The following is a 233,667-nucleotide window of genomic DNA, read 5'->3' as shown; positions in this document are numbered from 1 at the left end:
CACAGATGTCCAGCTTTAACGTGAGTGCCCACAGATGTCCCGCCTTAACGTGAGTGCCCACAGATGTCCAGCTTTAACGTGAGTGCCCACAGATGTCCCGCCTTAACGTGAGTGCCCACAGATGTCCAGCTTTAACGTGAGTGCCCACAGATGTACAGCTTTAACGTGAGTGCCCACAGATGTCCAGCTTTAACGTGAGTGCCCACAGATGTCCAGCTTTAACGTGAGTGCCCACAGATGTCCAGCTTTAACGTGAGTGCCCACAGATGTCCAGCTTTAACGTGAGTGCCCACAGATGTCCAGCTTTAACGTGAGTGCCCACAGATGTCCAGCTTTAACGTGAGTGCCCACAGATGTCCAGCTTTAACGTGAGTGCCCACAGATGTCCCGCCTTAACGTGAGTGCCCACAGATGTCCAGCTTTAACGTGAGTGCCCACAGATGTCCCGCCTTAACGTGAGTGCCCACAGATGTCCAGCTTTAACGTGAGTGCCCACAGATGTCCAGCTTTAACGTGAGTGCCCACAGATGTCCAGCTTTAACGTGAGTGCCCACAGATGTCCAGCTTTAACGTGAGTGCCCACGGTTTATCAATTTCTTACTGTGATGGCCGTAGAGAATTATTTGACACAAGTCTATTTTAGCTGGCGTTGAACTCCCGAGTGGATGTCTCTACCTGCTTCAGTAAACTCCCGAGTGGATGTCTCTACCTGCTTCAGTAAACTCCCGAGTGGATGTCTCTACCTGCTTCAGTAAACTCCCGAGTGGATGTCTCTACCTGCTTCAGCAAACTCCCGAGTGGATGTCTCTACCTGCTTCAGTAAACTCCCGAGTGGATGTCTCTACCTGCTTCAGTAAACTCCCGAGTGGATGTCTCTACCTGCTTCAGTAAACTCACGAGTGGATGTCTCTACCTGCTTCAGTAAACTCCCGAGTGGATGTCTCTACCTGCTTCAGTAAACTCCCGAGTGGATGTCTCTACCTGCTTCAGTAAACTCACGAGTGGATGTCTCTACCTGCTTCAGTAAACTCCCGAGTGGATGTCTCTACCTGCTTCAGTAAACTCACGAGAAGATGTCCCTACCTGCTTCAGTAAACTCCCGAGTGGATGTCCCTACCTGCTTCAGTAAACTCACGAGAAGATGTCCCTACCTGCTTCAGTAAACTCACGAGAAGATGTCCCTACCTGCTTCAGTAAACTCCCGAGTGGATGTCCCTACCTGCTTCAGTAAACTCACGAGAAGATGTCCCTACCTGCTTCAGTAAACTCACGAGAAGATGTCCCTACCTGCTTCAGTAAACTCACGAGAAGATGTCCCTACCTGCTTCAGCAAACTCGCTGGTGATTTTGAATACAATCCAAGTCACTCCAAAGTCTACACTGTGCATCAGTCACTATTTAGTTTCATGTAATGGAAACCTCAAGCTGTAATCTAAACTTCTGAAGGGTGGTTTAACATAGTCACTGACCCACATACATATACATAGCATTGATAACTGGACTCCCCCAGGCGTTATAAACAGAAGTGAAAGTATGCTGGAACTGAAACTCAGCTCATCCATTCAATGGAAACTAGAAAGTACACAAACTAGGAGATGAGACGAAAACGGAATGAAACACTTGTGGTTTTACATGAAAATAGATTTCTGTGTCACGCCGTGGCTTTGACATTAATTAATGAGCTACATTGCTCTCAATAGAGTTACTCACACAAAGCGTTCATTCACATTGATTCTGAAATTTTAACACATTCACATCTCAACACACACTAGGAGAGAGGAAAAATGGATGTTGAAATACTTTAAAATATTTTCTGACAAAGCGAGATAAAAACAGTACATTTCTTCAGAAAGTTGAAATAGTGACCTACATTTCCTTAGAAAGTTATAAGATCGACACTTCTATAAGCAGTTGAAAGAAACATCCACATTCTTTAAGAAACATCCACATTCTTTTATAGTTGAAATCTCTCTCTCTCTCTCGATCGAATTATTTTTAAATATGTGCGTTTTTCTATTTTTCTTTAAAAAGTTGACAATCGTCCACATGTTTATTAGAAAGTTGAAAGAGCTACATTTCTTTAGAAGAGTTGAAAATCTTGACATCGCGATATTATGGAAATTCCAGATTATTTTCATACTTTACCCGATTTCAACACGACATGGTTATCACAGTTAAAAATAAATATAATTGAGCAAGGAAAAACTAGATAATAGGTACCTCCCATTCCTAAACAACAACGCAAGATAACTCTGTTCAAATGTTATCAGCTACGTGACGGACGGAGAGGGTAGCTGTTAGTGCTTAGATGCAGCTAAGGGAATCAGGAAGTGACTATAGACCTCCGATAAGTGTAACCCAGCCATTTGTATTCTGACATCTAGTCAGCGAACAGATTTAGAAGATCGTGGACAGAAACAAATATGCCAGTCCCTTTAAGAGTTTCTTATTTCTTATTTAACATTTCTTATTCCATATGCTAGGACAAAGTCGTACAAGTGTTCCTTCCTCCCTACTATAATGGAACGGGTTGCCTGAATCAGCCAGGAAAACGAATAATTTATCAAAGTTTAAGTCTCTAATACATTAACATGCACGACAAGATTTACCAATGTACACGCGCAGGACGAAATTATATTCTGTTAAGAAGGAACGTCTGTAATTTATAAGATAAAGAGTTGAGGAAAAAAAAAAAGACGCAGCAGCTACACGAACCCGAAAAGAAGTATCGATTTTTCAGTTTGAATTTAAATACGCAAGAATAAATCGGACAACTTTCAACATAATCTCGAAGAAGGCCTCAGAAAATCTCAGTGATACCTGACTCAGTAGAAACTCACTTAGAATGTTAATCCCGCTTTCAAGGCTACTACTCACGTTTGAAAAAAACAACACAATTGATTCTTAAGTGAGGATAGATTAACAGGAAGAAATAAATAATATTAGAAACAGTGTTTTCAAAAAGGATGTTTTTATTTACTACCATTACATTGCAGTCTATCAGCCGGAAAATTATACTTGAAAAAAAAATTCTACCGAGAATTTTAATTTTAAATAAATGAATATATATATACACACCGTGTTTCATAGACAAATATAGAGCAGATGTTGACCTACATCGTTCTACCCCACCACTCCCCCCCCCCAACCGTTTCATACGAGAGACCAAAAATAGACATTTGTATTTGGGGAAATACATTCATTGAGGTCTAGACGATGTCATACGCTATTTAAAATGAAGTCAACCCAAAAGTAGATCTATGAGACAAGATGCATCCATACATGCGAGTCAGACATCGACCGCTAGAAGTAGGCCTACATTCAAAATGTGTTTTCGTTGTCATAATTATTCGTCTATTGTAAAAGTTTGACGAGCTAGATCTAGTCGATAACCTGTTGATCTATTAATGTTTTAGGTGGACTAGATCTAGTCTATAACCAGTTGATCTATTAATGTTTTAGGTGGACTAGATCTTATCTATAACATGCAAAAATGTTGACAGCCTATGTCTCTATTATTTACTTTATTTTGACTGAAAAATGTCCGGCCTGATAACATTCTCCCTGGTATTACAGATTCAAGATGTTTGGAAAGGTGGGTGGGTGTGGGGGTGGGGGGTATATACCTCGAAGGTAGCTCCACGTTTGTTATCAATTTAGTCACACCATATCTTAAACATTTTTTGTTCTTAGATTGTAACAGAACTTTCACAGAACTAAAAACTGTTCAAAAGTGTCGAATGGAAAGGGAGACTAGCCAAAGTGCACCCATTTCCTGCACTCCAATTGTGTTATCCGTTTGAAAGAAGAAATAATTAGAAGAATTGATAGAAGCCAAAACTAGTTGATGATGGTATAAGCCTATAAGTAGTTGACGATAATATTAGCCCATAAGTAGTTGGAGATAATATAAGCCCATAAGTAGTTGGAGATAATATAAGCCCATAAGTAGTTGGAGATAATATAAGCCCATAAGTAGTTTACGGTGACAACTATTTGACGGTGAAGGTAAAGTAATTTAATCACGGTGAAAAAAACAATCTAACACTACAGCTTATGGAAACAGGCAAAAACTTCAGTAAATTTGTGAGAACTAGTCTTGAAGAGGTTTACCTGGTGTATATTTAGACGGCATGCCACATAGATTTATAATGGAAGCACTAGAATATACAAAGTATAGATATAATGGTGCAGAAAACACGAGGCATCCATCAAGGACATTTAGGTGATTGTGCGTTGCGCCGGCCTTAGGTAACAGAAGGACCTAGGCGAAGTCAATTTGGGTGCCCCAAATGAAGCACAAATAATAAACACCGAAGTAATACAATTATGCAATTTATTTGTTACCTCGGCTCCATCATATCCAACAACACTCTACTGGATAAAGACATAAACAACAGGATAGCCAAGGCAATGGCCACCATGTCACGGTTGCAGAAAAGAGTCTGGGACAACATATTGCTGACTAGCAATACTAAAGCCCTAGTCTACCGGACCTGTGTGTTGAGCACCTTGCTGTACGGAAGTGAAACATGGTCAACCTACTCATGGCAGGAAAAAAAGCTGAATGTCTTTCACCTCCGATGCCTAAGGCGGATCTTTAAAATTAGGTGGCAAGATAAGATAACCAATGAGGGCTACATAGAGCAGGATGCCAGGACATCCGCTCTGTTATCAGCAGCAGACGCCTTGGCTGGCTTGACCACGTTCGTAGAATGCCAGTAGGTCGACTTCCACAGGACATCCTGTATGGCGATCTAATAGAAGGCAGGAGAGCCGCTGGTCGCCCACTCTTACGTTATACGGATGTATGCAAACGCGACATGAAGCTCTTCAAAATCGACACTGGCAACTGGGAAGAGGTGGCACTGGACAGATCCACATGGAGAGAGAGCATAAAGGAAGGGTCACAGATTGCAGATGTCATACAGAACAGAAGCAGAAAGAAGGGTCAAAATGAAACGGCGCCTGGTGATTATATATGCCCAACCTGCGATCGCAGCTGTGTATCAAGGATTGGCCTCTTTAGTCACACAAGAAGTTGCAAAGGGAAAAGATCGTCTCTCGAGACGTAAAATGCCACAGAGTCAAAACCTACCGTTAGATAAATCTAAGCCAATAATTAACTGAAATTCATATAGAAGAATTTCGGTAATTCAAGTAGGTTTTCATAAGCTTCTAAAATATATTCGTGCAAATGTCATAAACCTTCAACAAACCAGACACGAAATAAAGGTTCGACATTTTCACCAAAAGAAAGCAACAAAGATCCACTATCATATATAGTCTAACAAGTGAATAAACCTTCAGTCAAAGTAGACCTAAGATAGTTGACATATAGACATAGTGCTACGTTTAAGAACTGATATATTTTCAAAAAAATAATTTTTGAGGCTTCCGCTAGTTCTCACCAATTGGCTGCTTAGTTTGCCTATGCCTCAGGCCGGCCCTGTTCTGTGAAAAGTGATGTTATTGATAGTAGGTGATTCCTAGTGATGGGCAAAAGTTAACTAAAAAGTTGCTAACTTTTAGTTTAACTAAAAAAAATTAGTTAAGGCCAAAGTTTAATTAAAAAAAAATAATTTAGTTAAAATCCTAGTTTAATTAATTTTTTTTAGTTACAAACTAAAAAATTTAATTACAAATTTTACAAACTTTTTTAGCATACATACCAATAAATATTTAGATCTATGTAATTCGGAGAATATATATAATGAACGATAGAGAGGAGAATAAACAAGAGGGTGCACAGGTCACTAGAAAGCCTTTTGACCTTTACCATATAATGGTCGCTATTCCCGCCATTTCAAGGTATTTGAAAGGCGAGAAAAATAAACGTGTTCATTATATTTCTAGCAAGTTTCGCTGCTTGATAAATCCTGATAATTCCTTGCTTCTATAGATCTACATTTTGCTGCTTTTTTTATTAAACGCTATTGTGTTCATGTATAGCTGAAGGCAAAGAATTTTGCTTTACTATATATAGTAGCTTCTTATATTAGGCACAGCTCATCAAATTCTCCTTTTAGAAACACGTCGCTTTTTTTGTTTATAATTAATTTGTTTTTATGTTTGGAGCTAAAAACGACGTTTCGGGACAGTGCATGTCCAATTTTAGATAAGTTCCTGTATTTTTGTTCCGCTTTTCCAAAGCAGATGGCAGTTTTTTTTAGATTCTCGGTAACCAAGTATGTAAAGCTATTGTTTAAACCTCCCCCGGCAATTCATACCAATATAAGGGATGAAGGCTATATTATGAGCCTGTTTGATCATAGGCTGGTGGATATATCAAAATAAGCTTCCAAACATCTTTAGAAAGACATTCCAATCACATTCATACTGTTAGCTGTTAAATAAAATTAAAAAAGGAGGTGTTTCAATGAATAATAATGATATAATATCCCATAATAATATAATAATAATAATAATAACACATTCTCCTATAGTGCACAAGGCAAAATCGTAATAAGAAATATTATTGGGATTAATAAATCTATGATTTTTTTCAATAAATAAATGTGACCTAGATCGAGATATCTAGAATATATAATTTATGAATGAAAGAAAAAGTGCGGGCTGCTAATTTGAAGCCAGAGACCATGCCCACTGCAGGTGATCACGCCAGGCGAGCGCTGATGGTGAGGAGATGTATACACTAAGCGTGTAGTGTCACAACCTATCATACAGGCAGTGGAGGGAAGGGGGAGAGAGTCATGAAAAGAATTATAAGCATCTATGGGAAGGAGGGGATGTAACAAAACGAACATCCAAATTATGAAAAGAAGAGGGTCCTTGGATGGGAAAAGAAAGAGACAGAGAATACATGTAGTCTAGTTGAAAATATCATGTTTGTTAAATTATAATAATTAATTTATAGATCTATAATTATATAGATTTATTTCTGTTTCTACACATTATATAGGTAAGCATATATATATATATATATATATATATATATATAGAGAGAGAGAGAGAGAGGCAATATACTATAAATACATAATCCAGAAGTGAATCTACTTCTTTTAATACAATCTAAATAATTTTTAATTAACACAGATCTAATACTAAATTAAGTAAATCTAGACTAGATCTACATCTACTTCTATTATAATTATACTTAGATCTATATCTACTATCTAGATCTATTAGATCTAGTATTATCTACTAGAGTATATAGATCTAAATACCCATATGCCATATCTAGTTATAATCATAATTATAATAATCTCAAATCTCTAGATTCTCTAGATAGATCTAGAGTTGTTAAGATATCTACCAGACTCTATTTAGATCTAGTAGTAGTAGTAGTAACTAGTATTTTCTTAAATTATTTTTAGATTAAAATATTAATTATTTGATCTAGGTCTAGTAGCTAGATCTAATTCTAGATTCAGATTATATTTCTGATCATTTCGTTTGTAGAAGATATTAGATCCAGAATATTCTAGAATCTAGAGTTAGTTAGCGAGTCAACATGCAGTTTTATCATTACTTCTAAAAAGGTAACTTATATAGAACTTAGACAATTACTTCTAATTTCTTTCTATAATAGGCCTACTACTAATATTAATAGTATCATTCTAGTCTAATCTAGTGATTTAAGATCTACATCTATGCCATAAAGACATTTAAATCTTTTTTCATGTGCACAAATAAATGTTTATTACATTTTGCTAAAGAGATTGGTTGTTTCATGTTTGGCTGTTTCGTCCTTAAAAAAGGTCAAAATAGTTAGTAAAAGTTTAACTAAAGTTTCTTAGTTTAGTTAAACTAATTTTTTCAATTTGTGATTAACTAAAAGTTTAATTACTTTTTTTTAGTTCAAACTTAGTTTTAGTTTAACTAAAAAAATTTAGTTTAGTTCCCATCACTAGTGATTCCTAGTCCAAGGCTTTATGAAACACATATATATGCTTATATCAAACTAGACGTACGTGAGTGAGAGTAATACATATTTGTCTAGGCTTAGAATGGGTTAGGCCTATGTGATAAAAATGATAAAAAAATATCACACACAGACACATACATACATACATACATACATACATATATATATATATATATATATATATATATATATATATATATATATATATATATATATATATATATATATATATATATCAGAATTGGAGAAAGTGGGTGTGGGAAGAAAGATGGACACAAATGTCACCCTCCTCAAGACAGAAATGACTTCGCCTCTGAGGCGAGGCACACTTAGGCTGCAGAGATATCAAGTTCCATGTAAGTCACGTGATAAGACGAACAGGAAGAACAAACGAATTTGCATTGTGGTCCTTAACCTCGATGGGCGATTTTATCTTGAAAGAGGTAAGGACTTTGGTAGGAGTGTAACAGGGGGGGGGGGGGGGGGTGAGAGACGGATAGATACACTTAGTATACTGTCACAAGAGTCTGGCACTTAGTATACTGTCACAAGAATCTGGCATAACAGTATGGCTGAAGTGGGGGGGGGGAGGTTAATTATCATAATATTCACAGACTTTAATTAGGCGATTAATCGTACGTGAAATCCTAGGCATATAGACACAATGCCCTACACGAAGGCCAACCAGAATTAAGACAAGTAGACCAATAGAAAAGAGTAGCATTAAATACTATGATATGAACTTAACTCGTATACTAAGAGCATGTTCTGTTCAATATTGACTTTGAATGAATAAGTGACTGGCAAGTCAAACGAATGTTCTGGTGTTCCAATCCAAGGATTTTTGAACGTCATGGGAATAATACATTTGATCAAGAAAATAAAAAAAAATACTTAAAAAAAAAACAATAAAAAAAATAACAAAAACAAAAAAAAAACAACAACAACAAAAACAACAACAACAAAAACAACAACAACAACAAAAAAAACAACAACAAAGCTATACTAAGCTTAGTTATATTAATAAGCATGATCAGTCATGTTCTTAAATTTGTTATAGATCTAGACTAGACCAACAATAACAAATCTGCGCGATTAGAAATACTGTTACCAATAGTTTTTGTTAAGCGCAATTTCATGATTTAGCTTTCTCACTACGCTATGATCCCATCACTTGTCTCACTACCCTATGATCCCATCACTTGTCTCACTACCCTATGATCCCATCACTTGTCTCACTACCCTATGATCCCATCACTTGTCTCACTACGCTATGATCCCATCACTTGTCTCACTACCCTATGATCCCATCACTTGTCTCACTACGCTATGATCCCATCACTTGTCTCACTACGCTATGATCCCATCACTTGTCTCACTACGCTATGATCCCATCACTTGTCTCACTACGCTATGATCCCATCACTTGTCTCACTACCCTATGATCCCATCACTTGTCTCACTACGCTATGATCCCATCACTTGTCTCACTACCCTATGATCCCATCACTTGTCTCACTACGCTACGATCCCATCACTTGTCTCACTACGCTATGATCCCATCACTTGTCTCACTACGCTATGATCCTATCACTTGTCTCACTACCCTATGATCCCATCACTTGTTTCACTACGCTATGATCCCATCACTCGTCTCACTACGCTATGATCCCATCACTTGTTTCACTACGCTTTGATCTTATCACTTGTTTCACTACGCTATGATCCCATCACTTGTCTCACTACGCTATGATCCCATCACTTGTCTCACTACGCTATGATCCCATCACTCGTCTCACTACGCTATGATCCCATCACTTGTCTCACTACGCTATGATCCCATCACTTGTCTCACTACGCTACGATCCCATCACTTGTCTCACTACCCTATGATCCCATCACTTGTCTCACTACGCTATGATCCCATCACTTGTCTCACTACGCTATGATCCCATCACTTGTCTCACTACGCTATGATCCCATCACTTGTCTCATTACGCTATGATCCCATCACTTGTCTCACTACGCTATGATCCCATCACTTGTCTCACTACCCTATGATCCCATCACTTGTCTCACTACGCTACGATCCCATCACTTGTCTCACTACGCTATGATCCCATCACTTGTCTCACTACGCTATGATCCTATCACTTGTCTCACTACCCTATGATCCCATCACTTGTTTCACTACGCTACGATCCCATCACTTGTCTCACTACGCTATGATCCCATCACTTGTCTCACTACGCTATGATCCCATCACTTGTCTCACTACCCTATGATCCCATCACTTGTCTCACTACGCTACGATCCCATCACTTGTCTCACTACGCTACGGTCCCATCACTTGTCTCACTACGCTACGATCCCATCACTTGTCTCAATGCGCTATGATCCCATCACTTGTCTCACTACGCTATGATCCCATCACTTGTCTCACTACGCTATGATCCCATCACTTGTCTCACTACCCTATGATCCCATCACTTGTCTCACTACGCTACGATCCCATCACTTGTCTCACTACGCTATGATCCCATCACTTGTCTCACTACCCTATGATCCCATCACTTGTCTCACTACCCTATGATCCCATCACTTGTTTCACTACGCTTTGATCTTATCACTTGTCTGGACGAATTGGGAAAAAGGATTGGGGGCGTAGAAAGAAGGGTATATTTGTTAATTTAACCGTGATAGCTTTTAAATAAAAAGTTGAAAGACCTGAATTTGAACTCGAGGGCTCAGTCCTCTAGCCAACACACTAACCAACTAACCAGTGTGCCAGCGAATCGCTTATGAAAATAGAAGGCTTCAAACTTTGATGCGGCGACCTACAAAGCATAAAGGGGGCTGTCTATCTATCTATCTATCTATCTATCTATCTATCTATCTATCTATCTATCTATCTATCTATCTATCTATCTATCTATCTATCTATCTATCTATCTATCTATCTATCTATATCTCTCTCTCTATCTATCTATTTCTATCTACCTACATACATACCAATTTACCGACCTACCTACTTACATCTATCTATCTATCTATCTATCTATCTATCTATCTATCTATCTATCTATCTATCTATCTATCTATCTATCTATCTATCTATCTATCTATCTATCTATCTATCTATCTATCAATCTCTATCTATTTCTACCTATCTACATACATACCAATTTACCGACCTACATCTATCTATCTATCTATCTATCTATCTATCTATCTATCTATCTATCTATCTATCTATCTATCTATCTATCTATCTATCTATCTATCAATCTCTATCTATTTCTACCTATCTACATACATACCAATTTACCGACCTACATCTATCTATCTATCTATCTATCTATCTATCTATCTATCTATCTATCTATCTATCTATCTATCTATCTATCTATCTATCTATCTATCTATTTATCTATCTATCTATCTATCTATCTATCTATCTATCTATCTATCTATCTATCTATCTATCTATCTATCTATCTGTTTATAGTGTTGGTCTATCTATCAATTTATTTATCTTTGTTTTATTATTCTGCCTTAAAATATTTCTTCATTCTATCTACTTATAACTACTGTATATAAACCACACATTTACTAAGGAATAAAGAATAATAATTTTTGGTAACAATCAAACCTGATTCAAAGACATAAACAAACTAAAGCAACCAACAATCTAGAAGTCCATAGATCAAGTAGAAGAAAGAAATCCTCTTACAAAGAAGCTGTGTATGTCTACTGTACACTAACACACTTACATGTTTGACGTTGAACCAAGAAGACAATGGTTTCAATGAAGACTACAATGGATGAACACAGAGAAAATACGGTCCGATGTTTGATGTGCTCTATACCTATTCAAACTGCATGTCACCAAAAATCGTTTTGACCCTCCAAATCTAGTAGGCCAAGTTTCGCTGCAAAGCGGGTTCTAATTTACTTCCGTGAGGGGATTCCCCTGTCACCCCGCTGTGATGATCTCAAACTGACAAGAGTAGGGACTGTGGAGGAGGGGCGGGGGAGGGGATGCAAGGAAACCTTTCACAGGTAAATCAAGAAAGGAACCAGATTAAATAGTACAAGATATCGAATATCTATGTTTTGTACACTGAAAATAGCTGGGTTTTCCTTTGACGTACTGGGAATATGCCTAATATCTATAAAAAGAACTAGATCTATATCTATATATCTAATAGGTCCACGTTACAGAGCAGTGATAAACATGTCTATAAATAAATGTAAAGCAATTAAGACAGAATAAAATGAAACATTTAAAAAATATGTCAAAATGAGCAAAGTGAGGGCAAGAAATTGTAGTTCCGGAGAAATGACATCTTTGTACAGACACTTTCAAGACACATTAATGACATCTTTGTACAGACACTTTCAAGACACATTAATGACATCTTTGTAAAGACACTTTCAAGACACATTAATGACATCTTTGTACAGACACTTTCAAGACACATTAATGACATCTTTGTATAGACATTTTCGAGACACATTAATGACATCTTTATTTCTTGCGAAGATATAGACACTTTCGAGACACAATAATGACATCTTTATTTCTTGCGAAGATATAGACACTTTCGAGACACAATAATGACATCTTTATTTCTTGCGAAGATATAGACACTTCAAAACACATTACTATCTTACATTAAGAAATGTATTAAGTTTTCATACAGCTACAAGAAGAAATCTGCTTTCAAATAAAATTGTATATTTAATATTAATGCGAAAAAAAATTAGCAGAAAGAAAAAGACATTTACATTATTTCTTTTTTGAAATAAAAGTATTTTATTTCAAAATATTCAAAATATCTTGCAATAGGAAATCGCCAATCAATGAAGATTGATTAATTATGCGCAATTATAGGCCTACTATTTAGGTCGAATTCAGGTGGAACTAAAACCATAAAATAAATGTATAATAATACATCTCTGGGTTGGCTCTATTCTTGACATAATCAGAGTAATTTCAATTAGTTCCCAAGACACGAATGTAACATACGAAAGCAACATTTCAAGACATTTGTTTTAGCGAGATTAAAATAAAGCTTGGCAATAAGAAGACCCAAGATGGATAACTGTGATATAATGAATATTAGAAATAGCCCAACAAAACAATAGATATTCAGAATATAAGAGTAAAGTAAATGTAGAACTAAGAAGAGAAACATTAATCAATAAACGAAATCCAAGCCACGATACAGACGAATTACATTAATTGGGAGTTAGTTAGGTTTAGGTCATGATTCCTCCCACATAACGGGGCGTTATGGCATGATACCCCTGTCCTATATAAATGGACATTAGTAGTTGAGTTTAGGGCATGATATCTCTGTCCCACATCACTGGACGTTAAGGCATGATACCTATGTCCCACATCACTGGACGTTAAGGCATGATACCTCTGTCCCACATCACTGGACGTTAAGGTAAGGATACCTCTGTCCCATATCACTGGAAGTTAAGGCATGATACCTCTGTCCCATATCACTGGACGTTAAGGCATGATACCTCTGTCACACATCACTGGACGTTAAGGCATGATACCTCTGTCCCATATCACTGGACGTAAAGGCATGATACCTCTGTCCCATATCACTGGACGTAAAGGCATGATACCTCTGTCACACATCACTGGACGTAAAGGCATGATACCTCTGTCACACATCACTGGACGTAAAGGCATGATACCTCTGTCACACATCACTGGACGTAAAGGCATGATACCTCTGTCCCACATCACTGGACGTAAAGGCATGATACCTCTGTCCCATATCACTGGACGTTAAGGCATGATACCTCTGTCCCACATCACTGGACGTTAAGGTAAGGATACCTCTGTTCCAAATAACATAACATTAGTTTCATGGAGGTGCCATAGTAAAACGTGTTAAGCTACAGCAAATGTTGAATCGTTGGAACCTTTCCCATTGAAGATATTCACCTATGCCGAACATAAATACCTTGCTATTCGGTGTACCCAGTGTACAGAACATGGGAAGTGTTGATGCGCTATGTAATTTAGAAGGTATTCGATACTTTGTAAAGCAGTGTAAAATCAAGTTATAGTATTTAGTTGGCAGCAGTGATATTTCTCTCTCTCTCTCTCTCTCTCTCTCTGTGTTTGACATTGTTAAGAATTGAAAATTGATTGTGAAAATCCCCAATAGCTCTCAGAATAAAAGAAAAAAAAATACGATTACATCATGAATTTTGTAAAGGGATTGTAAAAAATGTAATGAGAAAGTCAATGTAGTCAAAACGTAAAAAAAAAAGACCAAGTCCTCAGACTTTGCAATGCTGTAAAGGTCATTTGTTTGGATGGCCGATGGTTAACGAGGTTCTCCTGTATGTCAGGTACCCTTTAGAGTTGGGAGCACTCAGGGCGTCCTCAAAATCTCGAAAATCAAAATCCCAGTTTTCACAGAGATTCAAACCCGAGACTCCCGGGTTTAAGTAGCCAATAACTTTACACTCAACCACCACGAATCCATAGCAGTCAAAGTCACTGTAATATTTGTTTATGTTTTCAAGGAATGAAATCTCACAGCTAAAACTTGGACATTTCAAAATGCAGAGCTGGAAATACAAACAGAGTCCTCAGTGATAGCGACACGGGAACTACAGCCACACCTCCAACAGTGGGATGGAACTCTTCCTTGATGGAGTATTTCATTAACTACCAGTTTTCTTTAGAAAAATTATCATGAAATTGAATAATAGAACAACTAGAGCATGACCTTCCCACATAGAATTTTCCAAAACCTTAAGACTAATAGGACACAATAAAAAAAACACTTTTTTTCCATGGGAATATCATTTTATCTAAAAGGCAGAATTTTTTTTTTTGGCGCTCAAGGAGTTTGGCATAGCAGTAGTGATATTAATAAGCGCGCTATAAAGTACCTAGTAGAGCCTCACTGACAGAAAAACTGACAGAGGAAAACTGCAGGCAGCATTATATTCGTCACTGGTCCATAGCATTGGGCCGTGACACAATTATATTCGCCAGTGACACCATACATTGGCCAGTGACACCATTAAATTCGTCAGTGACACCATTACATTTGTCTGTGGCACCATTACATTCGTCAGTGGCACCATTACATTCGCCAGTAACACCATTACATTCGCCAGTAACACCATTACATTCGCCAGTAACACCATTACATTCGTCAGTAACACCATTACATTCGTCAGTAACACCATTACATTCGCCAGTAACACCATTACATTCGCCAGTAACACCAATACATTCGTCAGTAACACCATTACATTCGCCAGTAACACCAATACATTCGTCAGTAACACCATTACATTCGCCAGTGATCTTATTACATGCCAAATTATGTTCATTCTGAGGGGTTCATATAGTTTCTTACACATTTGTCACAGGCCCCCCTATCCCCGTTGAGTTTTTGGACACAAATAATAAAAATGATTCTCTGAGGCTTCACTAGACACTCTGGGCAGAATTTTCGAAGGACCACCACGTTAGGGGCGGACAAGGCCCGCAGGCCCTAGTCTTAGCATCACTGCTTGCTTTACCCACTAGGACAGTTTAAAGGCACTGTTCCAAGTCAGACAGGGAATTCCCTAACTAGACACCAGGTCACCCAAAATTACTTCCTGGATAAACAGCGCCTATTTTAAGAAGAATGTCATCAAATGATTCCAACTGTTACGCAAGTAGATCCGGGAACATATTTGCTTCTGTGTAAGGATATGGCTGAGATTTAAACATTAACAGAAATATTCAATGTGCACATTCTTTATAGTCTTATCTTCTTATATAATACAGACGTTACTTCAAAAAAGAAGATGATTACGTCCTACGCGTCATGCATCTAGTCACGCATATTAACCAATGACTTAAATTCTGCCAAGTCACTGGTTTTCCTGGCTAGCTCAGGCAACCCATTCCATGCTCTAATAGCACTAGGGAAGAAGGAGTATTTGTAAAAATTTGTCCTAGCATATGGGTCGAGGAATGTGCCTTTATCTTTGTGTCTTACAGAGTATTTTATTAAATTTTGTTTTTGTATTTGAAGATTATGGTTCAGTGTTTGATGTATAATTGCTACTTTACTTTTGAGTCTTCTGTCCTGAAGGCTTTCTAAATTTAGTGATTTTACTAAAGGTGTTACTCTGGTCAAATGTGAATATTCGTTTGTTATGAATCTCCACTGCTCTATTTTGTGTATTTTGTAGTAAAAGTGGTAGGACGGGTAGGGCAAGGTTTGTCACTTTGTTATAGCAGTGTACAAAATGGAGCAGTGCTATTAGATTGAGATCAATGAGTTATGTACTTTTACCAAGTTTAATAAGACTTATTAAAAAGGGGAGAGAGAGAGAGAAAGAGAAGGAGGTAGAAAAAAAGATGAAGATAGATGGTGTGAGAGAGGGAAAGAGAGAGATAAAGAGGGGGAGCGAGAGAGAAAGATGGGAGAAGGAGAGAAAGGGAAATAGAGGGAGAGAAAGAGAGAGAGAGAGAGAGAGGAGACTGGGATGGAGGAGGTAGAAGACTCTCTTCTAGTTTTTCTCGCATTAGGTTTGGAATAAAATAGTTGACTATGGCCCACTAAAACTCACTATAATTTGAGTCAGAACAAGATTTAGATACAACTATTTATTGATCCCAACGTATTCCTCATTAGCCTTCTGTTTGGCTGACATTTACTGTTGACTACATTCATTATGTTAGTGTTAGCCGTAGGCTTTAAGAGTTAAATAGAAATTGTGTAGCAGTGTAGTAGATCATGCCACCACTAGAGTTGAGAAGTGCTTTTTTTTTTCTAATATTCAACAAATGGAAATAAATGGTATTTGAAATAGTTACATTTGCTATAGTAGAAAAATAAATAAAGGACAATGGGAAAAAAGTATTAATTTTATTGATTAAAACATTTAATAAAAAAATATAATTACTATTTAAGTTGAAGTCTTATAAAAAAAATACGAGTAACAAACGTTTTTTGAAAATAAGACCAACAAATACGCGCGAGGTCAATTCATCCACGTGCCCGGCAATGACCCTTGTGACAAGCTATGGCCCACGCGACCCGAAGCACAACTAACACAGCCAGAGCGTGAAGGAATTTTGAGCTCGTCCCAGACAATGCTCCCAGACCTACAAAAAAAAAGGGGGGGGGGATCTGCATCCCGACTTCAGCCGCTAGGACACGTACTGTCCATACGTCCGTTCGTATATGTTTACTTTCACCTGGACCGTATATGACCCAGGCATCCCGGTATATTTTGAATCTTTTTTTTTTTTTACTCTGCTTCTCTCTCTCTCTCTCTCCTCTTTCATTCTCTTTCTCTTTCTCACTCTTTCTATCTCTTTCTCTCTCTATCTCTCTCTTTACCTCTTTCTCTCTCTCTCTCTCTCTCTCTCTCTCTCACTCTTTCTCACGCTACCTCTTTCTCTCTTTTTCTCTCTCCCACTCACTTTCTCTCTCCCTCTCTCTATCTCTTTCTCTATCTCACTCTCTTTCTCCTTCTTTCCTCTTGGAACATGTAAAATAAACAAATAAACAAAGAAATAAGTAATTAAGATCTCAGAAGGTTGGGGTTCAAGTCTACAAGAAGGCTAAATAACTAGAACCAGTTAAAGGCATGTACACGTTATTTCTCCCACACCCAATTTCGGATCAAGCTGAAACCATATACAAATATTTATTTTACTTCACAAAACATGAATCAATGGGACGGGTGACTGGACGCCTCAATGTTGTTCCCTAAGCTAAGCTGAAAGAGACAGCAAGCTTGAAGAGATCATTTTTCCTGCTAGCTTCTTGAGAGGTTCAACCAAACAACTTATTTACGATCACAGTCCAGAGATCATTTTTCCTGCTAGCTTCTTGAGAGGTTCAACCAAACAACTTATTTACGATCACAGTCCCAGGGGCATTTCAACACGAATGTCAGGAACTAGAAAGATGAGTACTATTGAGAATTAAAATGGTATTAGGAGAGGCGATAGCATAGGCAATAGGACAGGCAACAGGACAGGCAATAGGACAGGTAATAGGACAGCCAATAATTTGGACAGTTATTACAATACAACTCTCTTTGCTCTCATCTCCTCCGCTCACAATAGTCATCGTCCACCATTTGTATTCATAATGTCCTACTTCTATTCACCATTTACATAATGTCCTACCTCTATTCACCATTTACATAATGTCCTACTTCTATTCACCATTTACATAATGTCCTACCTCTATTCACCATTTACATAATGTCCTACTTCTATTCACCATTTACATAATGTCCTACCTCTATTCACCATTTACATAATGTCCTACCTCTATTCACCATTTACATAATGTCCTACCTCTATTCACCATTTACCTAATGTCCTACCTCTATTCACCATTTACATAATGTCCTACTTCTATTCACCATTTACATAATGCCCTACCTCTATTCACCATTTACACGATGTCCTACCTCTATTCACAATTTACATAATGTCCTACCTCTATTCACCATTTCGTTTTACTGCATATCTTAGCAGACGATTTCAGCAATTTGAATTTTTTTCTCTCCATTAATTTCCCCCCACAACTTTCTCTTTCACTAAATGCGTAAAATTGTGAATGTCTTCGTAGCGGGTAAATCCTGGGATCTTGCGACGAAGCAACCCAATAATATAGTTTGCACCTGACTGAACACGCTATCTTTGAGTCAATTGTGGTAACAGTTAATCTATAAATGACTAAATTTAACACTACCACAAACATATTCGGAAATTCGTTACTAAGTTCTATACTCAGCGTCTCGTTACACAGTGACTACACTAAAGTTCTTTTAGGATAGGTAAGCGAATGCTGAACACGTTTGCAGTACTGTCATTCAAAGTGGCTTAATTGGCGGTCCCTTTGGCCCACTTGGGTACCGGCCCACCGGTCATTTCCCCGATGCCCATATAGCCAGACCGCCTGTGGTTATCAACATCTGAAAATGTGTATAAACATTTCCTATAAACAAAATAATGCGTGAGAGAGAGACAGAGAGAGAAAGAGTGAGAGAGAGAGAGAGAGAGAGAGTCTGAGCATCTGGTTGTTTGAAACACTTAGCAAGCATCATAACGAATGGAGAATGCTCTAGCTGCTCTACTAGGCTGTATTGGATGATTGACTGAATCAACATTGGAATGTGGGAAACTGATGGAAGATGAAGTCAAGGGCAGATAATGAGATGTTATTTGTCATAAAGAGTTTCCTTTCTTAAGTTTAAAGAAGTGAGTAGAAAGTTTTACAGAGATCAATAGACAAGAATATAGTAGAAACCAGAGAAGAGAGACAGAGAGAGAAAGAGAGACAGAGACAGAGAGACAGACAGACAGACAGAGACAGAGAGAGACAGAGTGAGAGAGAGACACAGAGACACAGAGAGACACAGAGAGAGAGCCAGAGAGAGACACAGAGAGAGAGGCAGACAGAGAGAGAGACAGACTGACACAGAGAGAGAGAGAGACACAGAGAGAGAGAGAGAGACATAAAGAAAGATAGGCAGAGGCAATAAGACCCGCACACATACACACAGAGAAACTAGTATTTAGTCAGCCGAATATGAACAAATGAGGATGGATACCAAAAAAAAAAAAGCAATGAGCTATTGAAGGCAACAACAACAAACAATGATGGGAGCATGGTGAGAAAGAAAGGCAGAAAGAAAAGAAAGAGATAGAGAGAGAGAAAGAAGAAAAAGAAGAAAACTATGACTATGACTATGACTATCTCAGCAATAAAAAAAATGTTCTGGGATTTTTCAATATGAACTAAAAGAATACCCTGAATAATAGTTAAGCCCATCATAAGTCTGTGTATACTGATTCTCCTCTGCTACAGGTACAGTACAGTAGATTTCATGAAATGAACATATCAGTGCCTAGCCACGTACTTTAGGTAATTACATTATAAGCTTAATAAAACAAAAGAATAAAAAGTTTCCCTTTCAGACCTTGCGATCTATCTATAGGGCAGATGATGATAAGTTCAACTGTTTCTATTGTCGACGGTTAAATAGCAGGGTGTCATGTGGACAGCACAACGACCAACTGCTTTTACTTTCCCCAACTAAAATCAGGTACCCATTACAGTTGGCTGGACTCAAGGGCGTCTTAAAAATCCCGAAATTTTAAATCCTAGTCTTCACCAAGATTCGAGCCCAGGACACCAGGTTCAGCAGCGCTTAACCACTCAACCACCGCGCCACCTAAGCTTACTAAACTATTTCCTTATTTGTTAGTTTCTATGTTTGTAGCTCAGTGCGGTAACTAGGATCTAAATAAAGCTCCATAGAGAATGCCAGGTCTGGTTATAAGAGACCTGAGCGACTAGGTGTAACTGACACGAATCTGATGTTCACATGCAACTTGAGACAATCGACTGAGAATATTAGGTGAATCTATATAGACTCTCTCTCTCTCTCTCTCTCTCTCTCTCTCTCTCTCTCTCTCATGCGCGCTCTCCCTCTCTCTCTTACAAACACTTAATATATATATTACACTTAATATATATATTATATATATATATATATATATATATATATATATATATACATATATATATTACACTTAATATAAATATATATATATATATATATATATATATATTTATATATATATATATATATATATATACATATATATTGTGATGTTGCTAGTTCAGGCTGTCTTGAAGTCAACCAATTACTCTGCAAGCGTTTGGGTGTAATTGTTCGGGTGTATTCCGTGTAGTTGAACAACAATACATATAGAATAAAACAACATCTGTTTTAACGAGTGAAGAGATGTAGTCAACACTGATGAACAAGTTCACATGGATTTATTCTGATAAAAGGCCACAGTAGAAGTCTCTGTCACTAAACACGTCGTTACCCTGGAGTATTCTATCGCTAACTGATTTTCCGGTCTCTAACCCAACATATCCCAAACGTCACTAGTCCCGTTCAATATGCGTCTTCTATGGTGCGTCGCTAAATAACTAACCTATATAAATAAGGTGTCTAACAATATATATACCCGGTATATATATATATATATATATATATATATATATATATATATATATATATATACACACACACGTACCCTCTGCCTCATCTGTCACCAGACTTAAGTACAAACACTATCCTCCCCTCCCCCATTTCCCTCTCCAGCCTCCTCTATCCTCTCTAGGTCCTCCCTTGACATTTTGCAAACACTCCCGGAAGGAAATAGATGCACATATATAGAGCAAGTAGGGCAAGACGCAGATTCTGTTGATTTAGTGAAACTATGTGGAGCAACACGCACGCCAGTGTACTTATGTCTGAAGAGATACCCCCCCCCCCCTTTCCATGATTACACCCCCCCCCCATCCACTTCTGTGCAACACAGGTGTCGTATGAACATGACCTATGTCAACTTTAATATGAATTGAGTCAACAAAACCCTCCCTCTATCCCTCCTTCTAAATGCGTGGGCAAGTGTCTTTTGTCCCTGACATGGTCCAGCCGGTTAAGCCTCTTACAGCTCCCAGGTCAACGATGACCTCACGTTGACAAGAAAATAAAGAACAAAACATCTATTGGAAACAAACAGAACTGAAAATGAGCTCTTGATTGCCTCATTATTGCAAAGCTTCTATCAACTATCAACGTACTCTGTCTGTCTGTCTGGCAAAAAGTTTGTACACGTTATTTCTCCCACACCCAATCTCGGATCAAGCTGAAATTAATTTTGCACTATTATTTCTTTTACCTGACAAAGCAAGAAATTATATATAAAAAATAAACCAATTAACTATTGGTAATTAATTTCTTTTTATCTCTAACAAGGGAAATAAATTGTACTTGACCGAATTACTAAAGGATAGGTGAATGAAAACAGCATTAAATAAACGATTAAATTACGTCACAGTTTTTCTTTATTTCTTGTTTTCTCAACAGGGTTATATTAGATCTCTTTGAATAGCTTAAATAAGAAAGGATCCAAGCATCTGTTATCGAGAATGTGAAAATCTCCCCGGGCCCCCACTTGAGGGGGGGGGGTCACCAAAAGGAGCGTTTTTTACATTAAAAATTAAATTTTACGCAAGATGCAGGGGCCCCCAACGAGGCCAAGCCTCCCCACCGGGCCCCTAAACGATGGAAAATTCCTAGCTTCTAATGAGCCACCTGTATTTTGTTTTGTAGACAACCGTGACTGGTTGTTTGTTATCTGTAGTGTTATCTGTAGTGTTATCTGTAGTGTTATCTGCAGTGTTATCTGCAGTGTTATCTGTAGTGTTATCTGCAGCTTCTAAAATCACAGATCTGCACTGTCTTCACCTGCTAGATCCACGGCATCACAAAAACCTGAGCCGACAACGCCATACCCCCCCCCTCTGTCAGTGAGAAGGTATCTCTTTTGTGCCCACTACAAACGTCTTAAAGCCCAGTGCCCACTACTAATTGCCTACGGTATAGTGCCCAGAGACTATTGCTCAGTGTTCAGCGCCTACTGCCCAGTATCCGGCCCCAGCTGTCCACTGCCCAATATCTACTGCTCACTGCCGAGCATACCCTTCCCACCTTTCGCTACAGACGATAAGCTTCTATGAGTCTACCTCGTCCCTCTACAAGAGAATACCGGCCCAGAGTCCATCCTATACGTAGACGAGTCCAGCGGCGACCCAACCAGGAGGGAAGAGATGAGGAGCAAAAATAGAGACACTTATCCACTCCTCTATAATCAGTCTATGATGAAATTACTCCATCAAACCATACGCATCTAATTTTGTGTATCCCACTGTTAACCCATTACCCAAGCTATTTTTTTAAATTTAATTATTCATATTCATGAATTGAACAACTTTGTTCATTTTGTTCTCATGGTTAGCTCGTAGTGTGCCGGTTACACACACATTCTTATGTGAGCGGGGAAAAACCTAAAACTAACTTGCCCTAGAGTTAACGAACCAAAATATTTTAAAATGATTAAAAACCTGGCCACACTCCTCGTGTGTTTGGCTTCTTCACATTTTCAGGTTGTGCTAATCGAAGAGGTCAAAAGTAAAAACCAAACATACAGTTAGACAAGCAGTACGCAGTGTGAGAGACAACCTTGACCTCTCCGGGTACATACTCATTACAACATCTTAGCACTGAGACAGAAATAGAAATTGTTATTTAATTTTATTCAACTATTACTTTTAGCGATGGCTCATAAAACTGAAATTAAAAACCGACTGGACAAGCGCGATAAGTTGCTATGCACGCTAGGAAAGGCAAAGTTTAAAGCTTTCATCTCTTTCTGTTTAAGTTCAAGTATGAAGTGATTTAGAGGTACGCCGTAGGCATGATTCTATTAGGTTTAAGCATGCTTGCTCCCCCCCCCCCCTCCCCGCGCCAAAAAAAAATTCTATCACAAATAGCAAACATTTCAAGCATCTACTAGCGCAGTGGCAGATACAGGCACACCAAAATAGTTAACTTATAGAAGTGTACTTCACTATTGTGTACTGCCATTGTAAAAAACTACACATTACATTCGTCGCGAAAACGAAATTAATATTCGTATATATATATCTATATATATAGAGAGAGAGAGACTATGTATCACTCACCTGTGTGTTCTATCAAAATTCCAAGGTGTAACAGATTATATCAAAACGTCAACTCAGTCCAAACATCTAAGTGTCACCAAATACAACGGAGGGCCACATAATCGCGCTCTCGTCACTTGTTTTAGATAGACCCCACTACAATGGACTTGCATTTTATACGCCGGACTTCTGGATTCCCTGCTTGAGATAATTAGCATCCTTGTTGGAAGCCAGATCCTCGCACAAGAAAAAACAACACACACACAAAAACACTAACACAAAAATCTAATACTCTTAGGGTGGCATTAATTTGTGACTAAAATGTGAAAGTGGGCCAGTCTATGTAAGAACAGGTAACTCTCTCTCTCTCTTTTTTCCTTCTGTGAACGTGTATGTAAGTGGGAAAGGTAAAAAAAAAAGGGGGGGGGGCGGAGGCAATTAACTCTGTAAAAGGAATTGAAATGCTGGGATATTAAACACGCGTTTTAGGGTCACAGGCCGCCCTTTGCATGTTCGTATAGGGCCCGGAACAGAGAGGATAGGGAGAAATGTAGGTACACTACAATTAATATTATTTCAAAATGTGTCTTATATATATGAAATGTGTTTTAAAAATGATTACATGTATACTATACTAATCAGATTATTCAAAGTTTACAGTCTCGATTTTTATCATTCTGTCTATCTATCTATCTATCTATCTATCTATCTATCTATCTATCTATCTATCTATCTATCTATCTATCTATCTATCTGTCTGTCTGTCTGTCTGTCTGTCTGTCTGTCTTGCTGTCTGTCTATTTTTTGTGTCTATCTATCTATGTCAATGTACCGATCTATCTTTTTATCAAAAAGGGAAAGAGAGAGAGAGAGAGAGAGAGAGAGAGAGAGAGAGAGAGAGTGGGGAAAGAGTTTTCTCAAGTATTTTACAACGAATGCTAGTTCCAAGCCACCTCCCTCACTAGTACAGATGTTTACCCAGCTGCCCAATGAGATACATGAGAACTGATAAGTCACTGTCGGACAGTGATACCAGGAACATATAAAAAAGGACAACACTTCTCTCCCCTCATTTTTTAAAAATACCTCGTCTTTCAACCGAGTCCCTTCAATACCTCAACAAGACTCGATGTAGCGTGTCGTTAGTTCACCTGACTGCTGACATGCTAACCGAGTCTCTTCAATACCTCAACAAGACTCGATGTAGCGTGTCGTTAGTTCACCTGGCTGCTGACATGCTAACCGAGTCTCTTCAATACCTCAACAAGACTCGATGTAGCGTGTCGTTAGTTCACCTGACTGCTGACATGCTAACCGAGTCTCTTCAATACCTCAACAAGACTCGATGTAGCGTGTCGTTAGTTCACCTGGCTGCTGACATGCTAACCGAGTCTCTTCAATACCTCAACAAGACTCGATGTAGCGTGTCGTTAGTTCACCTGACTGCTGACATGCTAACCGAGTCTCTTCAATACCTCAACAAGACTCGATGTAGCGTGTCGTTAGTTCTCTTGACTGCTGACATGCTAACCTAGTCTCTTCAATACCTCAACAAGACTCGATGTAGCGTGTCGTTAGTTCACCTGACTGCTGACATGCTAACCGTGTCTCTTCAATACCTCAACAAGACTCGATGTAGCGTGTCGTTAGTTCACCTGACTGCTGACATGCTAACCTTGTCTCTTCAATACCTCAACAAGACTCGATGTAGCGTGTCGTTAGTTCACCTGACTGCTGACATGCTAACCTTGTCTCTTTAATACCTCAACAAGACTCGATGTAGCGTGTCGTTAGTTCACCTGACTGCTGACATGCTAACCGAGTCTCTTCAATACCTCAACAAGACTCGATGTAGCGTGTCGTTAGTTCACCTGACTGCTGACATGCTAACCTTGTCTCTTTAATACCTCAACAAGACTCGATGTAGCGTGTCGTTAGTTCACCTGACTGCTGACATGCTAACCTTGTCTCTTCAATACCTTAACAAGACTCGATGTAGCGTGTCGTTAGTTCACCTGACTGCTGACATGCTAACTTTGTCTCTTCAATACCTCAACAAGACTCGATGTAGCGTGTCGTTAGTTCACCTGACTGCTGACATGCTAACCGAGTCTCTTCAATACCTCAACAAGACTCGATGTAGCGTGTCGTTAGTTCTCTTGACTGCTGACATGCTAACCGAGTCTCTTCAATACCTCAACAAGACTCGATGTAGCGTGTCGTTAGTTCACCTGACTGCTGACATGCTAACCGAGTCTCTTCAATACCTCAACAAGACTCGATGTAGCGTGTCGTTAGTTCACCTGACTGCTGACATGCTAACCGAGTCTCTTCAATACCTCAACAAGACTCGATGTAGCGTGTCGTTAGTTCTCTTGACTGCTGACATGCTAACCGAGTCTCTTCAATACCTCAACAAGACTCGATGTAGCGTGTCGTTAGTTCACCTGACTGCTGACATGCTAACCTTGTCTCTTCAATACCTCAACAAGACTCGATGTAGCGTGTCGTTAGTTCACCTGACTGCTGACATGCTAACAGAGTCTCTTCAATACCTCAACAAGACTCGATGTAGCGTGTCGTTAGTTCACCTGACTGCTGACATGCTAACCGAGTCTCTTCAATACCTCAACAAGACTCGATGTAGCGTGTCGTTAGTTCACCTGACTGCTGACATGCTAACCTTGTCTCTTTAATACCTCAACAAGACTCGATGTAGCGTGTCGTTAGTTCACCTGACTGCTGACATGCTAACCGAGTCTCTTCAATACCTCAACAAGACTCGATGTAGCGTGTCGTTAGTTCACCTGACTGCTGACATGCTAACCGAGTCTCTTCAATACCTCAACAAGACTCGATGTAGCGTGTCGTTAGTTCACCTGACTGCTGACATGCTAACCTTGTCTCTTCAATACCTCAACAAGACTCGATGTAGCGTGTCGTTAGTTCACCTGACTGCTGACATGCTAACCGAGTCTCTTTAGGTACGTATGTGGCTGAGCTAAGTCAGTCGTGTTCTAGACATACTGCACACACCAATGCGCTACTGTATTGCATTAATGAGTTGTACTTGTTGGATTTGAAACAGACACAACTAACTTTATAGCATAAGAAAAACACAATGAACCGAAATAAAAACACACGCGCGCGCACACACACACACACAGCTTGTTGTTTTCTATAAAATCCGGCCCACAAATTGTTTGCCATATGATGGTCATCCAATCTTACCCGCCCTCAAAAAGCAGCGTGTAAAGTTTAATAATGTATCGACATTAGTTAGTTATAGGAATAATTTATTAGAGGATAAGCTTTGTCATCAAATGAATAACAATCTCTCAATGTGAAACAATTCCTGCTACCATTAACATTAACATGTACTTGACATTCTCATTCATGGCACATCTGAAGCTCCTCTGTCAACGAACATAGTGTTTAGGATTCAGTTTCACTCCTCGCCATTTTTTCAGGCCTATGGACTTCAAGTTACAACTCTCCATCCTCCATTATTTAACTGCCCATCTCACGAGGTCATGGGGACGCGATGGCAGAGTGGTTAAAACCTAGGCTTCTGAACCTGGGGTCCTGGTTTCGAATCTCGGCGAAGACTCTAACGGGTACCTAGCAACAGTTGTGGAAAGTAAACGTGGCTCCCCCTTCAGCCTTGTTATCTATAGGGGAGATGATGTTAAGGGTCATCCATTTCTTTGGGCAGCGGTTAATGAGCAGGGTGTCATGTGGCCAGCACAACGACCAACCGCCTTTATTTTCACCAACTAACGTCAGGTACACATCAGAGTTTGGTGAACTCAGGGGAGCCCTAAAAATCCCGATAATCACCGAAATTCGAACACAGGACCCCAGGTTCAGAAGCCAAGCGCTTAACCACTCACGCACCGCGCTCCCCGAATCGCTAGTGCTTGCGAGAAAATTTTAAACTATTTTGCACAGGATTCTAGCAATAGTTGCATGCTTGTATTTTATATGACTTATTTTCTGCTCTTTATTTCTCGATTCTTTTGCATTTTGATTCCAATTAGCGAATGGCTACACTGTTCAAGATAATAATTGTGATTTGTGAAGGGCCTCGTAGCGGGGCCAATTCGAGATTATGCGACAACTCCACCAGACCAATAAAAATCGCATGTGACCTATTTATCATCTATAGGACTTGGAATGTTGTTGTTGGTTGTTTTACAAAGTTTCTTGTTCATCGTTTAGCATTGGCAAGGCATTGATGTCTACTAGAAACACACTCCTCAGATAACGCCGCCTATGCTGGCTTGGACATGTTCGCTTCGACGGATGGCGGACTCTCTCTTTACCGGCAACTCGCGTCTGGCTCCGTTACGTGGATGTAATCAAACGGGACCTCAAAAACACAGGAGCATATCTTCTTCATCATCAGTTCATTGGATACATAGGAATGTGAAGAATGTACGCTCGTATCTCCGTAGGATGTGGTCAGTCAGCTTAACACTAGAATCATTTCGTTGTAGCTGTCAATACGTACACGTGTCTTTATTTTGTTGTTGTATTGTTGGAGATAGGGTTGTGGTTGTTGATAGTTTGTACAAAGCTCATATCAACTCACTCTGTCTGGTCAAAAGTTTGTACACGTTATTTCTCCAACTCCCAATCTCGAATTTAGATGAAATTTTTGCATAATTATTTCTTTTACCTGACAACACAAGAATCAATAAAAAAAAAAAAGAAAAATTAACCGATTATTTAATTAACTATTGGTAATTTAATTATTTTGTTTGGTATACTGAACAAGGGAAAGAAATCGTACATGACACATGCGGTGGTATAAGTTGAATTAGTCTCCTTAAGAAATCTTGAGCCCTGAGTGAACATTTTTGTATGCATTTAAAAAATGATTAAGTAAATATGAACAAGGTACCCCACCATTCCACTCCCTTTTCACAACTGGTCCAGACAAGTGATTGGATCATCGCGTATTGAGAAAGCTAAATGCTAAACGAAATAAATTGGTACACATATTTATAATCGCGCAGATTTATTATGTCTAGTTCAATTACTTCCATGACTGTTCCAAACTAATTGATTCAATTACACTTAATACAAGTTGTTTTTTTTTTTAAGAATTTTTTTTTGCTAGTTCAAAGCTTCTGATATTTTTTCTGAAAATATTGAAAGCTGCCTTTTTATTAACCTGAGTGAATCACTTCGGGGGCAGATTCTGAGTTTGTGTTTCCTCATAAACTATCTGTGTTATTTTATTATTTTTAAATGAGCGCTATTTTCTCTATTTTTAAATGAAACTATTTGTTCTTTAATGCGCTAGATGGTTTTGAACTAAGAAGAGGGTTTGACGGATTTGCACACACCTAATGAATCAAATACAAATCTAGATCGATAAAATGTTTATGAGAAACTTTACAATATTGTATAAGTGCGACACAGAAGGAACGCAGAGGATTTGTAGGGCAGATATTATAGTTCAACGTAGCTGGTTCAAATTATTTACCTTTATCAGCGGATTTTGGAGGCAAGGTGGCTGAACAGTGAAGCGCTTGGTTTCCTAACCAGTGGTCCCGGGTTTGAATCCTGACTGGGATTTTAAATTTCGGTATCTTTGGGCGCTTCTGAGCGGTAAAGTTTACGCGACATTAGCTGGGGAAAAGGAAAGGCGTTAGTTGTTGTGCTGGCCACATGACACCCTCGTTAACCGTAGGCCACATAAACAGATGAACTTTACATCATCTGCCCTATAGACCATTTTGTACTTCCTCTTCCTTTACAAAAAGGACACAATTGAATACAATTAGATGAACTAAGATCGTGGTCCTCTATATTGAGACAAAAGTAAACATGTAGATTAAACTGAAGGTTGTTGTTTTCTGGGATAGTTGTTCAGCGGTCGGCTGTGTCTCTGAGAAATCTTATATTTTTTTACGAGCATTACTAAAATCTATGTTTTTACATAACTGAACTAGTCAAGTCTAGGTCAATCTTCTTGATGTTCACCTAACTTAAAGATCCGTTTTACATCGAACATCATGATGTTTACAGAACTGGAGAAGTTTGTTTTAGGTCATTCATCTTGACATTTACGTAACTGGATGAGTCAGATGTAGATTAAACATCTTGATGTTTTCATAAAAAAGATGGTCTGTTATCTTGATGTTTTCATAAAACGAAGGTCTGATATCTTGATATTTTCATAAAACGAAGGTCTGATATCTTGATATTTTCATAAAACGAAGGTCTGTTATTTTAATGTTGTCATAAAATGAAGGTCTTTTAATTTGATGTTTTCATAAAACGTATTTCTGTTATCTTGATGTTTCCATAACTTGACAAGTTTTGTTTAGGTCAAACATACAAGTTAGATTGAGGCCAAATAATTGAATAGCTCATGCCGCAAATGTCTCGTTCTCCTCCCGCCCTGTCATTGCATGTAATCTAAAAGTGTGTAGACACCATCATCTAGTAATATCTCCTCCTTCGTGTAAGAAGATGAGCACATTTCTCGTTCCCTATCAACTCCAGGATGGCTATCAGAGTCCAATCTTCGCTTTCAAAAGCCGGCCACTAACACGACATGGGTAATGCTTCATCTCTCAGCGTTTTGTTGGCTCTGCGTTCTTTTTTTGGTGGCCGCTCTTCTTGCCTCTTGAGACTCCGACACTCATGGCTTCAGGCGCGATCGAGTGCTAGAGTTTGTCAGCCTTGAAAGTCAATATCACACTAATTGAGGAAGCTCTTAATGGTGTCTTGATAACGCTTGTATTGACCACATCAAACGTTTTATAGGGAGGCGATTTTTTAGGCATTCGGGCTACATCATAACTGGGACCTTTTAGCAATGGGATGAATACAGTTTAGATTTACCTGATCAATTTTTCTTAGACAGCGTAGGTGGAAGGAGTATTGTATAACTAAACTGTTGACTTACACGAATTAAAGTCAACATATGTGAACTCGAAAGACTACAAATAAAACACTAAACTGTAAAGAATGATCGTAATAGCTATAAATAGCCCACTCGTAGATGACTATTACATATAGACGAAGACGATTCATTTAAAAGCGATCAATTTAACCCTCGAAATACAAATCTACCGTTCTGACGGAGTTATCAGGACAAGAATAATAATGGCGATGTCTTTGATTCCAAAGATTAAGTATGACACTGCAGTGTCTCTCACAACTACGTAAACCCTGTTGCGACCTGCATATTTCCCCCTCATTTCGTGCAGACAAACCATTAAACGCTCCTCGAGCGCTTCCATCCAATGTGCCTTCGCCTCATGATGGGCATACGCTGGCAAGACTACATTAAAAATAACTCTGTTCTGCTGGAGGCAGATGTGGACAGAATGGAAGCACTAAATAACATTGAACAGTTGCGCTGGGTAGGAGACTTATCCCTCATGGGGGACGACCCATGCCAAAGTCGATCTTCTTTGGTGAGCTTAAAGGAGGACATCGTAACATAAGTAAAGTAAAAATATATAATAGATACATGTTCAAAAATGGTGACTAGCCCACTGGGAGTGAGTATACTTAGTTAAACAGCAGTTACCTTTGTTTGACCTTTTATGCAAAATGTAATTCTGAGTATTAAATAAATGTTAGTAAGAATTATGATAATATCTTATGAAAAGTTGCAACAACACACGAATATAAAACTTACAAAGACACACGAATATAAAACTTACAAAGACACACGAATATAAAACTTACAAAGACACACGAATATAAAACTTACAAAGACACACGAATATAAAACTTACAAAGACACACGAATATAAAACTTACAAAGACACACGAATATAAAATTTACAAAGACACACGAATATAAAACTTACAAAGACACACGAATATAAAACTTACAAAGACACACGAATATAAAACTTACAAAGACACACGAATATAAAACTTACAAAGACACACGAATATAAAACTTACAAAGACACACGAATATAAAACTTACAAAGACACACGAATATAAAACTTACAAAGACACACGAATATAAAATTTACAAAGACACACGAATATAAAACTTACAAAGACACACGAATATAAAACTTACAAAGACACACGAATATAAAACTTACAAAGACACACGAATATAAAACTTACAAAGACACACGAATATAAAACTTACAAAGACACACGAATATAAAACTTACAAAGACACACGAAACTTTTTCTCCATATTCCAAGTCGTAAATCTGTGATTTTCTGAGACAAATTAGAGTTCGCAAAGCTCAAGCGTTTAGTCTAGTACCTAGCGTTTAGTCTAGTACCTAGCGTTTAGTCTAGTACCTAGCGTTTAGTGTAGTACCTAAAGATGTCGCGGCATAGACTCCAAACTTAAATCGGCTATTTCTGCTCCTTGGAATGCATGTTTCTATTGTAACAACCGTAACTAACACGTTGTAATTAGATAAGCAGCGTGCGTCTCACGTCAAACGAAGAAGCTTGTTTAGACCTATACTCCCATACAGCATTACATTATTTGGAATACAACTCGTAAACACCATAAAATAAGCAAAAAAATCCGGACATATACACAATTATAATATAGGACTGTAGTGTGTGCCCGCATGGGAAAAGTGATAACTACAAAGTCAACATTATCCGAAAAGTTTTTTTTTTTTTTAACATCTCCCCCCCCCCATTCCACGTTTTTGTATGGAGCTAGATTTGATTCAAAATACCACAGACTACTACATTTATTTCATTCTATCTCAAGTTGATTTTTTTCTATATTGTACTAAAAGTTATATATACTTTATTTTGTAACAAAGAAGTTATTCACGTAATTTCAAGTTGCTTAAGTTCCAATATAATACGCCTACAGCGGTCTTGTTGTCTTCCAGCAGTTCAGTGCTACAGGTCAACTACCGTTCACAACACTGGCTCAGTGGCTAGTGGTTCTACTTGAGGAAGTTTGAGCCAAGACTAATCGTTTTAGAAGACCTGAACACTGACTCTGACTATAATCTTGAGTTCCAATTTAAATCGAACAATAAAAAAAATTGCTTTTTAAAAGCCATCACGGAAACATCCCCCCCCCCCTTTTCCCAGCACAGTGATGCACACAAAGTGAAGGGACCCTAGTACACTCAGTATGCTATAAGCATGTGATTGCGCTTAACAAAAACAATTGGTAAAAATGATTTCAAACGCACAGATTTATTACAAATTAATTACATGATTGATTCAAAATAATTGTTACAATATCACTTACCATAAGCTTTGTTTAAAAAAAGTATTTTTTATATTTTATTTCTTTTAAACTGTTTATCTCGTAAGTCTCCGTGGGTCGTTTTGACCTTTACATTTTTACAGTGCACTACAGAGACATCATATCTTGTTTCAGAGCAGACCGAGTCAAGGGAGGTTACACTTTTATATGCCCTAAATACAGCTGAACAGTTTTTATTTCTTTTACAATCAAGATGTAGTAAAATATACTTGACCATATTAGGGAGTAGTTAGATTACATAAGACTTAGATACCAAAGACATACATTTCCTGAGTACACATTTGTAACTTTGAAACATATGTCTGGTATATAGGCCTACTTCTAAAGACAAAGTAGGCACACTTTGGTTTTTACACGCAGACTAAAGCGTAGGGTGCACATTACAACGTGACAAATCTTGGCCACAAGTAGGGAAACCTTTAGGTCGTCTACAAATAGCAGAGAGAGAAAGAGATAGAATGAAAGAGAGTGGCAAGCTAAGGCAAGAGAGAGACAGAAAAAGAAAGAAGGAGAAAGCAAAAAGAAAGAAAGAAAAAGAGAGAAAGAAAAAAAGAGAAAGATAGAATTAGAAAGAAAAAGAGCGAGAAAGAAATAGAGAATCAGAAAGAGAGATGGAGATGGACAGGAAAGAAATGAGAGAAAGAGAAAGAGAGAAAAAGAGATATAAATAAATATAAGAGACAAAATGAGAAAGAAAGAAAGAGATGAGAAAGAAAGAAAGAGAGGAATAAAGAGAGAGAAAGAGAGAGGGATAAAGAGAGATAAGGTGAGTGAAAAAAAGAGAGAAAGAGAGAAGAACTAGTGAAGAAGAAATGGGAGTTAAAGGCATAGAAGCTGCAGATGGAGGAGTACAAAGAGAAACTGGCAGCAAGTAAAGTAAAGACGGAGAAACAAAGAAAAGAGAAGGAGAAAAAGAGTAAGGGAGAGAGTGAGAAAGAAATAGAGAGAGAGACGAAGACAAAGAAAGAAATGAAAGGATTTGGAAAATTTACTATCAACCTGTAAAGATGTCGACGTGACCTACAGACTGAGACATCTACCTTCACCATGTCGGACACTGACGTCAAGATGTCATGACACATGTTCTTACAGAAATGTATAGACTGACAAGAATGAACTGTCTCACAGAGCACATTAGTCAACACACGCACAACGATAACAAGAACAAGACAAGAAACTTAAAACAAAGAAAAAATAAAATACATCTGAACCCGATACTGTAGACTGAATGTGTGCCTTTAGGTCTCCTTGGCTGTGTGTCTGTATGTATGTCTGCACATTTATATGTCTCTGTTTTTATGTCTGTTTTACTGTATGTCTGTTCATATTAACCAATGACTTAAATTCTGCCAAGTCACTGGTTTTCCCGGCTAGCTCAGGCAACCCATTCCATGCTCTAATAGCACTAGGGAAGAAGGAGCATTTGTACAAATTTGTCTTAGCATATGGAACGAGGAATGTGTTTGGAGGTCACCATAGTAATATCCTGTACCCAGCTGGGAATTTTTTTGTTTATCTAATAACTGAACAAAGAGTTTTGATTTTATGTCACTATCATTTAACTTTTATAAAATAATTCTTCAATACGATACATTTTTCTTTCTTAACTCCTTATATTTTTTATATGATATTCGGCTACAAAAGTTGTTTCTATCTTTGTGTCATTAGTACCGCGACAGCAGTGAAGTGGAACCATGGACTCATCCTTGATTTTATTCTTGGAACGGAAACTACGGGTTACACTTCCCTGTCAACTTATTATGTCATTCGAGTCAATTATGTGTCATGTCCTCTGACATTAGGTCAACTCTAATGAGAATATAAATTATTCGATAGCTTCAATATCCAACAAATTTGTTTCAATTCTAACATGAGGTTTCATTTCAAGACCATTCCCCATAGAAGAAAAGATATATTCAGTACGAGTCGACCCACAGCGTAGCATACGCCGCTACTTTGCAGGGCCGGCCTTAGGCGACCGCAGTGGGCTCCGCACTTTCATAGGACCCGCGCTAATTCTAGGTGTAAATTATTAAATTAAACCATTTTATGACTTATAACAGATTTTCCACGGCCGCCTGATTTATCAGGAGCTCATGGAAATCTCCTGAAATTGCAAAATATGTGAAAAAGTCTTATAAAAATCTTTTGAAAACTCATAAAAGTCTCCTGAAATATATAGACAAAATTGTCATTTTGGGATATCATTCAATATGGAAAACGCCTATCCTACGTGCGAGAAAAAAAAAGTCATTATGCAATACCCGTAATTGTGGAATCTGGTGAAAAAAGCTTCTCTCGCCTCAAACTAATGAAGAATTACTTGAGGTCAACAATTCTCAAAGATAGATTGAAACATTTGGTAATTCTGCTATTGAGCGTGATCTATGTAGAAAGCAGAATTCTAATGATATACTGTATGACTTTGCTACACGCAAGGCTCGTTAAGTAATTCTGTACGTGGTAAAGAATGAATTTAATGCAAAGATGAATTTTTTTTCTAATATAAACTCTTAATTTTCACTTATTATTCGTATCCCTATGTCCCTACCCAAACTTGGCAACACAACGGGGTTGAGTCCGGCCCTGCTATTTAGTGTCGGGTGAATTAATTACTTGTTCTCCCCCTCCATCTTTTTTTTTCACCGCTAAAAATACGTGGGGTAGAAATAAATAAAAGGGTTATCTTTCCACGACTTCTTGGTTACAATGGTTAAGTCGGCCCTGCTATTTAGTGACGGCTGACACTACTTGTTCTCCCACCCCTCTTTTCTTTTCGTTGGGTAACTCTAGTCCGACTTGCAGAAATAAAAGAGTGATCTTTCCTTTACTTCTTGGTGTCTAAACTGTTGAGCCATGAAGAGAATTATATATATAGATGTTACATGAATTTTGTTTTGGATCAAAGTTAAACAAGAGTGCTGTGTGTCAAGCCTAACTTACTACCGCCTTTACATGCCTATGTTAAAGGTAAAGGCTAGAACGTTAGAATAGAGGTCAGGTCAGGCCAGAGGTGGGTTACTCGACAAAATAGTGCGGACAAAATAGTGCCAGCTCTAAATTTCCCAACAAAATAACGCAATTCAAAATGTCGCGGATTGATTTATCATTTGTACGATAAATACCGAATTTTAGTAAGTGAAGTTTTTGGGCAGGATTTTTGTTGAGGCCTCTAGCTTCTTTATTTACACTGATACATTGCAATGTCTACAAGTTGATCACTCACTTTCTGAGAGAACAGGAGTACACTGAGAACAGAAGTACACTGAGAACAGAAGTACACTGAGAACAGAAGTACACTGAGAACAGAAGTACACTGAGAACAGAAGTACACTGAGAACAGAAGTACACTGAGGAAAGAAGTACACTGAGAACTGAAATACACTGAGAACAGAAGTACACTGAGAACAGAAGTACAATGAGAACAGAAGTACACTGAGAACAGAAGTACACTGAAAACAGAAGTACACTGAGAACAGAAGTACACTAAGAACAGAAGTACACTGAGGAAAGAAGTACACTGAGAACTGAAATACACTGAGAACAGAAGTACACTGAGAACAGAAGTACAATGAGAACAGAAGTACACTGAGAACAGAAGTACAATGAGAACAGAAGTACAATGAGAACAGAAGTATACTGAGAACAGAAGTACACTGAAAACAGAAGTACACTGAGAACAGAAGTACACTGAGAACAGAAGTACATTGAGAACAGAAGTACACAGAGAACAGAAGTACATTGAGAACAGAAGTACACAGAGAACAGAAGTACACTAAGAACAGTACACTGAGAACAGAAGTACACTGAGAACAGAAGTACACAGAGAACAGAAGTACACAGAGAACAGAAGTACATTGAGAACAGAAGTACACAGAGAATAGAAGTACACTGAGAACAGAAGTACACTGAGAACAGAAGTACATTGAGAACAGAAGTACAATGAGAACAGAAAAACACTGTAAACAGAAGTATACTGAGGAAAGAAGTACACTGAGAACTGAAATACACTGAGAACAGAAGTACACTGAGAACAGAAGTACATTGAGAACAGAAGTACACTGAGAACAGAAGTACACTGAGAACAGAAGTACACTGAGTACAGAAGTACACTGAGAACAGAAGTACACTGAGAACAGAAGTACACTGAGAACAGAAGTACACTGAGAACAGAAGTACACTGAGAACAGAAGTACACTGAGAACAAGAGTACACTGAGAACAGAAGTACACTGAGAACAGAAGTATACTTAGAACACAACTCTTAGATACAATGCTGGAGAACGAAGCAAAGCTGCAAGGAAGATCAAGTATCCCCAACAGACCTCTACCTCTTACAGCTATCTGACCAATTTATGGACACAAGTTACTCCTGGAGTTTCTACGTGACAGTCATGGTTTTGAAGACTTTGTGAAACTCATTGTCTGTAAATGTGATAACTGTGGAAGTAAGCTGGTATGTTTTTGTAATACACGTCCAGAATATCAATAAATAGTGAAACGATTCACAAGCTAGTTTATTCTATTCTTCCTATTTTACCATATCTAGAGTCTTTACTACAAAATGAATGAAAAAAGAAAGAAAGATATTTATTCCACGCTATTTTGTCGGCTCTATTTTGTTCGTGCTATTTTGTTTGCGCTATTTTGTCAGAGATCATATCTCGTACTATGTAGGCACTGAGAGAACTCAAGTTTTAAATTATATCCTAAAATCTTGTGTAAATATCTCGTTGTTTCCACCAGGATTAGAACCGAAGGTCTCCTGATCTAAATTTGAATCGCTTCCCCGTACGTGCCTGTAAATTGACTATTCTCTTTGACAACATTTAAACCTAAATTATGGAGCAGTAATGAAAGTCCAGAGTGAATTGATCTAATGTAGGCTACAATCACTTCAGTAACATTTTGATTTACATAATAGAGCTTTCTTGACCCCTTGAGAAATCACTAGTGACACTAGGCAGTGATTACAAAGTTTATGAAGATCTGAATCTCTTGTTTGAGAGGTAAGTTGTTTCGTGAGTAAACTCCCAGTGAAATGAACTATAAATGGTTTATGAATCGGAAATGACTCAGTGCTATCAGCATACACTATCTAGGCCGCGTTATATCAAACGTTTCTTTACTATGGGACATGGTTTCATGACAGCATTTTGTTTAAAACGTGATTAGAATTATCTAAGTAGAATCAGAATACATTTAGTATGTATTTTTGTCTAAAGTTATGGCACAAAGGTATTATAATAATGTAATAGAAAACACAAAATTATGTGATTATAAAATTTGTGATTTAAAAAAACAAGAACAAAAGGTGAGGATAAAAGAACAAGAACAAAAGGTGAGGATAAAAGAACAAGAACACGGTGAGTTGGGGAAGAGGAAGAATAAGAAATTGGGGAAAAATTCGCAAAGTTTTAAATAACTAAATAAATTTTAAATAATTTAATATGCTATTGTGAAAAGAAATCGTCCCAACTGAATAGATTGGTAAGAAGAATGGTCGATCGCCGTTTAACATTCTAATGTACCTCTATCAAAACAATCAGGTCAAAGGAAGGTCTACAGACGAAGTACTGGAGTATATGCGGCATAGACAAATGAGGAAGTAAAAAACATGAAATAAATAAAGGAATAAAAAGAATTCAGTGTCTGAAGATTTCCTTGAATCACATTCACATAGCCTCGTCTGCTGGCCGAGTTAATCAAACTTGTTGACGCTACACCTGCTAAGTGCCTATAAACTTGAACCTTGCACTACATTGCGTGTTATAAAAAAACAACACTGCTGACTGCATCATATAGAAAACATGCTGACTACATTCAATAGTTTGATCTTTCATGACTGATCACTTTTAGAGTCTCCTTCAGAACTGAAGGGCATGATTATTGTTCCCAGCCCAAACCTCCTACAGAACGGGAGGACATGATTGCGGCTAGGTTTTGAATTCGGGGCCTTTGAGACAACAGGAGAACAGGACAACAGGAGAACAGGAGAAGATTGACCCGGGTATACTACCCTGCCTCGACGTGGCAATCGGGAGGAAATGATCGTGTGAAGAAACGACTAGGATCAACGGGTAGTAAAACAAGACTCCTGTGCGAGTGTCTGACTTCGGGAGTATTTCCGTTGCACAGTGCCGAGTAGCTCCACGACCTTGTCCAGGCGCTGTTTCCCAGGGGACCGTTTCATCAAGGGCGAGTCCTGCACAGTAAGCTTGGTAAACTATAGGGAAATGGCGGGGGTTTCCCGATGTGCTCGGTCTTCGACCACTTGCTCTAGTCCGTGCGTCCGAAGTACCTAACCCATTGGACATAGCAATGTTGAATATGGACAATGACTTGAACCTCTTCCAGACGGAGCAGTTTGTTCAATCAGGCTTAGATGACTAGAGTTCGAAGTACCTGACCCATTGGACATAGCAATGTTGAATATGGACAATGACTTGAACCTCTTCCAGACGGAGCAGTTTGTTCAATCAGGCTTAGATGACTAGAGTTCGAAGTACCTGACCCATTGGACATAGCAATGTTGAATATGGACAATGACTTGAACCTCTTCCAGACGGAGCAGTTTGTTCAATCAGGCTTAGATGACTAGAGTTCGAAGTACCTGACCCATTGGACATAGCAATGTTGAATATGGACAATGACTTGAACCTCTTCCAGACGGAGCAGTTTGTTCAATCAGGCTTAGATGACTAGAGTTCGAAGTACCTGACCCATTGGACATAGCAATGTTGAATATGGACAATGACTTGAACCTCTTCCAGACGGAGCAGTTTGTTCAATCAGGCTTAGATGACTAGAGTTCGAAGTACCTGACCCATTGGACATAGCAATGTTGAATATGGACAATGACTTGAACCTCTTCCATACGGAGCAGTTTGTTCAATCAGGCTTAGATGACTAGAGTTCGAAGTACCTGACCCATTGGACATAGCAATGTTGAATATGGACAATGACTTGAACCTCTTCCATACGGAGCAGTTTGTTCAATCAGGCTTAGATGACTAGAGTTCGAAGTACCTGACCCATTGGACATAGCAATGTTGAATATGGACAATGACTTGAACCTCTTCCAGACGGAGCAGTTTGTTCAATCAGGCTTAGATGACTAGAGTTCGAAGTACCTGACCCATTGGACATAGCAATGTTGAATATGGACAATGACTTGAACCTCTTCCAGACGGAGCAGTTTGTTCAATCAGGCTTAGATGACTAGAGTTCGAAGTACCTGACCCATTGGACATAGCAATGTTGAATATGGACAATGACTTGAACCTCTTCCAGACGGAGCAGTTTGTTCAATCAGGCTTAGATGACTAGAGTTCGAAGTACCTGACCCATTGGACATAGCAATGTTGAATATGGACAATGACTTGAACCTCTTCCAGACGGAGCAGTTTGTTCAATCAGGCTTAGATGACTAGAGTTCGAAGTACCTGACCCATTGGACATAGCAATGTTGAATATGGACAATGACTTGAACCTCTTCCAGACGGAGCAGTTTGTTCAATCAGGCTTAGATGACTAGAGTTCGAAGTACCTGACCCATTGGACATAGCAATGTTGAATATGGACAATGACTTGAACCTCTTCCAGACGGAGCAGTTTGTTCAATCAGGCTTAGATGACTAGAGTTCGAAGTACCTGACCCATTGGACATAGCAATGTTGAATATGGACAATGACTTGAACCTCTTCCAGACGGAGCAGTTTGTTCAATCAGGCTTAGATGACTAGAGTTCGAAGTACCTGACCCATTGGACATAGCAATGTTGAATATGGACAATGACTTGAACCTCTTCCAGACGGAGCAGTTTGTTCAATCAGGCTTAGATGACTAGAGTTCGAAGTACCTGACCCATTGGACATAGCAATGTTGAATATGGACAATGACTTGAACCTCTTCCAGACGGAGCAGTTTGTTCAATCAGGCTTAGATGACTAGAGTTCGAAGTACCTGACCCATTGGACATAGCAATGTTGAATATGGACAATGACTTGAACCTCTTCCAGACGGAGCAGTTTGTTCAATCAGGCTTAGATGACTAGAGTTCGAAGTACCTGACCCATTGGACATAGCAATGTTGAATATGGACAATGACTTGAACCTCTTCCAGACGGAGCAGTTTGTTCAATCAGGCTTAGATGACTAGAGTTCGAAGTACCTGACCCATTGGACATAGCAATGTTGAATATGGACAATGACTTGAACCTCTTCCAGACGGAGCAGTTTGTTCAATCAGGCTTAGATGACTAGAGTTCGAAGTACCTGACCCATTGGACATAGCAATGTTGAATATGGACAATGACTTGAACCTCTTCCAGACGGAGCAGTTTGTTCAATCAGGCTTAGATGACTAGAGTTCGAAGTACCTGACCCATTGGACATAGCAATGTTGAATATGGACAATGACTTGAACCTCTTCCAGACGGAGCAGTTTGTTCAATCAGGCTTAGATGACTAGAGTTCGAAGTACCTGACCCATTGGACATAGCAATGTTGAATATGGACAATGACTTGAACCTCTTCCATACGGAGCAGTTTGTTCAATCAGGCTTAGATGACTAGAGTTCGAAGTACCTGACCCATTGGACATAGCAATGTTGAATATGGACAATGACTTGAACCTCTTCCAGACGGAGCAGTTTGTTCAATCAGGCTTAGATGACTAGAGTTCGAAGTACCTGACCCATTGGACATAGCAATGTTGAATATGGACAATGACTTGAACCTCTTCCAGACGGAGCAGTTTGTTCAATCAGGCTTAGATGACTAGAGTTCGAAGTACCTGACCCATTGGACATAGCAATGTTGAATATGGACAATGACTTGAACCTCTTCCAGACGGAGCAGTTTGTTCAATCAGGCTTAGATGACTAGAGTTCGAAGTACCTGACCCATTGGACATAGCAATGTTGAATATGGACAATGACTTGAACCTCTTCCAGACGGAGCAGTTTGTTCAATCAGGCTTAGATGACTAGAGTTCGAAGTACCTGACCCATTGGACATAGCAATGTTGAATATGGACAATGACTTGAACCTCTTCCAGACGGAGCAGTTTGTTCAATCAGGCTTAGATGACTAGAGTTCGAAGTACCTGACCCATTGGACATAGCAATGTTGAATATGGACAATGACTTGAACCTCTTCCAGACGGAGCAGTTTGTTCAATCAGGCTTAGATGACTAGAGTTCGAAGTACCTGACCCATTGGACATAGCAATGTTGAATATGGACAATGACTTGAACCTCTTCCAGACGGAGCAGTTTGTTCAATCAGGCTTAGATGACTAGAGTTCGAAGTACCTGACCCATTGGACATAGCAATGTTGAATATGGACAATGACTTGAACCTCTTCCAGACGGAGCAGTTTGTTCAATCAGGCTTAGATGACTAGAGTTCGAAGTACCTGACCCATTGGACATAGCAATGTTGAATATGGACAATGACTTGAACCTCTTCCAGACGGAGCAGTTTGTTCAATCAGGCTTAGATGACTAGAGTTCGAAGTACCTGACCCATTGGACATAGCAATGTTGAATATGGACAATGACTTGAACCTCTTCCAGACGGAGCAGTTTGTTCAATCAGGCTTAGATGACTAGAGTTCGAAGTACCTGACCCATTGGACATAGCAATGTTGAATATGGACAATGACTTGAACCTCTTCCAGACGGAGCAGTTTGTTCAATCAGGCTTAGATGACTAGAGTTCGAAGTACCTGACCCATTGGACATAGCAATGTTGAATATGGACAATGACTTGAACCTCTTCCAGACGGAGCAGTTTGTTCAATCAGGCTTAGATGACTAGAGTTCGAAGTACCTGACCCATTGGACATAGCAATGTTGAATATGGACAATGACTTGAACCTCTTCCAGACGGAGCAGTTTGTTCAATCAGGCTTAGATGACTAGAGTTCGAAGTACCTGACCCATTGGACATAGCAATGTTGAATATGGACAATGACTTGAACCTCTTCCAGACGGAGCAGTTTGTTCAATCAGGCTTAGATGACTAGAGTTCGAAGTACCTGACCCATTGGACATAGCAATGTTGAATATGGACAATGACTTGAACCTCTTCCAGACGGAGCAGTTTGTTCAATCAGGCTTAGATGACTAGAGTTCGAAGTACCTGACCCATTGGACATAGCAATGTTGAATATGGACAATGACTTGAACCTCTTCCAGACGGAGCAGTTTGTTCAATCAGGCTTAGATGACTAGAGTTCGAAGTACCTGACCCATTGGACATAGCAATGTTGAATATGGACAATGACTTGAACCTCTTCCAGACGGAGCAGTTTGTTCAATCAGGCTTAGATGACTAGAGTTCGAAGTACCTGACCCATTGGACATAGCAATGTTGAATATGGACAATGACTTGAACCTCTTCCAGACGGAGCAGTTTGTTCAATCAGGCTTAGATGACTAGAGTTCGAAGTACCTGACCCATTGGACATAGCAATGTTGAATATGGACAATGACTTGAACCTCTTCCAGACGGAGCAGTTTGTTCAATCAGGCTTAGATGACTAGAGTTCGAAGTACCTGACCCATTGGACATAGCAATGTTGAATATGGACAATGACTTGAACCTCTTCCAGACGGAGCAGTTTGTTCAATCAGGCTTAGATGACTAGAGTTCGAAGTACCTGACCCATTGGACATAGCAATGTTGAATATGGACAATGACTTGAACCTCTTCCAGACGGAGCAGTTTGTTCAATCAGGCTTAGATGACTAGAGTTCGAAGTACCTGACCCATTGGACATAGCAATGTTGAATATGGACAATGACTTGAACCTCTTCCAGACGGAGCAGTTTGTTCAATCAGGCTTAGATGACTAGAGTTCGAAGTACCTGACCCATTGGACATAGCAATGTTGAATATGGACAATGACTTGAACCTCTTCCAGACGGAGCAGTTTGTTCAATCAGGCTTAGATGACTAGAGTTCGAAGTACCTGACCCATTGGACATAGCAATGTTGAATATGGACAATGACTTGAACCTCTTCCAGACGGAGCAGTTTGTTCAATCAGGCTTAGATGACTAGAGTTCGAAGTACCTGACCCATTGGACATAGCAATGTTGAATATGGACAATGACTTGAACCTCTTCCAGACGGAGCAGTTTGTTCAATCAGGCTTAGATGACTAGAGTTCGAAGTACCTGACCCATTGGACATAGCAATGTTGAATATGGACAATGACTTGAACCTCTTCCAGACGGAGCAGTTTGTTCAATCAGGCTTAGATGACTAGAGTTCGAAGTACCTGACCCATTGGACATAGCAATGTTGAATATGGACAATGACTTGAACCTCTTCCAGACGGAGCAGTTTGTTCAATCAGGCTTAGATGACTAGAGTTCGAAGTACCTGACCCATTGGACATAGCAATGTTGAATATGGACAATGACTTGAACCTCTTCCAGACGGAGCAGTTTGTTCAATCAGGCTTAGATGACTAGAGTTCGAAGTACCTGACCCATTGGACATAGCAATGTTGAATATGGACAATGACTTGAACCTCTTCCAGACGGAGCAGTTTGTTCAATCAGGCTTAGATGACTAGAGTTCGAAGTACCTGACCCATTGGACATAGCAATGTTGAATATGGACAATGACTTGAACCTCTTCCAGACGGAGCAGTTTGTTCAATCAGGCTTAGATGACTAGAGTTCGAAGTACCTGACCCATTGGACATAGCAATGTTGAATATGGACAATGACTTGAACCTCTTCCAGACGGAGCAGTTTGTTCAATCAGGCTTAGATGACTAGAGTTCGAAGTACCTGACCCATTGGACATAGCAATGTTGAATATGGACAATGACTTGAACCTCTTCCAGACGGAGCAGTTTGTTCAATCAGGCTTAGATGACTAGAGTTCGAAGTACCTGACCCATTGGACATAGCAATGTTGAATATGGACAATGACTTGAACCTCTTCCAGACGGAGCAGTTTGTTCAATCAGGCTTAGATGACTAGAGTTCGAAGTACCTGACCCATTGGACATAGCAATGTTGAATATGGACAATGACTTGAACCTCTTCCAGACGGAGCAGTTTGTTCAATCAGGCTTAGATGACTAGAGTTCGAAGTACCTGACCCATTGGACATAGCAATGTTGAATATGGACAATGACTTGAACCTCTTCCAGACGGAGCAGTTTGTTCAATCAGGCTTAGATGACTAGAGTTCGAAGTACCTGACCCATTGGACATAGCAATGTTGAATATGGACAATGACTTGAACCTCTTCCAGACGGAGCAGTTTGTTCAATCAGGCTTAGATGACTAGAGTTCGAAGTACCTGACCCATTGGACATAGCAATGTTGAATATGGACAATGACTTGAACCTCTTCCAGACGGAGCAGTTTGTTCAATCAGGCTTAGATGACTAGAGTTCGAAGTACCTGACCCATTGGACATAGCAATGTTGAATATGGACAATGACTTGAACCTCTTCCAGACGGAGCAGTTTGTTCAATCAGGCTTAGATGACTAGAGTTCGAAGTACCTGACCCATTGGACATAGCAATGTTGAATATGGACAATGACTTGAACCTCTTCCAGACGGAGCAGTTTGTTCAATCAGGCTTAGATGACTAGAGTTCGAAGTACCTGACCCATTGGACATAGCAATGTTGAATATGGACAATGACTTGAACCTCTTCCAGACGGAGCAGTTTGTTCAATCAGGCTTAGATGACTAGAGTTCGAAGTACCTGACCCATTGGACATAGCAATGTTGAATATGGACAATGACTTGAACCTCTTCCAGACGGAGCAGTTTGTTCAATCAGGCTTAGATGACTAGAGTTCGAAGTACCTGACCCATTGGACATAGCAATGTTGAATATGGACAATGACTTGAACCTCTTCCAGACGGAGCAGTTTGTTCAATCAGGCTTAGATGACTAGAGTTCGAAGTACCTGACCCATTGGACATAGCAATGTTGAATATGGACAATGACTTGAACCTCTTCCAGACGGAGCAGTTTGTTCAATCAGGCTTAGATGACTAGAGTTCGAAGTACCTGACCCATTGGACATAGCAATGTTGAATATGGACAATGACTTGAACCTCTTCCAGACGGAGCAGTTTGTTCAATCAGGCTTAGATGACTAGAGTTCGAAGTACCTGACCCATTGGACATAGCAATGTTGAATATGGACAATGACTTGAACCTCTTCCAGACGGAGCAGTTTGTTCAATCAGGCTTAGATGACTAGAGTTCGAAGTACCTGACCCATTGGACATAGCAATGTTGAATATGGACAATGACTTGAACCTCTTCCAGACGGAGCAGTTTGTTCAATCAGGCTTAGATGACTAGAGTTCGAAGTACCTGACCCATTGGACATAGCAATGTTGAATATGGACAATGACTTGAACCTCTTCCAGACGGAGCAGTTTGTTCAATCAGGCTTAGATGACTAGAGTTCGAAGTACCTGACCCATTGGACATAGCAATGTTGAATATGGACAATGACTTGAACCTCTTCCAGACGGAGCAGTTTGTTCAATCAGGCTTAGATGACTAGAGTTCGAAGTACCTGACCCATTGGACATAGCAATGTTGAATATGGACAATGACTTGAACCTCTTCCAGACGGAGCAGTTTGTTCAATCAGGCTTAGATGACTAGAGTTCGAAGTACCTGACCCATTGGACATAGCAATGTTGAATATGGACAATGACTTGAACCTCTTCCAGACGGAGCAGTTTGTTCAATCAGGCTTAGATGACTAGAGTTCGAAGAGTTTTCGACTCAACTCTTTGGACAGTCAAACGAAGCGGAGTGAAAAGAGAAGATGCAGGATGCTGCCAACTTATGAAATTGTAAGACCCATAGCCATCTTGCTAAACATGTTTTAATAATTAATAAATACTGTGTTCAAAGTTGTACAACCAGGAAATGTATTCAGTTTATTAAATATATTTTCAAGGACTAGGAAATGAGTGTATAGAATTTCTTTTTTTTTAGTGAATCAATGGATCCATGCTAATGTACCAGAAGTCAAAGCAAGTTGTATTTCAAAATAGTTTCAGTGATTCTAATTTAATGACATTGATCATGGGTAGTGGTTTAAAACGTTCGATATTTAGGAACATAAAGATCGCGGTTCAATAGTTTGAGGCTGGGAAGTTATAGGAACCGAAATGTGTTTAGAACAGGACGAAAAAACAACAACAAAAACAACAAACAAACAAACAAACAAACTGAGACCTACACCGTAGAAGTTATATTAAACTAGACGAAACAATATCTCCTTGACCTGTGCTGGAGCTGCACCCAACAAATTCACAAGCAAAGCATAAAAATACTTCTTAAAAAAAAAAAAAAAAAAAAAAAAAAAAAAATTATCTAAGGGGAAGAACTCCACATTTCCTTTTATATGTCTCAATAATGTAGAAGTTATTTTCCTTTTTCGATATAAAAAAATACCAATAACTAATTGACTAATTGGGATACTTTTTAAGATAGATTCTTGTTTTGTTATGTACACTAAATAATTGTTTAAAGTTTCAACCTGATTCGAGAGTGGTTGCAGGAGAAAAAAACGTCTTCAATTTTTTGTTCAGAGTGAGTTTATAGAAGCTTGGTAAAAAAAGATATAATAAGTTTTGAATCTATAATTGTTTTACATTTATAATGTAACACATACGTAGATAGAGCAATGTAGATTACAATAAGATTAGTATAAATGGAAAAAAGACAATAGGAATATGTGTACGCCAGGGAATGTTTCGGTTTAAAATTGCAATATTGATTTGTTTATTCGTTTCTTATAGTCCTATCAAATTTCATAATAATTGTATTATTTTTACAATACCTTTATTCAAGTCACATCTTCATGGATGGTGGGTGGGTTTACTCTGATCTAAAAATGGTTCTACCGATTTTCCTAGAAAAGAAACAGTTGATGTAGACTTATATCGTTGAGCTCGTTGGCCACACGGCGAAATCTCTAGTTTGACCGTTATATTTTTTCAAGTAAAAAAACAAAGAGAAATGAATTCAAATTTGGCTAGAGAACAAGATCTAGGTCTAGAGCCAACATCGGTTTGGAATGAACGATCCCGTTCTTGAAAGGACTATTGCGTTAGAGAATTTTCAAAAGCAAGGCTGTATTGATTCAAGAATTTAACAAATTAATGTTCAGGTAAAAATTTGCGCATCGTCTTCCAAGTCTAAGATCTAAAGGTCTATCATTAGAATAGTATAAAGTGTAGAAGATCTATACATTCACTTAACCAGGGCTCTCTCTCGAGGGAGGGGGTGAAAAAAAGGAAGGGTAAAAAATATTCGATAGTTTTTTTTTTATCTAAAAGTCATGAGTTGTTAGGAGAGAAACTATTGTAGTGTGGGTTTTATAAAGGAGCTATTGTCTTTTAAAAAAATAATTTTCCATGAAAAATAAAAAGGTCAAAGGAAACTAAAAGTAAAGTTTAGTAAAGTATTTATTTTTTATTACGTTGCTATAAATCGAGAATAAACATTAACTTTGTTACCTCTCTTGTTTTCAGACTGTCGTGACAATGAATTAAATAGTCACTCTGAGGACATATTACATGACACAGTATGAGTTGTCAGTAAGCTGTCTTTAGAACTAATTCAGAATCTCCTTCCTGGGAAATTTGGTTAACTAATTTTGAGAAACCCAATTAATAAAAAAAATTTCCAAATTACACGAACACACATACACAAAAAATGTATGATTTTAATCATAATTATAGTAACATAAGTTGCCTTTAGGTGCAGTGCTGAGTGTTAAAACGTTTGGCTTCCGAATCTAGGAGTCTCGAGTTCAAATCTATGTGAAAATTGAAATTTTTTATTTCGAGACCTCAAAGGTTCCCTTGAGTCCACCCAATTCCAATGGGTACCTGTCTACCTGACTTTTGTTGGCGGGGATAAGTAAAGCTGGTTGGTCGTTGTGCAGTCCATACATTATCCTCGTTTACCGTGGGTCACAAAAACATGTCATATTTACATCATCTGCCCCATAGATAGAAAGATCCGAAAGGGGAAGTGACATTTATATTCACTCATGGTGGCATTGTCTGCGTGTCATGTGGAATGCTCACGACGTCACGACGGTTGCGCGTTCAAACCCTGTCTACTCTCATCTAGCACAGGCCTGCAGGAGGTCTAAATTAGGACGTAAACATCTTCATTCGTGAAGGAACGGCCACAAGTTATACAACTAAACAAAGATCTAACAATTTTCATATCAACATTTCCATTAGTATTAAATCTGCTCAATTAAGATGTAGACAGGCTCATTATTAACAAAAATAAATCTTTGCGTCCTGACTAAAAATGCTTTTCAGCCTCACCATGGCTCTCGTGTGGAAACGGTCGTTAGAGGAGACGATTAGGTCAATAGGGAAGCAAAAAAGACCACCCGTTGGAGTACCTAAGGACCGAGCTCATTGCACTGGCGGGGATGGAAGAAATTCACAACAAGCATGTCACTATCCACACACCGTTCCTCAAAGGATGCTGGATGGTGCCACTTGGTTGGCTGTCCAGTTGCCAGTCTTCCTAGAGCCTCCAGCCTTTATTGCTGGTTTACACTGAGGTAACTGAACAGGCATCGGAGTGAGACCTTCGCTGCTTTGGCAACGTTACCCGGATGTGTCGTGTTGATGAAATTCTTCGTCCCGTGGTTCCTGGCTTTTATTAATATCTTGATTCTGCAACCACAGCTGAAGTCCCCAAGCCTGCCTTCCGCCAGCTAAACTCATTACCTGGTGACGATATCTAGTCTTCCTGTAGTGCTCTGGCAAGAAACTGGGCCGTACGGCTTAATGCCTCATAGCCCCATACACATCGAGTGACTGTCCAGACAGGTCCCCTTAGCTCCAGAATTTCTCCGACCTACTTTCCTGATATAAAGCTGTTAGAGGTCGTTTTTTTTGACATGAAGCATTACGTCACGGCCACGCAATAAAACAAACCATCCGTAAAGGGAGTGGCTTAAGATATAAGAGTTAAGAGTGGGCTCCATGGTGTGACGGAACTGTATGAGTGAATGTTAAGCATCAAAGTTAATTAAGACGAAGGATTGACAATTACACGTGTTAACATGGTACGTCGTTTTACACAGCAAACAAGAGAGGTCACGTGTGTCATTAAGTGAAGGTCGATTTTCTAAGTTAAGTTATGCTAGAACGACCACATGTCAAAGGCGATCTTTTAAAGGAGAACGGCATTTCATTGGTGTCCCCCCAAGCTATATAAAGATCAACTCAGGTGCCATTTCGCTTTCACTGGCATTGAGGAAAGTAGCTGAAAGAGACAGTTGGAGAGCTCTCACAAAGGCCGCGGGACATACATTGGAGGCCCAGAGAAAAGCCTTTGCAGAAGACAGGCACAAGAGACCTCCAGCGTACAACAGCTATGTCTGCATCATTTGGGGAAAATATGCAGGTCGCAACTGCGCTCATCCTATATCTTCCGAATCGAAGACATTGCTATCTATCAGCGTAGCAATTTTTCATAAATGGTTTCTGAGATACAAAGCTTCATTAATACGGGCTGATGTTTTGAATGAGAGTTCAATATTACAGTAATATCCATTTCTTGATTTGATAGGACTGCCCGTATCATTGAATCATTTCTGCAAACGAACGACTAACAATGATAATTATTAATAAATTGTATTACAATAAATTTTGTTGAAATATGTTGGGTCCGATGTTCCTCTTTTCTTTCAAAGTTTTATTTCCAAATTACCACTAATTAATTAATTAATTAATTAGGTATTTTTACAAATTGATTCATGTTTTGTTAAGGACAATGAATAAATGTGTAAAGTTTTCACGTGATCAGAGAATAGGAGCTGAGAGGAAAATACAACTTTACAAAATGTGGACCAGACAAACAGAATTGATATCAGCTTTGTAGAGACTTTATCAAAAAATAAAAGCATATTATTAAATACAATGTAGCAGTTTCTATCTTGTAATGGCATTATATCTTATAAAATACAGACGTTTCTTAAAAAAAAATTACGTTCAACGCGTATATCCATATATTAATCCATCTGTCCATACTAATTAGGGACTTAAACTAAGTCGTTGGGTTTCTCCAAGCTGATTCAGACATTTTTACTGCATTTTTTTTTCTTGTTATATCTTTTGTCAGGGGACTGTGACGCTTGGCAGCGCAAAGTGAACAAAGGGATTTGACGTGCGGGGGACAGACCAAAAAGAAAAACAACTAAGTCTTAATGTATCTACCTCCATAACAAATGATTCATTTCTTAACACTGTAGAGCAGGTTATACAAAGTACAGAACTTATTAATTGTAATATATTTAATGTTAGCTGTGACCAAATTATTTATCTTAAATGTTTAAAAATAACACAGAACAAAACATTTACATTTCCAACTACATCATGGTTGTGATGTTGTCCACTATTTCATTGTGGATTTGGATCTTAATTTCATTTGTTATCGCCCAATTTTGTATTGTAGATTTCAATATATCTCCTACATAAAGTGCTCACAGTAACTTGCTATGTCCTACCCGATTTCTGCCATTGATGTTTTAAAATTTCGTTGCTCAGTTTTGTTTTCTTAGCTTACTGAATCAAAGAACTGAAGTGATATGAAGTCTCATGTTGACACTATCTGCCTTAATAGAAACGTAAATTCTAAGTATATTTTTAAAACTATGGTTCACCCAATCGAGCTCTCATATCTTGACGTTGTATAGCTAGGGAGGACTTTTGGCATTTGATTTATGCTTTTAGGAAAAAAACAACAACTGCCACATTATATTTAGACAGCCGTGTGAATATTGAAGTCTCTGTGAAATGTTTTATTCTTGTTTAATTCAGTATTTAAACTTGTTACTTTTCATTATGAGAAAATACATACCTATCGTAAACTTCAGGCAAAGGCAGACAACCCAACTTAAGGTTAACTGTAAAGGATGACTGCTGTTTATTTACAGGTGATTTGAGGACAGCACAAACATAGAAAGCAGTATGGTTGGTGAATCTTCTTTTGTCTACAGGGGTCACTGTGCCACGTCAATCTTCACATCCCTGTGTCGTCTCTAGCCTACACTGTTACAGATTCACTGTGCCACATCAATCTTCACATCCCTGTGTCGTCTCTAGCCTACACTGTTACAGGTTCACTGTGTCACATCAATCTTCACATCCCTGTGTCGTCTCTAGTCTACACTGTTAGAGGCTCACGGTCCATGTCGCTCTCTATCCTCTCTGGTTGTCCCAAGAATGGTTACCTTCCCAAACCACCTGGAATGTTTTCCAGTCGTAGGAACGGCCCTTTCACTGTTACACACTTTCTTGCCCAGACCACCTCACAGAACCATTAAGCTGTTCCTTGCTACCTGTCCACTGGCGATGATTCTTTCTATGACTCTAGGGCCTAGACGGATCAAACCAAGCTCTAGTTCTATTTCTCCTTTCACTTAGACTGAAATCCACTGTCTCTCCTTGCTTGTCAAAAGTCTAAACATTCCGTTCATACCCCATGCTAAACTGTGCGTTAGTGTGCACCATAGGCGTCGGCTCAGGAGCAGAGCTATTAACAATATAATTTCTTCATGTCTTCAGAAGCCATAGACTATAGACTGATTTTGAAGAGAGCTTTATAAAGGAAAGAAACTTGGCTAACTTTAGATCGTTTAGTCAATACCATTAAAGTAGAAGTGATAAGTAGACTCAGCTTTGTTAAACAAATACATTTTTTACAATACCAAGAGTTTTAAAAAAAAGCTGGAAATAAAAATTTGGGTGGAAGTCTGGGAATTCCCAAAATAACGCGAATGTCGTGGGCTCGATCCATATACTCAATGATGATCCGATCCGAATCCAATCCAATTTAATCAGAACCAATCCTACCCAATCCAATCTTATCTGATCAGAGACCACTATCAGCTTCATAAAAAAAAAAGTAATTACATCAAAAAATATTTACAAGTGATTCAAAACAAAGCAATTTATTGTTGATAAAAATACGACTTAGATGAAGATAACGAGAAGTATTAAATTAGTGTACATAGCATATAGCACCCATTCATTACTTTTTTTGGTGTTCAAACTGAACTTTGTACCATGCAGTCATCTGAAAGGCCATTCAGAAGATATAATTAACAATACCATGCTTTAAAACGTCGTCATTCACGGCTTGCGCATGACTATTGGCTCACTTTAAATTAATAGCCGTCTGTTTCCGGTTGTTGAGTTGCTCTGCTGACAATTGAATTACACTTAATAATGCTAGAGAGTCACTTTCCTTGGCCATTTGTTTTCGTCAAGGCCAATTACCATATTACGTCGTATTCTAGCCGACAAAGAGATTCAAACAATCTGAAAACAAACAAACAAACAAACAAACAAACAAAGAAAACAAAAACAAAAACTAAAGCAGCGTGTGAGAGTTGTGTGACATTCTGTCAAGAGGGTGATAGCGTTTACTTTTTCGAGAAACGAACATCGTCATATTTACATTGAGGTCATACATTTGAGTATCAATAAGGACATATAAAGAGTATCAATAAATATGAGTATCACTTAAAGTCAAACGTTATTACAGGGATGTGAAGATTGATGTTATCACAGAAAGCATTTGGCGCCGAGGCTCAGCTGGGAGACTTTTCAGCGTTTACTGCACTACACTTGCTGAGGGGAGGTAGCCTGCTACTAACTCCAGAAAGAACCTTTTCTCGTGTGCAAAAGTCACACATTTCTGTATGCTACAGTGCCATCCCCCCCCCCCCCAAACAAACAAAAGAAAGAAAAAGAAAAACACTAGATGGGCTAGCTTTCATTTATTACATACATTTGAATTTCAAACTTGTAAATAGAAATGCAAAGTAATTACATTCTAAAACCCCCCATTGCAGCTATACATAATAAACAAGAAAATATGATACATCCTTTGGCTTCTAAGTAGAGGTAGTCATAATAGGTATTGTATTAAATAAGTTTAAACTTCCACCAATTGAAGTGTATGTTATAATTTCAGTTTTAGTTTACTGACGTAATTTGATTTTGTATGTTTCAAATCCATAGTTTGTTGATAAAAAACAACAACAAACGTCAAAAAACTCAAGTCAGGCATTAAAAAAAAAGATTATTGGATAAGATAACTTTTATTGATCCAATCAAATGGAAAATCGATTTGACTACAATTGACAACCTCAGCGTAACTACTGTACAATAACAATATAGATGCACATACGAACAACATTCACTCACGAAAAACACATACACACACATAACCAGCGCTTTATAAATAGACTTCTATGTACTTCTCGATGACTACAGAATGCTAATTTTTAACGATAAAGACTGTTCAATAGTGCAGAACGGGTAGCCTGAATCAGGCAGGAAAAGCAACCACTTAGTAGAAATTAAGTCTTAATTAACATGCAGGTAGAGTCTAACACACGGACACTGGTCATTCATTGTGGACCTAATAATTTGTAAACTTCCTAAAAAAAAGTTTCCCAGATGATGCTTGCGCTTCTTTACTCACATATCGGCCGCTGGGTTAGATCTACTTGAGTGGAATTTTAGAATATACTTGTGGGGATAGTAGAATATACTTGTGTGGAATTTTAGAATATACTGGTGGAGATAGTAGAATATATCTGTGGAGATAGTAGAACATACTTGTGGGGATAGTAGAATATACTTATGGGGATATTAGAATATACTTGTGGGGATAGTAGAATATACCTGTGGGGATAGTACAATATACTTGTGGGGATAGTAGAATATACCTGTGGGGATAGCAGAATATTCCTGTGGGAATAGTAGAATATACTTGTGGGGATAGTAGAATATACCTGTGGGGATAGTAGAATATACTTGTGGGGATAGTAGAATCTACCTGTGAGGATAGTAGAATATACCTGTGGGGATAGTAGAATATACTTGTGGGGATAGTAGAATATACCTGTGGGGATGTTAGAGTGCTAGGGGCTGAAGTAAAGCAGGTGAAATGTGCTTTAACTTGGGACGAAATCAAGGTGAAATCATAAAGGGACACAACTTCTCGACATAAATCACCCCCTAGAAGACAGTGGCAGTTATCTCTCGTTATTCTCAAATCTCACAATTTAATAGTTCTCAACTCTTTCCCGGAAGACACATTAAGCAGACTTAATGCAAACACTGTGGGCAACAGTCTGTAGGAAATGAATAGCACATCGTTAGGGGCAGAACATGCTCATGATATGGTGTCAGAAGTGGGATATATGTTGGTTGATAAATAAATAAATTATAGCTTTTATATAGCGCTACTTTCATGCTTATGGCATGTTCAGAGCGCTATGGTCCAATCTCATTCGTGGATCAGTGGGGGAGGAGGGGGTATCTGGGAGAAGGTTTTTCCGTGCTGCCTTTAGGCGCTAAGTAAACACAACTCTGCTCGAGTCGGGTGTCGAACCTCAAGCCCCCTTCATAGGTAACCAAGCCAAGCTATGTTTAAACGCACGTAGCCTTTCGACCACGTTAGTTTGTAGCTCCACTCAGCTAGTACAACTCAGCAAGTACAACTAAACCGATGTAGGCGTATTATATTTAAACGAACTAACTTTAAAAATCTTGAGAAAACATCTTTCTTAAAACAAAACTTAATATAAATTTTTTAAATAATATTTTTCAGATTGAACCTGATATACAAATCTAGTAGTATACAAATTGAAAGTAAAGTAAAGTTCCCCCTTTCAGACCATTCGTTCTATAGGGCAGATGATTTAAAGGCCATTTGTTACTGTGGCCCACGGTTAACGAGTGTGCCATGTGGCCAGCACAACGACCAAACGTCTTTTCTATTCCGCAACTAATTTAGGGTACGCATTAGAGCTGGGTGGACTCATTGACGCCCTAATGATCCCGAAATTAAAAATACAGGATTCGAACCTGGGCCCTCCTTTTCGGAAGCAAAGCGCTTTACCACCAAGAAACCTTCCCTCCAACTCTTGCCCGGTGACTTCTTAACATTAATTCGAACAGACCAGCTCAGGGTTTCACTTATCTGCACCACCAAAAACTAACGCTTCCGTTCCTCATCGTCGTCACTACTTTGGGAACACACACATACACACTCTCCACTAAGCACAGCGCCTCTGAATGTGTAGATCGCCATCACGCTGGGTATTTCTGTTACAGAAGATCTTTTTCAAAATGATTACAAGATTAAATTTTAACCCTTTGTATTTTGTCTTGAGGTTATCATTAAGTTGAATTTCCTGAATATCTCTTGGAGAGTTAATCTTCTTGCTTTTAGATATCAATATTCGAAATAAAAATAAATATACCCGATTATAATTAATTGTGGTAAAGTAAAATTAAGGTAAAGTTCCCCATTCAGACCTTGCGATCTATAAGGCAGATGATTCGTTCCTTTGCCAACGGTTAACGAGAGTGTCATGTGGCCAGCACTTTTACCAAAACTAAAGTAAGTAAACACTTCCTTCAGTTTAGACAATAATGGGTTAATTTTGAGAAAATTAACTTAAAAAAAAAAAATTACCTTTTAATAGTATCAAAGCTAAAAGAGAAAATGTTTTACTATTATAATTATTATTAGTAAAGTAAACTGGGTCTTCGGTTGAATGACTTAACATGAACATTCTGGGACAGAAATGGAAAGAGTTTACTCATGTCAAGTGCGCAGTTGACCAGGATATTGCACCGTCTCTTTCTTTGTTTTCATATCTTTGCAACTCCAACAGCTGATCTTGAGTCACAGAGACTTAAGAGTTTACCTGGTCTAAATCCCAGGAATGAATCAAATTGTCACAAACAAGGCCATACAACGAGCATTGTTTCAGGGTTGACCTTTACGATTAAGTTAGTTCCTTATTTGTTCTTAGGTAGTCATCACATGATTTTGGCAAAACATAATTAACTTTAGACTAATGGAAGTAATTCTACTTTTATATTATATCAAACTTGAACAAAGTCAACATTAAAAACAGGTATGGATATAAAAACTAATATAAAAAAAATCATTCTACTCGTATGAATAAGAAAAAAAAAGATCAACTGTACAAAATAATTTTATTTTTTACTTTTGCAAATTTCAAACAAAGTGGAAGAAAATACAATAAATGAAAGCGCCTTAAACAACGGATGAACAGTCGTGTTTATAGACACTGCGTTAATAGAACAGTCGTGTTTATAGACACTGCGTTAATAGAACAATCAATGATACAAAAGTAAAAATACTTATGAAATAAACTATTCTATTGTTGAAACAATGGGCTATATTTATAGTCTATATGTAGAATACAAGACACAGGACGCAAGACAGATGGAAGACACACATTATAAGACATTAGATTAGACAAGCAGATTTAATGATGTCTTAATTGAAATAAACAAATCTTGACCAAATTAAGTAATATCTCCCTTTCATTATTCCTTACATCATCATTGAAATTTACGAATTTACGAATACAGTTTGTAAACATTTTGCGGCTATTATGCCCTAAATAAAATGAGTCTAATAAACTCTTTTTAAACTGACCACAGATTCATTTCAAATGTGTAAATGACCGCGCGCAAATTTTTCAATGCTCTGTCACTGTTAAAATAAACGGTCTTACGATTTAAATTAAAAAGGGGATTGTTTGAGGATGTGATTGGTTCAGACATGTAGAAGTTTTTTTTTAAAAAATATATTTTAACGGAGTCATTTTTTTTTCAATTTTCAAAGGAAGTGCCAGGGCCGGCTTTGGATACTAGGAGGCTCTAGGTGCAGTGATTTTGGTTGCCCTAAATGAAATTTACAAAAATTAAAACGAAGAAGTGAAAAACTAAAATTACACTATTTATTATAAACCTGCATGTGTCTAAGTGGACAAATAATTGAAATGATCTATCGCAATTACAGTCAGTAGATACAGAGTTAGACTTGTAAACATAGAGTCAGTGTTCTAAGACTTGTAAACATAGAGTCAGTGTTCTAAGAGTCAGTGTTCTAAGAGTCAGTGTTCTAAGAGTCAGTGTTCTACTATGAGATCTGATCCAAGTTTCGCAATTTTTTCTCTACATTTTTTAAAGCCCTGTGCGAGGCCCCACCATCAATAGGATGCCCAAGTTTGTCTTTGCCTAAGGCCGGCCCTGGAAGTGCATCATAAAGCATAAACTTCTTTTTTTTTTAAATTCTGGTTGCCTTGATACCATACGTCTGCAAAAAGTCTAACTACAAATGAGCCCCCTCCCTTCTTTACATTAAACAGCTGTACAGCTCACCAGCTGTAGCCTATTGAGACAAGTGATCGTTACTTTCTCCACCCCTCCCCCTTTTATTTTGACATATACATCTTGTCCAGGTCAGTTGTAGACTAGGTCAAGTATACAGTATATATGATAAACATCCTCAATGGGAACAGTTCGAGTCACACGCAGTTCCACAATTTAACCATTCAACCCATCTAATACACCCACAAACACATCTAATACACCCACAAACACATCTAATACACCCACAAACACATCCTATACACCCACAAACACATCTAATACACCCACAAACACATCTTATACTTTGGCACATCAATAATAAAAACTCTCAACCCTAGGACAAAATAAGGAAATAAAAAAAATAAAGCCGTTTAAAAAAATAAATTGATTAGTCAGATAAAAATTTACTTTGGTCTTTATATTTAGATATAAAAATTACTTAAACATTTTTTTAAATTTCCCATTAACAATTTCAACACGTGTAAATATGCATATTTATAAAACCAGCTTCCTATCAACTAGTACAATCTATGAGAAACACGTAGATAGTCACGGTCATAATTGTATAAAATATAAATATACACAAAAAAAAAACAACAACAACAATTCGGCATATAATTAAAATAGTTAATCAAATACAATTTATCGTGAAACCTAAAACCATGGAGATGGTCTAGAAATAGGGAAGTTCGTTTTACAGATCAGGCAAGATATTTACATGTATACCTACTCCGTGACGTCATGGGGAGTGCGGAGAATTGTTGGAAGATCTTGTAAGTTGCTAAGTTTTAATCTAAGAATAGACACAAATCAATGTGTAAACTGCATCGAAAGAATTTCAGATCTTCAACATTTAGCATTGTATCACATTAGCTTGGTCCGTGTTGCTATGACATTACTGCCTGCCGCTATGGAATAAAATAAAAAAAATGACACCGTTAATATTGCTCTGATATTGTCCCTCCGCTACATAGATCTAAATAGTTTACTTTATGTGGTCGACTTAATATAACGGCATTATTTAGATAACACAAAAGCTAATATTAGCTATAGACATGAAACTAAACTCTCTCTGTACACCATTGTATCTTGTCAATGACCTTTATACTGTACACTTGTTTTAGACAGTTCGGATGTTCCCTCAGAATTAAATTACATTCATAGCCCATTCTTTCCGCAGGACGGCAGAGTTCGAACCCGGGACCATCGAGACTACAGTCCAGAGTGCATATCACACTACCAGACAGCCATCCATATGTGATATAGATTTAGCGTTTGGTCTGTGATGCTCTTTTCTTTAAATTATTTTCCTTTACATTTATTATACAGCTGAAGACGTCTCAGAGTAAAACGTCCAAATCGGTCAAGAAAGTTCGAACTGAAACCTTTGTATCCAAGCAATTAATTGTCACATTGACCAATAGTAAGGAATACAAAGGAAGTGAGATGAGCGATGCTAGAAATATTAATCCTAACAGTATTTGAGTATATTTCAATTCGTTGTAAATTAGGAGATGATTCGCAAATGGACGTTTGTTTTAACAAGCTTCATTCATTTCTCTTTACTGCTCTGTAGTCTGAATCACAAGGTCTCGCCTAGTTCTACATAACTGGACTTTGACGCCTCACTGTGCCACACCACAAGGTCTCGCCTAGTTCTACATAACTGGACTTTGACGCCTCACTGTGCCACACCACAAGGTCTCGCCTAGTTCTACATAACTGGACTTTGACGCCTCACTGTGCCACATCACAAGGTCTCGCCTAGTTCTACATAACTGGACTTTGACGCCTCACTGTGCCACATCACAAGGTCTCGCCTAGTTCTACATGACTGAACTTTGACGCCTCACTGTGCCACACCACAAGGTCTCGCCTAGTTCTACATGACTGAACTTTGACGCCTCACTGTGCCACACCACAAGGTCTCGCCTAGTTCTACATAACTGGACTTTGACGCCTCACTGTGCCACACCACAAGGTCTCGCCTAGTTCTACATAACTGGACTTTGACGCCTCACTGTGCCACATCACAAGGTCTCGCCTAGTTCTACATGACTGGACTTTGACGCCTCACTGTGCCACATCACAAGGTCTCGCCTAGTTCTACATAACTGGACTTTGACGCCTCACTGTGCCACATCACAAGGTCTCGCCTAGTTCTACATGACTGAACTTTGACGCCTCACTGTGCCACACCACAAGGTCTCGCCTAGTTCTACATGACTGAACTTTGACGCCTCACTGTGCCACACCACAAGGTCTCGCCTAGTTCTACATAACTGGACTTTGACGCCTCACTGTGCCACACCACAAGGTCTCGCCTAGTTCTACATAACTGGACTTTGACGCCTCACTGTGCCACATCACAAGGTCTCGCCTAGTTCTACATGACTGAACTTTGACGCCTCACTGTGCCACACCACAAGGTCTCGCCTAGTTCTACATGACTGAACTTTGACGCCTCACTGTGCCACACCACAAGGTCTCGCCTAGTTCTACATAACTGGACTTTGACGCCTCACTGTGCCACACCACAAGGTCTCGCCTAGTTCTACATAACTGGACTTTGACGCCTCACTGTGCCACATCACAAGGTCTCGCCTAGTTCTACATGACTGGACTTTGACGCCTCACTGTGCCACACCACAAGGTCTCGCCTAGTTCTACATGACTGAACTTTGACGCCTCACTGTGCCACACCACAAGGTCTCGCCTAGTTCTACATGACTGAACTTTGACGCCTCACTGTGCCACACCACAAGGTCTCGCCTAGTTCTACATGACTGAACTTTGACGCCTCACTGTGCCACACCACAAGGTTTCGCCTAGTTCTACATGACTGAACTTTGACGCCTCACTGTGCCACACCACAAGGTTTCGCCTAGTTCTACATGACTGAACTTTGACGCCTAACTGTGCCACACGAGTTTTCAGTTTGGTTTCAGTTCAAATAAACTTGAGAAGAGAGAGGAGGAGCGGGCTAGCTACTTTTAGAAAGGTACTTAAGTCCCAATAAACAACGCTGACTAAAAGGCTGTTAAGTGGCCACTTAAGGGCTGTGAGTGGACAACAGTGACTTAGAAACATCTAGATCTAACTAATACTAAGACAACCACCAATAATTATTGTTATTCGTAGCCAAAATAATGCGGATAAGAAAGACCTTTTTTCACCTTTAATTGCTTTTATTTAGCGCATCTTTTATGCTATGCTTACTGCATTACTACTATGTCTCGTATGTGGACCGGGGGGGGGGCGGGGAGGAGGGTGTTTTTGTGATGTCTTTAAGGTGCTCAGCAAGCCACAAGTCAGCATTCGAACCTGAGCCCAATGGATAGGCAGGCAGGCAGTTTTCGACTCCTAGTCACACATCCCGATTCAAAATGGTTGAAGGAGGGTGCCATGGACTTTTGGTACTGGCAGTGAATATCAAGACTAGTGTATGCATGTATTGCGTGTAAAGGTTTATTAGAGGTATCTTCTACTATCTTGACCATGTCCACATAAATGAGCTTCAGTTCACTGTTATAAAATCTCTATCCACACTCAGTGAAGGTCATTTTGACGATCCTTTTAACAAAAATTCATGTTTTTTATTTGTTTGAATGTAAAGGCGGTAAATTGTGCTTAATGATTTTGTATTTATACCTAAGCCTAGGAGGTTGCGGTACTTCCTGTGCTAGGTAAGTGCATGTCCATCTTACGATATTATACTTTGAAAGTTATTAATTATGGTTAGAGAATACTGCTTTGATTTTTCTCGTTCATTTTGCACATTAAACAAGCTTCTAATTTGGCTTCTCATTTATTTAAATAATATAATCTACATCTTAATGTAAATATGTTGTATATATCAATACTATAAAGCATAAAGTAAGGCGTATGTATGTATGTATGTATGTATGTATGTATGTATGTATGTATGTATGTATGTATGTATGTATGTCATGCATAGAAATCTAAATCGTTTATAAAACCTGGCATAAATGTTTTTAGATCAAGGCGGAGATTGATGTGTATGTTTCATGTCCCTCCCACATCCAGAACCGGGAGGGGGCCAAAATTAAAAGAAAAGACCTAAATTTATCTCTATTGAAGAGCTAAACACTTTTACAAGTTTCAATATTTGAAATTCCCGGGTCAAATTCGAGTAGTATATATATATACATATATAGAGTTCGTCTATCGTGGTTCGATGATGACCACTTTGTCCTCCAGGGGGCTGAGGGTTTTATGCCTCCTCATGTGGCTGATGAGACCTATGTGAGCCCGGAATATTCCAGCTGGAGCTAGTGTCATTGGCCTTGCTTTTCTTCTCTGGCGTTTTTCTTCTGCCAGCGTGAAGGTATTGTCTCCCATTTCTTGGGTTTTGATGTCGTGAATGTGATTTCTCTCACTTCTTAGGTTTGCAGTTAGTTAACTTACAAATTCTTTCTCTCCATGAAACTTTCTGATTTTAAAACGATCTTCTATTTACGAAGTTCACATGCTATAATCTTCATCATAATCTTCAAATACAAAAACAAAATTTAATAAAATACTAAGAAAGACAAAAAGATAAAGGCACATTCCTTGTTCCATATGCTAGGACATTTTTTTTTTACAAAAGCTCCTTCTTCATTAGCGCTATTAGAGCATGGAATGGGTTGCCTGAGCTAGCCAGGAAAACCAGTGACTTGGCGGAGTTTAGGTCATTGGTTAATATGCATGACTAAATGCATGACGCGTAGGACGTAATCATCTTCTTTTTTGAAGTAACGTCTGTATCATATAAGCATAAACTTATTTTTTTTTTTTAAATTCTGATTGCCAGAAAAAAAACAACAAAGATAAGATATAAAAAAAAAACAAAAACAAGTAGATATTGAGAAACAGGGAAAGCGCTATGCTACACACATAGTTGTAAATCCATAAAGTATTTCAATGCCTATTTAAAATCAAACTTTCAGTAAACTAATTGTTTGCCGAAGGAATCTATTTGACTTACTTTGCTTACATACTGGTAGAAAAGCTTTCCCTGTCGCTGGACTTTCTGCGTAGACAGCTGAAGATGACAACTCCCACTATCATACTGAACAAGAAGGCGGCCAAGATAGATACTACAATGATCAGGGCGATCTCAAGGCTGCTGTAGTCTTCAACTCGTGTACTGTTGCTGCTGCTGCTGTCTGGAATTAAAAGATTAATTAAAATAAAGAGAAAATAACTCGAAAATGTACAGAGCGAAATGTTACGTAATATTCTGTTTACAGTGTATAATAGTACACATACAGTATGTAAGAAAAGTAAAAAAGTAAAAGAATTCAAACTCTTTCTGTTAGAACTTGGTATAAGCCCTTGGTTGGATACTTATCCCGCATGGCAAACTTAAAAGAAGACGGCGTAAGAGAGGTGCCCCCCTCCCCTTAAGCGATATAAAGATCAACTCAGGCGTCATTTCTCTCTCTCTCTGGCATAGAGGAAAGTAGATGGCAGCAGATGGCCTCTGAGAGAGACATTTCGAGAGCTCTCACAAAAACCTCGGGACACACATTTGAGACCCAACAAAAAACCCTTGTTGAAGACAGGCGAAGAAGACAAAAAAAAATATATTAAAAGACACAGCGGAATAAATCTTTGTTTTCATCAGATGTGGACAAAGAAGCAGGTCTCAACTGGCAGAAGTTTTCATTGAGAGATTTTCACGTAAACAACATCAGCGTAGTGTTTCCTTTAACTTAACATAGACATGGGCCTGATAATTCCATACGGTAATCAAAACGTGTGTCTTTCTTGTACACTTGTATAAAAAAAGAAGAAAAAAAAAAGAAAGTCAGACCTAGAGATACACATAGACTGTCATAGACCAAAACAAAATAATCATAAAACTTCACTTTAGAACTAGAAAATCATAAACGATTTCATCAGATTATCTGTTCCAATATTGAATCTTTAAAGTCGTCATTGTAAACGTGGTGGATATATCAACTCAGTAAATGCTCCTCACCTTGTTGCTGTTGTTGTGCTGATGTAGCCCCTGCTGTTGCCTGAATAGTCAATTAAAAAAAATAAACAACAACAATTATGACCAAAAAATAAAATAAAAAAGTAAACAGACTCAATAATAAGATGGTTACAAATAAACGATTTTAAGAATATGTATTGAAAAAACAAACTTACAGTAAACAAGATCATGGCGATAACATATCTTTTGTTTTCTGATTTCTCTTCAGCCTGCGGTATCATTAAAGAGATGAAACAAAGTTATACAAAACAATTGAAGCAACAGTTAGTTAGGTTGTAACGCAATCCCAGACGAAAGACATCACAGCATAGTTCAGATATGTACAAAGTAAACTGATGGTAAGAAGTGTGGGATATATGCGCTAAGTCGTAAACCAGATTCAGTTTAATGTCGTACTCTATAACAAAAAAACCTTCTCATTTTTCATTTGAAACCCTCGACAGTGTGTGTAGGAAAACTAGCAAGTTGAGATTCCTAAATCTTCAGAATGATGCAATAGAACATGGGTTATATCTGTAGGATACAAGATTGTGTTCTTTCAAGAAATGCTGTAACTTACAACAGTGATTCTCAGACGTTGGGCACAGGGCCACTTGCAGATTTCATTTCCAGATGTTGGACAACTTGTGAGGCTCATCAAAGGCAGAGCTATGCCTTAAAATGTTTTCCCTAGGCAATTTATAATCTTTTGGTGCAGAGCCATGCAAAGCCATGGAGATGGTTTTCACGCCCTGAACTAAAATGACCACCCCACTGACCACTGCCTGGTAACGTTATGTAATAAGGGAATCAGCTAAAATAAGGAAAGTTTTCGAGGTCCATGACTCTTAGGTCCATGACCTCTTAGGTCCACCTTAGCTCGCCTCGACTTATAAGATAAGGAAATAAGAGTGTCACAAGTGATTGTCAGAGTACACAACTGATGTCCAATCTCACCTTTAGAAATATTTCAAAACCCTCGGACAGGTTCTGATCCACAAGTGAGATGACGTTAGCTGTGTATTCTTTGCCGACTGCGGATTTCACAGTCTCTACTTTAAAATTACTTTCTTGGCCAGGTGGAATAGCTGAAAATAGATTATAATTTTTATTTGTGGCAACAATTAAAACAACAACAACAACAACAAAAACAAACAAACAAAAAACAACCCCAAACAAACAGCAATAGCAATAAAAGAATAAAATGGCTAAGTTATGAAACGGAAAGGAACAACTAAATAAGACTAAGACTAAGACTAAGACTAAGACTGCTTTATTGATCCTTACGGAAATTTGTTGTGATTACAAGGACTCGTTTCTCATATAAAGACAACACAACAGAAAAATACACATAAATACAACAGACAACATAAAGAGTTCATTCAGCGACTATTCAGCGAAATAAATAAGAGGACCCTTGAAGGGATCCTGGTAAGTGTTGGGATCGTATTAAAACTAGGGTATTCCCTTCGACAGCAAGTAAGTTGGTATAGCATTTCATTGAATCACACTATCAAGAGATGGACCATGTTGCATAAGACATTTTGGTATTTAAATCATGACGCTTTTAATTAATATATTTATATATATATATATATATATATATATATATATATATATATATATATATATATATATATATATATATATATATATATATATTCAATGTATTAGCAGAATTAGCTGATACTCACGATATACTTTTGGCCCGTAAATTCCATTATCCCATACATTGACCTAGTTCATTAGACTATATTATTTTGTTCAAACCACTTTTTGTTTTCCTTCTCTGCATTATAACACTGCCTCGTAAATTGTTTGTCCCATATATCCTAACATCTCCCTCACCCCTCTAAAAAGTCTTTTTAATAATAATCTTCGGTTCCTAAATTATACTTCTACTAGAATCTTGGAAAGTCGTTTGCTAGTCCATTACATATAGCAGAACTTACTAGAGAAGGCCCATCTAAAAGGACCCGTTACAATCGCCCGCAGCCCAATTTGGGAAGGCATAGCAATGTAATGAGTCACAAAGACTTACTGGAGGCTATGGAAAAGACGATCTCGTTGCCAATGTCAGCGTCACCATCGACAGCATTGATTGAGACATAGCCATTGACTTTATTTGGTACTGGGTACACTTTGATCACATCGTTCTGGCAATGGATTACATGCAGAGCAACTATTCAATGCTGTCTACACAGACTTGTGATTTAGGGATTTCAAAAACATTAAATGTGTCTTTCAATTTATGTAAGCGAGAGTTCAAAGACAGTGTTCAAAGACAGTCTTCAAAGACAGTGTTCAAAGACAGTCTTCAAAGACAGTGTTCAAAGACAGTGTTCAAAGACAGTGTTCCAGTGTTCAAAGAGAGTGTCCCTGTGTTCAAAGACAATGTTCAAAGACAGTGTTCAAAGTATTCAAAGAGAGAGTTCGAAGTGGAAAATTGTTTAGAGATGGAGTTAAGATAATAATAGAAACATGTTATTGTACACAATCAGCATGAGTGGCACTATACACTTGTGTACGGACATACATAAAGACAGAGGGAGTTTTGTAAATAATTGATTTGATTTGATTTTGATTTTAGGCACATCGGCACAATTTAGGCCATGTCGTGCCTGCAGTCCCTTAAGGACTACTCTCTCTCTAAACAACAAGGGCCAAATTCTATACAGTCATATCATTAAAATCAAGGTCTATTCACAGTTAAAATAGTAAAGGTAGTAAAAATTTAATTATTTGGTAAAAATCTAATGTAAATAGTACATGTTCACAAATTCATAAATCAGATCTTCGTAGATAGCCCCACTTCCAGGATAAAGCCCAGTACCTTCCCAGGGTCGACATTATCAAATAGTGTTTTTAAATTAGTGGCTCTAAAATATTTCGCCCTGAAATCCTGGTATCTGGGGCAATCAACGAGGATATGTTCCACGGTGAGGCGAGAGTCACAGTACTCAAAAAGTGGGGGCTCCTCTCTCTTCAGCACAAAAGAGTGCGTGATATAGGTTTGGCCAATCCTAGTCTGGACATGGTCGTGCTACCACGCCTTGTCAGACCCTTAGATGTGGACCGCCACCTGACATCCGCCACAATCTGCCTGAGTTTATTGTGAGTCTCAGCCTCCCATCGGTTCTGCCACTCTCTATAGGTGGCAGAAGCAATACTTTGTCTCAGGTCCGAGCAGGGAATTTGGGTTCCTGACACCGCATGATTTAGGGCTCTCTTTGCTTCTCTGTCTGCGGCTTCGTTTCCCTCAATGCCAACATGGGAGGGGACCCAGATGAAGATGACATCCCTACAGTCGGCTGTTATTTGGTCCAACAGCTTCAGGCTCTTATGTACCAATGGGATGTCAGTCTTCATCCGCCCCAAAGCTTGCAATGCAGATTTGGAGTCGGAGCAGATTATAAATTTCCTCCTTTCTGATGCTTTAACGGCCATAAGTGCAAGTGATATTGCATGCAATTCGGCCGTAAAGATGGAGCAGCCATCGGGGAGTCTACGGGAGATTGTTTTGTTCCGAAAGGAGCAGGCACACGCAACCTTTCCATCCATTTTAGATCCGTCTGTGTAGATGGTGCCACAATCTCCGTAGCTCTCCTGCAGTTCCCTAAAGTGGACTTGTAGTATGCTTGGGTCTGTATTTTCTTTTTTGAAATTAAGGAGGGATTAGTTTAATTTGGGTTTATTCATTAGCCAAGGAGGATTCTGAGGGGTTTCTATTTTAGAGATTTGGTCAATGGGTGGGGTTAAATTTTGGATGGGTTCTCTCATTCGAAGGCCCAACGGCTTTATGACGTTAGGCCTTCGATTGTATAATTCTACCTCTGTGGGGTTAAATATGGAGTCGAAAGCAGGGTTCATGGGGTTGGATTTTAGCTTGACTATATAATGCATTGCAAGCTTTTTCATTCTTATATCCATGGGGAGTTCTCCAGCCTCCACATGGAGACTTGGGATAGGTGATTGTGTGATGTACGAAACGCGCCGAGACAGAGACAAAGGCAGCATTTTGTATTGGCTCCAGTATTTTTAGGTACGACTTCCTTGCTGCTCCATATATTATGGATCCGTAGTCTAGCTTGGATCGAATTAGACTCCGATATAGCAGCAGCAAGGTATCTCTCTCAGCTCCCCAGTCCGTATTGCTCAGTACTCTAAGTATGTTTAATGACTTTTGGCATTTCTTCTTAAGTTCCTTAATGTGGGGAGAAAATTAAATTTGGAATCTAAGGTGAGGCCTAAAAATCTGGGTGGAGTCCCCTTAAATTACAAAAATGCATACTAACTGTTTTGGAGTCCGAAAATTTAAAACCATTATCGTTTGCCCAACCCTGAATTTTGTTTAAACATAGCTGTAATTTTCTTTCTAAGGTGTTCATATTTTTCCCATAAGTAAAAATGACAAAGCCATCAACATACAAAGAGCACTCTATGCCAGGGGTCAGAGCATTTATGATGCTATTTATTTTAATGTTGAACAGGGTGACTGACAGAATGCTGCCCTGGGGTACACCCATTTCCTGGTCATGAGTGTCAGAAGCGGAGTTGCCCACTCGAACCTGAAATTTTCGATCTTTCAGAAATTCCCCTAACAAACGGGGGAGGTGTCCCTTTAGCCCCATAAGCTCAAGGTCACGTAGAATGCCATGTTTCCAGGTTGTGTCATAGGCCTTTTCTAAATCGAAGAATACAGCTACTAGATGTTCTCTTCTGAGTAATGCATTTCTAATATAAGCTTCCTGCCGGAATCCACACTGGTAGTTGGAGATCACTTTATTCCTCTCCAGGTACCAGACCAGCCTTCTGTTAATCATTCTTTCCATGGTTTTGCAGATGCAGCTTGTTAGTGCTATTGGTCGATAGTTAGCTGGGTCAGAGCCGTCTCTTCCCAGTTTAGGTATCGGTATAACTGTGGCTTTCCTCCAGCTGTTTGGGAAAGCGCCTGTTTGCCACACACAGTTATAGACCCCTAGCAGAACTGCCAATGAGGGTTCGGGAAGGTGCTGTGTCATGTGACTTGACCAGCGATTCCCTCAGTTCCTCAAGCGAGAACGGTTTGTTGTAGTCTTCATTGTTCTCTGACCTGAAATCAATGGGGTGTCTTTCCTCCCTGGTTTTGACTTTTTGGAACTCTGGCGTGTAGTGTGCAGTGGATGACTTTTCTGCTATTGAGGATGCAAGGCAGTCAGCTATTTCTCTGGGGGACGTGACAGTTCGTCCTTGGTTTTTCAGATGCCCTATTGCATTTGATTCTTTCCCTTTGATTCGCCTTACTGCCTTCCAAACCGCTCTAGCAGAAGTTTTGGCATCCACTGCCGACAAAACTTTTCAAGGAATGCCTTTTGGCTGACCGTATGGTTTGTCTAGCCTTTGCTCTAGCTATCCTGAATAGCTTTAGGTTTTCCTGGGAAGGATTCTTTATAAATGCAGCCAGTCGTTTTTTCCTATCGCCAATAGCACTTTTGCAAGCTGTATCAAACCATGGTTTTCTAGGCCGTTTTGGATTTGCGGAGGTTAGGGGGACAACTTTCCTGGCTATACTAAGTAGCTTGCTAGCAATGGTATCAGCTGGGTTCTGTTCATCGAGGATATTTTCTGTGATATCCTCGGAGCACCTTTTTGGAATTGTTCCCAATCGGCCTTATTCAGTTTCCACCGCTGAGGTCGTCCCAATGAGGGGAGATTGTTAGTAATGATGATTGGGAAGTGATCACTTCCCCGTAGATCATTGCTAACTGACCATTTAAAGTCGTCCAGAAGTCAAGGGACTCATACGGTGAGGTCAATGCATGTGAGAGATCCAGTTCCTGGGTGCAAGTAGGTCGGTGATGCATCATTAAGTATGCATAAATCATGTTGAAGGAAGATATCCTCCAGCATACGACCTCTTGTGTCAGTATCCCCACATGGTGTTATGGGCATTGAAATCCCCAAGGATTATATAGGGCCGAGGGAGTTGTTTCAATAGGTCCTCCATGTCTGTTGGGTTTAATTGAGCGCCTGGTAGTAGATACAGGCTGCAGCAAGTGATAACCTTGTGAAGGGTTATCCTAGCTGCTACGGCCTGTAGTGTGGTCTGTAGTTCTACCCTCTCATGGGGGATGCTATCCTTCACAAGGATACAGACTCCACCTGATGCTCTCTCTGCATCCTCAACATTCTTGCTGTAAGCACTGTAGCTTCGGAAGCTGATGCTATCTTTCAGAAATGTTTCCTGTAAGCAGACAGCTACAGGAGTCTCAGAGTCCATCAGTAGCTGCATTTCCTCAAAATTGGCCTTGAGGCCTCTACAATTCCACAGTACAATTCTGGAATCCATGGCTTATTCTAGATGACCTACTTGGAGCTATTACGTCTTGGGAGGCCCCCGGAGGGGCTTCCCTTTATTCCAGTGACCTTGGTATTTTTATTCTTGGGTTTGGATGGAGAGGAGGACAACCCCCTTTTGGGGGAAGTGTTTCTCTCTGGAGAGGGGAGATTCCTCTGGTTAGAGCGGATTTTTTCCTCCTCTCTCACCTCGGGCATCCTCTCCGCTTTGATTTCTCCCCTTAGGGAGTTGGTCAACCTCTAATTCGGTAGAGGTTGGGGTGTCTGGCTGGGTTCTCTGAGGAGAACCTGTGTCAGAAATGATGTCTCCGGGTTCTCCCGGAGTATTGGTTTTGACATGCTGCTCAATCTCCATACTCTCATCAGCGAGCACAGAGAACCTGTTCTTTAGCATGACAACAGGGCTTTCTTATTTCTTCAGAGGTGTGTTTTCTGCTGATGTTCAGACTCTTGTGTGGCATGACTTCCACTTGGAGATCACAGAATCTTCTGCATTTTAAAAGCCCATCGGAGTGTGTCTTGCCATCTACTTCTACAAGAAGTTCCATTGATTTGTGTAGCTTAGACACACTCTTGGGCTCTCCCATTACTGACTTGAGTCCTTTATGGATAAGGAAAGGGCTCAGCTTTGTCAGGCTTTTCCCCTCCTCATTGCACCTGACCACCAAAAATGATGGCCAGGTAGTACAGCTTTTTGTGGCCTCCTCCTTTTTTGCCTCAATACGGCGTCTCTTGCCCAGACTTAAATCTGGGGCAAGTAGTTTATTGTTTTTTTTTTATCCATATATATTTTCTTGTTAGTTCGGCACCTGTGCTCCCCACCCGCCATCGAGTCCAACAAGGGGACGGGCCATTCAGATGTCCAGAATGAGCCCGCCAGGGCTACACAGGTGCTATACTCAGTCAGCTACTGCATCGGGCATGTGTCCGATACAGCAGCTCCCTGATTGACCCTCCAGCCACCGCCCTCGGCATGACCAGCCGGTTGACCCAGAGCGGGCCATCTGGGCCTCAGGTCTAGGGGAACTTGGAGCCAAAGTATTGTGTTGCGGTGGTTTATCCTCAGATAGCCAGCTACTCAAACACCAGGATCTCTTTATCCCCCCTTACCCGTCGCAGTCCACGGCAAACGGACTGGTCTAGGACGTAGTGAGAATTTAAAGTTAAGGAGACAGTGTGATGATCAATGAAGGCAGACTTAGGAAAAGAGGAGGCAGACACAATGATAGAAAAGAAGTAGGGCACTTTTGAGCTCCAAAAGTGCTAAGGAAAGAGGAGCGCAGTTTAACGTCATGTCTCGGGACGGTTTGTAAATAATTCTAACCTTCTTCAGTTGAAGAGCACCAGTGTATTTCGGCCATGCGCAGATGTTGTTGTGGGCGAAACATCCGGAGTAGACAAATGCCGGATCGTTGTCGTCAGCGTCCATCACGTGAACCTGAAGCATCATGGTGGCTGTCCGTAGTGTTCCTGGTCCAGCATCCTGCAAAAAAGGTAAGCATGGGTGAGTGTACTGTAGTGCGTAGGTAAGCATTGGTTTAGTGCACTGACTGTAGTGTTAAGGTAAATATTAGGTAAGTGTACAGTAGTGTAGAGGTATACACTGGATGATTGTACTGTAGTTACATGTAAACATAGGTAAGTTACAGAAGTGTACAGGTAAATATTGGGTGAGTGTACTATAGTGTCCAGGTAGGCACAAAGTGAGTGTAAGTTCAGGAAAATCTGAACTTTGACTTATGGGCTACTGAACATCACATGGCCTATTGTTAAAAACAATAATAATTGGTTTAATGTATTTAAATAAATAATGCTTTGACTTCAAATGTGAATACTAAGCAAGCGGGAGCACTCTAGTATTTAATGTTGTATGCACGTTTAAAACAAAGCCGTTGTCTGCTGATCCAAGCTATTTGTGATAGGTAACACAAATTCCCGATGGCAACTTACTTTTGGGTTTCAATTGTATTACTTTGTAAAAGTTGCTTGGTTTCGAAAGACATTTATCACTTGTCGTTTTTTAATGCTAGTATACGTTATACGTTCATGTGATAGACACTTGACCAATCACGGAGCATCGGAAAATAATGTGAATGTTGGATTTGCCATGAACAATTACCATATATATATAGTTGATCAATATTAGCCCTCGAAATTTTGCAAGTATCCTTTTTTGGAGGGGAATAATGTTCCTTGATTGCAAGCATTACATGGTTATCTCACGAGACAAACCAAACGCTTAATAAGAAATACGCATGATTGAGCAAAGACCTTTATATTCAGACATATTGAACTGGCATGAAACAATGAAGTTACCTCAATTCTCAGCGTCAGGTTAAAATATTTCTGGTCTCGCATGCTTTCGTAATCAATCGATCTGTTTACTAGGACGTCACCAGTTAATGGGTCTATAATGAAAGGAACGTTTGAGGTCTCCTGAGGAAAACAACAACAACAACATGCAAACCATATACCATGTTACGGCTGAAAAAAAAATGTTTTAGTAAAAAAATTACTTAGCATGTTTTGGTAAATATAACATGAATAACTTAATACTTGCTGCAACATTATTTTTAGGTGGTTATCATTCAATAGTGACATTAAGGCAAAAATAAATGTTTTGATACATAACTATTACTGATACATGTATTAAAACTACCCTAAGTCTACCTTATAAGCCTACCAAGGAAAACGTTAGATTTCCATCCATATTTTCATCGTCATCGACAGCTGATGCAGTGTAAATCTTCGCTCCAACCAGAGTGGTCTGTCCAAGGAAATATTCAACACAGAAAGATAGTAGAAAATGTATGAGTAAAGTTTAGGGTCAAATGTGTAAGTTATCCTATGTGACTGTGTGATGTGTTAGTATCCTATGTGACTGTGTGATGTAACAGTATCCAGTGTGATGTGTTAGTATCCAATGTGACTGTGTGATGTAACAGTATCCAGTGTGATGTGTTAGTATCCTATGTGACTGTGTGATGTAAATGTATCCAGTGTGATGTGTTAGTATCCAATGTGACTGTGTGATGTAACAGTATCCAGTGTGATGTATTAGTATCCTATGTGACTGTGTGATGTAACAGTATTCAGTGTGATGTATTAGTATCCTATGTGACTGTGTGATGTAACAGTATCCAGTGTGATGTGTTAGTATCCTATGTGACTGTGTGGTGTAATAGTATTCTGTGTCATAAATATAAATCCAGTGTGTTGTGTTTCAAATCTATAATTAGTTCAAAAAGCTTTTCTGTATTTATTTAGATTTTTTTCTCTATAACACTCCAGCATACATTTCCTATAGTATACAAAATATCTACAGGCTAAACATGTTGTACACATTTAGTTTTCATTGACTAAAGATTACGACTCTAGCGCTTTATATGATTTTGTTCTTATTCATTTATTGATAAAACTTTATATAGAATTCTTGGCGTAGTAAAAAGAAGTGAAATATATTTTGCATAAATGCAATTCAATACAGCAGCAATCATTAGTTGATAAGACAGCATTAATTACAAGCATAAATGTTTCATCCTTTCATGACATATATATTTGTTGCCGACTACATTTATGAAATAAAACTAACCTCTGGGATCGATACTTGGTTGTCAGTGTTCAGGAACCTCGGGGTGTTGTCATTGACATCTTGGATAAAGATGTGCACATCGTAGGCCTAAGGATGTCATGGATGTTCTATCATTAATCTGGTCCTACCACGTTTTATTATAGTACCTATTGCACTATAGGTACTTACAGTAAAGGTCATTGCACTATAGTGCATAACACTACTGGTCTTTACACTAAAGTAATATGACAAATGTATTACTGTTACTTGTATGATGTCAAATGGTGCATGCGTCAAAAGAGAAAGTCTGCTACACTTTGGTTCCGCGAGAATTTACGTTTATAAATTAGAGACGTTTATAAATAAGAGTGGAGAATAAAAGGGAGATAATTAGAACTATAAATTTTTTCTTCAATTCAAGTTCGAGTGAGTTCTATTTTTAAAAAACCCATAAAAAGGGGAGACAAGCGTGTATCGTGGCTCCGTTAGCTAGTAAGTGTCAAGCTTCATAATAAGTACTTTTGAGTATCTATAACTAAAATTAAATTATATTGTGTGCTGCTAGTGTGTGCCCAATCTTTTTGAGATTTCTACTTGGAGAATGAAAATGCTTTAAAAGGAGTTTTGTCATTTATTAAATATCTGCAGTTAGACTTTGGCTCATTGTGCTATTAAGTATATATAATCTCTAAAAAATACTTTGACGTTAGGTCATTCTACCACAAAGTAGAACCTCTAAAATACTTTGACTTTGGGTCATTATTCCTATAAGTAGAACCTCTAAAAATACTTTGACTTTGGGTCATTATTATTATAAGTAGAACCTCTAAAAATAATTTGACTTTGGGTCATTGTGCCATCCAATAGAACCTCTAAAAATAATTTGACTTTGGGTCATTATTCATATAAGTAAAACCACTAAAAATACTGTGACTACGGGTCATTATTCATATAAGTAGAACCTCTAAAAATAATGCAATCTTGGGTCATTGTGCCATCCAATAGAACCTCTAAAAATAATTTGACTTTGGGTCATTATTCATATAAGTAAAACCACTAAAAATACTGTGACTACGGGTCATTATTCATTTAAGTAGAACCTCTAAAAATACCTTCACATAGGATCATTATATCATCTGATAAAACCTGTAAAAATACTACCACGTAATGTCATTATTCATATATCTAGAACCTCTAAAAATACTTTGACTTTGGATCATTGTACCGTCAAGAAGAACCTTTAAAAATACACAGACCAGAAGCCAATGTGCCATCCGATAGAACCTCTAAAAATGGACATATTAACCTCATTGTTCCATCCTTACTTACGACTACCTTTTAAACCTCTTATAAAATCCTGCGTGACTATAACTAAATGTATAGACCAAAAAAAAAAACCAGATCAACATGCATACTTCAATTTTCAAATGTAGCTTTAGGATAGTTACACATGTTTCAGAGTACTCCCATATTGCTTGAGAATCCCGTAGGCAGCACAACCTGCACATGGTTTTAAATTCCTCCATTTGATTCACCCAAGCTCCCATATAATTTGAACATCTATATTTCCCTCATAAGTATCAAAACCATGTGGTCAACATCCGTAAAGTAGTTATTAGAAACATCTACTTGACATATTCCCGGTTCTCTCAGTATTCCTGTAGTACTTCAACAATTGTACAAGTTACGCACGAAACAATTAAAAATGTACATCCTTACAGTCTAAATCTAGTTCAACTTGTGAAGTGTACTCACCACTTGACTCAATGACTGGTTGGCAGGCGTGCAGATAAGAGTAAAGGGGATATAGCTGACCTGTTCATCAATGTTATCAGACACACCCTGAGCAAACGAGATAATAAAATCAATACACATGAATATATATAGATCTACAAACACACACGCAATGACGTTTTAACGTTCTTTTTTTGTGTGTTGGACTATAAAATATTTAACACAAATCACACATTTAGAAAAAGTGGAAGAATGAAAAATAATTAGCACTCGCAACTGATAATACAATAAAATCTTAACTTATGGGCGATGTCAATGTAATTCAGGGTATTTTCATGATGAACATAGTATTAAGTGACTATGATAAGTCATAATGCGTCAGAATAAAAAAACAACGTTCCTATTGCTCTCTCATATAATTCATCAGAAAACTACAATGTATTATATAACAAACAATATTGCGAAAATACAGCTTCCTGAGAATGCGTATATATTTTAATATTACATATGCTTCAGACTATTTAGATATTTATAATAGACATGAAAATATTTTCGTTTTTAAATGTTGAAAGGTTTGCTGGGATACTTTAAAATATAGAATTTCTTTTTTTTTCTTTATTAGAAAAGTAGCGAAGTCTTCCAAGCCAACAAACGCAAAACATTGTAGTCCATTCGTACATCTCTGTCCACTGGTTTGGTCAGTCTCATGTAATTCACTCCGTTCTGCGTGACCACTTCAAAGTAGTAGAATGGGTCATTGATGTCATAGTCTGCTGTCAGTGTGAACTCTCGGAGAGCAAAGTTTCCAGCAATACGGAGCTCAGAGAAATACTTCATTGAACCAGACGACATCGCAGCCTGAATATCTGAAACCAAAAGATCATGACACTAGTGTTGGCAGTGCTGTCAGTAAAAACAAGCCAAATAGACAAAATCCTTTAAAAAAACACAAAAACGCAGCGTATCTCAAGGGGAAGAGCTCCGTCCTTAGAACTATATCTGACATTACTATACACATTATTTGCCGTATTCGATAGTAACAAATAATTAATTTACTCATTGATTGTTTTTTACTGATTCATGTTTTTCATGTACAACTTGATCGGGGAATGCGTGAGGGAGAAACAGCGTTAACAATTATTTAAAGGGATTAAACCCAACAAATTTAGCCGTATGTGTGTGAATACTGAAGTATTAATTTCCCTTGTTGCTATTAAACAAAAAAAAATTAATTGTCTAATTGGTTACATTTTTCTTTATGGATCATGTCTTGTCTATCTCAATGAATAAGTATGCGAAGTTTCAACTTGATCCGAGAATCGATGTGGAAGAAATAACGTGTACACACTTTTTACCAGACAGACAGACAGACAGAATTAGTTGAGATAAACTTTGTATAAACTCGTGAAATTTCTAATCGATTCAAAGTGCTGTCGCTGAACGGAAGACTTCCTCAAATTCTAAAAAAGGTGAAAGTCTACAAGTGGCGCGACAACAATTTGTACCAACGTTTAGTTATTAATCTTTCAATCTGTTTCTGAAAACCAGATTGGAGTTTGAGTGATTACAACTTTGGACTGAATATATTCACGATACAAAAAAAAATTCCTGATTTAAGCAAGTAATGTTCAACGCAAAACAAATATTTTTCCATTTAACAGACGCCAAAAAGATTGAGACTGTAAAGGTCACTTGACTTATGATGCCTCATCTCTCCAAGCAAAACAGATCTACTTATAAAAGTACCTTGTGTGTGTGTTATTGATTGAAAGGATTCTAGAACGGAGTATGGACCTCGATACATTCAAACAACAATAACTTAGTCCAAAGCATTGGCAATAGAAAAACAACATTCGCTCTCAAGTGCAAGACATGCAAGGCTGATTTCTCACAAATCAAAAATTGTCTTTCTTGCATTTTAATTGGTTTTAGTTTAACCCCTTGTAGCTAGACTTGTACCTAGATGTATACCTAAACTTATACCTAGAATAATAAAAGGTAGTTGTTTTGAACTTTTCTTCCTGGTGTAATTATCTGCTTTTTAAGATCGACGCCAACAGTTGGGAGAAAAAAAAATTCCCACGATAACTAGACCTACTTTGAGGGCAAGCATACAGGAAGTGTCCTGGTTTAAAGGCGTTGAACAAACCAGAAGTAAGAAAAAAGTGGAAAACGCTGCAGCGTCTGATGTTTGTGAATGCCTCAACCCATGACAGTGGATGTATATCAAAGATTGGCCTCTTAGTCACAAGACAGGTTGAAAAGGGAAAATATACGTTTTTTTTTTTTTATTAAAGCGAATTATTGCCTAATGAACGTTCATAAGTTCATGAATATATTCCAAACTTTGTAAGAATTTGATTGGCCAATTGAATCGAAAAAGAACAAAAACAGATTGTTCAATGTATTTTTCAGGGTGACCTACCTTGTGTGGTGGCTTCATCGACTGCTAGATTTAGAATAGGGTGAGTACCAAGGTATGGTCCCTCATCTAAAGGCTGACATGCTGAAGGAAATACACAAATTACAAAAACAATTTACAATAGGTCAACTTTGAATTGCAGCCTTTCTATTCTCAAACAATAAATATAATAATAATTACAAAACTTGTCTTCGACAAAGGAGAAGTATGTCCAGAAGCTAAATATTAAATTTCCTTTCAGACCAAACTGAATTCCTCATTAGAAACATAATTTTATATACAAGATATTGTTTATTTACGAATACAGCTTCCATTTGGAAATTGAAGACTTCAGAATGAAAATATATTTTATTAGGCCACTGCAACCTATGCGACCGCAGTGGGCCCCCACTTTCGAAGGATCTGCATCCTCATAGGACCCGCTCTAATTCAATTTTTAATTAAGCCATTTTATAACTTAAAACAGATTTCCCGCGCCCTCCTGTCGATTTACCAGTAACTCCTGGAATTCTCCCGAAATCGCAAAATATACGAAAAAGTCATTAAAATATATGGAAATATATACAAAAAAATGTCTTTTTGATTTTATATGTTCAAAAATTGTCAGAAAAATTGATTTTGCTTCTGAATGAATACCAAAGGGATATAATCAACAAACCTTGTGACGACATTGTAAAATTTGAAGTGGAAGATTTGTCTCCCTGAAAGTGGACAAAAGATCTTGTAAAGTATTTGTTTAAACAAATCACATACATTTACACACACACACACACACACAAACATAACCAACAAGCAACAAATAATAACAACCTTATTCACTGAAAGATAGAGAACTAAAGGGAAGTTACCGTGAAAAGGATCATTGCAACTGTGTGCCCTTTATTAATTGAATTCTCTTCGGCCTGAATCAAATAAAAATAGAATTTAATTTTGTGTGTTTTAATCAAATAAAAGTAGCTAACAAATAAGTCACGTATGTGGTATCTATTAATTAAGATTTGTAATAAAACATTAAGAGCTCTAAATATTGTAACTACATAATATGATTTTAGAAATATTTCTTTTGATTGACACCATTCACCTTTGCATCAAGTGAGAAAGATAGAGAGAGAGAGAGAGAGAGAGAGAGAGAGTGAGTGCAGGAGTATATATATACCTTTAAAAATAGTTGCAGCCCCTCAGAGACCTCCATGTCAACTAAGGATCTGATAGTGGCCATGTATTTGCTGCCATTTCTTGTTGTATCCACCTGGAAGTTGTTCTCTTCACCTTTCGGTATCGCTGTCAAGTTCAACAAGAAACTGACATGACATGTCATTCATCTATTACTTAATAAAAATAATATTCTATTATAGTGTAGAATATATAGAAGAAAACTTGTATGAACAAAAAAAATAAAAAAGAATGATTCTATAAAAACCTTTGCTAGGGATGCATAAAGACTTTTAAAACGACTTCTTGATATTCGATGCATATCGGCCATATTGATTATTGCGCTCATTGTGCTACGTTGGGATTTAATCACTGCTTTTTTTTTTTGGTAGGACATAGGCTGCTAGGTTAAGATGTTTAAAAATAAAATAAATAATTTCTGAAATGTTTGAGTTATTTAAATGTGTCTCCTCTAAACTATGTGTTACATCTGACTATTTACACCTGACTATTTACATCTAACTATTTACATCAGACAACAATTATCGGAGTAAGCGGAATAATTTACTTAATGAAAGATGTAGAGGCCAATATCGATTTATCCCCCTTACTACATTTTTGTCAGGTTTTTTCTCCCACTACCCTTTCTTTATAAACTGGTAGTTCTCAAAATACCTGAAACTTGATTTTCTTGTTGCTAGGAATTTGACAGGATCTAACTTTATGAAAGTCCTAAGGTCTTTGAAACGTTTGCAAATTGATATAAAACCAACTTACTTGATGAAATGGAGAATTTGATTTCGTTGCCAATGCCAATGTCAAGGTCGTATGCTACAATTTGTACACTGGATGAAATAGTGTTTGGTACTGGGAACACTTGAATGCTTGCATTCTGTCCAAATGAAGTGGAAACAATATCAGTTTGATAGAATTACACATTTACCTCAAAGTATCTTTTCCTTTTAATTTTTGTAGACAGGAATTTTATTTTAAAGCATTCTAGAATGGAACAAAGACCTTCAATCAACTCCATCTTTCTTTGGCTGCATTAATCTCTGATACACAGTAGTTTTTTAGTTTAAATGCCGATTACAAAATGGTAACACAAATAGTTTTTTGTTGATTTAACTTTTCAGGCACTGATTCTTACCACATAACCATGCTAACATCATGATAATGACCCCATAAGTTGGCATAACCATGCAAACATCTTGATAATGACCCCATTACTCCATAACCATCCTTCCATTCAGATCTCTCCTGGGACTTTCGTCTCCACGCCCTAACCCCAAGCTGCTTCAGATCTGCTTCCACGTCATCTATCCATCGCATTCGGGGTCTACCTTTGGGTCGCCTGCCTTTTGGTTTTTGCCTGTATACGATTTTCGCCCCTCTGTTGTCTGACATTCTTTCAAGGTAATGATAATGACCCCATTACCCCATAACCATGCAAACATCTTGATAATGACCCCATTACCCCATAACCATGCAAACATCTTGATAATGACCCCACTACCCCATAACCATGCTAACATCTTGATAATGATCCCATTACCCCATAACCATGCTAACATCTTGATAATGACCCCATTACCCCATAACCATTCTAACATCTTGATAATGATCCCATTACCCCATAACCATGCTAACATCTTGATAATGACCCCATTACCCCATAACCATGCTAACATCTTGATAATGACCCCATTACCCCATAACCATGCTAACATCTTGATAATGATCCCATTACCCCATAACCATGCTAACATCTTGATAATGACCACATTACCCCATAAGTTGGCATAACCATGATAACATCCTGATAATGATCCCATTACCCCATAACCATGCTAACATCCTGATAATGATCCCATTGCCCCATACTTCTTGACATCAAAGTCAAACACATTTTGTTACTTTAAAAGCTAGTTACAGTACCTCTTGTAAGTCGTCGATACAATGTTAATAATGGCAAACATTTTTTTTTTAATTATAGTATTTTTGTGTTTCGCTCATGAAATGAAGTTCAAGAAGAAGTGACCAACTGACCATTCTAAGCTGTCGCCCAGTGGTATATTTGGGCCAGGCACAAACTCCTGCGTCTTTGAAACATCCGGGGTAGTCATAAGCTGGATCCTGGTCATCGGAGTCAGTTATGTTGACCTGTAGGGTTGTAGTAGCTGTACGAAATACCTTGGGGCCACCATCCTAAACAAAACCACAAAGCAGGGAATCATCGAAATGAAATGTACTCAAAAGTAAGAAAGTTCTGATGACATCAGATGAAATTTGTTTTTTGGAGGATATAAAATTAGAACATACAAATAGATGAATGTCACATATTAATTCTCACTTACAATTCAATGAGATAAAACAACAACAATAACAATAGCACAGATAAAGGTTTATAAAAAACAAACAATTTCTCCTTTAGAAATATGACATTAATGTATTATTTTACACTTTATTCATTTTATTATTGCAAGGATAATCAAGTTCTTTTATTGACAATCCACTAATGATTTATACACAAGACTGTGCGCTAAATATTCAAATACGTCTATTGTTTTATTCCACTTTTTACTGAACACACACAGAAATTTGAACCGAGTTTAGGCCGTAAGCCAAATTTAGCCTAATTAGGGTAATTATATTTTGAAAAATTATATCGGTCTAACTGTGTGTCATATTTGTAGGAAAATCTTCAGAACCGTTTTTGAAATATCCAGTCCAGTGTCCAGGTTACATCCAATGTTCCCTTTGAACCCAATAAGAATTTGTAATCTAATAGATGGAAATCTAAAAAGAAACCTAAGAATTCCGCTCTATATTGAGTTGTGGTCTACTGCCTACTGTCCCATGATGCACGCGTCAAGGTTGCAAGAGAAACATGAACATGAAGTTTATTTGTTCATTGGCTTTTGGACACTAGTGAAGGCTCTACACAGAATAGCAAATATCTGAACGGATTTAATTATTAGAAATGAAAAAGTTTGATTTTATTTCCGTTACAAGAGCTTTCGGTTTGAAAACGTATACATCAGTGTCCTCAAACAAGTCTTTTCAATCAATAAATTTTAGTGTTTATACTAGGTCTACTTTTATGAATCTATTATTGAATGAAGTTATATCGTGTGAGTGGGTGTTCAATCGTTTCATGATTTGAACTTGATGAATGAAACTTTTATTTCGTAAAGAGACATTCTGTTTAGTTTTCGGTGGAAAATAGACCCATCGGCTTACTTTTGAATTAAGGTCATCGGTTTCAGCTTAAAAGTGTCATTTATATGTATGAATCAACCAATCCCCCCCTCCCCGACTTTCTATCAATCTATGGCAAAAAAAAGTAGCTCACTGACTTTTAATTAAATCGCTATTATTTTTATAACACTTACACATTTTAAACCATTACTAAATAGAATCCAGCCCCACAACTCAGAAATGAAATGGTGATCTATAGGTCAGATAATGTTAAGGTAATCTGTTTCTTTGACTAATGGTTTAATTTATAGCATTTATATAGCGCTACTTTCAAGCTTATAGCATGATCAGAGCACTAGGGTTCAATGTCATTTGTGTACCAGTGGGGGTAGGGGGTATCTGGGAGATTTCCCGTGCTGCCTTATGGAGCTCAGTAAACACAACTCTGCTCGAGTCGGGTGTCGAACCTCAAACCCTCTTCATAGTTAACCAAGACAAGCCAAGTTCAAGCCTCTCGACCACGCTCGCCATGGTTAACGTGCACAACGACCAATGACCAACCACCTTTACTTTTCCTAACTAAAGTCTGGTACCGTACCCATTAGAGTTGGGTGGTCTTAGAGGCTCCCTAAAAATCCGGAAATTCAAAATGCCAGTTTTCACCGAGATTCAAACCTGGGACCCCAACTCACATATAGTAGGACTATTTACTGAACAATGTCTGGAAGCATTTCTAGAGAAAGTTTTTGATGCAACACATACAAAGAATTGTCACACCTAGAGAGGAACTAGGCCTACCTTAACTGTCAGGACTAACACATAGAACTTGTCAGGCACCATGCTCTCATAGTCAAGGTCTTGTGCCACACTCACAGCACCAGTAAGTGGGTCAAGGACAAACTTAGTTGTAATAGTCACCTGGGAAAGAAAATCAAAGTATTAAAAAAATATAAAAAACAAACAAAAGGAAAGAACCGCACTATTACGCAGTAGCATAGCTCTCAGTACTGCAAGGTTTATCTCTCCTTTTCAATACAAAACAAGATTAATTAATTAAGATTTATCAATTTTCTAATTGGTTCCCTTTTTGATGGATTCGTGTATTGTCTTGGACAATGAACAATTGTGCAAAGTTTTAAAATAGAATGGGAAGTGGGAGCATTTGTCTTAGACAGTGACATTGAGTTGTACAGGAAATAGTTTTATGAAAGATTTTAAAGGTGAGAGCTGGGCTTCCTGATGAATCTAATAATGAAGTATAGTCTCACACCTCCTCATTTTCTAGGCGTTGATCCTATAAGATTAAGAAGACCATGGACTTGGGGTACAGAACATATCAGCTATACATTCCAAGAACAATGCTAGAAACGTTAAATATTGTCTATATAACAATGACTAAAAACTAAAGCTGTTTTGTCTGACATTCTATTTGTGTTTATACAAGGGGACAAGAAAGTGTGACTTACCAATGTGTAGGTCAAGTTAGCCTCTAGATTTGCGTCCAAGTCAGTGGCACTAGCTTGATATATTACAGTACCAACAGCAGTAGCCTGAGAATGCAATACACTCACAAATACAAGACAACTAGGCAATTGTTAAGCACACTAGTTAATAAAAAAAAACAGTTATGCATAAATAAATTTTAATTACATTATGAAATTTCAATGTGTGTGGTATAAAGTGTATGATGTTACTGAATTGGTTCCAAATACTTTACATAGCCTTCTGTTGTTCTACACCGACAAGATCAATAGAAGGATCATGATGCATACGCAACCCACCATCCTTTTATCCAAGGCTCAGGAAATCCTGGGCGCATTCACTGTCTCCCAAGGACATACTTGTTCACAATCATAGGGCCTTGTGTCCTTTGGGAGAGAGAACTTGAGCCGTCACTCTCATTGGGATTGGTGAGGATTGTCCCGGGCTTGCTGCCCTGCCTCATCGTGACGCCCGGGTGGAAATGGTCGTGAGAGGTGACGGCTAGGCCAAAGGGTAGCACAACAAGACTCTCGCGAGAGTGCCTAAGAGGGTGCGAGAGCATTGCACTGTGCTGGGATGTCAAAGAGCTCCACAGCGTCAACGTCCAGGCTTGTGCTGGCCTTAGAGTTCCAAGTGCGACGCACAACTCTACTAGACAATTTCAGATGGTCAGGATTGTCTCTCGAAAGTTGTAATAGTCATATGTGGACTTATTGTATTTTAAAAAGAAATTTCATACATCTGAACAACAAATTCTATCAAAAGGTAAGAAAATGACTAAAAGGAATTCTTATAGCATTTCTTACTTCCGGAATGGAGACCTGGTTGACAGTGTTACCTCCAATAAATTCTGGCGGGTTGTCATTGACGTCATTAATCACAACACGAGCGTCAAACGTCTGGAGAGAAACAAATACATAAGTAACTTGTCATTTTTTTAAATTTTTTATTCAATTACTAATGACAATTATTTTGTACCCTCGTATATTCCAACAGGAAAAGTAGAATGTTTGACAGTAAAAGTCTAGAGAGAACTAATAGATACAGAGTTAGAAAAGCTTAAAATCATCACCACAAATGAAAACACAAGCATTTTTTTAATAGACAGAGTTTGACTAATACAATGGAGATCTGAAAACAAAACAGACAAAACATCAACATACGAACAAAAATAGAACATTCCCAAAGAACACACATCTAGACCTTGAAATATATTTGATAATTGTATTTAAAAAATGACCTTACATTGTTCACTGTTGGGGATGTGCAGATTAAGGTGAAGGTCAAAAAGCTGATATCGTCATCAGGCGATGCTGTAAGGCCCTAAGTGTGAGATACAATACATAATGTACACTAGTTGCCTCCCTTTCAATAAAATATACCAAAGTTTTCAAATATAATGTGTGATTTAAAAAAACAACCAAAAAAAAAACAACAACATGGAAATTACTCCAATTCAAATAGAAAAAAAAAATCATTCCAAAGTTAATCTCATTGCATGGGGTCTTTGTTTACCTGTTTCTTTTTTAGATCTAGTGTTCACATTCGTTAAGTGATACATTACAGTAAGAGGGGGTGGGGAAGAAAAGAGAAATAGAGAGAGAGAGAGAGAGAGGGAGAGAGAGAGAGAAAGAGAGAGAGAAAGAAAGAGAGAGCGAGAGAGAGAGCGAGAGCGAGAGAGAGAAAGAGAGAGAGAGAGCGAGAGAGAGAGGGAGAGAAAGAGAGAGATAGAGAGCGAGAGAGAGAAAGAGAGAGAGAGAGCGAGAGAGAAGGAGTGAGAGAGAGAGAGAAAGAGATAGAGAGATAGAGAGAGGGAATAAATAAAAATGAAGAACGAAGGAGATTTTTGAAGTTAATAGTAAAGAAGAATAAAGGTTGTCAAGAACTCAACATTAAAAGACAGCTGGTGAAAGAAATGATAATAAAAACTCCCTAGATTCTGCAGTGCTTAAAGCTGAACATTAATTACTATACTTTTTTAAAATACATAGCTTATTAATATTTTCCAATTCTGTGATACAGATACAGATCAAATATCATTTATGATCATCGCTAAAGTTCATATACATGTAACTAATATAGAAGGATATTTTGGATTCGTAACAAATATTTCAGTAATTTGTTCAGATTTTATATAAAGTAAAATGCTTGTGTGTTATAAGTGAACATTGAATGAGGTAGATCTTGAATTACTTTATAGGAAACCATATGGGACGCTAATAGCTACTTATACAAACACTCTATGACTCATAAAAACTTGAGCAGATAAATATACGAATGTATTATTAACAAATATTTTTTTTTGGTCATCCTACAATGTTCAAGCTATCCTAAGAACTACCTACATCTCTGTCAATTGGTTTGATCAGTTTCATGTAGTTCTTCCCGTCTGCTGCCACGAACTGGAAATATTCAGAGATATCAATGATACTGCTGGCGTCAGATTGGACAGACAGACTGATGTTGTCACCGGAAACACGTACTTCAGAGTAGTAAGGATTTGAACTCACTGGCAATGGTGGTTGAGGTTCTTAAAAATATAGATCATACCATTTTTGAATTGTTATCCATATGCTTTTTTTTTAAAAAATGTTTTAACGATTTTCATCAAGTGTGAAACTCTACATGTAACAGTTTACAAAGATATTAGAGAGACAAGCATAAAACAAACATTGTATGCTGCCTCATACTCATGAAAATACTCTTTCTGGTCCCATTGTTATGGAGCAAAATGAATAACGTTCCTGCTTTTAAGTTCGTTGATTGTGTGAAAACTTTGTGTAGTATGCATAAAACTTATTGGAAGTAAAGAATTTTCCAAAACATATGTATCTCAAAGTTGGGTTTTCGCTGTCACGTGAACGTTGCAATTTCTTTTTTCTTTTTTGTCCTTAAAGACAATGTGTACTTATTTTGTTCTCTAATGAGCTTTAGTGAGTCTCTGTGGCAGGCTTTACAGAGCCAAGAGTTATGGGACTTCATTAAGACTAACTAATACTCTATATCATTTTACAAATCTTATATCGACTCACGATGTCTGTCTGGTACAAATCTTACATCGGCTCACGATGTCTATCTGGTACAAATCTTACATCAGCTCACGATGTCTATCTGGTACAAATCTTACATCAGCTCACGATGTCTATCTGGTACAAATCTTACATCGGCTCACGATGTCTATCTGGTACAAATCTTACATCAGCTCACGATGTCTATCTGATACAAATCTTACATCAGCTCACGATGTCTATCTGGTACAAATCTTACATCGGCTCACGATGTCTATCTGGTACAAATCTTACATCGGCTCACGATGTCTGTCTGATACAAATCTTACATCAGCTCACGATGTCTATCTGGTACAAATCTTACATCAGCTCACGATGTCTATCTGGTACAAATCTTACATCAGCTCACGATGTCTATCTGGTACAAATCTTACATCAGCTCACGATGTCTATCTGATACAAATCTTACATCAGCTCACGATGTTTATCTGGTACAAATCTTATATCGACTCACGATGTCTATCTGGTACAAATCTTACATCAGCTCACGATGTCTATCTGGTACAAATCTTACATCAGCTCACGATGTCTATCTGGTACAAATCTTACATCAGCTCACGATGTCTGTCAGGTACAAATCTTATATCGACTCACGATGTCTGTCTGGTACAAATCTTATATCGACTCACGATGTCTGTCTGGTACAAATCTTATATCGACTCACGATGTCTGTCTGGTACAAATCTTATATCGACTCACGATGTCTGTCTGGTACAAATCTTATATCGACTCACGACGTCTGTCTGGTACAAATCGTGCACGCGCGTTATTTCTCCCACTGTCCATTCTCAGATCACGATGAACATGTGCACAAGTTTATCATTCACCCTAACAACAGACGAATCAATAAACAAAAAAATGACCAATTTATTTTTTCAATTAGTCAATTTGTTTCATATAGAGATATTACTAATGGTGGCATGTTATCACGACATTATTATTATAGCTTTTATATAGCGCTACTTTCATTCTTATAGCATTTCAACTTCTCTGTTTCAGGAACGAAGGTAAAGCTAACATTTAACATTTCGAAAAAAAACAAAAACATATAAGCTCACTTGAGACCAAAAAAAATTTCTGGTTAGAGAATAAACTATTTTTTATTAAATAGTGACCATACATTGTCCCTCAACACGCCGGAATCTAATTCTTGTTTTATTTACAGTCAATACAAAATTGTGCAGCAAATTATTTTATAGTTTTCCTTCTCACTATTAACTATCAGTGATACATTGTTTAGGTAATATGTTATATAAAATACTTGTATTTACCTGTCGTATTGGTTTCATCAAATTCGAACTGTAGTGTAGGTAAAGTGTCTAGAAATGGACCCTGGTCAAGTGGAGTACACGCTGGAACAGAGAAAACAATTGGAAACTAGAGTGGTCCTCACAAGAGACAACTTCAACTGATAGGTCTGGGTCATAAACAGAAATATATTTGGGGTTTGGGTACAGTGATATAGTGAACATTTATAGATACAGTGATATAGTGAACATTTATAGATATGTATGTCAGTGAAATATAAAATTATTACCAAGTAACCAATAAAAAAATCTATAGTCTTCACCAGGGACCTTCCAGGCATTTAATACATTTCTGCAGATTTTAGCTCTTGATTCAACTTCTCTTCGGTTCTTACACTATTTGAATGGCATAAATCTGTTTTTATTAATACGAGACTAGTTTACTTGTTGATTCTATATCAAAGCAGTTTTTCTTTCCATTCACTTTATTCATAGATTATAATAATAATAATAATAATAATAATCTTTATTATCCGTAAGGAAATTTGTCTTACAATTTGTGCATTACACCAAACAAAAAACATTATAACTATAAGAAACCAAAGTGTACATTCACCCAGACTCACTCATAATTTACATGTGACAAAGTTTATACCAGATTGTTCTTATTTAATGATTTGATTGGCAGGGGAACAAAAGAGTGTTTGTATCTGTTTGTCTTTGCTATCGGTGTCTTGTATCTCTTTTGTGATGGTAAAATCACAAAATCCTGACACAAAGGGTGATTCTTTATTTCGAGGATCTTGTTAGCTTTTTTATAGATGTTTGTCTCAAACAACTGCCCAAATGGGGTTTGTTTTTTTGCCAATATGTGTGTGTGTGTAATATTTTAATTTAAGTTGTCTAATGGAGGTATTGTCTTATTTAAAAAGTATTTTAAAAGCTTTTTCTTGTTTTGTTTTAAGTGTTTCGGAATTGAAGATTATTACACAGCCAAAACCACCCGCAGGACGGCGGGTGATGGCAGTTGGTAGGGTTTGAAAAAAGGAACCACCCAGACGACAGCCCAGAGCGCATGCCACATGAAGGAGAGGTCCAAACATCGAAACTGTTTCGGTTAAGAAATCCTTATCCCATTGTGGTCACCCCTATTTCCTCACCCCCCCCCCCCATTTGTTTTTAATGAGCTGACATTTTGTTTTGTTAATGGAAAGAAAATATTGAGATGTAGCTCCGTCAAACTTTGAAAGTATGTCTCCTTCTCTGTACTGGCACTTCCACTCGCAGCATGTAAAAACACTGGGTGTCAATGTACTTTTAATTCCTGTCTACTGCGTGCTACATCTAGTGTGTTAACAATATTTAAAAGTATTATTACAAAAAAATGAAAGTCAACAACTGCGAACCATTTTCTTCTCACGCATTAATGTGCAAATGAATTCAGGAGAAGGAGAACTTCTGAGAGAGTATGTCAATAGTTTGTTTTGTTCCAAAAATCTTGCGATCGTACTTGATAGGCAAAAAGCAAATGTCTTCAAGAAATTGTAAATATTATGTTATTTTTTTTCTCTACCTAGTTCTTCAAGATGCTTCTGAGTGACAAGAACTACATTTTTTATTATAATTATGGGTCTACTCTCAATTCACACGTGAAGATATCTCTGCTTAGCAATTCACCACCAAAAATCCTAAACAAAAAGAAAGGATTACTCTGCAGATACGTATCAAGATTGTTCTAATTTAAATGTTCAGGTATGCTTTGAATACTGCGTGAAACTTGAAGCCTTTAGATAAAGGACTAAACACAATGTATGCTCTCGCGGATAAACTTTGGGCTCCTAAATGCCATGATATGATTCAGATAAGGTTTCCAGTGTCGTCACCGTGATTCAAACATTTTTTTTTTTACAAATCCGCATTCACAGAAAGAAAAGTGTGGCCAGGTTTATTCAATGTTGTAGAATTCACTCCCCGGATATTTGTTTTGATCGCGCTCAGGCATTTTGAGATTTACTGCAGATCCGGGATATTATGCGTAAAAAAAATCTTTTATTATCCCTCCCCCACCTTTATTATTTTTTTATAGTCACTGACAGTGAAGGTTAACCCATGTCAGTGATAGTGCCATGTCACTGCCAGGTATAGTGTCTGTCCCTGAGAATGCATACAAATATTCAAGGTAATAAATGATAGAAGTGCGGTACAGTGAAACTTTAAGTTGGAGATCGTGTTACTTCCCAATGAAACTGGTCGTCGAGTAAGATCTATTCATGTAAGGTTAAATCATACCATAAAAAAAACTTCACGTAAGACCCAAACAAGGATGTCCCAACACTAGTGAAATATTAGTAGCTTTAACAAAATATGATAAATATTGGGAGGAATGATTTACACGCCAATGTACCGGGTAAAAAAATAAATATAAAGAAAGAATAAAAGAAAATGTGAAAACAACTGAAGCATAATATTTAAAAATACTCAGGACAAATTTCTTAAAATTGCAATTTTCTTAATTTAAAATATTACTGGTATCCATAAGTCTTCTGATAAAATAACTTTCAAGAAAAAATGCATATGGAAAATTCTCGATCAATTTAGTAACTTATACAAACAGTTAGTAATTCAACCTGTTTCTGAAATTCACATTCCTTAAAGTAACTACATCAACGAGAAAAACAACAACAACATTAGTTGCTTACAGATGTCAAGATTTGCCTCTAGGTCTAACTTTGATCTATCATTAGTTTTGTCCCTAACCCCAAAATAGCATTTTAAAAAGTATGTTGTTGTTTCTTAGCAGCTAAAACCATTGAATTTCAAAAGCTATGAAATTATTTTTTTTTTTAGTGAATAAACAAATAGGAGATAATTTAAGCGTTTAATTATTAAGTTAGAAAGATTTTTTGTCAAGTTTTTCACCATCATTTTTTCAAAATTTCGACTCGTCATTTTATTCCTTCAAAGATTGATCCACTTTTTTGCCTTGATACATGTCCTGACCGAAAGTAGTTCTATAACATAATAATAAGTAATACGCTTTATATACTTTTTTATGAAAAAAAAACAACAAACTATTTTTGTGTTAAGTTAAGGCTACACTTTGGTAAATTGAACATTCTTAACTTTCGTACATAAAAGTGAACAATTTTAGAAGTTTTTAAGAGTGAAAAGCTATCAAATATACTATTAACTAGTGACAATGGTTTGAAGATATAAATTGTAGGGAATAAACTGTTTAGTTAACAATACAAAATTCCAATATAAAGTTTTTGTGTTTCTCGGTGACCCGACAAAATAGCGCGGACAAAATAACTCCGACAAAAAAAACGCGAAATTTCCCGACAGAATAGCGCAAGACAAAATAGCGCTGACTGATATATGACGTGTGAAAAAGTCGGATTTTAGTAAGTGAAAAATCACTGGCAGCATTTTTAGTAGAAGTCTCAATTTTTAATATAAATATATTTCAAAGTTAGTCATATTAGCTGAGACAGAGAGTACTTAAAAAGTGTATCTCATTCTCCTTTTTCACCAATACTTAAAATGCATAAATTGTAAAAAAAATATGATTTTGAAATATGGCGACCCCGTTCAAGGGTTAGGTATGATGGTGTGTGTGTTACACATTTGTGTTAATAAAAAATCTTGATTATCTGGGGCATTTGAACAAACCAGGGAATGTCTCGCTGCAACATTGGCAAACTTAAGTTCAGCTGGCGATCACTTCTCTCGCCAAATGTTTGTTTATTCTCATTTGTTTCACCCTTCCATGCAAATACTGCCGCCTTTGGTCAGATGTAGGGAATTTGTATAACTATTGGGAGTAAAACTATATTGGTCGCCAGAGACGAAACCGCAGAGTAACTCCAAGATTTCCGATAGCATTCTGGAATGTTAGAGATCGTGTGCAGGACAATCTACCAGGAACAAACAATTCAGTGGAGGGAGTGTGTCATGCATTTCTGCTATCCATTGATGGTCACCATCCCAATGTCTACAAGTCAATCTCTCACCACTTCCTCGGAGAACAGAACACTGAGAACAAGATTCTGAGGTACAATGCTGTAGAACGAAGTCAAGCTTCAAGCTAGACAAAGTACCTCCAAATTAACAGTCACCTTTCAGCTATATTGCCAATGCATGGAAACAAGTCACTGATGGAGTTTCTATGTGACATTGCAGACAATTTAACTTCTTTGTGAAAGTGTGCCTGTGTATGTGTGTGTGTGTACATCTGACGAGTATGGAAATATCATTGTGTTTTTGAAGTGCATTTTTGGAAAATAAATAAATGCTATATTTTGAACTTATTCATTTTAGCATATTTTAATTCTTGTATAATGCCTTCATATTTATATTTAAAGATATCGAAAGTGTTTCATGAAAAATGACAGAAAAATAATGATAACATTAAAATAGAATTTAAAAATTCCTCTATTCCTATTTTGCCATATCTAAAGTATTTTGTGCAAAATGACTGAAAAATATTTTTTCCGCTAATTTGTTTGCGCTATTTTGTCGGCGCTAATTTGTTTGCGCTATTTTGTCGGCGCTATTTTGTCGGCGCTTTTTTGTTTGCGCTATTTTGTCGGCGCTTTTTTGTTGGCTTTATTTTGTTCGCTCTACTTTGACTGCGCTTTTTTGTCCACGCTATTTTGTCGGGAACCGTGTTTGTTCTGCAAGAAGACACGAACGAATACCACAGTTGATCACGTGAACTCTTGGCGCTCCATTTCTTGTGATGGTCATTGCAAATAAATGAGTCTACTATAATTGGCAAAACCATCTTTTGTCACGAAGATTTTTGAAATTAAAACTCTTAATATTTTAACTAGGATTACCATAAATATAAGATAACAATAAGCCTAGTCAAAATCGATTCCATTAAACCCTAAAGCTTACGGACACTACCATAAGAATGATTTTTTTAAAACCTAAACCAGGTAACCTGAAAAAAGACTACATACACTTGCATTACCTTAACTAGACAAGAAACTCAAACTGAATGCAAACTTTAAATTTCTAAGAAAAAATAATTTTGAAATATTATGCGGTCTTAGATGGACTGCCAAGATCCCCTTATGTTTTGCAGTTTTGATTAATGAGGATCTGACATGAACAGACCAAACAGCGTAATGTAGAGGAATGGGATTCTCAAAATGAGATTTTTAAGGTCACTAACAGAGTCCTTTCAGATACTATAGACACATTTGTTGTACTAGATAATGGTGGTAAGTGGCTATTCTGGTTACACGACATCACATATGATTTAGAAGATATAGACACAGGCAAACTCTACACCACCCATCCCCCCCCCTGTACTTTTAATGATAGTAATCACTGAACTCACTAAATAATGTGTGACTATATGACATGGTGCACTTACCTTTTGTTGTGCATGAACTTAATGAAATGAACAAACACAAACACCATACGTTGAAAGACATTGCACTGTTTGTAAACTCAAACCAAATACGCTTAAAAAAATGTCAGTCAAAATTTAGATTTATCTATTATTCAAGATATTACAGTTTAAGATGAATTACCAATCAGTTAATAACAAAGCTTTAATTTTTTAATGTACTAATCATGTGTATAGTGTTTAATAGCCTAAGTTGAGGAAAACAAATTTGCAAGAAGAGTTGATGGCCAAACAGACTGCTCCTTAGAGTTCCTTATATACTCGCTCAGGCCCCGACACACCCCTTGAGACGGATACAACTTGGAAACTGTCAAGTCTCTGATTGTGTGTTTGTGTGTGTGTAAGAGTAGCATATATTAAAATGGTAAATATCTACTGCATATAAGTGAAATCCCAAGTTCCGGGAATTTTAAAGGTAGATGGGGGTGGGTGGGAGGGGAGGGAGATATAGGTCACGTAAAATATGGACAGGTGTGTCAGGTTTTTTTTTACAGGATGTCCTTGCTGCCGCCGCTATAGTACGTCTTAGAAATAGCTGACATGAACAAAGTTTGGTACTGAGTTCTTGCTGAGCTTTACTTCAAGTAACGAGCAATAAGATCAGTTCTTTCAAAGTCAAGTTTTTTACACTAGATCTGATTTTTTAATATTAAACAAAACGGAGCTAGGAAAGACTTAGATACGGATTGTGTTAAGAAAAGCTAGGTAGTATGTTAGGTTTTAATAGAGAATTAAAGTTGCAGATGATGCAAAGTTCATCAGACCACAAAAAAAAAGTATTTTTAATAAGTACTATCTACTGTGCCGAAGTTACCAAGCACATGCCGACGGTATGACAAAATTAAAAAAAAAAATATTTAAACAAAAATGTTAAAATTAGTATAACAAACTAGTATTAATATTATTAATTAATTATTGGCAATTGATTATCTTTGTTTGATATAGACAAAGGGAAATACATCTTACAGCATTGACATATATGGATGTAATTGTGCAGTTTTTCCCTAACGCAAAGGTTTTTTGTTTTCTTAATAATTTTACAATTCATCTATTCTGATTGTAAATTCATCGAAACTGGGTGAAACCTGAGAGAGAATGGATTTCCTAGAAATCTGATAGTTGATGTATATTTTAGGAAAAGTAATTACTAGCTTATTGGATAAACTGAGAAAACTCTAAATTGACCGTTATAATTATTTATTTAAATATTATTTTCTAAAATTAAATTTGGTCTTGAAAATCTTTCTCTTGAACAGACACGTCACAGCGGGTATTCCCGGATTTAGTCCCTTGTCTTAAAAGAATAAAATAAAATACAGAGACGTTCCGGTACATTTTGCGCTCCGTGAATTTATACATTCGCACACTTGGGGCGGGATGAAAATGTTCCATTTTAGAGTAAAATAATCACTCTTTCGAAATGTTATCAAATTCTTAAAGAAGGATTGTCTTTTTTAAAATAAAATTATTGTCTGTTACTTGTTATTAATGTTATATTTTGCTTGTTTTGTTACTTTTATAGGTACTATTGTAGAAGTCCGCTAAAATAGAGTAGACACTGTGTAAAACATGTTGATTGTTTATGTTGGCCACATGTTCACGATTAGCCGTAGAAACTGATGGAGTTTACCGCTAGATGTGTTCCAATACAACCTTCCAAGACCACTAGCTAGAATATATATATATATAGTTAAGTAACTTACAACCTACTCAACCAGCAAGGGTCGTAACTCTCGTGATGTTTTAAACCAAAATTAAAATTAGTTTAACAAAAGAAAATTCATATAAAACTCTTTTAAATAAAATGTTTACTTTTGTTTATAAAAGAGAATGAATACACGCACTTAGAATCTATATAAGTGGTATAGAATCTGAAACCAGAGCGTTCCATGTGAAGTGCTCATTACCAATATTGCTATCCTCCTCTCCCCCCCCTTTCCCCATTACAACTAAAGGGAAATGTTTAGTCATTGAGGCCTTGAATGAGAGGTAGGCTCATCACTAAACAATGAAATTAAATAAGACAATCATTCAATTATTTGTTGCTTGTCCAGGCTCACATTGAACCATATCTTCAGAACAATCAGGTCATTGAGTATATATAAATATTAACAATGGAATCAAGATAACAAATAAATAACCGTATCCGGAATATCGACACGACCCCTACACGTCTCTTCTCTTTGTATCTTGGAGATAAGGTTGTACTTGTTGATAGTTTGTAGTTCATAGTTTCTGATATTCTTTCTGAAAAAATTGAAACCTGCCATTTTACCTGCCTGGGGGGACCACTTCGGGGGCCAAATTCAAGTTTGTGTTTACACACAAAACTATCTTTATTACCTTGCTAAATCATGTGCTCTAAAATATTTATATAATGGTAACGCTATATATCCTTATGCGTTACTATGTTACTAGTTTTCAGAGGCTAGCTGAGACACATGCCATTGAAAGCAGCAGGTAGTGGAGTGCTTATATCCATTTCCACTGCCATATAACAACCTTACAGAGCCACCTACACTGTATACCCGATTATACAAAATAAGTAAGAAGAGATCATATCCAACTCTCATTCAACAAAATGCAAAGTCAACGTCACCACTTTTACAACACGAAGTCCAACTAAATAGCTTGAAATTCCTTTTATTAATAAGGGCTGCCTATAAAGAGCAAAGTACAAAAGCCGTGTTCTCACAATTGTATTCATTTGACTATCGGATTTACCATCTATCTACATGGGCGTAGCCAGGGGGGGGTTCTTGGGGTTCAAACCCCCCCCCCCGAAATGAAATCCCCCCCTGCGGGGGGGGGGACGGAATTAAGTGACTGATTTTTGCTTTCATTTTGTTTATTTTAGGTGAGATTTTAATACTAAATCATCACTTACCACAGCACAGCCGATGCAGTTTTGAGTTAAAAACCCTCTATCAGGGGGTTTTTAGTTTAAATCCCCCTACCAGGGGGTTTTGAGATTTTAAAAACCCCTATCAGGGGGTTTTGAGATACAAATCCCTCTACCAGGGGGCTTTGAGTTTAAAAATAAATAATACTTTTTAATAGCAAGATAATGCACTGTAGATACCTCAGAATATGCATTTTGTTGGCTTTCAATACCAGAAAAAGTGCTCGGCGGCGGGGCTTCGCCCCGCGCTGGGGGAGCGCTGCGAACTCCCCCAGACCCCCTTGCTAGCAAGGGCGGGGAGTCTACAATAAACAATAAACGTCTTCCGAAATGGTCAGAATGTAATAAAGAATAATTATGTACACACACACATATATTTTTTTTCGCGGGGGGGGGGGAGGTCGGGGGGGGGGGGGGGAATCCCCCCCCTAAACCCTCCCCGAAAAAAAATCCTGGCTACGCCCATGTCTATCTATATATATAATTCCCCTCGTGGCTCAAGAGTTTGGTCACCAAGTAATGCAAGTCGGAAGGACTAGAGTTACCCCACGTAATTTTTGAGGCGAAAAAAAGAGGGGGGGGGGAGAACAAGTAGTATTCACCCGTCACTAAATAGCAGGGCCGGACTTAACCATTGTGACAAAGAAGTCATGGAAAGAGAACAAGTAATCTACTCTGTATTCACGCGTCACTAAATAGCAGGGCCGGACTTAAACATTGTGGGGCCTAATGCGAAACGGATTTCGCGGGGCCAAGTTTGGGTATGGATACGGTTAATAAGTGAAAATTAAGAGTTTGTATTAAAAAAATAAATTCGTCTTTGCATTTTATTCATTCTTTACTACGTACAGAATTACTTTTTGAGCCTTGCGTGTAGCGAAGTCATACAGTATATCATTAAAATTCTATTTCCTACATAGACCACGCTCAATAGCAAGTATTACCAACTGTTTCAATATATCTACAAGAATTGTTGACCTCAAGTAATTCTTCGTTAGTTTGAGGCGCGAGAAGCTTCTTTCACCAGATTCCACAATTACGGGTAATGCATGATGCCGTTTTTTTATCGCGCGTGTAATTGGCGTTTTCCATATTAAATGACACCCCAAAATGACAATTTTCGTCTATATATTTCAGGAGATTTCTATGAGTTTTCAAAAGATTTTAATAATTTCCGGATATTTCCAGGACTTTTTTCGTATTGTTACGAATCTCACTATCCAGGCTCTCTGCAAACTGCACCTTACACCACCAACTTAAAGAACTTGACAACTCAGGGTTCCAAAGTAACGTAACACTTTAATAGTTGAATAAATACTGTACAATTGGCAACACGTACACCGTACAAATATCTCTCCGATAACACCGTACCGCCCTATCAACTCTTGCACTGGCCTCTCCGTCTCGTTCCGGGCTTGCACTGGATTCAACAGTTCAGGACTGACTTCACACACTAGACTCGTTGTGTCGGACTCTATCACAGATCAAGATCAAGACATCGTTCGTCTCAACTGTACTTGATAGTACTCCGCACTGAACCGTCGTAATGCTCCGTACAGAACCACACCGCTGAACTGTGCTGTAGTCGACCGTGTTCTGGACTCCTGTCGTGAACCTCCTTTCTGAACCTTGCTGTATTGAGCCCCTTTTCTCCACCGTCTTGACTGCGACACCTCCTCTCTAATATAGGGTCCCTACTGGCCTTCTCGAACCGGACAGAACGCCGCTCGACGTTTCCAGGTGGTCAGATGACTACAACTCTCGTGACGCTCCTGAGCTCTGTTCACGACGTCGATCCTTCCCGAACCGCCGTCGATCCTTCCCGAACCGCCGTGTTGACACTCGTCCTTGCTGACCGTCGTAACTCGTCACGGTTGACCGCTCGTCTAGCGCTGGCCTGGGGCGATTTGCGTCGGCTGACTACACACACACCACTACCCCCCTCTGTGCCACCACCAGGCTTATAACAGTATATTTTGCAATTTCAGGAGATTTCCAGGAGCTCCTGGTAAATCAGGAGGCCGCGGGAAATCTATTATAAGCTATAAAATGGTTTAATTTAATAATTTAAACACCTAGAATTAGCGCGGGTTCTATGAAAGAGCGGGGCACACTGCGGACGCATAGGTTGTAGTCGCCTAAGGCCGGCCCTGCAAAATAGCGGCGAATGCTACGCCGCCGGTCGACTAGTTATTGTATATTTTTTTTACAGCAGATGGTTCAAAATTTCCAATGACAGGCTAAGAAGACGGAAAGAAATATCAGGACTAAAATGGTTGTTTTATTAACTGTATTACAATTGTATTACGCCTCATTCATTCAATAGGCACGCCACTCGACCCCAAACTGTAGTGTTAATTTGGACACAGCAGCTGCGAGAAAAAGAGATGTGCCCCAAAGTTCAACATGACAGACACACCATGTACACACAGGATCGTACATAAGGTAACAAACTATGTGAGGATTAGAAAATAAAACAAGCGAAATATACTTTAAAAAACATTTTAAAAAAAGCTTATGTAATAGGAAGGCGCAGTGACTGAGTGGTACATAAAGCGCTTGTCTTCCGAACCAGAGGGTCCAGGGTTCGAACCTATCTCAAATGGGTACCTGGTAATAGTTGGGGAAAAGTAAAGGCGGTTTGTCGTTGTGCTGGCCACATGACACCCTCGTTAACCGCGGGCCAAAGAAACAGATGACCTTTACATCATCTGCCACATAGATCACAAGATTTGAATAGGGGACTTCACTTTTTTTTTACTTTTATGTAACTCCGCACTTACAACTATATCTCTCAATAATGTAGAAGTAATTTTTCTTATTCGATATCAAAGAAAATAATTAATTACCAATAATTAATTTATTAATTGGTCGAATTCTAATTGATTCATATTTTTTAGGTGCAATAAATAATTGTTTAAAGTTTAACTTGATCCGAGAATGGGTGTGGGAGTAATAACGTGTAAAACACTATAAGTGGACAAAACCCTACACATTTAGCCATATATTTAAATACTGAATGATTAATTTACCTTGTTGCTATCGAACAAAACAATTAATAACAAAATAATTGATTACCAGTAATTGATTGACTATTTGTTTAATTTTTGTATTGATTCAAATCTTGTCTCTGCCAATGAATAATTGTGTAAAATTTTAACTTGATCCGAAAATAGGTATGCGAGAAATGACGTGTACAAACTTTTTTACCAGACTGACAGACAGACAGACAGAGTGAGTTGATATAAGCTTTGTTATTATGAATTTAATATAGTGATATTTACACAATGATAATATATATATGATAAACAACGTAATAATAATAATAACATATATGTATAGGTGCTAGGTCAAAATTAAATTCATAGTTTTTATTAATGGAATAGAAAAAACATATTCTCTCTAAACTACTTGCGTGATATACACCTGGCGGACAACGGCTTTGTCTTGATTAGATGGGACAAAATATGCAGGTCACAACTGGATTTGCGTAGACATCTGAAACACTGCACTCATCCTAAATCTTTGAAATCGAAGACTTTGCTATTTTATTATTGAATGTTTTTGATTAGTCTTCGACCGTCTCTAAAACAAAACAAAAAAAGTATACCACGCGTGTCTGTCAGAACAGACATACAAAGTATGACTCTGATAGAGTACAAGAGATTTGATGAGGAAACAACAACAAAGAAACAAAAACCAAACCAAACCAACAAAACACAACAACAACAATGTTATAGCTCCAGTAGGAAGTCTAAACTTCTGTACGTCAACGATGTATCTTCTAGATTCAAAAATTTGTGCTTTAAACTACAAAGCATACTGGTGTGATAATCTAGTCATCGTCCTTTAAAGATAATACAGGAAAATCGATTCCTGATCCAGTGGACATAGGTAACAACTGCAACAAGACATATAGGTGTGCCCCATTCTTCCTTTATCTACTATAGCCTTATAAAGACCTGCACTCTTCTACTAAAGGATGTCCAGAATTGTTCCAGAACGCTGGCAATACCACGTGTAATACGCTTCGTAAGTTGCTGACAGCTTTTTGTTTCTCTTCAAGTGCTAACATGCCTGTGTGTTTTTGTGGATCATCATCAAGTTAATACGGCCATTTCACACCAGGCCGTCTAGTCTACCCAGGATATTGGAGTCTAGTCTACCCAGGATATTGGAGTCTAGTCTACCCAGGATATTGGAGTCTAGTCTACCCAGGATATTGGAGTCTAGTCTACCCAGGATATTGGAGTCTAGTCTACCCAGGATATTGGAGTCTAGTCTACCCAGGATATTGGAGTCTAGTCTACCCAGGATATTGGAGTCTAGTCTACCCAAGCGTTAGGTGTGAAAAGTCAAAAAACTCGCTGTCAGAGTCACTCTAAATTATCACAGCATTAATTATTATTTTTCCTTATTTATTTATTTTATTTTAATTATTTCCCCATCCTACCCCTAAATTATTCACCCGCCACACCTTTTCCGCTCCAAGCTAGACTTAGTTGACCACCTTGGAGATAGCTAAGGCGCGTCCTTTCATTTATCTGCCCTTGATCGGGGAAAGGTAGACACACAATCTCTTTTGTCTTCCCGCCGGATGTCTGAAGGACGATCGCGGTTGACACCACCTTGGTTTGAATGCAAGCTAATCCTTCTCCCCCCCCCCTTTTCTCACGTCTCTCTTTGATCTAAGAGATTACCCTGGTCAACACACCGCGTGATATTCCAAGGTGCGGCTCCCACCTCAAGTCTACTTCACCCACGTGTAAGATAATTCTTAGCCTAGGACATTTCCTGTGTCCGCTCACATTTTCCAGGCCTTTGTATATAAGGTAAATTAAATAAAGTCAGACCCCCTCTTTCTCATTCGAGCTAAGCTATCGAGTCTGGACTATATCACTTATTCTTTCTCCTAGAGGAATACCTGGTGGTAAGCCGAACTTAATCACAAGTTCCATCTTAATTACTCTGTGTATATTTCCATTGGATTTTATCATGTGTATTTTGCTTAGTTCATTTATATTTAATTAGTGCATTGTGTATTTCTCACTGGCGTAAGTAGAAAACATAAACATGTCCTATGTATTTATTTATGTATTGCATTAATCTATTAATGCTACGTTGCTCAATTGATCGTTGATGCAACCATGTATATACTTGTACATCTTATTTTATTTTCTTTATCTCGGCTGACAACCGTGATAATTTTACTAGCGCACTAATACTGCGCTTAGAAAGGAGATATGAGTTATCTCCCCTGTATTGAATTATCTCCCCTTTACTCATTTTTACTCTAATGAGAGTTGCGCCGCTTGAACGGACACACCATTCAAGCGCGCTCCATTGTTCTCGACCCACGGTCATATGCAAACAAAGCGTCTCGATCGCTGACCACCGCCCAACTCATCCCCCCCCCCTTTTCTTTCTCTATCCACCTGTGTTGTTTATTTGAGACTATTATTTCCCCTTCCATGTACATTCGTATATTATTATTTCCCCTTTTATGTACATTTCTATATTGCCACTATCTGCCATCTATTTTCCAAATCCCATTTGTCATCATCTCCCCTTTATGCTCTAAAGCAATTTTACCAATCTGACGAATGCACCTCAGTCGAGGGCATCGATAAGATGTATGAGAGACATGTCCTAACTTGTCTTTATTTATCCGCAGCCTCCCTCAGGTGTCTGCCTACTTATCGGATTACTTACCTGCCTATTTGCCTACTGGCCTATCTATGTGCTTAGTGCTAATCAGCGCTGCACTTGCCTAGTTGCTATCAAGAATCACCTAGTGCCTAGTTACTGGATCAACGATCCATTTACCTGCAGTTGTGCTTAGTGCTATTCTGCGCTGCTTTTGCCTACTGAGATCTACCCAACTCTACTACTTGGCGCTATCGGCATTGCCCGCCTATTCGACAGCCCACCTGTCAAGCTATTAGGCGCGACGTCCCTATAGAGTCAGATCTGTGCGAGACGTCATAGCTACGCCAACCCTCTGCAACTCACTGGACATATCCTGTTACTCACACTGCCCACGGCAGATCAGCTCTGCCCGCAGTAACCTTGTGCCCACGGTATCCGGCCACCCGCCATACTGTGCCCACTACAGATACTAGAACTTGGGACTGAGACTCCACAAGAGCTATATCGCCGGCGTCCCTCTATCCGCTAGAGCGCCACCTCCAGCTGCAGAACCTCAAGCCAGGACCCAGCTAGCTGCGACATCAACAGGACAACCAGCTAAGTCAGAGGACAAAGTGACATACTCTCGTATTATGTGCAAGAGTGATGATTAAACATAGAATATACTAGAGATAGATGCAAACCCTCCCCCTTCTTATTCTTATATGTATATTTATGTAAATAAATATTCTTCATTTTTAACTTTTGTATCTATCTTTCATTGCATTGTCTCGTTGCGTGTCTGCTCCCGATTCATATGTTGATAAGTGGGGGTGTGATAGCATTAAAAATAATCATCCCCTAGACATTAAACGCGCCAAACACACGTCACATTTCCCCACCTGTCACATTAGGAATAGTTTAACGCTGAGGTTTTCAATTGTAGTCGAACCGAATTTCCATTTGATTGGATCAATACAAGTTATCTTATCTTATCTTACATTGGTGATCACCTGACTGTAAACGAGACCAATCGTCATTTAAGGCCTGAACACTGACTAGCAAGGTCGCAACCTGTGGGCAGTGGAGACCAATGGCTCGTTGCCACGTCACAGGTTTATACGACGTCGCAACGATTTAGTGTTCTTAACTGCTCACAGGGTGTGACGTTGCTGGTCTTCTATGACGAACTGTGTCGCAGTAAATCCTATCTATTTAATCACGTCTACGGTGCGCTGTAGGCCTACGAATGTTATAAAGTGATAGGCACAATAGAAACACGTTAAAACTTATTTAAGTATTAACAAATTACTCTTAAAATATTTCAAGTGAGTCGAGCTAAATCGAAGAATTAAAATTTGAATATTTTAAATTTGCGAAGTAAAACTTAAGATTTAATCAGTAGATGGTGTGACAAGTCAAAAACTCGCTGTCAGAGTCACTCAAATTTATCACAGCATTAATTATTATTTTTCCTTATTTATTTATTTTATTTTAATTATTTCCCCATCCTACCCCTGAATTCTCCACCCGCACCACCTTTTCTCCTCCAGGCTAGACTTAGTTGATCACATTGGAGATAGCTAGGCCGCGTCTTCCGACTTATCTTCCCTTGACCGGGGCAAAGATAGACACATTCTCTTTGATCGTACCGGCCGGATGTCTGACGGGCGCAGATGACATCACCTTGTGTGGAATGCAAGTCACTCCACCCCCCCCTTTCTCCCGCGTCTCTCTTTGATCTAGGAGACCACGACGACAAACACGCCCATTGACCTTCCCAGTGTGCGACTCCCATCTCAAGTCTAATTCACCCACGTGTAAGATAATTCTTAGCCTAGGACATTTCCTGTGTCCGCCCACATTCTCCAGGCCTGTATATAAGGTAAATTAAATCAAGTCAGACTCTCTCTCCTTTCGCATTCAAGCTGAGCTATCGAGTCTGGACTATATCATTTATTCTCACTCCTAGAGGAATACCTGGTGGTAAGCCGAACTTAATCACAAGTTCCACCTTAATTAATTTTGTGCTATTTCCATTGGATATTATCATGTGTATTTTGCTTAGTTCATTTATATTTAATTAGTGCATTGTGTATTTCTCACTGTCGTAAGTAGAAAACATAAACATGTGCTATGTATTTATTTATGTATTGCATTAATCTATTAATGCTACGTTGCTCAATTGATCGTTGATGCAACCATGTATATATTTGTACATCTTATTTTATTTCCTTTATCTCGGCTGACAACCTTGATAATTTTACTAGCGTACTGATACTGCGTCTAGAAAAGAGTTATGAATAATCTCCCCTTTACTCATTTTACTCTAATGAGAGTTGCGCCGCTTGAACGGACAACCTCTCCATTCAAGCGCGCTCCATTGTTCTCGACCCACGGTCATATGTAAACAATCATCTGGGTCGCTGACCACCACCCATGTCCCGCCCCCCCTCTCTTTCTCTATCCACCTGTGTTGTTTATTTGAGATTATTATCTCCCCTTCTACGCACATTTTTATATTATTATTTCCCCTTTATGTACATTTTTATATTGTTACTATTAGCCATCTATTTTCCAAATCCCATTTGTCATCATCTCCCCATTGTGCTCTAAAGCAATTTTACCAATCTGACGAATGCACCTCAGTCGAGGGCATCGATAAGATGCATGAGAGACATGTCCTAACTTGTCTTTACTTATCCGCAGCCTCCCTCAGGTGTCTGCCTATTTATTGGATCAACGATCTATTTACCTGCCTATTTATTTGCTATCGAGAATCACCTACTGCCTATTTACCTGCATTTGTGCTTAGTGCTATTCAGCACTGCACTTGCCTACTGAGATCTACTCAACTCTACCACTTGGCGCTATCGGCATTGCCCGCCTATTCGACAGCCCACCTGTCAAGCTATTAGGTGCGACGTCCCTATAGATTCAGATCTGTGTGAGACGTCATAGCTACGCCAACCCTCTGCAACTCACTGGACATATCCTGTCAACTACGCTGCCCACGGCAGATCAGCTTTGCCCGCAGTAACCTTGTGCCCACGGTAGCCGGCCACCCGCCCTACTGTGCCCACTACAGATACTAGAACTTTGGTCTGAAACTCCACAAGAACTGAATCACCGGCGTCCCTCTATCCGCTAGAGCGCCACCTCCAGCTGCAGAACCCCAAGCCGGAACACAGCCAGCTGCGACATCAACAGGACAACCAGCTAAGTCAGAGGACAAAGTGACATACTCTCTTATTAAATGCACGAGTGATGATTAAATCTAGTATTCACTAGAGATAGATGCAACCCCCCCCTTTTTTCATTCTTATATGTATATTTATGTAATTAAATATTCTTTATTTTTAACTTTTGTATCTATCTTTCATTGCTTGTCTCGTTGCGTGTCTGCTCCCGATTCATATGCTGATAGGTTGGTGTGTGATAGCTTTAAAAATAATCATCCCCTAGACATTAAACGCGCCAAACACACATCACATTTCCCCACCTGTCACAGATGGGATCACAAGGTGACAATGTAACAGTGGGTATGTTAAATGTGTGGATACCGATCAGCAGGGGTTTCTCACTTGTTTGTGTATATAGAGTATTTCCCTTTATTATCTTATCAAAAAGTGTACTAATATAAGAAGTTGCATTTAAAATAATACTAAACCACACAATCATCTGTACAGTTTTGTCTTCCAAAGTAGGTTAAAATTAGTATTAATTATATGTTCAAAAAACAAATAGACGGATGTCATAGTTACTAAACATCCATGATTGTTTTTTTTTTACTTTCATAATTTTTTGAACTTTTTTTTTCAAAACTTGCTTTCTTTTTCTGATTACAATTAAAGTTGTTCCTTTTTAATCTAAGCCAAATAATTTACAATAACCTTTTGAAATGTTTGAAAATGTCGATATGATTTCAAGATGTCGATATGAAAACATAAAAAAAACTAAACGAAACAAAATTTTATATGTTTCAAGATTAACATTGAAATAGTGATAACAATATATAATAACTAAAACACAAACTGTAATAAAGAATACAAATTTGTGCTTTTGTGATCAAGTTTATTTGCTTTTTTCTGGGTTGAAGCTTGATACATTTTATTGTGTAGAACAGACACTGTCTAGTCCATTCATTAATATGCTTTAAATATTGAACGTTGTATAATGCATATGCCGGTTATCAGGAGCCCACTGTATGTATGCCAGTCATAATGAAATGTAAGTAGTAGCTTAATACATATAATATATTAAAGTCTTTAATAAAATGCATGAAAAGTGGTAGCTGATTTTGAGCAGATGTTTATGTTATAAAATGGACAAATATGCACAAATCACACATCTTTTCTCATACCTGAATAAATAAGAATAATTTAATTTAAAAGCATTTTAATGCATCATGTAGAGATAGCGCCCGTAACAAGCTCACTCACATACTATAAAAAAGAATCTAAAATTTATAAAACAAAATTTACAAGAGATTAAAATAGAACCTATGACAAATGGTCCATTCATCATTGTCTCAATAACACTTGCATATGCGACAAATGTATAGTTTAAAAATACAAATGTAAGAAGCATAAATTCATTGCACAGAATAAAAATTCTCAAGAGTTGTGTCAGAAATGTTCAATAAAAGTTTTGGTTAGAATCTAAAAATACAATTTTTTATAATCACCGTTTCAAGACACAAACTATTTGTCATTGAATGTATTGGCACAAACAAGCTTAAATATTTGTGAAGTAAAAAAAAAAACTTTGGCCTTTAAACATTACTCTCTTGTCTGTACTTTGGTATTTAGTTTCTTTAACATGAGATTCTATTTCTTCAACAGGTCTCCTTGCAGGCTCAGTACTGATACTATTCAAAAGGAAGTCCATTCGACAGACTGCTGGAACACAGACGTAAGACACAGTGGAAACGTTTCTTTACCTTCAAGATTCAATCATTTGCACAAGCATCGATCTCTTGGAAGTCTGGTCACCTAGACAGAAGACAAAATCATAACAATCAGATTCTAGAACTTTTTAAGACATACAAACTTTAAATAAAGATTTTTGGATTTTATTATTTAGTGAGAAAAAAAATCCGCGCCACTAGAACAATACAAAAAAAACAAACCAACTCATTCTTAAAAAGTCACGTGGGAAGGTTTCTAAAAAATGCCACGTGAGTAAAGTAATCTTTTTTAAAAATTTACGTCATTAAGGTAATGCTGCTGAAAAATATCACGTGGGTAAAGTAATACGAATGTTTGCTTTTCATTAGACATGTTTTTCTAACGTGGTTTGTTGAATGCTAGAGACAAGTGTTTTAGAAAATAAAAAATCTTGACCAATTCAAGTCTACGTCATTTAAGGGATTTGACCACATTGATACCAGCAGGAATTGATTGACAGTGATGCAAAGTTTTAATTTCTTAAAAATGACTGATGTCTCTTTTAGGATATCAATGGGACCCTACGAGTTTCCATGTGGCGACCAAGTTAACAAGTTGTTAATCTACCATGTCAGTAGTTTCCCTGTAGCCCCCCCCCCCCTTTCCATTCGATGAAAGAATATTTATATACCTATTGTCCAAAGTTATTACATAAGAAATGTGCCTTTATTATTTTTGTGTCCTTCGGAATATTTTATTAGGTTTTGCTTTGTATTTAAAATTTGTTTCTGTACCCAAGTTCACGATACAATATATTGCATCCCTTTTAAACGTTTTAAATAGTACTCTTTTTAATACAACTTTGTTTTTTATTGTTTAAGTGTTTGTCTGTAGACCATCACATCATACATCTACAAAACTCCACTGTAGAAGTTGCCCATACGCTGGATAAAATAATATATGCGTGTATGGAGTTTAACAGTAACTCTCTACTCCCTAGATCCATGAATGTGTTTGTTTAAACGGGTTAATATATCCACGCATATCAGCACTACAAAGGGAGACCATACCTTGAGTTTTCGCCCTCATTTAATAGTCTCCCTTGTTTATCATTTGCCAGGAACTCTCAGTTCATATGTAATTCTTGAGTCTCTCTGAAACAGAAAACATCACGAAATGTCTTGAATTATCAACTCATTAATCTTAGAACTCTTCAATAAATTCGATCACCATGGATTAAATTTATTTTGTTTGTTTCAGTTTTAAAGAGGAGTTAAGTCAAAACTATCTAGCGACTGATTCACCATTAAGTCAAAACCATTTAGCGACTGCACTCACCATTAAGTCAAAACCATCTAGCGACTGCACTCACCATTAAGTCAAAACCATCTAGCGACTGTACTCACCATTAAGTCAAAACCATCTAGCGACTGCACTCACCATTAAGTCAAAACCATTTAGTGACTGCACTCAACATTACGTCAAAACCATTTAGTGACTGCACTCACCATTAAGTCAAAACCATTTAGCGACTGCACTCACCATTAAGTCAAAACCATCTAGCGACTGCACTCACCATTAAGTCAAAACCATCTAGCGACTGCACTCACCATTAAGTCAAAACCATTTAGTGACTGCACTCAACATTACGTCAAAACCATTTAGTGACTGCACTCACCATTAAGTCAAAACCATCTAGCGACTGCACTCACCATTAAGCCAAAACCATCTAGCGACTGCACTCACCATTAAGTCAAAACCATCTAGCGACTGCACTCACCATTAAGCCAAAACCATCTAGCAACTGCACTCACCATTAAGTCAAAACCATCTAGCGACTGCACTCACCATTAAGCCAAAACCATCTAGCGACTGCACTCACCATTAAGCCAAGGGTTGCTCTTGATGTGAGGAAAGTCGAATCTTTGTTCAGGATCCACATGCAGCAGTCCATTAAAAAGTTGCCTTTGTTTTTTATCTAAAGAAAGAACAATTATACAATTATTTTTTTAAAAAGCAAAAAGTCTATAGTCGTGTAATGTTAACTTGCATAAATCTAACCCCAATCGACTGGCAACCTTACAGTAAGAAGCTCTAGCTTGAATCCATGGACTAGCTATATTTAATTCAGATTAGGCTCAGACTTTTTTCTTAAATTTGTGTTTTCCTTCTCAAAGATACGCCCCCCCCCCCCCCCAATGCCAAGAAAAAAGAGATCGGACTAGAGAGCGCTGAACTTGCTACATGACAATGAGAGCACTACAAAGGCTCCGAGGTTTTATTCATTTTACAGTGAACATAAACCAAATACTCGGACACATTAAATGTCTCGTTTTATACCTCATTGTAACAACTCATTTTGTATTAGTGCACTGTAAACCAACTAGTTCCTTAATCGTTTGGGTGCGAGAGCGTTGTCAGGAGAGGGTGTGTCTATTAATCTGCATGGCCCAGGCCGATCCCTTAGATGCCTGAATAGCTTTTAGCTTCTGCAGTTACACACAAAACTTACATAGGACAATAGATTTTTTTATAGTGCATTTTTTATAGTGTATTTTACCAACAAGTTTTAGCCAACTGTATCAACAATAATATTAATTAAAATTCCACATTTTCCCTCAGCATTAAAGTTAGATGAACAACAATCAAAATGTTTTATCTGCTTCTAGAGTTGATAGAGTTGTAATCTACAGGTCTTTTCAGTCGTTAACCCTTTCTAATAGTCTACACTTGAAATGAAAAAGAAGGGAACTATCACATTGTTGTCACTAGATAAATCTTAAATCATGTGACATTGTCTTGACAGTTTTAACCTGTCTTTCAGAACTTCTTCCTGTGGACAAGGTTTGAACTCTGGACCATTGTGATGGTCAATCCTAATGCCCAACCATGCGTCAATCAATGTAATAGACGTCCACTAGCGCCACATGGGCGCGTTCATTGACTCACCTTGAAATGTTTCAATCACGCTGTGTATGTTGTCGTACTTCTTTTTGATTGGCCGCTTTCTGCAGACTCCAGTGAATGTGACACCTGAAACAGAAATCAACATCATTTACTTATTAAAGAACATTGGTTTCTTAGCGGCTTAAGATTATCATAAGTTTGGACTTGGATATTTATAAAGAAGATACCGAACTGTTTCAGCATCTGAAATTTAAAAAACAAATGTGAACCTTACCTAGAGCATAGATGTCTGCTTTGAACGGGTTAAACAATGAATCCTCTAGGCACATCTCTGGGCACCAATAGTCTTTGGTTCCTCGACATTCGCTCTCCATTTCATTGGCGCTGTTGTACAGCTTTGCAAAACCAAAATCTGAGAAAATAGAAATATATGTGTTGTTGTTTTCTGAAGCCATTCTGTTGTAGCACAGATCTGGTCGCAACTGGGTTTGAGTAGTTATGAGAAACACTACACTCATTCTTAATCTTCAGAACCGAAGACATTGGCACTATTTTAATAAATAATCATCTCTTAATGCAAATATTTTATGGTTTAGTCAACATGGCATCAATTATTAGGACTAAGCACTTCGAACAAAATTTACTTCATGAAGAGAAGAGCCAGATACGTTCAGTTATACAGATTAAAAAGTAAATATCCCACTGCTGTGATGTATAGGGCAGATGATGTAAAGGTTATCCCAACATTAAAAATTTCTGTCTTTACCAGGATTCGATTCGGGATGCTCCGCTCGGAAGCCATGCACTTTATCACTCAGCCACCATGCCTCCATACAAATTAGGTAGAAATTGTATGCAGTAAACAACAGAAGTGCCCTTTAAATCGCTCTGACAGAAATAAGGCAAGAGAAGCGCTAGGAACACACAAACATTTTTTTTAAAGAAGAAAATATATTTCCAAGAGCGATTCTACCTGCTAGTTTAGCCACATTGTTATCAGATATTAATATATTCTTCATCTTCACGTCGCTGTGCGCTATCAAGTGGCTGTGGAGACTCTCAAGTGCCGAGACGATATCAGACAGAAAAAATCTACAAATAAATACAGTTAGATATTTGATAAAATAGTTAATAGAACGTCATGATTAAAAACTAGCATCGGTTTGGGTGTGTCTGTGTTTATGGTTGGAGAGCAATCTAGTTCATATTACACTATTTGTGACTACCTCTACTCCAGTAGTCTTCTGATTTGTGAGTTTGAAGTGGTCACAACCGAAAGGCTTTTTTGATATGATCATGTTTCGGTACGCGACAATTTTAGGGCAACAGTTTACACGCGCTGGCCTGGGCATCTAAAGTCTAGTGATGCCAACCTGCAGTATAATGCGAATTATGTACATTAAAGAAATCTTTTATATAAATAAAACATTTTGTATGGTAAAATAAAATTTGATATTTTTTTCCATCATTCAAAAAAACAAACAAAAACAAAACCTGCACACATTATGATGTTAATCGACAAAAATAAAAATCAGAGTAACAAAAATAGTTTGTTATTCACATAAAAATGCGTTTGTGAACACACACACACACAAATATTTCACCATTTAAAGAAATAATAAAATGAACATGTTTTAATATGTTTAAATGCATCGCGCCGAAACGACCTTAGTGCCAAAACGTCCTGCGTGGTCCACAACACGTCCTGTAGAATGGACAAGTTGAGACGTCAATTAATGGACATGTTTAGACGTCAATTAATGAACATGTTTAGACGTCAATTAATGGACATGTTTAGACGTCAATTAATGGACATATTTAGGCGTCAATTAATAGACATGTTTAGCCTTCAATTAATGGACATTTTTAGACGTCAATTAATGGACATGTTTAGACTTCAATCCTTATGTTAATTAATTGTCCACCAGTGGTTCAATACTCCTTTGTATTCTAATCAATATCAACATTGAACTTTAAATCATACTGTTCACCTTGCCATGATATTCAAGTCATCCAGTTGTTTCAAAAATTCATACAGATCCCCTCGGCTACAGAGCTCAGTAAGTATCCAGTAGGAGTCTCGACACTCGACTGAAGAAAAATACTCGATCTGGCAAAAATTAAAATAAACTTAGGTTTACAAACAAAAACAAACAAAATCAAAATCTAAATAAAAAACAAAATACAAAGCTTATATAAGGGAAAGAAACGAACAATTATTTCCATATTTCTCAGTACTGCAAGATGATTCATCTCCCTTTTTCTATGTAAAAGAAAATTGATTACCGCTAAATTAACTAATTGGTTAGTTGTTTTTTTTTATTGATTTATGTGTGCCATCGACAATGAATAATTGTGCAAAGTTTCAAATTGATTCAAGAATTTGAAGTTGAATAATGTGTGCCTTGTGTGCAAGATTTGTTCCAGAGTTGATATAAGCTTTGTAATAATAGAAAATCCATGACTTTGATTCTTACAAAAAAAAAAAGACAATATTAAAAGTTATGAATATAAATCTTCATTCTATTGTAGAGAGTTCAGAATATAATTGTGTCCCATGAGCGCGAATGATAATAACATGCTTTATGGTAGATCTACACATACTGCTTAAAAAAAGAGACTCCCAAAAATTCGCATGTATACTTTTAATAATATTGTGAAATTAAATTTGTAATGAGTGTCTTCGAACAGAAAGATGGGAGAATGTCACGTTTGCTAAGCATCTTGTATCTGACGTGAAGAAAATTGTTGGGAATCGATTTAATTGTAAACTCATTTTACGACCTGGTTATTTCTTGTGACTTATCAATGTATCTTTGTCTTTGTAAGACATCGTTAAGACATCTACATTTATACACAGCACATCAGCCAAGTATGACAAACGAAACTATTCAAAACAAAGCAGAAAAAAAAAACTCACTACATTAGGACCTCTGACAGCACTTAGAAGCTTGACTTCATTTTCTACACTGCAAGGTTTTACTTTCGCTTTGTCGATAATCTTGACAGCTATGAGTTGTCTGCGATGACATCCTTCGGGCGATGAAGCTTCGACACTGAACCTTTCGCGTGCTACATTGCAGTTTATTTCACTGGCCGCACTCGACCCTTGACCTTCGGGATTACCATTTACACACCTAGGGTCACAGTCGTTTCCGTCAAAAGCAAATATGTCTAAATCTTCATCGTAATCATAATCATCATCGTCGTCATCGTCAGAGATCTCACTTTGACTTAGAGAACATCGGTATTGTAGTCTTTCGGACTGTCCTTTACACATTCCTGTAGAACTGCTCAAATCTTTGCTGCAATGCAAAACCTCGGAAAGGCTGGAAACGTTCTTTGAGGCCGGCGAGTTGACCACGCATTTCACAACTTTTCCGGCATAGCCGTGACCTACTAAGGCCAAGACTTGAAGATTGAATTTTCCTCGAAAGAGATCTTGGGACCTGTAGTGTAGATATGGAAGCACTGAGTCTCCTTGGCGGGAACACATTGTCACATGAAATTTTAAAATAACACTTAGCGCAATATACAGATAACAATTCCGAAATAGCACACAATTTAACTTTTCTATACCAAGATTCTATACCAATGAAGAAAATGTTAAAACACATATAAAAACGAAGAGGATGGTCTTATGATACAATAAAAAATTTAAAATTGTGAAGTATAAACTTTAAAAAATAAATCCAAACTGGCTTGATAAAATAAACAGTTTATATCCAAACATCACTTTTTAGGAAATGTCATTGCTACTGTTTCCAGTAAAATTGTTGGGTCACGTGACGATGAGCTTTGGTCATATCGGCTATTGGCACACTGTTTGGTAATGCTCCACTACATGTGTTACCGAGACATAATGCTAGTGTAGCCCCCCCCCCCATTTAGGACAATGACAATGTGTGGAGCTAATAAAGACACTATATTGTTTGTTTCAATTGAAGGACACGATCAAATAGGCGGACACTGTCTTTTATCAGTTTTTTGTAACGTTTTTCGGTTTAAACATAATCAATATTCCATTACATTTTGTCCAACACTGAACCATAACTTTGAAATACAAAAACACATTATATACTCAGAAAGACACACTCAACTGAAGACAACACTAACAAACTGGAACAGACATAAAACAGAGCAGTGAGATTCATAACAAACGAATATTCACATTTGACTAGAGTAACACCTTTAGTAAAATCACAGAAGACTTAAAAGTAAAGTAGCAATTGTACATAAAACACTGAACCATAATCTTCAAATACATAAACAAAATTCAATAAAATACTCTGAAAGACACAAAGATAGAGGCACATTCCTCGTCCCATATGTTAGGACAAATTTGTACAAATACTCCTTCTTCCCTAGTGCTATTAGAGCATGGAATGGGTTGCCTTAGCTAGCCAGGAAAACCAGAGACTTGGCAGAATTTAAGTCATTGGTTAATATGCATGACTAAATGCATGACGCGTAAGACGTAATCATCTTCTTTTTTGAAGTAACGTCTGTATTATATAAGATAAGATAAGACACAAAGATAAACATTTTGTATTCCATTCGCTCGGACAAAGTGGTACATGTGATGCTTCTTCCCTACTGCCATTATTGCCATTATATTTAGAGCATGGAACGGGTTGCCTGAATCAGCCCAGAAACCAATGAATTAGCAGAGCTTAGGTCTATAACATGCACGACTAGATTAACACTCAGATACGCTTAGGACGTAATTATGTCCCTCCGTAATGTATAAAACATAATAAGGTACAACCACAGTTTGAAAACATAAAAGAAAGGCTTGTTGAAATTTGGATGGATTCTAAGAGTGTCAATTGAATGGACAATGACATAAGTCTCTAAATGCGAGTTTATGTCATATTGATCAACTCTTTTTCACTATGAAGGTAGGACTCAACTGACTCATTCCCTAGAAAATAAAAGATGGCTGCCTGGTTGTGCTGGACTGTGAATCGGTGGTCTCGATGGTCCCTACCCTGCCCGCAGCCATCCACCGTCGGAGGTTGGGACTAAGGAGTAGATTATCTTCAACTTTGAAGGAACATCTGAAACATGTACAACAAAAACAACAACATTTTAAAAAATATATGCTCGACTGGAAAGGGTGGCGGAAGAGAAATGGATATAGAGTGACCTTGTCACCAGTACTGACATCTTCTCTGTTCAAAATGACACTCAACAGCATATGCAACAGCCAAACTGACGAGAACTAGAACCCGACTTTACGGACCCATGTTATAAACATATGTCATTCAATCTTATAGCCTAGTTAGTGGTCAGGTCTTATCCCAAAACATTTCTATTCTAGTTAATCTCCACCTCCCCCCTTTTTCCGGCCATTCTCCTTATATCGTTATGTTACTGTTACGTAACTTAATACCAAGAAGAAAACTGTGACAAAAGAGACGCCGGTGGGATGACTGTAATTATCTCAATGTAGCACTTCGTTTTCATTTGATGTATAAACATAATTGGTGAAGAAGACTACTTGCTGCACAGCTGCCCAGTGGCCTAAAGCTTTACAAGGTTAATGTTCATGTTTTTATCCAGGTCTATGCTTTCAATTTGTTTCCAGTTCAGTGATTTTTTGTGTCGTAAAGGATTCGCATGATCAAACTGTGGATCAAAATATAGATCTTGACACAGGTAAGATGTCTTTGTTTATCTCAGAGTTCTGGTGATTTACTTAGAAGTCTTAACATCTACTTCGTCTTAGTTCTTGTAGCTTACAAAGGTGCTCAAGTATGGATAGCTTCCAATGATGACAATGTGTGTTAAGATGCGTACATTGGACTCAGCATTGCGACGTTACAAACTTCATCTCATTACTGTACTCTCTGTATTGAGATGTGTTGAGACACTCGCAACTAAAGTGAGATAGAAGAGAACTCGAGATGGAGAAATGCTGGGGGGGGGGGCGATACACTGGAACTGAAAGAAAATCGTAAGGGACAAAAAGATAAGGAGGGACTTCTCAATATTATAATCAAACAAACAATGTCAAGTAGCATTAAGGACGATTCTTGGAAAGGTCACCTGCCAACTAAATACTTAAAACAAGCAAAATACAAAAAATACTTTTTTAAAAAACCAAAGTTGGTTTGGATCAGTCATGTAATGAAATTTGCAATAAGCCTCAGACAACAATCTATAAAGGAGGCTTGTTCATCTTATACCATCACTTTAGTCAAGTACTATTTATTTCCTTTGGAAAGAGGAATTATTCAGCTTATACCACCATTTCAGTCAAGTAATATTTCTTTCCCTTGTTTGAGATACCAAACTAAGTGATTTATTACCAACAGTTAATTAACTAATCGTTTTTTTTAATTGATTCTTCTCTTGTCAGGTACAAGAAATAATTGTGCAAAATTTCAGCTTTATTGGAGATTGGTTGTCGGAGAATAAGGTGTACAAACTTTTGGCCAGACAGACAGAGTGAATTGATATAAGCTCTGTAATTACAATGTGCTACGAAGTAGGTTAGAGAGTTGATTATGCTCTGCTAACTAATACGCACAAATTAATATTTGTATTTTAAAAATACGTAGCTTCTCACTTACAAAGACGCATCACGAATGAAGAGATAAGAAACAGGATTAATACAGCAATTGGATCCCACGATGACCTGCTAACCACTGTCCAAAAAAAACGTACATTCAAACTCAATGACCACATCACAAGGTCCTCAGGGCTCGCAGTGAACAGTACTAGAAAGAAGAAGAAGAGGAAGACAGAGAAAGCGATGGGAAGACAACATGAAAGAATGGACAAGCCTGTCAGGGAATGAAGTAGTATCCAAGGCAAAGGACAGAGAGGAGTGGAGAAAGATAGATGACAGATCTTGTGTGGTGCCCCAATGGCCCAACAGGCTAAGGGCTAGGTGAAGGTGATTGTGATCTTATCAAACGTCCTTATTTCGTACACTGGATATACCAAAGACTCCATTGATGAAAATCTCCACCCATGTCCTACCATTAGATTTGAATGAGAAAAAAAAACCAAGATCTCTTAAGGTTACTTCAGACAATGACTGAAAGAAGTTTATCTTTAAGAAAAAATATTCAAATAAAGTTCTTCGTGTGTTCAATGGAACGTGGCTTGATCAATTGATCTCTGTAGCTAGTCACAGGTGCATACCACTTGTTACGCTGCTTGGTTACATTCGTATAAAAAACCTACTTTCTGTTTGGGGGAATACAACACAGCCTCACTGAGTAAGGTGCCTTCAATTTGTTTAGTAGTTGATAAGTCAATTCACAAAACGAAACCACTATAGTCTACTGGTTGTTACCAGTAGATATGTCGTTTTTTTTAAAAAAAACTAAACACTAGTCAAGAGCAGAAATGGGTATTTCGGTGTCGTCTTGGTCTCTGCATTCTAAGTGTTTTTAAAAAAGGATTTTGGTAGTAAAGTCAGGTAAAGTCTTCCTTTCTGATGTGACGTTAAGATCATCTGTTTCTATGGCCTATGGTTAACGAGGGTGCCATGTAGCCAGCTAAAAGACCAACCGACTTTACTTACCCTAAATAATGTCAGGTACCTATTAGAGTTGGGCGGACTTAGGGCGTCCGAAAATCCCGAAAGTCTAAATTCCAGTCTTCAACGAGATACGAACCCGAGACATTTTGGTTTGGAAGCCAAGCTCTATCCCACTCAGCCACCACGCACAAAGGGAGGATATATAAATATGAGCATGTTCATATTTCAAAAACTTTTTATGAAACTTTATCACCTGAAAGCACAGATAGGGTCGCACGAGACTCGCCCATAGCTTGCTACGTATTCTAATTGCCATTGTTTTCTCTGTCATAGCATTGTCTAAGTCACTTGTTTATTTATTTTTGTTATCCTATGTTCCAGCTATTAAGTCTCGTCGTACCGACACACCAATAAAACCATATTACACTTCAGTCTTCCATTATTAGTTTGGCCGTTAATTACATATTATGACAGACACTGGGTCGTGTCCACTAATCACTGTGCAGCATACAGATCTATTCTCGTATGGGGGCACGCTGCTCCACGGCGTGACCCTTTGCTCTGATGTGTCGGCTACTACACACTCCAATATTGTACACACATAAAAAAGGAAAGGGCGGGAATCAATTTGTTCCTGAAACAAAGCTGCTACACGTCTGAAATAGAAAGTATGATGATGTGTTCTTTGAATCAAACTCGTTCATCCGGTTTAATGACGTGCTGGTTATTATAACTTTCATAAAAGAAGGAAAACTAGGGGAGGTAGTCTCGACTTCGGGACAATGTGCTTCAACAGCGGATAACGTCCCTTGCTTTGTTTTGGCTACAAGTAAAAGACCAAACGAATTATCGAGACGCATTTCTTGTAGTTTAAAAAAAACAAATATTTGAAAGTCAGTGTATTTAGTCATACTAAGAAAGTCGATGTTGCTCAAAACATTTTCTTGTTTACATTTGTAATGCAATTTTTGAGGGGTGTTTTTTTCATCTTTTTTTTTTTTTCTCTGAGGGGAAAAGTATGCAGTGTGTGTGTGGGTGTGGGTGCACATGTGTGTGTCTGTGAGAGGGAGAGAGGGAGAGAGAGAGAGAGAGAGAGAGAGAGAAGGGCGGGAGCTAAAAAAATTGTAGATTTAAAAATTTATATTTTTTTTGCAAACTGTTTCTTTATATATGCTGATAATCGGCATCCCCGTCAAATTGCATCAAAATTTCTTAAATATTCTTGGAATGATTAACCTAGAAAGACTATTACATTATTTGCATATCTGTGAACAAATAGTGATGACCAGGTGTAACCCTCGAGAACTCATATATTTATTTTACTTGCCAAAATAATAATAAAAAAAATAAACAGCAATAAAAAATAAACAAACTGAATCTTGTGTGTGTCTGCATCATCTAACAATGACATCGGAACCAAAGCAAGTATTATTTATTTTTTTGTTGTTGCCCTTATTAGTTTTGAGTCAGTTCTTCCATCCGTCCGTCACATTTAGATAGTAAAAGCTAGAAAAAAGATATTGAAAACCCGATATCATGATATTGTAGCTGACGTTCTGATGCCGAGGCTACTTTTGATCGAACCGTTTTATTTCGACGTCGTTGACTTTGACATTTTGGCTACACAATTGGGACGTTTCAAATATACTAGTGGAGACTGAGCTTATTGAAAGCAAACAAGAGACTATTTCTTTTATAGCAACGTTCGTCAAGACTTAAGATAGCTGCCGATTCAAGCATTACATTTCAATACAACTGTTTCATTCTTCCAATCTCTGAGACTAAAACTTATAATTTTAAAAGCGATCGTACATTTTTCTCTGTTTGAGTAAGGCCCCGACACTAGTTAATCAAGCTCAGGTTATGCATGCGTTAATATGATTGCGTCTATAACAGTTAATACTTAAGTTTATTGTTTCTTTTGGGTTTTGAAGCCTGTGTATTATTGATTGTATTATAGTCTGTACCATAGTTTGTATCATAGTCTGTATCATAGTTTGTATCATAGCCTGTATCATAGTTTGTATTATAGTTTGTATCATAGTTTGTATCATAGTTTGTATCAAAGTCTGTATCATAGTCTGTATCATAGTTTGTATCATAGTCTGTATCATAGTTTGTGTCTCTGTATCTTAGTCTGTATCATAGTTTGTATCATAGTTTGTATCATAGTCTGTTTCATAGTTTGTATCATACTCTTTATATCATAGTAGTTCGTATCATAGTCTGTATCATAATTTGTATTATAGTCTGTATCTTAGTCTGTATCATAGTTTGTATCATAGTTTGTATCATAGTTTGTATCATAGTCTGTATCATAGTCTGTATCATAGTTTGTATCATAGTTTGTATCATAGTTTGTATCATAGTCTGTATCATAGTCTGTATCATAGTTTGTATCATAGTTTGTATCATAGTCTGTATCATAGTTTGTATCATAGTCTGTATCATAGTTTGTATCATAGTCTGTATCATAGTTTGTATCATAGTCTGTATCATAGTCTGTATCATAGTTTGTAGCATAGTTTATATCATAGTCTGTATCATAGTCGGTATCATAGTTTGTATCATAGTTTGTATCATAGTCTGTATCATAGTTTGTATCATAGTCTGTATCATAGTTTGTATCATAGTCTGTATCATAGTTTGTATCATAGTTTGTATCATAGTTTGTATCATAGTCTGTATCATAGTTTGTATCATAGTCTGTATCATAGTCTGTATCATAGTTTGTATCATAGTTTGTATCATAGTCTGTATCACAGCCAGCTAGCTGCACATACTTTTTGTTTCTCCCTTTGGAAGTTTGTCCACAGACACACGGAAATGTATTGAGACAGACCCACGTCTACCGACAGACAGACCAACGTCTACCGACAGACAGACCCACGTCTACACAGACTATTTATTCATTCATTCATATTGGCGTGTCTGGGTTACAAGTTTTGTTAATCAATAGAAATACTGAATTGGGTTATATCGCCATTCCAGGCAGGCGTGTCTGTATTTGCGTGTGTATGGGGGGGGGGTAGCTCTTAAGACATTGAATAACAGGACCCGACTGTAGTTTATGTGGTGGTCATATGTGCTAGGATACAAGAAAGTTTCTTTCTTTTTCCGCTTGTAAAGTTCTCTTGTGTGCAGGTGACAGGGTGTAGCATATAGATGTAAGTACGCAATGCATAATATGTCATATCTTTACATTTACTGATGTTTTGGTTTTACAGTATACCTGGAACTTCTGATACTAAAGAGAATTTAAGATTTATATTCACACTTATTTGTATTTTAAAGAATGCTTTAAATACATTCTTACTAGATCTAAATTCTGTTTGAGGATGTGTGCGTGCGGCTTTGTGTGTGTGTGTATTGTGTATGAGTGTGTGATAATTATCATAGAAATTTCCAATTAAAATTAATTGGTAATAGTTTTCTATTGATTCGTGGTTGGTCCGGGACAATAACCGTGCATAGTTGAAGGTAAATGAGTGTAGGTAGCTGAAGAAATGAAGTGCTCACAATTTGTACCAGACAGAGTGAGTTGTAAAAAAAACTTTGCAAGAATTTCTTCAATGCCAAATTAAATTTCACTTTATGGATATTTAAGTTATGCACAAAAAAACAAACACAATTCAACAACTAGGCTCCGTAATAGAAAGACATCCTTAAAGAGAATTCACTATATCTGAAATTTAAAAACAACAAGGTTACAAAAGACAGTTTGTGTGGAAACACAAACTCAAAATCGGCCCCCGAAGTGGTTCACACAGGCAGGCTTTAATATTTTCAGAAAGAACATCCGAATGAAATTATATCAAAGACAAATGAGAGATAAGAATGGAAAATGAAGGTTAACAGATCTTGTGTAGTGCCCTACGGTCCAGCAGATCAAAGGATAGGTGAAAGTGAATGTAAAGTTACATGTGAACCTGGCCTAACTAGTTCCCCTTTCAGACCTTGTGGTCTATAGAGCAGATGATGTAAAGTTTATCTGTTTTTGTGGCCTACGCTTAACGAGGGTGTCATGTAGCCAGCACAACGACCAACTGCCTTTACTTTTCCCCAACTAATGTCAGGTACCCATTAGAGCTAAGTCATTTCAGAGGCGCCCAAAGATTCCAAAGTTGAAAATCCTAGTCTTTACCAGGATTCGAACCCGGGACCCCCGGTTCGGAAGCCAAGCGCTTTACCTCTCAGCAATAAAAAGAAAAGTTTTAGAAAATGAAATTTATAAGATTACTATTTGTTTTAAATTAGGTCTAACTTATAATGCATACTAATTAGCTTTTTCTCTTAAAAAACTGCTTGCATAACTGATTTTAAAAATTAGATTTTTCACTTTCAGAAAAAAAAAGTAGCCGTTGCATCAGAACTTTGAATGGTCTAAAATATTGTGATGTCGGATTTTTAATAGCTTTTCTAGTTTACGAGATCTAAACGGGACGGACGGACAGACGGACAGACATTTCACACAAAACTAATAGCGTCTTTTCCCCTTTCGGGGGCCGCTAAAAACAGACAAATGGTGAAACATGAAGTCTACTTTTAGTTTCTCACTGATGGAAATAAGGTAAGAACTGCTCAGTAAGACAGGAATATGAGACAAGAAAAAAATATTCAAAATACTTTTTAAAGAAAAAAGACAATACCTCCTTTATGCAACTTGCTTTTCTCTTAAAAATTAATAAATGTTATATTAAAACCAATGGAACAACCCCGCCCCATTCCCCCCTTCTCCACGAGAAAGAATCCTGTCTGTATAGATCTAGTAGGCCTACAATTTATAATATTCCAATATTAAAAGGATTTAGAGCTTGACTTAGAAGACGATGCGCAATACATTTTTTTCTATCGATGCAGAGATACAATTATTTTGTTTTGACCTCACCCACCCCAAAAAACAAACACGAAACAATTATTACATTTAATACTGTCTATTGTAGCGCCTCTCCAATAATTGTACCAATCTTGTACAAGTGTTTCATTCGTTCGGAAACCTGACACTTTACGCCCAACAAAAGTATGTTAACTAGCGATAATCAATATCAACAGAATAATGAAATCAAACTCCCCCCTCCCCACCCAGTCCCTCTTAAGCTTCCCCCCTTCCCCCCACTTTGCTGTACTTTGTTTCTAATGTTGTGTAAACAATTCGATTAGAACACTTCAAACTCGCCCCTCTTCAGACAGGGCTTTTATTGCCACAGAACTCTTCAGTCTCTAGGATGAGATGAACAGCCCCTTTGTGAAATAAACCCTTTAGAAATGACATGTCGGTGGATAGATTTATTTCTAATGGCAAGTGATTTATTTCAACGCTTCTCAAAGTGGCGTACCTCTCTCTAACACTATCAGCTGAAATGCTACAAATGCTAGCAATGTGAGATTCACTGTTATCTGTCTATACACATATACACATATAAACAAGTTCTCCAACATTGAGGCCAATATGTTTAGCAGGTTATTTTAAAAGTGAATTGACGAGCCCCACCTTAAGCGTACTTTTTGAGAATCACTCCTTGTTTCTTACCGAGGGATTATAGTGACTCGTTTAAAAGCATGAAAAGAAAGTTCGGCTTTGATTGATTTCTTTAGACTGTGAGGTACTTCAATTATTCTCCTTGAGTGTTTTCCCCCGATATAATAGCGTCCTGTAGCAGTCAGTGTGATCACACATACATCTACACATCATGGGCGTAGCCAGGATTTTTTTTCGGGGAGGGTTTTGGGAATCCCCCCCCGGACCTCCCCCCCCCCCCCCGAAAAAAAAATATATGTGTGTGTGTGTGTACATAATTAATCTGTATTACATTCGAAGCCCCGCCGCCGAGCACTATTTCTGGTATTGAAAGCCAACAAAATGCATATTCTGAGGTATCTACAGTGCATTATCTTGCTATTAAAAAGTTTTATTTCAAAAACCTAATGTGCTATTCTTACTGACTTAGACCCTCTCGCGCCGTTCGGCGCATTTTCCTGCAAGCTGTTTCCGCTACTCTTATTTTGCGTAATTCATTTTGTCGGAAAACATGTCATGCGACGCTCTGTCACAACCTTACTAAGGATTCGACTCCCAGTTCGGCATATGATTTCTTTGCTTTAGACCCGATCTCTATGACTGACTCCTAAAATCTGTCTTAGCCATCTTTGTTGAGACACATTTAATGATTTTCAATTTCGGCAGAAGACTATTCACACTTAATTAATGGAGCCCAAGCCACTGGTAGAAATTTGTAACCTTTCTTGACTACGCTCTTGGAATTACATGCCTGTATTTCGCTTTAGATTTTATATCGAAAAGGAAAGTTTTTTTCGTCAAATCATCTGTTGAGGTGTTTTAAACTAAAAAATCTCTGGGTTTTTGTTTTGTTTTTAATTCAAAACCCCATTTAGCTACGATCATAGAATTTGGTGACTGTAGTTTGCTTTAAAATAATATTGAAGAGAGAGGTTTTCAACTCTAAACGCTCTGTAGGGGAATTTTAAACTCAAAACCATCTGGAGGGGTTTTAAACTTTAAAGAAAAAGCCATCTGGAGGAGGGGGATTTAAACTCAAAACCCCTTTGGCTACGCTCATAGATTTTATAGTGTGTAATTTGCTTTTTTTTTTATATTGAAGAGGTACTTTTTAGCTTCAAACCCCAACTGAAAGGGGGGGGGGGATTAAACTCAAAACTCCTTTGGCTACTCTCATAGAATTTTGAGTGTGTAATTTGCTTTTTTTTATATTGAAGATGGGGTTATCGTAAATTTTGGATGGGGTTTTAAAATCAAAATCTTCCTCAACTGTGCTGTTGGAATTTGGGGATTGTTGTTGGCATTTTTTTTGTTTTGTTTTATAGAAGAGGGGGTTTAACTGCAAAAACCTCTGGTAGGGGGTTTAAAATTCAAAACCCCCTGTAGGGGGTTTTAAACTCAAAGCCCCCTGGTAGAGGGATTTGTATCTCAAAACCCCCTGATAGGGGTTTTTTAAATCTCAAAACCCCCTGGTAGAGGGTTTTTAACTCAAAACTGCCTCGGCTGTGCTGTGGTAAGTGATGAATTAGTATTAAAATCTCACCTAAAATAAACAAAATGAAAGCAAAAATCAGTCACTTAATTCCATCCCCCACCCTGCGGGGGTGGGGGATTTCATTTCGGGGGGGGGTTTGAACCCCAAGAACCCCCCCTGGCTACGCCCATGCTACACATACAGATACATACATAAACACACACAAGTATGTTGCGCACATACACATGTGTACTTCATTTTATAAACCACCTTGTGTTAGCTTCATGTGTATATTTATTCTTATTCAGTAAGAATGACGTCATAAAAAAGAGGAATCTTGTTCCTTCTTTTAAGTTCACTCTCTTTTGGAAAACCAAAAAAAAGTGTGTGTGTGTGTGTGGGGGGTCGAGTCCATATACCTCAGGTACATTAGCAGCATTAAAAAAAAGATGAAATAGGTCTTTATCTTCATTACCAGGTACAATACCTAAAATTGAAAAACTAACAACATTTTTGTCTATTTTTTTTCAGATATTACTAACAAATATCTAGGCTGCCATGAAACCAATAAAGACAAAATTTATAGACACAATTTATAGACACAATTTATAGACACAGTATGAAGATATCTAATCAAAAAGAAAAATAAATAAAGATGTTACAAAACAAAGTGAAGTCCTCAATGGTTAGGTACTATTGGCTTGTCCAGGTTTTCACGATCCCTCAACGAGGCATTCGGGTGGAAACGATCATTTGAGGAAGTGATTCGGCTAAATGAATAGCAAAACAAAACTCCTGTGGGAGTGTCCAAGGGAATGCGAGAGCTTTCCAATTGCACGGTGCGGAGTTGAAAGAGAGCTTCCACGTCCCTGTCGATAATCCATGCGCCGTTCCTCAAAGGACCGTTACACTAATGGCGAGTCCTGCACGATTAGCTTGGTACAACATAGGAAAATGGCGGAGGTTCCCTGTGTACTCGGCCTTCGGCCATGCATTCTAGTCCATGCGCCAGGAGTGCCAGATATATCGGAAATAGCAAAGCTTTACATAGGTATTGACTTGGATCTCTTCCAGACAGAACGGTTGTTCAGGCAGGCTTACATGCCTAGAGCTCGAAGAGACTTCTGCTCAGCTCTTTTGACAATCAAACGGTTTTCACGATCAACTCCACAATGTCAAGGACTCTAAATGGAGCTTCCCTGTTGCCAACTAGAAACAAACAATGGAGCTAGAATTTTGAAAATTTCTCAATGCGTAGCAGTTCATCCTCGTATCAAGTCTCCTTTATTGCAGCTAGTTATTTGCCCATTTTAAGTTTTTAATGTCTAAAACGCTTCCACCATAGACATATATTAATATGTCAAGAATGCTTCCACCATATATTAATATGTTTATGGCTCCCACACAGTGAAACTACTTTGTGGCAGAAACGGTAGAGCTTAGAACATTTGATTCTCCGATGCTAAACAGAGCACAAAAAATGGTCATATAACTTTTAAAATGCAAAGCTTGTCAGCGAGTACATCGGATACACCAGGCTAGATTAAATTGAACTAGACCTTCACCAAGATATAGAGCATTGGTCTAAATACAAACAGCTTTATTATTTTTGATTGCTTGCCAGCCATAAAATAACTTATTATCATCCTAATGGGCTTGGGTTTAAACTTATATTAAAATACTTTATATTAAAGTTTTAAAAAAAAATTGTAGTTATTCTAATAATTGAAGATCTATATTTATTATCTTTCAGAGCACACACTCAACAATAATGACCTGAAGTCACAGGAAGAGGTCAATGATTCAGGCACAGGTCTTGGAGGTGACTGTGAATGGCGCTGGAAAGAGAAGCAGTTGGTCTGATTGCTACATCTTGTGTCTTGATATTTCTTCTTCTTGTGGCCTGTATTCTAGCCTCTTACGTCTGTTACAGGTCAGTGGAGTTAGTAGCACGCTGTATTTGATAGAAAATATTTGAAATAATCGTAATTCGTCTCTTATATCTAACTTTGTCAGCATAAAAAATTTTTATTTAATAAAATGATGAAGCGCAAAGTTTTTTTTTTTTTTGTTGTTGTGTTTTTATTTTTGTCCCTTCATAAATCCAGGGTTTTCTTGGCTTTCCTCTTGCCAAACAAAAAGATGAATGAAGCATAAATTAAAATTTCTTTCTGGTAAAAAAAAAAGCAAAACAAATAAACGAACTAAGCTAGATCAAGTTGTGTGTGTGTCCTGTGCAGAGTACATGGTTATCTCTTTGCTGAATTCAGCAATACATCGTAAGTTAAACAAAAATGTGATTCGCTTTTAAGACAATTAGAAAAACAAATGGAGCTGAAGTTCAGAAATATGATTTCATTTTGTAGCCTGTTAATATTCCATTAATAAAAGCTTTGAGTTTGAGAATTTTCATTAATTTAACATTGACGCACCTTACATACATTTAACGCATTGGTTAGCGAGTCAGGTTCATCTTCTAAGGGCATGTAATACTAAGAATTGATCCTATCTTCATATTTGAATGCAATCTTCTAGGGGCATGTAATACTAAGAATTGATCCTATCTTCATATTTGAATGTCATCTTCTAGGGGCATGTAATACTAAGAATTGATCCTATCTTCATATTTGAATATAATCTTCTAGGGGCATGTAATACTAAGAATTGATCCTATCTTCATATTTGATTGTCATCTTCTAGGGGCATGTAATACTAAGAATTGATCCTATCTTCATATTTGAATGTCATCTTCTAGGGGCATGTAATACTAAGAATTGATCCTATCTTCATATTTGAATGTAATCTTCTAGGGGCATGTAATACTAAGAATTGATCCTATCTTCATATTTGAATGTCATCTTCTAGGGGCCTGTAATACTAAGAATTGATCCTATCTTCATATTTGAATGTCATCTTCTAAAGCCTGAGATGCTTCCACTAGGGACGATTACAATACAGGCTGTAATGAATAGAATTATAGTTTTTTCTTATTCATTTTCATCCGTATAATATAAGTTATAATATCGTTAGATTACAGAGTTCAATGAAATGTCTTGAGTTCAAACAAGACAGCAATGTGGAGACTAAATAGAATCAGCTCATGGTTTGGGTTCTTATCGTTTCCCTCCAATGATCTCCATTTTGTTTTCTAATATTTACCGACAGACGTCTCGAGAACAACAAATTGACCAAGTTGCCACGCTATGGACCTGGTGACGTGTCTGCCTGGGCATCGGGGGTGAGCAGGTCGACTGTGACAGATGTGGATGCCGACTTTAATTACTCCAACAGGATACATGCTTATCAGTGAGTATCTCATAAACAAAACAAGGGATAGTCTTTTGATCTGTTTACTTTATGGTACGTGAGTATCTGGTGTACCAGGCAGTAAAGGCTAACTCTTGAACTCTGAATGTAAGTCGTATTGTAGGCAAGGAGTTAGTGTACAAGGCAGATAGTGATCTAATCTGGAATGAAACTTGTCAAGGTTCTCTCAAATCTACATTAGGAATCATGGTGTCGGACGAATGACATCAAGAACAATCTAGCCAACAAATTAATTCACTACATCTATTTTAATTACTGCATGTCTCTTTATGACAGTTTAGCCTGATGTTGTTTTTTTGTCACTTGCAACTGTGTGTCCACATTGGTGAGCAGGCAGCTATGAGTCGTTCTCACTTCTCTTTAGTACTTTATACTTTTAGAGACATGTATACGTTTGTGAGAACCACTACATCGAAAGGGTTGCTGTCAACCGGTGCGATTGACTCAGGTTGTCACTACATCCACTATACTACCTCTCAAAGATAAACTTTCCAAACAAAAACAATCATTACTAAGTAATCGTAAGCTTATTCAGCATACAATACAATTCCTGAAACAAATATTGTCGGCTAAACAAAACTTTTATTTTTCCATGTCAGTGACTGGCTCAGTCTGCACCCTTTGCGCCCAATGCGACTACCACTATTTACATATATTCTTTTCTTTTTTTAAACCTGTCCAGTAACTTTATTGTTATCTTACCTTCCTCGGAACTCAGTTTCATAGATATATTGTAATTGTTCTGTTAAAATCCTTTTGAATAATACCAATACTCTTTTGTGGGTATATTTTCAGACCAAAATTCTTGATTTATCCTAAAGAATCTTATCAATGGGAGAGAAAATACAAGCGGCGTAGATCCAGTAAATACCAAGACAGTATAACTCAAATAGTACAGGACGGTAGGACAGTTTCAGTTATAAACATTTCAAACACTGAACAAGGCACGACGATCAGGAAGTCTTCAGGCAATGATGAAATAGTAGCTGGTCACAAAGTGAGTAAGCCCAGCGGTCAGTACGTCTACGGCCATGCTTCCAGACACAAGAGAGAGCCCCCGCCAGAGCACGTGATTCATGAAACGGATGGGAAGGTTGTCCGCAGTTATGTTATCGAGGAGGATGTTGACGTGGCCAATGGTCATCATAATGACCGAGACCTAGAAGTCTCGGTAGAGGATAACAAATTTCTGTACCGGGTGCCGCCAGTAACGCAGGGATTCGTTGATCAGCCTGAAATAGTCCGAAGTCACACCATCAAACAGCAAGTCACTCTTGGCGAGGGCGGTAAGCTGGTTATAGCTGACTCACAGGAGGTGGACCTTAACGAGAGCAGTGGTTTTGTTGTTTCTTCACAAAAAGGTCCCCAGGTCATCTACGGTCACTACTCAACCGGTCAAGATGACAGGCCCAGCCGTGTCCACGCCGTCCATTCTTCCCCACTAACAGATGCAGGTCACCCGTCTCGCTTCTCAGCCCATGGGCAGAGTCCGACATCGACCTCACTTCACAGGGTCAACGCTGCAGTGCCTCAAATAATAATTAGCCATTCCAGTGAAACTCAGGCCAGCGGCAGTGACCAGAGCGACGATGAGGAGTATGACCGCAAGAGAAGAGAAAATTATAAAGGTAAACAAAATAGTCTCTTGAACTTTGACAGTCGAGTGTTCGTTAAATGAAAAGAGTTGACCTGACCTACCCCAATGACCAAGGGAAAAGGTGAGACTTCAAATAAATGACTAATGCCAGTCGAACAAAAGCTAATAAAACAATTCAGCATACTTTCCAAGCCTTACTATTTGAATCTGTAACAGTACTGTCAACTAGTAGACTTGTTAGGTCAACCAACACACGAAGCAGGGCTTCAAACTTTATCTCACCTGGTCTCATAGGAATGTTTAGTTTTTCTTCTTTACTGTACCCTTCGAATGATAATAAAGTCTGAAATGGTTATATATATTTTAGAAAGTTTAGATTTATTATATATATATATATATTTTTTTCTAAATCTTTGATACAGTTATCAAGAAACATTCGGCCCACAAGATTCCCGACATGTGAGTATAAAGATATGCACATAGAACGCATTTATCAATTTATAAGGCAAACTTTCAAGATATCGTCAATATTGTTTTAGCATGTGACCAACGATTGTTAGGAGTCCAGTATAAATATTAACTCGTGGTGACTCCAGTGGCTAGAGCACTTGGCTACAGTGTGAATAACCTCATAACTCTTTCTCTCCTAACTGACGATACCAACGTTGATTCCACCAGAATGTGATAAATAATTACGGAGAGAAAGAGTTAAAGGCTAGGATATCTTTTACTTGGTATCTTGTTGAAAAAAAAAAACGTTTGCCAAATGATCCCAACACTCTACAGAAGTTACATTGGCATACTTTAGTTTCAAAACTTTAATCACGCTGCACCAGTTCAAACTCCTGATATATTCCTGCGTTTTGCAATACATAACTTAAATTGCCAATGATGAAATATTCTTCAATATTGTGCTCTAGTGCTAAAGTAAGTTTGAGCTCAACTTTTACAGGTTGTATTTGTCTAGAACTGTGATCGAGTCTTCTAAATTTTGAGTTTGAATTTTAGTTTTGGTTTGAAATTTAAGGCTTAGTTCGTTTGATAATATTTATTGGAATGTTGATCTCTTATTTCAACTATAAGAGAGAGAGAGGCAGAAAGAGAGAGAGAGAGAGACAGAGAGAGAGAGAGAGAAATTGAATGCTTACTACAGTTGATAAAATAAACTAATGTAGTGCTTGTTCCATATAATCCGTTAGTTACACATTCTATGACCATCAGGTACATTTATAAAATCTCTGATAAAATAGTCAAATATAAACTGAGACATATCTGACAAAATGTTTTCTACTATTTGTATGTATATCTATGTAATATGTTTGACTATTGGATATTTGATTTATAAATTGTTATGCTATTATGCGTCTCTATCATCTATCAATTTTTTTCCTTAACAGGATAATAAAGAAAGTGATAGAAAGTGTGAGTAGATATAATGGACAATCTAATTCTTAGATATAATTGACTAATTCTTATATTTCATTGACTAATTCTTAGACTTCATTGACTATCTAATTCTTGCTACATATAATTTACCAGACAGGCAGATGGAAGCAAGTTTCCATAAGTCTAAGAGTTCCATGAGTCTTGATTCAACTCTTAGGACAATACAAATAAGAAGACATATAAGTGATAACTATGTTATTTTATAAATAAATAATATTTTCCAACATCCATGAGTTAAGAAAGACTTCGTAATGTCTAGCACAATTAGGAGTTTAATTTTTAGTATCCTCAAAAGTGACAAAAGTGGGTCATATAGTATCTGTCTTGAATTAAAAAACAAATTGCCCTGAAACAAAATGTATGGACCAAACTAGGTTTATGCCCAAATAGAACACAAGCTAATTAAAATATTGTTTATGAATCTAGCAACTGTTCCTAGTTTATACCGTTGCTAAATTGTTTAACTATATTTTTTGTGTCTTGGATTAATTTTTCTCGCGGGTCTTCTTGCGAGCAATTGGCTATAACGAATTGTCTCAATCTGACCAACGGAAGTTGTCTACTTTCTTACAGCCAGCTTCATCTATTTATTTCTTTTCTTACCAATAAGTGATGCTGACATATAAGAAATCAAACAGGTCTCTTTTATAATCCAGGACACACATCTTGACCCAGAAACAAAAGACACAGTGACCCAACTGGAACAAAGAATAGGTTCTGGCCACGACCACAGAGAATCTATATCTGAGATACAGAGGCGGCTCAGTAACTTCAGTAACTATACCGACTCTGTCCACATCCTAGACACGCCAGCTCGTCCATCAGCCGTCACGTTCGGAGAAGTCACGCACATCCAGGACGCCCAATACATGGGCGGAGAAAATTCCGACGAAGACGCCATGTGGCTTAGGGACGAAACTTCCTCAGCGAAAGCCGCCTATGCAGCTATTTCCTCTGACTTTGACGTGACCATTGTTCCCAGTACGACCAAGAAGGAGACCTACACGTCTCCAGACGGCACAACCACGGAGGTTGTCACAAAGACAACCACAGTTCAACGCGTGTCACATGTGGTGGAGGTAGACTATGGACAACCATCTTCATCAATGACTACACCCGCGGGGTCTACATTTAGTGGAATAAGTCAGCAGATTCATCAATTTAGGGAGTTGACCAATGGAGGAACAGATTTCAATGGATAGCAGTGTGTCCGTGTGTCCGTCTCACTTTTTGTTTAGTTCAAATAATTCAATGGAAGAAAATCTCCGCTTCTTCTCCCCTCCACACAAGCCACTAGTTGAAGACATAGCATTGGTCTATGTGACTGTTACATATTGGAATAAAAAAAAGTGCCTTTTTAATTATAGGAATTTTTTGTCCTATGAGAACCTCATAAAAAAAATCGATTCACCTGCTAGAGTGGCATTCAAATTAAAGTTTAAAAAAATATTATTTCTAGAAATCAAAGTTTAGGGAAGGCTAATTCGAAAGACGATATCCCTGGCACAGCTTGTAGCCATTATCTTGGGAAAAGGTTGCTGTGTTTCCAAATATGTTAGTTTCATTAGCATAACCTCGTATAAAAGTATCAACTATTTTATACCCTATTCCGTCACCCTGAATGTATGAGAGAGTTTTGGAAATTTTATTTTTTAACGTAGCCTTGTATCTCGGCTTAAAGCTACAGATAGAGAGAGCGATAGATGAAGAGAGAGAGAGAGAGAAAAGAGAGAGAGAGAGAGAGAAAGGAAAAAGAAAAAAAGAGGGAAAAATAACAAAGTAATTGTGAAAGATAGAAGGAGAAAGAGAGATATTAAAAGAAGAGAGAGTGAGAGAGTCCAACAGTAAGAGATAGTTCCATATCTAGCTTTGGAATGTAGAGTCATAGCGTATACATGTGTACACCATAAATAGTGTCACTGACGTCTCTATTCTTTTTGAAACAACTTAGTATGATTGTTAGTCTATCTGTATGATTGTGTTAGACTAACTGTATGCTTGTGTTAGACTAACTGTATGCTTGTGTTAGTCCATCTGTATGATTGTGTTAGACTAACTGTTTGCTTGTGTTAGTCCAACTGTATGCTTGTGTTAGACTAACTGTATGCTTGTGTTAGTCCATCTATATGCTTACGTTAGTCCAACTGTGTGCCACAACAAAGAATTTATCTGTGATGTAACCAGGTCACAACGACTACAAACATTTGACCTTTTGATTGTTCAATCTTTGTGTGTGATTAATTTCCCTGTACATAAAATGTGACCAACCCGACGACTTTGTTTGGTGATGCTGACTTCTTATCAAATGTTTGTGTGTACACTCAAGTCTGTCCTTCCTCCCTGTAGACGTTTAGATCTACTCGTGTCATTGTTCACTTATGTCTGCAAGCGAGACATGAGAGCCATGGGCATCGAACAAAGTATGTGGGGGGAGATAGCCCAAGACCGGACAGCATGGAGACAGACTGTACTTGCTGGTACGAACTTCGCCGAGTGCAAAAGAAACGAAGCTGCGTCAGCCAAGAGAAAGAAAAAGAAAGCTGCCATGTCAGCTAGCCCTAGGACAGATGCATATACTTTAACGAACTGTGGCAAACTCTGCCGCTCCAGAATTGGCTTGATCAGTCCCTCCAGATTCTGCCCCATCTCAAGATGTATCAAAAGCCAGTGACTCATATGGGCGCATCCATTGTCTTCCGAGACAGAAGGAGTCATAGTACAAAGCTTCTATCAACTCACTCTGTCTGGTACAAATCTCGTGCAAGTTAAATCTCCCACTTCCAATTCTCCCACTTCCGATTCTCCCACTTCCAATTCTCCTATTTCCAATTCTCCCACTGCCCACTAGCTCATAATAGTAATTGGATCATAGCGCACTGAGCATAAGCATGAAAGTTGCGCTCAACAAAAAAACAATTATGAACACCAATAGTAGGAGGGCAAACCCGTGACTCAAATCACGCACGGTTGCACCCAGACAAAAAGCGATCTTTAAACACACCATAACTATAACAAACATTAACTTTAACACCCATTTTACAACGAGGTTCCTGTCCTCTTGTTTGGCAAAGAAGCAGTTCGAGTTTACTACACTTCAGCACATTAATACACATAGGCAACGACCTGCACTACCACCTAAGACAATCCTAATGTAGATTCGGTTTGTAGCAGTTTCTTTTAAGTCAATGTCTTTTTGTTCAAATTTGTTTCTCAAATTGGGATTTGTTTTCCCCTCTTCTTACAAAGCAGTTTTTCTAATATTAAATCTGGACTGAAATCAAATGTTCACAAGGTTTCATGTGACCACAGCTAGTATTTGCACTCTATTTGTTTAGAAAAAGAAACCATATGTCCCCCCACCCCCCTTTTCCATGATTTGAACCGAGAGCATTTTATTCTGGGACTGGAGGCTTTATAAAATGGCCACTCTGTCCCACTATTTCTGTAAGCATTAACGACCAGGGAGCAATAAAAACCTAACTTGAATGACATTAGTAGACTATTTATATAACAATAAGTTCAGGTTTTAACTCAGTTAATGTTCAAGCTGTTTCTTCAATGAAACCAAACTGAACTAAAGATGGACACAACAACTGATGCAACAACACAGAGAGAGATCATTCTTGCAGAATATTTTTAATATTGCTCCAACACATTTGGTTCCTACTCACAACAAAACAGATATACAGTGAATCTAATCTATAAATACATTCTGAACAACTAGCCAGATCTAGATGTATCGCCAAGCTGCATACACAATAAAATAAGTTGTGAATGGGTCCAATGAAAGCTGTCAATGTCAATGGATAGAGAAGGAGTAAACCATTGGCCCATGATGTGTCTATGTTATGTCCATGCTATATCCATTACATGTCCAGTTTATGTCCATGTTAAGTTTACAACATACTCATGATGTGTCCATGTTGTGTCGTTGTTATGTTCATGTTGCACGTTATGTCCACATTGTGTCCATGCAAGGTCATGCTTTGTCCACACATTGTCCATACTATTTGTACAATGTATAGGTAGTCCATTCTATTTTTTTTCTGTCATTAATAAAATATTAATAACTAATTTTAAAACAAACATTAGGGGGCATTTTCTCCCTTTATCTGGATGTTTCTCTTCCCATTCCGGCAAACACCAAAGATAATGTCCCTTGTTTAGACAGCTGAAGACTTTTGAAGTAAGTTAAATTAATACCCTCAAAAACATTATCAAGTCCATCCCAAATAGCCAGAGTACATCGCCCTTGCTGGTCGAGTGTCTTTGGTTAGCACATTATTTGGTTTCAACTAAACATCCTTATGAAAAGACAATGTTTATTAATCTAAAATAGTAAATCACTCTGACCAGATTAATCAATCGTCTTATTATATATGCAGTTTTTAAACTAAACTGCCATGTTAAGGAATGTTTGTCAATATCCTCTGAAAACAAAGCAAAAACAAGGATGATTTGTTGAATAAAGAAAAACATTATTATAACATTTGCTTAAAATAACAAATAATAGTCTTTTTTGACACTGAAACATTTTCATAGTAGACATAGTTCATAAAATATCTTATAAGGTATTTCCATTAACTTTCAATATTGTCCTCTATTTGCTGGCGTTTTCTTCAAACTCAGTGATATGTTGCCTGGACAGTAGTCCAGGACTTGACTCTCCGTTGATATAGAAACAGGTAGACATACTGCACATGTTGACCTGGTTCTAAATGAAACTAATGGCATTCATAGGACAATATATACACCCATAGGGTTCTGAACAAAACATATTCAAGTATAGTACAATAACATTTCGTTAGTTCAACTAATCTAGGCACACATATAACAGCAATTCTAAATTAACTTAATACATAACTAAAACAACATGGATTTCTCAGTAATGGTCCTCATGTCATGTGTACGGTCTTTAGTCACCGACATACTAAACTTTGTTACATGGAATAATTAAATATAAAACTGTACACATAAGTCCATTAAAAATAGTTATAATATTATTTTATATATACAATGTAAATGTATATTTGTATTGTTACATGCAGGTTTATTTTTCCGCCATGGCTTGTAGCCTATCACGTGACGTGGGTCAGACTGAGTTCAAGGAAGTGACATTGGTACAGTAAAGGGACATAAAAAACTGTGTCCTAACAAATAGATCGCCATGGTAACCTTAGAAACGCACTGCTTCTGCTTTGTTCAAACATTGGAATGAAATAACAGTACACTAGATCAAGTCAGGTCAAAGCAGGTCAGGTCAAAGGGAACAATGTCTCCTTTCAAAAGGCAGTTAATCTTATACAAGCACTTTCAAGTGTACTTTTAACTAGTAGATTTAGGAAGTAAAAATAAGAATAATAACTCCTCTTCCAAAGCTACATTTGATTGTAATTAAAACGACAACTAGAGAGAGAGAAAGAGAGACAAAGAGACAGTCATAAAAGATTCGATAGTAAAAGATTAATATGAAAACTAAACCAGCTATCACTTAAATTTAATTTGACAAAACTACTTAACCAAACAAAAAAATAAAAGTAAAAAATATCAATTTAAAACTAACCACTTATTAAGTCAATCTCTGACTTAATGAAGAGCTAAACTTTAACATGATCACATTGAAGGTCATCACAAGTTCACCAAAACAGTTTTAAATAACGTCCACATAGCAAACTAATATCGCATTTTAAAAGGGAGGGGGGAGGATGGTTATTTAAAATGTTTAATAGTAACAGTGGTAACAGTGAATTTAAAAAAAAAAAATTTTGTATAGTTTTAAGAACATTCTAAATTATAATGAAGAACTTTAAATCAGTTAAATATGTTTACCAAACCAAACCTTTGCCTACCTTACAAAAGTAACAAATTGTTGCGATTGTAACTAAAAGTAGTTGGTCTGTTGTTGTTTATATACACAAAGACATTTGGAGGTTTTCCAATATGAGTGCAATTTCGTAAACAGCAAGGTGCATCCGGTGTACTGACTATGGACACAATGCTGGCAGTGGATAGACTCTACCGTCATGAAGTTGTACAACATCGTCCTCTGCTCGAACACTTCTTTAGGAAATGTGACATTTTTGTTTTTAAAAACACATCTCAAATGAACAAACCTCGTTATGGAGCTGCAATCAGTCTTTGTTTGTAAGTCTCGGATTCATTCCACACCTGATCCAAACATTTGTTCAGTGGCGTAACTAAGGGGGGGGAGGGGGGGGAGAAATTTAAAATCCCCCCGGGCCCCCACCTAGGTGGGGCCCCCAAATGGGTGTCCGAAATTTATTTGTAAATACATAAATTAATATATTTGATTGACAAATAGTGTCAACGGGTGTCTTTTTTTTTTCAACATTTATGGATTAAAAATTTATCACAAAGACTAAACCTAGATCTAGGTCTATCAGTACGTTGACTTTGTTGACATTTTACAAATATATTTTCCCACAGAGATCAAAGTTTGTTCTAGAGTTACTTTTACATTTTAAACTTTGTTGCCACGAATAAAACTGCATGACATTCAGCGAATTCTAGGTATCTTGTTACCTTTACTAATAATAGATCTAAATGGCGAGTATTTTATGGCTACACTAATTAACATTGAAGCAAAATTTACAGAATCGAGTATAACAGATCTAAAAGTTATTCTTAATAATGCAAGAATAGTCCATTATTCGGGTTTGGCGTCTATAATTTCAGAATTAAACTTCACACTCGAGTTATTACCCATCTTTTCATTTTTCCTCAATCCAATGGAAACTCTCTTTTTATTTCCATCTAATCCTTTTGCTTTCGCACAAAACATAAACAACAAACAATGATGTAATATCATATAATATTAGCACATCCTTCCTTTTGAAGTTACTATCACACCCTTCCTTTTATAGTTCTTAAGAGTGATATCTACTAGCAGGGCCGGCCCTAGCATTTGCGGGGCCCTATGCGAAACGGATCGCGCGGGGCCTAGTCTGGGTAGGGATGAGCATAATGTCAATATTATTTTTTTTTGAATTAAAAAATAGGCCTTCTTTCGTCTTTGCAATACATTTTTATCAAATGAAATGCCACTTTTTATTTATAGGCACCCCAAAATGTCAATTTCGTCTATTCTTCAGGAGATTTGAATAAATTCAAAAAAAGTTCAGGACTTTATCGTATATTTTGCCTTTTCATGAGATTTCCTGGAGGCCCTGGGAAATCAGGAGGTCACGAAAACCCTGTTATTTTATATACGTTATAATGGTGTAATTTAATAATGTACACTTAGAATTAGCGCGTGTCCTATGAAAGCGCGGGGCCCACTGCAACCGCATAGGCTGCAGTGGAGTAAGGCCGCCCTGTCTACTAGGAACTTTAACAATTCGTCCATTTCTGGTTGTCTTGACTGGCACAACAAGTTCTCTAGACGTTGGTCTATAACTGTCTGTTTCGTTTGTTCCAACAGTTTGCAGTTCATTGTTTCCATCGGTATCATAGTACCCAGAGATGTCTTCATCGAAACTCTTATTTAAAAAGCGTTGATTTCTTCTGTATGTTTTTCCATCGTTTGTCTTTATGATGTAAGATCTGGGTGCTGAATGTTTTTATGACAACTGCTTTATGCCATGTTTGACCTAGACGAACTCTCCGACATAATAATCTTTAGGTAGTCTTGCTTTTGCATTGTATTTCACTTTGCTTTTCATCTGTCGTTCGTTGAGTAATGTCTCTGCATTTTCAGCTACCGATGGTTTCAATAGTTTGAGATCAGTTGGAATGATTCCCTGAGTCTTCTTCTCGTCATCAGTTGTGATGGTGAATACGGCAGTCCACTTATCGGAGTATTTCTATACTCGAGCATAACGAGATATGGATCTTTCCCACTTTTGTATGCTCTGAATCCTTTTGCTTTCGAACAAAACATAAACAACCAACAATGACGTAATACCATATAATATTAGGACAGAATCTTCTTCATGCAGTGGAAAATTAAGATTTTTTTGCCTATCTTGAATTCTGGTCAAAGCTCTTGCTCTCAATTTATATTGTTCAGAAGAAACTACAAAAGTCTGGACTGCATATACGGGAAGCTGCTAAAGAAATTAGTACCCTTTCATGCTTTCTGCAAAATGATGAGAAACTGACAAAAACCCAATCCATCAAAAAAAGCAAACGAAGGTAGTGAATACTATGTATTCCCTGTAATCCCTGTGGGAAGCGTGGTCGAAAGGCTAAGTGCACTTGAACTTGGCTTGTCTTGGCTCGAGGTTCGACACCCGACTCGGCAGAGTTGCTTTTACTGAGCGCCTAAAGGCAGCACGGAAAACCAACTCCTAGATTACCCCCCCCCCCCAACTGGTCCACAAATGAGATTGAACCAAAGCGCTCTGAGCATGCTATAAGCATGAAAGTAACGCTATAAAATATAAAAGCTATAATAATAATAATCAAAACCAGAAGAAAGAAAAGACTTGATGGGAAGTTGAGTTCTAATGTAGGACTGTCAATAGAACTGCAATTCAAACGTGTTGCGACAGAAGTGCTGGACAGATTTCATATGGAGATGAAGGGCAGATTTTAAAGGCTGGAAAGAAAATGGATACCTTTGGGTTTCTTCTTGAACCAAGACACCTGTTAGATGAAGACCCGCTTATGACAAACTGTGCTACCTTTCCTGTTTGTATGATGAAATAAATGGAAAATCGCTTTTTCAATGATGTCATTGATGCACGAGCACTTTTCATCAACAAACCAGTAATACAATCACCAATAGACATATTGAGGAAACAGGCTTCATATGGTAATTACGTGTGCTCAAACTTTGCAACCTCCTCCGAATACTGCTAACTCAGGCCACTTCCATTACGTCATGTGAGAGATCATTCTCAAAGCTCAAGTTCATCAAAAGCTATCTCAGGAGCACAATGACACAAGAAAGGCTTATCATGGCTTTAATGTTAGTGAAGTCACAAATACTAGAAAGTATCGATGTAGTTGATGTTATAGATGTCTTTGCTGCACAGAATGCACAACGTGAAGCGATATCAATTGAGATTTGTCACTTGTGCATTATTTAACTAATAAACAAAGGTATTATTCATTAAAAGAGTCTTGATTACTTTTTATTAAGTTTACTGATATACTGAACCAATTTGATTTGGGGCTTATATATTTTTGCGTACATTATTACATGTCATATGTCGAATGTCAAAATGCAAGGGGCCCCCAAAGAGGTCTATCCCCCCGGGCCCCCAAATCCCTAGTTACGCCCCTGCATTTGTTCTTCTATTAGACATCAATCATTGAAACACAAGAAATGAAGTACAACATTGACAAGATGAGACACACATTTCTTACACCAGAGGCGGCCTTAGGGAGTAGCGAGTGGGGCAACCGTACCAGGCCTGAAAGGGGCCATGCTATATGGGGATTCTTTTATAGCCATCTGACCATCAAACACAAAAATGCCACTAACTAATGTACTGTACCAGTACGTTATATGTTAATGTAACAACAACAGTGGACGTAACATAAACCGTATAGTCATTATAGTTTAGTCATTATAGTTTAGTCATTATAGTTTAGTCATTATAGTTTTGTCATTATAGTTTAGTCATTATAGTTTAGTCATTATAGTTTAGTCATTATAGTTTAGTCATTATAGTTTAGTCATTATAGTTTAGTCATTATAGTTTAGTCATTAAAGTTTAGTCATTATAGTTTAGTCATTATAGTTTAGTCATTAAAGTTTGTCTGGCATGTTGAACAATTATCGTGAAAGCTTTTAGCATGGAGTTGTGGATAAGAGTCAGCCATGTGACATTTGCCCAGGGTCAAGCCGTACAGCTAAGGACGCCTCTGTTTTACAATTTCTTTTGTTCTAAAAAATGAGCTATAGTCAAATGTTACAATAATCTCTATGATTGTTGGCACAAGTTATAATATATCTTCGAGTCCATAGGATATGAGAAATGTGCTCATACTCGATAGTGAAGGAGGAGCTATATATATATATATATATAATATAATATAAATTAAATTTAAAAAGCTAATATTAACCCTAGAAATATATTTCTCGTAATTTCTTACCATTTCTTACTTTTTCTTTTCACGATATAGTGACAACTTTATTACTTACTATAAGATAAGATAAGATAAGATAATTTTTATTGGTCCAATCAAAAATCAAATAGATATTCAGTTGGACTACAATTGACCACCTCAGCGTTCTAGAAAAATCTCTCACAAGTTTCTTGTTTTTGACTTCAATGATCCTTTCCTATTTCTTTTTTTAATCAACCAAAAAAAAAATGTCACACAATGTATGTCTTAATGCTTTAAGTGAAATGATTTCATAATTATACTTTTTAAAAATATTGTTTACAGAAACATTCTAAACATAGATAAACATGTATATAAATAGATTAAAATATCGGTAAAGTTGTCTTAAGACTGGGTCACGGTGAAGCCAATGCTTCTCTGTGGAAATGTTACCCATAAATGACGTAATCTATACTAGGTCATAAGAACACAGGAAGTGCTAATGAAAGATTTCAGCTCACAGAATAATGGGATCGAAAAACAAAATGTCAGCTTGTGCTTTTATCACCTCAATGTATAACATACGATCATTGCGACTGAGATGAACGAAAAAACACTTTACTCCAGTCACAAGAAAAACATTTGATTTGGCTAAGATACTTTGTTAGTTTAGAATATATGCACCCATTTATTTCTCAAAGCCTTTAATACAGTAAACATCACATAAAATCCTTCTTGGAATGCCATTAAATATGCAGCCTTTGCCTCGTAAGATATCCCAGTGTTCATGACATTCCCAAAGGTTTTCTTCGTTTCTATTCCCAGTGGCTAGAAAGAAGGGAACTTATCCAGGAGAAAGTGGGGCGATGAACAAGTGAGGCTTATCGCTCATAGCACGTTCTGTCCAAAGACACAATACGTTAAACTCCATTCCCCAAACATTTCATAGTCAGTTCATTTAGCTGTTACAATACGATTCAAAACAAAAAGAATATTTGAAGAGTGATTCACTGAGCTAATGATCCACGAACATTATTGCAGTTTGAGAGATTTCTTCTCTCCTGGAAGGGACTCGTCGCTGACGACACCTGCGCCACTGACCAGGTCCTCGTTGGAGAATTTCAGAGCCGGGTTGACCTTCCCGTTCTCCTTGCCGTACAGGCCGAACTTGATGTGCTCATCTACGCTCTCCCTGGAAGCCAGGACCATCTGCTCGTCGGGGATGTTCACGATACACATGAAGATGTCGAAGCGGCGAGGCAGCTTCCCGGTTTCGAAGAGGTAGGCAGTCAAGTAAGAGACCACGACCAACGTGAGGAGGGTGACCAGCATGGCCAACGTCTTGTACGGAAACCCCTGCATGCCCGTCTCCTCGTCGTAGAGGGGGAACTTGAACAAGGCCGGGAGGCCGATGGCCATTTCCCCCCCGGCTATGCGGATGAAGAGACCGAAGATGTATCCGGCCAGGGATCCGTAGGTGTTGGATTTCTTGATGTAAATGACGCACAGAAGTTGCGGGAAGAGAATGACGTACACCAGGTCGGCGCAAAGGTACCACAGGACGTAAATAGACTTAACACACAGTGCCATGGCCAGGGCCAGAGCCGTCACACCAAAAATAGCAGCTCTCATGACCCAGATGATCTCCCTTTCGGATGCCTGGAGAGAAGAAATTAGAGTCACAATGTTTAGTGTGTTCTGAATTATTATAACAATGTTACAGCCATAGACGTATATATTATATCTAGACTGGACAAGGAGATCTTTTACACTACAAAAAATGTGAACATTTTTTAAAAAGTTGAAACAAGGCGTTGTTTTGTAAAGTAGTTATAAGAAGTAAAGTTTTTGTTTCAACCCTAACCTATGTAACATAAAATTTAATTTTTAGATCTAGATCTAGTAATTGAACATCAAAAATAAATCTATTCTCGTCTCATAATTATTATTTTGCAATTTTTAGATACATAATCTAGAAAGATCTAGGTAATCAATATATTTAAATGTACGTAAGATGATTAAAATCAATAGACATGAATTATTTCGATGTAGAATTTTTAAAACATTATCTCAATAGAAACTAACAGGAAATGGCTTTGTTTCATATATTTGCGTGAATATATAGTTCTGTGATTAATAGCCCATTCGAGAGAAAATCAGAGAAATGATTTTGCATTATTTCTAAACTTTGAAAACTAAAGATCGCTACTTTTGTAAGACAGAAAAGATTGATTGGGGCGACTTCCCTTAGAGCTTGATGAAAGTTACGTACATAAAAATCTATTTATATAGGTCTGTAAATGAATCAATCGTGTATATCAATAATTTCAAATTTCCAGTCTAGATATAATATATAAGTCTATGGTTATAACATTAACAAACAATAAATCGCTTACCAATCTATAGAGATAGCAAGGTTATTTATTAAATATTATTAATTATTAGATAACACACAAAAAAGTAAGAATTATATCTACATTAGTTTTCCATCTATATGCAACTCCCATCTGTTTCTATAGCCGACTTTTAAGGAGGATGTCGTGTGATCAGTTCAATGATATTTACTTTTACTTTCCCAAAGTATAGAGAATGGAATGGGTTGCCTGAATCAGCCAGGAAAACCAACTACTTAACAGAGTTTAAGTCATTGATTAACATGCATGACTAGATTGACACATAAAATGCGTAGGACGTAATTATATTCTTCTTTGAGGTAACATCTGTAATCTATAAGATAGGATCATTAGGTACACTAAACTTCCCCGCATTTAAGGGGCAATCACTCGGTTAGGAAGACAGGCCCTTTATCATACACAGCTTGGGTTAGGGTTTCGATCTAATGGGCAGATGATGTAAAGGTCATCTGTTTCTGTGGCCCACAGTTAACGAGAATGTCATGTGGCCAGCGTAACAACCAACCACTGGCGGATCCAGGGGGGGGCGGTAGGGGCGATCGCCCCCCCCCCACTCGGCCGACCCCCCCACCCCCAAAGGGGGGGGGGGCGGACGAATTTTAGTATAGAAGTCACACAATTTGTATACGAATTTATTACTTATGTTAATAATATATACTTATTATTTATATTTCAAACTATTTTTAGATTGTTTCGCCCCCCCCCCTCTAGTATGTTGGCCGATTAGGTGGGGTCGGGAGGGGGCGATAGCATCAATCCGCCTCCCCCAACCATAAACTTTTGAGTTGGGGGGGCGGTCCAATTTATTTGTAGAAATCACAGCTTGCCAAAAGAATCAATTAAATATCTATATGATTAAAACTTGTTATTGATATTTTAACCGATCTTTATATTATGTCGTTCCCCTGTTGTCCGATTGGTGTGTGTGTGTGGGGGGGGGGGGGCGAAACCTCTACTGCCCTTCCCACCTAAACCCTTTGAGTGGGGGGGGCGGTGCTACTTTTATGGAGAAATCATAGTTTGTGAGCAAGATTAGTTGCATTGATATATAAATTTGATATTATGTCGCTCTCCTTCAGGTATCTTGGCCGATTCGGTGGGGTAAGGGGGGGGGGGGGGCGATTGCATGTACTGCCCTCCCCGCTCTAGCCCTGTGAGTGGGGGGGGCGGTCATATTTTTATGGAGGAATCATAGTTTGTGAACAAAAATAGTTGAATTTCTATATAATTGATATGTGATACCATTTGTATATTATGTCGCACCACACTCTAATCTCAAATTTTATGATTAGTAAATATAAAAGGAAAAAGGTGGCAGGGGCGATACATGCCATCTCCTTTCCCTTATCGGACAAAGCAATAATTTTTCTTTTTGTATTATAGTTAAGAAATTACAAAATGTAAAAAACAATCAGCCACTAATATAATTTATTCTTTAATGCCAAATGCAATCATTAGCAGAAATTATAAAAAGGAACGAAGATAAATCGTTTTCATTCTACCGCCCCTCCCATTTCCAGACAGAGTTTATGTAATTTCACATGAATTTATCATAATTATTTTAAGAAAGACTTTGCTTTGGAAAAGTTAGAATTCAAACAAAAATTTTCAGTATAAGAGTCACGATTGAGATGAGTAGCCTTTTTTCCAACCTCTACTCAATCTAATATTTTTCTAGTTAAATTTGGGACTATAACTCACAATTTATGCTTGAATTTTATTGAATATTATTTATTGCATTTTTTTTCGGCGGCGATCCTCAAAGCCTTAATCTAAATATGTGGGGTATCTGATCTTTTCAAGGAACAAATCGGTTTTATTTGCAATGTATTAAGGGCGTATACATTCAAATTAGAATATTTTTCAAGTACAATATTATTCAAAAGGTCCTTTTTTTAATAGAATGAATAATGAGCTTTAGGTCAGGAGAATGTGTTTCTTCAGCGAAGAATGCAAGAAAACGCTTTTAGCGTCGGGGCTTCGCCCCGAAAATCACTGATAAATAGTGAACTATAGTTGTCAGGAGAATGCGTTTCTTCAGTGAAGAATGCATGAAAACGCTTTATGCGTCGGGGCTACGCCCCGAAAATCACTGATGAATAGTGAGCTGTAGTTGTCAGAAGCAGGCGTTTCTGCAGTGAAAAATGCAAGAAAACGCTTTTTGGCGTAGGGGCTTCGCCCCGAACTCCACTGATGGATAAAGAGCTGTAGATGTCAGGAGAATGCGTTTCTGCAGTGAAGAATGCATGAAAATACTGAGAAATACTGCTTATTTATTCTTATATATATATATATATATATATATATATATATATATATATATATATGTGCTGTACGCACGTTTATGTATAGGGTTAGGGTTTACTGGGCGTTAGGGTTAGGGTTTGAAAAAAAATCGCCCCCCCCACTCCAATATTCTGGATCCGCTAGTGCAACCAACCACCTTTACTGTTGCCAAACTAACGTCATGTACCCATTAGAGCTGGGTGGACAAGATGCGCCCAAAGATCCTGAAAAATCTCGAATGCCAGTCTTAACCAGGATTTCAAACTCTGGACTCCCGGTTTGGAAGCCAAACGCTTTACCACTCAGCCACCTCCCCTTTATGATTAGTTGGGTATTATAAGCTCTATATACATTCTACTCAGGACATATCAAGTGTTTCCTAAAAGATCTCCAGTTCCATTAAGAGACATTACAGATTCGATCCAACACTCTATACTATCCTGCCAAGATGACTAACTGCTTCAACAAAGAGACTTAATTTGTTATCCTTTAGTTCCTATTATACTACAAAAGATCATTGGTCACAAAGGTCAGAGGTTGTTCAGGTGAAAGGTACTGACCACATGTCTAAACACAGACCGGTAGATGTTACGTGCAAACATGGAGGCTGCGGACAAGATGGACGAGTCGGCGGAAGACATGACAGCAGCAGACAGGGCACCAAGACCCAAAAATGTGATGACCGGTGGGCAGAGATACTGGAGGGTCATTGGCAGAATCAGAGGAAGGTCTTTATCTGGTACGGGGTAGCCACCAGTCCAATCAGTCTTGTTCCAGTCTAAGGAAGCAACAAAACAAAAAACAACAATCAATTCTTACATCCCTGACAAATGATTATGTATAAGTGATAAAGATTAAATTGAAAATAAAAAACAAATTGAGATACAACCTTAGCATAATTCTTTACACATCTAAGATATATATATATATATATATATATATATACAAATCGTAGAAATTAATGTAAGTGGTTTTTTTTCTTTATTTAAAGCACCATTGTCAGCAAGTGCCGTATTAACCAGTGCACCTCCAGCGAAAGAAATAGTAGGCCTATTGATGTCTGTTTCATACATTTATATGTCTAAATGCTTTATAAAGAGTAAGCTTGTTTAAATTATCAGATGAAACTATTAGGTGGTCAAGCTACGTAACTCTAATTAGTCTTATACTGAAGAAAATATACACTAATTATTCCCCTTTCATTAAACTAGTGGGTTGTAAAATATCTTAGGAATGGAAGCCCCAGGTGACGTAACTCGTCTTACTCTATAATGAAGAAAATGTTAGGTGTATTACTTCCCTTTTGAATAGGCGGACAAAAATACCGAGTCGCTGTTTCAACACAAACTTATCTAGTTTTTAGATTTTGTATTCAATTGTCGTAAACTAGAAAGTAGACAATTACAGATGGCACAAAATGCTTCACATTGAACTAAAGATATCTCGGCAATACAGCGCTCACCTGTTGAAGCAGCAACGATACCAAGCAGTGCTGCAGGCGTGGCCATGATGATGCAACCTATGGCCGCAATGTAGGACAACACTTGAGCTTTCATGGCAGTCTTTGAGGACAGGACTCGCTGGAAGTATACCTGGAATACACACAAGATTGCCCCTTTTTAAAATAAAATTAAAAAAAATGGAAAACACATTACTGGAATATGTGTATTTAGAGATCAGTGTGGTTCTCTTCAAAGTATTTTTTGTTTTTGTTTTAGATATAAATTTCCTTTTACTAAAAGCATGTGATTTTCGTAAAAAACAATCTGTGGTTTGAGTTTCATTTTTGAGGTTTTGTTTAAGATGTAGGAGTAGGCATATAAAAGAGTAAAGTTTCCCTTTCAGACCTTGTGGTCTATAGGGCAGATGATGTAAAGGTCATCTGTTTCTGTGGCCTACGGTTAACAAGGGTGTCATGTGGCCAGCACAACGACCAACCGCCTTTACTTTTCCCTAACTAATGTCAGGTACCAATTAGAGCTGGGTGGACTCAGAGGCGCCCGAAGATCCCGAAATTAAAAATCCCAGTCTTCACCAGGATTCGAACCCCGGTCCCCGGTTCGGAAGCCAAGCGCTTTACCGCTCAGCCACCGCACCTCCTAGGAGTAGGCATATAATAAGCTTTATTTGTCAAGTTTTCTTTTTTTAATAAATTAGAATGATGGCTGAAGCTAGTGATACGATTAAGCATTGCATAAGAATAAGAATCATTTCATTATTTCTGATATTTCGAAACGTTTTCTATTAGAGACTTATTCTTACGCTATATTGTGTGTGTGTTTCTATTAGAGACTTATTCTCACGCTATATTGTGTGTGTGTTTCTATTAGAGACTTATTCTCACGCTATAGTGTGTGTGTGTTTCTATTAGAGACTTATTCTCACGCTATATTGTGTGTGTGTTTCTATTAGAGACTTATTCTCACGCTATAGTGTGTGTGTGTTTCTATTAGAGACTTATTCTCACGCTATATTGTGTGTGTGTTTCTATTAGAGACTTATTCTCACGCTATATTGTGTGTGTGTTTATTCCTCTCTAAACAATTCCTAAACAGTTCATATTTTCAAAGTGTTTCAAATGTTGGAGCTCTGAATGTTCCCTTCACACAGGAAGTGATGTGTAAGACAAGAAGATAGACTGGACTGCGTACTAAATAGACAAGACGGGACTGCTACTACCTGCCACGGAATGCCTCCAAAAGTTAAGAGAAGGAAGCTGTCGAAGTATGTGGGTATCTCGTTGACTGGGATTGGATAGATCCAGTTCTCTGTGGCATTCACTGCAATGTTGGAGACGGCTGGATGTGTCATGGCGAAGGGAACACTGATCCACTGTAAGATAAACATTGAATAGTTTTATTTACAAAACTGATCTTTGTCTAGTGTGTACGTTACATAGTTACAAAACTGCTCTTTGTCTAGTGTGTATGTCTTATCTACCGATACTTTTACTTTGTATTTACATTTAATGTAAATAAGAGAAGATGAAACTTTAATACTTATTGTTTAGAAAAGCGTAGAATCAATCAATCAAAGAATCAATCAATAAAACAATGTAGCTGTCGCGCTTTGCCTTACCAAACCAAAGAAGATACAAAACAACTGTACTACATCTGTATAGGCCACTGAGTAGAGGCCACCAATTAGTGTGTAGAACAGGGCCACACAAGCCGAGACTATAATAGCCGGCTGTGTGGGCAACTCCATGATGACTGATAGGGTGGAACCTGTAGTGGTCAGAAATATAGGATACACTTGAAATAGAAGGAAATACTAGATTTATAAATCAGCTAAACACATGCCTCGTTTTCAAAATGAGGCCAGAAAGAGAGTATGATTCTATTATACATAACTAGACATCGCATACATAACATGCTTATTCTTACAACGAGAATTGGTTAGACTTGACAGGTAATTATCTTCAGTTCATGTCACACAACGGTTAGAAACACTGAAGTATAGCCAGTGTTCATATTGAATGATGGCCTTTCTTAGGAGGAAATAAAACATCTAGTCTTTACTATGGAGTGAGTTTAGTACTTTGTAGTGAAAGTATCAACAATTGTTTACCTATCTTTTTTTACACCTCGAATTTGGAAGCGGACATTTAAAATGGGGAAACTAATATAGAGCTAAATATTTTGACAATGTGTCAAGGATTTCTTCTTTTTTTTTTTACATCAATACTTGAGGACAACATCAATATACAAACAATACATGTCTCTGTGTGTGTTGATATATTTTTACAAGTATATGTATATATGGGGATCAGTGATATGCTGTAACATGTTTTTTTTCTTCAAAATTTTCAGCTCATTGTAAACTTAAAGCACAATGTGCCAAACATTACTAGCATACTACACTACGTGTCACGGATGAATGTGTGTAGGTATGTATAATCTATTTTTACAATCTGTGCGAATGACCGGAAGTGTGTTTTATTGTGAGACAGAGACCAGCGAGTGTGATATGCAGTAAAGATGATTAAAGTTTATGTGTTTGATCTAGTGGTTTCATTGTTTTATTTCGTTAACTAGAACTGAACCAGGGACACCTAGACGTATCGAGACCTATGGTAGATTCTATAGATATAATAGGAAAGTTGTGACACTACGTTTGTCTATCACTAAACTACGTTTGTACGTCACTACTATAAGTTTGTATGTCACTACACTGCGTTTGTATGTCACTACACTACGTTTGTCTATCACTACACTACGTTTGTCTATCACTAAACTACGTTTGTACGTCACTACTCTAAGTTTGTATGTCACTACACTACATTTGTATGTCATACCTGATGTATTAGTATTTGGTGCATAAAGCTGCTAGAACTGACCACTAGTTGATGTGTCAGAGCTTACCTAGAGCTGCCAGGATAGCCCCTGTCCAGAACACTTCGCCCAGCAGGGCAGGTATAAATAGCAGACCGCCCATCCTCTCCCCAAATTTGATCTGGAAAGGGTCCAGCATGGTGACGTAGCCTTGTGTCCTCATTCTGTTAGCGAAGAACAGACCGCCTGCAGAGGGAGACAATCCAGGAAATTGTTAACAGTAGTAGCAATAGTGAGAGAAGGGAGGTAATAAGAGTAAGAGTAGTCGCTCTTAGTAGTAGTCATAACTAGGTGCATGCTATAGAGTAGTATTTAGGATCTCGGGACCAAGCCATTCTAGTGATGAAGTCCATCAGAAGAGAGGCACAGTATTTGGGGAATTACAACGAAGACCAGTGTTATTTTTAGACCAAACCACATGTATATCATTATATTAAAAAACAAAATCTAAAAATAACTTAGTATCAATCTAGCCAGACCCATCGGTCATTGTAACATGTGTATGTCTAGACACACGACGAACGTAACACAGCTTATTAATATTTCAAAATGTATGAGCACCACACAGATAATACATATCGCACAATTTATAAACATTATACAATCTAAATAACGAAGGGGTATAAATCCAAAAGCATATATTGATATATAGTTTGCTCACTCTAGACTGTAATACATATTTAAAAATTTAAAAAGTCTATGACATTGATAACTCCATAGATACTATGAAATTTCTAAACAATGTAAAGCCCATGACGATTATTCAATTTCTTATTTTATAGGATATCCTTGTATCGACTCTGTTGCGACAGACGCAGACGGCGAAAAGAAAATCTTATTCGACCACAGGCGGACAATGGTTATGCTTGCCATGAATGTGGCAAACTATGTAGGTCACAGCTGGGGCTGCCTATCCACGGGAAATACTGCATTCCTCATTAATATTCGCACTCGAGGACAAGCCTTATTATTAGTAATTTGTAGGGTATTTAACTCTTTCTCTCCGTAATTATTTACCACATTCTAGTGGAATCAAAGTTGATATCGTCAGTTAGGAGAGAAAGAGTTAAGATTTCAATTTTTTTCATAACGCAGTTTAAAGTTTTAAGTTTTGTCTAAGTAAGAGCAGAATTCGTTTTTTTTCACAAATCGGACAATTAAAGCAGTGTATCCCAAACTGTGTTCAGCGAAACCCTAGTTTTCCACGAGGCCTGAACAGGTGTTCAACGAGGCCTGAATAGGTGTTCAACGAGGCCTGAATAGGTGTTCAACGAGGCCTGAATAGGTGTTCAACGAGGCCTGAATAGGTGTTCCACGAGGCATAAACAGGTGTTCAACGAGGCCTGAACAGGTGTTCAACGAGGCCTGAATAGGTGTTCCACGAGGCCTGAACAGGTGTTCAACGAGGCCTGAATAGGTGTTCCACGAGGCCTGAATAGGTGTTCAACGAGGCCTGAATAGGTGTTCAACGAGGCCTGAACAGGTGTTCAACGAGGCCTGAACAGGCGTTCAACGAGGCCTGAACAGGCGTTCAACGAGGCCTGAATATGTGTTCAACGAGGCCTGAATAGGTGTTCAACGAGGCCTAAATAGGTGTTCAACGAGGCCTGAATAGGTGTTCAACGAGGCCTGAATAGGTGTGTCCACGAGGCCTGAACAGGTGTGTCCACGAGGCCTGAACAGGTGTGTCCACGAGGCCTGAACAGGTGTGTCCACGAGGCCTGAACAGGTATGTCCACGAGGCCTGAACAGGTATGTCCACGAGACCTGAATATGTGTTCAACGAGGCCTGAACAGGTGTTCAACGAGGCCTGAACAGGTGTTCAACGAGGCCTGAATAGATGTTCCACGAGGCCTGAACAGGTGTTCAACGAGGCCTGAATAGGTGTTCAACGAGGCCTGAATAGGTGTTCAACGAGGCCTGAATAGGTGTTCCACGAGGCCTGAATAGGTGTTCCACGAGGCCTGAATAGGTGTTCAACGAGGCCTGAATAGGTGTTCAACGAGGCCTGAATAGGTGTTCCACGAGGCCAGATTAGGTGTTCAACGAACTACTGGAATAATGAACTAGTTTGGCCACCGCGTGAATTAATCTCTCTAAAAAAGTAAGCAAAGTGTTACGCTAAATACTCAGAATGTGCGCACACTGTTCTGTTCAGGAAACTGTTTGGGAAACACTGCATTGAAGGAACAATAGCTGTAAGATGGGTTTTTAGTCTGATCTGTGGATCACGCGTTAAATTCTAACACATTTCTAAGTAATTTCAATATTTTTGAATCTAATCGTTTTATTTAAATAAAAATATTTTTCAAAAAAAATCTTTACATATTTTTAAACTTAAAGGTATTACAAAATGTCTTGATTAATGGCACTATTAGTGAGAGTAGTTCTTTCAATTACGTAAATCGTAACAGCTTTCCCTTTCTATCTTACGATCTCATTGAACCACGGGACTAAACACTCATGTTTATTAATGTGTATTGTAGATTGTTGCCGTGCATATGTGTGTGTGTGTGTACATAGCAGAGGAATGAATAGAGACTTAGGATTTTATGGAGTGAATTCCCCCATTCCAAAAAAAAAAAAAAATAGACCTACATATATTATATCTAGACTGGACATGGAGAACTTTTAACACTATAAAAAATGTTAAAATTTTTAACAAAGTTGAGACAAGTCGTTGTTTTGTAAGGTAGTTTTATGGTTTTTAGGTTTTTGTTCAACCCTAGCCTATGTAACATATAATTTAATGTTTTGATCTAGATCTAGTAATTAAACATAAAAAAAGAGTACTCTAGTCTCATAAGTATTAATTGAAATTTTTAGATACATAATCTGATGTCAAAATACCCTAAGATTTTTTAAACATTATCTTAATGGAAACTAACAGGAAATGGCTTTGCGTGAATATATGTTCTGTGATTAATACATAACAATCTATATATATATATATAGGTCTGTGAGTTGATCAATCGAGGATATGAATTTGTTTCCGTTTTCCAGTCTAGATATAATATATATAGGTCTGTGGCGTGTACATTTCTTTGTTTTTAAATGTACTGCGGAAGTAGAAATTTTATAACAGACAAATTATATTAAATGAAAATTGATTAGGGTGCCACCGCTGACTGAATAAGTGATTAAATGTACCATTTAGCGATCCAGTTTTTTTGTCATTTGTACATATATTATTGTTATTGTTATTATTTTGCATACCAAAAACGAGGCTGAGAGCGTAACCAACTGGTGCTTGGCAAGACAGCAGCCCACTGCGCATGATCATCTCCGCAGTTCCGTTGATGTAAGCGCCGCCTACCCAAGTAGCTGTAGAGCAAACAATACAACATGACAGATTGAAGTCTAGAAATATATCAATTGTATATAGTGGCAGCCCATCGTCATTCTCTAGAACTAATATTAGCAACAGACATCAAGTGAAATGAAGTGAAATGAAGTGAAATTCAAAAATAAAAGTCAACAATAACAACATCACATTTGTTAAGAAGACAGTGGCGTAGCTAGAAATAGTTCCGTCTTTATTCCACAGTGTAATTTCAATGCCCAATCTTCTATTTGTTTTCTGGTAGTCGAGAGCCTATCTAATTATCACTGCTGAAGTTGAAGTTAAAGGTCAAGTTCATTGTGTTATTTCAGAGTACAACTTGTAAAGCCATGTGAGTAAGTTAAGTCTATGTGTATACAGTATATTTACGTTCAAGACTTACGAAGATGCATCATGGCCCTTAACGTATCATTAAGCCAATGTTTTATTTCTTTAACTTACTATTAATGCAATAAATATTTAATTCTAAGTTTCTACATGGCTAAAGAGCTTTACATTGTCCTAAAGAGGTTTACATTGAATGACACAAAATGGCTCAGTTATTCATGTGTAAGATAGTTTATGAATCATTGACTGCTAGAGATTCTATATATGCAGGGCCGGATTTAAGCAAGGGCAGTCTGGGCTACTGCTCCTGGGATACACAAAAAGGGGCTTCCACAAAAGATATTTTAGAAGTCTCCCATGGTCTTACTCTCCGCTAACTCAAAAACATACTAATTATACATTTCTTATTTTACAAATATTGCATATTAAATAATTGTAACTTTTTTTAAGTAGTAAAATTAGATAAAGTCTACAAACACTGTGTTTCTTTCTTCTAAAATACAGCTTGCTATTAGATATCAGTATGTACATTGATAAGTCTTAAATAGTGGATTTTATAAAAGCTTTCCAAAAAGTAAAAGGGTTTCTACAAAACATCTGTCCACATACTTAAATCCGGCCCTGTATATATCAGTTTGTGAGACAGCTTCAAATAGAGAATAAAGCGTACGCAAGATATCTTGGAGTCTCGAAATGAATGCTGAACCTATTGTATGCTATCTGAACCTATTCTATGCTATCTGAACCCACTGCATGCTAAGGTTAAAGATATATTTACAAATATCACCTCACGACATTATTTGTTTGTATCAACATGTATTAACGTTTGTCCAAAGCAGTGATATAACAGACGCAATAATGTTCTAAGGCTAACTCTATAATGGGCATAACCTCTCTATAATTAGGGCAATTTAGCAGGACACAGCATCTCCCTTTTACAGGGTTCAGACATTATACAAGTGTGCAAATGTTCAACTTAGTCCTGGAATCTGAAGTGGTGGAAAAAGTGAAAAAGAATCTACCAAGAAAGACAGACGATATGGGTTCATATAAGCTTTCCCATGGAAAAAAAACACCCAAAGTATTCGTCCTATGGTTTAAGCCTACAACTAGCACAGCTTGGCTAGCTCAGCTTGACCAGGCTACTAGTTTTACACGTGACATCATATCAGAAGTCCAGCGTGTCCTAGATATGTATGTGTGTGTTTGTATGTTATTTGTCTTTGCTGTTTGAAATGACTAGAGAAAACAAATAGTTCACCTAGAAACCAATATCCTACAAAAACATTTAAGTATTGTCTCTCCTCACCACACGGACAATCCATCTAAACGAGTGTTTCCCAAACTGGGATACGCGTAACCCAGGGGTACGGGAAGACTTTGAAAGGGGTACGCGTAGCACCTCATTAACTATACTGATTTTTTTAAAATACCCATTTAATCTGTTCAAAAATTAAAGTGTGGTGGGGGAGGGGGGGGGGCGAGGGGTACTCAGCATTATAAAAATTTTAAAAGGGGTACACATAGGTCGAAAGTTTGGGAAACATTGATCTAGACTGTCATTGGTCAATTCTAACTTTGCTCAGTGCTTGATTTTCATACTGAGCCATGTTCGAATCCTGTTGATGACCAACAAACATAAATCCATTTTCAAAAAAAAACTTAGTAAATTAATTAGTGTTAATTAATTAATTAATTAATTGTGTACATCGAAAAAGGAAAAAAATCTTACAATATTGAGAGATATTGTAGAGTTTTTATCCCCCCCTAAGATGTTTTTATTTTTATTTTTTAATTTTTCTATTTCGCTTGTTTATCTTCTTGTTTTGTATTTCATCACTTCAACTCGTCCACTGAATGACGTTTTCAAAAGAGCTCATTCTAGTACTGTCGATGAACATGTCTTAAGCTAACATTCTCGGAAGTCGCTTTTTACTAACAAACTATAGTTTTTAAAACGCAATCTTATTTGGAGTGCTGCTATAATAGAAAATAAAGTAAACAAATTATATAAAGTATGTCGCACATAATTTCTATTTCATACGGTCCACGTTTATTTACATGTATACAATTTCCAAACTTGAGACTCCTTTTGTGTATTTGCTATTAAATCTATTTAGAACAATCGAAGTAAAATATTTCAATGATTGTTTTATTAATGGAAAAGAATTTAAAACCTTTGTAAGTTGATTCACAGAATGAGCTGAAGTTGTTGAAGACATTTGTTTTAGCACTCTAATAAAACTGAATCAAGGCCGTGGGAGCAAGGTAAAATAGCTAAGAATGGACTAAAAGCCAGTGTAATTGCACAACTGAGACAGTCAGGACAAGATCAAACTGTCCAGTCATTTGTCGAGAAGTACTTAATACTAAAATGACCCTGACCTACGGTAAATAGAAGTCTGCCAACAAGAAGATCAAACTATCGAAACGCACGCAAAACCATCAAATCAAAATTTTTCTACATGCTTCAGTGGTAGAGCGACTTTGGTTCATCTCGTAAAACTCATATTCATGTGAATGTAGAGTCTTACTCTGAAAAGATATTCCCATCCACATACAAGGCAAATAAAGTGGCAAGCGCTTTGGTGTTAGAGGAACCAGCCATTTTTAGTTTGGCTCGCTTTTCTTCCTGAGAACCCAAAGCTATAGCTAGACTAAACACACGTTTTGTTTTTTTGCTAATCCTTTTTTTTTTCGAAAAAAAAATACTTTCATTTCTCTAGTTACTTTTAGAACTCTACTACACAATAAAAAGATGTGACGCAACCTTGTTGAGATATGGCAACATTGCTATAACTTTACTGAGTCTACACCAAGACCCAACCGCCAATCAATGTCCAGCCCTGAGTCACGTGAGCAAACTTTCCAGCCAGAGAATGTTATTTTATTGTAAGGACGTGGTAGCCTGGTCTAAAATTGGCCTAATAAGATGTGTCCCGGGGAGGCCGAAGGGAATCTTGTACCAACATGTACAGCAAATATCGTATTGATCGGGACAAATATAAGAAGAAAACCCTGTCAATGGAAACGTGTTCTAAGATCACTATACTAATTTTTTTTTATTTAACATCATTGCCTTTTTTTTTTTAAAGACTAAGAGATTCATTCATTTAACAAGGTTACAAAGACAGTTTGTGTGAAAACACAAACTCAAAATCGGCCCCCGAAGTGGTCCACACAGGCAGGTAAAAAGGCAGGTTTCAATATTTTCAGAAAGAATATCAGAATGAAATTATATCAAAGGCAAATGACAGAGAATAATGGAGAAAGAATATTGACAGATCATGTGTGGTCCACCAACGGTCCAGCAGACCAAGGGATAGGTGAAAGTGAATGTAAAGTTCGATGTGTACCTAGCCTAACTGATATGTTATAATAATTATCTAATTGATTTAATTGTTTTGTAAAGGGTCAATCTCTTCTTATTCAAGGCCTCAAGAAAAAAACATTTTAACGTAAAAAAAATAAATAATTTCTTTAGTTTCGTATTCCATCATATAGGTGTGGACCTACAATTCACTCGATAATATGAAAAACAACTTATTAATTGTTGTTTTAAATTATTTCCAACTTATTTGCATAGTAAATAGATTTTTTCTCTTTAAAAAAAATGAACATTTTTTTTGTAAATGTAGTATTTAATTTGACAGAACTTACATAACTTAGCAATAGAATTGTAATAAAGATTTATTTTTTTGGACAAAAAACCTAAAACAATTTGCGTAGTAAATGGTCATCTCCCTTCTAATAATAATACAGAGAAAAAAAAAAAGACTCCAGTGTTTGTTACTATTACTATTAATAGTGAATAGTTGTAAAGATGGTGTATATTTATGAAACAAAAAATGCATTTTATACTTTTTATTATTTTTTATTTTATTTTATACTTTTGTTAATGTTATGTCACGCATAATTCTTCATTTCGTTTCCCAAAGTTGCCTATTACTGATCAATAGGGGTAAGCCGGTGTATTATAAAGTGGGTAATAATAGGATTTACTTATCAAAATTGGATCAATTTTTTTAAATAGCTTTTTTTGTAAGCCATAGTGAACTTGATCATCGTGTATATATAATCAGCTACGGTTGTTAAAAAACAAAACAGAACAAAGAAGCAAAATTAAATATATATATAGGGCTGAGCGGTAAAGCGCTTGGTTTCGGAACCAGGGTCCGGAGTTCGAATCCTGGTGAAGACTGGGATTTTTAATTTCGGGATCTTCGGGCGCCTCTGAGTCCACCCAGCTCTAATGGGTACCTGACATTAGTTGGGGAAAAGTAAAGGTCGTTGTGCTGGCCACATGGCACCTCGTTAACCGTAGGCCACAGAACCAGATGACCTTTACATCATCTGCCTTAAAGACCACTAGGTCTGAAAGGGGAACTTCACTTTATTTTACTTTACTATATATAACTAGCTTATATAAAGTGTGTAGTTTGTATCAATTAGTTTGGATCAGTCATGTAATTAAATTTGTAATATATCTAGACTAACAATAATAAATCTGACAAATCTTAGCGATTAGAAATAATTTTACCAATTGAATTTTTTAAACTGAATTTCATGCCTTTAGCTTTCTCAATACGCTATGATTCTATCTAGTGCGATGGCTAAGGCCTCCTCAGCCTCCTCAAGTCAATTTGGTAACCACCATGCTGAGGAGCTGCTGATGAAAAGGGTTTATAGTTATTTACAAACCTTTTCTTTCTACAAACAACAAAGGGGACTAATTCAACTTTATCAGTCAAGTAAAATTTCTTTCCGTTGTTCGAGATAACAGACAAAATAATTAATTACCAATAGTTAATTAACTAATTTTATTTTATTCTTGTGTTGGTATGTAAAAAACAATAATTGTGCAAAACTTCAGCTTGATCCGAGATTGGGAGGTGGAGAAATAAAGTGTACAATCTTCTAACAGACAGACGGAGTGAGTTGATAGAAGCTTTGGACAAAATAAAGGCACAAAAATCCTGAAACTCAGAGAGGATAAGACAAAAAGACTGAAATTCAGAGAAGATAAGATCAAAAGACTGAAACTCAGAGAGGATAAGACGAAAATCCTGAAACTCAGAGAGGATAAGCCAAAAAGACTGAAATTCAGAGAGGATAAGATCAAAAGACTGAAATTCAGAGAGGATAAGACAAAAATTCTGAAACTCAGAGAGGATAAGACAAAAAGACAGAAACTCAGAGAGGATAAGACAAAAATTCTGAAACTCAGAGAGGATAAGACAAAAATTCTGAAACTCAGAGAGGATAAGACAAAAAGACTGAAACTCAGAGAGGATAAGACAAAAAGACTGAAACTCAGAGAGGATAAGACCAAAAGATTGAAACTCAGAGAGGATAAGACAAAAATTCTGAAACTCAGAGAGGATAAGACAAAAATCCTGAAACTCAGAGAGGATAAGACAAAAATCCTGAAACTCAGAGAGGATAAGACAAAAAGACTGAAACTCAGAGAGGATAAGACCAAAAGATTGAAACTATGAGAGGATAAGATCAAAAGACAGAAACTCAGAGAGGATAAGATCAAAAGACAGAAACTCAGAGAGTATAAGATCAAAAGACAGAAACTCAGAGAGGATAAGACCAAAAGATTGAAACTCAGAGAGGATAAGATCAAAAAGACTGAAACTCAGAGAGGATAAGACAAAAATTCTGAAACTCAGAGAGCATAAGACAAAAAGACTGAAACTCAGAGAGGATAAGACAAAAAGACTGAAACTCAGAGAGGATAAGACCAAAAGACTGAAACTCAGAGAGGATAAGACAAAAATTCTGAAACTCAGAGAGGATAAGACAAAAAGACTGAAACTCAGAGAGGATAAGACAAAAAGACTGAAACTCAGAGAGGATAAGACAAAAAGACTGAAGCTTTTTAAAGTCTTAAGAAATTGAATCAGGTCACAAAGCCACAATCACCGCCTTACACTGACTGAGGGAAGGGGGGGGGGGAGGTAAATTTCCCTGGGGCAACACCGCAGCTAATGACCGCAGAAGCGTTGATAGTCTGCCAGCAAAGCGCCATCAATAAACTAATCGGGCGGTGTAGTGGCAGAAAATAGCATCCCTGAAGTGGTGCACACTCTTAGATTGGTGAATGTGAGTGTGTGTGTGCTATAGTGAGGACACACTGGACAATGACAAATATTTACACAGATTGCCACAATGAACATACTTGTTATCAATGGGAAAATCTCTTAGCTTTGTTTCCCTTTCTTTCTCTAGGCTGGACTGATAGCCTTCATGTTCATCTAGTATAAAAGTGATGCCAACTATACATTCAAAAACACTGAATACGCAGTGGAAATTATCACCTGTCTTTTAAATCAAGAAGCACTGTACACAGAACCGGATGACAGTCGTTGTTTTCAGCACAGATTTAGTGATCACTTTGGTGTTCACAATATAGCCATAATTAATAGGCTATTAAAAGAAAGCAAAACATATAAAAAAAAAACTTACATAAGTACAGTGCCGTAATATCTATTTCCCTATATCTACTATAACTACCACTGATTACTTATTTATTTGGTTCATATTTGTTTAATGATTCATGTTTAGTTAGAGGCAACAAATAATTGTGTGCAAAGTTTCAACTTGATCCGTGATTGAGAAGTGAAAGATATAACGTGTATAAATTTGTATCGGACAGACAGAAAGACAGACGGACTGTGTGAGTTGATATAAACTTAGTAAATGCTGTTAAACAAAGATCTAAATCTATATTTTTATAGACAATACTTGATTTTGTTCAGCTATTTCTATAGACTTGACTTTCTTTTACTATTTCTCTATGTTATAGTTGACTTTATTTTGCTATTTCTCTGTGAAATGTTTGACTTTATTTAGCTATTTCTCTGTGAAATAGTTGACTTTATTTTGCTATTTCTCTGTGAAATAGTTGACTTTATTTTGCTATTTCTATATTGACTTCCTAGTCTTGTGATGTTCTCTTTACTGTGACGACAAAATCATCGCAGACAGAAAAAGAAAGGTTCATTCCAAAAATGTTTGTTAAAGATATGTCTGATTTAAATTAAGATGACAATCTCAGTCTAAACCTAGAATCTAAGCTAAAACCTAATATATAACACAAAACTTTACTTTAAATCCGTTTTCTAATCCTACAGCAAGCTGTACACACACACCAAAGCCCCAATCCACATTACTAGCTCCAAAACAACCCAGATTATATCTGGCATCAAAATGACTACATCATTAAAAATTCTTTTTTTTACTGGAAGTAAGATCGCCTCCTCAAAGGCTACTTCAAGAAATCACCTTTTATATAATACACTTCCACCCCAAAGCAATGCATGTCCCATGTATGTAGACATAAATATTGACCCAATAGAGTAGAAACAATGTTTACAGTTCGCTATTACCTCCACTCAGCCAACCAACCCTTTTTTTCCCTCGTTGTTTTAATTTACAGGAAATAGCTGTCATTATATCCCCAGGTCAAGCAAGCTGTAAACTGAAACAAATAACGCTCGGCGGGCCATTGATTGTGTCAGGTCTGATTTGCTCTGATTTATGGCCTGGACCCACAGAGGATCTTTAACTCTGGACTTTGCCAGGCATTAAAAGAACAAGGTGATTACTGACGCAAGAACTACTTCCAGAAGAGGGCACAAGAATAGAGTTAAACTGTTGTGTCTGTCGTTGTGTCTGTCGTTGTGTCTGTCGTTGTAATTAGTTCGTTCGTTTGGATCCGTAGCAAATAGGCATACTAGTTTTTAAATGAACATCCATAATGTAGGAAGAATACATAGACATACTTGTGACAGAAATACATGTAGAGACACCAAAATACACAAGCATGAATGTGATACGAACAGAACTCATGGAGCAACGGCGCTACAGAGTAGAAAAAGACACTAGCTCTGCTTATAGCTCTGCCAACTTAGGTCGGTTCTAGGCTAGGAACATACTAATATTCATATCGGACAATACGCCTGAGACTTGCTAAATCAGACTAAAATAGGGCGTTCATTGTATAAGTAGGTCTGAGACTTGCTAAACACAGGCAAATTAGGGCGTTCATTGTATAAGGTCTGAGACTTGCTAAACACAGACAAAACTAGAGCGTTCATTGTACAAGTAGGTCTGAGACTTGCTAAACACAGACAAAATTAGGGCGTCTATTGTATAAGGTCTGAGACTTGCTAAACACAGACAAAACTAGGGCGTTCTTTGTATAAGGTCTGAGACTTGCTAAACAAAGACAAAACTAGGGCGTTCATTGTATAAGTAGGTCTGAGACTTGCTAAACACAGACAAAACTAGAGCGTTCATTGTATAAGTAGGTCTGAGACTTGCTAAACACAGACAAAACTAGGGCGTTCATTGTATAAGTACGTCTGAGAGTTGCTAAACACAGACAAATCTAGGGCGTCCATTGTATAAGGTCTGAGACTTGCTAAACACAGACAAAACTAGGGCGTTCTTTGTATAAGGTCTGAGACTTGCTAAACAAAGACAAAACTAGGGCGTCCATGTATAAGGTCTGAGACTTGTTAAATATAGATAAAACTAGGGCGTCCATTGTATAAGTAGGTCTGATACTTGTTAAACACAGACAAAACTAGGGCGTCCATTGTCTCATCTGTGTCCAAAGTTTTGTTTTGAGGTTTTGAACTTTGAAATCTATTCTCTGACTAAGTAAAGTTGTAAGCTGCCTCTCCTACAAAATGTACTTAGGTGTACACACTGTATTTAAAACAAATGGTACGTTCCCAGGGACGGACTGGGCAAAATTATGTTACTGGGTAATTATGGCCTTAAGCGACATTTGCATGTAGCTCTTTAGTCTGAAGAAATAGAATTAAATTTGTTTCTTCTATAAGTTATGTTTTAACACGAACAAATGCTAGCAATATCATTATGTTCCTAAATTGTATTTTTTTAAAAGAAATTCTCAAATGTACATATATCTGCATTTCCTCGTTAGCAATTCTCAAGCTTAATCTGTCATTTACTTGATTTTGGTTACAAAAGATTAATTTTAACAAGGTTACAAAAGACAGTTTGTGTGGAAACACAAACTCAAAATCGGCCCCCGAAGCGGTCCACCCTTTGGGCAGGCTTCAATATTTTCAGAAAGAACATCCAAATGAAATTATATCAAAGACAAATGAGAGATAAGAATGGAGAAAGAAGGTTGACAGATCTTGTGTAGTGCCCCAACGGTCCCGCAGATCAAAGAATAGGTGAAAGTAAATGTAAAGTTAGATGTGAACCTGGCCTAACGAGTTCCCCTTTTAGACCTTGTGGTCTATAGGGCAGATGATGTAAAGTTCATCTGTTTTTGTGGCCTACGGTTAGCGAGGTTGTCATGTAGCCAGCACAACGACCAATACTAAACGGCCTATACTTTTCCCCAACTAATGTCAGGTACCCATTAGAGCTGAGTGGACTCAGAGGCGCCCAAGGATTCCAAAGTTGCAAATCCCAGTCTTCACCAGGATTCGAACCCGAGACCCCCGGTTCGGAAGCCAAGCGCTTTACCGCTCAGCCACCGCGCCTTCCCTGGCCTAACTGATGTCTTATAATTGATCTAATTGTTTTGAAAAGACTCAATCTCTTATTCGAATCCTTAAAAAAAAAAAAATTGTGATGTCGGATTTTCAATATCTTTTCTAGTTTACGAGATCTAAACGGGACGGACGGACAGACGGTCAGACGGACAGACATTTTCACAAAACTAATAGCGTCTTTTCCCCTTTCGGGGGCCGCTAAAAATGTGATTTTATTTAAACATGTTTACTATTTAAAAAAAAAAAAAAATTCTCTTTTGTTTAAATCGCAATCTATTTACACAGGCAGGTGACATGTGAGACCATGTTTTCACTTAACTCTAATAACTTTATAAATGTGTACTTCTCTAGTTCTAAAGAATATGAACTTGTGAAGACATCTACCAGATCATTGAGGTAATTGAAAGAATTCGCTGGCGCCTATAATGATGCAAATGTCCGTGTCCCCCAAACCCCTCTTCATCACCCCCTCCCTCCCCCTCCTTCGTGTGGTTGATCATTTCAACTAGTTTCCAGTTTCCAGGCTTCTAAGTAGTGTATTGATTTTCTCCAGCTCTGCTAATCATAGATGGGACATTTAATGATTCCCTCCAGTTACCTTGGATATTGGATTAGCCAACTGTTCGCATGGACATACATTTAAAAGCAGAACTAGAGACCTTGTTCTAGTCTGCATGTAGAACATTGAGAAGATATTTGCTAGAAAACTGAAGGACTGACATGCAACAACAACACAAATATGCATGGGGGATTTCTATCAATGAAGTCTTTGGTGTATCCGGTATATAGAATACGGCAACGTTGGCATTAAAAAAAATCATATAATACTTTGTGTTTACCTTTGATCACTTCAGAATACAATTTATAAGCTTTTAATTTTGCACAAAAGAGACATTTTTATTTAGTAGCCAACAGGGATCTTAGAGGGACCTTGACATTTTGTTCATTTATTCCGAAAGCTTCCAACCAAATCTGCTTCTTAAATTTCTAACGTTTATTTTTCACCAGGTTCCAATAAATCACACGGAGACATCGTAATATTAGTTTCTCCTTTTTTCTCTCTCGAAGGCGCGATGGCTGAAACAGAGCTCCTTGGTTTGAAACCTGGTGAAGACTGGGATTTTTAATTTCAGGATCTTTGGGTGCCTCTAAGTCCACCTAGCTGTAATGAGTACCTGACATTGGGGAAAGGTAAAGGCAGCTGGTCGTTGTGCTGGCCACATGACACCCTCGTTAACCGTAGGTCACAGAAACTGATGACCTTTACATCATCTGCTTTAAAGATGACAAGGTCTGAAAGGGGAAACACTTTTTCTCTCTTATTGTACTATTATATATATATATATATATATATATATATATATATATATATATATATATATATATATATATATATATGCCTGTATACCACACTATACATATAATAATAAATACTATACTAAAAAGACAGTGTGTCTCTAGAAACAGAAACACTTTTGGAGAAAGTGATTTTTTTCCCTCTTCTGTTTCCCGAACTAGGACATTCTAAAATCAGCTTCTCTCTCGTCTAAAACGTCTCTTAAACCTTGGGAGAATTTCTTGACCTTTGGCGCCGACCTGTCCATTCCCAAGTCTGGCTGAAATTAATCAGCCAATAGCCCGTTCGTTCAAGTCTTCAATTTTGGAGTGCAGAAATAGATTCAACGTCTCGTTTCAATTTATACATGAATATGTAATATGGGATTCAATAGTAAAAAAATAAAAATATTGGCCGCCCACACATTCAACTTTGGTTCAGTATACCCTCAAGTGAGCCATCCAATCAACAATATCGTTTGTTTTGGTCTAATAGAGCCAGGGGCGTAGCTAGGGATTTGGGGGGGAACCGGGGGGGGCCCCCTGCAGTATGACATTCGACATCATAACATGAGATAATGTACTTAATAAATATATAAACCTACATTCAAATTGGTACAGTATATCAATAAAATTAACAAGAAATAATCATTTAGACTCTTTTAATAATGAATAATACCGTTGTTTATAGGCGAAATAATGCACAAGTTACAAATCTCAATTCATATCGCTTCAAGTCGTGCTTTCTGTGCAGCAAAGGCATTTATAACATCATCTACATCGATACTATCTATTACTTGTGACTCCACTGACATTAAAGTCATGCTAAGCCTCTCTTGCGTCATTGTGCTCCTGAGATAGTTTTTTAACTTTAGCTTTGAGAATGATCTCTCACATGACGCAATGGAAGTGGCCTGAGTTAGCGGTATTCGAATGGAGGCTGCAAGGTTTGAGCACACATCATTACCATATGAAGCCAGCTTCCTTAATATGTCAGCTAATTGGCATTGGTTTGTTGATGAAAAGTGCTCGTGCATCAATGGCATCATTGAACAAGCGATTTGCCTGTGTTTTATCAAACAGGAAAAAGTAACACAGTTTTTCATTAGCGTGTCACCATCCATAGACTCCAAGAGGTGTCTTGGTTCAAAAAGAAACCAAAAGGTGTTCACAAGGTTTTCTAGCTTTTGGAATCTGTCCTTCATCTCCATGTGAAGTCTGTCCAGCACTTCTGTCGCAACACGTTTGAATTGCAGTTCTATTCACAGTCCTAAATTAGAACTCAACTCCCCATCAAGTATTTTCTTTCTTCTGATTGTTTCAATTACAGGAAATTCATAGCATTCACTACCTTCTTTTGCTCTTTCAATGGATTGGGTGATCAGTTTCGTCAGTTTCTCATCCTTTTGCAGAAAGCATGAAAGGGTTTTAATTTCTTCAGAAGCTTCCCATATGTGCAGTCAAGACTTTAGTAGTTTCTTCTGAACTATATTGATTAGGCTCAGGAGATTCTAACAGAATTCCAGATAAGCACAAAATTCATAATTTTCCACTGCATGAAGAAGATTCTGTGCACTGATTCAAGTGTCCATTCTTTCAGTTTTGATACAGAAAGTTCTCCAATATCTTGATGATTTTGTCGAGATGCAAGAAAACTGCCGACGTAGTTTCTTCTCTTGCGGACCACCTTGTATTATTCTCCTTTTTTAAACTCCAGGCTCCAGCTTCTTTCAGTTTGTCCCATCTCTGGGTAGATTTGGAAAAAATTCATGTACAGTTAAAAAAAAATGACAATCGCTGGATTTAAGCAGAATGAAGAGCTTCCAGGTTCAGAGAGTGATTATCACAGTTCAGAAATGTTACCTTTGGATTTATGTCTAAGAGACAGACGGTCACTCATTGTGGCTGCGTTATCATAGGTTTGACCTCTTCACAGATCATCCAATGTCTTTAAGAGTTTTCAGAACAATTTCTTCATAATGTTGTCCATCAGGTTTCAAAATTTCAAAGTAACCAATGAATGACTCTTATTTCAAAACTATCAACATCCAAGTAACAAACTATTAGGGATACCTGTTCTTGATGAGAAACAACTAGGGTGGAATCAAGCATAATAGAAAAGTAACAAACTTGCTTGACTTTCACAACAATTGATTCCTTAACTTTATTGCCCATCAAGTTTATGAGCTCATTTCTGGTGACAAATAATGTCTTCCCATATTCGATTCTATGTAAGTGGTATTTCGTAGCTTCATCAAATTCTGGAAGAAATTTCAAAGATTCTTGGAAGTTCCCAGGATTGGGTGAATTCCGTTTTTCGCTGTGACCACGTAAGCTTGAGTTTGTTTTAGCAAAGTACTAAATAGCTGCTACTACACGCTTCAATTATCTCTCCAATAGTGCTGATTTTTCAAAATTTGCGCGTGAAACATATGCGACAGTTAATCTGGTTCTGCCTTAAGCTTTTCCTCTTCTAACCTCCTCTTCAAAAGAGCTTGTCTGTGGTGTTTTCCTTCATCGTGCTCTTTCAGTCTCTCAGGTTTCTTCCATTTGGTGAAACCAACTCCAGGTTTGCCCAATGCACTAGATGTCATTTCTGATGCTTCAGAAAACAGTACGCATCCCCCCAAAAAATAAACTTTCTAAGTTTGGAGAGAAGAAGAGCCAAGATCGATTGTAGATTTCTCCTGTTGGAAGCTTTCTGGTGAACCATGATGTCAAACTTCGTGATTTATTTTGGGTAAACAAATACCGTCTTTGTTTTGAAAAAATAAGCTACCCTTTAACAGAATTTTGTGCGTAGTTCCTCATATAAAATTCCAGGCTGGGTATATCCGAAGTCTTTATACTTAATTACAGCTTCTTCCAATTCTGGAGAAGGTGATTTTGGAAGACCATCACTTGATGATCTGTATCACTTACTTCAGATGTTTTCTCTGGCTGTGGTAACAGGTATTCCACTGGAGTCTCTTCAGCACTACTTCTGTCATCAAGAAAAAATTTTACTTCTTTGGCTGCTTTATCTTTGTATAAATCAACTGAATAGTGATACTTTCCTTCGACACGTTCATGGTCTCCTTTGTTTTCAGTGCTCTGATCAGGCTTCCTCTTAAATGATAAGGATGATGACATAAAATACCCAATATACCAAGTTACTTCCTGAGAGTAACACGGAACTAGTAAAGCGCTATTTCTTTGAAATTGAGAGTAACACGGAACTAGTAAAGTACTATTTCTTTGAAATGGAGAGTAACACGGAACTAGTAAAGTACTATTTCTTTGAAATTGAGAGTAACCCCGCACGGAAAGTGATAATAAGTTAATAACCTGTGAGGAGTACATACAACAGGGTCACTAATTTATATAACAACGTGAAAAGCAAGATTACATGGCAGTGACGCATTATTTAATTTATTTAAAAACAAATTTCGTACACTCATTTGGGAGCCCCCCTCAAGTGGGGGCCAGAGGGAAATTCAAATTCTCCCCCCTCCTCCCACACCCTAGCTACGCCACAGAGTCAAGCGTTTTTTTTTTTTGTTTTTTTTCCTTCGCACTCCTCAGTTTAAACGTCCTAGACAGCCACGATTCCAAAAGAAAAATATGAAGACAAAAATTGAGCACTTGACGAAATGAGCTATTGTTATTCAATGAAATTCTTGTTGTAAATATTCTCTCTATTATACAGTTAAAAGCAAAGCATGCACAATAATAGCGAGCGAAATAGCAAAATAAAAAAAAAAAAGTTAAAAACATATACTATAACTAAATTTAAACTACACAAGTAGACTTTTGTATTGGTTCCAAAAGTGTTGTATTTTTTTGGGCACATTTTTGACACCACAATCCCTGCCACTTACGCAGTATTATCCCAGAGAATCTGGTCAGAGCTATTTGCAGACAACTAATTAGATGACATTAAGGTAACTTTTAGAGCTAAGATATTTACGTCTGTAGTTGTGTCAATGAGTTTTGATCAGTCATGTCATTAAATTTGTAATAGATCTAACCAGGGGTGGGCAAATTACGGACGGGGGCCACTTGCGGCCCGCGGACACCTACAGAAATAATGTGTGCCCTCACAGTATATACATACTAAAATGCAAATATATTAAAAATAATTCTAAATATCTATACAAATTATTAAAACGGTCTCATTATAATCAGTTTCAAGTAAACGAGAATTAAGCTAATTGACTAAACTTCAATGCACTCAGTCTAAGACACAATCTCAGGCCAGTATTTATTCAAAGCTATGAACTGTGTTGAGTGTTGGGTATGCTTGGAACAAGATGGCAAGTGTAACAACTGATGGAGCTCGATCTTTGACTGATAAAAACTGATTTATTTTTTCTTTTAACTCTAAACAGGAAAGTTTGCACAAAGCTGCATATAATATCAGCGTATTATTGACTCACATTTCACAGCGAAAAAAGATATCAGAGCCAGGGGTCATACTCACAGGCAGTTTCGAAAAATACTTAAAGATTTAGAAACAAAATATTCCGATGTATCCTCTGGCTTAGCTTGGTCAAGGTAATGAGAAGAATATAAAATCTTAAGGGAAGAAATTGTTATGTTTCTTGAAGGACATTGACAGTGACTTTGTTATTAATATTTCTAATGAAGGATAGAAGACAGGCGGATTTTACCGTCATTGATTTGTATAAGCATAAAAACAACAAACAGTCTACTAGTGAGGTATTTATGACTAGAGAAGATTGTAGATTGATATAGTGTTCCTTAACTTGCTTTCATTTAGAGTGGCGACCTAGAACGGAGACTAATTCATTTTGATTGCGAAATTTTTTATTATTTTTTTTTGAAGATTTATTTTTTAGCTTCAAACCCCGCTGGCGGGGGGGGGGGGGGTTAAACTTAAAAACCCTTTGGCTATGCTCATAGTATTTTGAGTACGTAATTTGCTTTTTTTATATTGAAGAGGTATTTTTAGCTTCAAACCCAGCTGAAGAAGGGTTTAAACTCAAAACCCCTTTGGCTACGCTCATACAATTTTGAGTGTGTAATTTGCTTTTTATATTGAAGAGGGGTTTATCGTACATTTTGGAGAGGGGTTTAAAATCAAAATAGATGTGCTCTTGGAATTTGGGGATTGTCGTTTGCATTTTTTTTTTGTGTCATAGAAGAGGGGGATTTAAATGCAAAACCCCCTGGTAAAGGGTTTTAAACTCAAAACCCCTTGGTAGTGGATTTCGAACTCAAAACCCCCTGGTATGGGGTTTCAAACTCAAAAGCCCCTTGACTGTGCTAGGGCAAGTGATGGTTTAGTATTAAAATTTCACATAAAATTAAAAAAAATTAAAGCAAAAGATCAGTCACTAAACTCCAACCCCCCCCCCCCACCGCACTTCATTTCGGGGGATCCCCCCTCCCCGATTACGCCCATGGTTCAATCACAGTTTCGAATGAATAAGTAAACCTTATGCAGTGAATGGATTTAATCCAATGAGTAAAAAAAAAAAGAAACACAATAAAACAAACAAACAAAAATAGAATGAAGTCCTACACACCAAACAAATATAAAGTCTTATCTATGAGAAGCTGGAGCCAAAGTAAAAGGGAGGCTATTTGGATATTGTTCTGAGTGTGAGTGTGTATAAATATTATTTGCTAGAGAAAATTGTATCTTGATCAGGTGACAGTCACTTGTCCAATCATCGTTTTGATTGCCAACAGAATCCTGATCAAGATTCGATATTCTTTCAACGCCACAGTTTGAAGACATTTGCTTATCTTTCTCTTTGCGTTCAGCTTTGAAAACTTGAGTTATTGTTACAGACGGGAGGAGAAAGAGATTTAAAATAGTCTTCCTCAAGATTGAGTTCTTTGGGAACAGATTTTTATAATTGGCAGCTAATTACACATTCTATTATCTTTCACAAGCTATGTCTCTTGGTATGATAATCTAATATATAAAGTAGAATGTAACGGGGTATGCATGTCCCACATAGAAATCAAAACTGTTTGATCAACCTTTATAAAACTTGGCATAAATGCTCCTTCGATTATGGGGGAAAACATAGTGTATGTTTAAATATCCTTCACACAAACGGAAGCCTTAAGAAATGCTATTATTTATCTCTATTAAAATAACGAAACGTTTTTAACAAATCGGGCAAACCTATTTTCACACTCCACTTTCATTTTTGTGGCAAAACAAAATGTTAGAGGAACATTCGCCATGTTTTACATAAACCTAATCCAATCTACAAGAACGCAAACTAAATCCCGCAAGGTGCGGGCCATATCCAGCTAGTGTCCGACATAATTTGAAGTGTGTATTCACCCATATTACCAACATAATAGATAGAGCAATGTCCTAGTTGAATGAGATGCTCCGACCTGTGACTTGATTCCACTCAGTTGGTCATCAAAACGTTTCAGGTTCAGTCTAATCCTTTTATGACTTTCACTAATGGGTAGAGTCCAAACAAAAAATGCTTGTTGAGACACGGACTAAGGGAGAATGGAGAAAGAAAATGAAAATGTTGAGCTCAGGTTGTTTTTTATTCTTTCAGCTAGAAGGTGAAACCGTCGCAGATTTAAACCTTTTCTAAATACGATCAAAAGGCAAGACTTGTTTCCCTCCATGGTAGCTAAATAAATACATAAATTAATTATTTCTTTGTGACAAAAAATAACTGTATATTTTTCTCACTTGCTTTTATTCATTGACTTAACGTCAGTGCACGCGTCTAAAGTCCACATTCATTTGGTGAACTATTTTTGATGGATTCAAACAAATTGCATGTACATTAAAAAAAAAAATTCACATTAACATACATTAGTTGAAGTGCGTGACCTGGCCTGGAAGTTGCACAATAAATCAAGTCATGTTAACCTAGTTTTTGTACAACAAGAATCTTAAAAAGTATGTTAATATTTAGCTTTACAGTAGAGAGAGATATGTGCTTTGTATCAGTGGAATAGGACACATAGTACAGTTGTTGTTTTTTAATGAATATCATGAGTTATATAAGTATCCTGCATGTATAACAATGAACATCATGAGTTATATAAGTATCCTGCATGTATAACAACGAACATCATGAGTTAGATAAGTATCCTGCATGTATAACAATGAACATCATGAGTTATATAAGTATCCTGCATGTATAACAATGAACATCATGAGTTATATAAGTATCCTGCATGTATAACAATGAACATCATGAGTTAGATACGTATCCTGCATGTATAACAATGAACATCATGAGTTAGATAAGTATCCTGCATGTATAACAATGAATATACTGAGATTATTAGAGACAGAAACATATTCAGAAATAATTGATATTAGTGATCGAATAATGTTGTTTTTTTTTGTTAATGTGTGCAGTCATTTGATAAGCCAAGCAAAGATGGTGCTGCTGGACAAGGGTCACATTTGGTCATATGTATCTCTCTTTGACATCTACCACTGACCCTTGATCCTGTTTCCACATTGTGTGTTCAAAGTTAATTTTAGACTCTTTAATGCCCTGCCAAGAGAGCATTCCCCCCCCCCCCCCCCCACTATCTACTGGAATGTTTGTTTCCTATTTCCATTGTGTTAAACTGCTGAACTGTTGAATTCTAGCATTTCAAACGTACGATTCTCTGAAACAACGTTATACAGATGTAATTTGATTTATATTGCTTAGAAATAACTTTAAAGTATTTTGCCATCATTTCCAGATTTAATTATAGATATTTAAATGAAGATTACTAAGACAGTTTGTGTGGAAAAGTGGCCCACCCAGGCAGGTAAAAAGGCAGATTTCAATAATTTCAGAAAGAATATCAGAATGAAATTCTATCAAAGGCAAATGATGAAGAAGAATGGAAAAAGAAGGTTGACATATCTTGTGAGGTGCTCCAACGGACCAGCAGACCACGGGATAGGTGAATGTGAATGTGAAGTTAGATGTGTACCTAGCCTAACTGATGTGTTATAGGATCGATCTCTTATTCAAAGCCTCAAGATTATAAAACCATTTCCGTAAAAAAACAAACAACAAATTCCTTTAGATAAATGTGTTACCATGTGTGAGTGCATTTACCGTTTACGCGATACTATGAAAAACTACGTATTAACTGTTGTTTTAATTTATGTTCCACTTATATGCATTCTAAATAGATTTTTTTTCTTGAAATTTTTTTTTGTAAATGTAGTACAATATGACAGAACTTACTTTCACTTAGAGACAATTGTAAAAGAAATCTAAAACCGTTTGCATAATTGTGTTAAAATATGATAAAAAGTAATCTCCCTTACTAAAAAGTATCCAGTGTTTGTTACTATTAATAGTGAATAGTTGTGAAAATGGTTTATTTTTATGAAAAAACTGCTTGCAGAATTGATTTTAAAAATAGATTTTTCGCTTTCAGAAAAGAAATAAGTAGCCGTTGCATCAGAACTTTGAATGGTCTAAAATACTATTTTTCGGATTTTCACTATCTTTTCTAGTTTACGAGATCTAAAAGGGACGGACGGACGGACATTCCACACAAAACTAATAGCGTCTTTTCCCCTTTAAAATTACTTTAAAATTACTGTCAGTTTTCATTAATAAAATGCAATCTTTAATACTCTATGAAATAGATTAAGTACTAAATTATCCGATAGTCAGTAGTTTACATTACAAACAGCTGTTATAAACATTTACTATACAATTCAAACTAAGCTTAAATGAACAAACCAAAGAAACAAACAGCCAAATCTGATCGAAACGCCAGCATTGATACATAGCTGTGAGTTTTGGGAGTCATTAAAACTTGTCTACAAGACGAACGTCTAAAAAATCTAGCGAGTCTGGATCCGTTTCCAATCTTTCAACTTCACACCCATGTCTCCCTGGAGACTATTTGCGGATTAATTTCCTAACAGACTCCAAACAGAAAAGCTTCATGCTCCCCATCTGACGAGATAACAGACACTCTCAATGTGAGACAGTTCAAGCATAATTTGAGAACTAATTTATGATCGAACATTGTGATGGATTAGAAAAAATACATTGACTTATTAAAATATTTTACAAATTCGTTAAATTTGTTAGTTCGTTGGTGAGCTTTAGAAGCTTGAATGAGGTTGGTTAAAGCTATTGCTACTAGCAAAACAAGGCATGTATTAACGACTACTGATGTTTGGCTTATGTAGAAACTATAAATTTTCAAATTAGTTATTACAATTTTTGGTTTTAAAAGTTTATTTTTAGAACTGACAATTGACAAAACCCATGACTAAGTTGAGACCACTCAAAGTAAACTGAGATCAAACTAAGAAGTTAAGATCCTTCTAATAAACACTGTAGTTAATATAGATCTAATTAAGTATCTGGATTTAGCTCAGGAAATAAAAGGCCATTTGATTTTTTGCAGGCTGCTGTCGTTAAGTCTGTCAGTCTTTGTTTTTATCTCACAGTACTTGGCTATTGTAGAAGTTTGATTCAATCCATGTGTAGTGAAAGGCTATGTGTAGTTTGGTCATTAGAAAATCTGTAGTAGTATCATTCAGAGATCGTGCGGCCTAGTTCTTATGTATTTATTGCACAAAGTCATCCCAGCTTTAAGAATTATATTCAAACTATATTCACACTTTAATGAATCAAAGGGATTGCACTCTATGAACGATATCCACATTAGGGATCCCAATCTATGAACGATATCTACACTTGGGGTCAATCATCGGGATCCCAATCTATGAACGATACCGACAAAGACATGACAGAGATCCTAATCTGGTGAACGTGACCCACATAGTGACGTACCAAAGGGATCTGCTTTATGAACGAGATGTATCATAAATCCCACTGTACGTGACCCACACAGTGAATGTACCAAAGGGATCCCACACAGACATCAATCAATTATTCACAGTCGTGGTGGAGGCGGCCATCTTACACAGCAGAACATCGCAACTGTGTAAATATATTTCTATAATTGTTTCCGGTTCAACAGGGTCACTTATTTCCGCTAATCAATAAACGATGTTGACAAGATACTGGAGTTATCCCCCTTCCCTTTCCTCTCTATGAAAACAGACCAATTATATAAAGAGTTCTCTGCCTTTTAACAATAGTACCTTGGTGCTCTTTTTTTTTTAAATATCAAGTGAAAATATTTTTACAATATAGATCTTAGACTCTAAAACAACACATTTTTTTTTGGGGGGGTGGGGGCATTGTTAGGGGAATGTTAGCTACTAGAATATTTTTCCATTCATCTTATAGCCACATTTGCAGAAGAAAACAAAAAAACAAAAAAGTTGAACGACAAAACAAGTACTACAGAAAAGAAAATTAAATCCAGATATATGTTTCAATTACGGACTAGACCAAGTATTCATATTTTGTCATGTTAATAAAAGGCTAGTACGGGGATTGAATCCACGATATTGTATTCTTAGTGTGAGTGCGACGCTTTATCCACTTTATTTACAAGCCATACAATAGTGTGGAAAATGTTAACTGGAACAAAATGATTCCTCATTTTTATGTCATCTAGATCGACATCTATATAGACCTAGATCTAGATCTAGTCACTATTGCTTCTAAAGTCAACATATTTTATTCAATAATATCTGATACATGTGATTGTTGAGTATCATCTCTAGCTTTTCCAAACTATGCCAATGAAAAACTCCACCGTATTTGGGGACACACTTTTATGTAAGTCAAGAAATGATTAGAGATCCTCTTACGAAATAAAAAAAAATTGTAAAAATAAATGAGAAATGGACAAGCTGTCATCCGAATCACAAGAAAGATGATGCATTTTATAAGCCACCCCGACAAGATCAACGTCTAATCTTTCGACTCAGACAGCATATGTTCCGAAGCTCTAAATCGGAACCAGTGAAATCTGCCCGGGTGGAGAGTCATCAGAGAATGTTGAGCATGTCCTTTAAAACTGTTCTCTTTACCAAGAGGCCCGTACAAGACATCTCATGTATTGGTCTAGTCATCTGAACACTCCAACAGTTCATCTCATGTATTGGTCTAGTCATCTGAACACTCCAACATAACAATGAGAACGAAGAAGAAGAAAATATAAAAAAAAGGAACAAAACTAAGTGATGGACAATTTAAAAAAAAAAGGTAAAACTTGGCCAGCAACAAATGATTGACTTAATTTAGGAGCGTGATTGATGGGCAAGACATTGATGATTCCAATTAAATTTGTGATGATGTCAAATCAATGATAATTGGAAAAGTTCAAGAAAATTGTGAGATTTAGTTTACATTAGATTAATTGTTTTTATAGACATTGGGTTGAAAAAAAAACAAGACACAATATTGGCATTGGAACACTGACAATTTTTATAAACGAATATTGAAAGAAATAATACATACACCTTGTCAATACATTTTTAGTAGACATCTGAAGTCATACGCTCTTTTTAGTAAACTTATGATTCTAAGTATTCTTTTGATAGATACACACCAGTAAGGTCCAACTATTCTTATGATAGACTAACTCAATTGTCATAATAGATATTCGTATGATAGATGAACTAACTCACCAGTCATAGTAAATATTCCTATGATAAGTCCGATGTTTCGGCCAGCCAGCATCACCTCCTCCGTCTCGGTGGTGTTGCCCCCACTCTTGGTCTTCCTGGATGCCCAGATGCCCACAGCTACGATGAGGACGTAGAAGAGGATGATGGCAATAAGACCTGGAATATGGATCGTCATCTTGACCTGTCTTGAGTTTCACCTGGTAACGACAAAATAGTCGATTATACTACAAATATCCAGGCCGTGGCATACGAAAAGGCATGAACTTCAACAGTATTAACCGAGCCTTCTTATTGACTTAAGAGAAGTCGAGTTCAGTGAGGTAGTAACTTTTGGGCAGTTGATGCCAGTGTTCTTTTTGAGACATGTATTTCTAGTAGCTAATCTGTATTATTCTGTACAGTGTTACCCGCTGTGATGCGGACGTGATTTGTAATCTACTCTAGAGAGTTTGACGTATTGGATATATTTGACACCGCTGTTATGCGGATAGGATTGTTTATTTCTTAACTTGTATCACTAACAAGGAATGCAGTATTATTATTATTGTTGTCAAATAAACTTTATATTTGTCTGCTGAAACGGACTTAAGTCAATCTGTAGTATCTATGTTTGTTACGTGTCAATACTCCAGGAAGCACGAAGCCAGCATTTTACACAGTAGTGGTGACCAGTCCCTCTGTAGTCACACTCCATCAACGCCACGTCTCTAAACGTGCATTTACATTCTAGAAATGTAAGCACATTGTTGATTTTATTGTTTACACAAGTAATACAATCTTTATAATTAAACGATATTACATTTTCTAAAAGGTAAATAAATATAGACCTAGCTATTCCTGACACCAGGAAATTTCAAGCCCATCCCCTTGTTTAAAAAAAAAGAAGCTGTTTATTTTTTTTATGGAGTGACGTCACTAAGTATGACGCAATTCGTAGCAACGAAAATAATTTTATAAGTTCCCAATCCCATAATGCCTCCTTAGACAACATTCTAAGTCTAGGAGGAAGGGGAGGGGTGAGGACGATACAAATCGAAGTACTCGTCACGTGAAGGATGAGAAAAGTGTCAGGTTCATAAAGGGACGCAATTGTCTGCCAGAAAGGATGTGTTGCTGCCCCCCCTCCCCCACAGCCCACACAGCACAGTGAGTGCTGTCACATGTCGGTAAGGAAGTATTGTCGAGTCGCTCTAACTCACCGATTACAAATATTTAAAGCTTTGCAAGACCGTGGTATCGACTAACCATTACTTATAATTTTTTGTTTTTGTTCCGCCCTTTTGTTCATTGTTCTTATTCGTTAACTGAAGAAGTAATCGAATATGCACATCTCTAGATGTGTCTAGACGTAGTCACTTTAAAGGCTGTAAAACGAGACTGTTTGGGACAGTTATCAGCCTATTAGTGTTGGGCAGTCTCTTAAGTATATGTGTGTGGCAGAAATAAAGAGAATGTCAGAAAAACATTCTCACTATTAGACCGTCAGGGGGCCATGTGGCTGAGCGGTAAAGCGCTTGGCTTCCGAATCGGGGGTCCTGAATCCTTGTAAAGATTTCGATTTTTTATTTCGGGATCTTCTGGCACCCCTGAGTCCACCCTGCTCTAATGGGTACCTGACAAGGCGGTTGGTCGTTGTAACACCCTCGTTAACAGTAGGCCACAAAAACACATGGCCTTTATATCATCTGCCCTATAGACCACAAGGTCTAAAAGAGAAACTTTACTTTAGACCGTCAAAATCACTGGTGTATTAGGCCTAAATAACTCTGAATGGCGTTAGGTGCAAGCCATTGACATTTCCATATCAAACTAACATATCACCCTAACAAATCACCCTAACAAATCACCCTAACAAAATAAGGAAATAGGTAAAGCAAAGTAATTTCCATCTGATGTCTAGGAATTCCCTATGCTCCCAGAGTTGCCATGGAGATTTAGTGACTGAGAAAACATTTCCATTAAATTAAGACTTCAAGATTCAACTCTCTATGTGTTCGTAAATATATTATGAACGTCGAATTTCGCCTTCTCCATTTTTTGTAAGTATATGAAGGTAAGTTGCGGCCACTACCTGGCCAACATTGTTTCATCACTTTGAGGATATTATTGTTATAAAAAATGCAAACAATGGCCAGTTTGTAATGAAGGGTCAGATAATGGAAGTGTCCGATTTACAGCATGGTATATACATCATGACAAGACATTGGTCACTACAATTAGGTACTATTATGAGAAGTAGTCCTCTTGATAAAGTGCTTGCTAATGAATCCGAAGTCTGATCCCTAATGCTAAAGTTATCAGGTGGTAAGTTGCTTTGTTACCATGTCTAATGCTAAAGTTATCAGGTGGTAAGTTGCTTTGTTACCATGTCTAATGCTAAAGTTATCAGGTGGTAAGTTGCTTTGTTGCCATGTCTAATGCTAAAGTTATCAGGTGGTAAGTTGCTTTGTTGCCATGTCTAATGCTAAGGTTATCAGGTGGTAAGTTGCTTTGTTGCCATGTCTAATGCTAAAGTTATCAGGTGGTAAGTTGCTTTGTTACCATGTCTAATGCTAAAGTTATCAGGTGGTAAGTTGCTTTGTTACCATGTCTAATGCTAAAGTTATCAGGTGGTAACTTGCTTTGTTGCCATGTCTAATGCTAAAGTTATCAGGTGGTAAGTTGCTTTGTTGCCATGTCTAATGCTAAAGTTATCAGGTGGTAAGTTGCTTTGTTGCCATGTCTAATGCTAAAGTTATCAGGTGGTAAGTTGCTTTGTTGCCATGTCTAATGCTAAAGTTATCAGGTGGTAAGTTGCTTTGTTGCCATGTCTAATGCTAAAGTTATCAGGTGGTAAGTTGCTTTGTTGCCATGTCTAATGCTAAAGTTATCAGGTGGTAAGTTGCTTTGTTGCCATGTCTAATGCTAAAGTTATCAGGTGGTAAGTTGCTTTGTTGCCATGTCTAATGCTAAAGTTATCAGGTGGTAAGTTGCTTTGTTACCATGTCTAATGCTAAAGTTATCAGGTGGTAAGTTGCTTTGTTGCCATGTCTAATGCTAAAGTTATCAGGTGGTAAGTTGCTTTGTTGCCATGTCTAATGCTAAAGTTATCAGGTGGTAAGTTGCTTTGTTACCATGTCTAATGCTAAAGTTATCAGGTGGTAACTTGCTTTGTTGCCATGTCTAATGCTAAAGTTATCAGGTGGTAAGTTGCTTTGTTGCCTTGTCTAATGCTAAAGTTATCAGGTGGTAAGTTGCTTTGTTGCCATGTCTAATGCTAAAGTTATCAGGTGGTAAGTTGCTTTGTTGCCTTGTCTAATGCTAAAGTTATCAGGTGGTAAGTTGCTTTGTTGCCATGTCTAATGCTAAAGTTATCAGGTGGTAAGTTGCTTTGTTGCCATGTCTAATGCTAAAGTTATCAGGTGGTAAGTTGCTTTGTTGCCATGTCTAATGCTAAAGTTATCAGGTGGTAAGTTGCTTTGTTGCCATGTCTAATGCTAAAGTTATCAGGTGGTAAGTTGCTTTGTTGCCATGTCTAATGCTAAAGTTATCAGGTGGTAAGTTGCTTTGTTGCCATGTCTAATGCTAAGGTTATCAGGTGGTAAGTTGCTTTGTTGCCATGTCTAATGCTAAAGTTATCAGGTGGTAAGTTGCTTTGTTGCCATGTCTAATGCTAAAGTTATCAGGTGGTAAGTTGCTTTGTTGCCTTGTCTAATGCTAAAGTTATCAGGTGGTAAGTTGCTTTGTTGCCATGTCCGGTTTTTTGAGTTTACATTGCTGTCTGATAAGTGTAAAGTGTACTCTGTGGGAAAGTTTAAAACAGATCACTATTCGTGAAGTTTTATTGATTGTAATTGATGATCAGTCTAAAGCTGGAATCCTCATTTTTATTTTTGGAACATTTCAGGACGTGGGTGAGTCTACGAAATAAAGCAGTGATCTTATTGTTGAGAACATGAATAGCTAGTAAACGAGTACAATGCTAGTAATAGTTCTAGTTCCATTGAACTAATCGAGTCTCACACTTTAGGATCTGCAAAATGACCAACAGTTCATGTTATTACAGCATTCTACCTACAGACTCTGTCAACCATATTTTAAAGTCCACCATACAAAGCTGATGCCCATGTAGTCGTGTTGACTTCTATGTATATTTTGATGCTATATTATCATGAAGACATTTTATTGTATCTGGTAAATTAGGGGAAGTGCTTTGAATATTACAAAAAGTACTGAATTCTTCAAAGTTGAGGTTGTCAACTTAATTATTTGAAGAAAGCATACAAAGTAATGTTCACTATTATCTCTAAGAGGTCGACAGTTTATCACAACCACCAACCACTGATTTCGCTAGAAAAAATAGTAGGAGAGAGGAAAATAACCTAAAGGAATGACCGGCCGCACCCAATGCTCGGCATTTAAATTTTCTAAAATTCTTTAAGCCAATAAAGCCACATCCCTGTTTGAAGCGAAGTCTCCTTTGGCCTTTTTCTTTTGAAATCTGTTCCTATCCCACGCGCCATGTGAAACATCGATAACAAATAGGAAAAAGAAAAAGTTGGTCTCTGGAATAGAAACAAAACAAAAACTAAACGTTTGTAGTTGCGTGCATGTGTGCAGAGCCTGTGGAGGGGTGTGTGTGGGAGGGTCTAGGACAGCGGAGAGAATGGAAAGCTAATAGATCCCAAAATGATGTTCACACAGACAAGCTCCAAGAAATGTGTGAGTCCTTTCAATAGAATCTCTAGAACTGGATTATTTCTTTCATAAGACATCAGGTGAACGTTACGATGTCTCTAATTACACTTTATTAAGAACAATGAGTGACTTGACTTAACAAGTATATTTTTAAAGAACAATGAGTGACTTGACTTAACAAGTATATTTTTAAAGAACAATGAGTGACTTGACTTAACAAGTATATTTTTAAAGAACAATGAGTGACTTGACTTAACAAGTATATTTTTAAAGAACAATGAGTGACTTGACTTAACAAGTATATTTTTAAAGAACAATGAGTGACTTGACTTAACAAGTATATTTTTAAAGAACAATGAGTGACTTGACTTATTGAGTATATTTTATCTTCTTATCTTATCTTATATAATACAGACGTTACTTCAAAAAAGAAGATGATTACGCCCTACGCGTCATGCATTTAGTCATGCATATTAACCAATGACTTAAATTCTGCCAAGTCACTGGTTTTCCTGGCTAGCTCAGGCAACCCATTCCGTGCTCTAATAGCACTAGGGAAGAAGGAGTATTTGTACAAATTTGTCCTAGCATATGGGACGAGGAATGAGTATTTGATTAAATTTTGTTTTTGTATTTGAAGATTATGGTTCATTGTTTTATGTATAATTGCTACTTTACTTTTAAGTCTTCTATCTGAAGGCTTTCTAAATTTAGTGATTTAAGGTGTTACTCTAATCAAATGTGAATATTCGTTTGTTATGAATGTCACTGCTCTATTTTGTGTCTGTTCCATTTCTTAATATTTTCTTGAGTTGAGGGGTCCCAAACGGAGGATGCATATTCTATTATTGGCCTAACCAAGGTTAAATAACATTTTAGTTTTATGTTCTTATTTGGTTTATAGAAATTTCTTTTAATAAACCCTAATGCTTTGTTTGATTTTTGTAGTTTCATCAATATGTAGATTCCATGACAATTTTTCATTTATTATAACACCTAGGTATTTTGCGTTTTTAGTCTGTGTTACTGATTTGCCATGAATAAGATAAGTGGAATTAATTTCTTTTAGTTTTTTTGTTGCTCTTAACAACTGACATTTTTCTGGATGGAAAGACATGCTCCAATTTGATTCCAATTTCTGTAATTCATCTAATTCTCTTTGTAAAATATCTGTGTCTTGTGTTGTTTTTATTGTTCTATATATTATGCAATCGTCTGCAAATAATCTGACTTTTGTTCCTGAACTAATGCAATTTGGTAAATCATTTATGTAAATTAAAAATAGTAGTGGACTTAAGACTGTTCCTTGAGGTACACCTGAGTTTACAGTTGTCTGTGTTGATTTAGAGCCATTTATTATTACAGTTTGTTCTCTCCCTATCAGAAAATCTTTAATCCACTGATGCAATGGACCATTACTGCCGAAATATTTTAATTTTTTAAGCAAACTATGGTGGTGAACTTTTTCAAAAGCCTTGGAAAAATCTAGTAAGATTGCATCTATTTTTAAAAGAACAATCAGTGATTTGACTTATCAAGTATATTTTTAAAGAACAATGAGTGACTTGACTTATCGAGTATATTTTTAAAGAACAATTAGTGACTTGACTTATCAAGTATATTTATTCTTAATGAAATAAACTTGAAGTAAACTTGAACAGACTTCTTTAAAAACAAACTTGAATAAAACATTTATTTGTAAATATAAATATAAATTGAGCTTACAAGTAGCATTATAGTGAAAGGATCATTTTAAAGACAATTTTAACTCCCTGCAAATACATTGTCCTATTTCATGTTTATGTAAAATACTCCCCTCAACTATCACACTCGTGACTTATATGAACAAGAATTATGACATACTATCTTGTGGTTTCATCAGAAAGTCTTCAGTCATAAAAAAAACAAACAACCGCTCCTTTTTCCTGGTCATTACTTTGAAAACACACACACCTGCACTTTCTAACACTTAGTTTGGGATATAATGGAAGAATGAATGTGAATTGAATGACTCTGTCTCTCTTAGGTAATGGAGAATTACTGAACTGCACTAAAGGAAAGAAAAAGGTAGCACGTGACAAGCAGACATACAAACAGACATCTTTGTGTGGGAACTAGTAAGACTCGATGGACCCTAGCTGGACAGTTTTGACAGATGACGGACGTTCTCTGGCCTCAGTTCACAACGAATACAAGGTGTAGGAATGTCAAGTCAAGCACAGAGGAGATACATTTCAAGCACGGCAGGTGACCCAGAATAATGACGTCATCTTAAAGAAACAACAACTAGGGATACGTTCAACTCTTGTAGTGACATCCCCCCCCCCCCACTTTAACATATACAAACATTTCCAAGTTCGCATAAGAGATTTGTTGTATCTTGTTTTGTACATGTTAGGAGGGGGAATTAATGAAGATTTAATGAACTAACCTTATCATAAATATATCAGCTATTTAAATAGATAGTGTTTATGCGACATATTCCAACCAATCAGGATCCTCGTGTATTATTTCTTCGTTTTGAAGTGTCCTCAAACTATTTGTTTCTATTCTAGGCGTCTCTCAAGAGTAAGCGATTAAAGATGTATACGATACACACAATTGAATTTGTGTCATTGTCAAGATCTATGTTGGTGAAATCAGGAAGATTCAACGTCATCATGTTGCACGATACTCACACGCCCATGATACAGGATGTATTTACAATTGAAGGGAGGGCAGGCGGGGCTACAGACTCCGCTAGAAAGGGGCCTCCAAATAAGAGAACAATGTATTGGTATTTCGACTTGTCGGAAACTTGAAAGTATTTTCTGTTATTTTTAAGGCTAAAGCTAACTTCGGGTGGCAACAATGTCGTGCTTTAGAAGTGTCCGCTTGTAGTTGTGCGTCTACCAAAGGCATTAGCCTCCACAAACTCAAACCTAAACACTTTTAAAAGTAAACTATGCATATTTAATATTTAAATAAAAGGGAAATGAGATTAGATTCAAATGTACTTATTTCTTGCTTCTAAAATATAACATGCTATTAGTTATAAGTATTTTTATTCAGAAGTGGACACTTAAATCCGGCCCTGCATGTAATATTTTTTTAGAGACGCTGAGGTACATTTCACACTTAGGACCATACAGCAGTAAGTTCACTTGTACTGATACAGCAGTAAGTTCACTTGTACTGATACAGCAGTAAGTTCACTTGTACTGATACAGCAGTAAGTTCACTTGTACTGATACAGCAGTAAGTTCACTTGTACTGATACAGCAGTAAGTTCACTTGTACTGATACAGCAGTAAGTTCACTTGTACTGATACAGCAGTAAGTTCACTTGTACTGATACAGCAGTAAGTTCACTTGAACTGATACAGCAGTAAGTTCACTTGTACTGATACAGCAGTAAGTTCACTTGAACTGATACAGCAGTAAGTTCACTTGAACTGATACAGCAGTAAGTTCACTTGAACTGATACAGCAGTAAGTTCACTTGAACTGATACAGCAGTAAGTTCACTTGTACTGATACAGCAGTAAGTTCACTTGAACTGATACAGCAGTAAGTTCACTTGTACTGATACAGCAGTAAGTTCACTTGAACTGATACAGCAGTAAGTTCACTTGTACTGATACAGCAGTAAGTTCACTTGAACTGATACAGCAGTAAGTTCACTCGTACTGATACAGCAGTAAGTTCACTCGTACTGATACAGCAGTAAGTTCACTTGAACTGATACAGCAGTAAGTTCACTTGTACTGATACAGCAGTAAGTTCACTTGAACTGATACAGCAGTAAGTTCACTTGTACTGATACAGCAGTAAGTTCACTTGTACTGATACAGCAGTAAGTTCACTCGTACTGATACAGCAGTAAGTTCACTCGTACTGATACAGCAGTAAGTTCACTTGAACTGATACAGCAGTAAGTTCACTTGAACTGATACAGCAGTAAGTTCACTTGAACTGATACAGCAGTAAGTTCACTTGAACTGATACAGCAGTAAGTTCACTCGTACTAATACAGCAGTAAGTTCACTCGTACTGATACAAGGATTAAGAAAGTTTAACATACTGGGCCAAAGCGTTTAATTGTTTACATATCAACACTGTAGCTATGGTATCTCACCTAGACTGAAGACACATTGAAGTAACTTAATATCTAGATGAGCTTGCCAATCAATAACATATTTTGTGTCAAGATTCTCACAAATAAATCATTGGTTTCCATTCTTGTCTAAAATAAATCCTGACAAAAGATCACATCGAGAAGCAGTAGCTACATTAGCGACAGTTAACAGGCATCAAAACCTTCATTCTATTAAATCTGTAAGCAAAATTGTAAACACACAGAAGCACAGTCTGGAACAGGAAACACCAAAAGACGGGAGCCTCCGCCCTGAACGTCACAGCACCGAGATGAAGGCGGTCATAGAACCGGAAGTGGCTAAGATGTATTTTGACAAGACATCAGATTGCAATAGGCCCTGGCTTGGCCACCGGAAATTGCCCGGCTGTTTTAAGTGTTACACACACAGATATTAAATCTAAATAAGATTTTTTTTTTCTTTTAATGTCAGACGTAATGATAGACACGGGATCAATGGGAGGTCTGGAAAATATTTTAAGTTTATTCCAAATGTATATGTAGGTATATATAAATATTTATATACGTTCAAAGTGCATAACATTAAAATAAATAAATTGAACCAAAATGTTTTGTGGAGAAAGATAATTAAGTTAGTTACAGGTAGAGATTCGAAAGAAAGTATTCCAGAGAAGGTTGGATCTTATTAATGGTTTTAAAAATTGAATCTTAAGAGGATATGTTGCATAAGTGAGAGAAAGACAGTTTGTTTGCACATCACCCTTTTTGCTGTAGAAACAGTTTCATTTGCCCAACTGAATGATTTAAAAAAGAAACTTGAACTCTTTCGTACAATTCCTCGTAGTAGCTTACAAATTCAAGGGTTCAAAAAGTTAAACACTGGGTACAAATTAAAATGAAGTTAGGCTATTTTGAACAAACTCTCACTGGGTATTCCCGCACTCAACTCATGTTTCTTTGTATTCTAAATTTACTTCTGCGGGTATTCCCGCACTCGACTCAATTTTTTTTTAAATTTAGTAATTAGTAAAGAGTAAAAAAATAATGGAAATTAATAGATGTTCATGAACATTTTGCGCACCGTCTTATGTAGCAATGAGCTGGGCGGTAATACAAGAAATTGATTGGCAAAGCTCACTGGACAGACTCCTAGCAACCAGAAATAAAAAAAAAAGAGAAATTATAGAGCACCGTCAGTTTCATAAAGAAAGAATTGATTCAAAAACAATTTTTTAAAAATGTTACTTGTTTTAAATTAAAAACAAAATTTAAGTAAAATTTTTACAAGTTAAATTCAAGCTAAACGAGTTTTGACAAAATCTTAATCTTATAAATAACTGACGTTACTTCTAAACGCCACTTGGAGGATGTGTCCTAGGCGTTTCTATGTAATATATTCAAACTAGATTTTTCTTTCAAATAATTCTTTCAAATCTCAGTGCAAAAACATCTACGTAGAGTAAGAATGAAACTCACTTGAACAAGAGCCACAAAGCCACATTGAGATTACCAGAAACTCACTTGAACAAGAGCCACAGAGTCACATTGAGATTACCAGAAACTCACTTGAACAAGAGCCACAGAGTCACATTGAGATACTAGAAACTCACTTGAACAAGAGCCACAGAGCCACATTGAGATTACCAGAAACTCACTTGAACAAGAGCCACAGGGCCACATTGAGATTACCAGAAACTCACTTGAACAAGAGCCACAGAGTCACATTGAGATACTAGAAACTCACTTGAACAAGAGCCACAGAGCCACATTGAGATTACCAGAAACTCACTTGAACAAGAGCCACAGAGCCACATTGAAATTACCAGAAACTCACTTGAACAAGAGCCACAGAGCCACATTGAGATTACCAGAAACTCACTCTAACAAGAGCCACAGAGTCATATTGAGATTACCAGAAACTCACTTGAACAAGAGCCACAGAGCCACAGGGCCACATCAAAATCAAAATGTAAACCAAAACAAATGTCGATAAAAGTTCAAATTTTGTGACACACGTTCATTGCAGCAGACTTGAAAGTTGTTTACAGAACTATTAAGACACAACTTAGGGATGGAGGAAAAAGAAAGGCTCTACACTTGACAAGGTCAACTTGACTCCGTCTATGTTCTTTGTTGTTGTTGAATTTCCCCTCTAGAGATATAGTGAACAAAACATTTTCTGTTCATGACAATTATAAAGAAACATTTGCAATAGGAAGAAAGCAATGTTTCCAATGCGACATGCTAATTCTTTCATTTCAAAGCTTGGTCACCATTTTGTTTCATTTTTTAAACACTCTGTGAATCGCTAATATTGCTACAAACTTAAGATCTTTTATCATAATTTTGTAGAGTTTATATTCCCTTTGTGTCGGCAATAAATTGTGTTTTACATTTTCTTGTGTGACTAAATAAAGATGTGCAGTAACACGTAAAGTCTTAGAGCCTCAAGTTAAATCTTTTTTCTGTTTAAATACCTTTCACACTGACCAGTGCATTCCAGTCCCCTCACCCAGGATTCAACACTAGAGAGAGAGAGAGAGAGAGAGAGAGAGAGAGAGAGAGAGAGAGAGAGAGAGACGTATTAGTGAATATCTTTTATTGACGTCTACATATTGCAAAGTTTTAATTTAAACAAAAAAAAATAAAGTTAATTAATGCTGAAAAAATGAAAAGACTTGATAGTATCACCTCAGTTAAGATCCTACCCTGAACAAAATACTCTACACTTTCATGACAGATTACTGAACATTCTCTAATATCTTATGCTACTCACCAAAACATAATTTTACGTTTATTTCTATATTAAAATTTCCACATTACAGAAGAGAATTTCTTTATAGAAATTTTCTCGCACTAAGAAATAAATTAGTAAGAATTCTTTCTTCTTATGCAACTGTATAAGCAAAAGGTTCCGACAAAGTGCTGAGAGTCCTTACGATATAATTAAGCTATATCCTCACGAACTAGCCACACGACTTTGGCCACTCTTAGATAAGGGTCAAGTGGCCGAGTGTGACAGCACTTTTGTTCGTTCTGGAATTGTTCCGGAAATAGTTTTTTTTTTTTTTGTTCACTTTGTAACTTTATATAGGAGAGGAGCACGAGGGGTCAAGACTTATGAATGAAATGTGACGTAGGAGACACATTTAGACCAGAATGACACGTGATGAAGTCAGGCCATTGACGTTGTTGCTACTATTCAGAGCGTCTAACGAACAGTTCAGACAAGGTTCTAAATGATTGAACTAAATAATTGCACAATGAAAGGAAACGCAATTATGTTGTAACACTATCCCAGCATGCACGTAATACACTTCCCATCATGCACTACTAGCACTCTGAAAGGCAGGTTAATCGAGGCCAGCGTGCACTTTCCGGCCCCACAGGAGCATTGACGTCTTGTGCGACATCTCTGGATCTCTAAACATCTCCTAAGTCTGGATCTCTAAACATCTCCTAAGTCTGGATCTCTAAACATCTCCTAAGTCTGGATCTCTAAACATCTCCTAAGTCTGGATCTCTAAACATCTCCTAAGTCTGGATCTCTAAACATCTCCTAAGTCTGGATCTCTAAACATCTCCTAAGTCTGGATCTCTAAACATCTCCTAAGTCTGGATCTCTAAACATCTCCTAAGTCTAGATCTCTAAACATCTCCTAAGTCTGGATCTCTAAACATCTCCTAAGTCTAGATCTCTAAACATCTCCTCAGTCTGGATCTCTAAACATCTCCTAAGTCTGGATCTCTAAACATCTCCTAAGTCTGGATCTCTAAACATCTCCTAAGTCTGGATCTCTAAACATCTCCTAAGTCTGGATCTCTAAACATCTCCTAAGTCTGGATCTCTAAACATCTCCTAAGTCTAGATCTCTAAACATCTCCTAAGTCTGGATCTCTAAACATCTCCTAAGTCTGGATCTCTAAACATCTCCTAAGTCTGCATCTCTAAACATCTCCTAAGTCTGGATCTCTAAACATCTCCTAAGTCTGGATCTCTAAACATCTCCTAAGTCTGGATCTCTAAACATCTCCTAAGTCTGGATCTCTAAGCATCTCCTAAGTCTGGATCTCTAAACATCTCCTAAGTCTGGATCTCTAAACATCTCCTAAGTCTGGATCTCTAAACATCTCCTAAGTCTGGATCTCTAAACATCTCCTAAGTCTGGATCTCTAAACATCTCCTAAGTCTGGATCTCTAAACATCTCCTAAGTCTGGATCTCTAAACATCTCCTAAGTCTGGATCTCTAAACATCTCCTAAGTCTGGATCTCTAAACATCTCCTAAGTCTGGATCTCTAAACATCTCCTAAGTCTGGATCTCTAAGCATCTCCTAGGTCTGGATCTCTAAACATCTCCTAAGTCTGGATCTCTAAACATCTCCTAAGTCTGGATCTCTAAACATCTCCTAAGTCTGGATCTCTAAACATAGCCTCAGAAGTGTGGGCAGATTTAGACATTCACTTAACCAGGACTTTTTCGTGGGTAGGGATAATTCGGATTAGGGCGGCACCTTCGATATGGAGGGTCACGGAGGTCACGATTAGGTGCGGGGTAAAAGATGTTCAATTTTTGTTTAAATTTATCATTCTTTAGTTATTAGAAGTAAAATAATCACAATAGTCAACAACTTCATATTGGAGAAATTTTTGTTCTTAAAGGTTTTTTAAAAATATTTTTACTTGTTTTTTTTTCTAACCTAGAAAAAAAAACTTGTTAACTTTTGTGACGCCAGTACCTTGTGGGTGATACGTTATAGTCATTCCAATAATAGATCTAGTTACACAAACACCCTAGCGTTATGAGAGTCACAGAATACTATTCCAATTTAGAATATTGAAAAGATTGCTTGCACTAATATGTCTTGAAGAGTTTTAAGGTTAGGAGGACATGTCCTACATGATTGACATACTGCTAGGAGGATATGTTCTACATGAATGACATACTACTAGAAGGACATATCCTACATGATTGACATACTGCTAGGAGAACATGTCCTACATGATTGAAATACTGCAAGGAGGACATGTCCTACATGAATGACATACTCATAGGAGGACATGTCCTACATGAATGACATACTCATAGGAGGACATGTCCTACATGATTGATATACTGCTAGGAGGATATGTCGTACATGAATGGTATACTGCTAGGAAGACATGCTCTACATGATTGACATACAGCTAGGAGGACATGTCCTACATAATTGACACACTACTAGGAGGACATGTCCTACATGATTGCTAGGAGGACATGTCCTACATGATTGACACACTGCTAGAAGGTAATTTCCAACATGGTTGACACACTGCTAGGGGCGCATGTCTAAACCTTGTAAACTTCAAAATTTCTGCTTACTTTTACTTTGATACAAGCATTCCTCTTGTTGGTAAAGATTTCAAGCAATCTTTGTAAGCTTAAATTTGGTATAAAAATTATTTATTTAAACTTTCAATATTTTATAAAACTTTACACTCTCCAAAATATATACAATCTACTACTACTTTCTACTAAAGAAAATTTTTCATAAAAAATAATAAACTCTTGTATACTATTTTGCGTACTTGAGGGGAACTACTAAATGGAGAGGACATATCTATATTGCTATTTCATTTACTGGAGGCGAAATACGAATATTGAATGATATATATAATATATAAACACATAAATATATACATATCCACTTACCTAAAGATTATGTTTTCGTTTGTTCCCCAATATCCTGATATATTGCGTTACTCTTGAATGGACCTATATAAGTTCATTCTACTTTCAGAAGTCACTCTATGACGTCAGAAAACAGAAGTGAGTAAAAGCGCTTAAGATTGTTGCACTCCCTCTGGCCGCCTGGACACAGTGCGTGATTGAAGTCAGTCCAACATCTCCTCAGAACATAAAGAGTGGTCCCTGACACAGGGGTGGCATGATGCCCTCGGACAGGCAACCCTCGTCCCACTTGACATCACTAATCCACTTTGGAGCAGAAAGCAAGTTGTTTCTCTCCCAGGCCCGCGCGCCGTGTGTGTTAGCACGTTCCAGGTCTTTAATTCTCAAGTTGATCTGAAAGGAAACGTAGTGCGAGTATTATCGCCACATTCTTGGAATGGTTGTAAGAACACAAATCTGTTTTAACGAGACAAGATAGGGCAGGACATGACATATCTGAACCATGGATAAACTTATCAACAGTAGTGGACAAATAGAGAGAAAATGAGAGAGAAAAAGAAAGAGAGGGGGGAGGGAAAAAGAGAGAGAGAAAGAAAGAGAGAGGGAGATAAAAAGAGAAAGAGAAAGAGAGAGAGAAAGAGAGAAAACGAAAGAGAGGGTAAAATAAGAGAGAGAAAAAGAGAGACAGTAAAAAAGTAAAAAAGAGAGAGAGAAAGAGAGAGTAAAATAAGATAGAGAGAAAGAGAGTGAAATAGAGAGAGAGAAAGAGAGAGAGAGAGAGACAAAGAGAAAGGCAAAATAAGACGGACAGAGAAAGAGAGAGAGAGTGAAATAGAGAGAGAGAGAAAGAAAGAAAGAGAGATAAAAAGAGATAGTGAATGATAGATAAAAGAGAGAGAGAGAGAGAGAAGGAAAAAGAAAGAGAGAGAGAGAGAGAGAGAGAGAAAGAGCGACAACTAGATATGAGAGGGGAAAGGGGAGACTAATGTTTAAGCGAGCCAGGTCTGTTAATTACGACCCTCGGAAAAAAACAACTTTTACATCTAGTATCTACACCATGAAGTTAGAGCTCCACCCACCTCCTGTTTACGAAATGAATGCACTTCATTGAATGTAAACAAAATAATCTCCCTATATGTGATATGTCATAATACAAAGAACTATTCTAATGTCTGTCCATAGTTATATAAAACACATAGTTTAATCTAGTATATTCTGACACATGTTTGCAAAACTTTTGTTTTTCAATAATCCAAAGCACATAAATAAGTTTTAATTATACATACACACACATCTAGGCTCTAGATACTAAACAAATATACCCCAACACATGTAGACTGGTACTTCTATTCTTCTATTTTGAACTACTAAAACAAAGATATAATTTGTGTCTCAAGTTTTAAAAATCTATTTCTTCTTTGGAAATGAAGAAATCAATGATGGCCGCTCCTCTTCCTGTTTGGGAGGCGCTATTTGCCCGTTGCAATCAATAGTGTAATGTGGCGGTCCTAAGAAAACGACCCACGCTGAACTGGTTCCAGGCTTGCCGGTCAGCGGTCGTTCTTATTACTCACGTGACTACAAAAACAAGAAACTTCCAACAAAAGTTGTAGCTTAGGTTGTTATAATTTTTTTTTTGAGTTGTAACACGTCATAGATTTTTTTTTCATCAACACAGATATTTGGCTTGTCTCTTTAAAAAAATCTGGCCAACGAAAAAAAAAAAGTAGCAACCAGCTCTCTTATGAACTCAGATAACACTGGCCCCGTTGTCTCCAGCGTCTATTCATCATAGACTTCTCGTGTATTGACTTTATCTAGAACTTTCTTTGAGACTCAGCACCAGAGCCGCCGGGCAGAAGACAGGGGCGTCACGACCTCTGATAACTGAGTCGTTATAGTGTGGAAATTAGAACAGATGAGCTCACTTACAAGTGATTCGATTTAACAGCTGCCAGTTTGGTGTAGCACATCTGACGTAAGGCAGATTCATCTTTATACATAGGCCTACAGCTTGCTTTACACAAATCTGGCTGATAAACCTCGGGATAGTGAATAATGAGATAGTTGTTAATAGTTATATATCAGTTTAGACTTACATGCAACTGAATATGGGCTAGATAATTGAAAACTTTTGGTGTATATAAAAAAAAAACATTGTAGTCTTTTTGTATTTCACCATAGTAGATAACTTTGTATGACTAGACGTCTAGTGCATGTTTGACTAACTTTTGTGTTATAAAAACTATAGACTTATATAAGCGTACTAAAATGATGGTTCAGGAATAGTTATATTTTAAAATGTCATAAATTAAACAAACAGTATATACAATATAATTTAAAAATATAACACAGTTTACCTAAGGGGAAGAATTTCAAAATCACTGATCAACGGATATCTGTACTGCAATGTTTAACTCCCTTTTCTATATAATATAAAATTGGTAAATTTTAATTAATTGATTAATGTATTGGTTTATTGTTTGTTTGATTCATTTATTTGCATCGATTATTATTTATTGTACAAAATTTCTACTTTCTACTATTTCGTGCGTTTAAATATAAGCAGTTTTTTTTTGTTTATTACTTTTGCATTTTTTTTTCACATGAATTTTTTTTTTTTTATGTAAGTCAATAAATATATGAAGAATGGAAATCATTTGTGAGAATAATAATAAAGACATCGTTAGTTAACAAGTCCTATACAAAGTTTCTTATCATTGATTAATTTACATACAGTCTTTGATCAGATCTTTACATCAACATAGGTCCTAGATATAATCTTTATATTTACAGTTTATTTTTTTATTTTACTCTAGCTATTTTGCGATTCTTACCTCTTAAGTTCCTACACAAGGCTTATCTAACTTTAAGCTTAGCGCGTTTTTCTATAATTCAATAAAAAAATCTATTAATTACGACTAATTAATAAAATAATTGGTCAATTTTTCAGTTGATTCGTGTTTTGTTTGGGGCAGTGAATAACTGTGTACATTTTCAATTTGATCCTAGCATGGCAAGTGGGAGAACTAACGTGTACAAACTTTGTACCAGACAGATGGAGTGAGTTGATAGAAGCTTTGTCAAAAGTATTGTAAACTTCATCAACAGTTTTTTCAATGAAGTAAAGTACATAATTTTATTTGAGTGCCTCTTTTGTAAAATGCCCATATATTGAAGACTTTGAATGTAGTAAACATGTGTCCATTTGTAACAGAGAGCGAATTACATCTTTTTGTTAGAAACATATATGAGTGTATAAACCAAACTCAAGTATATAAACTAAACTCATTGATATAGACATATGGCTTAAACTGAGTTCTGAGTTTCTTCGCTAATCCTATGTTACGAATTTGTTGCAACACAGTCCACAACAAAAGAGAGGCAGAAAGAAATAAGACAAAGTGATTAGAAGTTAATTTATAAAACACTAAAAGAACAAAATGGATAACGTTAAAAATAAAAGGTTTTGTGGCAGTATTAAATCTAAAATGTGACGTAAGAGGACAACGTTATCAAATGCTAGAATTCAATCAACAAGAATTATAAATCTTACTCCCTGAAAAAACAAATTCACAACTGAATTTTATTCCGCGGAAAGTACATCTTTTAGTGTTAGAGATACTTACGTGTCATATGTCGAGGGAAAAGCAGGCAATGATGTCAAAACGTGAACATGAAATCGACCCGGCAGTAGACATGGCTTTGTCTGCATTGGGTGTGGCAAAATATGTAGGCCACATATACCTATATACATATACCATGTACACGTGGGACCTTGTGAAAGTCTACGCTAGTTCTATCTTAATCTCCTCACAGACAAAACTTTATTCTTTATAAAACACATTTAAAACAATGACATTTTGTGCTTCAGAATGAGAAAAAAACAACAAAAACAAACAACAATGTGTTGCAATTAATTTCCATCTCCAGATTTCCAACATGGTCACGTGCCACAGAATGCAATGTTAAATGATGCAATGATTGTCCATGAAACAAACACGTGGGATAGAGCCAATCGATGGCATTGACGGGCCTCACTGTTGCTGTATGATCGATGTTTCAAAGGAGTCTTGTGTTTTTATGATGTTGAAGAGTAGGTCTCACTCACTACCCATCTCTCTATAGAGACCTAAATGTTTGTGTAGATGTACTCAGAACTGGAAGCCTGTTGTTGCAGACAAATAGAACAGACTTCTATGTAAATGTGTTTCACTCTAAGTGGACAAATCATTTAGAATAGATCGTAAACGGGTCTAGGAAGAAAGCTGCTAGATTTAGATCACCTACACACATATATAAAGCAGATCAATAAAAATTCACTGTTATCCTCAACGATCCTTAATAGGCCAAACAATTTCTCAAAGCTCAAAACTCCTTGAACATTTACTAAAGTTAAATACTAAGTTACAAATCACACGATACTTGTTGTTGTAGCCGCTCGTTGGCATGTAGCACCAAACTTCTGGTAGACCCCATGAAGGCGTAATATATAAGCCATTCAACTTGAAACAACTTGAATAACTTGTTTGTGATCAAAACTAAATAGAACATTTATTACAATATAGACAAGTTCAAGTTGAGAAGAAAGGAAATAAACTGATATTTAAACACATCTAGCTTACAAAAAAACAACAAGGTTACAAAGACAGTTTGTGTGAAAACACAAACTGAAAATCGGCCCCCGAAGTGGTCCACCCACGCAGGTAAAGAAGCAGGTTTCAGTATTTTCAGACTGAAATTTTATCAAAGACAAATGACAGAAAATAATGGAGAAAAAACGTTAACAGATCTTGTGTGGTGCCCAAGCGGTCCAGCAGACCAAAGGATAGGTGAAAGTGAATGTAAAGTTAGATGTGAACCTGGCCTTACTGATGTCTTGTAAAGAATATCCAAATGATCTAATTGTTTTGTAAAGGGCCAATCTCTTATTCCTCAAGACTAAAACATTTCGTTAAAAAAAATTCTTTGGTTTGGTGTACTATAGTATTAGCAGTAGTGTTAATTGGCCACGTATAGATTGAAATGAACTTGAACTATTGAAGCTAGGATCATGAATCTAAACCTAGATCTAACTTTAGATACTCTGCAGTTATATCAAGCAATATTTACACATTAAAAATCAATTTTTGTTTTATATTAATCAATATAGTAAGCTAAATTTTTCTGTTGCACCTTGTATAATTGTTTAACAACTCAAATTAATAGCAAAATTGTGCCTAACTTTCGCATGGGGGCGGTCATATGCAAAACGGATACTTCAGATACTACATAATAAGAGAAATACAATTTAGTTGTTAGTTCTTCCGAGTCCCATAAATGAAATAGCATACTTCAACGACAAATAAATATGTTGCAATTTATTCAATACTTAATTAAATTATTTAGATAAAATGTATTGTCACGAAGAACGAGTCTGTGTGCACAATTTCAGCTCGATAGAATAATGAAAGGTTGTCCAAAGAAACAGTTCCTAAACTTTCACTCTGGCTATGACTAAGGTGTGAACTAATTGAAGCCAATGCCATTTGAATTTCTTTTGCGACTTTAAAAATCATTACGAATCACGTGAACTGTCAAAAGCGCATGACGTCACAAATCTTTAAGAAAAACAAAATCTAAAATAAGTCATACAGCTCAGCGAATACCTTTAAAAAACTTACCAGTGACTTTATAAAATAAATCAACTTTCCAACTAACTTCAACAAAGGGTTAAGTGCAATCTGTTCATACATTATACTAATATGTACACTATTTTATTTCACTTTGATGTTTTCTTGAAGACGCTAATCTTTCATTTTTAAAGTTGCTGAATGTTTAATGTCACACGGCGCTATAAATATATATATGTATTTTTATAAAGTCAAACATAATTCTCCGAGAAGGACATCTGTCGTGAAATAGATCAAGACTTAGCTCTAGAATCTACAGTGTATGTGTGTTTGTCTAAGAGATGGAATATGATCATAAATTCCTATGGCTGTAAAAAACTTTTTTTGTTTTGTTTCAAACTTCCGAAAGAAGTTCGTGTGTACACATAGAAATAAATAAATATAGACTGGCCGATTAAAGAGTTTTATGAAACGAAAATTTGTGACTTGCAATTTTGTGTACTTTATTATACAGCATTTATGAGCAGTATAAAAGTTAAGTATTCATATCAATTTCAGCCATAACCTATATAAGTATTACAATATTTTCACTAGTGTTTTTTTTTAATCTCTCAGCGTGAAGATCATGCAATTTTTCATAATTCGGAAATCCGACAACAATAGATTTACATGTTTTCAAGTTACATAAAGTTACTTCCCTTTTCCAGTCTATATTTATTTATGTCTATGTGTGTACACTGGCTGAGTTTTTCTTGTTGAGTGAATGTATTGAATATTTGGTAGGAAAGAAAAGGGAAGGAATCGAATTAGTTCTCGTGACAGGAAACGTGAATAAACAGAGCAATGTGTGCAGAGGGCTGGAGGAGCTTCCCAACTCTCCTGAAAACTGATTAAGTGTTCCTGGTACAGGGCGTGGGGAGAGAAAAACATGATAAACTTTGGAGGTATCAAAAGTTAAGTCAAGGCATGTGTCAGGAGAAGTCTGGGGCATTAGGATCTGGATTTAAGTTCGCGATTTCGAACTGGCGTAATAGAATAGTTATATTGATCAACGATGTATTCTTTACATTCTCCTTGACGACATGGAAATATGATGAATAGAATTACATGTATGTTGAATAGAAGTACATGTATGTTGAATGGAAGTACATGTATGTTGAATAGTAATACATGTATGTTGAATAGAAATACACGTGTGTTGAATAGAAATACATGTATGTTGAATGGAAGTACATGTATGTTGAATAGTAATACATGTATGTTGAATAGAAATACATGTATGTTGAATGGAAGTACATGTATGTTGAATAGAAATACATGTATGTTGAATAGAAATACACGTGTGTTGAATGGAAGTACATGTATGTTGAATAGAAATACATGTATGTTGAATAGAAATACACGTGTGTTGAATAGAAATACATGTATGTTGAATGGAAGTACATGTATGTTGAATAGTAATACATGTATGTTGAATAGAAATACATGTGTGTTGAATAGAAATACATGTATGTTGAATATGAATACATGTTGATGGAGTAGGAATACGTACTATGAACAGAAATACATACACATTAATCAATAATGCATGTATAAATAAACAGAAGTATATGTATATTGAACAGGCATACGATTGTCTTGACCAGGAATACATGTATTTTAAATGGAAGGCTGAATAGGAATACATGCAGCTTTATTTCTTTGTCTCGTGACCTTCGCGTCAACTTTTAGCTACTAAAATAAGAGAAACTTTAGTTAGGTATATTTTCGAAACAAGGAAGTATACATAGATACATTTTGAAAAGCTAGCTGATACCTTACAATGTATGTATTACTCCTTACAAAAGATTATAACTAAAGAAAACAAAATCTATACATTAAAACCAGACTCACCCAAAAGCTACAGGATAAATGTTTATATCGAATAGTTACATTGTATTTAATGATTCAATTATAGGGGAACAGATGATGTTTGTATCTGCTGTCTTTGTAATCAGTGTCTTGTATCTACTTATTAATAGTAAAATCACAAAATCCTGACCCAGAGGGTGTTTTATTTTTTATTTCTAAAATATTTTAAGCTTTCGTATGAATGTTTTTCTCAAACGTGTATGGTTTTTATGTTACCAAGTGATTTTACTAGAGCAGCATTTAGGATTTTAGGAAGTTTATTTTTATGTTTTCCTTGTAATCTTTCTTGTTTCATGTTGTCAATGAACGAGTTAGACATGAACGCTGTCAGTGGCAGTGGCAGAGTACGCTGTGCAATATTCTTTTACATTTATTACAAAGTACCTACCTAATCATAATAATGATAATAATATGGAAGTTATTTAAAATAACAATATACCATGTTATTATATCAACCGAGAGCATACTGACAACTGACCTCGAACACCTCGCTACCTGTCAGAAGGCAGTGGTGTTGCTGATCTGCCACATCATTAGAATCTTCCTCAGTGGACACCGTTGAGGAGACTACAATGAATTTTGTTTTCAATGTGTATCCCGTTTTGATAAGAGTTCTCTTGCTGTTCCATCCAGAAACCAATCTTTGCCATCTGTCCTTTCAAACCGAGCCCCAAGTAAGTTACCTGAATGCCAAGCTGTGGACTGCGTTGAGGCAATGGTATGACACCTAAACCGTATTGGATCTTAAAGAAGTGCCCCCTCCCCTTGCCCAAGCATCCCAATGAAATATCCGTTTAAAATTTTAGACAAACGAATTTTTTTTTTTTTAAATTGAATCCATTAGTTAAGTGCGCATAAAGTGGAATACTAACCCTATTATAGATCCGAATGAGGAATGTAATAGATCAGACAATTTGGACTACAGTTTGAACCACAATTTATAATATATATCAAATTAGACTCAAAACTGTAATTGTTCTTTTTAGAGGACATTCAATTATTTCCCAATAACGTGAAAAATGAATCGATTATGTTTTTTGTTCACCTAGACTTGAGAGGCAAACAGTACGCTGAACAAAGGCTGGCAGCAGGTGTCGATTACTTCCCGACATATCGAGACCACGTAATCCGAAGTGAACAGAATACAAGGTCAGAGGTTCAAGTAAATCACTCAATGCTTAGACAACAAATTAAATTCCCGATATCGTTTTTTTTTTGCTTTGTAATATAAAAATCGATTTCTCCCCCTGGCTCGATTCCACGCCTGCAATCATTAGGACTGATTAAAGCTCGTTTGTCTTTTCTTTCAGCAGTAGTGTGTGTGTGTTATAGAGAGTGAGAGAAAAAGAGAGAGAGAGAGAGACAGAGCAATGTATGTAAGAGTGTGTTTGTGTGTGTATTTTCTTTTCAAACTGTTGTTGTTAAAGGCGGTGCGTGAGAAGAGGTTCTAATGCAGAGACTAGAAGGACGTGTCGAGCTGTGGATCATAGAGTGAGATCAAGCTACACAGGCTGAAAGAATGGTTGAATAATACAGCCAGCAAAGACTTCCGAAGAATGATGATATTCAAATAATACATCACCCGAAGGTGAAGAAATATCTAAATCTTATAGAGCGTAGAGGAATCTCCAAGTATAAATATTTAAATATTAATCTGTGGAGAAAGTTTTGATGATTTATAGAATTATAATGATAGAAATAAATATTCAACCTTGGATAAAGTATGGAATTTAAACAACGTAATGGACATTATTAATTAGCGGGGTTGTTGAGCTATAATGGACAGTGTTAATTAGAGATTTGTTGAACAATTACGCAAATGCCCAATGTTTTGAATGCCCATTCTCCGATTTTCTAATCTTCTCCGTTTACTAATCTCGATAAAGGACTTTCTTCTTAAAAGACTTTTAGACAATTTTAAGTTAAATCTAATAAAAGTGTCACGTACGCTTAGTCTATATTTAGCTTGTCGGCAGAATTTTAGCTACCTCGGGAATTTTACATCACGCAGCAGAATTATGTTTTGGGATGAAAGTGATTAGTTGGAGGTATTAATTATTGTACTTTGAGCTGCATTTATTGGTTGGCCTTGCAGCGGAGAGATGTTGGTCACGTGGTAACGCCCAAGCTTTGTAAGCTTGGAGATATTAGCGCCAGTCTTGTGTGGAACGTGTTAGAGAGAACATGTAGGCTACTAGAGTCCAGTGTTAGAAGTCAAGAAAGAAGACATAATTATATTAGTGTGTAGATCATTTATTCTATTCAAGTACATTTAACCATTGTAATTATTTGTGAATAGCTTTTCCAAGTTTTGAATTAAAGTATTTGTTTTAGACGAAGAGAAGTTTCTTCATTGAATATATAATAATATACTTAGATCGTCTTGTCAACTAGTAACTTCTAGATGATCCTCTTATCAACTGGCAACTTCTAGATATCCTCTTATCAACTAGCAACTTCTAGATGATCATCTTATCAACTGATGATTTCTGAATCCTCGGCGACCACGATCATTGATAGTGCGATATAGATCAAGATAATCTTCAACGTAACATTAGCACTATTGATTCTTTCTGTGGCATTTTACGTCTCGAGAGACGATCTTTTCCCTTTGCAACTTCTTGTGTGACTAAAGAGGCCAATCCTTGATACACAGCTGCGATCGCAGGTTGGGAATATATAATCACCAGGCGCCGTTGCATTTTCACCCTTCTTTCTGCTTCTGTTGTGTATGACATCTGCAATCTGTGACCCTTCCTTTATGCTCTCTCTCCATGTGGATCTGTCCAGTGCCACCTCTTCCCAGCTGCCAGTGTCGATTTTGAAGAGCTTCATGTCGCGTTTGCATACATCCGTATAACGTAAAAGTGGGCGACCAGCGGCTCTCCTGCCTTCTATTAGATCGCCATACAGGATGTCCTGTGGAAGTCGACCTACTGGCATTCTACGAACGTGGCCAAGCCAGCCAAGGCGTCTGCTGCTGATAACAGAGCGGATATCCTGGCATCCTGCTCTATGTAGCACTTCCTCATTGGTTATCTTATCTTGCCACCTTATTTTAAAGATCCGCCTTAGGCATCGGAGGTGGAAGACATTCAGCTTTTTTTCCTGCCATGAGTAGGTTGACCATGTTTCACTTCCGTACAGCAAGGTGCTCAACACACAGGTCCGGTAGACTAGGGCTTTAGTACTGCTAGTCAGCAATATGTTGTCCCAGACTCTGTCCCAGCACTATTGATAGATTCTTGACAAAAAGTAACCTTTTTTTGTTAGATACTTTTCTTCGAGTTTTTTTTTTTACTCGAGTATCGAGATTTTTTTTTTTGTCTTACAAGGTTCAAAGAATTCTCCCTAATGATGTTCGTGATGTGCGCATTAAGACCAAGGGATTGGAGGTAATCGATTACCTCGTGAAATCAAGGATCCAACAGCTTCCGGGATATTGTTGTATGAATGGCTAGACAAGGATGCCACGGAGGAAGCTGTCGAGGGATTAGATGAGGCTTGAGACAGTTTAGTTTGTTTCAAATTGAAACTAGTATTTTAATAAGCTGAGACTAACGAAATTTTCTGGTAAACTTTCAGGCTGTTTCTAAAATGTTTTGTATTTCAATACAGACTTTAAGGGTTAGAAGATGTAAATTCAATGTGTGGGGACCCCAGAAGCCTAATACAACCACAGATACAACCACAGATACAGCCCACAGATACAACCCACAGATTGGGCCGCAAAGAAAGCACCAAGTTGAATCAAATTTAAAAATGTTCTGTTACAAACCTAATTAAATCCAATTTGTATTGTAACAAATATCTCCAGGTTTGAATGTCGTTAAAGTATGAGATCTAATTGACATTTAATCAGTAAATGTTAAAATTTTAAAAAGTATCTTTCAACACATTAAAATCTAGTTCTCAAAGTCTTTTATTAGCTGCCACCTTCCTTTACGCACCGGTCATGCAGTCCATTTTTATATGAAAACAAATGTTTAAACGTCCATAGAGTCCAAATCAACTGTTTCAACTGTTGTTGCAGGTTTTATCTGGTCAGCACAGTTGCCATTTGCCTTTACCCTTCCCTTCCCCTAAATGGTATATGTCTCCAGCAAGACTCATATGAGAGATCCAACAAGAACCAATGGGCCCATCCTCAAATCATCTTTAAGAAAAAAAAATTATTAAAAAAACATAGGACAGTAGGTAAATATATTTGTTCATTAATTGAATGTTTCTAAGACTTCTTCTACTTGTTTGTCATGAATTGCTTTGTCTTCCTCAGACCTTATTATTGATATTGTATTAGCATTACGTGTTGACATCAAGTGAAAACGCTGAAGTTAAAAACCACCGGAACTTTGTATGTCATAGTGTGTGTGTGTCTGTATGTCACAGTTATGTATGATTATATATAAGTGTGAGTGTGTGTCTGTATGTCACAGTTATGTATGATTATATATAAGTGTGTGTGTCTGTATGTCACAGTTATGTATGATTATATATAAGTGTGTGTGTCTGTATGTCACAGTTATGTATAATTATATAAAAGTGTGTGTGTCTGTATGTCACAGTTATGTATGATTATATATAAGTGTGTGTGTGTATGTCACAGTTAAGTATGATTATATATAAGTGTGTGTGTATGTCACGGTTATGTATGATTAAATATAAGTGTGTGTAACTGTATGTCACAGTTATGTATGATTAAATATAAGTGTGTGTGTGTATGTCACAGTTATGTATGATTATATATAAGTGTGGATGTGTGTATGTCACAGTTATGTATGATTATATATAAGTGTGTGTGTGTGTATGTCACAGTTATGTATGATTATATATAAGTGTGTGTGTCTGTATGTCACAGTTATGTATGATTATATATAAGTGTGTGTGTCTGTATGTCACAGTTATGTATGATTATATATAAGTGTGTGTGTCTGTATGTCACAGTTATGTATGATTATATATAAGTGTGTGTGTGTGTGTATGTCACAGTTATGTATGATTATGTATAAGTGTGTGTGTCTGTATGTCACAGTTATGTATGATTATATATAAATGTGTGTGTCTGTATGTCACAGTTATGTATGATTATATATAAGTGTGTGTGTCTGTATGTCTCAGTTATGTATAATTATATATAAGTGTTTGTGTCTGTATGTCACAGTTATGTATGATTATATATAAGTGTGTGTGTGTGTGTCTGTATGTCACAGTTATGTATGATTATATATAAGTGTGTGTGTCTGTATGTCACAGTTATGTATGATTATATATAAGTGTGTGTCTGTATGTCACAGTTATGTATGATTATATATAAGTGTTTGTGTCTGTATGTCACAGTTATGTATGATTATATATAAGTGTGTGTGTCTGTATGTCACAGTTATGTATGATTATATATAAGTGTGTGTGTGTGTGTCTGTATGTCACAGTTATGTATGATTATATATAAGTGTGTGTGTCTGTATGTCACAGTTATGTATGATTATATATAAGTGTGTGTGTGTGTGTGTGTCTGCATGTCACAATTATGTATGATTATATATAAGTGTGTGTGTGTGTGTGTCTGTATGTCACAGTTATGTATGATTATATATAAGTGTGTGTGTCTGTATGTCACAGTTATGTATGATTAACAATAAGTGTGTGTGTCTGTATGTCACAGTTATGTATGATTAAATATAAGTGTGTGTGTGTATGTCACAGTTATGTATGATTATATATAAGTGTGTGTATGTCACAGTTATGTATGATTATATATAAGTGTGTGTGTCTGTATGTCACAGTTATGTATGATTATATATAAGTGTGTGTGTGTGTGTCACAGTTATGTATGATTAAATATAAGTGTGTGTGTCTGTATGTCACAGTTATGTATAATTATATATAAGTGTGTGTGTCTGTATGTCACAGTTATGTATGATTATATATAAGTGTGTGTGTGTGTGTCTGTATGTCACAGTTATGTATGATTATATATAAGTGTGTGTGTCTGTATGTCACAGTTATGCATGATTATATATAAGTGTGTGTGTGTGTCTGTATGTCACAGTTATGTATGATTATATATAAGTGTGTGTGTGTGTCTGTATGTCACAGTTATGTATGATTATATATAAGTGTGTGTGTGTGTGTCTGTATGTCACAGTTATGTATGATTATATATAAGTGTGTGTGTGTGTCTGTATGTCACAGTTATGTATGATTATATATAAGTGTGTGTGTGTCTGTATGTCACAGTTATGTATGATTATATATAAGTGTGTGTGTCTTTATGTCACAGTTATGTATGATCATATATAAGTGTGTGTGTCTGTATGTCACAGTTATGTATGATTATATATAAGTGTGTGTGTGTCTGTATGTCACAGTTATGTATGAATATATATAATTTTGTGTGTGTGTCTGTATGTCACAGTTATGTATGATTATATATAAGTGTGTGTGTGTGTGTGTCTGTATGTCACAGTTATGTATGATTATATATAAGTGTGTGTGTATGTCACAGTTATGTATAATTATATATAAGAGTGTGTGTCTGTATGTCACAGTTATGTATGATTATATATAAGAGTGTGTGTCTGTATGTCACAGTTATGTATGATTATATATAAGTGTGTGTGTCTGTATGTCACAGTTATGTATTATTATATATAAGTGTTTGTGTCTGTATGTCACAGTTATGTATGATTATATATAAGTGTGTGTGTCTGTATGTCACAGTTATGTATGATTATATATAAGTGTGTGTGTGTGTGTCTGTATGTCACAGTTATGTATGATTATATATAAGTGTGTGTGTCTGTATGTCACAGTTATGTATGACTATATATAAGTGTGTGTGTGTGTCTGCATGTCACAATTATGTATGATTATATATAAGTGTGTGTGTCTGTATGTCACAGTTATGTATGATTATATATAAGTGTGTGTGTGTGTGTGTGTCTGTATGTCACAGTTATGTATGATTATATATAAGTGTGTGTGTCTGTATGTCACAGTTATGTATGATTATATATAAGTGTGTGTGTCTGTATGTCACAGTTATGTATGATTATATATAAGTGTGTGTGTCTGTATGTCTCAGTTATGTATAATTATATATAAGTGTTTGTGTCTGTATGTCACAGTTATGTATGATTATATATAAGTGTGTGTGTGTGTGTCTGTATGTCACAGTTATGTATGATTATATATAAGTGTGTGTGTCTGTATGTCACAGTTATGTATGATTATATATAAGTGTGTGTGTCTGTATGTCACAGTTATGTATGATTATATATAAGTGTTTGTGTCTGTATGTCACAGTTATGTATGATTATATATAAGTGTGTGTGTCTGTATGTCACAGTTATGTATGATTATATATAAGTGTGTGTGTGTGTGTCTGTATGTCACAGTTATGTATGATTATATATAAGTGTGTGTGTCTGTATGTCACAGTTATGTATGATTATATATAAGTGTGTGTGTGTGTCTGCATGTCACAATTATGTATGATTATATATAAGTGTGTGTGTGTGTGTCTGTATGTCACAGTTATGTATGATTATATATAAGTGTGTGTGTCTGTATGTCACAGTTATGTATGATTATATATAAGTGTGTGCGTCTGTATGTCACAGTTATTTATGATTGTATATAAGTGTGTGTGTCTGTATGTCACAGTTATGTATGATTATATATAAGTGTTTGTGTCTGTATGTCACAGTTATGTATGATTATATATAAGTGTGTGTGTCTGTATGTCACAGTTATGTATGATTATATATACGTGTGTGTGTGTGTCTGTATGTCACAGTTATGTATGATTATATATAAGTGTGTGTGTCTGTATGTCACAGTTATGTATGATTATATATAAGTGTGTGTGTCTGTATGTCACAGTTATGTATGATTATATATAAATGTGTGTGTGTGTCTGCATGTCACAATTATGTATGATTATATATAAGTGTGTGTGTGTGTCTGTATGTCACAGTTATGTATGATTATATATAAGTGTGTGTGTGTCTGTATGTCACAGTTATGCATGATTATATATAAGTGTGTGTGTGTGTGTCTGTATGTCACAGTTATGTATGATTATATATAAGTGTGTGTGTGTGTGTCTGTATGTCACAGTTATGTATGATTATATATAAGTGTGTGTGTGTGTGTCTGTATGTCACAGTTATGTATGATTATATATAAGTGTGTGTGTGTGTCTGTATGTCACAGTTATGTATGATTATATATAAGTGTGTGTGTGTCTGTATGTCACAGTTATGTATGATTATATATAAGTGTGTGTGTCTGTATGTCACAGTTATGTATGATCATATATAAGTGTGTGTGTCTGTATGTCACAGTTATGTATGATTATATATAAGTGTGTGTGTGTCTGTATGTCACAGTTATGTATGAATATATATAATTTTGTGTGTGTGTCTGTATGTCACAGTTATGTATGATTATATATAAGTGTGTGTGTGTGTGTCTGTATGTCACAGTTATGTATGATTATATATAAGTGTGTGTGTATGTCACAGTTATGTATAATTATATATAAGAGTGTGTGTCTGTATGTCACAGTTATGTATAATTATATATAAGTGTGTTTGTGTGTCTGTATGTAATGCTCACTAAAAAGAAACTTCACATCTTAAAATGGGGATATAATACATCTGTATCTTCTATCAATCTATTTGAAGCATAGCTTCGAACTCCAAGACCTTTGATACGGAACATTTCACTATCCACAACTCTACCCAATCGCTAATGACATTTTAACCTTCGATACTTTGTAAGATTGGTCTTACCCTTGAGCGCTGTTTCTCAGTTATTTTATTTGACATAAGGAAATGGGACCTGGTCAAAATAGCTCAACTGGCCTCAAACATTTGGGTTTTTACCCTCGTCTTTTTTTTTGTTTCGTGCTACTTTTGATTTCTAATTGAACGGAATAACCCACAAGAAAGGTCTTTGTATAATTAGTGTTGTGTGAGTTTCAGAAGGAAGATGATCAACTCCTAGCCCATACTTCTTGCCGAACGTCAGGGGAGCTCGAGCTCGGAACCATAGTATCACGGTAGAAGCGCATACCACACGACCAAGTATGTACAATTAAACGCAGGATCATTTTATATCAAAATTGAATCTTGTCAGTCGGACGTTATCCAAAAAGAAAACATCAAATAGCAGGTTTCAACATACCGTTCATCTCAATGCCACCTGGGCACAGCTCGAGGTTCAGCTTGAACTAGGTTTTGACCTTTTTAATTTAAATACCAGTTTAACATCCTTAGTATGTTTATCAAACCTGCGTGGTAAGTACTCTCGATATCCATATTTTACAAAGTTTATATTAACTTGCTCTGTCTGTTCGGTACAAATTTAGAACACGTTATATCTCCTATACACATTCTCGAATCAAGTTGAAACTTACACAACTATTTATTGTACCTAACAAAACATGAATACAAAAAAAAAAATAATAATTTGTCATTTAAATTCTGGTAATAAATGATTTTGTTTGATACAGAAAATGGAAATTAATCCTTCAGTATTAAGAGAGATGGCTAAATATTTGAGGTTTTGTCTCCTGTGATAATTGTACACGTTATTTCTACACCTCCAGTTCTCTAATGAAGTTAAAACTTTACAAGATTATCTATTGTTCCTTACAAAATATGAATAAATTATTAATAATTTTATTTGCTTGATATAAAAAAAAGGGAAATAAATTCTACATTGTTGAGACATATTTATATGTAAATATAGAGTTCTTCCTCTTAAATAAGTATTGTTTTAAAAAAGTATTTTTACATTTGTGGGCATTATTTGCAGAGTCATTACTGTGCGACTGTACTTGCTAAGGCCATAAGGGGAGTAGAGCAACTAGTCTAGAACACAAAAGCACTAAATAAAAAAAAAAACAACTCCAGGTTTTGAGAGCAGCAAATGTCGCGGAGCATGACTAAATGTTAACTTAGGCGTCAAGTCAATAGCTTGAATTGGTGAGGGCTTGATTACCCGCCCTTTCAGTCCCTCAACTCTGCAATCATTGATATTTGAGCACTAAGTCAAACATTACAAATGGATTAATGAATTAATTGTAGTAGATAAGCTAATGACATGATCAAATAAGTGAATACCCGCCATACGCTAGTCGCCGTAATGACAAAAAAAAAAGTTGTTGTTTTTTTCCTATTGTTGAGAACAACTATTTCTTTCTTGTTAATCCTTTATTTATAGCAGTGAGATCTTTGTACACTTTTAATGTTTTGTCGCATTGTACAAGTGCAGAGTTTAATGCTGGCACCCAGCGCAGGTTCATCTTAAAACCAGAGAGAAGCACACATCCTGCCCAATTACTACAAGCCTCTATTCAATTCGTCTTGACATTTGTAGATAATTGACATTCGAACCAAAAGAGACAAGATCTAATCTTTTCAGTTACTTACAAAATGTCATTCTTGTTCTCAGTTCATTTCTGCCTCTGGTCATTTTATGACCACTTCCCTCCCCCCCCCCTCATCACATCTCGCTCAGAATTCTTCACCAAGTTGAGCAGAAGTCGAGTTTACTTTACTTTCAGCTTGAGTAGTTTACAAGCTGTAGTCTCCCACCTGTTCATTTTAAACAATGCCAATAATGCTCGATCAATATACACTAAATGCCCAAAAAACTGTTCGAAAAAAAGTTTTGTTCTAAAATCTGAAACCAGTGATGAGTGGTAAGTTGGTCTATTTTTTTTTTTACAAAGCTTACATTAACTCATTCTGTCTTTCTGTCTGGAAGAAATTTTGAGCACGTCATTTTTTTCATATCCCATTCTCGAGTCAAGTTAAAACTGTGCACAATTAGTTATTGTCCATAACAAAACATGAATCAAGCAATTAAATTAACCAAATAGTTAGGTAAACATTGGAATTCAATTAGTTTTGTTTAATATCGAAAAAAATGGAAGTAAGTCTTGAGAAATATGGCAGTAAATTTGCAGTGCTTTCCTTTAGAGAAGCCTTTTTAAAAGGTATTTTTTTACGTTTCGCTTGTTTTAAAACACACATCACAAGAGCCCGTCATGAAACTCCCAGAAAGTTCATGTGTAGTTCATCATTTTTATTTCTCAAGAAATGTGTCGACATTGTTTACAGAATTCTTTAAAACAATCGGGATATGTGGCTGACTATCAAGATCCAAGAGGCTGAAGTTCGAAACCCCTATACCAGCAGAGTTGTGTTAGCTTAGGGTCTAAAGAAAACATGAAAACCTGATACCAACTCCCTGACCACAAAATAGATTGGACCATGGCGTACTGAGTATGTTAGAGTTGAATGATGCACAATTTAACAAGCAAAATAAAATAAACAAGGTTACAAAGAAAGTTTGTGTGGAAACACAAACTCAAAATCGGCAGCCGAAGTGGTCCACCCAAGCAGGTATGAAAACATTTTTCAATATTTTCAGAAAGAATACCAGAATGAAATTCTATCAAAGGCAAATGACAGAGAAGAATGGAGAAAGAAGGTTGACAGATCTTGTGTGGTGCCCCAACGGTCCAGCACACCAAGGGATACATGAATGTGAAGCTAGATGTGAACCTGGCCTAACTGATTTCATATAATGTTTATCTTATTGATCTAATTGTTTTGTATAGGGTCAATCTCTTATTCAAAGCCTCTTTGTATATTTGGAGGAATCCTGCAGTTCACGCGATAATATGAAAAACTACTTATTAATTGTGTTTTAAATTATGTTCCACTTATACGTATATTAAATAGATTTTTTTCTCTTTAAAAAAAAATAGTACCCATTTTTTGTAAATGTAGTTTTATTATGACAGAACTTACATAACTTAGCAATACATTTGTAAAAAAGATTTTTTTTTGACAAAAAAATCTAAAACTGTTTGCATAAATGTGTTATAAACATGGTAAATAGTTATCTCCCTTACTTAATAGCCTCCTGTGTTTGTTATTATTAATAGTGAATAGTTGTAAAAATTGTGTATTTTTGATAAAAACTGCTTGCATAGTAGATTTTAAAAATACAATTTTTCACTTTCAGAAAAGAAAAAAATAGCCGTTGCATCATAACTTTGAAAGGTCTAAAATATCATGATGTCGAATTTTCAATATCTTTTCTAGTTTACGAGATCTAAACGTGACGGACGGACATTCCACACAAAACTAATAGCGTCTTTTCCCCTTTCGGGGGGCCGCTAAAAATAAAAAAATATATATTTAGTGCATCAATTAGTTTGGTTCAGTCATGTAATTAAATTTGTAATAAGCCTCAGACGACAACCTATAAAACACTAATGCAGCTTATACCACCACTTCAATCAACTACTATTTCTTTCCCTTTGAAATGGGACTAATTTAGCTTTATAACACCACTTCTTTCAAGTTTAATTTCTTTCCCTTGTTTGAGATACTAAACAAAGGGATTTATTACCGATAGTTAATTAACTAATTGTATATTTTTTTCTATTGATTCTTGTGATGTCAGGTAAAAGAAATAATTGTGCAAATTTTCAGCTTGATCCGAGATTGGGTGTCGGAGAAATAACGTGTACAAACTTTTGGCCAGACAGACACTCAGACACACAGAAAGACAGTGTGAGTTGATATAAGCTTTGTAAAAAAAAATATAAATTAAAGTCTATTATGAAACGGTACCGTCATTTGTTTTATCTCTTTTAGTACAGGTGTATCGGAAAAAAGGTATCTATATAGTACAGGTAGAGAGCGAATAACCGCTGTACTAAACCCCAGTAGATATTTTGCTTTAACACCTCTAACTAATCAATTCTTTAAAATGCACAGATTTTTCTTGGCAAGTGTCAGAGTCGTGTTATGCGGAGATAATTCACCATCATAATTTACTAGGTAGGCGTTCTAAATGCTCTCTCCTTGGAGATTAAAAATAAAAAAAAACATTGTTATGCCTGGAGGGGGTTTAGGTCAACGGGAATATCCAATCGAAGTCATGCCAAGAGCAAGCACAAGTGATTCTTACATCTGTGTTAATAATTGATCATTTGTTCCAAGCCCTCCTTACATGACTCTCGTTCTTCCAGAGAAGTGATTAGAACCCGGAACGAGTCAGGAACATGGCTTTTTGGACCGGAAGTGGAGTAATTATTGACTCATGGGTTTGGTAAAAGAAGGCAGCATAAGACAACTGTAAATCTTATGATCAACAAGCATTAAAAATGTCTATTAAAATTTAATGCGCTATTTTTAAGTATACTGTTACAAATCTCGGATTTTGTCTTTTGAAGGCAAGTATGTCTTCTCCATTCTCTTCCCTTTTTTAGCGGCCCGGCCCTCGAATGGGGAAAAGAAGCTATTAGTTTTGTGTGGCCTGTCTGTCCTTCTGTCTGTCCGTCCGTACCGTATAGATCTCATAAACTAGAATAGATAGTGAAAATCTGACATCACAATATTTTAGACCATTCAAAGTTCTGATGCAACGGCTACTTTTTTCTTTTCCGAAAGCGAAAAATCTAATTTTTTAAATCACTTTTGCAAGCATTTTTTTCATAAAAATACACCACTTTTACAACTATTCACCATTAATAGTAACAAACACTTGAAGTTCTCTATTATAGTAAGCACACATTTATCATATTATTAACACATTTACGCAAACGGTTGTAGATTTTTTGTCGAAATTTTGTATAGTCAAGTTATGTTTGTTCTGTTATACTATGTACTATATTTTCACACAAAAATGTTTATTATTTTTTTAAAGAGAAAAAATCTATTAGTATGCATATAAGTTAGACATAATTTAAAACAACAATTAATAAGAAGTTTTTCATATTATCGCGTGAACTGCAATATTGCCAGTATATTAAAACACCTAACCAAAGAAAAAAAAAATTTAATTTTGTTTTTACGGAAATTTTTTATTCTTGAGGCATAAGAGATAAAACAATTAGATCAATTAGATAGTCATTATAAGAGATCAGTTAGGCCAGGTTCACATCTAACTTCACTTTCACTTTCACCTGTCCTTTGGTCTGCTGGACCGCTGGGGCACCACACGAGATCTGTTAACCTATTTTTCTCCATTATTTTCTGTTATTTTTCTTTGATAGAATTTCATTCTGATAATATTGAAACCTGCCTTTTTACCTGCCCTGGTGGACCACTTCGGGGGCCGAGTTTCAGTTTGTGTTTCCACACATACTCTTTTTGTAACCTTGTCTAAATATGTTTACATTGTCATGCAAAGATAATTGAAGAAACAAGGGAAGATAATAAGTTTCTTGCATAAACGGAAGCAAAATATTCCGAAAATGTTTGAGTATATAAAATAAATTTAAAAAATTGCATTGCAAAATTCAGCCATACAAATGACAAAACAACTTTAAACAAACAATGTTCAGTTACATACTCAAACAAAATACAAAATGTTGAAAGACTCTCTCAATACTGTTCTTAGCATTTGGAAATTTATCGTATTAAGCAATTCAATATTATTTGATACAGTCGCAGCCTGCCGTTAGTGCAATTTTCTGTATAGAAACAAAATATTGTTGGCATTTATTGAACTCTAACTCTATATATATATCAAGGACGAAAGAAAATCTTTGTTTTCATTTAATTTCGAAAAACAAAAATTGTGTTCCTATTATACGATTATATCAAGTGTAGGTCTATAGAAAAAAATGAACACTGAAAGTATTTCTTGGGGAATTTTTAAACACTTCGGAAACAAAGAGAAACACAAAGAAACAAACTGTGTTGCACCATTGATTGGACGGCATTCGAGAATGAAGAGACACAGAAATGATTTTGATTATTTCTACCTCCCTTTAACCCTTTAGACGCGTATGGTAGTTTAGCCTCTAAACACTAGAATTATAATTCCATTTTGTATGCACTCTTGTCAAAAAGCTCAGCACTTTAAGGGTTAAGCAGCTCTAAATGAAGCTGTCATCCTGATTGCTCTTTCCACACGATACAACTGGAGGAAAGGAGCACGAAAATAAAGGAACTAAAGAAAAAGTTGAATAGGAAAAAAGCCACGAACTAAAAAAAGTCTGAATAAGTATGCTTCTGTTCTTCAAAGATCTCGGCCAGAAATAATCTCCAGTATATAGACAGGGTTAGATTCTGACTCATGAACAAGCCTAAATTTTGAACATTGATTTTTCTGTATCTTACTCCTCTCTTTCCACCCCCTTCCCTGTCCCCCTTGCTACCCCCGTCATGGGGGGGGGGGGAGGCTTCTTAAGACGGTATCGTTCAAACTTAGTCGGTTGAGTGCTTGCCCCTTGTAGGGCAGGAATCAAATAAACCGATGCTCCTATGTGGGCCGTGAGGCCAGAGAGTTGTTTCACAGGGGCCACTGCTAGAGAGGCCATCCTAACTCAAACGGGAGGTAACCTTTTTTTAAACTGGCGCCATGGTCTAGAATTTGTTAAGCTTATTTAAACAGAGATGACATTAGAGAAACTCGACAGATTGGCATAGGATTTGGATAACAATGAAGGAAGAAAGTAGAGATGTGATTAAGAGAGAAAAGGAGAGAAGAGACAGCTAGGGTAAATGAAGAGGGGAAAAAAAGAGAAAAGGTGGAGCAGAGAAAATTAAGAAACGAAACAAAAAAGAAGGGAGAAAAGAAAAACTAAAGAGCGAAGAGAAAGAAAGAGACAGAGAGAGAGAGAGAGAGAGAGAGAAAGGGGAGGAAGAAGAAAGGACTGAGAAGTAAACAAAGAGGGACGAGAGAAAAGTGAAAAAGAGAAGTGAGAGAAAAAGTAAGAGAAAGTAATAGAGAGAGAAAGTAATAGAGAGAGAAAGTAATAGAGAGAGAAAAGTAAGAGAGAGAGAGAGAGAAGAAGTAAGACTGAGAAAAAGTAAGAAAGAGAAATAAATGAGAAAGAAAGTAAGAGAAATTAAGAGAGAAAATAAGAGAGATAGAAAGTAGGATATATAGTGATGAAGAGACGGATGTATTGAAAAGAAAGAGAAATAAGAAAAGTAAGAGAATAGAGGGAAAAAAGACGGAAAATTGAGGGAGTGAGAGAAGAGAATGTCAGAAAAGACACAGAAGAGATAGAAAGAAGCGCCATTAAAACCACGAATCAGGCTCAACGTGCTTTAAGAGAGTAATATTTAAAAACAAATAAAAAGCAAACCAATTCATTCTAAACGAGACAGAGAGGATTAAAAAAAAAAAAGTTAACAATTGTTAACATTGTGTTCAGTATTTTTAACATTGGCTGACTAAATATGTATCTTGTGTACATTTATTTATTTCTATTCTGAAACGGGTAGCTCTTCACATCATAAAGAAATTGTAAGGTAAAGCGGTCAGACTTAATAAAATATTTATTTACGTTACAATAAAGTAAAGTAAGAGGACCTTACGCTACAACTTTTACTTTGAGATTTTCATATTTTTCTGATCTAATAATGTTCTATTTGTTTTATCTGTACCAAAAGTACTTTATATATCCCAATTTTTGCTAACAATCTCAGAATGAAACTTCATGTGATGAGTAGAAAGTTATTCCAAGATTCAAATCAACAGACATCTGAAATAAGTAACTATTTACCTATTCATTGTGTGCTTTTATTTAAAGACCTACATGAGAAATAAATGCTGCCTAGTATTTCACGATATTTCCCAGCTATTGCCAATACAGAGAGGCAACAATTATAGTTTTGTATTGATGGAACCAAATTGGCTCTCCGTAAAATAACAAGTATTACGTTGAACTAGAAGGAGTCACAGTTCATGTCCTTCAATTATAACAGAGCCACTTACCTTGTCTATACATGTCTATCTTCATAGCTTTGTCAGAGGTGCAATGTGCGTTCCATTCCAAAAACAGTGTGTAAGTTTAGAATTTAGAAGTAACAGACAATTCCTCCTCTATGAAGGTGGTGACTTTATGTAAGAGCGATTACATTACTCTGAATAACTAACAAGCAAAATATTTTTAAAAATCCATTGTTTATCTATAGGGAAGAACTCCGCTCTTAAAACTATATCTCTCAATAATGTACAAGTTATTTCCATTTTTTATATATCAAACAAAATAGTTAATTACCAAAAATTAATTGACTAATTGAGTAGTTTTGTTTATTGATTCATATTTTGTTAGGTAAAATAAGTAATTGGATAATACGTGAGGGAAAAAATAGCGTTAACAATTATTTACGGAGACTAAACCCAACTAATTTAGCCATGTCTGAGAGTACTGAAGTATTAGTTTCCTTTGTTGTTATTAAACAAAATACTAAATTAATAATAAAGTATTTAATTGTGTAATTCAGTGATGTCCAAAGTAAGTAACGCGGGCCACACGTCATTATGAAACCAATATGGCGGTGGTCAAGCTAGCTACAATTATGCTCAACTTTTATGGAGAGAATTGAAGCCATTTTTTGACGCTTAATAAAAAAAAATGAACTTACAATATCCCATTAATTAATGTAACTACTAGATCCATGGGTTTCTCATAAAATTATTATGAGGTCGATTTCATTTTGTTTTAGCAATTTTTCGACACGAGTGTCAGAAATTAAAATGGCCCGCAGGTCGAATTAGGCTGGGTATCACTGGTCTAATTGGTTACTTTTTTTTTATTGATTCATGCCATATCTATACCAATAGATAATTGTGCAAAGTTTCAACTTGATCCGAGAATGGGTGTGGGAGAAATAACGTGTACACACTTTTTACCTGACAGACCTGATCCTACCTTCCGAAAAATTTCCTGGTTATGTATAAATGTATATGCAAGAAATAGATTGTCTAGATCTAAAGATTAAATGTTAATCTAATTTTTATTGAAAAATCATAAGGGTCAGATCCGAATTCTACCCATATGGCCAATCATCTAAACTTTCAAATTTCTAGGAAAATCTTAGAGCCGTTTTCGAGATCCCTGTCCACCCAGATTTTTTTAAAAGTTGCAGAATTTATAAGCTTTAAAAATACATTGAAAAAAAAATCAGTGTGAAAGAAAATCATATTTTAAACTAAGGTTACTTTGACATAATGTTTCTTCATTGCGAGGAAAGTTTTCAAACAATAATTGTCTATATGAAATAAAAGCAAGAACAATCTATACTCTTGTGTATGTAAAGATATTTTTTTTTTTTGCTTATTGTTAGAAAATGGCGTTATGCATGTCCAAAACAAATGGCCAATGATCTAAATTTAATTGTTTTTATTCCAAAGAATCTATTGCTCCATCTGCCTTGAGAGTCAGGACCAGTTCCAGGCGATTTTGGAGGCATCATAGTCCGTGCCAATCCGAAGAACAGTTGCTACTAAGCTGGTAACTCCAACACCTGAAGGACTTCCTTCGACCTTTATATTTTCATTACTTCGAAACTTTAACACCACAAGGCAGCAGGGTAGATTTTGAGGAACAGTAAATGCAGTTTATCGGGCTTAGACGTAAAACTCATTATTTGTGTTGTTTTCAAAGCAAATTGTTAGTCTAAATCTTACGCAATCATTTCCTCACTTCATCCAAGCTCTTGTGATGCTTTGCATTTTTCTATTACCGGAACCCAAGATCCTCTCCCAAAGATTATTACTTGATTTAAAAGTGCGTGATGAATGTCTCAATTATGTCTGAACTTAATTATGAACAGAAAATGATGTGATTTTTCTTTTGATTCATCCAGGCTACAGATGTGTGCCTTGACACACGAGACAATGTATTCGAAACAAAAAATTGTTTCCTGAAGATATGAGAAGAAATGAGATCGATTTTATTTTTCTCTAATGAATGAACAAATCGAACTCGAGGAGTTTAAAATCGATTATGAAAATTACATTCAATGGAAAAATTCTATATCGAATCCACATCATGTTGTAAAAACAAGATTAGAGACGTGAAGTGTGTAGCGGAAAGTGTAATCGATTCTTAACCAGGTAAATGTCGGTTAAATGGGTTGTGTGCGTCTACGTGTGTGTGTGTGGGGGGGGGGGCTGGGGGCTTAGTATAGAAATTAGACTATTCCACTAAAAATACTAGTATATGTTTGTCCATTAAGGATTTCCTGTTCATAGTACACATCTCTTGGATCTACTGTCCACTGAAATACTGGAAACCTCTCTCTATAAAAGTTCTTTAGTAAAAAATAATATAAAAAATTGTTTGGAAAAATATATGTAGCTGAAGAAGAAAGTAATGAGGTACTAAACAATACCTCAGATCCTTACATACTAAACAATACCTCAGATCCTTACATACTAAACAATACCTCAGATCCTTACATACTAAACAGTACCTCAGATCCTTACATACTAAACAATACCTCAGATCCTTACATACTAAACAGTACCTCAGATCCTTACATACTAAACAATACCTCAGATCCTTACATACTAAACAATACCTCAGATCCTTACATACTAAACAGTACCTCAGATCCTTACATACTAAACAATACCTCAGATCCTTACATACTAAACAATACCTCAGATCCTTACATACTAAACAATACCTCAGATCCTTACATAATAAACAATACCTCAGATCCTTACATACTAAACAATACCTCAGATCCTTACATACTAAACAATACCTCAGATCCTTACATACTAAACAATACCTCAGATCCTTACATAATAAACAATACCTCAGATCCTTACATACTAAACAATACCTCAGATCCTTACATACTAAACAATACCTCAGATCCTTACATACTAAACAATATATCAGATCCTTACATACTAAACAATATCTCAGATCCTAACATCCTAAACAATATCTTAGATCCTAACATCCTAAACAATATCTCAGATCCTTACACACTAAACAATACCTCAGATCCTAACATAATAAACAATATCTCAGATCCTAACATCCTAAACAATATCTCAGATCCTAACATCCTAAACAATATCTTAGATCCTAACATCCTAAACAATATCTCAGATCCTTACATACTAAACAATACCTCAGATCCTTACATAATAAACAATATCTCAGATCCTAACATCCTAAACAATATCTTAGATCCTAACATCCTAAACAATATCTCAGATCCTTACATACTAAACAATACCTCAGATCCTTACATAATAAACAATATCTCAGATCCTAACATCCTAAACAATATCTTAGATCCTAACATCCTAAACAATATCTCAGATCCTTACATACTAAACAATACCTCAGATCCTTACATAATAAACAATATCTCAGATCCTAACATCCTAAACAATATCTTAGATCCTAACATCCTAAACAATATCTCAGATCCTTACATACTAAACAGTACCTCAGATCCTTACATCCTAAACAATATCTCAGATCCTAACATCCTAAACAATATCTCAGATCCTAACATACTAAATAATACCTCAGATCCTAACATATTAAACAATACCTCAGATCCTAACATACTAAACAATACCTCAGGCCCTGACACACGAAACAATATCTCATATCCTAACTAACTAAATTACTAAACAATATCTCGGATCCTAACATACTAAACTATACCTCAGATCCTAACATCCTAAACTATACCTCAGATCCTAACATCCTAAACTATACCTCAGATCCTAACATACTAAACTATACCTCAGATCCTAACATACTAAACTATACCTCAGATCCTAACATCCTAAACTATACCTCAGATCCTAACATCCTAAACTATACCTCAGATCCTAACATCCTAAACTATACCTCAGATCCTAACATACTAAACTATACCTCAGATCCTAACATACACAGTCGCTCGCTACCTTTTGTGTAATGTGTGCATTGCACGCAGGCGGACGACTTTAGGGGGCGGTCAAATCATTATTCCAAAGTTACTTTAAAAAAAGAATTAGTTAAAAATAATTACTTAAATATTTTATATAAATTCTAATTATTCCATTATCCTTTAAATATATAAAGGATATTAGTATATAAGAAAATATTTTGGAAACAAGAACAAAAAATAGAGCAGTTTACCAGGGATTCCCACTGGTTTTTCCATAGGCGCCTACACATTTATGGCCTTCAATTTTGCGGGTTGTTTCGTAATCATTGTTTTGAGTCTAATAGCCCGCACTATAAGTAGATGTATTACTGGTAATTAAAAAATTAAATTTTAAAAACATTTTCACTAGAAGGGGGGAGGCACTAGTTCCTCTCATGTAGAGGGGGGAGGGCGCAACGCCCTGACAAAAAGGGGTGTTATGGAGTGCGTGTGTTTCCTGGGCGCAGTGAGAAGAGGCTAAGAGATTGATTGGTGGTTACGCAGTGGTAATGAAGTACCTTGTGCAAATGTGAGACGATCTTAAGACACGAAAGAGTAAAGACGTTGCTGTGTTGTGAGCTAGATTGTGTTTCAACATCAGTTGTCTCCATGACTATTAGATGTAGATCTCATCTCAAGGGAAATCGTGAACAGTTACAATTACATTGAATTTGTGTTCAAGTTATTTCAAGTTTATTTATTAACAACTATAAAACGCCTCCATCGATTCAGTTCTACTAGCTGTTTGGAGCTACAAGCCAACAACCGACCAACAACAGGGGGGAGGGCGGCGAAAAAAATGTTCAGACCCCTTGCTGACTTGAGCGGAAACCTGTCGCATCTTCCATTCTACCTCCAGGTGAACTTTTTACAAGACTTAAAAATGATGTAGGCAACACTATGTCCGAAAAAACAAAAAAACACGTTTTAGTGAAAATTCAGGACGTTAATTTGGTTTCTATACACAGTGTTCAATTAATAGAGGCTTAATGAAAAAAAAAACACCTAAAAATTGTGACTAAGTTTTTTTTCTTTTTTTAACAATTCACGGATCTCACTGTGTAAGCCTACATCGCTCCTCTGGGCTCCAGCTTCTAAATTGGGCTCAAAAGAAAATGTTATCTAGGGAGTCGCCACCCGGGAATGTGAGAAACACTGCCTTACAATGTTGTTTTTTTCAAGTCTTTGTATAAGTGGCTTGTACTTTGGATTTACTTTGTATTAAACTCAAGAAAAATATTCAGCGCTGAGTTGCTACATTTGTTGGATACATTTGTAGGCAACTCTGAATCCGTGTATGTCAGATGATTGTGGATACAATGCACATCTCTCCAAAATACAATCGTGATGATTATCATGAAAGTGTACAGAACGTTGAAAAAGTTCCACTGTTAATGACTTTTGTATTTCGAGCTTTTTTTTTTGTATTGTGCTTCAACGTACAATAACAAACAAGTTGAACATATCCACATCCAGTCCATGTCATACTGTTAAGCAATCAAAGTTATCCAGAAATTGTATATAGATCATAATCATGTATACTGTTCATTGTAATATATCGCGGCAGCTCATCAATTATAATCGTCACAAATACAATACAGGAGAATAAGTGAGTAGTCAGAACGACATCAGTTTTTAATGTTGATCTCAAAGAACCAAGATGTCCCACTTCTGAATGCACTTAAATCCGATAATATTCCTAGTGCATGGTTCATAGTTGTACTTGAGGGATACAACAACGGTACGAATATGAAACGAAAAAATAGAATGGTCTACAAAAAAAAATGGATTAAATCAAATGGCACTTTTGGAACAGTGGCAAGCTCAGTCTTAATGGAATTTTTTTTTCATGAAAAACAGTCGGGGGGCGGCATTTTTAATTTTGCACGCAGGCGGCCACAACCCTCGCGGCGGCCCTGCTAACATACTAAACAATACCTCAGATCCTAACAGTCTAAACAATACCTTAGATCCTTACATACTAAACAATATCTCAGATCCTAACATACTAAATAATACCTCAGATCCTAACATACTAAACAATACCTCAGATCATTACATACTAAACAATACCTTAGATCCTTACATCCTAAACAATATCTCAGATCCAAACATACTAAATAATACCTCAGATCCTAACATACTAAACAATACCTCAGATCCTTACATACTAAACAATATCTCAGATCCTAACATACTAAATAATACCTCAGATCCTAACATACTAAATAATACCTCAGATCCTTACATACTAAACAATACCTTAGATCCTTACATACTAAACAATATCTCAGATCCTAACATACTAAATAATACCTCAGATCCTAACATATTAAACAATATCTCAGATCCTTACATACTAAAAAACTAAGACTAAAGAAATCTCAATCAAAAGCTTAGGATGATAGTCTCCAAGGCCGAAAGTGTTGCTTTCCCAATGTATAGCATAAGACACATTTGTTTCAAAGACGTTCTCGGGTTCGTATATCAAAACTTTCTTGTCTATCTCCATCTAGTCACAGATTTGTAAGACAAATTTCCTTACGGATAATAAAGATTATTATTATTATGTTAGAAATGAACGAGTAGTCATTCTCTGGCGCTGCCAGGGTCGAGTTTCGCTAAAGAGAAACAAAATTCATCGTAGTCCCTTTAACAGTTTCCACTGAGGAATTTTCTGGTGATGTGGCAGGTCTGCAGCAGTACCGCCCTCTGACAGGCAACGAAGATTTTCCTAGGAATGTTAAGGGCCTTGAAGGTGTCTGTGAGGTCAGTTGTTATTATCCCCTCGGTTGATATAACAATGGGGTATATTGTTATTTTGGACAATTTCCATAGACGCTTAATCTCCAAGCCTAGGTTCCCATATTTTCTTTGTTTTTCTATCTCAGTTTTTCTTAAATTATGAGACAGTGGTACGGCGATATCGATAATGGTAGCGGTTTTTTCTTTTTTATCGATGAACAGCAGATCCGGGCGATTGAAATCTACCGTTTTGTCGGTCAGAATAGGCCTATCCCAGTACAGCAGATGATCAGTAGACATTATTATTAATGACTTACGTAGGAACAAGGTGTCGAAGATATTTCTCAACAGAAAGTTTTCTTCTAATGTTTCAAGCTTTGTTCTTCCAAAGATTGATTTAACTAGCACTGTATCTAGGCCCAAGCAATTTCACAGGTTCTAGTTGGTATGTTAGAAAAGATGAATATTTCATAACAGAGGAATTAGATAATTCTATTTGTTCAAATTTGAGATCTATAAATAATTTTTCACATTTTAAAAGCAATATCTCGCGATGTATTGCATCTTCTGTATTGTTTAGCATCATATTAATTAAGTTCTGTTATTCAACCTCCATGATTTGATATATATTTAAGTCTAGATCTACTTTTTGTTTAATGTAACATTCCCGCATGCATTTTGTTTATCTACAAATCTTTGTTTTTCCAATGAGATAATTTCTAAATGTACGCCATCACTATTTTATAAATAAGAATAAATCTCAGATTCAAAACCAGTTCACATTAGCCTCATTAAATATACGTTTAAATTCAGCTTAGGAACGTAATTGCTGCTATGGCTGCCTAACACTAAAGAGACTTATTAACAGCTGATCAGTATTCCTCATGCTGCAGTAAAACTAAAGAATATAATATTTTAAAACATTGAATTTAATTTTTTTTTTTACTAAAAAAAATTCGCAACTTTTAATACCTTCAGTGAGCAGTAAGGAGTTCAACAGAGGTCATTCACAAGGAGGGTTGAGTTTAAATCTCTGTGTGGGCCAGGAGTATTTAATTCTGATCTGACGCATTGGAATAAAACTCAATAATAAGCAATGCAGTATCAGGTGTCGTTTCTTGTCGAATTCTGGAACACTATTAACCGTTTTACAAGGCAAAGTCGACGCTAGTCTTCACACTATAACATGCCTTTCTTCATTTAAAGTACATCCAGCTGATGCTCTTACTCTAAACGCACTGTTCTTTTACTCAATACAACGTCCCAATGCTGGCGCTAATTTGTTACAGTGTACGCCCGGTTCAATTACTCGATACCATAATACAAAGAGTACGCGTCCTGTTCTTGTACTCGATACCATAATACAAAGAGTACGCGACCTGTTCTTGTACTCGATACCATAATACAAAGAGTACGCGACCTGTTCTTGTACTCGATACCATAATACAAAGAGTACGCGTCCTGTTCTTGTACTCGATACCATAATACAAAGAGTACGCGACCTGTTCTTGTACTCGATACCATAATACAAAGAGTACGCGTCCTGTTCTTGTACTCGATACCATAATACAAAGAGTACGCGTCCTGTTCTTCTACTCGATACCATAATACAAAGAGTACGCGTCCTGTTCTTCTACTCGATACCATAATACAAAGAGTACGCGTCCTGTTCTTCTACTCGATACCATAATACAAAGAGTACGCGTCCTGTTCTTGTAATCGATATAAGAAATCCAACATGACGTTAATTTATTGCGATGTAAGAACACAATGCTGAAGCTGATATCTTACTGTGTACACCCTGTTCGTTAACTTGATGTAAGAACACAATGCTGAAGCTGATATCTTACTGTGTACGCCCTGTTCGTTAACTTGATGTAAGAACACAATGCTGAAGCTGATATCTTACTGTGTACGCCCTGTTCATTAACTTGATGTAAGAACACAATGCTGAAGCTGATATCTTACTGTGTACGCCCTGTTCATTAACTTGATGTAAGAACACAATGCTGAAGCTGATATCTTACTGTGTACGCCCTGTTCATTAACTTGATGTAAGAACACAATGCTGAAGCTGATATCTTACTGTGTACGCCCTGTTCATTAACTTGATGTAAGAACACAATGCTGAAGCTGATATCTTACTGTGTACGCCCTGTTCATTAACTTGATGTAAGAACACAATGCTGAAGCTGATATGTTACTGTGTACGCCCTGTTCGTTAACTTGATGTAAGAACACAATGCTGAAGCTGATATGTTACTGTGTACGCCCTGTTCGTTAACTTGATGTAAGAACGTTAATCTGTTAAACATTTTTATGCCTTTTAATTTGTTGTATTCTCTTACGAGCAAAGAGAAATAACCAGAGGGACCAGTGTGAGTGATTGCTGCCCCTTGGGCTTCAGCCTGCAAGAACGTGATAACATCGCCCCTCCTCACGTACAAACATACTCCCGAAGCCTGGCCTACATTGATTTTTGTCTGCAAGAGTTACAAAATGGCCATTTTGGGGAACAGCACGGAGGAGGTAGAGGGGGTGACAACAGGCGCATGGGGAGCAGACGCTGTGCAGGGGAGATGACTGTGTAAGAGTTTAAAGAATTAAATTAAATGCGCGGGAAATTGACGCTTAAGCGAGAGATGGGATTAGAAGGGAATGTTCCTCCTGCTAAATTTTGGACAACACAGATTTCTAGACTTGACACAACTATTAATCCTGTAATAATTTTTTTAGTCTTACTAGTGTTGAATTTTATGCTTCACAACATCTACAGAGTAAAATCTGCCGCGGCAAATTTTGACTTTATATTTGACATTTAAATTTAATTCAACAATAGAAAAAAACAAAAAAGATCCACTAACAAATTGTCTACAAATATAAAGAACTACTTAGACATTGATCTACTCATGAAAATATAGATCTATTACGAGTTTAAACAAAGAAAATATTTTATTCATTAGGTAAATTAGAGATTTTGGACAAGATCCAAAACATTTTTTTTTCATATTTTAATAATTTTAAGGAAAATTAAAATTAGTTTCAGTTAACAAAGATAGTTATACATTGTCAGTCATTAACAGACAGTCATGTTTTGCTTAAACCGCACATTGTCTAATTATCTCGCATCAAAACTTTATGATCTTATTTAATGCGCAGCAGATGCCCTTTATTTCAAAGACAGAGCGATGAATTGGTTTAAAGAACCTTTTGTATGGTTGGAATCCTGGCAAGACTAGAGATACGAGGTCTCGAAATAGTGATGAATAGTAGAAGAAACTAAGACTTCAACGAAACCATGTCTCCAATAGCTAAACAGACTTTAACTCTTACTCTCCGTAATTATTTTCCACGTTTTGGAAGGAATTCTTCATTTTGCTCATTACTATTTCACTACCTTGTTATGATTAGGCTTCAATAGCTTTTTGGTTGTTATCAGAAAATGTTTTACTTGGTATAGAATTAAAAATGAAATGCATGCTCTTTTTATATAGTTCAAAGTCAAGTTTTAAAAATTAAACATTAATTTAATTTAATGAGGTCAAAATCAACGATGGTATCGACGATTAGTAGAGAAAGAGTTAATGAAACCATGTCTCCAATAGCTAAACAGACTTTAATGAAACCATGTCTCCAATAGCTAAACAGACTTTAATGAAACCATGTCTCCAATAGCTAAACAGACTTTAACGAAACCATGTCTGCAATAGCTAAACAGACTTTAATGAAACCATGTCTGCAATAGCTAAACAGACTTTAATGAAACCATGTCTGCAATAGCTAAACAAACTTTAATGAAACCATGTCTGCAATAGCTAAACAGACTTTAATGAAACCATGTCTGCAATAGCTAAACAGACTTTAATGAAACCAGGTCTCCAACAGTTGTATTTGTTGGTAAGAGTTTAATGTGAATGTTTCCATTTTGTTTCTGGCCATTCAGTCAACAAACTTTCCTTCTCTACCAAATATAGACTCTATTGAGACATTCAAGATGGCGGATTGTGTTGACCTATTTATCCATGTTTCTTTCCGGAAAAGGTAAAACAAAAAATCAACTAATACATTTAAATTTCGTGGATCTCATATATCTTAGAAATTATAAGCTCAAATTCTGAACTCATCCATAAATATATTATGGACCTGCACACAATATGAAAAATATCAAACGTAAAATTCACAGTCTCAGTTAATTCTGGACTCTTCTGCTGTTGAAAATTATTTCAACAGATTTTAATGTTAAAAAAAAAAACAGTCAAGAAAAATCAATGACAGCGTTCATGACACCTCCAGTGATCAACTGTCTTTTATTTTCAGTTTAACTTTATATTTATGCATTACTAAATATGGACCAGAGGATTATCTTTAAAACTTTTCAAAATGTATTTCGAGTCGAACGTAATCTATTTGGTTCTCAAATACCTTTCAATAAAATGATTTCTTTCTATGTTCTCGTCATGATCTCAACTTGTGTTGAAACGTGGAAAACAAATATTGTCTCGCACGATAACTGGGTTATTGACAAAACTAAAGAATTATAGTTTGTGTCTAAGGCTTTGTAATAGTTGATCAAGAAATATCCCATAAGCCTGTACACTGCAAGCCTGGGAACTCTATACTCAAGCATCAAATACTGAAGAATTATTGGTTGAACCAGGCTTGGGCCTATCTATCATCCTCTGCTGCCAATTGGATCGACTATCTGTTCCTACGTCACGGCCGGCTAAATTATAGGCCTGTCTTCCACAGGAAAGGAAAATTATTTTTTTTTTTAAAGAGAAAAAACAAAAAGATAGAAATAGAAATGGTGATTCTATGAGATCGATACTAGAAAGAGAATGAGTGTATAGAAACAGTAGTATTTAGGAGATAGCTGTAGCCAAGAGCAACATGCCCAGCTAGTTATTAGATTCGATTACACACTTGGAAAAGAGCGAGCAATCGTTGAAGTAGAGGCTTAATTTTAGATTAGGTTCAGATTAGGTTCAGATTAGGTTGAGATTAGGTTTAGGTTGATGAGAGAACATTGTTTGACCTACACATCTACTCAATAGTAGACTCGGTCAATTAATTGTGGGATTTTCAATTTGCAGTTGGCGTTCTTTACCTGCTGAGTTGTAAGAAAATGAAGGAAGTGGCTGTATAGAAATTTAAACTTTTATAATTTTTTCGACTCATTCGTAGTTTGTCAAATTATAATCAGCCTGTAAAAAAAGAAGATATAGATTTGAAAAGGCCCTAAGCGATTTTAGCTATGAGGACCCATGTAATCAACACAAGGCAATTTTTTCTTTGGTCTTTCTTAAAAAATGATTGAAATACCATTTGAGGAACGCCCAAGAAAGTTGGGGCCCTAAGCTATAGATTGTGTTTCCTTTAGATAAATCCAGCACTGATGAACAGTGTCTGAGATCAAGAACTCTCCAAAATGGTAATTTGACATGTTTTAACATGAAATTATCCCAGGGGAAACAATAGATCAGGTCTATCGCAAAAATAAGAAAAGATAACCCACGGAGAAGGTCCAAACATTTTATAATGAAATGATAGTTCTATAACAATAATATGATATAAAATCAAAAGTGTGATCATTAGAATGAAACTGACAAGAACGAGTTGGTAACATATGGTAGTCGATAGGATCTGAAATACACCTAGATATATAACTTTAATTGCTCTATTGAAAAGAGAGAGAGAGAGAGAGAGAGAGAGAGAGAGAGAGAGAGAGAGAGTTTTTAAACAAAATGTATCATTTAATTTTCTTGGAATAATAATTCTAAGATTCACCTTACGTCTCAACGTAAAGATAAGAACTATGTAAATGATGTTAAAACTCTTGTATGAGATCTTAATTTGTTTTCTTAAAAACATTAGAGGATTTCACAGTTAATTTGTATGTATACTTCCATCGTACAAATTTCCATAGTCACAGTCATGAAAACTAATACAATATCGATAAAATAAAGTATTTTATTTTAAATAGCATAACATAAAGTCTCGACAGAATGCAATAAGGTCAAATGGCGTCATTTGTGTAATCTGAGCTGATATTCTTATAAGAAGAGAATGAGAGAATATTTAAAAGTAATATAAGTTTGGTTTAATTTTCGAACAGAAATTGTTTTCAAAGAATGTTATAAGCTACTCATTGAATCCTTTTAGCTGGCTAAAATTGAAAGTTAAAATCAAGTCTAAGTCAATCTTAAATGAAACACACAGAAATATTCAGAGAAAAAGATAGTATGTATTTCCAACTGTCGCTTGTATTCTTCATGAAGCTATTATTGATTTCTCTTGCTAGTATGTTCAACACCTTGGATACTAAAAGACTAGACTTCAGATATTTCCTAACTGTCATGTCTTGAACTGCTGAGAGAAGTAGTGCAAGTAAGATTTATTTCGCGCCATTCCACGCCTACAGGAAACTGTTAAACCTTTCATTTTTATCTTATTTCATTTTATATTATTAATGTTGTGACGTTCTGACGTGGTGTGGCTTTAATTAGCTACTTTATTAAGCTCAATGGGTGAGGTGGCTGAGCTGTAAAGCGCTTGGTTTCCGAATCGGGGACCGGCGTTCGAATCCTGGTGAAGACTGGGATTTTTAATTTTGGGATCTTCGGGCGCCTCTAAGTCCATCCAGCTCTAATGGGTAACTGACATAAGTTGGCGAAAAGTAAAGGCGGTTGGTCGTTGTTCTGGCCACATGACACCCTCGTTAACCGCAGGCCACATAAAACAGATGATCACAAGGTCTGAAAGGGGAACTTTTATTAAGCTCACGTGTACACAATGTGTAGCACTGAACTTCACTGAACTACAATAATGCAGCATGGTATAGCATTCAAGTGTAACAGTTGCAGTGCTACATAGAGTAGGAATAAAACTGCTAATGTATTCATTACAGACATTGATTATCTAGCTGTCACTTAGAAAAATACGAGAAAAGATTTTGAAGCACAATACAATTGGCAGACGTATGGGTTTACAAAATGACGACATCAAAATAAACGTGTACTTGGATGGATCTTTGTTCTGTTCAAGCAACAATCTCGGACTAACTAAAAAACTAACACGCCTTCCTAGTGTTGCATCAGACTTTGATTACATCATGTAAGTGACAATGAGCTTACCCATTAGTTCAGACAGAAACTCCACCAGAATGAATGTCAACATTTGTACAACAAAACATATAAAGGTTGATAACAACATGTACATACATTTAACTGCTAGGCTCAACAGCAGAACTCTCTAAAAACATTTCCTTGAAGTTAGTTTCCTTCGTTCTGCTGGGCAGACGATCAACCTTCACGTCCTGAGAGCATGAAACGAACGCCGCACAGAAATAGTGGATGATTCAATCATTGCAGGAGAGAGAGAGAGAGAGCCTTGGATATATACAGGGGGTGGGAGGCATTCACTCGGCAAATTTCGCCCTGCTTAACAAGAAAAGATCAATCTTAGAGGAAAGTATACAATCATACAGCAACGGGCTCCCCCGTCGCCCCATCTCGATTCTATTTTCAATATAAAGGTCGATAGTGTGGCTTGACACTGGAAGATGCGTCTGGTAGAGGAAAAATCTTGCAAGGCTGTAGTTAGAATCTAAATCACATGTTACGACCTAGAATAATTTTATCAGGAGTTAGTTTGTTCTTGTATTTCACGAGAATTTGATCAAAGAAAGTCTTAAAATGATTCAATGAATTCTTTAGGGGTGTTACATTTTGTATGTCTCTTATCTTTAAATGAAACTGTAGATTATTGTAAGGCAGCTCGAGACTCTACTTACAAAATTTCAAAACAACGAACTTGCATAAGACGAGCAAGACAGATGCTAAATCGTAACGACTTAAATCTTTGTGACAAAAAAGAAATTAAATGTAATAATGTATATTATTAAATCGAAGTGCATCTCTCTAAATTCAATTGTACAATTAATAGTGGAGAAAAACATATTTATGTCTATATATCTGGCTATACTCTCAATACAGCGGGAACACAGCCCATGTTCTAAAAATCTGAATCATAACATACAACGTGCTATTGGTTGTTCTCAAATGGATACATACATATTTGTGCAAACGGGTACTGCCCTCCCAGAGAATAAAAGGACAGAGGCGGACTAGGACAGAAGGCAGAGAAGAAAGCTTCCCCTTTCTGATAGTCCTAAGTTAGATTCCTTTTCATGCAAGAACTGTGGCAAAGTTAGCCGCTTCAGAATCAGATTAAATCTGCCCCTATTCATGGAAAAGCAATAGGCACCAGTAACACATCTGGGCGCATCTATTGTCTCTCTCTCTCTCTCTCTCTCTCTCTCTCTCTCTCTCTCGAGAGAGAGAGAGAGAGAGAGAGAGAGAGAGAGAGAGAGAGAGAGAAGTCCTGTTTGATAAAATTGATATAAACATTGTTGATTGAGGCCTGTATTAACATTTTTATGATAGTTGTGTAGACTACTGTAGACCTGTATGGAAACCTGAGGATTGATTTAAGTCTGTAGTGTATATATGGTTGATGCATTAACAAAGTGGTCGGTAACTTTGTTGACTTGATGGGTCACAAACATCTTAACAATCTCATGGAGCGCCGCACAAGACTTTGACAAACAATTAGAAACAGCTAACTAAAATGTAAACGGGATGTTACGAATCAAAATGTCAAAAAACAGCGGGATTTATTTCACTTTTAGTTTGAAACTCCCCAATATTTGAGAAATATAGTGAGATTATTTTGTGTTTTTCTGTGTAAGTTTGTCGGGGCACATGGATACCTATGACTGGCCTCGTGCTGATGTTGATGTTAGTTGATTATATCTAACTGGCCTGTAAATCAAAGTTTTACTGCGCTTTTGTGTATAGAATAAACTCTTCTTTTCATTTTGTGTATTAGTATTAATAGACTACATAGTGATAAAGTGTTTTTTTTTAGGCATAATATTTATTTCAAAGAGGCCTACTGGCATCTACACACACACACACACACAAACACGCATAGGCTTTTAAAAAATGTATTCATTTATCAAAACATATATTGTATTGGTCAATATTGGCAACATATTGGCACAATAACGTTAAGACAATATAGGAAGCCTAAGAATATGGGGTCCATGTGAGTGTTTCTGATGTAACCATGAATAAAGGTGAGCGGATGGTTTGGTTGTGTAGGCTGAATAGATTCTGATGAAACCACGAGCTGGTCTGTCGTAGTTCAAGTTCATTAATATTGGTGTGAAAGTTGAAGGGGGACAAGCAAGGGACGTGAAACAGAACATACTTGTTAGTGAGTTGTGTCTCTTGTTTAATTCATCATTTCACTTGTGGTTGTACATAGAACTACTTTTAAAAGATGCCTACCATGATGTAGCGAGCTGAAAAGGAAAAGCAGGGAGTATTTTCGAAAGGCTGCGATCTATTTAAACAAGTCAAGCTGTTGGACTCACTGGCGGATCTGGGGGGGAGGGGCGGTTAGTGTTTACTGGGCGTTAGGGTTAGAGTTTGGAAAAGAATCGCCCCCCCCTCCAAACTTCTGGATCGCTAGTGGTTTGGACTTGAAACAAAAATACACCTACTTGACACAATCGTCATACAACATACGCATGCGAGTCATGGAAGTCATCTGCCAAAATTGAGAAAAGACTAAATGTGGATCAACAAAGATGGCTAAGACGGATTTTAGGAGACAGTTACAGAGGCTCTCAAAAAGGAAATTCTATGCCGAACTCGGAGTCGACCACTTAGTGAGGTTGTGACAGAGCGTCGCATGAGGTTTGCGAGACATGTTCTCCGACTAATGAATTATGTGCATACCAAGAGTTCCGATGACAAGGAGGTCAATACGAGGAAAGCGCAAACAGGGACGTCCTTGTATAACTTTGTGCCACACTTTCATGGAGGACCTCAGAGCAGAGGACACTAAGTGGGAAGAGGCTTCAGACATTGCCAGTGACGGATCTTTGTGTAGACAGCTTGCCGCCAAATACATCAACGTAGCGGGAGAATCTAAGTCTAAATAAGTTTATGTTTACTTCAAGTTTTACATTAAGAATTTAATATGTCTACATCAGTTTATTTGTGCAAGCCGTTAGGAGCTACCATTAAAAGACCCAGTTTCAACACCTAATATACAGATGAAGTAGATCTTTCAGTAGCATCGATGAAAGAAATTCCTAAATGTTTTCAATTGAGAAAACTCTCATTTTAATACATTTACTTCCATTAATAATTTTACGAGTCGTACCTATATTTGAGTTTTCCCGCAGTGTAATTAAAGGGACATAAGAAAAATAATGACAAGCAAGGGTAATTAAAATGCATTATTTACCTCCCTTCATCTTTAGAGTTCCATATATTTTTCATTGATTCTCGAGAAATTCATAAATCATCATCACTGATTTCTAATAGATCTAGATTAACAATTAATAAAAAGCATTTATAAAAATAAAATTTAAAAATAGGGTAACGACCTGAATTAGAACTCATTTCCAAGCCTTCTCATGCCAGATAAAGGAAATAATTGTACAAAGTTACATCCAGATCCGACGTTGGGAAAAGCAAATTATTTTTGTTTAGGACTGTTTGTAACAATATTGTTCTTGATATGTTCAGACTGGAAATTCCAAATTAATTTCCAGAACATTATGTCATTCTTCATATCAATTGCAAAACCTAGAACTGTACTTTCATTCGTTCACAGGCGGCATGTATTAACAAACTGCTTTAAAGCAAAGAACGGTTGTCTTCGAAACTATCACCATGTATTCTAGGTGTATCCTATAAGCGCTGTGTGTGTGATAGTGTTGAAGGCTAATTGTAGGAATACGTATCGAAGTTTGATTATATGTGGCAGCTGGAATTCGCTGCCACATTGATGGGAAAGTCACTGCTAGGAGTGATGTAATGAAGAAACAAACAAAACAAAAAAACAACAACAATAATAGGCCCTAAACCTGTGCGATTATAAATATTAAAAAAAAAATAATTTGTGTTTAGCGCAATTTTATGCTTTTAGCTTTCTTAATGCAATATGATCCTATCATCTGTCTGGACCAGTTGGTAAAAAAAGGGGGGGGACAAGAAGGGGGTATTGTGAATGTTACCGTGATCGCTTTTTAAATGCTTAAAAAAAGTTATATGACTTGAAATCGAACTCACGGCTAAAGCCTCCTTAATGGAACTAAATCAACATATATCAACACATCTTTCTAGTACGATTTCTTTCCCTTGTTCGATACCAAACAAAATAATTATAAATTATGAGTAGTTGAATTATTTATTTTTTTTAGTTATTCTTGATTTGTCAGGAAGGCCTACTGTAAATATGTGTGCAGCATTTAACTTGATCCGAGATTGGGTGTCTGAGAAATAACGTGTACAAAGTTTTTACGTGACAGGGTGAGTTGATATGAGCTTTGTAAAAAATATGATGTGACATCACAATCTTGGACACTATAGGCTAATGGTGCTAACCACCCGGCTGACACCGACCCTAATGACACCGCTGGTTCATAATAATAGATTTAATTATGCGTTTTGGTATTATCTTATCTTATCTTCTTATCTTATATAATACAGACGTTACTTCAAAAAAGAAGATGATTACGTCCTACGCGTCATGCATTTAGTCATGCATATTAACCAATGACTTAAATTCTGCCAAGTCACTGGTTTTCCTGGCTAGCTCAGGCAACCCATTCCATGCTCTAATAGCACTAGGGAAGAAGGAGTATTTGTACAAATTTGTCCTAGCATATGGGACGAGGAATGTGCCTTTATCTTTGTGTCTTTCAGAGTATTTTATTAAATTTTGTTTTTGTATTTGAAGATTATGGTTCAGTGTTTTATGTATTATTGCTACTTTACTTTTGAGCCTTCTGTCATGAAGGCTTTCTAAATTTAGTGATTTTACTAAAGGTGTTACTCTAGTCAAATATGAATATTCGTTTGTTATGAATCGCACTGCTCTATTTTGTGTCTGTTCTAGTTTCTTAATGTTTTCTTGAGTTGAGGGGTCCCAAACAGAGGATGCATATTCTATTATTGGCATAACCAAGGTTAAATAACATTTTAGTTTTATGTTCTTATTTGATTTATAGAAATTTCTTTTAATAAATCCTAATGCTTTGTTTGATTTTTTGTAGTTTCATCAATATGTGGATTCCATGACTGTTTTTCATTTATTATAACACCTAGGTATTTTGCGTTTTTAATCTGTGTTACTGGTTTACCATGAATAAGATAATTGGAATTAATTTGTTTTAGTTTTTTTGTTACTC

At 36.9% G+C, this 233,667-nt stretch overlaps 4 protein-coding genes across 11 annotated transcripts; 1 reads left to right on the top strand and 3 right to left on the bottom strand.

Annotated features, from left to right (window-relative positions):
• Positions 1-56,814: 56,814 nt before the first annotated feature.
• LOC106079021 (protocadherin-23-like) lies at positions 56,815-93,949 on the bottom strand. The gene is made up of 25 exons (XM_056020635.1): positions 93,605-93,949; positions 88,243-88,323; positions 86,249-86,433; positions 85,149-85,226; positions 84,710-84,802; positions 83,888-83,971; positions 83,220-83,339; positions 81,270-81,428; positions 79,998-80,112; positions 79,225-79,349; positions 78,917-78,970; positions 78,727-78,769; positions 78,072-78,152; positions 76,325-76,512; positions 75,668-75,754; positions 73,934-74,020; positions 73,025-73,108; positions 72,658-72,777; positions 71,666-71,824; positions 66,047-66,161; positions 64,963-65,093; positions 64,182-64,235; positions 64,009-64,048; positions 63,010-63,190; positions 56,815-58,927 (listed from the first exon to the last, which is right to left on the bottom strand). The coding sequence occupies exons 1-24, from the start codon at positions 93,663-93,665 to the stop codon at positions 63,015-63,017; spliced, it is 2,520 nt and encodes an 839-aa protein (XP_055876610.1). The 5' UTR covers positions 93,666-93,949; the 3' UTR covers positions 56,815-58,927; positions 63,010-63,014.
• Positions 93,950-106,205: 12,256 nt separating this feature from the next.
• LOC106079020 (serine/threonine kinase SAD-1-like) lies at positions 106,206-113,708 on the bottom strand. The gene is made up of 8 exons (XM_013240122.2): positions 112,887-113,708; positions 111,958-112,076; positions 110,940-111,058; positions 110,241-110,378; positions 110,009-110,092; positions 108,942-109,037; positions 108,130-108,213; positions 106,206-107,164 (listed from the first exon to the last, which is right to left on the bottom strand). Exons 1-7 carry the CDS (start codon positions 113,460-113,462, stop codon positions 108,191-108,193), a joined length of 1,155 nt encoding a protein of 384 aa, XP_013095576.2. The 5' UTR covers positions 113,463-113,708; the 3' UTR covers positions 106,206-107,164; positions 108,130-108,190.
• Positions 113,709-120,434: 6,726 nt separating this feature from the next.
• LOC106079017 (uncharacterized) lies at positions 120,435-138,618 on the top strand. 3 transcript variants are annotated; one of them, XM_056020634.1, is made up of 7 exons: positions 120,435-120,631; positions 126,210-126,389; positions 127,622-127,762; positions 128,579-129,411; positions 129,803-129,839; positions 130,778-130,802; positions 135,875-138,618. In XM_056020634.1, the coding sequence occupies exons 2-7, from the start codon at positions 126,289-126,291 to the stop codon at positions 135,953-135,955; spliced, it is 1,218 nt and encodes a 405-aa protein (XP_055876609.1). In that variant the 5' UTR covers positions 120,435-120,631; positions 126,210-126,288; the 3' UTR covers positions 135,956-138,618. The 3 variants fall into 3 exon arrangements, with proteins under 3 accessions (XP_055876609.1, XP_055876607.1, XP_055876608.1); XM_056020632.1 differs by lacking the exon at positions 135,875-138,618 and adding an exon at positions 131,483-133,098; XM_056020633.1 differs by lacking the exons at positions 120,435-120,631; positions 135,875-138,618 and adding exons at positions 122,356-122,484; positions 131,483-133,098.
• LOC106079019 (high-affinity choline transporter 1-like) lies at positions 134,447-228,744 on the bottom strand. Of its 6 annotated transcripts, none has more exons than XM_056020626.1 (10): positions 228,617-228,744; positions 190,424-190,795; positions 175,959-176,155; positions 153,095-153,202; positions 149,908-150,063; positions 148,622-148,770; positions 148,223-148,375; positions 147,006-147,135; positions 146,104-146,321; positions 134,447-142,502 (listed from the first exon to the last, which is right to left on the bottom strand). In XM_056020626.1, exons 3-10 carry the CDS (start codon positions 176,131-176,133, stop codon positions 141,876-141,878), a joined length of 1,716 nt encoding a protein of 571 aa, XP_055876601.1. In that variant the 5' UTR covers positions 176,134-176,155; positions 190,424-190,795; positions 228,617-228,744; the 3' UTR covers positions 134,447-141,875. The 6 variants fall into 6 exon arrangements, with proteins under 6 accessions (XP_055876601.1, XP_055876602.1, XP_055876600.1 ...); XM_056020627.1 differs by lacking the exon at positions 228,617-228,744 and adding an exon at positions 192,335-192,444; XM_056020625.1 differs by lacking the exon at positions 228,617-228,744 and adding an exon at positions 191,725-191,956.
• Between the last annotated feature and the right edge of the window lie 4,923 nt (positions 228,745-233,667).

The sequence above is a fragment of the Biomphalaria glabrata genome, chromosome 2 (genome assembly GCF_947242115.1).
Source record: "Biomphalaria glabrata chromosome 2, xgBioGlab47.1, whole genome shotgun sequence".
Lineage (NCBI taxonomy): Eukaryota > Metazoa > Mollusca > Gastropoda > Planorbidae > Biomphalaria > Biomphalaria glabrata.
Note: the sequence above shows the minus strand (reverse complement) of the source record. Positions and strands in the feature narration are given on the sequence as shown.

Excerpts from the sequence above, each read along its gene's own strand:
- LOC106079019 (XM_056020626.1), bottom strand. The coding sequence starts at position 176,133 with ATGACGATCCATATTCCAGGTCTTATTGCCATCATCCTCTTCTACGTC. Across the intron at positions 146,322-147,005 it reads TATCGTTGCTGCTTCAACAG|ACTGGAACAAGACTGATTGG; the intron begins GTGAGCGCTGTA and ends TTGCTTCCTTAG. Across the intron at positions 142,503-146,103 it reads GGTCTGTGTTTAGACATGTG|GCATCCGAAAGGGAGATCAT; the intron begins GTCAGTACCTTT and ends TCTTCTCTCCAG.
- LOC106079021 (XM_056020635.1), bottom strand. The coding sequence starts at position 93,665 with ATGTCTTTCAACGTATGGTGTTTGTGTTTGTTCATTTCATTAAGTTCA. Across the intron at positions 73,109-73,933 it reads ACCAAGTATCGATCCCAGAG|ACCACTCTGGTTGGAGCGAA; the intron begins GTTAGTTTTATT and ends TTCCTTGGACAG. Across the intron at positions 66,162-71,665 it reads GTGCTCTTCAACTGAAGAAG|AACGATGTGATCAAAGTGTA; the intron begins GTTAGAATTATT and ends ATCCATTGCCAG.
- LOC106079020 (XM_013240122.2), bottom strand. The coding sequence starts at position 113,462 with ATGTGTTCCCGCCAAGGAGACTCAGTGCTTCCATATCTACACTACAGG. Across the intron at positions 110,379-110,939 it reads CAATGTGGCTAAACTAGCAG|ATTTTGGTTTTGCAAAGCTG; the intron begins GTAGAATCGCTC and ends CTATTTTCTCAG. Across the intron at positions 108,214-108,941 it reads GAGCAACCCTTGGCTTAATG|AGAGACTCAAGAATTACATA; the intron begins GTGAGTGCAGTC and ends TTTCTGTTTCAG.
- LOC106079017 (XM_056020632.1), top strand. The coding sequence starts at position 126,289 with ATGGCGCTGGAAAGAGAAGCAGTTGGTCTGATTGCTACATCTTGTGTC. Across the intron at positions 126,390-127,621 it reads GCCTCTTACGTCTGTTACAG|ACGTCTCGAGAACAACAAAT; the intron begins GTCAGTGGAGTT and ends ATTTACCGACAG. Across the intron at positions 129,412-129,802 it reads GAGAAGAGAAAATTATAAAG|TTATCAAGAAACATTCGGCC; the intron begins GTAAACAAAATA and ends TCTTTGATACAG.